Source organism: Ciconia boyciana, chromosome 5, assembly GCF_034638445.1.
Source record: "Ciconia boyciana chromosome 5, ASM3463844v1, whole genome shotgun sequence".
NCBI classification, from domain to species: domain Eukaryota; kingdom Metazoa; phylum Chordata; class Aves; order Ciconiiformes; family Ciconiidae; genus Ciconia; species Ciconia boyciana.
Genome location: NC_132938.1, coordinates 17171407 through 17405023, shown reverse-complemented (window position 1 = coordinate 17405023; position 233617 = coordinate 17171407). Strand labels below are relative to the sequence as shown.

Here is a 233617-nt window from a genome sequence, read left to right as displayed (position 1 = left end):
CAGTATCCTACAAGGACAGTGTGGAGCATCAGGAGAAAAAGAAGATCTCCATGCAGCCTTTTTCCTTGAAAGGTGGGCTAATGTGAGATTGCATATCTCAAAACTGTCTCAACTAAAGGATGGGATTTTTAATGTCCATGTGTATGTAGTTTTGGCTGTTCTTCAGAAGGGCATGTAGCAGGGTCTGAGGCAAATATATCTGGAGTCTAAGTTCACGAACAGCATTTTTCATGATTGCACAGACCACAAATCTACAGCTAAGTGCATCTAAGTTCTCACTGCACTTACCAAGCCTTGTGTTTCAGTCCTACATCTACAAAGCAATCACTTGACAGCAATTATGAGTCACTTTCTTCTGGGCATTTACAGAGCCAGTTAAGTCAGTATAAATTTGGTGCTTCTGGAGTCAAGCTGGTTGGGATAAATAAAACATTTCCTGGCATTCTTCATCTTAGGATCTGTGGTCATTATGAAAAAGTTCACAGCTGAGCTCTATCCTGTGCCTCTTTTGCCCAGGTGCACCAGGTGTCATTGTGTCGGCACTTCATGTTTGAATGACTTGGAATAATGGTGGTAGTGACTTTTCTAACACCTTCTATAGTAGGGCAAGTAGGAACACAGTGAAGGAAAACAATGAATGGATTTAAATTATGTCTGTGCAGCCCAAGTCCTCTGGTAGTCCCCCTACCATATTGAAAACGTAAGGATCTCTGCTTTCTTAGCATCAACCTGAGTTATGGAAAATCAGCCCCATTTTACACCTGGGGAAATGAAGTATAGGAAAACTGGATGACCTTGACAGTCATGGGGAGAAAATCAGTGGCTGAATCAGGAGCCAAACAGAGGTCTTCAGAGTTCCAGTGGTCCCTTCTCATGCCTCGTGATTAGATCATTCTGCACAAGAACTACATGTATTTGTTCTTGAAAATATCCAGCTAAGGTCTAGGTATTTTAAAATTATTAGGAATATCTTTGGGAAAAAGTAGCTTACTTTCTAGGCAATATAGTTTTTTTCTCCAGACAACCCTGGGTATTATAATTGGAATATTTATTTGGAAAGAAGGATAGGGCTTTTGAAGGTAGGAAGCTCATTCTAGCTTCAGAGATAAAGAAGTTTCAGGGAGTTTCCCTGCTCTTGCAATATGGAATACTTATACATTTGGTAACTGCTTTAGACTATGGATGATCTTTTTAGGTGGATCCAACCCCCACATACTGCCACAAATTCTCAAACTTTCACCAAACTTTGGAGAATCAAAAAACGGATTTTTTTAAAAAGGGGAGAGAAAAATTTGAAAGTAAGTCTTTTTCCAGAGTTATCTCCTAATATATGATATTCTTATCTAGAAAATTTTAGATGTATCTTTGTATTCACTAGGAAATGGGAGACATAGTTAATGCCCAGCAAATAGCTCTGGCAATGCAGTACTACCTGAGAATCTGTAAAATTTCTGCTCCTTTAACTTTAAAGTTTTTATTCTTTTATTATTTTCTGCAGTGTATTTTCTACTTACTTTCACACACAATTTCATTTGAATGAGTTTCCGTTCCTTTTGCAACCTTCTTTATTCATTTACCACTTTGGCAGCAGTACAGATTACATATCTAATCTCATATGTTGCATGACTACTTGTAGGAGAATAGAGCTGAGTTACTCAACCTTCTTGCTTTCAGGAGTGCCCTACCCTCCTCTTCCCCTGAGGGGGCCAATGAGTACCTACCGCCTGATATCACCTCACCTGAATTTAACCAACCATAGCGGAGACTGAGTGTTCAGACAAGACACCTTTTACACGGCCGTGCTCAATCTATGTAGACATAGCTGAACCTAGATAATAAATTCCACTCCCTTTTCCACCTTTACCTTATTTTTTTTTCTGATGCTGCCCTGAGCAAGGCAGCTCAATACTTGTTGGTAGCTGCTGCACCTCACCTGTGCCTTTGCCTGGTTTTCATTCCATTTCAAGGTATTATATTGTTTGTTCCTCTAGGCTATTTGCAAGAGTGATACCACTTTGATTAGCACACTGGGAATTGATCAAATGGAAAAAAGCAGCTTCAAGGATGGGAAGTTCAGCAGGTTCCAGCCTGCAGAGGTTCCTTGCAATCTTGTCACTAGGGTGGTGGTGCCATCCCACCCCTGCCTGGAGCATGCATGGTTCTTGCCTGTTAGCACCCTAAATGGTATAACAAATCCTATGGATCTCAAGACCACTGTGTTCCTGTGTTTTAACTTCTTTGAGATTCTTTCTGCTCCCTCCCTTGAAAGAGCAGGGGAACTTTGAACCCTGGCTGCAGTCATCACCTCTCTTCAAAGAGCCAGAGAGGAGAAGGCAGAGTGCAAGAATCCTAGTAGGGTCAGAGTTATCAGATACTGAACACTGAACTAATACTGAACTGATAGAGGCTTCAAAAAGATATCCAGGTGCCTCGCTTGCTCCTTCCATTGCCATTACTGCAGTGAGATAACACAGGGTCACACATAAAGAGGGGACTGGCCAAAGCTTTTTACCTGTTTGTAAAGCTACTACTAGCAGAAAAGGATGGGCTAGGGCCCAGCTTATCTCTTTAATGAGGATTCACGTAACAGGTTCCTCCGGAAACATGCTCCTATCCATGTAAAGGGTATGTTTTATTCAGCTACTAGTTCTTCCTAGGGGAGAATAAGTTGCTTATTGATCCCACTAGAAATAGGTGTTTTAAGACAAAGAAGTGATAATGAGTGGGTGGAAGAACTGTGAAGACTTCCCACAAAGTTGTTGCTACCTGGCTGCCTCAGTCTCTGATCATACCAGGCCCCTTGTAGAAATGATAGACTTAGTCAACCTGAAGCTCCCAGTGGACCATGGAACCCTCACACTGATTTCCAGGCAACAAACACACACATCAAAGGGACTTTGTTATATAATGAGAGCCTGCCACATGTTGAAAACTGTCTGCGAGTATGCACATGTAAGCACTCTGTGGTGCTTTGTGCATGCCAAAGAAGAGGAGAGTTGTTCCAGTCAGCCAGAATGTTTGATGTTAAGATGAATCTTAAAATCCAGGAATTACAATATTATCTGTAACAGGAATGTATTCTATACATCCATAATATGTGCACTAATTATATGTAATGAGTATGCTTAGATAATAGAATATTATTTATATAATATGAGTTACCTTTACATCTGTTGCCTGAAGGTGATATGGTTTCTAGAGTCACTCTAGGAGTGGTGTGATTCCCTGGAAAATCTTGGACTGCTTTTGGGCTATTCCACAGCAGCTGAATCCCTACAGATGTACGTGCCATTGCAGCTCTGTTCCTACTCCTTGTTCCAAAGGGGTCTCCAAAGGGCGGCTGCAGTTCTTCCCTGCAGTGCAAGTTGCCAGGGAATTTTGTGTCTTGTCTCTTATGCCTGCAGGTATGAACATGGTCTTTGCTCTGTATGTGTGGCAGCCTATAGACCTTAGTGTCCTACAGGGAGGACTCCAGTTCAATGTTGATCTCAGAGACTCTATATTCCTCACTTACATGTGCAAATGACACAGAAGTGAGCTAAAGAGGTCGGTTTGTGGACAGAGAATAGTTGGGACATTAGGGATGCTGATTTGTGTGAGATTTCAGATGACATCTTGTCTCTGAAAAAATCCTCACGCAAAGCATTAGGGGTTGCATGCGCTGCTGCAGATGGGGTGTTTGCATGAACAACGCTCCACTTGGGTTAACGATCAGGTTGCTGGTTGTACAGGGTTGTTAGAGCTTACCATCATTGTAAGAGTGAAGACGTTAGCTGATGATGTCCTGGCCAATGTCCAGCCAGGTAATTACAGTCTCTTCTTAGAATTTCAGTCCGATGCAGCTCTCTTCACCACCTTAAACTGCTTTGTGCTCTGACCACTAACATTTAGATGTGGCTGATTTTACTTAGGCAGGGGGCTGGGAGGATATTTACTGAAATCTCCGCAAGCCTGAAGGAGGACCAGTTGTTAAGGTAATTTCCAACTGTTATTTGGAGAGAAGGCAAAAAGAAAATTAAAAGTGAGGGTGTAAAAACAAAAGCAGGAAAACTGCTGTTTTCAGAGAGGTAGAGTTAATGTTAACAGAATCAAAGTCGTCTTATCCAGTGCTTTTATCTTGAACGTCCATTTGCTTGATGTTTCTTTTATACTACAGCCCACAGAATCCTAGGAAAATGTGAGTATCTTAGCTTTCATTCAAATAAAGGAATAGTCCAGCCCTCACAGTATGAGTAAGGCTTAAAAACACAGATGAGTCTACATCAGCAGCTCAAAAGCCAAATGCCAAATACAAAGACTCCCCCTATTTATTACTCCTTTAAAAACTGCATTCTAACTTAATCTCATAAGGGCGACCCATGACTTTTAAGTGCTTCGAGTTGGTAAAATGGAGGGAGAGGTTCCAGGCAATGGAATAGGAGCAGTATTAATAGAGATTACATTTGTAAAGTTGACTTGTTTTTTCAAACTAAAGGGAGAGAAAATGTACATGCAAAAGAAATGCTAAGAAATGATCACATGAGATTCTGTAGGTGTGATGCTTAGTGATGAACAAAAATATAATTCACAGAAAACAGAGACTGGTAATTTATGCCTACTTTTATTTCAGTGTATTTTATTCAGAGTATAGGGGAGGCTCATAAAAAAAAATTCTATCCCCATAATTAAAAGGCTTTGAAGAATAGTGTGTGTTGCTACATTATGCAGGAAAAAAAAAGAGGAAAGACCTATTTTAACACACAATATTTTTACTACCCAAAGTAAAACAAAGCTGTCGTGGTATTAAAAAGACTTCTCAGAACCTGACTATGTAGTTTTTCCTCATCCAGCTGGAGTATGTTTCCAAGCAAAGTTCCAGTGGAGTTTCCCTTTTCAAAAGCTGGCAATGTTTAGCTGGATGCCACTGCTATCATATATAATATGTCTTGCTTGACATTATGAACCTACCCCTTATCTTCAGGTGGATATTCACGTACCAACTTGTTTTATAGCCCTTTGTGGCAATGAAAGAATGGAAGAAGACGTACATAAACCAGGATCACTCCAGAAGAACATCACACAAATTTATGTCTCCTTCCTCTCTAAGAAGAAGAGATGAAGTATGAGTCAGGGGAATATGAAAAAAAAAACAAACCAGAATTGTATTAGAGCAGGTTTAGCGAGGCTTGGTGAGTCATTACAAACTCCTGAACTGGCAGGTGCTTCTTGGCTTTAGAGCCCTTCCCCTTAAAAACTGAAGGCATTCCTTTTTTTCCTAATTTTTTTTTGTACCTAGTACTGCAGCACTGAGGTCACCTTAATGACTGAATTTAGGCTTTTATTAGGAGCTGATGATACCGGATCATGCCTGCATGGCTCATCTGAATTTTCCCTGTGCTTGCTCCTGTAGACAGTTCTGGCAAGAGTACAGCTAACATTTCTATTAGTATATTGGCTTCAGTCTTTGGAAGCAGGGCAAGATTTACTTAGAGATGAAAACTAACTCAGCTTCCTACAGAGCTCCAGTCTTCATATCACCCTTCCTATCTCTTGCCAAATGAATGTTAAAATTTGGCTTCTCATTCGCATTTGAAAACTTTGTATTTGTATTCCTCGAGAGGCCCCGTGTTTTCCTCCTGAGGTCCACCCATTTACACAAAACCACTGTTTTCAGGGACATAGGTCTATTCAATACTAATGGAGCTCCTCTGCACTTACATAAGTACTACTCAAAAGTAAATTTGGCTAATAGCATATCATTAGGATTAATTTTATTCTTTGAAATAGCTACTGTTATTTACTATTGACCAGTAAGCCAGAGGTGGCCAAATGATTAACTGTTTTCAGATAGAATTAATTGAGTAGCTGAAAACAGGACCAAAGAAGAAAGGAGCAAAGGCACAGAAAATTATTGTCAACAGCTCTCTTTTTCCACACTCTGTTAAGGTAAAGAAGCGTCATATCTTTTAGGCTTCTTCATGAGTACAAGACACAACTGCTGCACGAGTTCAGCAAACACTCCAGTCAATATGACCCCACTGATACCTAGAGGTAAGGTATCTAACCTGATGAATATGAAAGTCCTTCAGGTTCCAAAAATACGCAGGTCAAGTCTCTTCATCATGGCAACCAGCATATTGAGCAGTACTTCTAGGCAATATATCTTCTGCTTTGATAATGGGGCATCAAATAACGATTGTGTTCGAGCACACCTTTCTCCTTTACACTTGCCTGCAATATCTGGTTCGAGAGGATTGCTAGTCCATGCAGTACATAATATTGACTTCCTAATGTTGTCTTGTTAGATGGTTGTGTGACACAAAGAGTTGCTCTCAGCTCTTCATCCAGACAACTTGTGGAATTAATTGAGAATAGTATTTGTATAGTCGCTAGCTTTGTTCTGCTCAGATAAATAGCACACTGTTACTTTTCCTGGCAATAGATGTGTCAGGACATTTTAAAGAAAGGTAGAAGCTCTGTCTTTATGAATTCAAACAGCAAGATGAGAAGAGAAAGAGGAAACGTGCATTGCTGCAGCAACAACAAAAGCTTCTCTGTTGCTCAAGTTTGGACAATGGAAACTGTTTGGGGTTTTTTTTTGGGAAAAAATGCAGACTCAGTAGAACTGACCAATATCCCCTTTTTTATGTCTTCTGATTATGGAACTACAACTTTTGAAAAAGTTGAAAGCTCTTCGGGGTGTGATATAAGCAACAGACAAGATCAAAACCCTGGAAAGCAGATGAAGCCATCATGTATCTGTAAGTGTCCTTGGCAGTTCTAAAGATAATTGCGTTTCATGATTCCTGTGGAGCTGAAATAGGTTCTGCCACATATCACAGGAAGATTTGTCTTTCTTAGAACATGCTAAACAAAAATTAGCCATGTTTCATACATCTGCAGAATGCTAGCCAGGTGCTGTAATTAAATCTTTTTTCTGCACTGCTACCATTAGTCAAAGTCAGCAGGAAGCAAAAGAAACAACAAAATACCAAAGACTTTCATTCATACAGAGAGAAAGCCACCTCTGTGCAGGGAAACAACAAAAGGCCCAGCTCAATGAGTCCATGTTAAGACTTTCAGAATGATTATAAACCCTTTTGCATCCTGCAGCTTTCTGTTCTGGAGGATGTTGAAAGGCTGGTCTGGGTAGTTTTCTTTAAGTCTGAAGTGCTGAAATACTCACCACTGCTGCTAACTCAGGTAGATGAGAACTAGCAACATCCAGTAATCAACGTACAAATTAATGTACTCAGGTATACAGGCAGAGAAAATAACAGGTTAATTTATTTCTTGCTGGCAACCTTTGACTCTTACAGGTGCAACAGTTTAGATGCATTTATGTGTGTATGCAGGACTGCATGTACTTGAAGATAGATTCAGAGGGAAAAAATCACACAATTTAAAGATTTACAGTGTCACACATCTTGTTAAAATTATATGCCAGAAGTCTTTTATTCAGTAGATAGCTTTTTCTTGTTTTCATAGTTGCAGGGATCAGAAGGTAGAATTTATGTTTTGGGGGAACAGTGGGCAGAGCTGATCAATGAATGGTTACTTGCATGTTACTGAGATTATTTCTGTTTTACAAATAGGTGATTGGAGACAGAAGACTAAAACAACTAAGACTACATGTCAACGTAGCGGTAGAATCTGTAGGCTAAACCTGTTCACAGTTTGAGTGCATTCAAGTTTCTGGACTTATATTAAGTATTAATTTGGTTTCAGAATTTGCAGATTGAGTGTTCATTTCTTTCAGTCACCACAGAATGGCACTTCGGAATATCAGGAAGCCGAGTGACCAGGAGCTAGCAATTGCACTGCAATTTCTGATTAGTCTCTCTGAATGTAACAGCACTCTCATGTAAATCTTTGATAACTTCCACCAGCACCTACACTCTCCAAGAGCTCAAAATGACAACACTTGTATCAGCTTCTCAGTTCCTCCAGAAACTGGAAGTGTTTAAGTGGGTGTATGGCTGAACATAAGCAATATGAACAATCATGAAGTGGGAATCCAACCAGTTCCTAGATTCTGGAAGAACTGATAAGTAATGCAGAGCCAGTCTATAAACTTAATCCACCTCCTCTGTTCAAATTATCAGTCTAGCAGACAATCCACTCTATTCACTAAATCAACCGAATAGCTTTAATTTGTAAGCAAAAGAAATAAACTCAAAATTTTGGGCGTCTTAAAAACATTTGTATTGGATTATATAACCAGTCATGTGAACAGAAATGTATGGAAAAAGGCAACTTAAAATTATATGCTCACATAAACTATATAAATTATGTAAAATAGTTGTATGCCTAAAAAGATCCAGGCATATTTGTTCTGGCTGGTATCGTGATTGGGACACCCAGTTATCAAGGAGTGTTATTCCCACTCTTGGGCTGGTTGCTCCTGATTTCTGTTGATGATAGAAACTTCTTAAGGGTGCCATTCCTTTGTAGCCCAGAGCTCACATTGATTGTTGGTAGTGAGCAATAACCTCATCCAGTGGCTGCTATCATGTCACAATATCCTTCCTAATTTAAGTACAGAAAGAAACAGACTTCACTGTTTGTAGTAACACTTGAAATGTTTATTTTCTTTAGGCATGTTCCCACTAGTTTAAATGTTTTCATTACTGCAACCAACTATGATGAGTTACTGCTCATCATAGTCACCTCAGATTTCATCTACCAATTGCAGGCGTGCAAGAGACTACAACATATCTGCTGTTTGCTAGAAACGCCTTTGAGACTAGACAATCTTATGGTCCTATTTTCTCTCCTGTATTTGGGGTGGTGTTTCCAAATGCCTCTGGCCCTCAGAAGTCAATCAATAGGGTCTAAAACTTGACCTCTGAACTCTGAATGTTATAAGAAAAGATATGTTCAAGGCATCTGGAAGTCTTTGGATTTGATCCATCAGCTGATGAGTTAGAGGTAGCTGAATTAGGCTTCAGAGCTCTGATGGAAGATGGGTAGCACTCCTTCTACTATGTGCCATTTTGTCATACGGTACTAAATCACCAAACACACATACTGCTGGTGCACAGGAAACAGCAAATAATGGGCACAATCTGAGCGGTGCATTGCAGTGGAGAACATCCAGGGGCCGCAGGGGCTCCAGACTGGAAGCATAAAAGAAATCTCCTTTGAAAATCATTGTAGAAAAACAATTACCAATGCTCCTCTTGTACCAAGTTGATTTATTGCACGTTGGATATGCATCTGTCTGGCAACAAGCAGCACATCTGAACAATGCTTTCTTTGCTCTTTCCAGAAACAGTTTGCTTCACTGATGTTTGCGGAGACCTCCCACTGAGATGCTAGTATGCAGTGAAGTCTGTCTGATGAAGGCATCATTACTGGTGAGCTTCCAGGTAAGCTCCAGCTTGGAAAAAGAGTTTGATAAATATCCTTCATCACCCACAAGGAATTTCATGTGCCTCTTTTGTGGTCAGCATATCAAAATCTATGAGCAATGGATGCAGCAAATGAAGCAAGCTGGCAATCCCGGCCACCATTGTGTGCAGACTTTTAAAATGCACATGCAGTGACTTCAATTTTCTGCACAATTCAAAAAGTTTCATGTCTTCTACATCCACATTTAAATCACTCAAACCTGTATGTTGCACTAAGGAAATACCTTCCCTGGCCCCACTGTTGCTTTAGACCTTCAGACTACATTGACAGCCAAGCAGGTCTGCAGTATCCATCCTGCCTTAGAGGCAACACCATGCTCCAAGGAAGCTCCCAAAGATGGAGGTGAGTCCCTTTCATACACCTTGTAGCTGAACTTTACTTGCACTTGCCACTGTAAGGAAGACATGAATTCAGGTTAAATGCTGTTGAAATAGCACTGCAATTATCACAAAGGTGTACATAAAAAAATTCAGCCCAAAATTTGCCCAAAATTTTGGAAAAATCAAAGACCAGTAATAATATAATATCAAGTAACGGTACCTGCTGCTAGACATTTTGTTTAATGGCCATTCATATGAAGAGATGGATCAAATGTGAAATGAAATATTCAAACAGTCATGCTTAAGATTTCAGTTTAGTCAAAAGCCTACAATTATTCATTATTCAGTCATTATATATAATCTGCTAATGAAGAAAGACGAAGTGCCTCAGGATATATGAGGGACGTGTTTCACTGCATGTAACATACTAACCAAATCTTTGTAGTGCTTAGTTACAAGCAGCAGTACGAAGTACCCTGATGAGGAAAGCTGTTGGCATTTTGGATGAGCAGTGGCAAGACCTGGGACAGGAATAAAACGGGAAATAATGAGCAGCAGCAAAGCAACAGTAATGGTCATGCTGAGCAGTGTTGCAGAAGGCATGCGTTTAACTCACCAGCAACCCTGCACAGTCATTCTCAGCCACAAGGGTTATATGATGATGGTGAATACCTTGTTTGCTAGTAATAGAGCAGAAACCTCTTATAATAAATACTGTGGAGATAGGGGAAAAGAGAAATGTGTTGCAGCTTGATTTTCCTTTGGGGAGATAAACTAGAAGAGCAATGTGCATGGCCTTGCCTGAACTGCATCTCTTTTTCCATCGAGAAGTGTTGTCCTGGATTTCTCTGGGGATTTCAGGCATTTACCTAGGGTTCTGGACATCTAAGTAGTTTAAACAGAGCCAAAGGAAAACAGCACATGCATAGTATGTTAATAAATTCTGGACGTACTGGTGTCATTTCACATGCTGTCTGCAACCAGAGTAAAGTACGGTAGTTTTATTAGAGGAAACACAGAAAGCAGTGACAAGCCTGCAGCAGCTTTAGGAATCTGTGACACCAATGCTAATCTTATCTGTGCTACTTGCAACTTAGACACATGCCTTTGATGTGTGCTATTGTCCAAGGTCCTATAGGTCACAGATTGAGTTTCTGTTACTCCTGTGCTATTTCCACGAAAGACTTGCCCAAAACACATAAAATAACCCCATGGCTTACAAGCAGCATATTGACCACAGAACCTGCTGATGTTGATCCTGTCTGCAGAAAATTAAAAAGTTAAAGCTGAAGCTGACAGATCAATATCCAGCATTACTCAACTTTTACTTGCTTAGTGCTATTGCCAGAAAATTGCTGTATTTTGCTAGTATTGCTAGTATTTGCTAAATTGCTAGTATTTGCTGGAAAAGAGCCTTTACCTGAGGCTATCTTGTGAATTTTACAGGCAGGAACATCCCAAGAAACAATGTTTTCTATAGGGAACAGTTTTTTCTGTTTCAGTTGGTAACAAGAACTGTAGTTTTGTTGAGACCTGTGTTGAAATACTATATCCGTGACAGGGAAAACTATAATTACAATAATACAAGTTCTTTATATCTTGATTATGCTATTCTGTCATTATAATTGCTAATACGTGCATATTACCAATAAAATTGTAATAATTCGTTCAAGCACTGAATTTGGATTTAAATTCCCTGCATCTGCCAGTATGCTGAGCATCACGAAAATGTGGGTGTTTGGAGGGTATTGCTGGGTGCTAAATGGGAAAGCAGTCGGAGAAACTGGCTAATCCCACGCTCTTCTGACAGCAGTTAGGGCTGCAGCGTACCTGGTGAAGCCTTCCAGAGATTGCATACTTTTTTTCCAAACATTAATCTTTTCTAAGGCTTACTTATTCTTAGGGGTAACCAATCACACCAGGAAGAAAATTTCACCACTACCAATGATGCATCATATTTCTTCTCTCCTCCTCCAGCTTTTTATTTCTGGGAAATGTTGGGTCTCTGGTGACAGAGCTCCTATCCAGCCCCTGGGGGATTTTTTCCTACAGCGATTCCTGTTTTCCCTTCCTCAGGTCTGAGATGCTCGAGCAGGCCCGGGGAATGGCTGATGATCTCCTTCTTTGGGTAGTCTTCCACTGCCAGCACTGCTCTTTGAAATGATGTCCATCATGAACTCTGGTACACCGTGGACCGGGCTGCTGTAGCACGGTCACTACGTTAAGGCTGCCGCTCCATCCACACGCGTGGGAGCTGGGCTGTTTCCTGGTTGGACTCAGGACTGGAGATGAAGCAGCACAAAAGGCTGGGTTCTGTCTTAGTAATGATTAATTGGAATATCCCTATCAATACTAAGCAGACTTTTAAACTGAATTCAGGTAATAATAATGACATTCTTATCTCTGGCTAGGGATGTTTTGCAAAAGACTTTACCATGGGTTTATGTACCAGTAGATGCCTATCAGCTCATGGGACAGCCCAGGCATTTTCTACTTTTGCTGCCATTAATATTTAGTACAACTCACTCGCTGCTGAAAATAGTACTGGAGGAGATATATAAATAATTTCCTATCCATTTTTAATTTACTGCGTCAAGTTTTATCATGCCAAGACTTGGCCAAAGTAACCTTGCCTGAGCTAATTGAACATAATGTCAATGAAAAGAGTGGCAATTTTAGAAATGCAGAATGGTAGATTTCTGCTGTGGGACTGTATAATTTTTGACATTGTAATTAAAAAGCAATTACTTTTGCACTGACGCAATTTGTCATGCTGTACATCCCCAGACCAAAATCAATCATCTCCCAAAATACCTCATCTCTGTGCCACTTACTTTAAGGTAATATTGTGAGACTGCGAACACAAGCAATCCAAACCAAAAGCACATGGAATATTAAGTGATTTTGCTCCTCTTCTTTGAAATGTCAATCATCTCTTTTTGGCTTCAATGTTCAGTTATATCTCACAGCCTGCGTGCTTGTGCCTTCCACCTGGTTTACTTATGGGTGTCACCGTTTTGCTGCAGGACTGAGTAGAAATTAGGTATCAACAAGAAAAATGAGTAGAGTTATGGTCAGATGGAACATGTATAGCACTTGAGCTGGGTTGGGGTGTTAAAGAGGACTATAGAGCATCAGCAGGTCTACAGCTATGTTTCCTTGACTATCTGTGCTTCAGTTTAGTATTTAGATTAGGAAGGATCTCAGACATAGGTAAAGAGCTCTTTAACTTGCAAGGATCCTTGTTCTTCTCTTGGTTAATTGAGACAGTGATATGTTGATGCTGGTGAGGGCTTTTGGGTTTTCAGGAAAGCTCATAAGTAAAGCTTGATACACATAATTTGTATTTGCAGGTATATTGATATGTAGAAATTCTTTTTCTCAAGAAGGCTGGAGTGACAAAATGTCTGGATTAGAAAAAAAAATCAACTTGTTATAGTTCTGTTAAGATAGAATGTTTGGGCTAATAATTAAAGGGAAAGGTTATTTTGTAATCAATTAACCATGGTAGAATGATAAGGAAGTATTCTGGTGTAAGTTCGAAAAAAAATCTTGCCTACCATAATGTGTTGATTGATGCCATGATCTTATGTTATGAAAAATAATGTGTGAAATAGATTAAATGAAAGACATACTTGAAAGAGAGGTTCCCTGAAACTTTCCTGCAGCTGAGTATTTTGACCACAATGTCCACCCACTTCTGTTTGCTAGAGTAACAACCGAGTTGGTTTTCAGTAGGAGAGAATCTGCCTCTCGACTTTGCTCCAACAAACCTCTGAGTACTTTCTGTAATCATTTTACTATGACTCATCAGCGATAAACACAATAAAAGCAGGGATTGAATTTCAGTCTAGCTATGTCAATCTAATCCAACAGTCAACATGCTGCAGGGGATATAAAATGTCTCTTTGCACTACAAGAATAATAAAAAATGGGAGAGGGCGAAGTAAAAAGTCACAGATTCTAGCAAATGTATCATGCTGAGACGTTTACAAAGCTTGATCTCTTTAATTCACCAGAAAAGAGAGTGAGAAGTGTTTGGATTAAGGATTCCTTTCAGGAGGAGAAGCTACCCTTCCCCACAAGACAAAAGATCTTTAGCACAGGATACAAGAAGAAGAAGTTGCTAGAACCTGAATATAGGCAAAGTATAAATTAATTTCCAGTAATGGTGCTGAGTAATTACTGGAACAACCTACTATGGGAAGCATGGATGCTTCATCGCCTCATTTTATCAGAAAGCATGAGGCTAGTGCCTCTCTGCAAAGGCTGCATTAGCCTAAAGCACAATTTGAGGAGAGAGCAGAGGCAAGATACAGGATGAAACTAAAAAGCTGTAGTATTCATAAGATCAGCTTAGATGATAGCATGATAACCCTCATAATCTTAACATTTTAAAATAGCAATTTATCATTCCTCCTATTCAGGCAGGAAATCTCAAATTTGGAGATTAAATTGTTTGGCCAGTGTCACATAGCAAGTCCCCAGCACCCCTAGAAATTAATCCCTATTTACATAGTGCATTCAGTACGGCCACAACTCAAAGAAAAATGTAGTTGATTGATTAATGAAAAAAGGATTCAAGTATCCCAGGACTTGCTTAAACTTATCAAGCCATATGTTATTCTTTTACTTCTTCACGTGAAGCAGCCCCACATATTGCATATCACGTATCAGAAATGTCTAATATTGCTCATGGAAGTTACGAGCCTCTGATAAAAAACTGTGGAAACTGTCACTGTCTTCCTGCATCCTGTTTTTAGTAATATTTTTAGTATAAGGAATGAGCTATTTTCCACATTACTATTTTGTTTATTTCTGTAATGTATGTCTGTCTAGACCACTTCTTAGTCTTTTCTTAATGTTTTCCTGCTGTAAACCAAACATATAGCCTCATACTGATGTTGTTGAAAGTCTGCCTTCAGGGGAAGCAAAGCTGGCTCCTTCCGGTCACCTAACGTTGTACGTAGCATACTACAGCACAAAAATATGGTTCTGCACAGGGCCTCATTGTCAAGAAGTTTATTATCTATCCCAGTGCAGCTCCAACTGACTGTTTAGCAAATTATACATCCCCTCTATGTCTGACCCACAGAGAATGTAATTTTGGTAATGTTCTCAGACAGGAGACCTTTCGCTCAAGCTCCTAAGGTTCAGACCTCAGCTGCAGAAGTCCCAGGTCTAATTGCAATGCAGTGCTATTGATTTCATTAGTATTTCAAGAAGAGTAGGAATGGAAAAAAGTTTTTCCCTGGAGTTTGTCCCAGTTCTGTGCAAACTATTAGTGTAACTCTTCTATGTTGACTAATTTCTGGATTTTCAATTTCAATAAGAGAAACAAACATTTAAACTACCCTTTAAGCTATTTGCATTTTTTAAGTTGTTGCATTTTTACTCCATTAGGAAATGGGAAAGAAACTGTAAGACTTCTGCCATGGTGGCATCAGGCAATTTTGTCTGTGCTTCTGTAACTAAATTGGCAAAAAAAATCTGAAGAAGTACAGCATGTGCACAAAAGGGAATCCTAAAGCAGGCATATGTGGTGTCAGTCTTGAAAATGGAGGCAGCCAACAGAACGCAACATATGAAATGGAGGGAGCAGATTAATAACAGCTTTTTTTTTCTAGCACTATACTAGATTTTCTAATCATTTGCTATGCTTGAAAGACTGCATTATCACACAGTCAGCTCCTGAAAGGGTCAGCAAATTTTAGAACTGTGGCTCTACATACTCAGGATATTAATTGCGAAATTATGATTTTAAATATTTTGTAAAAACCTTTCGTCTGCTCTATGTAAGAGGATGCTTAGATGTCTTTTTCTGTTTAGGAATATTTCTCACAGGAAAATATTTAAAGTTTGGGATTCATTTTATGCAACTTTAGCCACCTGGAAGCTTGTTTTATAAATTTGAGCTAATAATCTAGGCAACTTTCATAGTCAGTGGAGAGAGAAGCTTCTGTTGGAGCACACATCAGCCATACTGTCTTGCCCCGCCAGTGCAGAGCGGGATAACTGCTTTCAGGACGTGCCTGGTTTGTCCCCTTGACTACAGAGAAAGCCTGCACAATCAGGTGACTAACCTTAACGGATATGAATCCTACCTAAAGTATTTAGTATGGCTTTTAACCCTCTCCACTCTACTCTCCCTCAATGCACACCCCAATCCCAGTAGTGAAATGAATGAGGGTTAAGGTCGCTGTATTGCTGTGAAACGTGCTGGTGTGGAGCAGATACGGCTGGATGTGCTTCTTGGGCTCTTCTGATTTGGCAAGCAGTGCCACACAAGAAAGGAGGGACAGCGAGCAGGCAGCTGCCCTCCCCTGCTGCACAAAGCAGTGATTGAGAATAAATGTACCGTTTGAAACAAAAAACTTCCATTGATTCACATTTTCCCAGCTAGATATAAGCCTTTTTTTTTTTTTACAAGCAGGGAAAAAAAATATTATCCCAGACCATTTGCCTGTCCTGGTTCATCAGGAGTTTCATGAAACATTTGTGCTGGCAGAACAGAGGGATGCTGCTGCTGCAAGGTAAAGGAGCGAACTGGAAAGGCTGCATGGGCACTGCGTAAGCCTGCACAGCTCCCTGTGGCTTACTCAAACGTTGAATCCAGCCCTTCGACTTTGAGGACATGTAGATGTACATCCCATGGTCATAGACATGTGGGCAGTAGGGTCATAATGATCCAACTATATAGCTAGATCTTTTACATATCTTTTTCTTCTGCTACTGCGGCTCCTGTTGTACTTTCTGTGGTTTTGCTTCTGTCATTTAGCCATATTATTTTTTTTTATCTTTTCACCAGCCTTCATGTTTTACATGCAAAGTGTTTTCTTTGGATCAGCCAGTGCATTACTCCTTTCAAACTATTTAATAGGAAGGATCAGCCTCTTAGCACATTTAATTGTTGCCTTAAGCCTGTAAATGACGTTATTAAGAAAGAGTTTCCGAGATGCAGCCTGTTTGCAGGGTTTCCTACCTGGAGGCTTGCTGATCTCATTTTTCTACTCTTTCCACAGTGCTCTTTTATGTAAGATGAAGTCTGAGGGTCACTGTTTTGAGTATCCGGGTGTCTTCCCAGGTACACACATGAAGGGCAGCCCAAATCAAGCAAGGAGAAACTTCTGCCTCTGCCTCACAGACCCTGCAGTGCTGCAGCTATGTCAAGTCCCATCCAAAACCACTCCCCTATTGCCAGTGTCTAGGGGGACCCAGATCCACTGCACTATATGCTGCCAATACACATATAGACAGAATCAAAATCCCCTCTCCAAAGACTTTTCCCCATAGATTATGTTACAGGCACCACACTAAGAATTTTGGACTCCAAAAAAGCAGCACAATAGCTTAAAAAAAGAGCTTAAAAAAAAAAAGAATAGATGCTGAGGGTAAGGTTTATTGCCCTTAACATATTTAAATAGTTGTTTCCAGTTTTCAAATTTTTCTCTAGACTCATAAGGGCTGTTATTTTAAAAGAAAGCCTACAGTCACAGTCATTCATTTCACCCAGGTCTCCACACATAAGCAGTGGAGAGAGCTAGTGGCCCTTGAAGGTTGACCGCAGGCAGATTCAGGAGACTGCAGTGAGGTGTGGGGGCAGCTACCTGGGGTCAGCCAAGAGGAAACACGAGGCGTACGGACCTAAGTGGAATTCAGGCCGTTTGCACACCATCCTATTGAGCCTCCTGACCCTAGGAGAGGCTGACATATTTTAAATCAAACACTGTGATTCATGGTAAGCACACAAGGCCAAGAGATGGCTAGCAAGTAGAACAAATCTTTCTGTATTTCATTTGTTTCCTAATCTCAAAAATAAGTTTAATAATTGCAAGCTCTCGTCAGGTTAAGTACATCAAAGACTGAGGGAGCAGCAATACTGTGGTAATAGAGTCATAGAAGCAGCTTTCCCATCTCTGTGTGGTTCTGGGAGTGCATAATGTCGATATCACCTTATCACACAATAACTCAGAATCCTCTTGGGTTTCTGAGCAGTGCTCTTTGGCAGTGCTTGCTATGGGCCTGGGGCACAAGCTAGCCCATTTATCTTGAACAAGTTGTAACAGAGGTTAGCTTCCTCAGATTGAAAGCATATTTTCAAAACCCAACATGTTTCAAACTATATTAAGAAATATTTCTTCCATCTAGTGGAAAAAACTCATAATTATCTTTCCTTTTAGTTAGTTTTCTGTGAATTTGGGACACTTTGTATTGGTTTGGGAGGTTTTTTGGTTTATAAATTTTCAGCACAGCAATAGGATTTGGAATTATACCTGTTTGGTAGGGCATGTCCGCATGGCGTGTCAAATGTGTGATCATGGATAATAAAAATGCTTCTCCTTGCTTGTTGGAAATTAGCTCACTCATGTTCTGCTATACGTGTAACCCGAGCAGCACAGACCTGAGTGTGTGTTAGTGGGCCAGATGTACACCTATAGCGCATCTGTACTAATCAATAAAGTGGGCCAACATTAACACTCCCTCCTTAAGGGCAAGCAGCACGACATAGCAGATAACACCAAGCTTTGTGGGCCTTGGGAGCGGTACTGGGGACAGGGGCTGAGGCGTACCCAGAGTGTGCGATAGCCACAGTACCAGGGCTGACGCGTCTTCCTTTGCAACAAGTGCTAATGGGGGGAAAAGCAAATGAGCCATTAGCGTCCTGCACCCTCTTCTCAGTACACCCACCTGCAAATCCACAAAATTTGCAGCCCTTCTTGGCAGCAGAATAACCAGTCAGAATGAAACCAGGCAATCGCGAGTTCAGTTATTTCCCTAATGTTAATTGTGGTTTATTGCCAAGTTTCCCTGTAAAGGTGTGTCATTTTTACATACCTTTAAAAGAAAGACATTTTGCTGGGACAATATTCATGCCAACCACCTGTGTTACAAAGCTGTCATTTACTCCAGCGCAGTTGCCTGTATTAAGCGTGCACCTCAGCTTTCAAAAACACAGATTTGCTTCTTAACATTTTACTACATAACCACTAAGAACAGTCATCTTTCTTAACTAATACGGCTGAGAACAACATACGTATCTGGATGTCTGTTCAACAGGATGTTTCACTTCCAGCCACCTGCAAAGACAATGACTTCTCTGTACAAGACGGCGAGTGAGGTAGCGAGAGTACAGTCTGAGGAGGATAGGTGCTGTGACCTTTCTCTTTCCTGGGTGGGTATATGTGGAGTTTCATAGGTTGAATGAATTTCTGAGTTATTTTTAGGAAGTGGCTTATTTTCATGTTCAGTCTGATGTTAAGTAGAATGTGAAACTGAATTAACAATGTTTGCCATCAGCAATTTTATTCTAGATCTCCATTCTACAGTCAACATTTTATATCACAACAGAAGAGGTACAAAAGTGAGCATGAAGACAAACTCTTGACCCATAGTCAGAAATAGCCTATTTGAAAGTATTGGTATGTGTCTGTGTTGATGCATCTAAGTAGCTATATAACAGAGTGCAAGTAAAAATACATTTCACTTAACGTAAACATTATGGGTGAGGTCTTGGGTGTGGTCCAGCTATGCTCAGTGCAGGCCTGTGTATTACAGAGCAAAGGTTTATCTAGAGATGCTCGAAATTACACCAGCTTGTGTAGTTCCATAAGGATGCTTCGCACTTTGGGTAGTCACTAAAACATACACCGTTATAGCCTTCTGCCTGTGGGATCATGGAAACCTCGACCTGCCTAATGAATTGGCAATTGCTGGTTACGCTGGCACTGCAACACCTAGGAGTGTATCTGCAGCAAAGCCTGCTCTGTTCTCTTAGTGTCAATGGCACTGCACAAAGGCACTACAGCCGAGGCCACAAGCTGGCCTCAGATCTTTATTTTGTTATAAACACTGCAATGAATATGCATATGAGACCGGCAAAATGGAAATCAAAGGAAATCAATGAAACCTGCTGTTTCAGTGTACTATGGCATGTCCATGCCTGTGAATTATACAGTGCAAGGTGTATAATTTCACCTCAGAAACAGAGGTCAGGAGAGACTCCTTATTGTGGCAACCTTTCCATGTTTGTCTCTATTCCAGCGGATGGCCAAGCTGTGGCCTGAGGGACCGTTCATGAAAGTTGGAAGGCTTATCCTTACTGCTATATTAAGAATAAAATGTAATCTGAACTGCAATAGTGTTTTCAGTAGGATTTTAATGGGGTTGTCTGAGTCAGTCTTGCTATTTTCTCTCCCCAGCTACACACTCGACCCGTTCTTACAGATGCTGGCAAACCTCTGAGTGGTTCCTGGTCTCTTCTTGGCTCAGCTCAGCCATTTCCCCACCAGCCACTGACTGTGATGCCCCATTAAAAGGTAAGAACTGCTCTGCCTCTTCCATCGCTTGCTTTACCGGCTCAGAGGTGCCACAGTCCCTGGGAGAAACATGATATACACCATGTGCCACTGGGCAATGGTCCCCTCTGGGGGATGTTGCCCTGGGATGCAGGGAGAGTGTAGCCTGCTCTGGTCATCTCCAGCGGGGAGGGAGCCGAGCGCTGATCGGGGCAAGTTCTGCCTCCGCTGGAAAGTCTCTTTCTTCTCTGTGCAGGGCCCAGGAAATCCCTGCTCTGAGCCTCTGGGCACAAGGGGAGCAGTACAGGAGGGAGCAAACCGGGGCACAGCATCTGCCCTCAACCATTGAACGTGCCCCCGGCCCCTCTGAATTAGTATGTTTGTGTGCGTGTGCGTACAGTAATCACACCTAAAGTATCATCTCCTGCTATTTGGCTGTTAGTATCACAGCAAGGATTTCTGGTTATGGACTCTGTACACACCACGCTACTATTTATCACTCTAAGCTATGTAGCCACATCTTTTCCAGCTTTACACACAAACGACGAAAGTCTTCAGTAGTATGGAGGACTCCGTTTCATGGAGTTGCCGTGGTGTTGGTGCAAAGTCTGCAGTCTGTGTGGTCAGGGTTATGCACACACTGAAGGAGCTGAACTGGCCTGTGATAAGACACAACAACAAACAAACATTTAGTAACCACTTTTCAACTACAACAGAGTAACTCCACAGTTACTAAATGCAACGTGAAAGTCAAAGTGCATGTTACATCTGTGCTTATCAAGTGGATGTCTTTTATTAGGACAATTTTTTTTTAGATCTTGCTGCAGAAAGATAACTTTGGTGTTTATACCGGCTAGGGACAAGAGCAAGTGAGTACGAAATAAAGTAGGGTGTGAACTCAGCATGTCAGCTATGCTGCGATAACAAAAATAATTATGAAAAAGAAGTAAGATCTCTTGCACGGACTACGGAGTTGCTTCCACGTTGGAAGTTCACCATCTTGCTTCCTCGGTGGTAACCCCTACTGCTACAATGTACAGCTGTTCCTAACAATGTCAGATATGATTAGGCTAGATTAGAAGTACAGCCAGTTAATCTATTTTTTGAGTTACTTCTGGAAGACACTGCAGGCATGGACAAAAGCAAGAGAAAATGATCAGCATCAATTGCTACGTGGCATGAAAAGCCAGATGCGCAGCTGATATGGACCCACACGTTCTGTTTGCAATGACTTCAGGGGAGTGGAGCTAACTTCTACGGTCTATCCTGAAGAGTTTTATTGCACATGTAATTGCTTATTTTATTATTCCTCTGTATATAAAATAGTAAAATTAATTGTCTGTGTTGCTCTACACAGTTGTTTATGTGTGTGTTAGTTGAGCTCTGACAAAAAGCCCTACTTGTTATTCTAGCTTAAGAAGCAAGTTGTGAGCCACTGCAATGAGTGTGCCAACAACTCTTCATGATGTGTTACAGGTTTCTCCTTGCGCTGAGCCACAAGGGATCTAAACTACGATGTATTTCCCCTTCCTCCCTGGCCCTTAGCTTCTTTCATCATAGGCTGAAATAATCTGTACCTGCTTACAGGTCCTGGGAGTATTGGTTAAAGGCTGCATTTACCCAAAGAGAAAGCGAGTACACGAGCATCACTATTTTGCAGATTTATGCACCCCACCAGTTTTAATTTTTTCACAACGTACAGAGCACCCATTAATCAGGTTCAGCAATACCTAAACAGGAATATATCGCTCCGCCTTCAGGATTAAAGTCCTATCACCAGATAAGGCATTTGTCTCCTTTGCAGACCAACTTTTCCTTATTTAAAACTAACGTCACAAACTCAGTAGTTTATAGAAATGTTTGTTTACTTTGGAAATGTTCTTATCCGAGTTCTTCACTCTGAAAAGCTGTTCCTGACAGATTATATATGAGTAATATTGAACCTTTGCTGCTTTTCTAATGTCACTAAAGAACACTTTTGCTTTGTGTGAAGGTCTCTGATAAAGGGTCTCAGGCTTTTGTATCTCCTCAGCAGGCAGATAGAGATTTCAGGCAAGTCAGAACTTGGGCTGCTGTTTCCCCGACTCCTGTTTTTCTCTCCTGACAATGGTGAATTATAGTAATTAATAATGTTTATCATGTCTCATTCCTCACTCTCTGGCAAAGCAGCTGGACAGAAAGCAAGCTCAAACTATAGCAAAGGAAGTAAGGACCATCCTTGACACACTGCATTATCTGCATGCAGCAGGGAGGAAAGCTGCCTATTTCATTCCGATTATTGTAGGTAAAAGCGCCGTCAGATGCAAATGTGTTGAAGGAGGCTGGGTTGCTCCTTCCCTGAAGGCAACTGAAGATGCTCAATCAATGGCAAGTGCAGGGCAGAGAGCAAGCCCCAGACCCAGCCAACACGAGGTCTGCAGCGCGAGTGGAAGCCCCCGAGAGGCACACAGCCACATCGAAGGGATGTGATGGCAGTAAGAGGGGAGCCTGCTCTAGCTTGCCGTAAACTTATATTAAGTCAAGAGGGAGATGCAATATTAGTTTTATGTTAGCAAGTTGTCACTAATAGGAGCAGGTAATTACCTGTAATTGTCTTCACAGGTGATCTTAAAGTTTCGGTCTTCTAAGATGCTTTTTAACCTCTTTATGGAATGACCTGAGCAGGATTCACTGGAGAAAAAAGTCTTTCGTCACTTGTGTTCCTTGTGTGTACAAGAAGCTCAGCTAAATTCCACACTATGTCACTTTGCTTTATTTCAGGTAAGATTCTTTAAAAGCTTGTTTGCTAATGTGCTGTAAAGTCCATTGGGTTTGTGGAGTTTGGCTACCATTGGGCCTTTGCTTGTAGAAACTATGTGATGTTCAGCTGTGCACCTTGCACAAGAACTTTGTGCGGGAAGGTATCTGTGGGAAATAACTCAGTTCCATTCACAGTTCAATGTGCTCTAGAACTGCTCCAGAGCTGCTGGTGGCCTCCATCCACAGGAGCACGATATAAGACTCATTCAAATCTGTGGAAGGACAAAGGGATCAAGTCCTCTGTGTGATGAGAAAGGGCCAGTCATGAAAACCAGCAGCTAAGTCCCAGATAGGATGTAAGATAGGAGGAAGCAGTTAGAAAACATGGGAGGAAGCAGGCTATAAGCACCTCCTATCTGTTTGACTCGGGGTGTGGCTGCTGCTACTCTGTTTTGGCAAGGGGCTGTTTCAACCACTTTTCCATTAGTAGGAGCCCTAACTTGTGTATTTCTTTTCCATCCAGCTAATGGTTTTGTGAAGCATGTAGCAATGTCATACCTTTGAGATCTTTATCTCTGTGCTTAATTTGCTTGAAATATCCCAAGGGGCCCCAAAGCTGTAGTGAGAGGATTGATAAATGTCATAGACACAGACAGAGACACTGCAAAAGACTTGTTACCTCAGGATAAAAATCATCTCCTGGTCCAGAGTATAGGACACACATCAGGGCAATAATACAATACTGGGGCAAATCCAGTTCCTAACATATGGCATTAGTGGAAAGCAGAGCCAGCTCTTCTTTGTTCACTAGACTTGCCAGATGTTATCAGTGATTCAACACAGAATACAAATCAGAAGATAAAAGGAATACATATTATTGGAGCTACCCTCCCTCTTTCTCCCTGGAAGTAAGTAGAAAATAAAAAGGAAACTGTTGTGAACTTGGCACAGGAGGAGAATATGTCAAGAAGGCTGGCAGGGCACCAGGTTGTTGAAGCTGTTAAGGAGGAACATGATGGCTTTTCTGATGTTGGGAAATCATGGGAGAAAGGATCAAGTGCCATGTCTGTGGGAACTAATGTACAGATTACTCAATGTCCTTTTCTTCAGCAAACCTCTATGCAATGAGCCAGAAGAGTATGCCTGGCATGCTGACCACAGGATAGATGCATGCCTGTGAGCTGTGATGGATATGTCAGCTTGTGTGACAAAGAGACGCTTCTGGGTGTCTGGGCTAGCGGAGGGGTTGCAACGCTGGAGCTGGTGCTGTGTCAGACAGTGAGGCTGGCTGAGCAAGGGTCTCTGTTGGGTCCACACTCATTCCTGAGTTGCACTGCATCATCACAGCCTGCTTGCTGATCCACAGCATCAAAGCTGCTGCCTCTGTCAAGGGGGGGCCTTAGGAACAGGAGAAACCACGGCAGTGCATTATAACCACGTGAACCACTAACCGGCTCTGAGGATAGGGGTCAAAGGCACTGAGCCTCATGCTCAGTGCTTGAAATGTGCTAGATCTGCAAATGAATCTGATCGGGATGAAAAAGGTCACTCAGAAAGGCTCAGACGTGATTTGAGGTCACTGTTCTGGTATCAGTAATTCCATGGTAAGCATTTAAACTACAGATTTATTATTAAAAATTACAAAATCATTTAGGTTGGAAGGGACTGCTTGAGATCATCTAGTCCAACCAATATCAGCTACAGCAGGTTGCCCAGGACCCAGCTGGGTTTTGAGTATGTCTACAGATGGAGACTCCACAACCTCTCTGGGAAACCTGTTCCAGCATTTGAAATTATTTTATCAAAAATGGTTCTGCTCAGCATAATTATGCTATTCCTGTGGACAAACACATTTTCCAGCTGTTCACCCTTGCAAACACAGCCTGCTCTGCGGCTTCAGTGCTGCACCCATAATAAAGGTCTGTAGAGCTTACTGGGGTTGGAAGGAATTTAAAGATCATGGGACCACTAGAAAGCAAGGAAAATGTCATTGTGTCTTAGCTATAACTGTTCAGCAGTACCTGTGAAAAATACTAAAGAAAACAACAGTACAAATGTTATTCTTTCCAGTAAAGTAAGCAGCTAGGAGAGTGAATGTAGAGCAGGTTCATGAGCAGGTTTAAGACGGTGTCACTGTTAGACAGTCACTCGTCAGAACTGAGCTGCGCCGTCTGCCTTCTACACACTGCTCGTCATTTCGTACCGGCGTGACTTACCTTTGAGGTCCACCGATGTCATGCATAAGCCAGATGTGTACTGCAGAGACTTTATCTGGATTTAGGTTGAAGATCTCAATACTTCCAAAGATGCTTTAAGAGTGGGACATGAAAAAGCAAAACATTCTTAGTTACCTGAGAAAGACGTACAGACTATGTTCCCCAAATACTAGTGCTTATTAGTGCTGCTGTTATTCTCAGTGAAAGAATATTATCTTGCCAATGGATTTTCACAGACTATTTAATTGCCTTATGGTAAAATATTTTCTCCCCATTCTTATTTCACTTTCAGGAGAACTTTTGAAATGGCAGACTGAAACAAGCTGAAGTTTTTCCATCTTTAGTGCCTTTTCTCCTTTTCTCCTAAAGTTCGGTTTATTGGCTATTGATTTGGTTTGGTGCAAAGGAAATGAACATGGCTGTTCCCCAACCAGCACATTCTTCATCTTTCAATATTATTCAAGACTGCAATTCCAGCCAGGTAACCCAAGGAAGCACAGTCTGGAGGGGTAAAATCCAGTCAGCTCCATGAACAGTTAGAAATGTGTCATTCATGTGTAATGAATAAATAAACTGTAATAATAAAGTTACTTTGTGCAGTAAGAGCACAAAGAGCACAAAGAGCGGTGGATATCCCACCCACACACCCTCTGAAGGATTTCAATTAATTACAGTCACTGTATAGAAGGAGTTAAGTGAATCAGCTCTACAACAGCCAATGGTTTAGACCCCTATATGAGTTCACCAAAATCCATTCTGCACTGGGGCTCACTGGCAAAGACACATTCACCAGCACGCAGGCCCCATAGAAACACTGATGGTAGCATGCTGAGTAAATACCTGCTACTTCTGAAAGCTCCAGCTTCTACTGATCCATTGAGCATCACCTGAACCACACCACATGCTGCTTCTGCAAACTGAACAAAACAAATGGACGTTACACTCTGACACTACATGCAGTGCCAGACTCAGGGCTAGTAGACTCAGGGCTAGTAGACTCAGACGTCAGACTCAGGGCTAGTAGAAATTATGGTAACTTCTTTAATGTCATCAGAACTGACTTATACAAGTAGAGGATCTGGCCAATATTTTTGCAGAACATGTCAGTGCAAGAAAAAGCCTCTAAAGACTGTGGCAAAACTGTGATAAAGCTGCATTAGCCAGCTATGAATTGGCAGTCTGAGGTTGCACAGGATTGGTATAGCAACTTTGCTGTCACTGCTGTTTTCAGATTTTATAGGGCTTTCCAGAGCCCCAGCAGCTACAGCTGTCTGATGGGGCTGTAGTAACTGGGAATAATCTTCAGACTGCTTTAACTTAGGCAGTGAGGACGAGCCAGAACAGAGTTACTACTAGTTTAAGGACATGCAAACCATCATGTATTCGTTGCCTTGTGACTCATGCTCTGTGTTCTTTTGTGGCTTGGGACTTTTCTCCCCAGTGGTTTTAGTAAAACTCAGCACCGAGTTTTGTTTGATTTGTTTTTTAAATTACTGGATCATGTAATCACTGCTCTTTTATTCTTTAAAACTCATGTCCAAATATTTAAAGACTACTAGAGTTACAACATAAAGCACCCTCCCTAGATATATAGTCCATTGGTAAGACAAAGAATTTTTAAAAAACTTAACACAGATGACTGTACTTATCAAATCTTCCAAGTCCTCTTACATCTAAACAATGTGGCTCAAACTCAGATCTCGAGAGCTGTGAAGTTGCAGGAAAGTTTAATTATGTGTAACTTTCTAACGTAATAAGCATGAGTTTTAGTAGATCTTAAATTTATTTGGACTAGAAAGCCTGCAGTCGAGCAAGCCTGTCTCTCTATGGTGGTTTGTCCCTCCCAGACTCTGGAACTGAAGGGATTAATGAGAACATAGAAACTGTTTTGAGCTGGGAAAACTTATGTACACTAGTTTATCCACAAAACCTTTTTTTTTATGGTGAGTAGACTTTTTCTTATGTACATGAGAGCTGAAGCATACAAGAATGCTTGTTTTCCACCTGGGCAGTCACCTACTAATAGTCATATCAAGGGTGAAGTCTTGAGAGACATGAAAAATTAAACTGATACAGGAGAGCAGGTTTTTTTTCTGGCAGTTTTTTTTCTGTAAAGCGCTGATTCAACGAAGGCAGGCTAACTGCTTAACTCAGACTAGCAGGGTCTCATTCATGTGATGGGAGTTGGCATGTGCATACGGGTGGGTACATCGTAGGAACCTTGCCAGATACCGCTGTGGGAGGACGTGCTCTTCAGGTTTCTGCTCTGGATGGGCTCTTCAGCTCTTCAAGGGGATTCTCAGATGCTTGGAAAATTTCTGTGCCAATTTGGGCACTGCTCTCAACATTAACATGCTAAAATGTATTTTATTTTAGCAATTTCAGTCCTGTAATTTAATTAAGGTGATGATTATTATTATCGTAAGCATTATTTGCAAAGCTCCAGCTGTCTGCCAAGTGTTGTTCTATACACTGGCACACAGTCTCTGCCCACAAATAAGAATGGCCAAACTACAGTGACATTAAATATTGTACACAAAATATGGGACCTTGGAAATACAAATTTCCAACGCCATGATTTTTAGCACCTGAAGCTAAAGCTCGTGTGAAATTTTACTATTCCATGTTTTAAATCCAGTTTGCAAACTCACATTTTGGCAGTGTCAGGAACTTAATGCCTTGCACCATGCTTGGATGCAGGGAGATTTATTCTAGATCTTACCCTCTTGGATGCCATTTTCCAGAATACAGAGCTAGGGTTGCTCTCACATTCACTTCGTTTTGGACAAGATTCATAGTTGATTCCTGAGAAGAAATACATTTATAGAATAGCTAAGATTAGAATGAATATCATTGCAATGCTTATATGGCTTTGAGAGCTGATTAACAATGGCAAAAAGATTTGCCCCCTGCCAGAGCAAGAAGGCTACATGAGGAAAGGGCTCTAAGAGGAAAAGGAATTTGCATGTGTTGAAAGGCCTTCCTGTTTGCTCACACCCATTTCAGGGAGGCAGCTGCAGACCCTGTATGCAAATAACTCTCAGAAAACTGAGAAGGGAAAAGATGTAGTCCCACATGTGAGAAACTGGTTGGCTCTTGACAAATACTGTCCGATTGCATTGAAAAATTAAACTTTGCTCAACATTTTCAGTAATTCCAGCCCAGTTTAGAGGTTGCTAGCCTTAAGCACCAACCCAGGAGTCATGTGGGCAGCAACAACCCCAGGGTACCTACATGCTGCCCCGCAACTTTGACTGGCCTATGGCCAGGACCTGTTTGAATGGCATTCTTGTTTTGCAGTTTGTCCCATAGAAGCCACAAGAAGGAAGCAAATAATCTAGATAAGAGGGCTAGATGTGACCATTAGTCCAAGCAGCAACTTGGTGTTTTAATAACAGCCAAAGTTGTGTTTTGTAAATTAGCCTGAGAATGAAGTATTATTTGCAGTCTTCCATAACATGCGACAGAAATACAGTTAAGGTTTTAAACTGAAGTACAAGAAAAGAATATGTGAAAAGGGTTGTGTTTAGGTCTAGATATACAAGAGAAAAGAATAATCTGGAATTCCAGTGTTCATATTTGTTTTGCAAAAAATAGGACTTATTACCTGGGGCAGAGGGGTCTCCACACCATGAAACCCTATCAGCCATATAACCCAACAAGGTGTCCTCCAAGGTAAGGAAATTTTGATTGGATTTTGTGTAACGATGAGCGAGGTCACTTGTCTTGCTCCAAAACAGTGACTGTGAAATAAGGTACAATGTCTAATAAGTGATACTTATACTAGAGCTGGCCAGGAAATTTTCCTGGAGAAAATCAAAAAGATTTCATGATAATGAAGGAGTTTTAGTTTTTATTGAAATGCTGCAAGTTCTCCTTAGTGGGTCAGTTCTTATTTCTGCAGCCCACGCTCCCATTTCCAAAATCTTTTTGGGTGGTTATTTTTTGTGGAAATGGATGTGTTCAGCCTGTAAAACATTTTGAAAGAAAGGTTTTGACTGGTTCTCATAGGATATATACCTAATTTGTTGTGTGCTTTTGAACTGCACATGGTAGAGCAGCTTTTTGGAAGCAGTGTTGCTCTAACAGCATGACAGCATGCTCCTTACAGAGAGCCGTACGCTCAGGGAACAGGGACATCTCTGTCACTTCACCAGGATGACCCCGGGACTGAGGTTTGAGGCAAGCCTTACACAGGGATGATTTCCAGTGACAGAGAATGAACAGGGTTACGGGGGTCCAAAGGTGATAACTGCTGGACTCCTGCAGTAAGCGCAAGAGCAAAATATCATCCTCGTCGACCTACACACCCTCCCAATCATTACGGACAAGATCCCATCACTCAGAGCACTGTGCAGACATGCTATCCCACAACGATCTTACTTAAGCAGCCCACCATGAATTGTACTGTTACCTTGTTACAGGGTATAGGATGACTCGCTAACTCCATTAAAGGCTGATAATCTTCTGATGTAATATTACAGGGATTCTTGTAAATGAACGCATGTTTTAATGATTCCCATATTTTTAGGCAATCCTTATCTCTGCCGAAAGATTAAAACATAGTTAATTAGTATTTATGAGTATTTATGGCTGTGAAAGGATCCCCTTCTGTTATGGTCAAACACTATGGATCAGGTTTTAAAAGAGTTCTAACTATGCTCAGGCACCAAGACACATTATCCATTACAACAGCACAGTATCTTCAGCAAATTAAGTATAAACTGAGAAATGAGCCGTTCTAAAACATCTTTCTCTCTCTCCTGCATTTTAAATTATTGATTATTGTAATATCTGAATGTCCTCTATGTTTTTGTCTCTTAAAAAGAGCAGTGCTGATATCACATAACCAGAAGATGAAATTTCTTGCTTATTCGTACCAAATCATGAGAAGCAAATGTAGCAGACTATAGCTTGTACATTTTAAAAGTATGGCTGAAGGATACTGCCTCCTCAGGTACAGTGAGCCAAAAATATGCCCATGTGTCTCCCTGTGGAGTGTTCAACCCGACAGAAATAATATCTATAATTTTATCTAAAACAAAAGCAGGGGTCTGGCTGTTTTGGACCGATATTATTTTCATTTACGCACTGATTTGCAGCTATTGACTTTGCTGGAGCCACAGCTGATTTGCACACTTATAACCAAGATCCAGATCAGGTGCTTGGTCTCCAGTGGGTTTTTTCAGTCTCCTGATCCTCTGCCACGTTACAGGTTCTGGCCCTTTTGCTCTCACTGGAATGAGTCAGAGGAATTCCACTAAATTTACATGGGGAGGAACTGCTTCATGCCACGACACAACCCTATCACCTGAGCCTACACTTGTTTCTTAAGATGCTGTTTCGTCAGCCTAGGAAATAAAGCAGCTCTCTGCTGACAGAGGCAGGGCTCCTTTCGTACTACCAAGAGGAAATCTGTTGCACAGCGCAGGCAAGCAATCCTATCTCTGTACGGAAGTAGTGCCATGCTCCCTTCCTGAGGCTGCAGCATACAACAACGTTTGGGACGGCTCCGGACATTTGCTTTCTTGTACTTGAGGTAACGAATGAAAACTTTGCATTAAGGTAATTCATAATTCTTGTCTGTCTGGTATGTGTTTTCCAGGCTGTCCCCCGTGGGTGGACCACCCTTCCTCTTCACGTTCCCCCAGTTCCAGGCCCATGTGGAAAGCCTGCCCCTCTCCTTACAGCAGTGACAGTAATGCAGGGATTCTGCATCCTTCTCTTCCCTATTTTTATGCAAATTTAAAATGCTGACTGCATTATCCTGCTGTCTGCATGTCTGAATGGAGCTATTCTGACTGTCTTTGACTCATCCACTCTTTCTTCACTGTGTGCAATCATCTCCCAGGGTGTTCCCACCAAAAGCTGTCTGAAGAATGGACTCTGTCTTGTGTGAAGAAACTAATGCCTTCAGAGCACTATAAAAATAGCAATGATCAATTAGTACGTGACAGACACACAGCTGCAGGCTTTCTTACCAGTTGGTACTTGAGCAACATGTAGGATGTGGAATTGATTAGTCTTAAAAATAGTCCTAAAGGGATTAAGAAAAACAGTAGTAATTCATTGAACATTTCCAAACATTTTCAAGTTAATCTTCCCTACAGTTATGTGATCTCTTTCCTACTACTGAACTTGATTATGATTTCTACTGAGTGCCCATTGAGCATTAGAGGGTAAACTGGACTGCAGAGAGTTGAGCTGTTTGTATTACATGGGCAATGTCTAAACTGCAGGACCCAGAACCACTTGCCAGCTCCTGGCCGTTTCCTCGCTGTCTGGACATGAACTCTGTTCCTTCCCTTCCTAAGCCTCACAGAAAATAAACATCGCACAAAGAGGCGACGAGACTCTGTCTGTCTGGGTCCAGAAGAAAGCGACAGCACCTGACAGCACTACGAACCAGAAGGAATGCCTCTATCAGACACACGACAGGGGCTTGGGCCAGTATCATACCAGGAAGGACCAGGCAATCCATGGCAAGATGTCCATGCCCTTCCTTCCCTTCTGCCTTTATTTATGCAGTAACAAATCTAACTTAGCATTATATATGATATTGGTTATTGGGAGGTCATACCACTAAGGTGGTTACTACAGCAGGATTCCACGCCCCACCTTCTTCCAGTCCTCCTCTGTGAAGGGTCTGTGGTGGATATGTCCTCATCTCTCACTCTTGGGGCTGGCAAGTGCATTACGGTGCAGAGCTCCATCTGGGCTGCAGATACCCCGCAGCCTGACCTGGCTGATTTAAAATGAGCTTGGGTATTGCCACTGTACAGTGATGTCTGAAATGCGGACAAAGCCTGGGCACAGGGACAAGGCAGGTCAGCCCGGAGGGTCTCTGGCCGTATGGCCAACCGGGGCAGTTCTGGCCACGTGCTGAATTTCATTTCTTTCCATGCCAGTCTGTTACAGGGGCAGCCCCAGCTGTGTTAGGGACCACGCCTCTTGTTTATATGAACCAAATTTACCTCCAGGGAAGTGAAGACTAATAACAATGATGATTTTTTTACTGGGCTATTGTCTTTTATCTGGGAACCTAAATGCACCTTCAGTCACAGCCACTGTAGAAATAAGAAGCCAAACTGCAGATGCTCTAGGGAGCACTGTCACTGCTTTGCTCTTGCACTGTCATATCAGGGAGTATTCACATGTTTTACTTAGCAGAATTTAACTTGGGTGTATTAAATTTTGTCCTGGAGGAGCCTATCTCTGGCTGCAAACTGTGTAAGTAACCCACAGAGACCATCCTCCCAGCTTTGGTACTTCATTTAGGGGTTGGGAAGTTGTAAATACCTCTCCCTGTCACACAGGATTCCAACATGACCACACTGAATCAGCTGAAAGAGAGGGCTCCTGCTGATTAGGGGGTGACATTACAGAATAGCCAGCTGTCCCCTTTGCTTTGCACAGTCAACAGTATCGTAAAGACAATTTGTAGGGCTTGGCTGTAAGCACTGGTACATCTCACGGACATTTATATGGCTCACGCTTTCTAATCTGTCAAATGGTCAGGTCAAATGTCCTCCTGGCAGGACTTTATTTTTTTTAAGCTACTTCTGAAATCTGTTATATGTAACAGTGTTAACAGCCACAGGTGACAGCTAGTTACCTGGTCATTTATTCTTTCATATTGCAAATTTTTTAAGCTTGGTCTCAGAAGACAAGGCATTTTTCAAGGAATCATAAGAAAAACCTGGTTTTTTATTTCCAAAGCAGAAAGGTAAGTGATAGACACAGTACAAAGCATTTCTGCTGCTGGACTCAAGTCATGGCCATAAGAACCATGAAGCAACAACCATCCAGGTGATTCACGATCCTGCCGAGACAGCTTGCTGAGTCACAGATTCAAAGCATCAGTTTTCTAGCATTTTAAGACACTAAGCTCAGCACTTGATGATGTGCATGGATGTCACTCATATCTGAGAGAAGAGTAGTTATCCACAGTCCTGGCAGAGCTGAGCAAAACTATATGTTTAACATCATACAAGTGGTAGGGCACAGCCTTCAAATGGAGGAAGCTCTTCTACAGCTGGTAGTCAGTGTGGTACTTTTAGTTTTACCACAAAGAAAATGATAAGGCATGAAGACGGGCTTTTATAGAAACTAGGGGTTATCAAGCATTGGAACAGGCTGCCCAGTGAAGTGGTTGAGTCGCCATTCCTGGAAGTATTTAAAAGAAGTTTGGATGAGGTGCTTAGGGACATGGTATAGTGGTGGTCTTGGTAGTGTTAGGTTTACGGTGGGACTCGATGATCTTAAAGGTCTTTTCCAACCTATACAAGTCTGTGATTCTGTGATTCTGTAGGCAATATCAGCATTGTTTTAGAAATCAAAATAATACAGCTTTTCAACGTAAAAAAATACATACAAAAGCTAAACAGTATTTCATTTTTGCTGTCCTCACCTATCATCATGAATATCTTTACAACTGAATAAAAATATTTCATTAATTTGCCATTGGAAAGCTATTTCTCTGATATGAAATACAGGTTTTGTCACACATCTCAAAGAGATTACCAGTCACATAGAACTGTGATTTTGGTTGATATATGAAAAAATAAGCAGTGAGAAGACTTTAGGACTTGATAGCCCCAGCTCCAGGAACATACATCACTCTTTCCAGCCTCGCTGTTGAGGCAGACACTATTAATAAAGTTTCACCTGTCCCTTTTTCCTACACAGCAAGAAAATATTTGTCTGGTGTGCAGCGTTTAACTCACACGGACACAGGTAAGGGCAGAGACCTGCTGTAGCTCTGGGCCTCCTGAAAACAATATGAGAAGTTTGCTGGCACTTGGTATGCTACAAATTTCAGCAAGAACAGTTTCAGGTTGAAACAAGCACATCTGCCCTGCCAAAAAATGCCTGAGAAACGAACTGTCCTCTTAAGGCTGCTCCCAACTTCTCATTGGGAAGTTCTCAGTCACAGAATGGGCTTATTTCTTTTTCTTTCTTGGTTTACAAAGGAAAGGAATGGTGCAAAAGAGATCACCAGTCTACCAGTTAATTAAATTTATCTAATTCAGATACAGGAGTCCATGGTGAATACGCTTACGTACCACACTGCTGTGGGGCTCGTGTGCTCTCCTTCTCTGGTTTTTGTTCGTGTGCTTTCGGTTGCATATTAATTCTGCATCGTATCTGCAAATATCATATCTTTATGCATAATGGATTTCTTCCTTTGAGGCTAACTTTGTTTATGCTGAAATATTTAAGGCCTTTTATTCTGCTACAGAATCTGAAATATTTAATCCCAATTCAGTGATATGTAAAATAAATATACTCTAATTTTATGTTTAATTTTTTAAAACTTTTTTCTATGAATGGAGTTTGGAAATGCTGGTAAATGTGACGTAATAACTAACAGACTTAGGAGGAACACTGTGAAACCTGCTGTAAACTCAAGAACTGAACCTGCAACCCTTTCTCTGGAAAGTGAGGATAGCAGAACTTGCCTTATGGAGACAGAGACTATATCCTGAACTCAGCAGAGCATTGAATAAGGGCTGGATACAAATAACCATTAAAACTACATTTCCTTATTAAATCCCAATGTTATATATACTGCAAAGCATATCCTGCATTTGTCCTTACATTTGGGTAGAAGTTGCATTTTCCAATGAATTTGAGTATTTCTATCCATTTACCTTTTATATGAATATCACATTAATCTATCAAACGGAAGCTGGGGCCAAGAATATTTCCATTAGCAGCTATCCTTGCAGCCAAACTTTAATCCGCATATTAGAAAAATGGACAGCTTCTGCATCATTATCTCTTGCATATCAGTACACTGGTCTGACTAACCTTGAAAGAGTATCTTTTCGCCTAAAGGAATGGGATGGCATTGAACTACTTGGGAAATCACTATTAATATAGATTTTTTGCCTTTAATTTGTAATTTTATTTTTTTTTCTTTAACTGGACATGACGGAGCAAGTTCATCCCCAATTGAAATAAATTTAATTGGTATAATATCAAGGATAAATTTCATCCCTGCTGATTTCAGTTACACCATGAACAATGTCTTGCTTTCAGTTTAGCGCTGGACTGACATTGGATGCTAAAAACATCTTAAGAAGGGCAGTGTTTCTTTGGGCTGTGTTGCCTCTAGTTTTTTACTCAAAAATTTGAGAGACATGCTTCAAGTATGGGGCCCATTTTAAATTTACAAGTGAAAAATTACTTCCAGGCTTTGTTCTGGAGAACTCAGTCAACTCTGCCCATATTGTTCAAATCACTCTACCAGGCAGAGACACTTCCCTGGTGAGACATGGCCTCCCCTGCAATCAATAGCAGTTTTTCCAAGGTCCTGAGTTTTCTGTCTAAAACACGACAATGTCTTCAGGCCACACTGAGATTTTGATTGTGGCTCTGCGGTGAGGCTCTGAAGTTCGAGCTGGAAACAGTTCCCTGAGCCCTGTATGTAACTGGCCTCTGCAGGGATCAAACCTCACCAGCAGTTGCAATTTGTAGAAGAAAATCCTTCTCTTTTGCTACCACTGTTAGCCAAAACAGTAATGCAGATGTGCACCTAAGCGCTCAGAAACCCGGCTCTTTACGAAGTCAGTGAGAAGTTTGTGGTTATAACAAAGCTCCTTACAGGCATAAGACCAATTCACACTCTGCTCGGAGTCTAAGGCATCGTCTTCACCTGTAAAAGCCCAGACGTTTCAGAAGAATGAACACCAAAGGATCTAAATGGTGTAGCAATATTTCTGCATCTAACAGACCCATCTTCACCTGTGTGTCAGTTTTTCTGCCTCTTTCAGGTAAACTGTGATGGCTGTAGACAGCGGTGCAATTTATACATCCATATTCAATTTGTTTTTTCATGTGAACTTATGAGTAGCTCCGTCTTTCTGTTGTCAAAAATTATGCAATGAACAATAACCTTTATGCCTGTGTTGAGAGGAAAGCCCTCCGCAACCCAGAATCCTTTTGCTACCTTTTTTGCCCTAAATATTTCTGGTTTTTCTTCTGCTGTCCCTTCCCTTCTTCCAGCCTCGCCGTCTCTCACTGCTGCTTTGGAGTAGCTTTTTTGAAGCCGCTGCCAAGCCCAGCCAAGGCAGCTGCGGTTGGACTTCTCTGCAGTCAACTGGAGCAGCGGGTGCGAGGAGCTGACGGCCAGGAGAACACTGCGGTCAGGCGGGAGAAGGGACTGCCCCGGGGCAGCGGCCGAGGGCAGCCCCGAAGGTATGCAGTTCTTCCTGCCGGCTGATGGCCCGACCCATCTCCAGACCACTGAGTCAGAAAATGGGTGCGTGCATACAACGGATCAGCTTTGTTCCTATTATTCTAGCACCTAAAATCTCCCATCAGGTATCTTTGTGCTAAAAATCAGACAAATGTGCATTAAGAGAGGTCAGCCAATATGCTGTCATTGTTGAGGATTTGAGGAGACTACTGGCTGCTGCTTTTAGCATTAGGATAATAGAGAGGGGAAAAATTACCAAGGGAAAGGATGTGAAGGAAAAAAATCATGGAAGACCTATCAATCTCAACAGCTTCAATGAGCACTAGCCTCTCACTACCCACTTAGTTTAATTATTGCAAAGTGTCTGCCACCATAATATTTATGGTAACTGACTTTTTTCCAATATGAGAATGATATGCTTGATTTTTTTGGCAGCTTGATTTTATAAGTATTGCTCTCTGTTAATTAAATAGTTCAAAAGCCAGTAAAGAAAGCAGTAGAGGAACTGACTGGGGATAGAGACAGAGATCCAAAACTCTGTCTCAGAGAAAGATGACTTCTGGAAACGTTGCCTGTAGGCAGAGCAATTAAATTCCCCACGGCAGAGGTGGGGAGTCTGGAGGTCTGGAAAAAGAAGTACAAGGTGAGATTTCCACTGGGCGCACCTCACATATGTTTGTGTATGAGGAATGACCTGGAACAAATAATAGCTCCTCATTACACTGGTCCTTCACCTTTGGCAGGAATGAGAAGGTTTTAAGGGCAGGAGTACTTGTGGCTTTGGTTTATAGCTCCTAGAGTATTTTATGTGAGTTGGGAACCAGTGCTCCAGGACAACACTAAGCCTTATCACCCTTCCGGGAAGGGTTGAGCCAAGAGGTCGCAGCTATAAACCAGTGAAGAGTTCATCTACATAAGCAGAATTTTTGCTGGCTGGATTTCAGCTTTGCTGGGTGAAAAAACAAGCTGTTTAAGCAGATGGTGTTTTCAGCGATGCTCTGTAAGTGGGACGCAGTCTCTAGAAGGGCAGAAGCCTCACCTGGATTGCATTTTGACAGAGGGTCATAGTTGTTCTACAGTTTAAGCTTCCAAGTGAGGGCCATGTCATCAACAGATATAGAGGGAACAAATTTAAGCCAGCATCTTACCCCTTGATTAGAAAGTGTATTTGTAGTAGTTTTATTTTTAATATTAAACTTGGAAAAACAATTCTATAAGAATGATCTAAAAAAAAGTATGTTATAGCAGGGAAACACTCAATGGCTTAATGCAGCTGTAGATTTTTTTTCCCGTAACACGAATTTGCAGTATATTGGGGTTTTTTATAGAACTAAAACTGCTGGGATGTGGCATAAATGCAGTAAGTCAGGAGAAGTCCCTGCTTCAAGGGTGGCATGTGTCAGCAGGACAAGGACAAGGGAACAGATCAGCAATTTAGGACGCCTGTGAGTGAGTGAGCTCCTTGCTAATACCTTATTTTGGTGTCATCTCCTGGGAAGACAGACTGCATCTTTAGCATCTGTTTTTACCCTTGGACACTTGAGGGAGATCTTCATTTGACCCTAGGGGAAAAAGGATCTATTCCTCCTATCCCTATGGATAAGCAAAGTTATTTTTCCCCACAGGGCTGTGAGGTGTTAAACAGTTCTCGAGTTTTAACCATACCTTAGCAATGACAGCTGAACGATATCACCTCTGAGCACAGCTGTTTCACTGACATCTCTACAGATGTTACAGGAGAACTGAAGCAGGGAGAGGTGGGAGGGACCAGGATTCCCCCTTTCAGCAACAACAAGCTCCCAGATTGGCTCATCCAAACATTTAATAATTTCACTCCTAGGGTGGGGCTATAACTTAGACAGCCACCAGCCATTGCTCTGTATAGCCAATTCTATAAAATCAACAAACACGAGAGAAGGCAAAGAACAGGCAGCTAACTGACTGCGCATGGCTAAATAGCTGCATAAAGTTGCAGTAGAAAACTAAGTTGAACAGTATTTCATCAACAAATACTTCTGATTAATGTGCAGAAGGCCAGTACAGACAGAATGATATTCTCTCTGGTATCTGGGATTAAAACCAAAGGAGACTTTCACTGCAAGGAGATTTTAATATATGACTGTGGGGTAATCGTGATGCAGTATGTGTAGGCTAACCCAAATGTGAAAAATTATCTGAAATCCTACAGAATCTTGCAGTAAGAACCATTAAATATCTAACCACTGTTAAATAAATGTAAGAAGTTTGAGTATATGAGAAATATATATTCATTTAATAACAATTTTTACATGATTATAACTCAATATAGACAACAGACAGATAAGTTGACGTATGGCTGCCAAAGTGAGAGAGAAATTCAGATCTCAACAGCATTTCTGTACCTCAGAAGTACATTGATGTTGGCCATGGAGAAAAGACAACGTATCTTTTGACATCTCCCCCTTAAATTTGCAGGACACTCTCAGACTTTGGGTTGCTGTTGTCAGTGGTGTTACAGCCTGAGAGGGTAAATTTTCCGCGCAGAACTGTATGGCCTTTGTATGAGCTTTGCACAGAATTGGATGGCCTTTCACAGTCTAGCATTGATGTTTATACCCAGAAAAGCAGAAATAAATATGTTGGCAATTAATTATCTCAAGAACAAATAAATGATAGCTACCCACTGCCATATGAACTTGCCTCTTGCTAAAGAGAAAATTAATTCTTTCTAAGGAACTTCCTCTAGAAAGAGATGACAATAAAACCCAAATGGAGCCCTATCTTACAGCCCAGAATAGTTATGGAAACTAGCCTTAAACAGCATGAGGACTCATTTGAAGGACCAATTGTAGAACCAGTAGCCCTACCTCTAAATCCTAAAGCACTAATAACTGTCCATTTCTGCCTACTAAATGCTATGTTACAGTTCCCCATTAAAGCTCATTACAGCATATTTCAATGGAAGTGTACCTTTAAGTAAGACTCAAACAATTGTTAACGTTTATAATTATTATATCTTAGTTACCAAGAAATTATAAGAACAAAGTCACTCATATACAAGTTAGGGGAAAACAATTGTAAAAGAAGACCTTGTTAGAAACATTGAAGGACAGAAGAAATGAAAAACAGTTATGCACGTTTCATATAGCAAAGGCTAACACAGAAAAGGTATTAAAGTCACCACACTGGCACATGAAATAGGGAGGGTAATATTAAAAGTGTACACTGAAGCATTGTAACAAATGTTCTGACTTGGGGATTTTAATAAGCAGTGTGTTATTATGATGATACAGTGCCCATCTTAATACTGAGCGACAAACCAAAGTAGCAGCAGATATCAACACCACTGCCATTACAGATGAGCCAAAATGTTTCTGCATCACTGTTTGTCCTCGTTACCCAGTGGGCTTCTTGCAAGTCTAAAAGCATTTTCTAAGAAGTATAAGAATAGGAAGGCACCTCTGGAGATCATCTAGTCCAACCCCTGGCTCAGAGAAGGTTGCTCAGGATCGTGTCCAGACTGGTTTTAAATATCGCCAAGGATGGAGCCTCCACAAACTGTCCAGGCAACATGTTCCACTCTTTGATCACCCTTACAGTAAAAAAAGGTGTTTTGTCTTATGTTTAAATGGAATTCCCTGTATTTTACTTAGTGCCCATTGCCTCTTGTCCTGCAACTGGATACTACTGAGAAAAGCCTGTCTCTCTCTTCTTTACTCCCCCCATCAGGTATTTATACACACCGATAAGATCCCCCTGAGCCTCCTCTTCTCCAGGCTGGACAGTCTCAGCTCTCTCAGCCTCCCCCTGTACGTCAGACACTTCAATCATCTTCACGGTCCTTCACTAGACATCCTCCAAATATGTCCCTGACTCCCTTGTACTGGGGAGCCTAGAACTGGACCCAGCACTCCAGATGTGTCTTGCCAGTGCTGAGCAGAGGGGAAGGATCACCTCCCTCCACCTGCTGCCAACACTCCTCCTCATGCAGCCCAAGACACCACTGGCTTTTGCCGCAAGGGCATATTGGTGACTCATGTCCAGCTTGTCCACCAGGACCCCATGTCCTTTCCCACAGACAGTGCAAATAAAGCCATTTGTTTGCTCCGGAACCAAAAGAGATGGTGTAAAAATGGTAACAATTCAATTTTTTTAGAAAGCATATTTTTAAAAATAAATAAAAGCTAAATCCTTTGCAGTTTGGTGTATATTAAATTGAGAAGCTTTAGAAGTCTGCAGTGCACTCTAATAGGGTGCTAATGCATTACGATTAGGTAGCAACACTGTACTCTTCAGAAGACTGTGATTCAGTAAAGGTTTCTTTTATGTAAAGCATATTTTCTTAATGAAAAAACAAATCTCAGGGAAGTTTCAGTATAATGTCATGGTTAATATACAATAACGCTAACATTTTTGTGACACTGAATCAAATCATGGCTGTTGTTTAGTGCCATGCTTGATGTGAAAGTGTTAACAATCAGCAAACAAATACAAGGAAATTAAATTAAAAATGCCTAGCAAAGCATCAAGGCAAAATGCAAAACTAAGCCTACAACAAAACCTAGATTTCCTTCTGGACGAAATTATGCTGCAAGTGCAATAGTATCTCACACAAAATCATGTTCCATATGTTCTTTTTGACAAAATGTATCTCCATCTCCACAGGCTGCAAAGGAATGGAAAGGCAAAATGCATTCATGATCATGCAGTCAGAAGACAAAGCTCTCCTGGAGGTGCACCAACTTTTACTAAATTTAATGGAACTATAGACTGTTAAAATTTGTTATAACAGGAATTTGCCACTAACTATAAAAAAAAAACATTCGTTGATCCAATTGTATTTAAGGGGGAAATATATCTTGTGCGTCCACACAACACTGCATGAAAAACGTATTGAAGTTCTACACTTTGCATCTTCATCACCAGGTTTTTGCACTGCTTAGTCAGACACAGTAGGATTGCTGGGCCTGGAGAGTCACATATGTTACTGAAGTGGCTCCCTGTCTGCGTCCTTGGTGTTCTCTCACCGGCAGAGGTTAGACAATAAATAAGCTGGTTTGACTTCAGCCATTTTTAAATAGTAGGTCCTTGCAAGCTTTGCTTAGCTTAGGTGAATCGGAGACGGAGAAGTGACTGCAGATCTGGGGGGGGGGTACTCATTATCTGGGAATGAAAAAAAAATCTCTTGAGCTGCAAATGTAAGACGAGTTTATTTCTAGACTGAAAAAGCAGCATCATTTGTTGAGGATCAGTGACGGTGACCTCTGTTTCCTCCCCTCTCCTTCCCCAGGTCACAAACTGCCGATCGTATCTGACCTCAGCCTGCCAATTCAAATATGGTGAAGAGGAAAACTAAACCGGTTAACTTCGTGTCAACAGGTTTCAGGCTACATCTGTTACTACCTGTTCTCCCCCAGCAGGCATCAAGGTGCAAAACCATCATAAACAACATCCTCCGTGCGATGGGTAAGCGATCAGCTCACCACAACTGGTCTTGACCAGCACTGACCTTCTGAAGGAGCTGGCACTGACCTGGCCCTGCACAAGCCAGGTGCTTGTGCGCAGCTCTGCGTGCCCCCTCCCGCTTCTCGCCTTTGATTACAGCAGGGCTAAACTCTTGTAAACGTACATTTGTATCGCACGAGACCTGGAGTCTGAGAACTGGGTTTTGTTAGCCACAAGAGGGAGTCCGTATTACTGGGAAAGAGGAGATGAGGTAATTTGAGGTCAAATCCTTCCTTCAGACCAAACTGCCTTTGGCCTTTATTCAGACAAAACTACAATACATACCAAGGGCCATGGTTGATGAGTATGGGATTTTTGCAAGATTAGTGAAAGCAGAACTTGCAGCTCTTGTTAATGTTGAAAAAAAAAAAAGACTATTGACCTGTGACAAACTATTGCTTTAGCTCTGTCTTCTGGCAGCAGCCAGTATTTTCCAGGGAAGCCAAAAAGAAATACTGCTCTTTAATGTGTACAGCTAGATGTGCAACTGTGTGTGCAGGGAATGAAAACTCTAAAGCCTGCTGCTACACCGTCCGCACATTTTCCTAAAAATGAGGCTAATATTGCAAATGCATTATTTGAAACATTTGGTATTCCCTGCTTGTTTCTCCTCAACTTTGGCATGATGACAGTTCTACGCAGGAAAACTAACTGAGGAAACTGTATGCGTACAAGTGAAAAGAGTCATCCAGCCAGCAGCAGAAATAAAACCAAGGATTGTATTGCATGCAGGCAGTTAAACAAAATTATTACCAGCAGGTGCTGTATACAGTACCTGCGAATTGCTCTTTAGTGAGCGAGTTCAATACAGTGCCTGAATGTTTCGATGATTTTGGAGAATAAGCGAATCAACAGGATAAAATCTGATTGCACAAGGTGCTTACAAAACTCGACTGCAGACAGCTGCAGTGTTTCCAGTGGCCTCATTGGGCTTGGGTTCAGCTCACAGTTTGTACTGGAAAAGACAAAAGCGTGACCAGAGTGTGCCGACTGCGTACGGTGTCCGGGGCTCCAGTAAGACGAAGGAGAGTGCAAGGAGGTATCCTCTAGGCTTAAAGCAGCTGTGATAGTGAAGCTGTACATTAGCACGTCTGTGGCCTTCTCACAGGATTTATAGCATACAGTTGCAAAAGCGGAGCTAAATGGGCGCTGTAGATTTGTGGCCCCTTGTTAAATCCATCTGTGATATCTAGAAACGTTATAAAGTCCATATTCGTATGTCAACAATCCCCCTTTTTTCCAAAACCAGCCAGCTATTCCAATTTGAAATATGGCACTCCAAAACGTAGTAAATAGTCACACTAACTACTGAAGTAGAACAGATTGCTATTTAAAAAAAAATGGAAATATTGTCAAAGATGGAACTTAGTGGCTCTGATATAAAAAAGTAAAAATATGAGGAAATGTCCATGAGTTTACTAAAAGCAGAGCTTTTTAAACAAATGCACGTGTTGGTAAGATTAAAAGGGCAAGAACAAACTATGGACAAATTTATGAGGAAATTAGAAGATTTCCAACCAAGGCAGTGAGGTTCCCATGGTGGGAGTAGTGGCAACAATAGTCCTAACTGAGTATAGGATACAGCTTGCTCAGCTCACAAGCCTGCCCGAGTTTCTACAGTTCCCTGTTCCTACTCCTTTTCTTTGATTAAATGCACCAAAGATCTCACGCGATGCAAGATCCAAGGCCTACACTAATGATGAAAGAGCGCAGGATGAAAGATACGGGGCTCTCTGATGTGTCCTAAAGGCACGCGCTTTATTATCAGAAAGTGCCGGTGACAGAAGGGGTTGGTTACACGACAAAGCGCACTGAGCTCAGCAGATCAGAAACGAGGACTCTCAGGTTGGATTCCCAGAAAAGCATCTACGTTTAATTCTTGTAAATGCCTTGTAAAATCAACCTTTTTAGAAAGGTTATAATCATGGGTTTGTGATTTTTTAAAAAGTGTCCTTGAAAGAATTACTCAAACAAATTATTTCCAGGTCAGATTCAGACTGTGTTGTGAATGAAAACATACGTGACATTGGCTGGAAACTTAGCCACACAAAAGTGGTTTTTACTTTTTCAGCACCCCAATTTGAATGAAACAAGCAAAAGCAATAAAGGCTACTAGGCTTCAAAACAATTTCAGATTTAAATATTGAGTGTATACTTCTTTAATAACTTAATGTGTGCTTTTAGAAACATGTACGTGATTTTGCAAAAGCTTCGGAAGCTTTTAAATTTTATTTGTAAGAGGAAACCCCCTTCCCTTCACTAAACCCACTTACGTGTTTAATGTAAAGCATGCACTTAAATCTCTGCATGCTCAGGCCATGATTTTCCATGTGCCCATTTCCTTCAAATGCTGCAAATCAGCTTTTTCATACAGCACTGGACATCCAAGGCCAAGAGAAGTCCAAATGCAAGCAAACTATGTACAGCTTTGTTTTATCAGCTCAATCTCATGAAAACAAGAGGTGGCAATTGTCTTTTTGAAGACCAGACCACGATGGTTCTGTCACCTGGCCGAGGTGCAGGGCAGCCCCACAGCGCTCACAGCCCAGGGTGGTGAAAATGTCTGCCAGAGGCTTACTGAGGACACAAAATAGAGGGGCTGGTGCCACAGAAGTGACGGCTGGGTCCCTGCTGAGAGGCCCTGGCTGCCCTGGATCCCGTCCTGAGGGGCTGGGTGTCCCCGGGAGGACCCAGGCCCTCCTTATTTCATACTCTGCCTTTCCCTGCGGTGAAAGGGATCATAAAATCAGTTCTCAGCCCTACTACGCTACTGCAGACCCAGGCCCAGGGAAACTCTTCTGCAGCAGAGGAGCGGTGGGCTGCTCCTGCTCGGGGTGTTACCGCACTACCTGCTGCGACGCGCTGAGCAGAGACCAGCACTGGGTGAAGGTTTTGCCTGGGACCGCTGTGCTGGCACTGGGATCCGTCTGTACTTCTCCGTGCAAGCTGTCTGTGCGCACCACGAAGTCCTACCCACACGCTGAAAACATGTTTTGGATGACCCCAAGCTATTTCTCAACGCTTTCCTAACATCTCTGTCCATCCCGTAAATCTGTGCTGAACCTTCTCCTTTTCCTCCCTCCTGCGTAGTTTTGGCTACATGAATGCAGCGTCACATGTTACAGGATTTGTGGCAGATTGGCTTTATAGCGAATTGCCTTCACCTCCACGTACTCAAACCTGTTAGAATCCAACTTTTATTTTAGCCGGCTTTAAGGAAGTTACAAAATGCATTTATGATGGAGTTTTGACCTAGGATTAGTATTACTTACACTGGTTCTGCAGGTAGTTTCCCTAAAAAGCCAGCACTCGGGCACCGACAGGTGCTGGCCGGGTGTGCACCTTTTGCTGCAAAACAGAGCTCTTGCTCCCCTCGTTTCCCTCTGCCACCGCAGGCCGGGCCGAGGGGCACGGCCGGGCGGGGGGAGCGCCAGCTCCCTTCTCTTCTCTTCTCTTCTCTTCTCTTCGCCTCCCTTCTCCTGGCTGGACGCACAGCCGAGACCGCTACTCACCCCAGCTGAGGGTACCGCGCCATCACGTAGCTGTAGCATCTTCCCAGGATGACTTCTTGCAGATTCCTAGTGGTCCCTCTGTCCTTCCACTTCAGCATTTTGGGACTGACCTCTTGCTTCCCGTGCGTCAGGACAGAGGCCAGCACGACGGCGAGGACGAGGGCGGCCAGCAGGACCGCGATCCCCACCAGAAGGACGGTGCGCTGCCGCGTCCGGGCAGAGCCCTGCTGCCAAGGCATCCTGCGGGGCTGGCTGAGGAGCGGCGGCAGCTGCTCTCCCAGCCGGCGCAAAGAGTAAACAGCCGTCTAGCGTGACACGGCGCGCCTGCCCCCCGCCCGGGCTCGGCCCCGCCGCGGCCGGGAGGCCGGGCCGACCCCCCGCCCGCCCGCCCCGCTGTCACCGGCTGCCCCTGGGCTGCCCGCAGGCCGCTGCCCGCAGGCCGCGGCCCGGCGCCGCGGGGCAGAGCCGGGGAGAGCGCGGGTGGGCCGGGCAGCTCGTCCCCAACGGGAGGCCGCTGCCCGCCGCCCCCTTCCCAGCCGGCTCGGGCCAATTCCGTCACTTTTAAAGCCAAACGATGGCTTTCCGGGGCTCCGGACGTGGAGACGAGCGCCTGGCTGTTGTTCGCCTTTCGTTTCTCACCTTGCCGTGACCTCCCCGAGTTCAGCTTTGCGAAGTTACCAGCGATAACTCACAGAAGCGAATCTCAGGAAACTACTCGTAAAACTCCCGAAGCCTTTGTTCCAGTAACGATCCCATTGCAGCGACATGCTCCAGCTAATGTGTGAGTAAAAGCCGAATTCAGGTGACCCCAGCCTGTTTTCTCTAAATTAATGTGTTTCTAAATGATAGGTGTTGAATCCGACTTTACCGAAGGCAATTATGAACTTTGCACTAGTCATAAAAATATAGTTCATCAACGCGCAATGGGGTATTTTGTTTCTCTCCCTTGCAGATAGGCTTGCATTAGTTGTCACATGAATTTCTAAAACTAGTGTGTAAATTGTGGGCGTTTGAGGCTGTGTGAAATCATTTAACGAAGCATTAAGTGTTCTCTGGAAGAGGGAAGTTAGTTCATTATTGACCTCTCCAAAGAGGGTGATTCTACTTCCGTAGTCAAAAGCCAACATAAAATAAGACTCAAAATCTAAACAAAAGAAGCTGTGCAATGTCAGAATAATGTTAACTATAAATTATTCATAAATTGTTCAGAATCGCTTACCAAGCACCCATCTTTAACTGGTTGACGGTGAGAAAGGGCATTTGTGACACATCTCAGTCAGGACTAAGCAGCTCTGAAAGACCTGAGGAATGCTGTGCTCTGACCACAGCCTTCCCTGGTAAGCACTAGGATAAGCACATAATCTGAATTTTTCTGATCCTATTTTCCGAGGACTGATGCAAACTTTGGGATGGTTTTACTCAGAATTTGAAGCTTCAGTTCTGCAGTGGCATATCAGGCTGCCAACCCTGAAGTGGTCAGGCAGTTGGCCTAGGTGATCGTTGTAGGTCCCTTCCAACTGAAATATTCTGGATCTCTTCCTAACGGTGTCACCTCTGCATAAGAGCGGTAACAGTGTTCTCTCTTCATGACACTGCTTGTGTCCCCTCAGTGGTCCCCACCGCAGCTTCTGCAAGGAAGCTCTGTAGGAGACAATTCAGTAAAAATTAGCTCATAAAGGAAGTTTTCGCCCTTAATCATTTTAGTAAGCATGCGGGTTTTGCCTTGGCAGGCTGAGATGTTTTTTCTTTATTTCTTCCTTGTCTTCATCATCCTGTAAATATGAATGCAAGGTATTTGCAGCTGAACTTTGTGATCTTTTATTACACACAAGAGAGATTATTCAATTTGGTTTATTTTTCCCCTAATGTTTGTTTGCGTGTTTTCAACTTGCTGCTCTTCAGTTTCATTAACTAAGCGCATGCCATGTTGGAAGAAAAACCAACTAGTTATCCTAAGCAGTTTATGCAGTAAAACTGTAATCTCTGGTTGCTCCAGGTATTGAAGATACCTGTCTTCAGTAAGTCTAAGAGTCGCTTTTAGAGTTGAACAATTGAATAGTTAATTTAAAATTTAAAAACTTTTAAAAAACACTCTTTTCTTCAGTAACCTGATGTGAGAAGACTTTTTTCTTCTGTTCAGATATGAGATTGACTCATTAAGAATACATAAATAAGGTGAGTGCAGACTCAGTGGCTCTGGAAGGTGTCCTTGCTGCTGATTTTGTAACACCTCGAACTACATAAGGAATGTCCAAGACAAGTAAATGTCAAGCCTCCTTTCAGCAAGCCTTGGCAGCCTAATCAGGACGAATAAATAGGACAAGCAGAGTGGAGGGGGCAGCAGAAAAGCCAATAAAAGCACATACTCCCGGTGGTTCAGAAGGTGGTAGTTTCTTTCCCGATATGAATGTGAGCATGAACTCACTCCTTGCAAATGTTCTGGCCCAAGAGTATTTCCACGAGAGGCGTACGCAAGATGACAATGGTGCCTTAGCGAAGAAGGGATGAAATAGTATTCCCTGAACGGGACGGCGGGAGGGCAGCACAGAAGAGAAAGTGAAATGAGGAAGTCCGAAGGGAGGTGGAAAGCAGTGTGTTGTACAAGGGTCTTGCATCCCCTTAGGTCTGTGGAGTGAGCTGGACTTCACTTCTTTCCTAAGCAGTTTTCCCAAGCAGACAACCTCAAGCTGACTGACTTTATTCCGCAGGAATTCAGTACCCTCAACAGGACCCTAAGGAAATGCAAACAGGATTTCCCCTGAGATTGCAGGGAAGCCTCATGGATCTGTATCCTTCTTGAACTGGTTTGCTAGTGGTTATTTTTGCCCTCTATAAGGAAAATTACAGTTTTTAAAAGCACCGTTTCATAAACTGATAGCCAACTTTTGGAGCCCTCTGAGCTATGTGAATTTCCAGGATAGCAAATCTAACCTAATCCTGGTCTTTTCAAGGTGTGTCCACTCTTCTGCTAGCATTTACACTAAATCTTTGGGTGGGGTGATTAGAAGGTGGGTGTAAAAGATCGGAAGATAGAAATACCTCAGGCATGTAATTGCTAGCCTCTGCTTTGATACCATGTATTGCAGCAGGGGACATCTACAAGAATGGACCTGTATTATGTATAATTTATCAGCCTGCATACGTACTGCTAGGAGTATTGTAAGAGAAAAGCAGCTAGCTTTTCACTGCTACCTGCAAGTTCTGCAGATGGTATTTTTGAGGCAGCAAGGGATAACAAACCACCGCTCGGCCATTCCCAAGGCCTGATCACTCAGAAGTTTTGATTTATCCTTTTCTTTTTTACTATCCATCAAATGTAGATAGTTCTGGCACCCAAAACATGGATGAGGACACAAAGAATCCTTCACGGCAGAAATTGCTGGTAAAAGGTGGTGTGCAGCAGGTGGGACCGAACCTGTCCAAAACAACAATGACCTGCAAACATAGGTAAGAAAATAGATGTTGTGCATCTTTTCAGTGCTTCTAGGAAACTCTGGAAATGTTTCTTTGTCAGTGAGTAAAAAGTTTGTTAGAAATAGTTTATGATTGTGTGGTTTGTCTGTGTTTTGGTCATACCTCACTGGCCTCTATTTCTTGCCCAGGTGTGCTGTGTGGCCAGCGCTCTGGTAGAAATGGAAGCAACCCCCCTGCCTTTAATGGAAGTGAGCTCAGTTATACTAGCAATGAATTTGTCCATACGATAGAAAAAAAAGCTGCTTCAAACACTACACAGTTTAGGAGTCATGAAGACTCATTTTAATGTAATGTCTAGATTACGACGATACCACAGTATTCACAGTGCCACTAGTCACTCCCAGTCTTGTGGACACCTGTAATTACTGGCTGTCACTTCTCAGCAGAAGTTATGAATTAAAGAATTTGAACTGAAAAGAGCAGGAGCTGTTATAATAATTAAAGAAATTATGTCTTTCCTGACTTTTGTTGGAAATTACTCTGGTCTTCTCATTGCTTCCCAATTTCACAGGGTAAATGCTGTCATAACATTTAGAGAAGGTTTGAGATGAACACTGAAAATAAAATGATAAATGGGCTGGGATAAGACAACCAGCTAGTACAAAGTGACAGCTGTGAAGAGCTGTATGCCATCCAACCGCACACACCAGCTACTGCGAAAAATGCATTTGTAACTCAGTGTCTGGGCATCCCGTTCACCTCTCCTTTCTTTCAACTCCCCAGCCAGCGACCACAGGAGCTTTCCTGGAGTGCTGTGCTCTGGGCCAAGCACTTGCAGGGTATAGGACAGTTAATTAACCTGTAAGTTGCTCTGTGTTTTCCTGGTGGCAGCCTCCGCCAAACCTACCCTAGAGCCATAGGCGATCAAAGAGACTGACGGACAGACAACAGTGCCTTAACTCTGAGCCTGCACTGGCAGACATCTAAAGGACATGAAAAACGTCCCATTCATGTCTTCTGCAAAGCCATATCCACTGCTGGGAACACGGACTGAGTTATGCTCCTGTTTATCAGATGAGCTGTCTGGAGACAGTCTGAGCACCACCATTCCCTTCCCGACCCCAAATCTTTTTTTCTCAGCTGGTTGTCATTACCCAGTTGTCTTCTTCAGCATGGTGGTATTGTCTTGCTCATTTTGTTGTTACTGGACACAAATTTGTACTCTGATTGCATTTTCTTCTCTTGTAAATTCTTTAAGATTACTTCTGATGACAAAACGCTTCTTTATATGTTAAAGTCTGAGTATCAGATATTAGAGAGGATTAATCTCCCCAGAACAGGACAGTGTGGCTTCCATTCACAGCGATACATACCTCATCTAGGCAGACCCCCCCAAATTAGATGTAAATGTATGAGTAAAATAACAAGAACATGAGTTATGTAGCCCAGTCCAATATACTTTGGTTGAAATTGGCCAATAAATTCACAAGTTTTTGGGAGGGAAAGGGCTGACAGATGTAGGAACGGACAAGCAAACCAACCGATCGCATAGGCCTCCTTTCATTTGTAAACCAGGCCGGAGATAAATTATCTTCCCACTTATAAGGGTGCAAATGACTCTGCAACAGCAATGACACAAAGTGCTGTGTTGTGGTAAAGAACAGTATACTGCCATCGCTTGCTGCAGGTGCAATATAAAATCTAGCTGATTAACTAGGTAATTGGCTTTCAGACCTTTGTCAGCTAATCTGATATCGCAATGTTTCATCATATTTTTTGAAAATTTTTTTAATATCTTCAGCATTTTCTCAATTCTTTGAAAGGGTATCACATACTTTTCTCTCTCTGCCTCTTTGCATACAGAAGCTGTTTGGAAGTTCATAAGCCTTTTCTGTTTTTCCTGTGTGGTTTGTATATAGAGCTCGGGGCTCTGCTGACATACGGCAAAACACTGCCCTGCGTTAAGTTCTATGGCAAGTGTAGAGATGGACTTTGCTTCCTCTGAGCAGCTGAAGCTGAGGGTTTGGTGCATTCGTCTTATAACTCTGGTCTATTCCATTAAATTGTTGCCTCCTTCAAGTGGTGACTTAGTTTGTACCTGACCTATGTCTAGGTAGTTCACCGAAGCAATCACTAATGTAGATGTAAAACTGACCGCTGAGTTTAAAGATGCATGTATTTGCATTTTCACCTTTTTATTTTAGACACTTGCAGCTTTTCAGATCTATAAGATTTCAGACCTGAATTCGTCTAATTATTGTGAAAAATTGTAGATAAATTAGTTGTGCAACAGTCCACAGAAATAAAAATGCTCTCTGTGTGTGTGCGCATTGATTCATTGCTACTGAATTTTGTGTAAGAAGAGGCCCCTGAACTAATTTGTTGGAAAAATCAGTAATGTCTTAATTGCTGCCTGCCTCTGAGTCGCTAATGGACCTGAACTTGTTAACACACCCATGTTTAAGCACCCAGGACTTTTCAGTCCAAATGGAAACACCATTAGATCTTAGGCATCCTTGTATTTAAGAATTATAGGATATAAAGTGGTGTGAAATTGTATTCTCAAGCCCAAATACCTATATTCTTCATAAAAGTGACTCCGCACTCTGTAGATGTTCTGAATATGGCCACTTTAATCTTACTGTTGCTGTAAGTAAGGATGTGATCTCATGATCAGTATACCCTCAAGAACAGATATCCTAGGAAGGAGAGGTATGCAGAGGGACCATTGCCATTACCTGCTGCTCCACATGTTATCACTTGGGTAGGAGACATACCATGTCCCATCAGCGTTATCGCTGCATCTAGCTGTGGATGCATGCACATCGCTCCATGCTGAGGCCTGTTTTGGGGTTAACCCCCCCTTACAGCATGTAGGTTTGAAACTGCAAAGTCATCTGGGCTGCTTCAAACACAGGTCCTCCTCCGAGTGCTGCAGATGAGAGCAGGCCCAGCTGGCTGCAGGGCAACAGGCTCAAGCTGCCCAACACAGAATGCAGGAAATTATCCTGTAAAATGGCACCCGCGAGTCATTATTTGCATTTTGCCCACTACATGCTGCTGGGGCTTTCCATCTCTTTCATCTGTATCACTTGTAAGCAGCCTGTTTTTCCATGTGGAAGTTATTCATTTTGTTTCATGTGCTGCTGAGGGGTTTAGGTGGGGAAATGAGAGTGCTAGATCAGCCCGTGCTGACAAGCACGATGCCTGTCTCCTCTCAATAACACATTCTGCTCTCTTGACCGGAATGTACTATTTTTTTCCTATGTGTTCTCACACATGAGGAGAGTGTGGGAGGACGAAATGTCACCACTGTGCTTTGTAGTTTTGTCGGTGACCTTTTTAATACCCTGCATGCACTCCTGGCTATATGTGGTGTGGCTGCTTCTTGTCTCAAGACTTGTGCGGGAAGTTGAGGGTATAAGGAAAGAAAGAAAAAACAATACAGATAAAATCTAACAAATATGGTAGCGTTTCTGCTTTCTGTGTGAATAATGTGAAGAAGCACGTGTATGAAGTGCTTAATGCTGGACTGCAACGCAAGGCCGACGCACTGGTTTTGAACTGTAGAGTCAGAAAGAGCCAGCACAGCAGCACATGACAAAGCAACATCTAAAATGAGAAGTCTTCATTCAAGACAAAACATTCCTGCACTTGCACAGGCTCATGCCAGTCATTTCTGCCTCCCCCATCCTTTTGCCTCCTGTTTCTCAAACTACAATACTTGAGCACTGCTGAAGGGCAGGGTGGAGTATGTCTTAAGGCCACCAGCACAAAGGTATTTATTTCATTGCTGTGTGAGTCACTGGACAGTCTGGTCCATCTGTCTATCACCGGCCAGATCTGCAACTGGGAATGGGCTTAGACGGGCATGGGACAGTGCCCGGTGGATCTGGTTGGGTTGCTCAGGAAGATTCCCCCTCCACATCCCCAGCTGCTCTTGCCACCTTCTGCAGTTCTCTGCCTCAGCCCCACTTCTGTGGTTTGTCTTTGTCCATGCAAAATCGACCTCCCTTTGTCCACGCAAAAGGACAGATCAGTCCAATGCGCTGGTGCTGGGCACCAGCACAGACTGCGATGTCTTTCAGTGACCTGGTGCAGTGGAGGAGTGGTGCTTCGCTATTTTATTAGGGATGAATTGATCTAGTAGTAGTTTTCTCAAACCCCATGGAATTAGTGACCCATTTCTAGATGTTAATCAGCAGGATGGGGAATTTTATGACCAGAACGGACAATTAGTAAAAAATTACTACTTGGGAAATGTTGAAAAATGGCCTTAAAAAGGAAAAAAGATACAGAACTGGAGTTCGGTGTGACAGAAACATTGTGATTGAACGACCGCGGCTTTTCCAGAGATAGTGATGGTAGATGTGACCCTGAGGGATACTGAACATGAAAGGAGCCCCAGAGAGAGAGCAAGTTGATTCAAGGACAATCTCCTCAAAGCGCAAGAGTGGTCTGTCCTGATGGGCAGGAAGCTGAAGCTGCGGCAGGAGGCCAGCTTGGCCAAATCAGGAATTTCTGACCGAGCTTAAACGTGGAAGAAAGTGTAGGGGGAGAGCAGAAGCAGGGATGGGCTATCTGGGAGGAATGTAGAAGCATTGCCCAGACTGTTAGGTTATGTGATAAAGCTCATCTGCTTGCTCACAAAGGAGCTCAGAGAGACAACGGCAGGAGGGGGAGACCAGATAATACCCTGCCTGGCTCCTCCCAGGCCCATCACAGGGGCCATCTACCCATCAAAGGCCCATCTGCACAAGCCTGGTAGAGCACAGGGGCATGAAGGCAGGTGGGGACCAAAATTGAGGACTCCTGTGGAACAACAACCTTCTCTGAGTCCCTCCAGGGCTGTTGCAGCAGAGTCATCAGCCCCACTCTCCAGGTGACACCCATCACCATGAGTCATGGGGAGCAGCTCTCTGGATCACCTTTCGGACTAAGTGGCTTGCTGCCTAGGGGTGGGAAATATTGTGGGATGCAGGGGAAAAGCAGTTCATGTCACACAGGACTTATTATGGGATGTTTAAGGGGAGAACCAAAGGTGAGACAAAGGAGGGGTTTAGGTGATTTGGGGAGAACAAGAGTGGTAAAATAGAGGGGTACAGGAATAAAAAGGGCCAGTTGCATGTAAATAGTTAGCTGGTCAGTTTGCTTGGCTGGCCATGCCCTGTGCCTGACCAGGGCGGTCTGTCCTGTCTTCTTAAACTCTTTCCCAGCTCTTCCCTGGGTGATGGCTCTCCATTCTGTGTGTGCACGGGTGTGTACAGGGGTGTGAGTGCAGCAACGGGTCAGACCATGGGTTGGAGGGCCCACGTGTCCATGCTGCCAGTGACTGGAGTGAGTGCAGGTGTGTGAGTGACTGTGTGAACACTAGTGGAGATCAAGCTGGACGAGCCGGCGCGCAAGTGACATGACCTGGGAGCAAGGGTGTGAGTGGGTCTCTAAGGGCCAGCTCTGGCTGGGTGTCTCTGAAGGCAGGAGCACAGCGGAGCGGTCAGCTATGGGACCAGGGGAGTCCTGGCCAGCTTTGTGTGTGTGATGGACACGCAGGGTAGGAATTAAGAAAGCCAAATCTGGACCGAAGCTAAAACTGGTGAGGTGTGGAAGGGCACCTTCCACAGGCACATCCACAGTGGGAAGAACACCAAGGAAAAGATGGGCCACTGCTCAGTGGGGTAGGTGACCTAGTGTAAAAGGACACTGAAAAAGCAGAGGTGACTCAAAGCCTTCTTTGACTCACTCTTCACTGGCAAGGTCTGTTCTCAGGCGTCCTAGGGTCTTTGTGCCTATAGTGCCCAGGCAGGAGTTCTGGGGAGAAAATTACTACCCATAGTAGAGAAAGATTGAGTTAGGGACCATTTAAGCACCCTGGTTCAATACAAGTCCCTGTGCCCAGATGAAATGCATCTGAGGATAGTAAGGACAAGCTGGCTTACATCACTGCAAAGCTACTCTTGAGAGGTGCCTTCCAACCTATATGATTCTCTGAAGCCACACTTTGTGAGAACGATTTACAGAATGCAGACAGATCTCCATGCTTTCTAATGAATAACTAGCAGAACTAAAGAACCTTTATCAGACAGGTCTCCAAACGTATTGGGATTTAGGGGACTGAAGACAGATGGAAATCTAGCTAATCTTTCCTTGAAGACAATAGCTGAAAGCAATTATGCATAAGAGCAAATCTCCAGGTAGCTTAAAGTTGACTGTGAATGCAACACCCTGTGGAATATTATTTGTGCTGCCTAAATTAGAATTGTAAATGTCCTTGATAAAACCTGTTAGCCATCAGGTTTTAAAACAAATGCACCCAGTATGACTGACTGCTAAAATTCTATGGACAGCTAAAGATGGTATAAAAATAAAGCTGTCTTTCCAGTTATGCATTAGCATTATGAAATAAAAGGGACAGTACTAGGTATGACAGGCCCTTCCAGAAAGAAAACATTTAGTAATTGCCATTCTTGGATAACTCTGTTATCACTGAACAATGTAGGTTGGAGGGGACCTCTGCAGGTTATCTGGTCCTACCACTTCCTTGAATCATGGCTAACTTCAAGGTTAGATTAAGTTGCTCAGGGCGTTCTCCAGTGGAGTTTTGAAAACCTCCATGGATGGAGAATGCAGAACCTCTCTGGGCAGCCACCCTCATAGTGATTTTTTTTTAAAATGTTTAGCCAGAATTTTGCTTGCTGCACTTTTTGACGATTGCCTCTAGTCTTTTCACTATACACCCCTGAAAAAGAGTATGGCTCCATCTTCTCTACAATGCCCTCTAAATAATGGAAGAAACTATCCTTTCTGGATAACTTTCTGGATCTTCTTTTGGAAGATTTGTTGCTATAGCATACAGAAGTGTCTCATTGAGAGTCATGATGTTCAGGCTTTTACAAGGTTTCTGACACCCATCCACCAATCATTTTGAAAAGATTTTAAGAAATGCTTCCTCTTAGATGAATATTTTTGGAAGAAATAGATGAGATTAAGGGAAGCTGCAGTAAGGAGTTACAGCATGGCTGTGTCAGGATCAATTCCTTTTTTTTTTTTTTCCCAAACGATTTCCATTAGGGATTTGATAAAGCAGAAATGGTTATGGACTCTTCAGTTCCCTTGAGTCCTGGTATACAATCTCTGTCTCACCCTATTCTGTCTTTCCAAATGCCCTTACTTTCAAATAGGAGATCACAACTGGAGAAATAAAGGAAGCCAAGTGTCTTTTCCTCTCATCAAACGTTGTGCTTTAGTATGGAGAAGAAGTCTTTTATGAGCAAGTGCTAAATTTTCCTGATCAGTAAATTAGCTTTCCAAACCTTTCTGATTGCCTGGATAGCTAAGGTTTGTTTGCCTTGTGTGGTAAATTATTGCTGTTTGCCTATTTTCCTGTGAAGTTCTTCTGTACTCTCAAGTAATGACTCAGGGATGTTTTGAAAGGCTTTTTTAGTTATATACATGTTAATTTTTCTAAAAACCTTTCTGATCAGGAAACTCCTACCAAACACTGCATGGAAAACTAGCTCCAATCTTTTACATGTTATTGTTTCACAGCAGACTACAGAGCTAGCATAAGGGATGAGTGTTTTCAGGGCCCACAAGAGAGTTTAAAATCCCTAAATTAGTGGCCTGCTTTTTCTCTTAGCGTTGTGCTCTGCTGAAATGGCACTGGAAGGACTAGATTTTAAGCTGTTTGTTTCTACGACGTGATTTATGGACAGCCAGATTATTTCAGTAGGATCAAGTATCCAGTGAGATCTACTGGAAAGAATATAGCTGTACCCTGATCTTTCTCAGAAGTCATGACATCCGTCCTTCAGCTCAGATGTTTCAAACTGTGCTACAGTTTTGACTGCCTTACAAATTAATAACATTATGATGGGATGTGCATGTAAAGCTCATGTCCGTGGAAGGGGGGTTTGGGAACGGCTGTTCCTTAACCACTCTCCGCACAGACGTGCACACTCTAGTTCCTTTCTGCTTGCCTGTCTGATTAGCACTTGCTTCTCCGCTTGTTGCTGTGCGAGCTCGCCTGTAGCCAGCTGGAGCCATGACAGCGCCGACTGTGCTGTTCAGTGTGAGGCAGGGTAACAGACACTAATGACTGATTTTTTTCTTTGTTTATTGCAAACAAAGATCCCAAAGGGTCCAAAACATTCTCCCTCTTTGGACCAAGCTTCTTCATCCCATTTCTGTGCTTGTTTCCCTTGCTGGCTCTCTTGAGTGTCAGGCCATCTGCTCCTTCCCCTTTGCTTGGAGAGCCTGGCGCCTGTACAGGTGCTTCCTAAGCTTTGCTGCTGCCTGAAGAATTTCCTGCTGTTGCCAGTGCTGCTTTTTGCATTTTGCAGTTCCCAATTTCTTTCTCAGCCAAAGTGGCGGGTTTGTAACAAAACAAAGTCATAGCTGGGGTTTGTGCATTGATTTTCTCACAGAGGAAGGCAACGCGCCGAGAGATCTCCTACATACAAACACACAAAGGCGGGGAAGGAGGTGGAGTGGGGACACAAGCTGTGGAGTAGCTCCAGAACAGTTTGAGGAAACAGGTTGCTTCATTATTCTGTATCACCTTCACCTTTTTTTGATATGCCTTTCTATTTACACATCAGAAAAGGATGTCCTAGACAAATTAAAAAAAAAAACACATTCAAGGGTATAGTGTTTAAAGCACTGATCTGCAGAGTGGGAGATCCATGTTTAATGAATCATGCATTCCACATGAATCAGGCTTTGAATATTTTTTACTCGAGATGTTTAATATATACAAAATGGAACAGCTGCAATAGAAGAGTTTGCAAGTAAGCTACAACCTAGCAGTGAGGGATCTTACCATCATTTCTGACGAGGCTGCTGTACTTTTTTTGTGCAAAACATTTTTCAAGGTTTAGTTTTAGTGTAGAGGAAAAGCAAATGCAGTAACCTCACCAACTTTCATGAAATCCAGTGCTTGTTTTCTGGCCAGTACTAATTATTATGCTGCTCACACATTCTGAAGGGAAATACCCAGCAGGCTCCCATCCCACTGAGGCAGCCAGAGAAACAAAGTTGATACAGAAGTATGCTCTGCAAGTCTAGGAGTGTCTAAATAGTAAAATTTTTCTGGAAAGAACTATATGGGGTAGATATGCCACTTGGAAAGGATCCATGTGATCGTTCAAAGGTCAAAAACCAAGAAACTTGAAAAACAAGATCTTTCCTCGTTGCCAACTATGTAAAATATGCTTTTGTATACATGTGTATAAATATTTGTACAGGATTTGAGGCTGTGGCTTCCAAGTTTATCGGTTATGCTTACTGTCCTTAACTTCTTTTCGCATCATATATGCCATATACTTTGCTTGTCATCACTCCTTTTTCATATTATTCCAGCAGCTCTTATTTTATTTAACCCCATGCTAATGGGCACTGGTGAGAGAAGGTTCAGGGTGAAAGCCCAGAGCATTCATTCTGCTTTGTGGAAATACCAACTCTGGATTTTCTGGCACCTTTCATTAAAACAAAGGGAAAAGTAAAAATGAAGCACGAGACAAGCCAGCATGTCCTACAGCTGGGCTTTGATATTGCAAGACTAATATTTCCATGGAATACTTATTTCTGCTCATTTGCTTCTTTGCTTGCTGCTCTTCAAAATGGCAGTGTGACCTAGGAGCTTTTCCACACCTGTACCCTGATTTAGTGTAGCATATAGAATACCTGTCATTTTCTTAGCACTGCTCTCTTGACTTTACCTGTTGCAAATGGGAAAAAAAAAGTCTTCCTGAAGTTTGGTGGTCCAGCATTTGCCAAATTCTTGACGTATAATTCTGGTTTCTGCCTGCAATACTTCACATTCCTTGTTAATTATTTATCCAAGCACTCATTAGCACCTGATACCAGACCATATCAGGTGTAATCACTAAAAGACGCCCAGGCAAACACAGTTACTGGATTAAAAAATACTATTTATTTGTTCATTATTGTAACTAATGGTATAACTCGAGTTACTCCAGACATACAGTTCTGGAGGATATCCCCTGTCTGCACTTTGGGAACTTACGACACTTCACTGCTTACATAGCGTAGAGGTATTCCTACTCAAATGGTCACAAGTAAAGGACTAGTTACTTTACTTCACAGCCTGCTGCTGAAAGGAAATCTATATTATAATTTCCTCCTTCATTTTCCTTCTATAAAACTTCCAACATCATAATTTTCTGATCACATATTCTGCTAAAAATACAAAGTAACTCATCTGAACTGAGATCCGGTTCACCTTTGCTGCGGCTGCAGGAAAGAGAGAAGGTAGGCGAAGAGGGGCTGCCCAGGCAAGGTGGCTACTCTGGCACGGTGTGAGGGTACGCTCACGCCATGCTCCCAGGCTCCAGTTTCCTGCACCCCTCTCCCTGCCAGCCTGCACTTGAACTGTGGGACAGGGTCACCTCTGAGCTGGCCTTCATAATTCGCAGGAAACTGTAGGAAATCAGACGCCTGCAGACTATAAATAAAATCTGGCAGATTGTATTCTCCACCTCTTAAATGGCAAGTAAATTTAGACTGGGCAGAAGCTGGAATTAGGAAAAACCTGAAAATCAGAAAACTACTTGTAAAGTGCTTGAGCCACACTAACATTTGGCTAAATTAAGATACTGTACCTCTCCATACCGAGCTATTTTAAACCAAGCTTCTTGGCTCTGCTAAAAGCACCCTTCTTCCACTTTACACTCTCTATTGTTGAAGCAGAATACACCAGAATTGTTTCTAGCTAATCCAGTTGAAAAGCAAACTATCAAAAGAGTTAGCTTTCTTTGAACAATAAGTCTTATGCAGCTTCTTGAGGTTTCAGTTCAAGTTTCACTACATTTGAGATTGCTGTCAGAAACACAGTCATGTTAGCTGAATATCACATCAAAGCCAATATGACAAAAATAAATGCCAGCAGTATAAAAAGGGCAGAGAGGTGAACAAGTTGTCCTTGCTTTATTCTCATAACTTCTTACTCCAGAGCACTCGAGAGTTTGCATTTAAAAGTAGACAGAGCAGGTATAAGCAGATGTATATGGGTGCATGCACATACATGCTGAAAAAAGGAATTACTCTGAATTAGAGTTCGGCTTTTGTCAGACACAATGACTGGAACACATGCATCAGAAAAAAAAAAAAGTAGGTTAGCAGAAGGGGAGATGATATTTATTTCTATATAGGAATGCAGAGTGTGACATAACTGAGTTCTTAAGTGGTCCACAAAATGGGCAAAGACAGGAAATACTACCTTAGCATCAGTAGTTTCCACAGGTCTGTCTGCAGAAATGCAGAGCACCTTGTAATACTCCTGTACATGATGCTTTCATTTGCCACGAGTAGTTGGATATTAACAGACCTACACAGGATTGTGGCACACAACTGGATTCAAAATGAAGTGATATACATAATGTTTTCATGTGAAACATTTTCCCCCTTGAATTCAGGTCCGGAGACAGCCGGTTTTGCAGTACTGCTAGTACAAGTATGAATGATTGAAACATTTTTAATCTATATTTGAAGCACCCTCCTGAACATTATCAGGCTTGCATGAGTTTACGTAGAAGGGCAGATGCCTTTGAGACTTTATGATTTCTGCAAATTTGGCACAGCTGTTATATGAGACATTGCTAATCAGAGCATTTACTGAGTGTTCAAGACAGAGCACAGGCATACCTAACCGATTCTCACCACGTAAGTGTAAAATATACGTGTAAATAGCACACTTTGTAGATGTAGAAATAAAAAAGAGAGAGATATATGGGATTCTCTTGCTCTCATGAACTTTTTGTTCATGTCTCTCCCTCCCTCTGGGACTAACAAATCACCTTATTGTTTCTCGCTTTGCTGATGCTTCTTCTGCCCCTCTGCTTCCAAGATGCCAGTCACACTGTTCTTTCACACAGATTAAAACCATTATATTAAACTAGAACAACCAATCCACACACAGCTTGAAATTTGCTGTAAGATGTCAGGAAGCCTATGTATCTAAAACTTTGCCATCTTTTTTTTCCCAGATATGTTAGTTGGTTAGCTAAAAATCTTTACAGAACTTCCCAAGCTTTTCCAGCAAGCTTGAGACACTTTATTCAAAAGATATTGGAAAAAAAATTTCTGTCTTTGCTATTGAGTTGAAGTAATGGGAAAAGAGGCAAGAACATTAGAAATAAGAGAACACTGCAAGAGGTTTCTGAGTGTGTTGATATGAGGTTATGCAGTAAATAAATAACCTCAAATTATTTTAATTGTATCTATCTGACTTTGTATTTGACTTTTTTTTTCCAAAACAGAATTATTTAGCACTTCCCGCAGTGTGTTTGGTATCCTATGTAACAGTCAGCACTGACTGCACTGCTGGAGTGGATTGCATCCAGAGGCTGGAAAGCTTTCACAGGCTGGAAAGCAAAAGTTGGCCAGCTGGGATGCTTGGCTTGTGGATAGAAGTTGCCTAAGAGGCATATGGCTTGTTAATGGTATTTAGCTATTCTCTGAATCCCACACACACTATAATATACAGGTCAGTGGGTAGGACAACACTAGACCAAACGATGGCTTGGACACCTATATGTGAGCCTCATATGCACTCTCTCTACAGCCTGTGGTCCGAAACGTGTCATGATGTGATCTGCTGTGGACAAAGAGAAGACTGATCAAAATTGCTAGGTTTAGTTATCTGAGATGTGTCTGTGTTACAAACAGACACCTCCCCTTATTCTGGCAGCTGCTGTTAAGGACAGCATCAAACAAGCAATAAAAATGAGGAGGATGTTGAAGGAACTAATCAAAGGACTAATGTTTCAGCATAGGTAGGGAACAATTTTGAGGCATAATACAGCCCAGATTTTCAAAGGTCTGTAACTTCTGATTTAAGTACTTTTGCAAGTGTCTGAAACAGACAAAAAGTCCTTCAAGCTGGAGCCTAAACCCAGCTATGACACAGGCAAACACAACTGTGTGTGTAATAGAAAGGCATTTGTATTAAAGCCAAATTAAAGATTATTACAGGAATGGAAGTCAGACAAATAAGCAACAACAACATATTTCAGATATTTTATCTTTCAAACATACAGCATGATATAGTTGTACCAGGGACTGAAAAGATGTAAATCTACTATGGAGTCCTAAATCAGATGCACTGAGATAACAAGAACATCCTATCCAAGCTTCCTGACAACCAGCTAATACAAACACAAATAAATAATACAGAAGCTAACAGAGAATGTGCAACAAAATTCTACTTAAAGTTATTTTCTAGAAGAACAACTATTTTTTTCCAAAGATTTATGTGTCATCTTGGTATCTGGATGTCTTGGTGGTTTAGAGGAGCATCTAGCTGGAACACTTAGATAATTCACAGAAGTAACTCAAGAGACCTTCAAGATGGCATCTGCTCTCTCCTCAATATATTCTGAAGCATGCTAACTAAGTTCACTGCCAGCAGGCAGATGTCTGACTTGGCAGGTTCTTGTCTGAATTTGATATGCCATCACATCATGGTGATCAACCATCACATCATGGTGGAAAACCTGTGGAACTTTCTAGACCTGGTATTCCTGACTATTGGCTATCCAGTGGCCCGGAAACAGCCAGCTGAGGAACAGCGCTGTGGATGACGAAGCGATCGATATTATGGAGTATAATACTGCATGCAAGTATGCAAGTCAGAATCTCGCTCTACGATAATTTCAGGTAAGTTTGGCCCAAGTACTGGTCCACTTATGAAAATGAGTTTAATTTTTCCACTGTCTCACCTATTGTATCTTGTACCAAGTGAGCAATCTAAGCTCTCTCCCATCTGAATTCTTATTTCCCCTTCCCAAAACATGATAATCAGACACTTCTAGTTTCCAAGGCCAAATGCTAGGACTGTTTTTACGAACAAGTAAGCTGTGTGGGAGATGTATGACAGGCATAGTTTCACTTTTCTTTCTGAAATATGTGAACAGGAATTATTAGTCTCAGTTTAATTCTGGAGAATAAAGATGAGAGGAAATAGCAATGGATTTCTTCTATTCAAGAAAAGGAAATGAAGGGTGAGGCTTTCTAGCAGCAGTAGAATAATTTTCTTACTAAAAGTAGTTGGTATCTAGATAGAAGTATGCAGGGTTTTAATATGCAGGTTTCCCAGTCCCAGAACTAGGGTGAAATGGCAGTGAGAAATTAGTTAAAGCCAAATTTATAGCCAGCTAGGGCAAACAGAGGATATGGATTCAGTTGATTAAAGCAAATCTGAACAAAAAGCCTACAAAAGAAACAGACATGAGCTTGTTCCAGCTGCCTCCTCTGTCTGAAGATATAGGTCCTCTTTGTGCTGCTGGTGCAGATCTAAAGAAAAGAAAACAAACAGGATGTTCACAGCACAGAGCTGAGTTAGGATTCTTTTAAATATCAGGGGTTTGTTGCCAAGGATGAAGTTTGCAGTCCAAGTGCTAAGCTAGAAGTTTCTTTATAAGAGCTCGCCACCAGATTCCCTTTGGCTGTCATGATTTTATAAACAGGATATCTGTGTGCAAAACCCTGGGACCACTCCCTTCTACCTTAGTACCTGAGCCTCCTTGCCTCTCCACATCCATTTACTGTCTCTGGCCTTACGCTTGAGATTGTATAGAGCTCTCCTAGACAGCAGTGGTCCTAGAGGTCTATAGTTTTATGGCACTTGATACAACAGTATCCAGATCCATTTCTAAGTCTCCCTGACATTGCAATAATGCAAGTAATAAATACCACTACTAATAGGTTGCATCTGGCTTCCTTTCTGCTTATGTTTGTAAGCCGTCGATGCCATCTAGTGGGTATTTTTTTACTTACAAGTTTTCTTCAATCATGAGGGTGTCAACAAGCCAAAGTCTAAATTTTGACTGAGCAGGAACATAGTTCAGGTCTGGAGAGGAATTAAGGGGCACTATCACTACCCAAGAAGCCCCAAGCAAATTACATTACCTTCTAGGTCATCCTTCTGCTACTCTGACACAGCCCTACTCCGCTGATGTAACGGGAGTTGTGACAAAAAGGGTCACTTGCACAACTCTGACGTTTTTGGGCTTGGGACATTATTCTCTGGAGTCTGAGAAGCCAGCTATCAGTCTTGTAACAGCAAATAGCCATTGTGAAAGAGCATGCAATGGAGCCTGCATGCCTAGTCTCACTGTTTATTACGGAAGTATGAAAATGTAATGTGTGTACACTGAGCACACACTATGCTAAGGAAGCCTTTCCTTAACAGATACACGCTCTTAATAGTGATACCACTACAGACCAAACTGTTCCCATGTCAGTTAATGGACCATCAGAGAGCAGGGATCCATCCACAGAGAAAACACATCTAGAAGGTAATCATCAAATAATTTATATACATCTGCTTAAGGCTCTTTCTGAAAGGGCAGCTAATTTCAATGGAGATGTTATTTACTGCAGAGAAGTAAGTGATTTGGGGAAAAGTGTAAGTATTCACTGGCTTGAAGTATTTCAGCTTCTTAAATTTCAGGGAGAGGCAGTGATAGTTAGCATTCAGATTGGGAAGCTCTGTCTTGATTAGGGATAGCACAGATATGAAGTGAATCAAGGCTATTACATCGCCATGCATACAGGAGAGAATAGAAGGCTCAGGAAGGAAAGAAGCAAGGAAACTTTCCCTAAGGGGGATGATAACAGCTGAGATGCTTAGTAGTTACCCCCAGGAGAGTATGAGACTGGTGCTTGGAATATGCTAGTGATTAAGTACCGACATCTATGGAAAGGAAGGGGTGGCTGCTCCCCTGCTTACATACTGCAAGCACTGTGTGGTAATACTGGAGAACTGGTATGCTTAGGTGAAAGAAAAAGACATTAATGGTTTCCAAAAGCCTTTTCATCCAGATTTCCTCAGCTGAGGAAGGTACCCACATGACAAAACTTTGAGGGAAATGGTTTAAAACCTGGGAGAAGAGAAAAATCTTCTGTTAAGAGTTCACAATATTATATTTTTTAAAGTCCTGTAAAGTGCTTTTTCTTCCAGTTTGTTGATATTGTCACCATGTTCACAGCTGTGATTTCGCATGGGACAACTGTATTTTCCTTTGACATATGAACAAAAGCCTTACCATTCACTGGCAGAACAAGGAAACCCTATTTTAATCCACCATGCAAGTGGTATCTAGTAATAAACAAATGCCTTAACAGGCCTGGAAGCCTGTTCTATGATCTAGTACCTAGAAGGAGTCTGGAGGTATCAGTGATATCTAAAATTCCACTGTTTGCATCACACATTTATAGGTTGGTGCTGGGATATAATTTGGATGTAAGAATAAATGTTGTCGCATGACAAGTAAAAGCTTTCAGTGACCAGCAGGAACAGAGAATACTCACTTTCTCTGTAAGGTTGTATTAAAAACTGAACATATGCTACAGAAAGTGATATACACCTCCTTTTCTGTACTGCGTGAAGCACTACTGCCACACAACCAGAGGCAGGCAAGCAGGAGTTGCACCTCTCTGCTGCCATAACCAGAGACAGCAAATCAGGTTTTTCATAGCACAAGTCATCATTACGGTATTAGATGGGTATTAACATACAAAAGATTTTGTATGTTGAATTAGGGCAGAAAGGACAGTAGGAGATAGGATGTGGCCAAATGTATGGATTATGCATAAAAATAATATAACTAGACAACAACAACTATGCATCTATGTATCCTGCAACTTTCCAAACTGTGAGGAAGTTTTCATATTCATATGTTCAAGTATCTTATGTGTACCTATACATGCAACAGCATATAGATTAAGAAATTTAAACACAATTGAAAACAGTCAACTTTACTGTAAATTCAAATTCACCGAAATACATCATAACTTCATTTAATCCTCTTTATACAATAAAGAAAAATATGGATAGGAAGGGAAACTATTAAAACTTAGTTTGTGAGTGATGCTTGCTAATTAAGAAAGTTGTATCTTGGATGTAATCTGCATTCTCTGCAGATAACCTACTGGCCCAAGGTAAATACATTAAAAATATAGAAATTGGGTTTGCACACAAAATGGAAGATTAAAAAAAAACTTCCTCAAAATTTGGAACTGAAAATTCCAGTAGCTGGACAAATGTTCTTTAGATCTATTGTCATTTGACCTACAATTTCATTATTCAAGGAAGAATATTAATGAAAACAATTTTGAATTTGTAACAGATTTTGCATCAGAACATTGATATTTACAGACTTCATTCATACCATCAGTGATATGCAGAGTGATTGTGATCAATGAGAACTGATTAACACCTAATTTTGAATGCCAGGTGCTCACAGACAATTGTGCACAATTTGTAGATAGAAACTGCTTACTCAATACACGGTAAGTAATAAATTCAAGAATACTGTATATTGCATATGGGTGATATATAACAGATGATAGAGGTGGAATCTGTTGAACTGTTGACCTCCGCATTATTTATTTGGTTGTAATGACACTGAGGATGGATTGAACTTCTTTTACTTACGATGAAAGGGTACACTTAGAATCATCAGGATAATCCACGCAGAGTAAGAACATTACAGGCCTGTGAAGATATAATTTTATTTAGCATCTTTCAGGCAGAAGACTGAGGAAAACAAATTAAGAAATGAAACAAACTCAACAGTACTATCATGTCTAAAGCTTTCCTTCAATGATATTTCTCTTAGAATCTACTGTGAATAACCAGAGCTGTGGATACTACTGTGAATAATCAGTAATTCTGTAGACATTCAACAGTGTTTTTAACTGTTGTTTAGATTTTCAATCCAAATAAAGATTTTAGAGTGAAGTGGAATACATGAGGCCATCTTCTGTGTCTGACATTGGGTAAATGCAATGTTCCACTTAGTTATACAATTATACAGTAAGGTGTAGTGTTTGCTCAAAGCACGTCTGAAAAATGCTAAGTCTGAAAAATGCGAGATTTAAAATAGATGAGGTGCTTCTGCATATACACTGTATTTATGAAGGATTTTCACTTACTTGTAATTGTCAGTGCAGGTGACATCATAACCAAGGGTTTTCAGCCTGTTTTCTAGTATCTTTACACTATGAGTTCCACAGGAATCTCTGTGAGAAAGGATTTTATTATTATTGCAAGTCTCTTATTATCTAATTTCCTTTCACTGAACTTGATGGAATTAGTAAAGTAAATCGCCATTACTTTGTCTCTTCCATATTCCTTAACACCTACAGAAAACTGGTGTACATTGCTATTTATAATGCTTCATTTGCTTACAGTCATTTAACATTTTATACTCAGTTTGCAGAGACTGGAAGATTGGCTTCAGCCTATGTAGCATTTGCAGATTCTATTAACCAATATTGCCACATTTAATATTTCACTAGGCAAACAGGAAAAGAGCTAAATAATTTTGTAAAATAATAAATGTTTCATTTGTAATATCCTTTGGCAGCTATTAAGATGCTGCTAAAGTTGATGATAGCTGTCTTTACAGAATAAGTTGGTTATAATAAATTAGAATTATTCTTCTTGTTAGAAGCTTGTCCTCTGTCTTGAATACAGAACAATAGAAAAACACAGGGAGAGCGAAAAAACCCAGAAACAATCCTAAATGCAGCTTCTGTGTTTAGCACTGATTTTTATTTTGTGGTCCAATTAGCAAAAGAAAGCTTGACATAGTGCAGAACCTACTGAGACCTCTAAAACTTGCACCAATGTCAGGTATTAAGGCCAGCGTTACTTACCCATTGGACAGTAAATACTCATGACTCTAAAGAAACCGTATGGGGATGAACAAAATAATTGTAAAAAGCAATTAATAAAAATACACAACTATTCCCATGCATCCAGACAAGCACAAACTGAAAGATAAATTAACATTCAGTGCTTGTCTTAAGTTTTCTTTGTAATAAGGGCAACTTCTGCAAAGGTGAGCTATATATTTTTTCCAGGAGGGTATGATTCTTTGATTTAAAGAGAAAAGCTGAGAAATCCTAATCTGAACCATGCTTCTCTTGTCACAGACTCCACAGCACCATGGTAAAATATGTGGTCTGGATTGGCCATGCCAAAATTTGATGAAAGAGAAGCAAAAGGAGATAGGAGAGAATAGGTGGGACGTGAAAGAGAAGTGACACAAAATGAGTGGATATAACTAAAAAGGGTTGAGTACAGAAGCCTCACGCTCCTAAGAATGCAGATGACACCAGGGGTTCAGCCACCAGTGGTGGATACGGTGACATTTGAGTCTGCTTCTCTGGCTCTCTTCAGCCAGGGCAGTTTTAAGACCAATGAAGTGCCAGCATGTGTTATATTAAAGTGCAGGGACCCTGCAGATGGTTGGAGAGAAACTGACTTCCTCTGCTCCTCCACCCTCAATTCATCTATGTACATTTGTAGGGGCCCCCACAAAAGCTGTAATGAATTAATTCTTCCTTTAATCAGTCCCAAACTAGGCCTAATTATTTTATTTTGTTAACTTCAAAGTCCATTTTCCACTGTGTTTCTGTTGAAAATCTTCACTTGGTCTTTGACTATTTACCAACAGGCTATTCTGTTTGGACTGACCTGGTTTTTGTTTGTTTTAAACGTAATTAACAGCAGAATTAGACCTGTTAAAGCCTACTTTTTGTGGTTGGATTGATTTTAAGTATTGAGAGAAGAAGGGCCCCCTGGTGGTATTTCCCTCCTTCTACTAATTTCCAAACAGTTAAGATAGGTGAAAATAAAAAGGACACATTTGGCAAGGTGAAAGAAATATTTTACGTGAACATTTAATCTGAAATTCAGACTTAGCCTTTTCTTAGTAAAACTGTTCATGATATATCTGCACTCAAGGTCTGAAGTCCACACACACCTATCTATAAACTAATGAGTGGACTCCAGACCTAATATTAGAATTTATTTTTATTTTGTCTAATTCTGGTATTTATGTAATCTTCGGGAATGGCAGAGTGAGCCTTATGTGTTAGTGAAAGCATCTAAAATATTTTAATTGCTATACAAATATAATCAAATAGAAAACTAAGGTGAAATTTTAAAGACAGGTTCAAAAAGGAGAAATGAAAATTTTTTTTGGAAGATATAACTTACATATCTGGTCCTTCAAGATCATCCACAACCCAGATGACAATTCGTGAGATTTTGTCTTTCTGGAGACTAGGTATTTCATAATCTGCAAAAAAACTGATTCAAGAAACAAATATTCAGAACTATAAAGAACAGGAAAAAAAAATCGTTTTTTCTCTTTGCAGTAATCAAAGCTCTGATCCTCCTGTAGGATATGGGCTTGCTTTACATTTATATCTTCTGATTACAATCAGACTCAACACAGAGTAGAAAAAATCTGATTGACATTCTGAATGTCCTCAAAGGTCAAAGACATTTAATCAGAAGTTTTGTTTTCACATTCTTCATCTTAGAGGGGCTCATCTGGAAAAAAGTTACAACTTAGAGTTGAACCAGAATGAAGTGAACTTTAACAAATGCAAAAACAAAACAAAAAGCACTTGATACTTAGCAAAAAAAGAAAAAGGTCGTTCTTGTAGTTATTGCTTTTAGAGACAATACAGGTTTGCTTTAAATAAAAAAACAGTAACAGCCACAAGACAAATATATTTTCAGATACAAAATCACAGCAACAATAACATGAAGTATTTGTCTAGGATACATAAAACCATAAAGAAGAAACTTCTAGACATGTCCATCCCTGGCCTAGGAACAATCTTTCACTTTATTGCCTTGTGTAAATTGACTTTGATAGGTATTTAAATGACAATTAAAACAAGACAATAAAATGGCAACTATATCTTCTTACATTAAATGGAAGATGCCAAATCCAAAGGATTATTTTAATGTCTGTAAATTGAATTTTTTGTGAGATGCAGGCATTTCAAAGCCACAGATTTCTAACCCTTCCAGCAAGATGTAGTGTAATGATTTCCCACCTTTTAATTGCTCTTTTTTTTTTTTTTTTTTTCCTCAGGAAGCTTGTAAGGGCTGTCTCTGCACTGCATGTTTAGTCCAAGTCTGAGCCTAGGTGTGTGCTCTGATTTGCCTATCATGGATCTTCTTAAATGTCTACATCTGGGCTGAAGAGTCTCTTAGCCACTTTAGACCCCCCCAGACCAGAAGGGACTGTTAATTGTCACCTCCTGGATGAGACCAGTGGTGGCAATGTGACCACCGCTCTGTCCTCCTGGTGCCTGCAGGCAAACTACTGGTGCTCTGGCATGGAAGCAGAAGATGTGCGGTGGTTGTCAGTGTCTGTTGGCAGCCAGCTGAGACATGTTCATGAAGTTAGCAAGTTAATTTAGACTTCTGGAGAAGTGGAACATGAGGCGGATATGAACAGTTGCCCTCTCTGGTTAAGTGTGGTATGGCAGTGGCTAACCAGAGACCAGGAGGAGCAACAGTAGGTTTGCTTGTCTGTCTAAGGTGTCCAAGCCTGTCTTAAACACATAGTGAAAATATAACAAAAAATAAAGATTCCAGTTATTTTTAACTCATTTGCTCATTCATGCATATGTTATTGCCAGCAAAAATAAAGCTTCCTCCAAAATATAAAGGAATCTTTAACTAGAGGAGTCAGAAACCATGGAGGAACAATGTACAATTTACTTCAGTAAACCAGTTCTTGAAATGACTAATATTATTAAAGAAGTCTGCCAACTACATTAAAACTGTGTCAATGAGTAAAGTTATTTCACAGTGATGTGAGAAATAAATCTTAAATGAAATGGTAACAGGTAACTAAATGATGATTTAAGCATACAAACTGTAATGCAGGATACACTTTGGAAGTAGCTTTCAAATGTCTGAAAACAGACCAGAGAGATATTTAGGAAGACAGGTAGATATTTCAGATTACCTTCTGCTATTAATTATTTAACCCTAAGCCTCTTTCAAACAAGATCTCTTAAATTAATTCAGTCATAAATGGGCCAGAAGATACACAGCAAAGAAAACAAATGGAGTAGCTGGCTTTGTTTTTTTCATGGCAGGCTGTGTTCCAATGGTGGAGATTTCACTGGTCATGATACCACCAGACAGGTGACCCAGGGAACTGGTGGAAAGAATTCATTTGTGTGTAAGAGGTTTCTGAACTAAGGAATCTGTAGATTAACAGAAATAAGGACTCTGTTTCTGAAATAAGGACTCTATATGGGATGCTGAGCATTGACCTGCTGCCAGGTATTATCATCTGGAGAAGACTTGATCCCAGCCGACCACCTGACCAACCCAAGGAGACCGTATAAGTCTTCTTGATTAGCTGAAAGCTGTGTACAGAGATGGACCTTTCAGGGGATGGAGGTTTTGGAACAGAAACTTTCTTGTTTCTCTCCTATCCGGAGATAAAATTAACTTTTCAATGATTATTTTTAGTCCTCAGTGAGCACACAGGAGCAGGGTCTGTTCTGCAGGGGTTTTTTTTGAGATTATTTTTGATCTGCCTTGGACAGGACAGTTGCTGAGGTAAGGAAAGATGTATTTTTCATCAAAGGTAGGCAGTCACTACAGCCACATAATCAGTAAAAGTTCATAAGGGTGTATTTTTACAATAAATCTTAAATATAAGCTTAGATTAACTTCTGCATAGTGGTACACTTGTAAATCAAGGAAAATACATCTGTCCTTAATATATGAGGGAATAAGGAGAAGAGGGAGCTAATCCCTGCTATTATCCTTCTCAATGAGCTTTTTTGCTTTCTTAAACCCTAATGGATCTCAAACTACCCCCTCTCTTGGTCATGGAGAAATAGCAGGACCAAGCACTTTCACTATAGAACTTAACAAGATTGCTCCTAGGCCTGACAGAGGCTAGACTCCCTGTAACCATGTCCTCTCCTTGGAGATGCCCCTGAATAGAAATTTTGTAACACTCATCTTTTTGAAGCCGTATACATTTTGCCACAGTATGTTGGCTGACTTGAAGGCTGCTTTCAAAGGGCATTTATCCTGCTTGCCACAGCAGTTTGTAAAATGCAGGAGTTAAAAGGATTGTTTTCATCCATTTCATGTTAATTCCTACAGCTGGGGACAATTAACAGCTGTCCCCACAACTCAGCAGACTTAGATGCAACAGGCTCTTTCAGCTACACTTCCCATGCTTTGTGCAGCAGAAGACCCAAACAACTGGTTGACCCTTTTTTTGCAGGCATCAGACCTTGTACACATAAGTAAGTCAGTTTTCTTACCCTGGGTCTGGATAAGCTCCTCCGACTGCAGAACCATTCAACAGGACATGTACCACCCCAGAACTGTGCTGCGCATACTGCAATACATAATTTTTTTCAGAACTCATCTTATAGATTTGTCATATGACTTTATATTATATTGCAAGCAACAATGACCAAGGAAAGAATTTTACCAAGAAAAGTATCAGAATTGTGAAAATAGTATCAAACTAGCACCCTAGCAGGTCACTAGAGTAGAGAGGACAAGAATTCAGTGCATCTTCTCAAACTATTTTCTCAAACCTATAGTTGCTTCAGCATAGGAAGAAAGCATTTTGGCACTCTGTGTTCAGTTTGATCTGTGAATAAAGGCTGTCAAATGTCACTTAAGACCTGTATTCAGTAGACAACTACTGTGCTTATTCTGCTTAGTATATGCTTAAAATATATTAACAAAGCTAACAGAATTTTAACACATTATCTAGCTAAGGTGAAAGTTAGGTTCCCCTTGCTAAAGCACTGTACCCAGTCTAAAAAAGCATATTTGTATCATAGGAAATAATCTATCACAGCTACAGACTTAAGTCTGTTTTGATCCGGTGATGTTTTCCTGAACCACCCAGGGCACACTCACTAATGTACAAAATCAGCACTAATGCACTATTTACAGTGATTGATGCCATCCTCCAGAAAGATTCCACTGCGTTGTTTTCACATTCCTCTGTGGTAGGGCAGGATTCATAGTCCAGTCCTGTAGGAAGGCACATGAGTGCTATTAGAGAGATAATAACGACCGTAAAAAGTGACTTTAGAAAGCAATTAAATATATTCCTGCATTACTCACTGAACATACAATATGGTCTGACATAACACTGAAAGCTGACAGTTGTATTTTTTTCTATCAATCATTTTCGATCCTTTGCAGTTTATACAGTGACATTCTGTGGATTCAATAATTTGGCTGAAACGGCTCCAACTCTATACCTGGCATGCTGAGAGCTCCACATTCAGAGGACTGAGAAGGAGGTTTAGCTCCTGTGCAGCACTGTTTAGATTTCTCTGTGTGCTCCCCTGACTGCAATGTTAAATGTTCACAGAAAACAGGAGAGAATGAGACAGTGAAGCTACATCTGATTTTTCTTGGGGGTAAGAGCAAAATTAGCTCCTCCAGAGCACAGCAGTCAGTCTCCATTATGGTTTTACAGACCGATGTTTAATATAGCACTCATCATCTTACCAGCGCTGTTTGCCTGCCCACACCAGTTTAGAAAATCTCCAAAGAAGCCAAACAGAGTATCACCCAGAGACATGTAGCGACGGCCTCTGCCAGAAAAGCTATTGACTAGCAGCTGATTATTTTCCCAGAAGACAGACTATATAAAAAAAAGAAAAAAAAAGAGAGATTAAATGAACCATCATTTGGGTGTGGACAAAATGAGATTATGGTGTGTTAAAAACAGTTTAAAATATGTTTTGGTATTTCTTTCAAAATCAAGCTAATAACCAGAAATGTTAGCTATCTCTTTAGAGGAAAAAAGTTTGTTCTTACAGTGGTGTAATTTATGATCACTAGAGGCTTGAAGGGCATTCATACCATGCTGGGAATGGATATAGACCATATTAAATATAGTTAGGCCTAGCTTTGCCTTCCTCAGCAGACAGATTTAGGAAAAGGGAGAAAAAAGGGAAGGCAGATATTTATAAGTGAGATATATCTTAACAGAATTCTCTCATACTGCTATGTTGGCTTTTAGTGTGAAAAAATCATATGTCTAGCTGTTATTACTGTGTTTGCAAAACTCTTTCATGAATTAAGCTATGTTGACAGGAGTATTTGTTGGTTTGTCGTGTCTCATTTAGAGATAAGGAACAATTGTGCTAGAAGAAAAACTGCTTCAAAGCACAACCTTTTAGAGAAGGCCAAAGCACACATTCTGATGGGATACAATGGCACGAAGAGCTGTGTTTTTTGCACTTTCACAGTTCTCTGCAGTTGCCAGCACATCAAACACCTACTGTTTTCCAACATATAATGGTGTCCTATCTAATTTCTACTTATGCTTGTTTAACATGTCATGTTTAACATGTCATTGCCCTAAGACTTGGCTGCGAGGAGTGGAAGCAAAAGATGATAGCAGGCACAATCTTTGCAGGCAGAGCACCTAACTTGAGGAAAAGTAGAGTGGAAGTTCAGGGACCACAACAGAGCTCCCGGCACGGCAGGAAAAATAGGGGATCTTTGTAGAATGAAAATAGAGAAGTTGCTGAGAAGTTACTGCATAAAATAAATGCAGTCAAACACATTGAAAAATGCCATCAAGCTTGAGCCTAGTTTGTAAACTATAGACAAGCCAAAAAATAATGAATCATAAGTCAGCCACAGAAGGACTCTTGGTCAATTTTGAACTGTGTCATGGAAATTTGCCACAGGACTGTTAATTTGTCACAGGACTGTTAACATAACATTAATAATAATTACCTTGTTAGGTGGAATTGTGTGCAATGACAGGTTGATAAATAATTCATAGTCCTTAGGTAGAATGCTGCAAGGATCCTTGTTAATAAATGCATTTTTAAATGCTTCCCATATCTCTGAACAATTCTTCTCACTGTAATCATTGAAACAAACAAATAGCAGAATTATTTTTTCAAAGCAGAGCAAGAAAGTAATTTGTTCCCAACTTCTTCAAATTCCCAAATTAAAAACCTCACAAGGTTAAGATAGATAGAAAACTGAAGTCAGGGTGGTAGAAAACTTGCAACCCAGGAAGAGCATATAGGTCTTGTCTTTTCCTGAATCCTAACAGCAGCAGATTAGGAACAAATAGCAATGAAAATATTAAGATTTACAGTGTGGAATTAGAAATACATAGTAATTCAACAAAAATCTTAGAAGGTACAGTATACACAGTGAGTGTGCTATCCAGCATTGTAGAAATACTAAAGAAAACAGCTTGCTTTTAAATTTTCCAGATTCAAAAAGCCATTTCAATTAAAGCGGAGCTATACATGCAAAGCGACTGGAATGTAAAATTACTCTTAAAATGTCAGATTCAAGTGCAGGAGGAGTTACTGAAAAGTTTCAATGGTCAGATAATGGTTTTGACAACTTCTGTGTGTATAGGCCCTAGGATTATGCAGCTTTACCTTGCTGGAATGAGTACACTGACCGTGTAGGACACATACTCTCACTGTGCAGTAGCTACAAGAATACTGTTAGGATTCAACATTGAAACTGCTTGTGTAGGGGTGCCTGAAATAAGATGCTAGACTGTGCACTTTGACAGTTCCCTTCTGCCAGCTCTGTGTTGGGGACAATAATCTCCCGCAGAAGGACAGGACAGGCCATCTAGGGACGGAAGAATCTTATCGCTCTGGATTTGCGGGATCTCATCTGTCACAGCTCTGAGCCTGCCTGGAGTAATTAAAAAGAGAATTGCTACTTTCACCACCTTCCCACAGTACCTTCTCCACATGCACTATGACAATATCTATGCTGGGAACACTCTGCGGAAGAGAATAATGTATTTTATGTGCATGCAGCATTCCTAACGCGAACAGCTGTAACTGAAAAGCTGTAGCTTGAACAACAGTAGTGCTGGTAAGTAAACCAAACTTTGCCATTAGAGTCTTGTGCTCATTTAATGTCATCCATAGACTGCAGGGTTTCTGCTGGCGCTTCTCCTCATGAGATTCTTTAAGGAGCTGCTTTGTGATGCTAAATGTCGCAGATACTTTAAAGTTAAAGGCCCCCTTGTGAGGAGCTATGCACCTCCCATGCAGGAAACAGACCACAGATTCTCTTACAGTAATCTCTGGTCATGCTTCCAACAACTATATAAAAAAACCCAATATATCATATGCAAATATGGGCTCTTGATCTGAAAATATTCCGTGATGCAATATGACCCTTGATCAGTAGTTCCAATGTTTATATATCCTTACTTGATAAAAGGATTTGCACCCTATTTCTGATTTCAAGTTGTTAAACTTTAGCTTCTGACAATTGTATATACTTATGTCTCATTCTGCTAAAGACCTGTATACTGTAAGCACACATTCATGCTAGTACTTGTAAATTATAATCAACTGAACTCTTAACATCTTTCTTGACAGTTGAATCCAGCGGTAATGTTCTAGTTATTTCACTTACTGCATTTTTTTTCTTCATGTCTTCTCATCCAGGTTTGAACAGCTTGTAAATCAAAAGGATTATTCTGCTCTGTTACTCAAAATTTCTTAGCTGGCAAAAATATATTTTGAAACTACAGGGTGGGGAAGGACTGTAGTTCAGGACAATTCCTTCCAATCTTAACAGACACTAATAAGTCATATTAGATTTATTTCATACTAATCAATTAAAAAAAAGTTTTCAAAACTTCCATTGTATACTACCAATAAAGAAATATGGGGGAAATGCACTACAGGAATATTTGTGTTATGCAGCATACTCCTACTAGAAAATTTCAAATATAATTTTCATTTAAATCCCTCACTTCTATATGATCATAACATTTTGTAAAATGCCTCTTTTAACTGCCATTTTGCATGTTCTGTTTTAACGGAAACTTTTTCTTATGTTTCTATAAATATCTTTATGTTTTAACTATGTTGCAGTGTAAAGACATGCTTTGCTAGCTTCTTTTCTGTTAGCAAATTATTTTTAAAAAATTATTCTATTTGCACATAAATTCAGAAGCAAAACCTATCCAGGTGGCTATGCCTCTGTAGAAGCTAGCCTGGGGGCAATTAATAAACAGACAATGAACAGAAAGAGTTATAAATAATTGGAGTATCTGTTTTGCACCTGTGCAATATGAAATTTCCATTTTGTTTAGACTACACTATTCGCTTATAGACCTAAGGGAAAGAGAAAAGAACACATAATATGAAATTAATTGCAGAGCTCTTCTTCTTATAATGCCACTTTGGGCCTTAATTCAGGAAAGCAGTCCTAATATCCAGCCTGGCTTCATGCTGTTCTGAGTAAGAATAATTTGATGAATGTGTTCAGACTTCTCAATTTTAAAATTATATTGTGAAAATGTCACAGGAATTAATTAGACCACAAAACTGTCATAAACATGAGACATATAGAAATACTTTCACAAATATTGTATGAAGTGAAGTGACATCTGTTAACTACAACAGGAACTCTATGTATCTAGAGCCTACTGCAAGACCAGACTGCATATACCTACACAACTGTTAACTGACTTAAGTTTTCATAGTTTACAGTTTATATTATATATTATACTGTAGGTGTGTAGAAATCTGTAGTTAAAGTTTACTGGCACCTTCCACTGTGATGTGTTTATAAATTTGCCAAACTTGAATCGTTCAGCTGAAATTTTAGTACTGTGTTATTGGCATTAGGATGATTTTTTATTTCATGGGGAACTTGAACCAAAACGCTTCTGATAAGAATGTTATTAGGAAGAAATAGGTTGTTTTGCCTTTGTTAAAAGCCATGAACCTGTTTTCAGTCCTGTATCTTCCTGTTCTGCAGCAGGAACTGAAAATGGGAAGTTGGGGGAAGGATGTAGTATTTGCTGATATTATGCAACATAATCTAACCCTGTTCAAGACCACAATTCAGTGCTGCAGGAACCCAGCCAGGCCCCCTCTGCAAATACCTCTTCAAACTATCAGGAAAAATCTTAGTGGCAGAATAAAGGCCTGAAGTCCAGGAGACTGTCCTTCCTAGTTTTTCCCTTTTTACTGAAGCCCAAACCATGTAAGGAAGACAGAAAAAGTGGTCATTTTAGCAAAGTGTGTGACTTACCTCCAGTTCTGTGTAATTAACACAGACAATGAAAGCTCATGGGTAATCATACTTCAGCAGTTGATTACTACTTGATTTTTCAGGTGGATGAGCTAATCAGTCTCTTTCAGTACCACAGGATAGCTATAAAGTGTGGTGCTTTCCTTCTTACATGACCTGACATACAAGGCATGCAAAAAGTAAAGCTGGTCTTCCCAGGAGCACTGTCAGATTTGGTACTTCAGAAATACCATCCCCGCCATTTCTGTGCGGTGTTCTCCTTACAGAACACTGTGGCACTAGGGGGGGAGAAATGTGAAATAAAAAGTTGGAGGGTTAAAAATCTTGCCTTAATTACACTACTTCTATTAATATGACACGCATCAAAGTTCATTTTTTGTTTCCAGACAGCTACAAGCATGTTGGCTTCAATAGGACCGCTTTCATGGCTAGGAGCAAAGCATCAGGCTTCTAATTAATAACCATTTTGTACAGAACATAAAAAACTAATCCAGAAACAAGCAAAGCTTACCCAACGGCAGGATTCACAGTTCTAATATAGTCATAGCATCTTCCGATGACAATACTTTCCAGATTTTGCGTTGTACCTTTACCTTTCCATTTCCTTCCCTGCACTTCTGAGAAGCTGTTCATAAACAGAACAGAGACAAGAGAGAGAGACAAAAAAAGGCTCTTCATCATGAATTTTTGACAACCCAAGTTCTTAAAAAAAAAAACGGCAAAAAAAAAAAGGAGGGTTAAATGATACAATTTAAATGGAAACCTGGAGGCTTAACGTTTAGTATTTTCAGTACTGGCTATAGCTCTGTACACAAAAGACGAAGTTAGACAGAAATCTGAGCCTTGCTGAGGACTGTAATCTGTTTCCTGGAACAGTTGCAGAACAGGAATACATCACTTCCTCGTGCCTAACTGGTTCCCACTTCAGAAAAACGAGACTTTTAAGGTCATGATATTGCCACCTGGTGCCAACCGGGAAGAATTACAACACATTTCAGTAAAAGGAGAAAAAAACTCTTACCACTTCAGTATTTATGATGCCTTAGGTTTGCTTAATACTCCTTGCCATGCTACACGTTCCTAAAACATCACAAGGGCTTGCAAGAAACAGGTTTTAAAACAGTTTCTTTGCGTCTTAGAAGGGCTACACTTTTAACACATATTTCTCTCATGGCTGAAAAAACTTTTCTGAAATACATATCAAGAAATATGCAGGTAAAGTGCTGATCTCATAAACACTCAAATTCCCAGGTGATCTTGTATCACACATAGGGGTAGCATTAGTCAGCTCTTTTTCCACCTCTCCCCTGGATACTGACAGCAACATTTTGGTGTGATGATACGTGTTTTAAAGTCTTCATGAACAAAACCGCCTTGCAGGCAGGAATCGATCATAACGAGAACCAAAAGGATTAAGACATACTTCCTGTGCACTGAAGAAATCCCTTCAACTTCCATTTACTCTTGTTCTACCTCCAGCTTCTTTTCCCTAAGTACTTTGTTAGATCATCAAATGGCATCAATTAATCTAATCTTCAGTGTAAATATTTTGTGGTATATACTGCTGCAAATACAGCCACACTACTTCTTTCCCTCTTTAAAAAAAATTACTTTTTCAACCTTCGAGTAATTGGCCTATGGACTCACATTTCTGAGGGACATGCTCGTTCTTTTTCTCTTTCTATTAAACAGTCTCCATGCCTCAGTGCATATATACATCTTTATTATTTATGTACTTATTTATGTAGTGTCATGCTTACATGGATGCACTGGTACTTAGCTGATGGATTTTGCTGAAGGCAAAATCTTGCTAATCATCAAGTAAATAGCTGATGATGGATTTCTCCTGTAAATGCGATAGAAAGATAACCAGTTGGTTTGTTACCTGCAGCAGAGTCTTCAGCAAAGCCAGATTTACCCAGAAATGGATGTGCAATGCTGTGCTTGATATGTTGGAGACACAGCAAATGCTGTACTTCAGTTCAGTTACTTCTCTGATGCTTTTTCTCCCTATTTCTCTTCCTAACCTCTCCAAAAATATGGCCATGCTGATAGGGCACCAGCATGTTAATTAAACGGTTTGAAGTCACTGCTCTGGGTTCAGGATTAGAGAGTGCAATAATCCATGGAAGTCAATGATTTTTTTTTATTATCAACTTTGCTGCAACCAAATTTTGCTCAATAATTTCAGGGCTAACAGAAAACAGAGGCATCACTGATATGATCTTCTATATAGAACAGGGCAGAAATTGTCACTGATTTTTGCATCAAGACTAAAACTTCTGCTTAAAATATACAGTAAAAGTTTAAAAGACATAAAGGTGGATACCGAGTTTTGGAATGGCTTTTCTACAAGGACACATCAGGTTAGGACTCGTCAGCCTTGAGAAGAAGATGTGGGTGCTGTGCAGTAGTGTTCTCCAAAAAAGAGACGACCTGTCGTAACATCCCAGAAGGAATGGAAATAAGTCCAACAACTGCTGGGATCCCCATCTCATTCCCTGTCGAGCTCCCTTTCCTCACTGGCCACTTCCAAAAACACAACATCAGGCCAGAAGGGCCTCAATCTGACTCAGCACAGCCATTTTTAATTTATGTTCTTAGTTTTGATTTAAGTACTTCACATGATGACTAAACTAACACACCTCCAGGGAAATTGTTCCAATGGTTTGATAGCCTTGAGAGTCAAACCTTAGCTCTGGCCTGAACTTGTCTACCTTTAGCTTCCAGTCATTGGATCTCATTATGTCTTTTTCTGTTACTTTAAACCTCAGAAACCTTCTCTCCATGTAAATTCTTGTAGAAAATGACCAAGTCTCCCCTTAAACTTGCCCATGAAAAATTCAGTATTTTAATCACATTATCAGGCACTTTCTCTTATAATAGTGTACTTCAGTGCCATGAACTGGCTGTCCGTCTTGCCTCCCAAGCTCTAGCAATTCATGCTGGATGCAGATCACTGTCCCTTGCTCTCTGCCCCTCTCTCCTAGAAGAGACTATTGTCCGTGAAGCAGAGTCAGCAAAACTGGCAGCATATTTGCTCTGGAGATACTCCAGTTCACAAACTGAATATTAACTCAAACAACCATGAAATTCAGCATATGTTTATATTCTGAAGCCTTGCAAGATGAGCAATGGACATGTTCTCTCTTGTTATTTCCACCAGATGGGAGTGGTAACTTCCAGCAGAAGGTGTAACAGGTGGGAAAATTAATCCTCTATTATTACTCAGGCATGAATTGCTGGCAGAATAACCCCAATTCTGTACGACTTCATGCTTTAGGCCTGGAAATATGACGTTGGAACTGCTCATATTAACAAGCACATCTGTAAGCAATGAACTTCACCAAACATAGTTTCTTGAGGGTTTGCGTCTTTGGTGCGTAATTCTACCTACAACAGTAACCCAAGGTCTAACCCGTTCCTTTGTATGCTGTCATACACTCTCTGTGCAAGAAATACAGAAGTCCAAAGCCAGAGCTGCACTTACTAGCCAAGCAGTAAATGCAACCATGAAACCATGGGCCAGCTGCGTAACACCTGTGCTTTGCCTTCCTTTTCTTCTCTCATGTGTAACTGCTTTTTTTTCCCCAAAGTTGTACGAATTTAACCTTCCAAGATTCATACGTATTTGCAAATATGATTAAGTAGTCCAGCCTGTTCAAAAGTCCTTGGAGGTGGAAAGGATGAATGGAAAAGGAAACACCCAGTACTGCAATTGCTTAAGCCTCATTTCCTTAGATAAAGAGATAAAAAGATTATTGTGCATAGTGTGATCTAGATAACCCTCATCACGTGATCTCTCCTTCTCAATTCACTATCTATTACTTTTACCAGCAATAATTTCTCATTTTATTCTTGAGCATTAGTACTTTGAGGAATACTGGACTAAAAATGTGTGCCTTTGCTTGAAATATTTCAATCTGTTTACAATTAATTGTTTACATCTATAAATTAGCTAGCTTTTAATCTATTTAATAGCCACAACATAGATTTTGTACAATAATAGTTTTCAGTCAGAAAGGTCTGCTCCATTTATTGTATGTTTGACAAAGCATTTTTGGTACATTTACTACACATTGCCATATTGTCTGATAGTTACACCTTTTGTCAAACTGATGTGTAATCTCAATTCTACTAAGTGTTCCTACTTTTTCTGAAATGTTGCATGGGCAGATGAGTATCAAAGGCCGGCGTTCCTCCTCCTTTTGTCTTGGATGTTAAACAAACGCGGCGCTTAACTCTGCTTATCTGGCACAAACGCTGCGAAAAGTTGGGCGCAGATGCCCCGCTGCAGCCCAGTCTGGGACACATCATACGTCTTCCCTCACAAACACCAGTTCACCTGCAGACACCCTCTTCATTCCTCACGTTGTCTCCTCCTCATTTGGGCGAAGCAAATTTTCTTTACTTCATGTAAACGCACAACGCAATTTTTAATTCCTTCCGACTTCATTAAAGGCATAAAAACTGCTGTGCCCCCGGCGTGCCAGGCTACCTGGCGGGCACGGAGACCCGCTACGCGGGACAGCGGCCGTGCCCCGGGCGCCGCCCGGGAGCCCGCCTGCACCAGCGGCCCCTCCCGCAGCTCTGGTCAGCCTCCTCCCCCGCATTCCGCAGGCCCGGCCCCTGAGCGCTGCTCACCGCGCAGCAGCCGCGCTGCGCCAGGGCCAGGCGGCCGCCAGCCAGCCCCCCGCCGCCGCTGAGGGGGCAGCCGCCGCCAGCAGGCCGTCGCCGGGCCGCTCCCCGCCGGGCCGCCGCCCGCCCCTCACCGCCCGCTCCCCGCGGGAAGGGGCGGGGCGAGCTGCGCATGCGCGCAGCGGCGGGCCGGGCGGTGGCGCTCTCGGGGCGGCCATGGTCACGTGGTGCCGGGGCCGGCGGGGCGCTCTCCGCGGCGCGCCGCGCATGCGCGGGGCGGATGTTGCCGCCGCCGTTAGCGCCGGGGCTCTATGGGGAGAACATGGCTCCTTTCCCCGAGGAGGTGGACGTCTTCTCGGCTCCGCACTGGCGGATGAAGCAGCTCGTGGGGCTCTACTGCGACAAGGTAGCGGATAGGGCGGCCTCTGCCCCGCTCCCCTGAGGCGGGAGGGAGGATTTCGGGAGTGCGCAGCTGTCAGCGCCTCGCCGCCCCGGCCCCGGCCCCGCCGGCAACTTCTCCTCACCGCTGCTGCGGGGCTCCCGGGAGCTCCGGCCCTTCCGCCGGGGGCAGCGGAGCTGGTGGTGCCGCCTCCCCCACCGCGCCCCACGCCCCGCTCGGCCCCTTCAGGGCTGGGCCGGGGCTCCCCTCGCTTCTCGTGCCCCGGTGGCTCTGCCGGGCTGCGCGCCGGCCCCCGGCGGGGTGTCCCGCTCTCTTCAGCTTGGGGGAGCGGCGCTTCCTCGCGGGGACCACGCCTTCCCGCCGCCTTCCCTCTCGCCGGGCCGCGGGGAAGGGGGGCGCCGGCGCTCACCCCCCCGGGTTTGCTGCCTCGGGGCTGGGGAGTGGGCGCCGGGGCCGGCCGCGGCGGAGCAGCCACTCCCGTTACGGCGCGGGGCTGCGAGTGGGTGCCCCTGGGCCCTGGCGGGGCCGTCGTGCTGAGGAGGGCGGCGGGGAGGCAGGCAGCGAGCCCGGTCGCTTTTTGTTAATTAGCCGGTGCCAGGCAAAACACTGGTGCTGTGCATAGCGCTCGCTAACAGTTTGCAAGCGGCTGTGTTTGCGTTTGCATGCGCAGCGTTTAATTGGTGAGTAACTTAAAGATACCCTAGGTAGGTTTTTTATTTTAAGTATATATAACTTTACTCGTGGACAAAAGTAATTTTTATTCTTGTGTCGGGGTAATTGGTAATCAAGGCTGATGCGTCACCTGAAAAGCAAACTTTGCTGCAGTAGCTTTGAGTGTAATGGAGGGGTTTCAGGCAAATACTTCAAAGCCAACACTCATACTGAAAGAAGTAGTGCCTCCCATCTCTGGGCATAAATGGCTGTTTGGAGAACCAGATTGGCTAACAGACATTTAAAAGGAGGGTGAAGTTACATGAGAGATGGGATAATAGCTTACTGCTGCCAACAGGATGGGGGAGTTCTCGCTTCCTTCCCCCGTTTTCCACATGCCACCTTGTGCTGCTCTGGGGCTCACCAGATCCCTTCGTGTGAGCCTGTTCAGATTGCTAATCGGGTAAAGAAAATGTGAGTTGTTTTTTGTGGGATTAGCTAACTGAACAGGCTGAGCAGAGGGTCTGAGGGGAGGAGAAGGTGAGACCTTGTGTAATTTCGCTTTGCTTTTTCTCTGTGAGTGCGTTTACAGTTAACTTCATTTTTAATCTGTGGCAGCATGAAAACTTGTGGTGTCTTAACAGTGGATTTTACATGAAGGGAAGCGAACACCTGGGACTCTTCTCCCCCTGGCCCCAAGCAGCAATATCAGCATGTGGTTGACAGCAACTGAACAGGTTTTGTTTGAACCTCCAGATATTGTAGTCGTTTGGGTTTTGTTCCTAGAGAGGCATTTCTGTCACTTTTATTGAGCCTCCCACAAAGTTTTGATCAAATTTACCATGACATGATAAAAGTAAAACTGCCTGGGCAGGAATGGTTGGTTTTCCTAAATATTGGCAAACTTGATTAAAACTACCCAGTTTGCAATGAACATAATCTCTCATTTTCTAAAAATTTTTATATAGGAATTTTTTTTTTCCTTTTTCTTTTGAAGAAGTGCAAGCATGAATGAATGGTGCTTTTTAAAAAGTATTCAGTCTTGCATCCTTTAACCCTGTTTCAGAACTTGGAGAGTGTGCCTGGCCTGTGACCTTTATATAGGAGTGATGCTAGCTTTGCATCAGAAAAAACTCTGAATTGTTTGACTTTCCTTCTTGTGTGACTGAGATGCTGTAATTAGATAAGACTGTAGTTCTGCTTACATGGCAATTATAATCTGTAAAGCCATGCTCTTTATAAACTTAGTTCATCCTTGAGGGGTCTTTCGTTTTGTGAATTGCATGTTACCTGCCTTTTCTCATGTTCGCTGAATGCTGTAATATAGTTGCTATCTGTTAGCCGCTGAATTTAGTAAATTCCACCAAACGTTAGCGAGAATGAAATGGGCGCATCTGTGCTTTGCTTTTCAGGGGAACAGCTATAATGTTACTGAAGGGTAAAGTATCTAGGTACTTAAATGTCTGATTCACTGTTCTGTCTCACATCAAGACCTGGAAGAACAAAATAAACTGTGTCTCTCTCTGTCCTAAAGGATTATTTAAGATGTTTGGTGCATTAGGAAAGTTAACCTACTTCTTTTTTAACTGTTGCTAGCGGAGATCTCACCATACACTTGCTGCATTCTTAAATGACATTTCTACCTGCATTGTACACAGTGCCCTGGACTTGGATAAGAAGAATAACTAAAATTCTGTTCAGTAAGGAAACCCACAGAGTTGTCAAATCTGTTGCCTACTCTGATGATAAGTAGATTCTTTAAGTCTTCAGAGGATGTACCCCCCTGTAGGTAGTGGAGTGCTACAGCAGACAGTCTTTATAGTTAAAATGCTTTTCCTAATGCCTGACGTCATCTTTGCTACAAATAGAGCAGATTCTGTTTTCCTATCTCTAGTGAACTGTTCTTCGTTTTCAGAAAGATCTTGTGCCGATTTGCAAACTGTAGCCATGTCCTCCACCTTAGTTATCTGGCCTAAGCAAACTAATGCATTCTACTTCATCATATGGACCACGCTTTCTGTACCTCAGTGTACTTGTTGCTTTTGTGAGGACTAAGCTGCTGTTCTGTAACAGTTTAAGCTATCTGACTGCCGCTGTTACGACTACGTGCCTTTCTTGCTCCCATCAGCACTTGAAGTGACTCACAAAGGCTCTAAGCTGGCAGAAAACATTTTTTTTTTTTTTGAAGCAGGGTAGTTTTTCTGCTGATGTAGTGCTGCCAGCAAGCACTGGTCAGATGAGTACTGAAGCCAATGCGAGGCAGAGGGTGGGACTGTGACAGCCAGTGACTAGATTGGCTTAAGCTACTGTGAAACCTCAGCCTAATTATGTCTATGTTTTCCTGAAACTGTTGTGCAAAATGGGACACTGCTGGTGTTGAGTAGAGCAGATGTGTTTTGGATGTGTTATCCTGCAAGCTCTTTTTTTTTTTTTTAACAGCAGCATGCTCACTTTGTGCTTCTCTAATTCCACGCTTCTCTGAGCATTGATACTCAAATTTGCTTTCATATTTGCCATTAGACTTCTATCCTGTATGTAGAAGTATGTGCTTGTCCAAGTCAGCATGTCAGCGTCCGGTAGAGACTGTTTCTGTGGTCTCATTATGTTTGCTGCACTTGAGAATGGTAATACACGAGTGGCACAGCTTTCCTGCTTTCCCAGCTGTGGCTGAAAGTATCATATCTGTCATGAAGCAGCACAGATTTCAACTGATCATGTATTGAAAATCCCATTGTGGTTTGGCTGGTAACATTGGTAGCTATGGCTTGAGAGCACTGTTTCCAAGTGCTTGAGCTACCCCGCGATTTCCCGTAGACTGTATTAGTTTGCTGTAAGGCAAAACAGGATCAAAAACCTTAGAGAAATCATGATCTGTAACATGTATCGTCTTGCTCTTAAGTAGTTTGGTTATCTTATCGAAAGTAAATCAGATTCTTTTTTCTAAACAAATCTGTGCTGGCCGATTGTTACTTCATTAGCTTCGAGATCAGGGCTACTGAAGTAGCAGACTCTGGTCCAGATACATACTGTGATTAAACTTTGGCTGGGCCTTCCCCAGAGACAAGACACCTGGTATTGCTGTATGGGATTTCAAACTTCCTGCTCTCTTGTGGAGTTACTGCAGCTGAGGAGTATGTTTTCAAATCTTTGTGTTATAGAATTACCCAGCAAATTTAGGCTGCTTTAGGGAGAAGGAGTAGGAAAAATAGTCATGCTCTAAACGCTGTAACGCAGCGTTGATGACTTGTTCTCATGTCTTTGTCTGTCTCTCAAAACTAGCATGAGATTTCATATTGTGAGTGAGTGGATCTAACAACTAGCTGCTGCTGGAAGGGTTAATTGTTGATTATGTCCTCTGTGCTTGTCTGGCCCCTTGATGAGCAGCTAGTTCATCTAGTGCACTGAAGTGAAAGTTGATTCAGTAAAACCGGCTCACTGAGAGGTCAAACAAGATCCAGAACCGTGTTGACAGTATGGGAGGAGGGAACAGGACTAACCATTGCAGAAGTAAGCAGCTGCTTTAATAGCTCGGCTTTATTGTGAAACCTTTGGGTGTTTGATCAAAAACATCCAAGGTCCTTCTTCTGTTTGCCTGACTTCAGTCTTCTGTGATCTCACCTTTATATGAAAGATCTCTGCAGTTATTTCTCATGGTTCAGTAATTACTTTGGCTAGTTCTTCCAGGAAATTCAGATCAATTTTATCATGTTCTGCTGACTTGAATGCATTGAACTTGTATAAATATTTAACTAGTATTTTTCTTTTCTAGCCTATACTTCTGACTCCTTGTTTAAAAATTAATTGCTATAAGTATTTTTCCTAATTAACTTCCTTATGAAGACTTGAGCAAAGAAGACATTTAATTTTGCTGTTGTCATCTCTGCCTTTCCTGTTAAATAGTTGACTTAAAGTATCTGGTTTTTTTTCTTTTATCTAAGTATACATAGACTTTTTTGCTGTTTTTCTGTGTCCTCTGTCCTCCTCATTTCAAGTCTAAATGGTGTTCTGTTCTACTTACCTGCAGTGATAAGTTCTTGGTTATTTTTGTAGGATTCTTTTCAAAACTTCCATATAGCTAAAAGGTTCACCTCTTTATTTCCTAAAAATGGTTTATTTTGATAACTCGCACTTCTCTTGAACCTTTCTGTCTATGTCAATAGCCTTCTATTGCACTTCAGTTGTTTCTCTTCCTTGCAAGCTTCGGCCTCTGCTGAAGAGAATGAATTGTTTTCATGTGTTAAATTTGTGATGTTCTTACAAGAAGGGTACTGCAGATGAACCATTTTAGGAGTGAAAAATACTCCTGAATTAAGTTGAATCGATGTTGTAAAGCATTGGCCATGGAATTAGATGACCACATTACCATTACACCTTTTGTGGCAGCAAGGGGGACTGAAATCTGAAAAATTAGACAAATTAAGATAAGTCTTTTTCTGTTTCTAATCAACAAATGTTGGTAAAGTTTTTGTTTTACTTTTGAAATCCCTTTTCCGTATTTTGGTACACTGCCATTCATTTTCCACTGCTGCTACACATGGTGTGTGTTGATTTACAAATTCATAGTATTTGGTTATTACAAATTAACATTCTGTAGCATTGAGCACTTGCCTTCACCTATGTTTAGAATGAATAAACAGCTACTTAGGATGCTTAGTGTTAATAGGTCTGCAAATGATGGGCTACACTGTCACTACAGGCAGAAGATGGAAGGAGATTACTTCCTTCTTGATGGAAGGAAATTAAATCTCCTTATTAGCATCCAGAGATAGGTGAGCAATTTGCTATCCATGCCTCTGACTATTTCATCAGAGACTCCACCAGTTGCCTTTCCATCTTAGCTTCTGGATACTGAATAGTTCAGTAACTTCTTCCTATACCTATTGGGAAATAACAGCTTTGAATTAATTTTTCATGTGGAAGAATATTTTTAAGATGAATCTGGAAGAGACAATGTGTCTTAAATATCTATACTTTAAAGCAAATGCATTTTAAGTAAAGTGCCAAAGGAGTCTGAAATGGGGGACAACAGTGATAAAACATGTTTGGGGTTTAAGTGAGGCTCTTCAGGCCTGCATAGCAATTTCACGCCTTTTTTCAGGGCACTTTTAGCTCTTGTTGCCACCTCAAACCTTCTCTCCATTTCTTTATTTTTTGTCTAGCAAAACACCTGTTTTTTCTTATGTATCAGATGCTTTGCCCTTTTGTCTCTTTTGCCTTCATAAGAAAAACCTGAGGGTATTTTCTTATGCCAGACACAGTAGCAGGGTTTTTTCCAAGTAATTGCTTAGCACCTATTTTTGCCCTCAAAATGTAGGAAAAAAGTTTTCTGTTTACCCTTCGCATGTTGCGCTGATCTTTTGTCCTCTCTTCCAGTCCACTCTGGATGGCAGTGATAACCCACCTTTGCCCTTCTCTGCTTTAAGCAACAACAATTTATTCTCTCCTACTCTGTGTCAGGAAAAAAAAAGAGAAACTGATGGCTTCTAAAAAGCTAGAGACTGTAATTAGTGTGTATCAGTGTTTGTACGGGTTTTATGCAGCTATCCTAGGATATGCTTTAACTGATTAAATAAAGTATAAATTGTAATTCTTGAGAGACTTGGCTTTTTATTTGTTTTTCCAGTTAGTGCCCAAGATGGATTAAGCTGGAGTGGTGAATTTTTCCAGTGCCTACCTTCGATTGTGTTAGGAAATTACAGTGAGACTGGTGCAGAGGGGCAAAGGCGTTTTTGCTATGTTTGTGGTTTGTGAGTTACTGCAGTGGGAGAGTGGACAGGAGCCTTGAGGCTGCTGTTATTTCACTCTTGGGACTTTAGATATCTCCTGGCAGAAGGCCAAAAGGCCAGGTCTTAGCAGGAACCTATCTGTGTGAGGATGTAAGACAGAAAAGAAGTCTTCTACGGCATCTAGAGTGAATATAAGAAATGCTGGGACGCATATACCTAAATAACAGCATCATTGCAAATGTTCATCACGCTTGCATTTGAGGCCCTTGTATTTCATATCCTTACTAAATTTTTCTTTAATGTTTTGTTGGGTTCATCTCTGCAGACCTGGTGACAACCTGTGTCCCTTCATCCCTGGTAGGCTTCTACTTGTGGAAGCCCCATGGTGGAGGAGGCTCAGCTGATTTTACCAGTGCTTCCTGAGATGTGCTTTCTGCTGTGGTCCCCAAGGGGGTCTGACACTCCTAGCAATTTTATCACTGAAAATCTTGGTGCAGTCTCATATTGTTATTTATGTCTCTTTGTGAAAAGCCCTTCATGATTCACAAACTGATCTATGGGTGTTCATTAGACAAAATTGACGTGTATGTAGTGCAAGAGAGTGATATGAAAGACCCCAATAAAAATGAAAATATAGCATTTTGTTTCCACCTCCACTGTGCTTTTATGCTTGGCATTTATCAGCTTGATCTTAGCCTTTCAAAATATAGAGTACAAGATTTTACCTGCCCTGTTGCCTATGCTCTTTGAAAAACAAAATAATTTTGTCTGCCTTAATCTTTGAGTTAATATAGTGTTTGTTGTGTGTGTTTGTTTTTTTTTTTTCCTTTTGAAAGGCTATTTCAAGATTTTATTTAAGCTGCAAAACAACTGATGAGATTACATAGAGGACAGGATTATATAGAGAAGATGACAGACGGGCATTTGAAAGTTTTGGATTTCTTGTTGAGTTCTGCCAGATCCTGTCCTGCCTGTCTTCCTAATTGCTATTATTTTGGGTTGACCCACAGCCAAGAAAAGCACCCAGGGTAGAAAACCTCTATTACTCCTCTGATTTAAGGCTTCATACATCTGAACAGCTGGAGCATGAAGTAGTTTAGCCAGTTCTCTTACTGTTCACCTTGTATACCTCTACATAAAGATAAGCAAGGAGGAGGTGACACTGAGAGGACAGTCATCCTTTTTGCTAGGCTGTCTTCGCACTATAGTTCTTCCTTGGGGACAATATAAACTGAGCTTCTTGTTGTGGATTCCTAAGTAAGACATGGCATGTAACTGGGTGTCACTGCAGGCTGTCTGTCAGACTAGCACGCTGACCAGGTGAAAAATGAACCCACTAAAAAGGCACAACTTCTTACTGGATCAGTACACCAAACAGGTTCATCTTGCAGCTGCATAACTGCTAGAGCATATTCCACGGAAGCAGTAGGAATGTACAGCTGGAAGCAGGGGCAGCGCTGCTGCTTCTGGGTGTTTCCTCCTCCATCCCCACCCCCTAATTTACAGCAGATTAAGTATAACATGAAACCGCGTGCTCTTGGTGTTGACACAGGCACACCTTGTTATGGTCTTTGTCCCTCCATTTTCTTGCTCATAAAATTGAGATAATATTTCTGCAGAGTCCAAGTTCCTGTCCTTTGAATTTTAGTGCTATTGCATATGTGAAGTGATAATACCTAACATGTAAGAGTGAAAAGTTGTAGCTGACTAGTAATGCCATGCTGCTGTTTTTTTGGGTGCTATTCTATTCTAATAACGTTAGTTTTTTTTAATCAAAGTGGTCTGCCAGCTCCATAATGACAAAGATTTTACTATTTTTTAAATGAGTTTTAAATGTGCTGAGTTAACTAGTGGTAGAAATCTAGTATCTATCATCAGTAACACTATATCTCACCTCCAGTGGCAATCAGCTGCTTGTATAGGGCTTAATGAGCGCAGTGGTTACACATGGAAAGCAGAATATATAGGAATGACCTATCAAAAATGTTACTTGTGATGATACATGAAAAGGAAGAAAAATTGTCTTCAATTTTTTTTTTAGATTCCAGACTGAATTTTTAGGGTTAGTGTTGTTCAGAAGTTACAGGTGCTGATGGGGAAATACTTCAAATGAAGTAAAGCAGTCTGTGAATTTGTAGCCACTTTTAACTTCTTTAACCTTGAGTAATTATTCCATTTTAAATTTGTGAAATCTTTGGTCAGAGTAGAAAAATCAATTTTCCCTTTCCTGTTCTCTTTCCTCCGATTTTTGTTGCTTTCCAGCTTGTAGTTGGGAGTAAAGAGATACTTGTAACGGGGAAAGTTAGCATACAGCATAGACTTTGCTTACTGCTGTGCTACTCTGGTAAGAGCAGCGTAATTCTTTTTCTTTATTTGTTTGCTACTTTGTCATTTCCAAGCATACTATTAACTGGCTATTTTTAAGGAAGAAGTAAACCTTTTCCACTCATTAAATGTATTTTTGGCATAGATACTATGAAATAACTGTTTCAATTTACTCTGCAAACTAACATTTCTGGAAAATTAATTTTCTTCTTCTAGGAAGACATTTTTCCATATTGGCATGTATGTAAAACACTTCCAGAAACCAAGTAATACTGTGTTTTGTTCAGTGATTTAATTGGCAGTCTTGAGCTTTCTTATTTATTCACAACATTTTGGATAGAAATATCTCTGTCTGTCTGACAGAAAATTTAATTTTTTTAACGAAAGCACTAAAGCAACAAAGGAGATGCAAGAGTCTAATGTAGAATTACCTTCAACTGAGCGTCATGAACATGAAGCACTGTATAAATAGCAATTACTGTTAATCTTGCTGGTATTGTCATCTTGTTCTTGAAGCGCAAAAATGAAATAATAGCTTACAGTAAGGAAGGGTGTTTGTTTGCTACATCTCTGTACACTCATCTTGACCATGTTAATGGCTCTGTTGTAGTCCAGTGGAGTTGGGCACTCACGGAAAACTGGTATCTGATTGTCTGAGCTACAAAGATTTTTTTTTTTTTCTTCGAGCATGGCTATTCTTTAATTGCGTGATTTGAGGTTTAAAAAAAGGTGTCATCAAGTGATTTCTTAATTCAGAGTAACTATTTTTTCCTGCAAAGGAAGGATGGAATAACAGGATGGATCTTGAATCAACAGCAGAAAACTTCTAAGATCTACTTCTTAATAATCCTAATGCTAGTTTACACATTGCTTTCAACCCTGATTAAAAAAAAATAAATAAATATTTCTGATTTTTATTTCAGTCTTGATTTTAAGTATTGTATACTGCAAAACCCCTAAATTGACCAGTTAAGTACAAAGAGCTTTAGAGGAGAACAGCAGGCTTAGGTTAGCATGACTATCTCCTTGCCGTGCTGTTACTTGGAATAAATTTGGTACATTTTGTGACCTCGTGCTTTGCTTCACTGCTGGCACCACAGCGGCCCTTGGATTATTGATGTGCCTTCCCCAGTTTACATGAAATAAAGTTGATATATGTGGTGTGGTTTTTTTCCTTTTTTTAAAAGGGTTTAATAAATAAAGTTAATACTGAGTTTAATAGCTCCTGGCTACTTCTAGAGTATGCCTGTATCAGCCAAAGGTGTCTGAAGTGTTTCAGACACAATTTGCAGTGCGATTGACTGTTGTTTGGCCTGTTGGTCAGGCTGTTTGGATTATGTAGAATTCTTAAATTTCATGAGGCTTCAGGAGGCCCCATGACTGTTTCTCTTGTGGTACCACTCCTCAGTTTGAGTTTGCATTGTAAACACAAAAAGCAGTTGTGCTGTAACTTACAGTTGCTTAAATCGAATGTCTTCAAAAGTCCAGAAAGCTTCCAGGTATCTGTAACGCCTGTGGCTGTGATAATCAGTTTAGTGCGGTGTGTTTTAAGCCTGCTTGGGGATCATACACACACTGTGCTTTATATTTTTGACCAGTCAGCAAATATCCTTAATACAATCCATTTCCTCCCCCTTGCTGTTCTCTTGGGATTCTCCATCCAAGTTTGGGGGGGGATGGTGGTGGTTTTCTTTTTGCACTGCTGAACTCCTGCACTAGCTTTCCTTGTGTAGAGCTGGTGAAAAGTGGACCTCGGAGTGTAGCAGCTGCTGTCTGTTAATAGTCTTGGTCCCCCCATCATAAGACTTCATCAGTCCTGGTAATGAAATTACAGATCTGACCGAGTGACTCTGTTGCTAGGCTACCTGTCCTCTGAAAAGCCAGTTTTCCTCAGCTTCAGCTGACCTTTTTAATGTACCAATTGCTGATTCAAGGACAGTCATTAAACTTCAATATCCCCTTCATAGTTCCTAATCTCTTGGATATCTGCTGGAAGCCTCAGTATCAGAGGTGAATATGCGAGCATTTCATGTTACAGTGGCTTCTATAACAATAAATTTATAACAGGAATTCTTGAATTGGATGCACAAATGGATTCTTTGTGTATTCCGGATTTTTGGATGATAATAGGTAGGTTCAACAGAAGTTTGAGTCCTGAAAAGATTTTGAGTCAGGAGGATGAGAAGGTGCTGTTTTGTATCAGAACTAATTTTGTGATTTTTTTTTTTTTAAACTCAACAGCAGAATACAATAGTTTAGTCTAACCTTCCTGTTACACACTTCAGCAGCCTTGTTTACGTTTCTGGGTAGAATGAACACTTTTGAGACAGTCCTCGATCAAGAGAAATGCTACATTAGAAACCGAACTTCACCATTATTGAGGTCTGAATCACAAGTGGCTGGGGGTGAGGAGGCTATCCTGAAGATGTATTTCTGTACTCACCCACCCCAAACTTCTGCTTTTCAGTGTTGAAAGTCTAGCCTGTGGTTTCGTCTCATACCACTGCTCCATATATTGGATTCTCTGAGCTTAGCATAGGATAGAAATGGTCTTCGGAGCTATCTTTTCTCATTTGTGATGTGTGTAACAATGCATGCCTCAAATCCTAACACAGTGCATCACAAGCATATGAATTTTTTCTGACCTGTTGGTAGTTGGTCTAAAAGATACTGGAAAAAAAACCCAAACCCTTAACTTTGCTCTATTTTCTGTCTCCACTGAGGCTAACTAAATGTGTTTTTCCATAATGAGAGTAATTTTGCTCATATGTACAGCATGTAACGTACAGTAGGCACAGCTGAGTTGGAGTTGCGTAAGTACTTGGCAGATGTCCAGTGTGTTTCAGTTGTATTGCTAGTGGTTGCCAGGAAGTGGCAATGCAATGTCAGAATGAATAAGTGCATTTGGTTTTTTTTAAATGATAGGAGTTTTAGATATCTCAATTTATGGTTATTTTTGATGTAAGTAAGTATTATGTATGAACATATAAGTCTCAGATTCCCATTTCTAGTAAAACTCTTAGATTCTGGAATCGTTGTAAACGAAAATGCTTCTGAATACTCCAGTGGCTTGTTTTCTGAATTAAATTTAAATATTTGTATTTTTAGAATGCTTGCTCTTGTATATTGCTGTAGGCTATGATTCTTGAAGCTGCATGTGGAATAAAACATAAGAATGGAAAAAAAACCTGTTTTCCTATATTCACCAAAGGAAAATGCAGTTTTAAAACATATTGCTACTAATGGTGACTGTACACATGTAAAAATGGCACTACCATGTTACCTAGAATGTTGTGCTGTCTTGGTTTGTTGGTTCTTGATCCCCTGAAAACCTTTTCTGACAGCTTGTATAGTTTGTATTCACTTGGTAGGACTCAGTGTTCCTTATGGATAATAGGTCTGTAACGGTAGGCTCAGGGGCCTGTGATAATGGTTCCTTAGTAAGGACTAAAATGCAGATCTGGGAAAGTGGCTAAGCCTTTCAGTTACCTGCTGGGCTGGGCAGATTGCATTGATTTCTAACAGGAAATCTTTCTACATTTGTTTATCTCAAGGTTTCACAAGATTGGTTTATGTTCCTTATAAACAACTTTGATTTTACTGCCTTCTTAAAGCTAATGCTATAACTGCATTGTTCTTTCAAGGATGATCTTCCTTTAAAAAGTTATCATTCTACTTCGCTGTTTCCTTAAGCTCTGTTCATTCATGTGGAATGAGACAATTGCCTTCAGAATTGGTGTGATTAAATGTAACATGCTTTTCCTTACAATGTGCATTATTGCATATATTATGCTTCGTTAAACTTCTGTATCATTAGTTCCTTGTAATCTTTCTAAAAGCTATAGTTGCTTTTTCTTCCCCCCCCACCCCCCATTCACAAAGCACAACATTGTTGTAAAAGCTATTCTGTTAACTTATTTTGGGGAGTTAACAGAATTTAAATGTGAACGGCTTACTATTTTAATGAACTGTAAGAGGAAACATACATGAAATGACCATGCATAATGAGTTTTTGAAAGTTGTTTTAAAACAAGTTTGAGGGTTTTTTATAGAACTTGTTTCAGTTCCTGTTAACAAATAAAAATCAAATGGCAAGTCAGTCATGAAGGTTAAAATAATGGAGTTCTGTGAATAATTTTGAAAGTCATATTAATAGGGATATTATATAAATGTATGTTGGTCTGTAGTATTCAAATGCTGATATTCTGCCCACTTCTGGAAGAAGTTGGATTAAATTATATTTTAATGCACCAATTAGATAAATTATGGGAAAGTTACTATTTGAATAGAAGACTAGTTTGTGTATTCCTATCTATGCACTTGAATCTCTGATTTTTATCTATTGTGCTTGAAGATTGGAATTAAAAGCATTAATTACTCTAATTTTTGATGTCTTTGAAGTGAGTTGCTTGAATTGCAAATTCAATTTTTATTTTTGCCAGTTTTCTTCATAAAACTGAAGGTTTTCAGCTTTTATAAGCAATAAGAGCAATGAATACCAGGAGCCTAATACCTGCTCTAAGGTTTTAACTTGACCTTGACATGATTTTCATTGATTTTTTTTTTTTTAATGAGTTTTTCTTTCTTCTAGCTTTCCAAGACCAACTTCTCCAACAACAATGACTTTCGGGCTCTTCTGCAATCTCTCTATGCCACATTCAAGGAATTTAAAATGCATGAGCAGATTGAAAATGAGTGTATTATTGGTTTACTTCAGCAACGTAGCCGGACAGTGTACAATGTGCACTCGGACAACAAACTCTCAGAGATGCTTAGCCTCTTTGAGAAAGGGTTAAAGAATGTGAAGGTAAGCAGACTATAAGAAGGACTTGTGTCCTAAGAAAAACATGCTGTCATTACGTATTAGTTTGCCCCAACTTTTCTTAATACTCTCTACAAATAAAGGGAGGAAGAAGAAACATTTGTGGTTTCTTGATACAGTAGTGAAAACTTTCCTGTCTGAAACACAAATTTTTTTTTTTGCCATTCATCACAGTTACTAAATTTCTAGTAAAAACTTTTCAGAGGTGTATGTTGTGACAGAAGTCCATCACTGCATAATTTGAGGTGTTTTGGAGAGACAACATGGAATTTTCAAATACAGAGACTGGTCTGCTAATTGGTCAAAACAGTTTCTGACTATAGAAATAATGTTTGTTATTAATTTGTTAGGAAACGCCAAGTATCTTTTTTTTGGTGGCACATAGCATTGTATTATTGTCACAAATGGAGATGATTACTGGGCTTAAAAAAAGAAAAAGTGCATTGTTTTATTCTGGTAGTGAGTCATGTACGCCTTCCAGTAATCTGTTGCTCAGTAATGCTGTTAATGTTCCAGTCCTCAAGAAACTCTAAATGTTATTTCTCCAGCTGGCTTTTTCATGACTTAAAGTTGTTAAATTCTTCTCCAGTAGAATCCTACTTGAATAGGGTACCCAACTCAACTCCTCCTTCCTGCACTCTAAGAACTATAGTCTCCAGTAATGATTTTTCATCCCCTATTACATTTCTAGTACACATGGTCCATATTTTCAGTAAGAAAAATACTAAATATGCAGTTGATTGATTCCATTTTACTATCTAAGGCTGTTTTTGACCTAGGAATCCTGCAAATAATTTTTTTCCCTGTGCATATCAAACCTTAAAATTTGTCTTGTTTCCATTAATGAATCAGAAAATGAAAGAAAGTGAAGGAGAGGGGAAATCTAACACTTGGCTTTGTGTTATACCTTCTCTGATAGGATGCTAGTGTTATTCTGTTACTTGTCTTCGTAAGTGTGGAAAACCAGACTTATCTAAAGAGAGCTAGAGATGTTAACTGTTTAACTTTTTTTTGAGGGTGTGGTTAGTTTAATTTAAACTGATGGCTTAAGCTTTTTTCTGTAATAGTCAGGGTTTCTTGATGTTCTAGAAGTTTGAAAAGAAAAACTTACAACATTTACTGTAAGAGCTATGAGGAACTTCAGTATGTTGCAATTACTGGACAGACTTCAGAACCAGCTTCTTATTACTGGCACAGAGAACAAGCTAACAAATTGATAGATGAGGTTGGTCTAACTTTTAACATGTAAAAGTCAGTTACTTCTTTATTTAAGAGTTCTTTCCATTTCCAAAGTAAATAACTATAGAGCATGTCTGACTAAATTCTGATTATAGTTTGGAAGCTAGAATTATAGAATAACTAATGTAAAATGTCTGCAGTTAAAAGATGAAGTGGAACTGCTGTATCGTAGAATAATTCTTATGAAAAACATGCAAATACTTAGATTAGTCTGTTACTACTTTGAACTTTGGGTGAGACTGTAGATTGGCATGCTTCAGTCTTTGCTCCAAAGTAAAAATGTGATTAGACAAGTTAATTCATATCTTATAACAAAATAAATTTGAATCAGGCAGGCAGGGACTACTTTGCTCTGCCTAGTAACAGGCCAATACAGACTGTCACCTTGTCGTTAAACTTTGTAAGTGAGTACATTCTTACCATGAAATAGAGCAAACATGCTGCGTGCGTGGGGAAGACATAATGGGCTTTACTTTGAAACGCTGGTTTATTTAACAGTTCAACCCTTGAATGAATGGGCAAGATCAGATAATAGTTAAATCTTTGCTTTCTTCTCAGAATGAGTATGAACAGCTAAACTATGCGAAACAGCTGAAGGAGAGATTGGAAGCCTTTACCAGGGATTTCCTTCCTCATATGAAAGAGGAAGAGGAGGTAGGTAAAAATCTTCCTCAAATATTATGCTGATCTTCCTTGAGGTTTGGAGTGACTGAGTAGAGACAAAGGGCTTAGAGGTTCAGTTTTTTCACAATTCTCTGTTTTTATTACTATGCCAATTTGCATTTAGGACTGTGGTGTCATTGTTCTGTTCTCTGACTGCAAAGTGACACATTCTGAAACAGTGAATATATTGAAAATTTATGATGGAATTCTGGTCCTTTTAAAAAATGGATAACAAGTCCACTGGGGCTTGGATTTGTTTGCAGCAGGTAGTTATTTAAGGGGATATGCAGCAAAACTTAAAGGAAAAAGAGAGTCCTGTAAACCAGTGCTTCATGACTCAAACTGACACTCCCAAACAGCCTCTGACCTATATTTGAAACATAGACTAGTACTGCCAGTCTGATGATTTATGGGTATCCAAAAACTGGGAAGCATCTTCTGGAGAGAGTAAATCTTCTCAAGACTGTCCAAGAGAAATCTTTTCTCATGTTTTTCTTCCTTGCCACTTTGCCTTCTGTGTGAGTACTTCAGTAAGTTATCTAGTTTAAGCAACTTTAATCGCTTCCCTTTTCTGTTGGGGAAAACAGTTAAACAGCTTGCCTAAGACTATGCAGTGATCCATTGGCAAGCAGAGGGTTGGAACTCAAAAATTCCATGGTCCTGTCCTTAAGTTCTCTTACTGTATGACATGTTTTACTTGGAGAGAATTTGAAACAGGAAGTTCTGTGTTGGTAGGTCTGTGTAGCATTATCAGCTATCTCCGTCAGTGCCAGAGTTTTTTTTTCCCTTTTTCCTTTGCTTTAGGTTTTTCAGCCAATGTTGATGGAATACTTTACTTATGAAGAATTGAAAGATATTAAGAAGAAAGTAATTGCACAGCACTGCTCACAGAAGGAGGCTGCAGAATTCAGAGGTCTTAGTAAGTGGAATCAAGCAGAAGAGCTTCAGAAGGTCTTTAAGTATTCTGTGGATGAGAAGGCAGATGAAGGTGAAGCATCTAATTAAAGTTAAAGTAATTTTCAAACTGCAATTTTTATCTAAAAAGCCACACTAGTGATATACCTGAAGTTACGTACTGGTAGATAAAATAGTTTTTATAAAAAGGGAATTTCTTCAAACCAGTTTTGAAACTTCAGGAACTTAACTCTTTGATGCAGGCTTCTTGGCAGGTTGTAATGTAGATACTACTTCACTATTTACCTGTTCTCAACCTTCTTCCTCTCCCTTCCCTCCCATGGTAATATTTGATATAATAAACAGGCAGAAATGATAATTAACTTATAATTTCATTCTTCCATTGAAATTATATTTTCTACTTGCAGACCCTGCATTTAATTCCTGGTTTTCAGGACCGCTTTGTAAGCTTTTCTGTTGATAGCTTAATAACACAGAATAGTTAGCCAACTGACAATATTTCAAATTAAAAGAAATTCACCTTCCCCAGCTCCACTACCTAACTTCCCTGGGCCTCTCAGGAATCAGAAAGGAAGAAACTGTGTGTGTGGAGTGATGCAACGGAATGAATCCGTGCAGCGTGTGAGTAGGTCAGATGAAAAGTGTGTTCTGAAAGTGGATATTTAATTTGCGTTCATCTGTAACTACCTTTCCTGATGAAACTTAGAATAAATGGATAACTACTGAAGTGCACTTCAGGCTTGTTTTATGACTGTTGAAGCAGCCTAAGTTGTCTGTGTTTGCAGTTTTCACTCTTAACTAACAGAGAAGAGTTGATGCCCCAAAGAAGGGGAATTAATCTACCAAAAGTGTAATACTGGCATGTGAGACTGATAAGTAGAGTAAGCCCTCATGAACTGACTTTGTGGTGTTGATCAGATGTGGTGTTCTTATTAGAAAAACTTGAAAAACTACTCTGTAATCAGATCTTTTTGATGCAACTTGACTTCTCTGAACTACTGAACTGGTCATTTTGTGCCCTCCAGGTGAAACCTTCAGAAAAGATCATGGTCCATGGTGTGAAATACTGTCGAGTCTGAACAGATGAATGTGACAAATAGCCTTATGGCATTACTTGCTGTCAAGTCTATCTAGAATAGCAGTTTTGGGACAGTAGTAATTCTGCAATGGTTGTGTTCTAGACTTTAGGGAGAAGAAAGTATATGTCCTGCATCTATTTTTTTTTTAAATGGAAGAAAATAACACAGCTTGCAGTCCTGTGCAGGTTTAATTGCATTTTAGTGTTAAATTCTCTAGTTTACCTGCAGTGACTTGCCATGTATACGAATAAATATATTTATTTATCAAGTGAAACGGTATTGAATTATATTTTTTTAAGTAGCAGTAGATTATCACAGGGTAAAGTTTACATTATGCTCACTTTTGAAGCTTCTTTGCAAAAAGAAACCTGACCCTTGTCTTGCTGTAAAGTCTTATGTACTTTGTCCTAACTTTAAAAATAAATCCCTACTAATTTGTGAAACCTGCTATTTCTAAGGACTCCTGAAAACTATTTGAGAAATATTTTTTCTCAAGTAAGTTGTCCTTAAACAAAGCATTAAAAATTCTCTTAAAATGGCAAAATATCCACTAACCAAAGCACTGAATTTGTTACTTTATGTAGTTCGGAGCTCTCTTTGTACTATGGCGATAAGGGAGAGCTATTGGAGATGGTTCCTACTGCTGTCTGTTGAAGTATTAATGACAGTGGTCAAATTTTAGCTCCTAACCTAATATTTAGTAATACCTTCCAACCTGAATGGCTTGTCACCGTTCAGAAGTTAAAATTAATTGTCTATGCTAGCAGTTAAAGCTAGAAATAAAATGAGAGAGCTGCAAAGTGTTAAGCATGGACTTCTTGCTGTGTCCCAGTCAAGAGGTTGAGCGCTTTCACTGAGAGTGGTCCCAGCTGGTAGATTCTGTGTGCTAGTACTGTTTCCTGGGAATGTGGCAAAGCAGGTATATATATCATCTATGACATAGGGCTTTTTTTAAAAGCATTTCATTTATAGCAGATACTGCTTTAATCTTGTTGTGGTTGCATAGCAGCAGTTTACTTTTGTCCAGGGCTTTTTTGGACCCTTGGGGGGTCAGGGTTGGAAAAAAACTAGCAAGTTGAGAAAATGGCAAACAGAAAACTGAGTTGATTTTTTTTGTTTGTTTGTTTGAGGTGGTATTACAGTGAAAGCCTTTTAAAGCCAAAGTGATACTTATTTTTTCAACTCTTTTGCCAAACAATTGTTTAAATTTTTTTTCAGATGCTATTTTTTCATTGCCCTAGTCAAAATGTGAGTCCCACTATTATTTAAAGCTGTGAGGCTATGCTTCACTTAACACACACTTTCTGTATTTCAGAAACCGAAGTAACAGGGCACACCACAAATATTACTAATCTTCCTCCTGAAGTAATGCTGACCATTTTCAGTTACCTTAACCCCCAAGAGTTATGTCAGTGTAGTCAAGTAAGCACTGAATGGTCACAGTTGGCTAAAACTGGATCTCTCTGGAAACATCTTTACCCTGTTCGCTGGGCCAGAGGTAAGTTAAATTTAATTCTTCCTTTGAAAGCATGTCAGTTACCAGAATTTCTGAGTCTATAGAAGAGAATGTTTTAGTACAGGCTGTCATATACAATGAACCTGACAGCTGAGCATACTTCTGGCAGGGAGAGTGCCCTAAAACTTGGTTAAATGTTAAAAATCCCCAAAACATACTTCTGTCTTGTAGAATTAAGAAACTAAAAGTTGTCTTGATTGCAACTGATGAGTAGGTCTTGTATACAACCTGTTGATTAGTTTTACTGAGGTTTGTTTGCTTGTATGAATGCTAACAAGTATATTCACTAATACAACATCTTAATTATGATTTAAGAATCTAAGGGGTTTTGAATTATTATTGCTGCTGTTACACCTATATCAGTAATATTTTTATTTCATTAGGTTACTAGGTAGAAATAAAATATATTTATTTTTGTTAGTTCCTGACTGGTATGCTTTCCTCTGAGAGGTCTGTCTTGTGATTCAGACATAACTACAGAATGGAAGTTTAAAACAAATGGAGTTCTAACATTTCCTCACAATCTATTCTTACTTTGTATATTCAAACTTCAAAGAAAACTGTAGAGATGTTAGTTTTAGTATTCTTTAGATATATTACTTCAGTAACTTCTACTGTAGTAAGGACTGAATTTTTTTTATAACTTCTTGTCCTCAGGCTCTCCTGTTAATTAAAATTTCCTATTGAGAAGTGTAACCTTTGCAAAAGTACCTCTTCCAATAGACAAAATAGTCTGTATTCCAATGAGGCCAGTTACAAGTCCTCAGAGTATATTTGTAGCTTTAAATATTTCTATTTGTATTTGTCCATATTTGTGTGAGTATTAAACAGTCGCTGGACTATGGCATTGTAGGCTTCATAATTGCTACCCTGTCAGTGTAGTTGAGTAAAAAGGAGACCATCTGTGCTGTTTAATAAGCTATATTTTATGTGCCTCTATAAGATTTTAAGAGAAAGCTACCAATATATAACTTAATTTTTGAGATACATAAAAGCTAAAAACTTCTTTCTGGCTGGACCTTTATGGCTTCTAAAATCTGTACAAGACAGAGAGGAGTTAAATGGCTCTTGGGTCTGAATTAATTTTTTTTGTTGGATAAATCTCACTGAAAATAATAGATTGGTCCCTGAACTGCAAAAGACTGAGCAGAGAGGAGGGGTTTCAGAGTTTAAACTGTTAAAGTTTTGTTTTAATCTAAAACCTAGCTGTCTTGATAATTCAGAGCTATGCAAAAGAGGTAATTGGCAACTGCTTAAAATTACTTACTCCTAAACCTGGTTTTGGCACAACAGGAAGCTAGTCTCATGATGTACTGTCTATACTGCTACAGTTGTTTGTGCAGAAGTGCTCTAAACTGGGTGGATGCTTCTCAAATAGGATTTACTGCCAGAGTGGAGAGAAAAAAAGAACATAAAACTACAGGCTTAGTTAAATTTTTAACTTTTTTCCTGATAAAGAGAGGGCATCTGAGGCTTTTTATATATTATAAAGATGGGTTAAAGAAGATGAGAAATGTTACCGAACCATTTTGCTTCACACTTGGGTGACAATCAATTAGGATTTCATTGTCACTGTGTTGCTCATATAAGAAACCTTGTTCCTTTAGGTACCATTCAACAGGGGTTGCTCTTGCTTTGGGGATAGTAGGGTCCCCCACTAGTGAGATAGTAGGATAAGCTGTTTCTGTTTTAAGTATGTCTATGCTGAGGGAGGCAGCAGACCTGCTTATACTGAGCCCGACACTACCATATACCCAAACTAGAAGTAAATTATGCCTGTGCAGTAACCCTTGGGGAGAGGGGGTGCCCTACCAGCTAAAACAGTGGAGCTGTTGCTGATATTCATGTTCATCCAGATGTTATAAAAAATTATTGTCTATTGTTTAGAGTCATATGTATGTTATAATCGAGTACTGGATAGCTGTTGTAAGTAGGCTACTTCTGGAACTTGGGTTTCTTGATCCTGGAGTTGTCATGTGCAGTGACTAAAACCAGGCTGATAAAATACATCCTGGTTGACTGTATATTTGTGATATTCCAGAGGAAAATGGAAATGTCTTAAACCAAGTGTTATACTAGAAGTTGATGGTTAATATATCTACCAGAAAGAACTTCAGCACCTATACAGTCCAAATACTCCATAATCGTTTCTGTTACTTTTGCAATCATATCGGTCCCTACCAAGAAAATGACAACAGGCATGTCTCAGATAGGTTGTTGAGTTCTGTAACGGTACTGAAACTTCCAGGAATCTTTTGAACCTTTAAAATACAGATCAAACAAGAATTATGTCAAGGTTCAGTCCAACCTTAGTTGAGATGAATGCAAAATTCATTTATATCTTTAGGTCAGGTTGTAGTATCCTGAGAAGTTTATCACTGCTGTTTTCTGCAGTGATGAGAAGTTTGTCTTATTAATTTTTCTTTTTTCTTTTTTCTTTCCTTTCCTTCTTTTTGTGGGGCCTGAGTAGGTGATTGGTATAGTGGTCTTGCAGCAGATCTTGAGACAGAACCTGATGAGGAATGGGTGAAAAATAGAAAAGATGAAAGTCGTGCTTTCCAGGAATGGGATGAAGATGCTGACATAGATGAATCTGGTAGGTAAATCTGATTTCGGTGAATTTTTTTTCCCTGAAGGTGACATGGCTATAATAAATAAATGTATAAAATGGAGTCTTTTCTGTAAAGTCAGTTTAAAATACAGATTTTTTCTTAGCTGATTCCAGTATATTAAAATAATGACAAATGCAAAAATACGTATATTCTGTCTAGATTAAATACTTACTAAGCCAAGTAGACTTACACAGTAAAAAAGAACTTGGAAACTTTTGTCTAGCAACTACTTAAGGTTCCTGAAAGGAGTGCTCTTTTTCCTCATCTTCATCTCATCCTGACTCCCAGCTGGGTGGAAAAAAAAAGGGGAATGGGGGAGAAGCAGGGAGCTGGTTTTAATGAGCTGAATTTGTTCATCTAGGAGAGAGCAAGCATGAGCGCAGGTAGAAGAAGAGTTACGGGGATGCGTCTGGAGTTAGGAAGGAGGTAAAAGCTAGGCTTCATCTCTTCAGGAAGTTCGGATGAATCATGCATCCTAATGCATTCTAGGCGTAATTTAGAATTTGTCTTAAGCTGTTATATCACAGGATATGAAATGCTCTGTGAGATAGTATTTCAATGTATAAAGCAAGTCGGTGGAAACAGCTGCCCCAGACAGTCCTGAGCAGTCCATAATCTGTAGTAAATATTTCTCCAAGTGCTTTAATGATAATTTTCTGTTAAGACTCTTACTATTTTTACTTGCTGTTGGAGTTAAACTCTTCAGGACTGTCAGAAAGACAAGCACATAGTTTTTAAAGATGAGGCTTAAGTAATATGTTGAGCTAGAGTTCAGCAAAAGTTTGATGTAAGGTACTTTCTGAAACTTATGCCTTGTTAAGCTTTCTTTAGTTTCCCAATAACTTGTTTGATGTAAGATGGCAATGTGAATTCCAAATGACTCAAAGCATATTTTAAGTCTTTATCTTTGGTTTTATTTTGCAGAAGAAGCAGCTGAAGATTCACTTGCCATTAATATAGCACAAATGGAAAAACGTTTACTTCATGGCTTAATTCATAATGTACTCCCGCATGTAGGCTCCTCAGTGAAGACATTAGTATTGGCCTACAGTTCTGCAGTGTCTAGCAAAATGGTATGTAATTTGAAACTGGCATTTAATAATTGTGGCTATGCAGCCTCTAATTAATGTGCCTGAGTTTAAAACACTTGGGTAGTGAAAATGAGTTGCAGTTCAACAGAATGTTAATTCTTATGTTGTCTCTTGACACTGTGTGCAGCCTTATTGGCTTCTGTCCTTACTGATTATTTTCCTTTCCTTTCCCAGGTTAGACAGATCTTGGAGCTTTGCCCCAACTTGGAATATTTGGATCTCACTCAAACTGATATTTCAGATTCTGCATTTGAAAGGTTAGATAATTGTTGTTTCCTTTAAAAAAAAAAAAAATCCAGCTTTTTGAGGGGGAAAAACATTCAAACATGTCTTAGTCCATTGCCAATAAAGAGAGAAATAAAGAAATCACATTCAGGATTCACACATAACTAAGAACTAAACCAGGGGAACAAATCAATGAAATAGCAAATGAAGCATGTAACTTTGTAATGGCCATTTAAAATGCTCTGTCTTCACTATTGGATATGTATTACCTATCAATGTGTAGCTATCCATAACAATAATTGTGTTTTGTTCTAGTATTAACAACTTGAAATTGTCCATAGATTTTGCGGAGTCAGTCAGTTATGGTAGTTCTTGGTCTGATATAGCTGGTAGTGTTTGAAATACTGCTATTTAAGACACTGATCAAAGCTCTAAGGCTTAGGTGTAGTAACTGTGGATTCCTGAGTTTTACTGAAGCCTGCAGAAATTTCATTGATGTCAGTGGGATGGTGCATGGATGCAGAGACTGCACCAATGGGTCTTACTGTGATACTGAAACTCAGTGGCTGCTTCAGTGTTCAACACTTTCATCATATAGTGCTCTCAAGTTTTATGTGTTAACAACACAGAAAATTTTACCAGCGTGGATGCTGGTAACAACACTCTGCAGCTTGTGCAAGAAGTTTTACTTGAAATAAAAGCCTTATGGAATTTCTGTGGCTCTGAAATCAATCTTTGTGAGCTTTTGTCAATCCCTAGTGAAACTTACATTATTTGCAGCTCTTCATACATCTATATTTCCAACACCCCAATTTGTAACTCAAAAAATAAGTTTGGCTTGCTGTAAATATAAGTAGTCACTTATGGAAAGTAAATGATAGTTAACATAAACTATGGATAGGTAAAGGTCACTTAAATAAGATACATACTTTTATAGATGATAATGTAACAATATCACTGTAGATCAAATTTCTATTTCAGTTGAAAAAGGTAAGGCTGAAGGCATGAGGTTTTTTAATATGAAAAAGTCTGATATTACCATCTCTAATCCTGATTACTTTTATGGAATAATTAATACTGTACACAGAATGTGTTCCAGGAATCCAGCTATTCTCTCTGAAAGAAATGGGAAATGACAGAAGGATGTATAATCTAAGTATGCTGATATTTCAATATGTATAAACAGCCAAGCTTGAGAAACTCAAATACTAGAAGTTACAAGTATTAAAATACTTTGAACTGAATATTACATCTCAGATGGGGGGGGGGAGGCGTCAGTATGTGAAATTTGCTAGTTCACTATGTTCACATTTTTCAGCCTTCTGAGAAGTGAACTGTGATGTCTGGTAACTTAGATGGCTCTTGGTAACTGCATTATACACAACAGAAGCTGCTTTTTGAAATTGTCCTCACATGTCTTTGATGTTTGCAGTCTGATCTCTTTAAAAATTTGTTCAATGTATGGCAAATTTGGACTACTTAAGTGTCAGTATATGGAAAAAATACAGGTTGTTACTGATTCATGATTCATTTCACATTTCCTTAGACATAATTTTTCTAGGCATATATACAGCACTTGGAGTATCAAATCTAACCTGTCTGGGGTATTTTCTTTAAATATTCTGTGAATTAATACAAGTATTTTACTTATGAAATGTTCTTTTGTATATTTAGCTTTAACACCTGTTTCTGAACAAAAACTAAAAAACCCCACCAAACCAAAAAAACCCCCACAACAAACCCCAACCAACCAAACCACTTTTTCCCCTGATTTCAGTTGGTCTTCAGTTGGTTGTTGTCCAAATCTCCGCCACCTTGATCTGTCTGGATGTGAAAAAATCACAGATGTGGCTATAGAGAGGATTTCCAGAGCACTGGGTATCATATCAACTCAGCATACCAGAGGTATTCTGAAAAGCTGCAGAAACAGGAATGCTAAGATTTCGTGGAAAAACAGAGAGATTACTCTGCAGTCCAACAGGAAATATAATTGTTTGCATGAAATTGACGATGAAAACCTCATTGAGGGAGGAGATAGTGAGCAGCATTGGACTAAACCTGATGGCTCAGAAAACTTCAATTCTGCTTATGTGTGGATGCTAGATGCAGATGATTTAGCTGACATTGAAGATGCTGCAGAGTGGAGACACAGAAACGTTGAAGGATTTTGTCTTATGGAACCAACATCCCATATTAATTGTTCTGCATCTTGCTGCAGTAGAGAAATTTATGGATTAAGGACTAAAGGGTGGCAGCAGCACTGTGCTTCTACTGACTTGATTTACTGCGGTCACTCATTTTGTTGTGCTGGGACAGCACTAAGAACTATTCGAGCACTTCCAGAGTCCTCTGCACTGTGTAAAAAAACAACAAGGACTAAACAGTCAGAGAAAAAAGACTCTGCATACTCTGGGAGTGAAAAAACAGATGAAGAGACTGCACGAGTTCTTCAGTTTCTCAGTCTGTCTGGATGTTACCAGATCACAGACCGTGCTCTCAGGTGAGGAGACATTTTTGAGCTATTTTGCTGCAGTACGTTTTTTTCTAATTTTATTTGTTGGGTCATTCTGGGGTGAATCTGCCTAGTTTCAGTAGGTACACTTTTATTGAAGAAAGTGGTCTTTTAAGTGGTCTTTGCATCTTAAAATACTTACAGTACCAGACTTGAAAACTTTATCCAGCTTTTCCTTTGGGGATTTAAAAAAACATAAATAAAAAAATCTTTTAGACGTATCCTCTGAAGTCAAGTATTTTTGAGAATTTGTTGTTCTAGGCAGTACTAATGCTTTTATATTTGATCTTCAGTGATTTCTTGTTAGGTGATTCACTTTTTTTTTTTTTAATGCCTGTCAATACGCTTGAAACTTTATAAAACTGGAGTAACATCTCATTTAACCTGTCTGGATAATGACATAATTTATGGTCAGGCTGGATCGATGGGCTGAGGCCAATTGTATGAGGTTCAACAAAGCCAAGTGCTGGGTCCTGCGCTTGGGCCACAACAACCCCATGCAATGCTACAGGCTTGGGGAAGAGTGGCTGGAAAGCTGCCCGGCAGAAAAGGACCTGGGGATGCTGGTTGACAGCCGCCTGAATATGAGCCAGCAGTTTGCCCAGGTGGCCAAGAAAGCCAATGGCATCCTGGCTTGTATCAGAAATAGTGTGGCCAACAGGACTAGGGAAGTGATTGTGCCCCTGTACTCGGCACTGGTGAGGCCGCACCTCGAATCCTGAGTTCAGTTTTGGGCCCCTCAGTACAAGAGAGACATTGAGGTGCTGGAGCGTGTCCAGAGAAGGGCAACGAAGCTGGTGAAGGGTCTAGAGCACAAGTCTGATGAGGAGCAGCTGAGGGAACTGGAGTTGTTTAGCCTGGAGAAAAGGAGGCTGAGGGGAGACCTTATTGCTCTCTACAACTACCTGAAAGGAGGTTGTAGAGAGGTGGGGGTTGGTCTCTTCTCCCAGGTAACCAGTGATAGGATGAGAGGAAATGGCCTCAAGTTGTGCCAGGGGAGGTTTAGATTGGATATTAGGAAATGTTACTTCATTGAAAGGGTTGTCAAGCATTGGAACAGGCTGCCCAGGGAAGTGGTTGAGTCACCATCCCTGGAGGTATTTGGATGAGGTGCTTAGGGACATGGTGTAGTGGTGGTCTTGGTAGTGTTAGGTTAACAGTTGGACTTGATGATCTTAAGGGTCTTTTCCAACCTAAATGATTCTGTGATAATTTTGTATGTGTAGAACATCATGTTAAATATGACTTCATATAACAATTAAAGGAGGAGAAAAAATAGTTGACTTGAACATTGAGATGGCTTCAAGAGTTACAGAATTTCCTGTGTGTGATGATATATGCCATTGATATTTTGTATTGTGTCAGAAAAATGTAGTTACTGCTTCATAATGAAAATGGGATGAGGCTGAAGTACTTGCAGCCACCTGCTCAGGTGTGCTGCAGCACTTAGGGCTAATTAAACCTTCTTGGAGTGGGAAGACTTCATGCCTACCTGTACTGTATACTGTAGTCAACTGAGAAATAGTGTGAAGCACTGCTGGCATTGATTTGTCTCTGCGGAGACTTCATCCCCATTTGATGTTCAGAAGTACCAGCTGTTCAAATGTCTCCCATAGTGATTCTTTTGACGCTCTTTCACTCATGTGTGTTAGTCTTGCTCAGAGCAAGCTTCAGATAGCAGTGCTTTGTGTTTGAGCTTGTTGCTGTTCAAGTGGTGGAGTGGACTGGTGCTGCTGAGTTTCATTTGGTGCTGATTGGGTCATGCTGTGTGTAGTTTGCATGTTACTGGTCTGTTTTTTCATAACTTGGTAATCTAGGACCAAAGGGAGATTTGGTCACTGGGTCATGGGAAGGTTTTAGTTGTGGTGCCAGTTTCCCATTGGTGCTTTTTGGATAAAAGACAGTATTTAAGAGCTGAGACTGTGTTGCAACAAGTGCTTCTTGCACTCGCGAAACTAGTTTGAGTCCCTGAGGAGAGAATGAAACCTCCTAGTAGAAACACGTGCCAGTTCATTTCATAGAAGTTGTTAACCAATAGCTGGTTTTGTGGTCAACAGTTCTACTTCTGCCTGCTGACAGGAGAAAGTTGTACAGTGATGCTCTGAAGGCATTTTCAGTTTTATGTCCTGGCTTGGATCTGTAGCTTGGTGACTCAAGCCTGATGTTTTTTTCAGGTGGGTGAGCTTGTTTGTGATTTGAACTTGGGCTGGCTGCCCTGTGAGCTCACAGAGAAGCAAGCAGCCTAACACGGAGTGATTGCTCAGGTGTGATACATCCATGAGGCTGTTGCATCAGCAGCCAAACTCCCTTTGAATTATAAAATTGAGAATTACTGAAAATAGAGGATTCCATTTGAATAATAAGGTGGTGTGTTGGCAGAGAGAGGCTCCGCTGTCAGCCCTAGGAAAATATAAATTTGGATTCCAAAATAATTTTAACCAAAAAAATAAGATACCCAAACTTTCGGAAGAGTAATGCACCGAACTTGGGAGTGTCATGTTTTCAGGGTGGGTTGAGGAATATACATCACCTTGGAAGAGTTGCCAAAATCAGTAGTGTTTTGGAGAAGAATGTCGTGGTAGTTTTTTGAAATACTTGGTCATCTCTGGAGTCATTCATTAAAAAAGTGATTCACCATTTAAGTCTGTCAGAAGGAATTGTTAGTTTCTGTTGAAATCGGTTCATTTTTCAGGTCTGTTACGCAGCTTCAGGGGTGATCCACTTTATAGGGTATGAAACTGCCAGATTTAAAACTACATGGTTTTAGAGGTGTGGGTTTTTTTGTTACAAGATGCAATTAAGTCTGTGACTTGGTGACGTAGTGGAGCACTTGTCAGTCTAGCACTGTGTGGGCTCTTAACACATCTCTTCTGTCTGTTAACAGGGCATTGACTGTGGGAGGAGGACTGCCGCATTTGGAACACCTTAACCTCTCGGGTTGTCTCACTGTAACTGGTGCAGGCCTGCAGGATTTAGTTTCTGCATGCCCTTCTCTAAACGATGAACACTTTTACTACTGTGACAACATTAACGGTAATGTCTTTTTATGAAGATGTGATGCTTTTCTGGGGAGCGATGTTTGGTTTAAGGACACTTTTAAAAACAAAACAAAAAGAACCACCAAACCCCCACTTTTTTTTCTTGGCTGTATAGCACTGAGTTTCACAGATTAATTATGAAATGACAACTGTTAAGTCAGTTTTTCCTTGTTTGTTCTTTTGGGGTTTTTTTGCTGGACACTGGTACAGTTCTGTATTACCTAGGAAAGCATTTTTAGTCCATGTATCTTATAATTTAGTTTAGCATAATAATAAGGGCTAGAAAGTAAGTCTCCATATAGCTAATACACACTTGCCCTCTGCATATCTTCCTGTAAACCATGTAGTTGCTTGTTTTCTTTATGGTCATAACTTTAGACAGAGGCTTCATTAGATTGGTACCAAAGCAGTGATTTTTAGGAGAGGACTGATACATGCTTTGCCATGCAAACCTCCCATATTGCAGTAGTTTTTGGTGTAGGATGTTTTTGATCCTACCATCATGTGTCCTTATGGAAAATGTAACTTAGTTTTTCTGGTTTTGCTTGAGTCAGTAACTTAGGGATGGATCTAAGCTGGGGAAAGATCTGGATAATGCATAAAATAATGTTTATGGTGCAAGTCTTTTCAGTGTTTACCACACTGGAATTCAGTCTATGTTAGGTCCAGTAAGCATTCATACCATTAGAGATGGGAACCATGATGTGACTTGTATTCCATGTGTGAATTTAAAACAGGTAAGTGCAACAGAAAGGAAGGGAAAAGGAGGATAATAACTGAGTTCACAAGATTATAAGAGCTAATTGTGTGTAAAACAAAATTATATTCCCTGGTAGTTCATGGTGTTCAGCTTGGTAATTTGCATCTATATTGAGATGCAGCCACAGTACGGGATGCCAGAGCTTTGGTACTACAGGTAAATCTGTACTGACATTTGGGTATTCAATCCACTGAAATTGATATAAGATGATGCACTTGGATTGGATCCTAATGTTAGAAGTGAAAGTATTAAATCATGTTTTGCTTCTGTATTTTTTGCACTTCTTTATGCACTTTTTTGACACTGCTGGGTTTTTTTCTTTTGAGACATTTGCTTTTTGTTACTTCCTTCCATTCCATCCAGACTACAGCTTTTAAAAATCTTCTAGCGTTTCAACCTGAAAATTTTAAGGTTCCTTTTTTAAAATCCTTCACTGACTCTCCTTCCTGCATTGTGTTGAGTTGAAAGATGTCTTCAAAGACCAGTTAAAAGCCTTTTTCCTTTTACATCTGATTCCTTGCTACTTTTCCTCTGTTTTATCTTCTGTCAGTAATACCAGACTTGATGTTCTGGATTGTCTTCAGACATTTCTGTTTCTCTCCTTGTCCCTAAAATACATGATGCTGTCTTACTATTAGTTTACAAAGCCAGAATCTCATGTGTGAGTCCACCACTTTAAAGCTTGGCTGTTCTATAATATCCTCAAGAAATTACTTATATTTAAACAGAATACTTTTTGGAATTATTCTGTAAAGTTGTCCTGATCCTCTTCCTGTTTATTTCCTTCCTTTTACTGCCCGCTGGAAGCTGTGAGCCTATAAGCTCTGCTTGGTTCTGTAAAGCATCATGCATGCCTTTGGATGAACAGTTACCCCTGTAGAGAGAAATCAACAGGAGAGTGAGGCTGTAATGGTCTGACTTCTCACATCTATTGAGAAATAGTAGCATCTCAGAAGTTTGTGGCTGTTTTCTTTAAGAAGGAAGTTGATAAAAACTTACGGGGGTGTCCTAGCAAAATTCTGAAATGGGAAATAACCTTTTATTAAATGAATCCCCTGCAGTTTTATCTGGGTACTGTTCTTTGTATTTTCACTCAAACTTCATGGTGATAGGACTATTCAGTGTGAAACTAATGCCTTATTACAGACTGGGCAGCAGGATTTCTGTGACAGCTTGAACTATTTCTGTATCATTTGGTCTTTCTAAAGTAACTGTAGGGAAAGCAATAGCTGTTTCATTTAAATCAATCCATATCTGAAGCTGTTTGTTTGTTTGCACGTTATATAGATTGTATTATTAACTGCTGCACAAAGATTACTGATCTGTAAGCATGTGGAGAATAATTTCATAATTTTCTTTGCCCACCAGCTTATCAGGGATTGTTTTCAGGGAAGGAGATATGTTCTGGGATCATGTTGGAAAACCCGTCAGTCTTGCAGAACAAAAAATGGAGCCAACAGCATGGAATTTAGCCATCTTTGAGTAATAAAGATACCACGTTGTTGTCTGTTGACATATAAGGGCTTTACTTTCTCCTACAGCCTGTTTTCTTTTTTTTTTTCCTATAAACACTGAGCCTAATGGGGGGCCCCTTACACACAGCTTCATTGAATTTTCTTTGTGGAGGGCTTGCTGGACTTGTTTGGTAGGCATGTTTGTTTGCAATTTTCAGATTTTCATTGCAAGTGCTGGTCTAACCATAGCTGCTCTAACTTTTTAGATAGACTCAGTTGTGTCTGAGTCACAGGCTGCTGTTGCACAGCAGTAATATGCAGTTTTTATGAGTGGAGATCATGAATTTATGCACACTTCCAAATCTGTTTTCTTTGCTTACTGTTAGTATTACTTCAGTTCTTGGTTTGCATACTAATGTTTAGCATCTCTACCTCTACCAGTGTTTTGCTCAACACTGGAAACTTGGAGTTAGATAACCCTCAGCTGTAGCTGAAAACAAATCTGTCAGTATATGCCCCTTCTAATTGCTGATTTTGTTTAATGTCTAAAACATTTGATTTGTAAATCACACTGAACTCAGTAAGAAGAGTAATGTTTCCGTTACCTCTTGCCACTTAGAAGTTCGTATTTCCCCATAGGCTGTTTTGTCAAGCTATGTTCAATCTCCTTACTGTATTCTCAGTTTTAAAGCCTGGATTGCTATCAGCTTCAGGATTAGAAAAACGGGGCTCCCTAATTTCTGCAGCAGAAGCTCTTTGCAGCTTTTAAGTATTATTCAGTTTCTAGAGTTTTTTTAATGATGTCGTCCTCAGGTGCTGTAATTAAAGAAATAGGGCATTCATGAAATAAAGTTGTGGTGATTCTGATGATTCACTCTTTTCTTCTGGCATTTAGAAATTCATTGGTCATAGTTTGATCTGCCTTCCAGCAATGGAGCCAAGACTTTGCAGTTTCTGTTGAGACTTATGGACTCCTGTGTGCAGATTTGTATGGGAATGCATTGTTGTTAGACTTCAAGAGTTGGGTCTCTCTTAAGTTCTACGGATAACCAAGGTGCTCTCATAAAGGTCTGTAAGTGTAACTTTACCAAAGGCTGATAGAGTGTAGCACTTCATAAACTCAGATTTGAATTTAATATTGTCTTTCTATATTTTTTAAAGCTAATGCTTAATTTGATAACTTTTTTTGGTAATTCCCCTGTAATGTATTACTTTTTGCTACATTACCAACAAATATGGTATGCAGTGTTGATGATGGGAGCCTCTTGCTGGTGGTGGCTGTGAAAAAGAACTGTCTTTCCTTCCCTCCTTTGTGTTCCTCCCAGCTCATTCTTAACTGCCTTCCTCTGGCCAGCATTAGTCTTTGTGTGTGGCTACTCAGTAAACTCAATCAAGAACGGGGGTAGCTGAAAGCCCTTTTCTTTTTTTTTTTCTTTTTCTTTCTTTCTTCCTAGATGGGTCAGGGATCCATCTTGCTATAGACCACATGAATGTTTCTGCTGCCACAGGCAAGAGCTAGAACAAGTGGCTAAAGGGATGTGGTGGTGGCAGCCAGTTGTCCTGGCTGGAGTGGCTCTTTCACCATGGTCTTGGTCTGGGTTGTCATGTATTCTTGGTGAAATGCCTAACTTCTTTCTAGGAAATTTTGACTAATATTTGTTTCACTAGTACATGTAAAAAAAATGGAGTAATCAAATAGCTATGTTCCTTTCTTATGTTGCAAGACGTATTTATATGTACTTCATTTGAAAACACTGAGAGCTGTTCATCGTGAGTAAGCCGACCTCTATTCTGGGTCACCTGAAGCATCTGAGTAATCAGATGTGCATGTAAAGAGCATTACAATAATCCAGTTTAGAGGTAACTAAACCAGTAATGTAGACTGTGGCAGGTTAGGTGAGAATCTGATTAACTTTGCTTTCCCAGGTGAACCACCCCAAAACACGTTTAGTTTAGGCACTTCACTGCTAGTGCTCATCAAGTCTTCACAGTCAGTAGAAAGTGAGAGACCCTTCTGAAAGTGATTCAGCGCCACTGTAAGATCTGAAATTACCATCTCGCTCACTAGACAATATAAAAGGAACTGTATACAGTTATCGTATTGCTTAACTTGGTGCATCAGTGAGGTGAGATGAATTGGAGACCTTGGATATAGAGTCCAAAGAAAACAGGAGAGTGTTTTTTGGCAAGATTAAAGAGGCCATTTGAATTTAAACAGAGCTAGTTTGAAGACAAAGTCCAGTCCAAATGAGGTCAGTAGCAAAGACTGGGGAGGTCAGAGATTAGGAAGCCAAAGAGGTGTAGCCAAAAGTCAGTTGTAGTAAATAAAGCTAGGGAAACAAAAACAGTCTGTGTGGCTATCAAAAGCAAAGGCATTTCAATTTTGCTATCTGTATCAAATGTAAAAAGAACAAGCCAAGGAGGGCCAGGGCATTTATAGGGAGATAAATGACCAGTGATGGAGGAGATCAATTGCCATGTCAAAACAGAAATGAAATGAGTCATAACCAAATAGCATTACTGTTAAAACAACCATTAATGACACTTACTACCTTGTTGTAATAAGAGCATGAAATACCCTGCAAATTATGGGAATTGCCTGTACAGGCTAAGAAAGAATACAGGGTGGGAGATTTCAGGAGATGAGGTTTGAGCCCTGAATATTTTGTTTCATCAGAGTTCTTTGTCAGAGGCTATAAAGGAAAGTTGGTGATGGTATGAGGATTAGACATGGGACAAGAAATGCAGCATAGGAAGAAGGGTGAATTTTCACTGTGATGTGGTTAATGTCATTTGTAATTCAGTGCCTAATAAATTAGGAAATGAACCTATACATTTTTCAGATGATGCAGTTTACTTAGAAACTTCTAAGTTTTTGAGATTTTAAGTTGCTAGAAGACTAGTTTTTAAATTTAAAAACCGAAAGCTAATTAAAGGACAGGAAGAAGGGGCAGGGCTTAATGGCCACTGTTCAGGATGGACAGGAATCTAGGAGGTAACATCCCTCTCCCTGTTCACCCCCCGAAGAGTTCTGTGCTGTGATCAGTCTTACTCAGCATTTTCATTGCTGTTGTGTAAGAAATGCGCACAGTAATTGCCAAGTTTTTGAGTGGTACTGAGCTGCCTCAAGTAATGATACTGGTGCTGAAGATTTCCAGAAGGACTTCTTACAAGCTTCAGTATAGCTGTATGTATGGTTATATTATGTCCGGGTGGTTGGGAATAATCAAACTGTGACTGCATGAAACTGAATTCGGAGCTGGCAGTTGCAATGTGGAAACAATGATTTCAGAGAGCTGTAGGTGCTAATTCTGAGATCTTTCCTGTTCGCAGCAGCAGCCAAAAAAGCCACCAATGTTACACATCGTCAGGGTGTTGAGAACAAGATAGAGGGTGTTGCTGCGTGGTCCTGGAAGCCTTGGGGCACTCACATTTGGAGTACTGCATGCAGTTTTGGTCTCCCCATCTTGAGGCGTGTATGTAATGGAGTTGCAGAAGATACAGAAGAGGTCTGCTAAAAAGAGTTAGGGCACTGAGCAGCTGTTGTGCAAAGACACACTCAAAAGGCTGGAATGTTTCAATATGGGAATGAGAAGGCAGGAAGGGGGATGACTGTTTACAGAACTGGGAGGGCAGTAGATGAAGTGAATGTGCAACAGTAACTCTCCCAATTCTGCAGTATTGGAGCTTGGCGACAGTAGGTAAAATGGGTAGGCGATTGATTTAAAGCAGATACACAATGTAGTGAACTTCTGGAACTTGGTCCTGTGGGGAATTGTGGAAGCAGTTAGTATCAGCAGGTTTAAAAAGAGGTTAAACAAATGCATGCACAACTGAACAATAAACAAATACTAAAGGGAATGGACTTTAATGTCCCTACTACAACCGTTAGGGGTGCTGGGAAGATATAAAAGGTATGCGCGATAGGCTTATATGGTCTCCCTAGATAACACTTGCTGTTGCCAGCGATGAAGACAGGGTTAGATGGACCATTGGTCAGACCTAGAAGGGCAGTTTTTATGTTCCAGTTACAGGCATGAGGTAGAACATTCTTAAAATGAGCAAGAAAAGAATGGAAAACAATATTAAAGTATACTGAGTATTCCCTTCCTTGGGATGTTGTGGTTCTGTACATTTTGTCAACAAGCATTTTACTAGAAATGTGACAGTTGCTTCAGAATTACGGATGTGCTATTTAGCTGTGGCAGTGATGAGGAGGGTCAGCTACGACTTGGAAAATGCTGCTGCACAGAACATGCTCTGCTAAACCAGCTATTCAGAAGCACCGAGTCTCCTTTTTAAAGGACTTACGAAGAAGCTTTCAAACTCTAGCTCGTAAGTGACTTGGAGGATCAAAATTTAGTTCAGGTGAATAAAAAGATTTGAAAAGGAAAATGAGTTTACTGACATGAAAATTTTACTATTTTGCATACTCTAACCATTGTCCTTCGTTATAGCTTCAGGTTTGTTTTATTCAGTCTCACGCATGTTAACTTAATTACCTTGTAGAATATCGCTTATCGGTGTGTGGCATGAAGCAGAAAGCTGACTTCCAGACACCAGGTTCTTGGAAATTAATTGAATTATGACTTTAAGTTACTGTTCAAGGGGACAAAACAAGCCAGACATAGCATGGTGCCCTAATTCATTACATTATTTTCCTAGTCCTTTCTAAATGCATTAAAACCACCTTAAATATTCTTTGATTTGTCTCAAATACGAAGGGGGGGAATTTAGGTTGTCCTGGTTAGGTCTTTACCAGCTTGTTTTAGTTAACTCGGCAATCCACTTCCAACTTATGTTGGGTGCCAGAGTTCAGCCAACCTGAATGTAAATGTTTGTCTCTGAAGCAGGCATATGGCTGCAGGAAATAAAATCCTGTACTAATAAATTTAATAGTTTCTTATCTCATGATCACATTAACATTTCAAATTAAAGGGATAACAGTAAGCGAAGGTAAGTGGAGGTGGGTAGAATTACAGTGTTGGTTTATACTGTCTCTGCTCGCAACTTCTTTCTTTTTGAATGGCTAGTTTTTAGCCTTATGGCTTCTGATAACTGCAGTGATACTAAAGGTGATTTTCTCTTTAGTTTTTGAATTTGCAGTCGGAGTACGTGAGTCTAGCCAACCATTAAGTGTTCATGGAGAAAAAATCTTCCAGACTAAAAAACTGTTTGCATTATGGTAGAAGTAGTTTTGGAGATTATGGTTTCTTTGGTAATGCTATGAAGTCGTCATCTGAATTTGAAAAATGGGAGTTAAATATGCGTTGCGAAAATATACCTCAATTCTGAAAGCTAGCTGTGAGAGCTTGCTTAAACTTGCTCTTTTAGTGTTGCTCATCGTACATCTGTGTCATTTTGAATGCGTTATCTTCATGGGGCTAAGCTATCAGAGCAAAAACCTCTTGAAAAATAACTGTTCTAATTGAGGCTTTTATACTGTGATAGTACTGGCAGTGTTTCAGACTTCACAGTGCTGAATGAAGTTGTTTAGTGTATTAAAAAAGGAGACATTTTCTGAATTACCAGGTTACGAGAATTCTGAATCTAAATAAATGGCCTTTTCTTCTTTTCACATTTGTTCTGTTTTTATGCAGGTCCTCATGCTGAAACCGCCAGTGGATGCCAGAATTTGCAGTGTGGTTTTCGGGCCTGCTGCCGCTCTGGCGAATGACCGCTGACTTCTGATCTTTCAGTCTACTTCATTTAGCTGAGCAGGCTTCCTTTCATGCACTTTACTTACAGTTCGCATCTTGTGTTAACAATCCTTGGAGTGAGATTTGTTATACTAGCCTGACCCTGCCCACAACTTCAAAATCTTAATTATGAGTGTACTGTACAGTGTTGTAACAATCTCACAAAATCTCATTTGGTTTGATGGGTGTTGGGTTTTGTTTTACTTAATTTGGGGAAGGCGGGAAAACATTCAGATTTTTTTTAATGCCACTTTCTTCCAAGTTTGGCACTTAAATATACTTTACTGGATTATTTTGTGTTAAGTGAATGGTTTTTTATTTTGAATCCGTAAGTACAATATAAAGCTCTGCAGAGAATTTAAAATGTATTGTTTGCATCTGGGTAACAATTACACATCTTTAGGAGCCTTGTTTCTCTCTTTCCTCTCATCCTGAAGTCATTCTTTATATTGCAAAATTAGGGAAATTCCCACCATCCTTTTGCATTTGGTTTTGTATTTGGGCTTGAAAGACATACTCAAATAAAACATTCCCACCAACAAAAAATTTATGTAGCAGTTGAATATATATGCTTTTAAGGTGTAATATCCAGGCATACCATGCCAGTAGGCTGCAGAGATTGGGTGGGTGGGTGTTGTGGTGGTTGCGGAGCTGTGAACCTTGCAATGTGTGTATGTGGGGGGTGTTTTGGTTTATTTCTTCCCATGACTGTGTTAGGAAGCATTTGTGAAACAGCTTCAAGGGATGTCAGTTTTCATTCATATGAAATTTGTGGAAGATAACAGTACATTTTCCCCATTGCTTTGATTTTTAAAAAGACCCCTCATTGAAGAGTGGAGACTAGCAGGGAGGCAGAGAACCCATTGCTGGGCTGAGTGAAACCTGTACTAGGGAGAGACATGAGTAATGTATGAGTCGGGGGCGGGGGGGGTGGGTATGGGGAAGAGCCCATTGCAAGAGGAAGTGAGTATTGTGGCCCATGTTAAGTTGCAAACTTTAATGGCCACCTGCTCATATGACTGGTGTAGCTGCAGGTTGTTTTTCTCTAGGGCAAAGGAGCGGTAGGTGGCAGCCTTTGTAGAAGGCAGACAGGTTTCTTTCTGCATCCTGCCTAATTTTTAAGGCTGACAATATGTCAAACTAGTAGTTTTTACTTACTAGTTGGATAAATTCTTTTGAGTAGTATTTATTTAGGACGGCAGTCATGGTGACATCTGTAGCTTTCAAGATTCTTGGTGTCCGGGAAGTAAGCTTGCAGGCGCAGCTGGAGATTACAATAAAATGCAAGTTTTGACACCATCTTGCTCCCACTAATACTGAAGAGTAGTAAGGCAAGAAAAATACAAGTGAATGTAGAGTTGGGGCAGAGTTGGCTGTTCACGGTTAACAGCTGAACGTGGGCCAGAGGCAGAATGTACCGTGCTCAGTTAGAAGCCTACAGAAGAGGTATAAAAGGATACCATTCTTCCAGTAACTTTGCTTCAAATAAGCTGCAGTAAATTTTCTTTGGTGCCCAAAGGTTAGAGTAGATACGTGGCCATTTGTGCAATGCTGACCGAGGCAAGATGAGAGTAGTAAGGTACACAGTGGGCTTTCTTGCATCTGCCCTTGTTCCAGAACTCTTGTTTCTGAGGGGGGGAAGGTGCAGCTAGGGGTTCTCCTCCTTGCTGCTAGGTGGTGGTTTCTGTGCAGATTGGTGGAGACACAGCTGAGGGCTGAATCGGCTGCAGAAAGTTCTGTTCACTTACATCATGTTTCTTCTTCACCCTTCTCTGAAGGGGAGTTGGACTAAACTTGGGAGATGTCATCAGTGTTGTTCAGCAAAGCATCACGTGATGACCACGCAGCTACTCCTTTCTGCTGGAGGTTTATAGAGGGAACCTGTGGTGGCAACCACAGGCTCTAAACCAAAGATTTTGTGTCTAGTATTTATTAGATGGACTGAGTCTAGTTTGGAATTAAGCTTAAGAAGAATCTTATCTTAGATATGTTCTGATGAACATCCTTCCTAGCTCAACCCACCATCATTTTTGCTTGGAAGAATTTAATTAGTAAGGTAACTGCAGGAAAAGGATATATATTTATATCAACATTAACAGTTAACACCACTACTTATACACTAATAAGCAAATTTTGATTTTTAGCAAACTATTCTTTTGATAATATTTTACTAGGGTCACTTGCAGATAAGGATCTCATACTCCAAAGTAATCAAATTCTTGTATAAAATGAATGAGCTTCCACTTAGTTTTTGGTATAAATGTTTATTAAATACTTTGTCTTTAACTTTTAAAGAAAACGTAGTCTTACACCTCTAAATGGTGCTGGCATTATACAGACACTAAGTATGAAGGAGCAGAAGCAGCAGCTGCTTAAGAATTGAAGTATGGCCTTCACTGATGGCTCTTTGGTGCATGAAATTTATTCATGGGTAAATAGTCCTGGTTTTCATTCAGGAACTCAGGTACCAGAAAACTAACTACTTGTATTGTAACTGAATGACAGTATCTTTGAAGAGGAAGAAGGTCTGTAGATAAAATGAACTGACTAGTTAAAAACATAGTCTTCAAGGCATGATTCCAGGAACCGAGTTTCACCTCAAAATAAGGTGGCCAAACTCTGCCACTTTACTCTGCAATGTCACTGTATGTGGGCATGTGTAATGCTTTTGAGTGTGGTGTCCCACTGGGAGCTATAAAATACTGTATAAAAATCACCTATTAGTACTGGAATTTTAAGCTGTCAGTTTCTTCCTAGTGGTAATAAGTAGTGTCTTCAGTGGTTGTAGGGTGAATAAAGCTCATGTGTTTGCAGCTACTAAAATCAGGTTGTCACCCTGTTTTTAAGATACTTGGGATAGCTCAAATCAGCAGTGTGAGAAGTCTGTTACATTTACCCTTACATAACCAAGTTTCTTGAGGTATTCTGACTGATCTATACTACCTATTTCGAACAAGTGAAGCAACATAAATCCATACGGAGAGAACATTTTGGGGATAAGCATGAATATACACGGCTAGAGCAAATTCAACATTGGAGACATCGATGGTGTGAACTCCTGTGCTGTGTACAGCTTCTATTAAAGGTCCAACTTCAGAATATGGCATATGAATAGGAAATCCAGAGACCTGGGAGAAAGAAAGAAGAAAAAACCACATAAGGTAAGAAGAAAAGATAAAGGCACCTGAATAAATACGTAGTTTTAAAAATCTGTTTTACTGTGCATGTAAATTTATCTTTTCTATTGCTGGCCTGAGGAGATGCAATAAAAAAGCCCATTTTGTATTTGAGTATCACCTCCCTATTTCATATACTCCAAGCAAGCTTTGACATTTCTCCTCTTTAATTTGGGTTAATTTCAAAGTGAAGATGTTTAGAAATCCACTAGAATAAACTTGTATGATTGAACACATACAGCTTAACTTTGCTGCTTTTCTGCCTCTTAACTGGTTTTAATTCATTGTGTTCTTCTGTCTGTACTGGCTGGGGATTTGAGGTGGCAAATGTCTCCTGCCCATAATACATTTCGGGTCCAACAGGAACTGAAACCTCAACTCATTTTGAAAATTGCCATAGTTGTGTACAGTATTGTTATCACATGTGTTTTACATGAGGAGCAGAAGGACCTAACCTTTAGAACAGCCTGGAGGAAGAATGTGTGGGTACACCTGCGGCTGCAGTGAATATTTAAGTAGATGTTCTGTCTTTGAAGAGTGGAGCAAAGAGTAGAAAACTGATGTAAAGCATGTTGTTGTGTGGGCTCCTGCACCTGTAAGTAGACTGTGTGTAGCACTACTTGCCACCAGTGCCAGGTTCTTGCTGACCAGACTCAGGAGCTAATGCACCAATCAAGCCATAAGCATCCAGTGCTTGGAGAGTGCACTTGTATTTATGTATTGGAGATAGTGACTGTTGTGGTACAGCAATACTACAAGAACAGTGCAGCCAATTTATCTTTAAATTCTTATCTTTATATCCAGCAGAAAGTTTTTATCTTCAACATGTACAAATGAAATAAAATAGATCATCACTCCTCACTCTGTAAATATTACATTGGTTTATCTTTGGTATAAAAGCTTTTGTGATTTTGGTAGCAGGGGAAATAAATAACCACTTCTATACCACAGAGTAGCGATACTAAATCCTAGTATTGCTACTCCATGCAGAAGCCATATATGTTCACAACTGTACCCTGTAATCTCCTAGCTGTTTCTGCAGCTCTGCCTGATGGTCATCTTCTACATCTTTGCCTTGGTTTTGTTCCAGCAGCGGCAGAAAGTTACGTAGGGTAGAGGTACAGTATCTGTTCCAACGAGTTAGGTGCCTGGGTCTCCATTCCATAATCTTATCTTTTAATATTTTTTCAATCCTGCAATAAAGTACACTGATTATTACAATTCTAGGATTTAGTGGACACCTGAACTGACCTCCCTTGACACAATTAGTACAGATTATAGGGAACAGACAGGACCTCATTTAAATTTACCGCTACCTAAAAGCACAGAAAAGCAATGCCAGCATAGCTATGTGGGGCCTGCATGTTCAGTAACAGAATGGGAGGCCAGGGGCTTACAACCCATTTCAGTCTACACCCTCTCCTCTCATCCCTCTACAGCATTAGGAAACTGTACAGCAATGCTTGATCAGTTTTTCTATCTGGTAATCTCTATTAAAGAGAGAAAATTTTAAAAAGCCCTGCAAGCTACGGTTTCTGATTTTAGGCCATTCTCAATTCCTAGCATTCAAAGCAGGTTCTTAGGACCTAGATATGAATATGCTTGAGGAGCATGAGAGGTGCTCCACCTCTAGTGATCAGCGCTAGCGCTCACAGCATTTGTTTCAGAGGTAGAATTACCTGCCCTGTAGTTCCACTGCAGCAGCCTTGTCTGAATGCTGATAAACTAATTCTTCAGGCTAGCAATAAATAAAAAGTTTAAATATTAAAAAGCACAATGTAACTTCAGGAGACACTGCATTGATGGTACTTGCATATGTTCACAATTATGCTAAAATAATTATTACGCAGTAGAGACATAATAAAGGCATTAATGAGATGTTTGTGTGTAATGCTGGTGGTTTTTTTCTTTTCCCAGTAAACTTAAACTAGAAGAATTCTTGTTTGTTTACTAAGGATGTGTGTACAGATTGAAATAATGCCTTCCTAGCTGTAAGACAAAAGTTGATATTTTCTTTATAATACCAAGCTACTTCTTTGGAGAGGGTTGTGTTAAAGATTTGTTGCATTTAATTCACTGTTGTCCTGAGATCTTACATAGAAGTTTAGAGGACAACAGATGCACATTAATTCTGTATAAAACCAAATACTTTGCTGTATTCCTGCTTTCATTTTTTAAGGAGTGCCTAGCAAAACCTTTTTAAAACCCAATGCTATTACATAAACATACTTAACCACAGAAGTCCAAAGAACTTAGTTTCTCTTTCTTTATACTAAGTCTGTGATCTCTCAGCTCCTCAAATTGAGTCAGTAATAGATAGGTTAATACCTGAACGCTGCAGAGTCCAGGGTATGGCAAGCTTCTTGAAAAGAAAGACTTCCAAAGTTTTGGTTTGCTGACATCAAAATTTATCCTTACTGGGGAATCATATTCTTGCATATTAAACCAAATCTACAAGAAAGCAACTTTGTTTTAACTGTCAGCATATAATCACAGCTATGGAACACATTCCACTTACTTACATGGCAATAAAATACCATATAATCTTGACCTCCTGTAGTGATTACCAGTATGAGTGCATATGAAACAAGGCAATCTCAGATAGCCCCACCTGATGTGCAGCTTTTGCATTCTCGCGTCAAAAGGGATGGTGCTGGTCTGACATGTCTTGTGCTTCCGAGTATGGATTGAGACCAGTGTATGAACAGAATTACTGTCTGCAGTTGGTACCTCTTCCTGCCGAATCTGTTTTCTCCAGTATTTCCTTTTCAGTGCCTCATCTGCTGTGCACCATGGCAGTTTTTATGCTTTCAGAAACTTTCTGCTTTTACCATCACTTCAGCATTACATGGTGTTGGGTTACAGTACACTCCAGAGTTTCGTCCGCTGTCCTGAGCTGTGTCCCCACCCCTCTGGATTGCTACACAAGTCTTTTCTGAATTCTGCTGAAATTCTTCCAATGGCCCGGCACAGCGCAGCTGTGGCTGTGATGCCTGGTAGCCCGCTGCACCCCAGCACCATTGCTATTTCAAGCTTATGATGCAGAACATAAGTAGATACTGCAGACACACACAGCTACTATGTATATTTTGTCATCAAGGGGAACCTGTGTCTTGCAGTCCACTTCAGAGACATTCAGTTTGGTCTGTGTTTGAGCCTAGTCTGAAGCATCGTAGGCTTTGTGTTCAGAACAACCTTTAAATAACTACTGCTAAGGCTGCAAAATGTATCAACAATATGTAACGGTACTCATTCATCTGTAACCTTTTGTAACTGACGGTTCTGTGTACAGCCTACATGACATAGCATAGCTGTTTTTCCTTGGTTGGCTATGAAGTGGCATCGCTCTGCTGGCAGCACACCTGCTCAGTCACATGCAGATTGAAAGATGTGGAGCTCTGTAGTTCAAGGTTAGCTGATTAGGCTGTCAGTGCTGAAGTCCTTAGTTGCTTATTCCAGCAATCAACAATTAAGTTACATTTTTCTTAACTGTAGGTTTAGTACTACTTAAAAAAAACCACCCAAACCAATTCAACCACTCCCCAGAACACTTTCATTCAATGAAAGACAGAACTGGCACTTCTAAAATAAATATGCTTTAGAATATTAAATTCTCATCCAAAGTCCTGTGTTTAGAATAAAACCCCAGAAAATTAAAAAACAAAACAAAATTTACAATGCATGACACTTCAAAGGACTCCTCCAGGTATGTTTTCAATACAGAAAATAAAAGCAAATGTTTGCTGTATTTTGGAGCACAATGGAAGCCTGACTCACTGTTTCCCTATAGTGGTTCCAAAAAACTGAGGAGCAAACGTTAAACTCAACTCCCACTTGTCATTCAAATAAATCCTAGGGTTCTTTTTTTAAACTCACCTTCTGCTTCCTCAGTTTCAGACTTACACACATCTCTCTACCTCGCTATCATGTCCCTGTGTCTGTCCCCAGAAGCTGCGAGGGTTGGCCTCCAGCCAAGCCAGGGAATTCTGCTGGCAGGAAGCTGTCCAGGGTTGATGTCCCCCCTGACATGGGCTCAGCTCTGCCCCATTCTGTGGCCTTTGGTTCATCTGCCCTGAGCTGCTCAGGGCAGCTCTTACGATGTCTTCTCTCTCCTCTCCCCCTCTGCTATCTCTCAGAGGGTTTCCAGCCACACAATGAATAATATCTTGTGAACAGGCACTAGTATTACTTGTATTTTATAGCAAATAAACAGGAGCACTTGGCACCAGGCAGAAAATCAATATAGTTTTTGTGCCATGTAATGCCAGCTCTATGTTTTGCACATTGGACCATTCAGGGCTGCGCCTGCCATTATATATGCAACTCAAGTGACTCCTTCCAATTGGCTTTATTTTTCATTTTTCAGTTACGTTTCACCTGCAAATTATTAGCTTTGCTGAATTACTATTCCTCAGCGAAGCAGTGGTAAATGGAACATATTCTTAGGCCATCCAAGATGGAAAACATGTAAGTGAAACCTAGTAACGAAAATTATATGAATGGATGTCATGATCCACCTAAACGCTGATTAAAAAAGTTTTTCTTATTTGAAGTAGCTGAAAAACCTACTTAAGATTGAATAAAATCACTAATAACATGACAGAATAAATATAGCTACATTGATGAACAAATGATGCATAAGGTCAAGAAAAATACCAAGTTATCAGCTCTTACGTGTATAGAAATGTGACAAGACTGGGTACACTTACATTATCACAGGTGATCAGACAATACACATTTTGTAAGGGGCAGAAAGTATCATACTGCCCATAAAAATATCCAGTACTGGGATTCCAAATTACATATTGACTTTGTTCCAAAGTTAAGACATATGCAGTTGGTCCCTAGGAAGAAAAAAAAATATGGGAAAGATGTTTTAAACTGGCTACAAAGACAGTATGCTTTGTGTTGTTTGGAATATTAAATTTTTATCATTGAGATGAATAGTACTTTTTGAGGCAAACTGGCTGGAAGAATTTACAGGTTCCTTACAATTCAACTAACACTTACATAATAATGTATTCTCTGTCTCTTAAATGGCAGAGAAATGTTAGACATACACAGCCCCAAGCCATTTCTAAAATATAGATTCTGAAAGTTGTCTTGGTTCAGCTACAAACTGATGCGAAATTCCACATACAGGAACGTTTAATGTATGCCACTTCAATATCAGCATGTCTTACTTGGCTACTGCCACAACTCTAATCCACGGGCAATCTCCGAGTTGAAGGACTGCCGCCTAGGCAGCACACTATGCCTCATCCATCAGCCTTCCCTCATACAGGCACATAAGGAATTTCCCAGCTATCTTTTTATATTCTCTATCAGGAATCCCTAAACTGCTCTTCTATTTTCTTGTTACCTCCCACATTTTCCAGGTACCTTGAAATACCTAGAATAATCCCCCTCCTTACAGCATGCACAAGCTGAATACTTCATTAAGGACTACCATCTCCATCAGATTTGGAGTGGAAGGAAAGTACCTGAGTACCTGTTCCTGCTGCTGCAGTATCTGAGAATGTGCTAAAGAAACTAGTCTTGACAGGGATTTTTTGATGAACAGAATTTTGGTAAACTTTCACATGTGCTTGATAATTGAAGATACTAATGCTGGAAATCTGCACCAGAAACAGCCTTACCATCTCTTTGAAAAGAACAGTATTGCTTACTTGGAAATCTGAGTGCTTCCCTGAGAACAAATGCATCTCCTAAGGGGCAAAAGAATCTAAATCTTTTAGTTCTTAGCCAGTCTAAGTCAGATTGCTGCCACAGGGGGCTCACAGCAATGACAGGGTACACGGCAGCCCAAGGCAAAGCAGACTGCCTAACCTGCCTGTATTACAGAAGGCAGATGAAGATTGACTGGTCGAGCCTGAACAGATCTATCATTACTCTTGCTGCAGCTTTGCCATCAGCTGGAGAGAGAATCAAGGAACGTGTACGTACCAGTAAGAATCCATGGCAAGCCCCTAACCCTCTCCTGCCGCCTCTCAACCTTTACCCAATCCCACCCAAACTCTGTCACAGTCTGTGTGTTCACGACTCAGACCCTGTGAATGGACTGTCTCCATTACCTTTGTCCTGGACACACCATTTATACAAGCTAAAGTCCAATCAAGGTTGAGAGATGCTTGGTATTGTACTATGAGGATGACTGCTACTACTGGATTAAGCATGGAAGCATGGGTCCAGGAAAAAAAAAAAGACAATATTTATACTAAGATATACTTTCAACTTTTTTCTCCCTGGAAAGAATCGGTTCCAGCAGCACCAACGTTTAGATAACTTCCTGGAAAAACATGCCGGCAAGAAACCATTCTATCCACTGGTGGGAACCAAAGACTTCAGAGAATAAAAGTTAATATTAAGACCAAATGAAAAAATCCTCTTACCTCAGGAATAGCATTTCCAATGATAAGCCAGGCTTTTTTCCCCATACCAAGAAAATAATTACACAAGAGCACGGCATGTTCTTCCTCATCTCCCGCCAGAAGATAAAGAAATTGCTAATTGAGATTAAACAAACAAACAAACAGAAAGTCTTTCTATGCAGTTATCAACTGTGTTTTCAACTTACAACATTTAATAATGTTTCTTAAGACTTCAGAAGCAAAAGAGTCCTCTCAGATCTTTGCAACTGATCTTTATGGTTTGGGCACTGCTTCAACATGCAGGATGAAGAGTGAATGCTGTGAAAATCCATGATGCAGATCTGAGATTTTACTAGAAGAACCAAGGTCTTTGTCTTTTGAGTTATTCTGAATTTTGCAGAAAAGCTTTGAGATGGTAAAAACTTCATCTATGATTGATTAACAATGTCTGTTGTTATTCTATAGATGACAGGATTTATCTGTATGTGATAAAGAATGCTAAATCTCCCATTATTGCTGACATGAGATGCAATGTTTTTTCTGTAGTTCCTTGGAACTACAATGATCAATTTAAAGTCTAGTTTTTAAGTCTCCATCATTCAGCACCCTTTCCCTTGTGCATGACTAGCCATTTTGGATTGTTTTATAATTGGAAAAAAACCAGGAAAAGCTTAGAGCCCTAAGCATTCTTAGGGTCAATCAAGTACAACCTATCAAAGACAAAAATTTTGGCTCATATCGGGATGAGCAACTTTTCTCAAGCTCTGGTCCCCATTCTTTGAAATAAACGGCTTATAAAGAAAAATAGTACTCACAATAATAGAATCACAGAATAATTTACATCTGAAGGGACCTACAGAGCTCATCTAGTACAAACTCCTCCTGGAAGCAGGGGCTACTAGGAAGTTACATCACATTCAAGAGGATAAAGACATTCTGTTTAATGCATTACTTACGTCTGATGTACTCCATAAATCACAAATTCCAGCAAATGACACACTATCTGGCAAAAAAGGAATCAAAGCAACATACCGAGCCACCAATTCCTGCAAGAAAACAAAATAGAGCAAGTCACACCTTCCATTCATGACACAGATATGTAACAATAGTATTATTACACCAGACGTGAAGCATAGTGCTGTTTCCACAGAGATCAATGAATGACAAAACACTGACTAACCTCATTACAGTAGCAGCTAGGTCATTTTAGAATTTATATCAAAGACCAATATGATTTACTCCCATTGAGGTTTGGCATAATTCTTTGCCTTTTAAAGGACAATACTTATTAATATACCTATTTTTTTTCAGAGAAGACAAATATCCTTTTCCAGCATCATTATGGACAGACTTACTGCGTATCACACATAGCCATTACTACTTTATTTTGTATCTCTAGTTTTTCCTTTACAGAAAGCATAGCTATATAGCAAACATATAAAAACATTATGTGCTTATGTGCATGTGCATGTGCACATGCGAACACACACATTCTGAAATCTACATTCCAGAAACTTCACTATCTTTTCTAAGTACTTACTGCTGCTGTTTGAGAACTATTTGGGATGGCATCAAGAAGCTCCTGTGGTGGATTCAGAGGTTTGATATATCTGGTAATAAAAACTGTTTTCCCATTGAGGTCAATTACAGTTGTTAGGCATTGGCGGCTTGGAAACTTTGATGTACATTCCGCTTCATACTTTTCTGCTGCCTGGAGCAATTTCTCATCTTCTTGGGTATCAAACTTCAAAAGACAGTAGAATTTATACAAAAAATAGTTTTATTTATAGTTCGGGCTTAAGCCTTTACTATATTTGGCCTTATTTCACCATTTACAGGAGCATAAAAGGAGTGTGAAATTCTTTCCTGATAGAATTTTGAACTTCGCTTGTAGTATATACTTTGGCTCACAGACATATAGCAAAGGTCAAGGTAATGGAAAATCAAGCAATTTGTATTTACTTATGAATGCACATAATGACCTGTACCTGTAAGCTGGCTTTATTAAAGCACTGAAAAATGTAGTGAAAGTCATGGCCAAGTAAAACTGCAGGGATGAGTATGTAACATCACATATTAATTCAAAGTAAACAATTATGGTTAGCTACTAAGCCTACATGCTATTCACATAACACTCCATTAAAACCACAACTGAGGTTATGCACAAAATCCCAGTAATTTTTATATAAATAATACTGCGACAACCCTGCGCAATGCCAAAATATTTGCAGAGAAGGTCCAAGTAATTTTTAGATGAATCCTTATAATTCAGAGTTGCCTAAAATGTTAACGCTTTTAGATGAGATTTTCCAGAAGCAAATCTAGGACTCTAGCACATATTAATTATGAAACAATGACAATTATTTGCTCATATGTCACCTAAAATGTCATCTTTTAAAGGTATTAGGATCAGCCAAAATAGTTTTTTTCATCTACTTAGAACCCCTTGTATTTTTCTAGTGGTGCTGGGAATTAAAGCTCAGCCTTCATATTTTTGTTCAAAATAAACCACTTCTTTGTCATTCATTATCCTTCTCAAACTAACCAGAAGTGGAAACTAACTAAGCTGGGCAGGGCCCTGCAACTAGACCTCCAAGTCAGCAGAGAAGGCCCACAGTGGTGATTCTTCTCAACCATAATTAACAGCTGAAATATACAGCCTCCAGCACTTTGTAAATTTAAATGTAGTAACTCCCTGCAAATATTACTGACAAATAAACAACTACTATGTCACAGTAAAGTAACGCAAAGTGCAAAAAGATTGCTGAATGGCACAAAACCAAAAGAAATCTTAAACGGGGAACAACAGGAATCTCTCAATAGATTTAATTTATTAATATTGTACCTTCTTAAGCATTTCATTCATCTATATAGAGATTCAGGAAGGACAGCAAGAAAGAGAAGAAAAATAGGTAAAGAAACAAAAAAAGGTATTGTAAAATTAAACTTAGCATCCTAAACCAGTACACAAGTATTTCAAAGAACTTGACTACAGAAGGAATGGCTAGGAATAGGAACAAAGGACAACAAAAATATTTCGTTAGTTTTTGTCATTTTATGCCGAACACTTTCTATAATAAGTATATGTGTTACATTTGGGGAGTTGCAGCACAGAATAATTACTTTTTCAGTCACAGGTAGAATACACGCACATGTCACTTCAGTAGTGTTTTTATGTACAGATTTCATCAGATACATGCCACCTAAAATAGAAGAGTCTTCTCTTAATGAATTTGGTCCTGCTTTAGTGAGTTTCCTCTAACATGAAATGATATTTTACTGTTTTCTATTTGTATTGCTTTGGAAAAATGGATTATATGAAAATCCTGTACAATGCTTGCTAAAGAAATAATTTGGTTTGGCTTAGTACCCAAGGTAAACAAATAATCTGCTGCTAAGTAAAATTTTTATAAGATTTAGAAAAAACTCTAATGCAAAGAGTCAACAAAATCTGGCAAAACTCCTACTGATTTATTAATCACAACTGTTTTTTCACTGTTCTTCAAAGTTTAGAAAACAGATCTTATGTACCAATAGTTTTCTTACCTCAGCAACGTTTTCCTTATTCCTGGTTTTACTTTCAATGCACTTCAGTGACAATGCACACTTTTTGGCACAGTTTAGCTTTGATAGAATCACAGAACAGCTCAGGTTGGAAGGGTCCTCAAAAGACCATCTGGCCCAGCCTTTTGTGGGAAAGGGAGCCTAGATGAGATTATCCAGCACCCTGTCCAATCATATCTTGAAAACCTCCAGTGATGGGGACACTGCCATGTCCTTGGGGAGGTTGTTCGAGTGAATGGTTGTTCTCACTGTAAAGAATTTCTTCTTATATCGAGATAAAACCTCTCCTGGTGCAACTTGTACCCATTGCCCCTTGTCTTCTCAGTATGGCTCCTTGCAAGGAGAAGTTTTGACATGTAGTATTTCTTGCTACTTAAAACAGGACTCACTTCCTGTGTTGTGATTTAGTGTGCTATGACTCTTTGCTGCATCTTCAGAATGGAAGGTTCAGTCTCTTTCTAGTTCTTTATGTCTGTGTTTTGGCAAGGGGCAGTTAGCTCCTACCATCATATTTGAAATGAAAGAGAACTTATGTCAGAAAGATCTATGACTTCAATAAAATATGCTGTTTTTTCCCTCTGAAGTGTTCAGATCAATTCTAAATATAGCTACCAAACTGCACCATTTTACTAAGCGTTAACACAATACATAACCTTTTGGTAACTAAGCATCAAATTGCATCTATGCAAGAAATTCTCAACATTTGCTCATTATTTAAAGAGGCCAAAATTCACAACATATTATCCATAATACTTTACAATAATCTCATCCCTTATTTGAATTTCTATGATTTTTCTTTTGAAACAGTACTGGAGACAGGTCTTTCTATAAACAGGGACCTGTTTCCTTAAAAATCAGTACATTTTTTTCCCAGCAACTAATTACTGCATGTGAAGATTAAGACTATGAAATTCTTGAATAAGGTCTCATCTATTAAAGGTGCTTCAAGGATGTTAAGTCTATATTTATGGTTTTGAGTCCTAGTAATAATCTTATCATTCAAACTAATTAATCTTAAAAGGCATCCATGAATGCACTTTATTAATTTTATTTTCAACAGTACTAAATTGTAACAATTCCCACAGTATTGCATGAGAGCAAGAAAACATAGGACTGGATAGTTTCCAAGACTATAATTTAACAGGAAAAATCGTTTTTAGAATGCATCATACAATTTTATATGTATTCTGAAAAAGATATTACGTAACGATAGACCTTTCTCTCCAGTTCCTGTTTGTCTCTAATAAATGACCAGTGTAGCACTGAATTGGAAAAGAATGAACTGCTGCTGTTTGTGCATGAAAAACATACATCCTTGCTGAATGGATCTCAGAATCATTGCATAATGTTACATAAAATAGCAAGCGGTGTATGCATTTTAACTACATATTGTTGTTAGTGTAAGTCCCTTCTGGTTTAGTAAAATAACTGAAAAAAATAACAGCTGCTATTTAGAAATAATTGTCTTCAAGATCTGGAGGCATGCATGAAGCTATAAATAATAAATGCTGTATTTGAATAGTATAAACACAGAAGCAAGAAAATTCTATGCTTGCACCTGCCACCTCCTTTTTGTCCACTGTTCACAAATACTCACATGAATACTTTATTGTTTTCAGAAGTAAATGGGAAAATTACATGCTCACAGATAATGAATGCAAATTTGCTTTCTATTTACATTGGAACTAGATACCTGGTGAAAGTTATTTCTCATGCGTTAAGTGTCCGTCTAACTTACTGGTGCATCCAATTAAATTGAACTGGGCTAAAAAAAACTGAAGTACAACACTCAGAATTTGTATTAATGTCTTTCTGTACTTGTATTCATGTCCTTCGGTACGCTAAGCATACCTATTTATATGCATCTCAGGAAGTGCACCACTGGAATCAAAAAGCAAGAATATAATGAATTACTGATTAGTTACCTTTTCTCTGACTGACTCTCCAGGAATGAGCTGTGGTTCAATGGTAATAAACAGTGTTATATACGAGCCTTCACTCAGATTTCGCACAGAATCATAACCTCTCTCGATTCCCAGGTTCTTTTCTTTGCTGTACCCGAGGAGGACTGGAGGAATATCCACCTTAAATGTACCATCGATCTACAACATATACAGAGAAATACTTCTCATTAGAAGCAAAAAAGCAAAACTTCCTTCTCAAGTACATTTGCTACTTGTATTCAAATATTTTATTCCTTTGATTTCTTTATTAATCTGAATTACAAAACAATAAAATGAGAGAATGAGACATATATACTGATTAACTGTGGAGAAAACATGAGACATCTCATTGTTAAATGTATTAATTACAACTGGATTTCAGCCTCTCTTGCATATTATGAACACTAATATTTAATGTAATGGAAATCATACACACTAGTTCTTAGAGAAAGAAAGAATGCCAGCCTTTCATTGTTTTTCTTTCAAACACCAATCTCCACATGGCACTATTTACCTGGAAAAATGACAAAATGGCAAAATACAGGTTGCAGGACTATGCTTCTGAAGGCAGCATCACACCAACAGGCCTTTGCCTATGTTTGAGTGATGTGGGAATGATGCTCCAGCATCTCACAGATGGACACCTTCCATGCAGAAGCTGCTGATGCTTCTTGGGTGCAACTGGAACGGGGCCCATTCAGCCAGCTTCCCCATGGAAGAGTGCCCTGATGTACTCACCAGCCCTTTGCGCCTCCCTCTGCCATCACAAAGAGAGGATAAGGTCTTTCTGAAAGGTCATGTCAGACGAGAGATGGCATGCCCCACACTTGCTCAGGCAAGTCTCAACAGTGGAAGTACGTAGCTTTAAGAGAAAAGCAAGATTAACCTCCTCCTTTGGGCAGGATTCAGATGACTGCCATCAGGAAGGACATCTTCAGTGGATGTGGAAGATGAACAGATGACTCACCGGGCTGGCCCATCAAATATTTAAGAACAAAATTAAGTTTCGATGAGGAGAAAACTCTGAATAAATCACTCAGAATTTCTGCTGCAGTATAGTAGAACGGGATGAAGAAATGCTTCATTTGCTACTGAAATTTAATTGCGCCTTGATATAACCGCTGGACTGATCAGGCTTTTTCAAATTCAGTAAGAAATCCTGTTCAAATGAGAAGAATCTCTAAGGCTGGGAAGATCTATGCAAGCACTCACACTATGCTTAGGGAATCACAAACTGCAACACCTCCCCAAAGAGAGTCAGGAGTGCATCTGACAGGAATCCTAGAGCTACTCTGGTTCTACAACAGAAAGACTGATACACCAACAAGAAGTATGAAGAACAGAGGTTGACATCAGTATTGGTAATCCTCAAAGATGGATTATAGGCTGTGTCCTTCACTACGTAGTGGTAAGCAGTCTGTTAAGATGTCTAGTCTGCCCATTAAGTCACTCAAGACTGTGAGCAGACACACTTCTCAGGTTAATTTCATGCATTCAGCATGGAACATTTCCCTAAAAGGAGTAAAGGAACTTGTTCTTTCTTGTTTGTTGATGTATAACAACAGTGGTCACATTATGTGACATTGTCTGCACAGGATGGTCAAAGACTCATGAAAAGAAAGCTAGACCTTCTTACTACTTACATCTTCTCTGAAGTCAATGAAAGCTTCATTCTATAGGGCACCACAACCCTCAAACACCTAAATCCATTGATTAACCTCCCAAGCTGAAGATAGCATATTATTAATGATCTAGCAGAAGCAAGTGGACTAGCACTGGTTAGACATACACTCTCCAAAATTTCTCAGCAATGAAAAGAATCCCACGCTTTCTTGAATCCCATGACAATTATGTTCTGTCTTGCAAATAGAGAGCCCAAGAAAACCACTTTGAACTCCAAGCACTGCACTTAAATTAAATGAGATCCCTACAGACTTATCCTCCACTCAAAGAATTCAGGAGGCTCACAGTATATCTTAAAGCCCTTACGGTTCTGAGAAGTGCAAATTAATGTGCCATTAGGTATGCAACTGATGTCAGAAACTTCATGAAGTAAGAAACTGAGACTTTTATGATATGATGACTTGATCTACACGTGAAAGTAAATACCCTGCAAAAAGAGAGTCCTACAGCAAGATTACAATATGATAGGACTATTAATGTGAAAAATTAGTTTCCTTAACCTAAGTCCAGGATGGGTGGCTGCACAAAATAATGCCTTTCCCCTATGAAGAACTGCATGTTTTACTATCACTCCCATGACTAAGTGTTGATACCTCTTGAAGAAAGCTTCTCTTGAAAAGTTCTAAAAAATGGAGGAAAGAAGGGATTCAGAGAGGCAAAGGGGAAAATCTGGTGATTCATGAAAAGTGTGAAAAAAGGAAGAGTCAGGTCAAGTTTCCTATCACCTATCTAGGTGATATTCCTATTCCTAGTTCACCTATCTAGGCTGTGCATCACCAGAGATATCAAAAGCCACTGATAAAACCATCTAAAGAATTTGCACTTTTAACCTCATTATTGAAGGAAGCCAGGCTGCATTGTCAGTGTAGAATTATGTTTATCTCTTCCCCCTCCAAAACATTGAACTTACTGACAAATACTCACCTAATTTGACAAAAAACAGTGGTTTCAAAGACATTTTCAAACAATTCCATAAAAATAAACTAACAGGTACAGAGAACATAATTAAATGTGACATTCCATTACCAGCCCCTTTCCATTCTCCAGTTTTGTATTTTAAGAGATTTACTGCCAGTTATTGATACTTACCCTCGCTTGAAAATATATCGTGGTAAATGGAATCTTAACACATCCCAGCCAGTGTCTCTCAACACGAGTGCGGATTCCACTTCCTCTTTCATGATCATCCTATTAAAAAGTTGCCCAATGTAAAACTTTGTAAGACAGCTTCATTTCCTTTAATTCAATGAACAATTTAATAACGGCATTAATAAAAATTCTGTATTGTTTTAATAATTTACTATAAGTTCAGTTACTAGTACGGCAATGATTATTCTGCATGCCTTTCGAGCATGCCTGATGCTGAACAAATACAAGAACGTCATGGTCCATGATACAATGTGCTTGCACTTCAGGGTTCAACTCCTGTATAACCTGTGATGGAGAACGCAAAAATCTGACAAGAAATCCACAAGAGTCTTCTCAGACAAAGTAAATTAAGCCATAGTCTTCTAATGAAATATTTTACTAGTATTTAAAAAAGCTTTTTGAAGGTAAAATTGTATGAAAATTTAACTAAACCTTGTGGAATGGAAGCATTGTTTTCATGTGTATTGCCTATCAGGGATTTCCAAATCTACTATGATCAACCTACAAGTTATTTAAAAAAAAAAAAAAAAAAAAAAAATCTCTAAAGGCTAGAGTGACATCTGAGTTTCAAGGTGGTATCTTTCTTCCTTCTGCTGCATCAAATTCCATTTCAGTTTTGAGGACAGAATTCTGTTCTCAGTGAAAGTGTGCATTATTTATTTCTGGGTTATATTTTGAATGTTGAGTGCTGCTATTTTTGTGCATGCTGCATTGACTGGGAAAGCTTTCACTGGTTTCAACAGGGGAAGGAGTTATGCCAACACTGAGAGCTTACAAAAATTTCTTGTTACTAGTACTTGCAATTTTTATCTCATTCAAAAAAATTAATATATACAACCAAAAGATTTTTTTTTTCCACCAAACAGCCTGTAAAACAGGATGAGACAGAGCATAAAAAGACAGTTAATAAACAATACAGGAACTGGAATCATTCATCTGGAATTTAGTAAAAATCCTGTTTAAGTTTAAGAAGAAGAGAATTCAGATTACAATTCATATGTTGCCTCTCAATTTTAATATCTCCAGTTTCATTCAATATCAGTAAAATAGATTACATACATGTGTTCAACTCTAGCAGCAGATTATACAGTACAAGCTTAATTTGTACAGACAAAGGTTAAGACTGTAAAGACTGCTCCCTTTAACAGTCTTGCAGTATTGACTAGATATAAACCCACAAGGAAAGACAAAATAGAGAAAAAAGAGCCACAGGAGGGTGAAAGCTACTACACTGAAAAGTCTTATTCTGTGAACTTCAAAAAGCTCATAATATTCTGTAATGTACACTGTCCTTCAATTATGAACTCACCTCTACGGCACCATGAAGTACTTCATCAAAAATATTAACGAAGACTTCATCCTTCACTGACTGCAAACTGTGGGTGCTGTAGTCACCATTAGGAGCTCTGAAAAGGTTAAATAAACCAAAAAAGTGATTTGAACAGAACAGGAAAATTTGAATACATCTGCATGCTCAAATTAAATTATTATTACTCAGAAATATTTCATTTTGCCATACCTAAATGGAAGCTCAAGTTCCTCATTCCAGTTGGGGTTTGGACCCTCTGCTGTTGTTGTCCGGCAGACTGTTCGCTGAAAAGAAACTTCTACAAAAGGACGGACTAAAACCTGTAAATAGAGATCAAAACAAAGGAAAGATCTCTATAAAAATGAATCAGAGCATATTAAATTACACGTTTTCATGTATTTAGAAAAATAAACGTATACTTTGTGGAGATCAGGCTGGTCCAGCCCAGATAAAGCTTTAATACACCTTAAATATTGCACTTCCCAGGCTTCTAAGCATTTATGAAGCTTTTAAAAATATACGTTAGCATTTCCAAAACATTGTGTGTATTCAGAGTACTTGATATATTTATATACACGAGCAAAACCACATTTTCCCCTGAGAGTGGGAAAACTACTGGCTATCTAATCAAACAAGGTAACTGAAACAGAACATGTGATCCAGACACCAGTGGAAAAAAGTGCACTTGTATCCTCTTATCAGTAATCCAAGAAGCCTACTGCTACAATCCCGGTTGTCTCTGAAACTGGTCCCTATTACAGATAAGCAACTCCTACTAGACACAACAAACCCCTAATGTGATTAAAAATGCCTAATGGAGCATTTCATTAGCGTTCAAATGCATATGGCAGAACCTTTTCTATTTTTTAAGAAACAATAATTTTGAAAGAAAATCGTAAGAAAACCAGGAAAAAACCCCGAAGGGCTTCCGTCTTCATTCAGAAGGATGCTGAAGTTAGTTCTCAATAGCAAGCAAATGTAGTTTCAGTATCAGCCATAAGAACGGCTGTGCTGGTTTAGACTAAGAGCGCACCAGGCCCAAAATTCAGGCTGTGAAAATGGCCATCAGCAGACACATGCAGAAGAGTAAGAACAGAGCAGGCATATATGATATTTTCTCCTATTACTCTTCCAGGCTTCAACCGTTTTCAGATGAAGGACTTTCCTAAGCCTGTAATGATTTTTCTATTTAGTAATTCCCAAAAGATCACTCTTCCAAATACTCGTCCAATACCCACTTCAATGCAAGCAAACCTCCTCAGTCCACAATACATCTAAGCAGCTTCTCTGGGCACCTACTAACTGCTGCATGAAGAATCACAACCTTCTGTTTGTTTTGAACCTAACTCCTACCACCTTCATTTGACGATCCCTCACCCTTGTACTGAAAGAGCCAGGAAACAGTCAATCCCTATCCACAGTCTCTATATTACTCACGATTTTGTGCCTCTCTACCATACTCCTCCTCCCCTACTTGCAGTTGCTGCCATTCTGGCTGAAAAGCCCTATCATTTTTCACTGTATAGTAGCCATTCCATATTTCTGACATCCTTATCACTCTTCTCTGAACCTTTTGCAGCTTTACTATCTTTTTGGAGATCAAGGAGGGGGCAAGCCAACCTCACTAATAAGATATCTTTCTGATGGTAAATGTTACTGTCTGTGGAAAAGAGCTCACAACTTCACGTAAGAAAATGTTAGTTTTTTAATATACCTGGTTGAATGCCCAATCTGGGCTATCCATTGGGCTCTGAGCTGATGGAGAGGCTGCAAACATCTCATTAAAGGACCTTGAAGATTTGGACGGTTGTTGAAGTTTGCTACGAGAGGAAACAGACAATAACAACAACAACAACAAGAAAAGACAGAGAACACATTACAAAATATAAATCCCTCACATTCTGTATTAACCATACAGAACTCTGGAAATACTTCCGGTATTTTTATGTTATGACTTTAACCTTGGAATGATATTTATTGGATCAAATAACATGAAAAGAATGCCAGAAAGGGGTAGCAAGCGTATAGCTCTTGTAAGTGTCACTGCAAGAGTGCTTTGTGCCTGGAGGCTCTCTTTTCTGAAGAGCTGATCAACCCCAGACTTTTTTTTTGTGCCTCCCCCATACAGTCGCGACAGGTTTTTCAGTTTAAGGAGATGAATCCCCACAGAATTCATAAACAGTGTAGACTTCATGGTATCCAGGCAAGCCCTCTATGACAAAATTAAACCCATATGAATATTACACAATCAGCAACCCATGAGTGAAATAAAATAAATGTTAATGCATTTATTTTTATAGTGTTTCCACATAACTTTTTTTGTAGTAACACCACACTAGAGATTATAAAAGAATAACTATTAATGGAGAAAGCAGCTCAAAATAAGATACCATATAATGCAAAAAGACTGGGAGTGTTTTTTGTTATTTGTAATTTAGTTATTTTTGTAATATTGATAATGAATTGAAATTTTCATCTTTTCCTTCCTGTCAACAAGTTTCTAATATGAATTGCTTTTCTCAGTATGAACTTATTTACAGAAATCCAACAGAACCTTTATTAGTAAAGAGATAAAACACCAGAAGATGCTAAATTCTGCACGCACAGCAATTGGTCAGCTTGAAACCACCTCAGAGTTAAATGCAGTGTATTCATTTTGGGAAACAGAGAGAGAATGCTGCACTAATACATTGCTTCTGGAACTGAACCAGACTGTTCAGAACTCAAGTACCTTTACATGACACAGCATCATGCAGTGCAGGCATTGCCTTAATGGGCCTGAAGGTAATGGTCACCTTTAGAATTAGTCGGAGACAAATTAGGCTCAGTCCATTAACTTAAACAAACAGTTCATGAAGGATAAGACCAACATGCTACTCTCAGGAGGCAAATATAGTATCCCACAATGAAGAACTTTTTTTTTTAAAACTTATTTTTAGTATGCAATTAAGATATTATGAATTAAAATTGCCCCGAGTATAACTAGCAGGCTTGCTTAAGGTATAATTCATCTGGTATTACCAGAGTTATAATGTTGTCAAAGCTGTAAGTTGCCTTTCAGACAGTTTTTTCCTCAAGCAGATGAATACAGTTTTTGGCAAAACATTTCTTGAATTTAGCAGTTATTGATAAATGATCATATTATTCTACAAACTTACAAAACAGCAGTTCTTTATCTTTATTAATAAAAAGATAAATGTATATATGTTTTTATCATGAGGATCCAAACAACACCTGTGGCTGAATTTCAACATTAGTTGCTTTAGCTGTCCTCAAAACGGCTGCAACCAGAAAATGAATCTGTACTGGAAACAGGCATTTAAACATACCTCATCACTGGTTTTCTCACTGGAATATCATAAGCTCTAACGATGTTCACTAACAGTTTTATGTCTCCATCTGATAAATTCTGTGCTGTGACCTTCTTCCTTTCTTTTCTTCTTGGCTTTAATGGCCGTTTTGGCTCTGCCAGTTTAAAGAGGCTGAGTCCCAAAATACTAATAATCATAAAACAGATATTTATTCATTTTTGCATAGAATCCAGCATTCTAGTGTCTCCAAGATGCACATGCAAATTATGCACTAACAGCAAAAGGAAATACATGCTCCTGTTAGTGCCATACAAAACTCTATGAAATGTCAAAACGTTTTACTTGTTTAATACTACACAATCCAGTTCTGTCTTATATTTCAGAAAGTATAACTTAAAAGTGCAAAAAAGTTTTTGTTTTTTTCAAAAACTAGGTAAGATACAAATAAGACAATTACACAGCTTCAAGATAGATCTAAACTACAGTGCTATAAACAAGGTATCTAGCAGATGATGACAACCACTGTATGGAATAGGCAAAAAATCTAATTACACAGCTATGTACAACAAACAATAGGCTACAGAAAGGAAGCAGAATGAATATGCCACAACATACCCTGAACCCTCAGAACTTATAACCCAAGGCAAAGCAGAACCAAAGAAAAAAAAACAACAGGAGAAGAATAAAAAGCAGATGTATGTTTTTATACATCATTGATACTAACTGCAGACATTCCGAAATTACTTTAAAAACTGATAGCCAATGGCATTATTTCTTTATACATAATAAAAAAAATACGGTACTTACTGTTAAAATAACACAAAACCATGAGTTACTGAAATATCTCACTAAGTAGATGCTTTAAACAAATAATGGTGTATTTTAAATTCCCTAACCATATAAATTAGCAAATAGAATGCAATATGAATTAGTATTCATGATAAGAAAATATCAATGAAGCATTTGATTTTAAACAACTCCAAAAGCTGATTATAGTCTCATTCAGATTTTTCCATTCTGTGATGTGAAAACACAAACTAAAAAATAGGATGAACTCTTTTGTAGGAGAGCAAGTCTCTGTATCTCCAGCAGATGGGACTGTTTAGATTTATACTGCTGACTGAAAAAACTTTGGCTGTTCTTTAAGGGTGTCACGTTTATACCGAACACAAGCAACTTCTACATGAAAGAAAAAATAACTATCTTTCACGACTTGTTTACTGACACAGATTTTAAGTGAGCAACACTAATCAAGAGTCATCTATGATGTGATGACTGATAAGTGTCAAAATCAACAAGAATGGGATTTGGAACAAAAATTAAAAGAATGTGCTTAAGTAATAAAACAAATAATAATCTTAAAAGAAAAAAGAAGCCATTTCCAAACCCAGTAACATTTCTGAAAGTAAACAGCATATGACGACATCCAGCAACAGCAAACAGAAATACATGAGAAGTAAAATAAAGAAAATGACTGTTAAAAAAAATCTATTGCACATTATTTGCAGGGCATATACACTGACTTAAAATGAGGATCATCTATAGAACCAGTAGTAGTGTTACTACCTCTGATGCTTGTCTGATATTTGGAAATCATTCAATCTGGCAGCACCTAGGGCTATGATCAGCTCATCAGATCACAGCCTGATGCATTATATCATGCTAAATCTTATTTACATACTGTCACATTACTTTTGCCAAAACCAGACTTTTTCTTAAAAAAGTTTTTATGCACTTTGTGTATCAATACACTGCCTGTACTGGCAGAGGTGTACACAGTGATTAGAAGCTTATATATTATACTAAACACAAAATCACAACAGCTGGTCACATCAATATACTTTGCAAAAAAAGATCAGAGATGGTTTTACATTAATTATTTTGATTTAGAACAAATAAAGATAGCTCACTTACCCCAGGCTGGGAATCTCCTCTTCATTGACAAGGTCAGAGAGAAGGAAATGGTGTTTTGCTATGAGGAAACGGTTTATTACTGATTCTCGAACCTGTGAATGGGGAGGGAGAAGAGACAAAAGTACATTTCTAATCCAAACCCACTGCAAATACTTGCATTCTGTCTATTAAACACAAACAAAATGTCCAAATATACGTTCTTTATTTTTTCCTAGTTTTAAAAGAGTCACGGTCCAAGGAAAATTTTCTTTCCACCAGATATTTCTTCAGAACATAATATAAGCTCATTTTACAAATACAATGATTCTCTAGAAACACACTGGCTAGCCAGATATAAGAACATATGAAAGCATGCAATCAGAAAATGAAGTCTTTTCTGCTTACAGCTATTCATCAGAAACAATCACAACAATAAATGACACTAATGGACATCTCTTTTCCATGTCTAAATGAAGTTGCAGAAAAGGCTGTAGAGAAATCTAGTGGTATTAGTTATAGGGAAGAAAACAACACTTTAGACTGCAGAACAATCGATGAAGCCTGTATTACAAATACTATGATTTCAAATAAATGTTTAAAATCCATAGTTCTTTTCATTTCTATGCTGAGGTCATAGACTGAAGCACAGAGATGAAAGTCCTCCCTTTTCTCCCAACAACTATGTGGAAGCAGACTGACAGAGTATTGCCTTTGTCCTTTTTTCCCACCACTAATGCTAGTAATGTGTGCGTTATTACAAGATCAGTTGCAGAACAGCAGTAACAAACAATTTTCTGCAATACATCTCCTTTTGTTACTTTTAAAAGTTTTTATTTAAGTTATTATGCTTATTATATCTTTGTGTTGAACTGATAGGCATATATAAAGATCACATTTCAGAGTGAACTGAATTTCAGTTCTGATGTGAGCAACCTAATTTTCAAGCACATCTGACAATTTATAAAACTATAAAATATCCAAATATTATTTTAAAAAAGGCTACTTGTATTTAATCTAAAAAAGTGACAAATAAAGGTACTATAATGTATGTTACTCTGTGCTACTATACTATTATTCAGTGCACTGCATAAACCATATGTTTGAGGACACACTTAAATACCATGCAAAACATATGGGGCTGACACAGACATGACAGCTTTTTTAAAAATAGGTTTGTTATATTATCATACTGAATCTGGGCTTTGGCATTTGCCTGGAAGATTTAAATACTCCTCATTGTCTATGATTCTTTTACAAACCATTCTTTCTAACAGGCAAGCTGTTTTGTCCTACATCAAATCAACCTTATCATCATATTACATGTTTTGCTGGCTGGCTAGGATTTTATATACTTTTTGATATTTCCAGTACTGGTAAGAAACTGGTAGCCATGTTTTACACTTGCTACTTTGCCAAAATAGTCTGGAATTGTAAACTTCTCTTAGTTATATGACCAGTGTTTTCTTATAATTTTTTTCCCTAAGGATTAAAGAGAATGTCATCCTAACATAATGAAGAGACTAGAAAAATAAATTAAATCAAGATAAGGGGGAGAAGATGTTACTTTAATACCACAGTGAAGGTAATGTGATGGAAGATAGGCCCTCTGCCTTAGGCTGCAGGACAAGACACTCTGTGTATTGCATTAAATTATTTTTAACAGCGATTAGGGCCACTCTGATGGAGATAATTACGTTCTTAGCATCACAGCTTACAAGAAGGAAAATAGGGAGGAAAGGGAAATCAGTGAATACCTGGGACAAAAAAGTACAAATCTCTGGGACACTGGAGCAAAAAAGAATTGCTTGAAAAATCTAGAATGGCTGGTCATTTTGTATATTGCATCTTCTTCAATAACATTAAATGAGTCATTCACAAACCTCCACTTGTCCAGTTAGACCAGTTTCAGGCCTAACTTGGAATTTTAAAGATGTCTGTAGGTCATGTTTAGACATGAATCAGTTTTTAGTATTCATGGAAATAAAGCATCCAAGTATAGAAGCAACATATGGCCTAGAGAAATATGGTGGATCCATATTTTTTCAGCTTACCTTCTGTAGATAGTTGGCAACAACTGCTCTGTGTGCATCTAGGTAATTTTTGCTGTCAATCACATCCCTCTCTTGCAGTCTCTTCTCATAGTCCTAAAGATATTTACTAGAGTTTGTGATTCGATATATATTCAGTGCTTTATTACATAAAAGAAAAATGGTAAATATTTCATTAATACTAATGTATGGATCACAGTAAACCAAAACAGATGTCAGAGGTTTATAAAGCTATTTTTAATGCTAATGTATACAGCAATAGCATTGCTAAACTTCCATGAATAGACAAGAATTCCATTAAGTTACAAGATTCATGTGGCTTAAATTACTATGAATACCTTGAAGATTTCCCTCGCCTCTTTTAAAGCTGAACTTTGACCTGCCGCTGTAAACTGAAATTCCATTTGAACTGGAAATAGCTTCTCTTACTGCAGCTGCAATTGGGAGAATCCTTTATAAACAGAAGTGATGCAGTATTCATGGAAGTTGACCTGAATCTGAACTGTGTTTGAATACACATAACTAGTTTTCATAGTGTCTAACACTGGAAGAAACTCTACTTGTGGGAGAGTTTGTTGAGAAACAATTATTGAAGAGATTTAATAGCGTAATAAAAATCTTTGTTTGTACATTGTGAGAAAGTGAAAGCTCTTTAAGCAGCCAGAGTGTGAAGATTTTGCTTTGCCTGAGGTTTGATAAGAGTCTGTAGCCTAACCGAGGGACTGAGATGAATACTGGTTACCACCACTAGAAAAAGATTTACAAGAAGCACTTGGTTCTTGGGGAGAAGTATGTTGATGGAGTATTTCTCAGGGTTGTGGTTACTATTCTGGTGGACTACAATGAAAGCTGTACTGACAGATGCAACTTTTATTCACAAGTTTAGGAAAGTGTCTCATAAATTAAGAAAAGGCTAGAGCTGACACTCATCTTCCAAGCAAAACACAGAGCCTACAAGTCCAGGAGGTCTCCCAGGATCTGCAGCTTAATAGTCTGCAAATCGGGTTGGCTTTAGAACCACAGCTAGTTATCATGTAAAAGCTACTCAATAAAATTAATCTTCAGGTTATTTTGCTACTGTTGTTACTTAAGAGAACATATTTTTTTCCTAAGATAAAGGGTCCAGGAAGCACATTCTGGAAACACAGTGCTTCATTATTTCCACAATAAAGCTTTATCTAACTTTTCCAGTGCCTAATAATTATTGTTGAACGACTTCAGATTAGCCACAAAATAAAATAAGGATAGCTCTTCTGAGCCAGAAATCTTAATTTTTAGGCAAATCTAGTAATGACTAAGCTAGAAGTCCAATAATGGGAGTTGAAGGTCTAACTGGTACATGCATATGCATTGCTCCCTTCAGAAGTCTTTTTACTGCAATACATAAGTACCGCAAATCATTAATTAGTACTTGTTAACCGTTAGTAAACTGTTGGCATTAAATAAACTTTCAGAAGAAATAGGAAAAGATTGTCAACTTCTGATAAAGCAAATACTCAGATACAGACTGATTGGCCCCGACTCTGGTGTTGAACACCAAATTGAAACTCCTCCCATTTGACCCAAGACACTTGTGTTGCTTTATTTCCATAAGTGTATCAAGACATTCTGCTTGCCCATGAGCATGGCATGTCTTGGATTATCAAAATCCTACAGACCATGCTCCTGGGTTTACTGGTAGAGATGATGGTCTCATTTGTTCTGAGGAACACAAGGAACCAAAAATATAAAGCAAAAGATTTCATAGCAGTACTGTGTATTAGTGCTGTACACTGTAAAAACACTGGAGAGGATGAATACAACAGAATCACGTGGGGAAACACCACAGCGGGAAAAAAAAGAAGGTAATTTCATGGGCTAATTGTATCAGGTCTGGCTGGGATGGACTTAATTTTCTTCATAGCTCCCGGTATGGTGCTATGTTTTGAATTTGTGACTGAAATGGTGTTGATAACACAGCAGTGTTTTGACTATAGTTGAGCAGTGCTTGCACAGTGTCAAGATTACCTCTTTTTCCAACTCCCCCCAGCAAGTAGGTTGGGGGTGCACAAGAAGTTGGGAGGAGACACAAGAAGAACAGCTAACCTAAAATGACCAAAGGGATATTTCAGGCCATATAATGTCATGCTACCAGTAAACCAGAAAGGAAGGGATTTTGGGGAAGGTAGCCATTGCTCAGAGACTGGCTAGGGACTGGTCTACATGTGGGAAATGGCAAGTGCCTTTACATCACTTATTTTTTTGTTAGTTTTATAAGTGAAGGAAAGAGGAAGAAGAAAGAAAAAACAATCTCAACCCGTGAGTTTTCTTGCTTTTGCTCCACCTATTCTCTCCCTGTCCGGGGTGGGAGGGAGAGGGGAATGAACAAGTGTCTGTGTGGTGCTTAGTGGCCTACCACGGCTAACTGGCTTCCATTGTCAGATTTAGGTATGACTACAGAATTTGTCATTTAGGAATAGAGCTAGGATATAGATTGAAAATATCACTACTTTCAACAAGTCGAATGCAGTTATTCCTGGTTGGGACAACCTGAGGAAGTATGGGTTTGAATGGACTGCTTGCTGGGTTGAAAACAGGATGGACAACTGAGCTCTGACAGTAAGGATGAATAGCTCAATCTCCAGTTAGTGTCCTCGAACTAGCAAAGTACCCCTGGGATTGATTATAGGACCAATATTACTCAGCATCTTCACCAGTGACCTGGATGAGGAGACACAATACACTGTCAGCAATTTAGCCAACGATACTTGATTAGGAAGAGTGGTTAATACAATGAATGACTGAACCACAATTCAGAGGGTTCTTGATAATTGAAGACTATGACAACTGAAGTCTCAATAAAAAAAATGCAAAATTCTGTATTGAGGGTGGAGTAACTCCACGTGCTGGCACAGACTGGAAAGCAACCAGCAGAATAACAGCCATATTGAAAAAAATCTGGGGGTCATGGTTTAATGACAACCAACGACATGTTCTTTTGGCAAAAGGCAAACCACAGGCTACGTTAGGAGTAGCATGGCCTACAAAGGGAAATTACTAGCCCCTCCAACTTGGCACTTGTGAGGGCATACCTGAATTACTGTGTCCAGTCTGGGGCTGCCAGTTCAAGAAGCATGTGAAGAAACTGGATGGGGTCCACTAAAGGACTACTAAGACAGTCAGAGGCCTAGAGAACATGACCTACAAGAAGAGGTCAGAATCTTAGAATAACGTAGGTTGGAAGAGACTTCTGGCGGTCATCTGATCCAAACCCTCGCTCATAGCAGGAACAACTCCAAGCAGGATGCTCAGGGCCTTTGCCAGTTGAATTCTCAGTATCTCTAGAGATGGCAATTCTACAAACTTGCTGGACAACATGTTCTAGAATTTGAACACATTCTGTGTGAAAAATGTTTTCATTATACCTAACTGGAATTTCTCTTGGAGTAACTTGTGTCTACCATAATCTCCCCTCTAAGATGAATCTCACTCTGTTTTCTCTGCACCATCAGGTACCATCAGGTTCCTGATGGTATCTTCTCATCAGGTACCTTCAGGTACCTGAAGGAAGCCTTAAGATACCCCTTTAGCCTTGCCTGCTTAGGCCAAAACAAACTTAGTCCTTTCAGCCTCTCCTTGTATGTCATGTGCTCCAGCCCTGTAGATATTCTGGCAGCTCTGTGCTGGACTTCCTCCAGTATTTCAGTGTCTTCAGTGACAAGGTGTTCAACTTAATCAGTCTGGTCAGGAAGAGATTAATGAGCAATCCAGTATCTGCCCACAACTATTTGAGGGGCAGTTACAAAGAAGAGAGTACCAAACTCATCTCTGTAGTTCCAGACGACATAACAATGGAAAACAGCCATTAAATACAACTTGGAAGGCTCAGGTTGGACATGATTTTTTTTTTTTTAAATAATCACTGGAAAGATAGTGCAGCACTGAAACAGGTTATCCAGAAAGGCTGTGGAATCTCCCATTTAGAGATTTTCAAGACTTGGCTGATAAATACCCAGCTGACCTCATCTAGTGCTGGCAACAGTCCCACCACTTCAGTGGAAAGCAGGACTAGACAACCTCCAGACAATATTTTCCAAACAATATTTCCACGATTCTATGAATTTTCAGACTTCTTTGCCAAATAGCTAGTAAACCAACTAGGAACAACCACTTTAAACTTAGTTTTGAAGATCATGTCATATAAAATGAACTTGGAATGGGTGATCATGGGTTTATCCAATTTACTCTTAATGGAAAAAAACAAATAATTCTTAAACTATGGCTTTCAATTGTGAATGCTAACATGAAATGAACAAAATTAGTCCATAAAATCAACTGGATCAGAGATGTGTATCAAAGATGTGGCACAATCTTTAAATAACAGATACAAAACTAATCTAAAATTTAAAAAGGAAAAATACTTACTGCAAAGAGCCAGACATGATTGAATGAATAAGTATCTTTAAAAGATATAACCCAAAAGAAATGGAAGAAAGGAACTTTTCAAAGAAATGTATGCAAGAAGAAGTAGGGATAAAGCAGCAGTTGCCAGAATCTGTGATGATTCTGATCCTGCTAAGGCAATGAACACACTAAAATGCTCCCTAGCTACATGAATTGCTAAAGAACAAAAGAATGTGTGACTTAACAGTAATAATGGAGTTGAGATTAAAAATAATTGGAGTATGACCCAAATAAAAAATGCACACATTGCATTTCAGTAAGGTAATTAACAGACAGGCAAGGACAGGGTAAGCTAACTGGAACAATGGACTAAACCAGAAATAACTGCAACATAGGCTGTGGAAAAACATAAAAAGGTTTTAATTCTCGTTAGAGTCATTGCTTCCAGCAGTCTCCACAGAAAGGGCTCAAAAGTTAATAAGCCTAACCCTGAATTATCTTTGCATTACATTTCTATATTTGAAATCACCTTTAAAAAAAAAGTCTCTTACTTTTAAAAAAAAAGCTATCTTAGAACATTTGTGTCTACAGCAGTTGCTGTGTTTTATTTTTCCCCTTCCACAGTAGAGCTGTGGAAATATTGTCTTGGAAGGAAGCTATCTTAATTAGATTAAAATAACACTAGAAAAGACTGAAGGAATAAGATTCTCTTTTTTTACACATCAGCATAGCTGTACATTCTTTAAGGGACCAACTGACTTGCAAGTCAAATATTATTAGCATTAAAACTAGAAAAAGAAATATTTCATATAACATTCTACCTGGAAGATTTTCTCACTGATTTCTCGTTCATGTAAAGGGACTTGCTTATAGTTTCGGAACTCTGCCACCTCCCCATTTCTGAGCTGCAAGAGTCGGAATCTCTTTGATCTATTAAATTCCTCATCAGAAACAAAATTAAATTCTTGCTGCAACTGTTCCAATCTGAAGAAATCAGGAACATGTGCCTCTCCACTTGTAGCAACCTAAATTAGTCAAAAAATTATAAACCTTTTCATACAAAGTGACAAAAGTCTATAAAATAACTTCTTACATGCATATTGCAAGGATGTTCATTTTAAGCAAAAGCAATTGAGGTGGATGAAACTGAGACTGAAACATGGTGTTTTAAAGTAGGTTTTTGTTAAGCAAAGTATATGAGATTATACATTCAAGAATACAATAAAATTCTATTTCCTTGTAACATAAACAAAACACTAAAGAGTAGGAAAACTATAACATAGCAGAGTAACCTAGGAAGCTGTACTGTAAAGACAATTCATTTACACAACTTCAGCTATGTAATAGCTCCTCAATTTGATGTTTAGAAAAGTCCCAACTTCTACAATACACTAGATCTCTTTGTGCAATTGTCACTAATGAGCAACTTCCTATTTAATATCATGCAAAAACACTGGGAATACCCCTGTGCCTTAAGGAAACAACAAACTCAAAATCCATATTTTTTTAAATTTATAAATTAATCAGTTTGCGTATTCTCTTATGCCTATTTTTCACCACTACAATACTACTGAATGGATTAATAAATCATACTCATTAATAAATAATTAACCCACTACTAAATGGATTAATAAATCATATTTTAAATAGACATTTTGCTTCTTAACACTCACACAAGTATGTCCATCACAAATTCAAATGCTACTACCTCCCTGGCATGCATGCAGATTGCCTGAGAAGGTACTGGTGACTAGGTGTTTCACAGCTCCGTTAGCCCTACAGCTCTGAAGAAGCCACTCACCATGATCAGCTGCATCAGAGCTGCATTGTTTGGGTCATTTGGATCAAGTTTTGCTTCCGCTGCCCACTTAGCTAGTTTCTTCATGTCAGTTAAGCCCGATGTACCAATGGATGCGATAGCATCAATATTTTTTAAAGCGCTAAAAAGAGAGAATTGGCAGAACTCATACCTAAAACATATATGATTTAGCAATATAAAAAAAGGATTTAAAACAATCTTAGAAAAAAGCAAAAAGCTCCCCACAACCTGAATAGTAAATTCCACTACACAGTTCTTAGTTGTAGCTATGCAACTGAGGGAATGATGACTTGCAAAGGAAAGTAAGGGAGAAATATGAAGGAACAGGTGGAAGGGAACTTTTATACAAGGTAATAAGGTGCTTATTGATACAATTATGATACACCTACGCTATTCCACATTGCTGATTACTAGGAAGTACGATGATAAATTGCCTCACAGCATGAAAGTTAACATAAAAGTTTTGACAATCCATACTGAAAAGAACTTCTTAGATGTATAGTCCTTGCTTGTGCTGTTTTAAATCCTGTCCTTGACCTGTGTCGTACATGGCTCTCAGAGCCATGCAGCCTTGCTCTCCGCCCCCTTCCCTGCTGTTTCTGGGTAGACCCTGGGGCCTGATTCATCCCCTCACCATGTCTGGGACTGCTGCCAGCACCCTGCTCTGCCTGCCATGTTCAGTTCCTCCACGCTGCCTGTGCTGGGACACCCTTGCAGCCTTCTCCCTTGTGGTACAGCCCTGCTTTTGGTCCTCCCTGACAACAAGTCCCAGCTCCACTCCTTATCCTTTGGATGCTCCTGCTCACTTTCTTATATTCACAGTAGGCAAGGAAGTATGGTAGGTAGTTTGGAGGCCATTTGTACACTGACTTCTGGCATCTTCTCACAAAGGCCACCCCTGAAGCCCCACTGCTACCAAAACCTTGCCACGTCAACCGAATACAGCAGGACATGCATATTATTAGCCAAATACCACAGAAGGTGGATGTTGCCCCTTCTCTTGTTAGGGGTGCTAATTTGAGTCTTTGTTTTCTACTTATCTGAATATTTTCAAGAAAGCTTTAATAACTTATGGATCTTTCTCGTGCTTGGTTAGAATCAGCCAAATATCCAGCAGTTACTGGAGCGGCAGACAAAGCAGTAATATCAAGGTTATATCTTTAGGCACCAGTCTTGAACAAATGCACACTGAATCACAATTGTGCTGAAAAGCTAATGGGCAGCTAACACTTGTCTCCGACTTTCACAACAGACAATGGAAAGTCACAGAGGGCTGTTCATCTCTAGAGGCTGATTCAAAGACGACTGTTTTACAGCTAACTTCCTTCTGAAATTCCCCATTTTTCCATTTACTACAGTGATTAGTCTCCTGAGTTTAAAGTTAGCCTTTGGGAATGCATCCTTATGTTTTAATCTCATGCTATTCTAGTCTCATTGAAGTCAGTCTCATATGCTGATCAGCAAATTACTCTAACGGCTGCAGCTTGGGTCAAAAATAGTAACAGAGTGATTTGGATGCCAGTGTCTAGCCTCTAAATAAATAAAAATCTGACAGAATCTAATCAGCTGGAAGAGGTACTTGCTCTGTGTTAATAAGTATGGGAAAACTCTTAAGGCTTTACAGTGAAGTTACATGAGGACATTACAAAAGCAGACTTTAAGTATCAACTCCTTCACTTTACTGGAATTATCTAAAAGCAACAAAATGGACAAATAATCTACGATATCCAACTTGCAGCCACAGGGCAAGTTAGATTGTTTCGAATGGAATAATATACTAATTTCTGCAGGTCAACAGGCTTCTGATGGAGAAAAATAATGAAAGAGTATTATCCTGGATGATCCAACAGATGAGAATTTTTCACTGATTAATTCACTAACAGTGTCAAGCCCCCATACTAACTTCTACTGCTTTCACAGTGTAATTTTTATCATTAATTACAGAAAAGGCATTTAAAGGATGTTTTCCAATAGTCTCCCCAAGTGCACTTCAGATGAGAGAGAGCTGGAGCTTCTGTTCTTAGCAAAATGACTACAGGAAAGTTCCTTGCCAATATATACATCTTCTATTAGAAAATCATAAAAGTGAATTAATCAACTTGAGTTTAACTTTAATATTGTCTATAAATAATACACTAAAAGATAAAATTCCTAACTAAAATCTATTTAACAAAAATGTGTACCCTAAGATATCTGCAGGGGGTTACAGTGTAAAGTAAAATATCTAAACTTAAGGAAAAAGATTATGAAAATTATTGATTATGAAAGTCTATTTTTTAAAAATACTAGTATAGTCAGTTTCACATGAATCACTGAAAATTCATATCATATTACCTTGGAATGCCTGAGTTTTGCTGAGATACTGGAGGAATTAAGGGGATTCCTTTTTCTCCAATTGCCCAAGAGACACTATTGGATACTTTCCCAGAGGTCATTAAAGTCATTTTGTTGCTACCATCAGCTTCAAATGAAAAGGACACACCTATCAAGGGGAACAAACCCCAGAGTACTATATTTATGCATGCAAACACAACGTCTGAACATTTTAAAAAATACTTCCTGAAAATACATAGTCAAATAACCTGTGCCTTTATATAAATGGGGTAATGTGAAACAACTTGATTCTGCTGCTTGCTGTGGGGAAGGACTCTGCTCTACAAAAGAGGTGAAAGATTCCATTCCACCTACAGAAAGGCTTTCTGTAGGCTGTGCCTTGAAAGCTATGCCAAAGGCTTTTTTTTCTTCACAAATGCACACTATTTAATATTTCTGGTAGTTTTCAGATTCATCATACTGTTATTAATGAAACAGAAATTCACAGTCAAAAGAATTATGCATGACTGCAAAGTCAGTCCTAAAGCTTTGTGATACCCAATTGTATAGACACTCACCATGGTCAATGACATTTACACACATATTTGTTGTAATGACTTTTTACCACATTTCTTTCCTCCACAGCTTTTCTATTCTTCTGCTTCTTATCTGTTTTTCTGCTCTAGCTTGATCTGTATTTCATATATGGCAAATTTATGCAAGTCAGTCATCGCATAATGCTGTTCAAACTTACTAGAGAAACTTGAAGTTCCATATGCTACGATGTATTATTCTTGTTTCCCCTTTTCCTATCTCTCCCTTGTTTTATCTTTCTAAAGTCCCAGGGATAAAATGTGTTGCAGGATGTCAACAAAGCCAATAGGAAGACAAAAAATTACTCTGCATATACACTTATACAGCCAGTTCTTCAGTGGTTTAAAACATTAAAATCACTGGAGCTATACTGATTAATACCATCTGCTTTCTCTGCAGTGTCAGAGGCCTGATTACTTAAATACTAAAAAACCCCCAAACACCTTCTATAGCTAGCAGAGCTCCACGAATACTACAAGCCAAATAATAAACACACACATTTTGATTCTATACAGCTTAAAATTAGTAAGAGACAAAAAGTCCACAGCAAACTTTAATAATAAGAATCGTGACCATATTACAAGATTCAGTTACAGAATCTGTAAACACCCTTCACTGAATTTACTCTGAAACTTACGCCAGCCTGTTACTGCTACGTGGTTTCAGCAAAATGAGAAACATTGAACTGAGAAAGACTGAGAGTCCCTACCACTCCCAACTCCTTCATGGTCCAACATCACACGCTGATTGCTGCTGAACTCTATTTCTTCCATAGGAGCACTGCCTGTCAGAATTGTAGTCTCAGGAACAGGTATGAACACTTCAGCCAACAAGGTGGTACTGCTCATACCCATTGTTTCATATATCTAGAAAAAAACACGGTGACAGACATAGTAAAAAATTTACACATGTATTCATGAGAAGTTGAAAACGTAGGGTATTTGGACAAAAGATTTTGCTATGACTTAAGCATGAAATAATTCATTTAAGGCAACTGTATTAATTTACTTCCTAAAATATCCAATTAGCAGACATTTCAGCCACCAGCAGCTAACTTGGTCTGAATTCTTCTTAGAAATATAACCTTCTCACCTTCCTAATGCATCTGAGAATAGTACGGCAAACTCTAGGCTTTAAAGAGCATCGTTGCATAATATTCAACTGATTGTGACAGTCACTGGCATCAGGTGAAGATGCCAGAGGGATTCTGCCTCACTAATTCTCCCTTACCACAAAAGGCAGGGTAAGGCACACACTCCCCCTGTTCTGGCAGTACTGCAGGCTGCTTCCCTCTTTCCTGGCCAGTTGCAGGCTCAGAGTGATGTGAGTGGTTCCTCCATTCAGATGTTTTTAATCCAAGAAGATGGTATTCCTTTTCCCTTTCAATTTGTGCATTATATAAATGGAGCAGGCGAGGGTTATACACCCACCCCTGAAAGAGCAGTGGTAAGCTACCTAACAGGAAAAGTCACCTAACAGGAGAAGTAGGATGCTGACTGTGTTCCTCCTAAAAATATATTGTATTGGCTCTGAAAATTATTCATGTGACTCATTCATTAACTCATACTTGGAATGAGCGTGGTGGTGGTTTGACTTAACTGCACTGTTGATCAAGTCAAGTGCAGTTATGGACATTACTAGCAATGAATTTTTTTTTTATCCCCCTCCAGCAAACATTATGATGATTTTACTGTGTGGACAATAATGTTTTAAGATGACCATTCTGGCAAGTTTATCTGCAACATAAATCAGTTTTTCTAAAATTAAGAGGCTGCTCCACTAACATATTTAATCACATCCCAATTGTTTAATTTCCCCCATGCAGCCCATAGTCATCTTATATATAACACACACATATATATATATATTAAAAAAATATATAAAGCACAAGCATCAAAAATGTAGCAGCAAAGTTGAAAGTTTGTGACTGGAGAAGCAAGGAAGGGGTATAAGATTGATGATTTACAAAGGGTCTTTCACAGGTTTTTCAGTCTTTACAACACTACCATAGAGCAAAATACAAGCATTACAGGTGTAATTACATTTCATATTATCTTTTAAAAAGTTATTATGATAAATCATTATCTACCTGTAGTTTCAAACTCTCTGGCCAATTGAATATTTGTAAATTGAAAATCTGTCCAAAGTGAACTCTGAAATCTGAACTTATTGGTCGGGTAGCAGTCCTTGATACTTCTTTGGAGTTGAAAAGGACTTTTATAAATGCTGAGCGTTTCTTCACATCTTCTCGTCGCAAAACTTCTGCTCTGTAAATATGTCAAAAGAGCTGTCATAACATTTTTAATAACATTTTTATTCTTTGGTTATTTTTAATAAGAATCTGATTCCTCAAGGGGAAACAGAAGTCAGTTAAAGATGGTATTCTTCTAAAAGTGTCACTAGACAGGAACAACTTTAAAACTATTATTTAACAGTTGTTTTACCTTCTCATGAATATAAAGTGATTTAAAAATGAACAGGTCAAATTTTAGATCCACTAAAGCCACCTCCATATAAAAGGAGTTATTTAGGGAAACAAAATTCCCTGCTAATCCGCTCCTCCAAAGCACAACAAATGATATGAAATTGAGTTAAGATTTTGAAGTTTTTAGTCATTGGGACTAGAACAGCCAAGCAATATTCCTTGATGAGGCTATTTGCTGAATAAGTACAAAACAAAGCAGTTTTTAAATTACTAAAATCTGCTAAATGTATGTTAAATTGCACGTGTAAATGTGGAAAGTAACACAAACAAGTAAATTTATTTACTTTATCCACAGTGAAATCTCTGGTTTGCGACACAATTTCTTTATTTTCCCTTTGTTAACTATAGCACAGACCTGGTGTAAAGGACTAGCTAGTGAGAGTGGTACTGCCAGAAGTGACCTAGACTCTACACTGAAAACAACTTCTTTATATATACACACCACTGTTCTACGCAGATGCTCAAGTAACATCAGGAGGTTCAAAGGGAATGTGTAGACGTGCATCCCCCAAGCCCAGTGTATACAAGGTTACATGTGACTTGAAAACAAATTAAGTTGTATCAGCTTCCGAAGCAGAAGTTTTATCACTTGGCTAAACAGAATGGTGAGCACACGCTTCTGAAGTTGTACAAACAATCAATTAATAAATAACAGCAGAAAATAATGAACAAAGTAGTTTGCAGGCCAACATTTATCTTACCGAGGACACAGCTCAGTTGGAGTTATGCTTCCTGACAGGACCAGTTCAGGAATTAGAGCAGGCTCTCCAGGTTTCCTTCTGCAGTTGTCAGCTTTTTCTCTAACCTGCTGCTCTATTTCCAGGCTATTGGCCATTTTAGGTGGGATGGGTTTTACACGTTCCTCACCAAGATCACAATCTTCTACTGATTCTTCTTCATGAATGTCTTTTTTCTTTTTTTTCTTCTTGGACTTCTGCATATAAAAATAATAATGTTCTTCCTGAACTTGTTTCAATCAGTAGTTTTTTTCTCTTGTTCTCGTGATTCACAAGTGATAAACATGTATGAGAAATGACTGTGCAATTTTAAAATCACCACACACAAGAATAAGATTTCTCTCATTCTATAGTACTACTTCAGATTCAGAATTCAGCAATGTGTTCCATTCATATGCTTCAAAAACATAATGTGCTTCAAACAAAACATTTATTTAACCTTCCCAACCAACTTTCAAAATAAACACATTTCTTGAACATTCTGGCTAGCAGATGACTTCTCATTTAGCCTGAGTTACCATGTGCATTCTGTTAGGATTGAAGGAAGGTTACTCAACCGGTAGACACAGTTCTTCGAGATGTATTGTCTGCATACACATTGACAAAGTGAATGCACATGTGCCACAAACTTTGGAGCACAAGCTCTTTAGCTTAGCAGTATCTTTTAGCATAAGCAGAATGATCCCCTCCCTTCCTCTATGCCAAACAGAAGAATAAACAGAACACCATTTGCTTTTCAGCATCTCCTAAACTGCAGAAGTCCAGTGTTCATATGCATGTTCAGCTTTAAACAACTGCAAGCCAGTTCCTCCTTCCACAGACTTACAGATTACTTGGAAGTTCAGCTTGCTTGGAAGCACCAGTCTCTTCACGATTTAAGGCACCATAAGCAAAAGAGGAGGAGGTAAGGAAAGCAGTTTCTCCTCAGTAACTGAAGTATTTAGCCAAACAACTTGTTCACATACTTTTATTAATAAATATTCTTTCTTTCTTGGTCTAATTTTATGTTACCCTTTTTGTTCTTGTATTTCCTTTTAAATTTATCTAGTCTCTCCTACCTCTAGTGTCTTCCTTAGATCACGTGATCAAAACACCAACAGCAGTGATTAACCCACGAACTACTTTGAGTAAAATTAAATAAAGTACTTCTGGGCATGAAAGGAAGGCCTGTGTACTACATTTCACTCTGAAGCAAAAGAACCACAATCATCTCAGTCTCAAGACAGTTTGTGACTAACACAATAAAAAGATGCTGAGAGCAGCTTTGGCTGGAACCACCCACCATGGTATTTGTGAAGCATAACTGGCTAGAGGTAGATGAACAGTTCCCATTAGGATCAATGCTCAAGACCATCTGCCTTCATTTTAATGTCTACATTTATTCCTCTGAACCTACAAGTGAATTGACATGATACTAATAAGTCATGTGCCAACTAGTGTTCTGATAACAGGAATTTCCAATACTGGCAGATCAGCTTCCCGTCAAACATCTTAAGTGCTTTCCATAGATGCTGCTATATGAAAAAACTTTCCATAAAAGTATCAGCAGATGTACTAGATTCTTGAAAACTGTATTTGAAGCATTTCCTTAAACTTTATTTTGCTTTGGTATCCAAAACCCCACAGTGTTCAAACTGGGCAGAAATTATATTCAAGTATAATCACCATTACCCTGGGGTATCCAGTACATTGCCACATAACTATGAAAGCAAGTCTGATTTTGCTGGCACTGCCACAGGCTATTCCAAAGATCATCCTGTTGCAGTGTGTTGTTCTAGCTCCTCTATTTGTCAATATCCCCTTGAAGCACAACTGAGACCTTAACTACAGTATAAATTATTAGCAATAAAACTTTTCAGATGTAAAAGGCTAGAATATTAATTAAATTTTTCCATTTTAGGACACTCCTGAACATAAATTTACATGAGATGACATTAACTGCTTGTTCATTAGAAACACCCCATAATGATTTTGCTTGACCACTCTGGGCAGTTTTTGGCTGGGATAGAGTTTTCTTTATTGTAGCTAGTATGGGGCTATGTTTTGGATTTGTGCTGGAAACAGTGTGGATAATACAGAGGTGTTTTAGTTGTTGCTAAGTAATGTTTGCACTGGTCAAGGACTTTTCAGCTTCCCATGCTCTGCCAGGTGCAGAAGAAGTTGGGAGGGGACACAGCCAAGACAGTTGATCCAAACTGACCAAAGGGCTATTCCATACCATATGATGCCATGCTCAGCATATAAAGCTGGGGAAGAAGAAGGAAGGGGGGACGTTCGGAGTGATGGCGTTTCTCTTCCCAAGTAACTATTACGCGTGATGGAGCCCTGCTTTCCTGGAGATGGCTGAACACCTGCCTGCCCATGGGAAGGAGGGAATTAATTCCTTGTTTTGCTTTGCTTGCGTGCGTGGCTTTTGCTTTCCCTATTAAACTGTCTTTATCTCAACCCATGAGTTTTCTCACTTTTGCTCTTCTGATTCTCTCCCCCATCCCACCGGGGGGGGGAGTGAGCGAGCGGCTGTGTGGTGCTTAATTGCTGGCTGGGGTTAAACCACAACACACTCGCACCCACACAAAATTCATCCATGTTTTTTCTTTGCAAGACAGACATGAATTTAATAGGAATGCTGCAAAATTATTACATTTAAAGAAAGAACTGCTGAAGTGCTGAAAATCAATAGCAGGAAGACCATGCTCCACAAAAACCTAGCACATTTTTACTTTTTAATTAACAATTAATTTACTAACAAATTCTAAGTAGACAGAATGTATCCAAATACATCACAAAATTTATGCATAGCTATCCTGAAATAGATTTTTTTTCTGTATTACAAGAACAAATTTTGAACACATTTAGTAATAATTTTACTTTTTGTGCAATGGAATGATTTAAAGAAACCTGTGTCTTCTTCCAGGATTTCCACTCTTGTAGCTCAGTTTTATACTCCTCCATTTTCTTTTCATATTCTTCCATACATTCTTCTAGTAATTCCTTTATCTCAGCTTGAATTTCTGCTTCATATGCTTTTTCATCCAATCTCTGATCAATCTCTTCCCTTCAAAACAAGTTATCAACATTGCATAAATTAACATAAGGGCTACAATTAAGTCTATAATATAATAAGTCTAATTCTCCATGAATTAATTTCATTGTATCAAAAGTGTGTTCTATTTAAAAATACTAGCAAAGATAGTCTAAGAGTTGATAGCAGATAGTTACCATCCAGAATGAATATAATTACTTCTTCTTTACTCATTAGCCTTTAGAAATTCCTTTCTGTTACTTGTTATTTTAACCTTCCTTCCTCCCCAAACTCAAAAAGAATAGTGTTAGGCTCAACCAGTGCCAGACACTATTCAAATTCTTACTTTTCCACCCTTCATATCAGAATTGTCAGTTCCCAAATTGACTAATCATATTAAAACTCCACTGCTGGCAAATGAAGTACAAAAAGCCTTATCAAAACATACTTCCTCAAATACAGTTTCATGGGTGTGTTAGTAAACTTCTGAAAGTCACGGAGGGATTTAATTTGTTTCCAAACTTTTATAATGGTCTTAAGCAACATTCTGTCTTTTTCTTGTTCAGCATCACGAAGTCTTCTGGTTTGCCTAGAAATATATATACATATACACAAAATCAATCAGAATTGTATAACTCAAGGGAACAACAGAGTGAAAACTTGCAATACCAAAAGCCAAGTGATGGTTTCAATTTGATTGATGGCTGTAGTGGTTTAAATCCAAGAAGCATAAAACCCAGACTTGAAGATGGCAGGATTTGATTTCCTTCTGTACTCTAGTCTCTTGCATTTTGGGCAATCTGACTTCAATTACAGTTCATTCTCTAGAGAACTCAAAGTTTTCTGAAATGCTTATTACAGCTGTACATCATTAAAAACATTTTAAAATCAATTCATGTAAACAGCCCAGGAAACCTACACTGCTGCTATGAAGTAATGCTTATTACAATCATACATTACCAAATATGTTTTAAACTTAACATGCTTCTAGCTCCAGTAAAAAGGACTTGCAGAGATGAAGTAATGTAGTAATGTATGAAGTAATGTAAGTCCTTTGACAGCCCTACAAGATTCTTAACACAAACAAAATTAACAGGGCTTTTTTTTGCCTCAGAATTGGTATTTCACATTTCCACCCTCTAATCTCCTTGTGAAAGAGCTAGTCATTAGCACTTTTAATGAACAACGCACCTTTCTGATGTAAATGTCTAATGCAGCCCAAGCACAGACTGTTTCCACTACTATCTTGGTAGCTAAACATGTCTAGTAAAAATAATGTGATTTAAAAAAAAAAGATGTAAACTAACACATGACTACTTGTAATATTCAGAGAATAAAGAAGACATGGAGGCTGAGTTACAGCTGAGAGAATAAATACATCATACATTATTTAAAAGCATAAGCAAATCTAGTAAAAACAATAAACAAAGATGAAATACAGACTTTCCAGAAAGTAATATGAGTAACTTCTCCACTTCATTAGCTAGCAGTTTGAATATTACTTATCCATGCAGCTCAACAACCTTTTCTTCGTCTACCAGATGAAGCTAGAAGATGAAGCTTAAAGACACGAGGAACACACAGGTCAGTAATTACAATTATCTAATGTATTCGATTTGGAAGCAAGACCTTTCAGTAGAGAATCACCTCTGCTAAAATACATCAGCCAGAAGAGCCCGAAACCTGCAATCCGCAGCATACGTTGGCTTCCTCCTCAGCAAATGAGGACAGTAGGGCTGAAATTGCTAGTTTGCAGAAGTTTTCTGCATTCAGATGACATTTCTTCCTCAAACCAATGGAAAACTACAGCTCTGATCTTCAGACAGCAAAGAGTACACATCAGTTATGTTACTGGAGGGTGGAGGAAACAATTAGATTATTTTCCATGCTACACTCTCTTCACATCTGTAATTTCTCATGAGTGCACTACATTGACCATCAGGGAAATGCAATGTTAAAAGAGAGACAAGGCAGGACAGATGTTTTTACCAACATATGTGGTCCAAGTTAGTATTAAACACCATGACAGTAAAAATTCCTGAGCCCATCTGAGCCTCATATGTGCAACAGCTTCCAACAACAGAGCTGTAGCCAGAAAGAATTACAGATATGAAAAGCCTTAGAATAATCCCAACCAAGCTCATCTCACATTACTTATGGAACACTGATCTCACCAATTTCAGCTATATTTCTCCTGATTCATAATAGTGTGACACTAAACTAAAGCACTCAAGACCTAGAAAAACACTTAAGATACCCAGAAGGAATATTCTATCTAATTAGAATTAACCATCAAGCAAGCCTCAGGGTTGATGCCAAAATCCAAGAATCTCCCTCCCACAGTGAACCTTCTCATTACCATTCTCATGCTTTCCCTGGTGAGAGCTCCTGTCTCCAAGGTACTGTATGCTAACTGCACACCTCCTGCTCTTAGTCCTCTAGCAGATGTGTTAAGAAAATATTAATAAAAGCTACTCCTTTTTCAATGGAAGGAAGACTTTGTCCTTCAGTATAAAATAATACAATATAGACTTACATATGTCCTGCACAGATACCAATGTATTACAGGACAGCATACTTGAGGGATGAAAATCTGAAGAAGCAATTCCCAAACTAAGAGTAATGAGTGTATGTGTAAGTGTAAGCAGATGTAGATTTCAAGGCTGAAAGTAGAATTGTTATTAAAAAACCCAACTGATTTTTTTTAAATTGTATTAACATGTGACCCATTACATCAGTCTAAACTTGTTTATATACATTAGTACATTATTTCCTACTTTCAGATTGTGAAGAACTTTCAGATTTTTATTAAGTATCTACTAGTTAAAAGGCTGTTCAGCATAGATCTCCAAAATAACTTAATTTTTATCATACTGCTTACACTTACAGCTCACCACTGTCCATCTGCCAAAAATAATACTAACTGTCACTACCAAGCCAAAAAGTGTAATATATTTTTACTACCCAGTTACTGTCCAAGAACAATAACTGTAATCTTGTAAAACAAAATTCTACCATTTTATGTATATTAACCCATTGGCAAAAACATGGCCAAAATACCTAAGAATGCAAAGTGAATCAAGAACACTTGTGTAATAAGGAAGAAGATGGAAAAAACTAGGGCTTTTGTCTGTTCAAAAAATTACATCACTTGCATTGTTGTGAGAGCTTCATGCATCCAGCTGATGTCTATTGAAACATTATTTTAATTAAAATTGTGCAAAACACACCAGTAAATAGTTACTAAGTAATTAATAAAAGGTAATCAAATTAGACCACTTTTGAATCAAGACTTCAGCCTAAGCTGTATTTTCTTCGTAATTTTTTTTAGTCAACTTATCAGTAAGAACTCTTAAGCCCTCAAAATACTTCTAGAGCTATTTACAGCAGAATTTAAGTCTGACATGAATCATATTCTGTACCAGCATAGAAAGGAAATGAGGAATACAGTTTTAAAAAGCAATGATTTAATGAATCCATACCTACCTGATCTCAATTTTGTATTCAGGTATGCTCTGTTGTGCCACAGGACTAGGAACACCAGCACTACCACCGTCTATACTACACTGCACAGCATTCCTCAAAGCATGCAGCTTAAACGAACAAACAAACAATTAACACATGGTTTGACATTTGTGAGGCATACAGTGTAATGCACCTTGACATGAAAGAGCTAGTTACTAGTACATAATAGAAAACTCTGAATTATCTTGATTCTGTATTTACAGGGTTTTGCCATGTCTGTAAGGTGCTGACTCTTCAAGACGAAATTCTTATTAGCATCCCTGGACATATGAGGGAGATTTACTGACTTTGATCACTGTGACAGATCTAAATAAGGCGACAAGACCAATCTAGGGATTATTCTGAAAGCTCACCAATCAAAGGGGAAGGGCCACTAAAGGTAACCCTATAAAATCAATAAACAACAAAAATGAGTGGATTGTGGATTTGATGAGTGCCTTACAGACGCAGGGCACCTTGCAACAAAGCATTTAAGCATAACATATTGCATGTAACAACTGGAAGAAGAGAAGGTCTAAGGATGAGACAGAACTGGGAACAATGGTACAGTTCAAATGCACTTTCAAAGCTATACTGTCGAGACAAGAGGCCACCCCTTCAACTAAGATCTGAAGATAGGCATCAAATGATTACATGGAAGATGGACACCTAGTTTAGGAGAATGCAAAAATATACATGGCTGTGAAGACAAGAGATGTAAAGGACTGGCTATGAGAAGAAAGAAAAATAAGAAACAGCAGTAGGATAGGAACTAAAATTTTAGTTATTATGTTGCTGTAGATCTCCTTAAGGGTAATACTGAATGTGAAACCAGAATGGCTAATGGCACTGCAGGAGACGGAAGTCCAACTACATCCAAAGTAGAAGCAATGAAATTACAAATCAAGGAGCAAAGATTTTTTAAACAAATCTATCAAACTGGAGAGACAACATAACTGGAGAGCAGGAAGCATACAGCTGAAAACACACATGGGCAACCACAAAATTAAACTCACTGGTATTAAAAAAAAAAAAAAAAAAAGATGTTGAAAGAAATTTTGAAAGAAAGAATAACTGAAGACATGGAAAGCTGCCAGTATCATCTGGGGCACAGAGAGCATGTTTTATAAAAGAAGACAGAAAGTGCAGTTTCTTTAGCCTGCCAAAATGAGGACTGAAAGGCGATATATTTTAAGCTACGAAGAGCAAGCATCAGAAGTGGATAAGGAGAAGTCCACTGGGACATGGCGGGGAGGGAGGGGAAAAGGGAGGAAGAGTTGTTTAGGCTTAAGAACAATTTGGCTGCCACAATCTGGCCGTTAAATAATGACTGTTAGAGGAGACAGGTTTTAAAACTACCTGTCAGTAACAGAATGGTGGCTAAAATACCTAATTGTTAAAATCTGCTTATGAAAAATATATTACACAGTTGCCTACAGTACTGGCAAAGTATTGTGGAAACACTCAGGAAATCCCTTCCACACATAGGTTCCTGTAATGCAGGCATGGAGAACCCGAACATCCTATTTCACTGTTTCATGGAAAACTAAAGCCAATCCTTCAAAAGTAATGACAGACTAAAGTATAACAAAGAATTATTTTGAGACACTGGATGAAATATTTTTCCAGCATTAGAACTATAACCTAATGCTTTATACCAAAATTCAGAAGTATCTGTACAGCACCTACTGACCCTCATTAGAGTAATATAAAAATGACCTTGCATACAATGATTATTTTTCCCTTATAATAGCCCTTTAAGGTAGAGAATCATCATCACCTTTCATTAATGGAAATTTGAATTTATATGTACTTAATAATCAAACTAATTTTTAACAGACCAGCCCTACTACATAGAGCTATGTCGTATCACAATATTTACCTCACGTTTCTAAATAATTGTTATCTTTTCAGATTTCAAAAGCATTTTAAAATGCTTTAAAAATATTCTTGTGCGCCCTGATATTAGAATTGTCCTAACAATGCCTAATGTTCATGTACAAATTTACACCAGAGAAGAGACCACTACCATTTCTTCCAACGTACAGATGGAGGAAGAGCGATGGTACACAGAGGGTAAGCAGCCCAGGCAAGGTCAGCCAGCAAGTCAGTAACGGAGCCAGGAACAGAAGAGTCTACGTTCAGCCTAGGGTTTTGCCATGTCACAAGAGTGACACAGTAAACGTGACAACAGTATGCATTTAAAACACAGCATCTGTCACAGATATATACCTGGAAATGGGTCATCAACTTTTGTAGAATTTGGTGAAATTAAACTGCTTCCTTTTACTTTTAACAGACAACTGAAACTAAACTTCACTAACTTCCCTCCATCCTTGAATACTGTACTTTGCTGTCTGCCTGTCGGAGCCGCTGTACACAACCCTGTAAAAAGTCTTATCTGTCATTCACTGGAAAACATTTTCGATACTCTAAGGAATACTATGTAAATGTTCCTGTATTCTAACAATTATATTCCCTTTACCTCAGAACCTGCATAGAGTTCATTTTAAATAGAAGATCAAAGAAATTCATAATCTTAAAAATGCAGTTCTGCACTGAGCACACAGCAACCTAGGTGAAATCCTTCGGTTTTTACCTTCTGACAAAATGTCATTCATTACATACAATTAGAATTTCATCACTCTACTCTGAAGAAACAAATTCAGCTTTTACTTTAAACTGTCACATCATTATCTCAATAAGCTATGACAATGGAACACAAATACCTTGTCCGTGAGAAGTTTGGTAAGATTCTTCTGTTTTCTTGCTAAATACTGATCATATAACTGAGCTAATTTAGCTGCTAACACATGCTCACGGCTAAAACAGGGATGATGGGTGAATATCAGTCCAGAAATATCAATATCCAATTGAAACGGCCCCTGAAGATCTCCAGGTCCAACAAGATACTGATTGGCAGCTGTCATTTTTATTGCCTGAAAGAAAAAAAGAATAAAATGGATTTACAAGCCCTGACAAAACTATCTTGCAAAGAGATTCTGTGACAGAAAATGACTCAATTAGCACCGCCTACATCTAACTACTGAGTCTTAAACTGTAAAGGCTTCTGCGGTAACCTCTTTGCTTTATTGACAAGTGGGTGGCATAAAACCACCATGGGTAATCTACACAACAAAATTTTGATAGCCCATATGAGGCTGAAATAAGAAGTCATCTGCCTGTACTGCAGGTTTTGCTAAGCAATGAAGACTATGACACTGAATTTGAAAAATCAAAGCCTGCTAGTTGTCTTTTTACCTGTTTGTTTAGTATCACTTTACTTCCTCTTAGAGCTGAGCTCTAAGATAAACAGTCCAGCTCTCAGAGAGCAGCTTTCCCTTGCAGACCATTTGGATTGTGCAGAAGAGGAAATACATTATTTGCTTCCCTATTCTAACACCAGGGAAATTCACACCAACAAAGCCCACTGAAAGCTTTCAGCAACAAAGCTTAAAGAGTCTGCTTCAACCCGCTGCAACCGAAAGGCAATCATGGCTTATATCCTCAGGTTACTGAAATCAGAAGAGAATTAGCAGTGCTTCCTGCCTGACTACTGCTGCTCCCCTCTCAGAATTCTTCAGAAGAGATTAGTCAGAGATATTCTGGTACCATAAAAGATGAAGTTGTTAGTTAGGTAGTGTTTTTGCAGCCCTTTCGTAAGAACTGGAAAAAGGGGGATTGAGATGGGAATTCAGCTGTTGCATAGCTCTTTTACAGAACTGGTATAAATGGCCATGAAACACACTTAAGTCCACTTGATCCTTCCACATTCAGTTTCTCATCAAAATGTTTAATATGACATAATCTGTCATAAAAATGACAGCTTTGAATTCCTTATGCTTTAACTATTTTTCTGCCCATAAAGGACCCCTAAGCTTAATGTGTTACTTTCAACAGGGATTTGGGTATTTACATGTCACTATTCATGTACACATGGTGTTCTTGAAACATAAGCTCTCTTGGCCTACCTTTACTAAGATCTAAGTAGCAACCTCTTTTCCTGTATGCAGAAACACCCTGCATAGATCTATGGTACTGGATGCATCCTGAGAATTATGCATTTGTAACCAGCATCAATTAAAGGGCAACATTCAAATCTGTATCAACAGCAGCAGACAGAAACTTTTGTGTGTCCCAAAACAGCAATCTACTTTAAAGTCTAAAAAGTCACAGTTTTTCCAAGGGGGTAATAGAGTGCTAACAAGCAGAACAATTAAAGCTTGCTTAAAGGTTTTAATTGAAACCTATTTTTATTTGTACTGATTGCACACTGCAACTGCTGTTTGCCAGGGCAGGTATGCTGTGGTTGAGGGAAAAATCAAAAAAAAGACCTGAACTGATGCAACATTAACTCGAAATTAGTTGCTTTCTATGTGAGCAAACTGCATGTAAAGACTTATTTTGGAGGAGTTTCATCACTGTAAAATAACCACCATGCACATGGCCTTCAATTACTTCTCTCTTAGGCTGCAGAGAACACCTCTGTCCTGACCACCAAGTCTGTCTACCAGCTTCTACCACGAGGAACATTATAGCTACACTAATATAGGAACTACCCTACTTTGGCATGAGAATATCCAAGGGTGCCTCACAGAGACCTTAGTGACTCACAGACTTGAAGCAGCTTCTCATGGACTGTCACTTTATTATTTTAAGCTGCACTACCAGCTAAACTCTTCATCCTGTTGTATGCATTATTTTTACAGAAAAATACAAGTGAAATACATACTTGAAAAATACAAAATACATACCTGAAAAAGTACAGCACATTTAAAGACCAGTTATGGAACCCCAAAAAGCAGTCAGTACTCATGGCTCTTAGCACAAAACCCTTCAGCTCACCAGGGTTTCTGGTACAGAAGAACTGGGATATTGGGTCTCAGAAACCACATATATGAAATATGCCTACCTTTCTATACACTGTTTCAAGTTCTGGTGCTATGCCTTCTTCCAATGAGAATATTGGAGGCCTAGTAGAAGACTGTTTAATTGGATTAGGCAATGCTAAGATTTTGCCATCATCACCAAACCACTCTTTCCCCTACAAATAAAAACATATTTTTATATTGTTTCTTACTTGATATAGAAATAACTTGCAAAATTGTAATTCTTATGAAATGCAATTATGGAAGAAAAGGTGACTATGAATCGTTTGTGACTAAATTAACCAAAACTTTTCTAAGACACCAAAATGAAATCTTCAAATATACTACAGAGAAGTTTTGAAATCAAAAGACCAAGAGTTTGCTCAAACTTCAAATATACTGATTTTTTTCCTTCAACGTTCAGTGTTACAGATTTGAAAGAAAAAAATAAAAAAATCAACACTTACATCACTTAACATTTAAATGTTATGTTTTCTTAAATCACTAAAATTGAAAGAATTATAATGTTTTACACAAGACTGCCACCCACATCTTGAAATTGGATTATAAAAATCATAAAGCAAAGAATTAAAGAGCTAAATGGCAGCTCAGAGAGATCATTTATCAAAGCATCTCTCAACTCTTCTAGTCCACAATCTGAACTAATTAAACAGCATCTATGAAAACAGATGAGGTAAGTATCTTACACACCAATTGCTATCCATGGCTTCACATGTTAAACATTGTCCTAATTCATCCGTCTGCTCTCATGACCTGGATTCAAGAATAGCTTAAACCAATGCAGCTGCTAAAAAATGCTGGCCTGCCCTCTTATTCCTACACCTGGTTTAAGCTGACCCTAGAACCAAACATTGATGTGGTAACATGGTGAAGCAAACCAGAAAGCTAATTGGGTTGACGCTGGCCAGTTAAAGATTTTAGATCCAAATATTCCCAATCTGATTCACAAAAGTACCTCTGCTAGCCCACAAAGAATTCATAGAATCATAATAAAATATAAAGGGCAACTGCTGTATAGTAGCTTAAATCTATACTAAACTATACACACCTTACTGTGTATAGGAGGATAATACAGCAGGATAAAATATATCCAAGCCACCTTCACGGGTGTTTCCATAAGCCATTCTTAAAAATCTAAAAGGATTCTAAAACCTCTCCAGATAATCTATACCAATATCTAATTACCCTTACAGTCTGATCAGTACATTTCTACAAGTCTGTTACTTCATATTATATTCAGTGGACACAGAAAACAGCCATTCCATATTGCTTCCTTTTGTTATGATCTTCTAATAAATAACAACAGCAGTGCCCAGCTCTTGCATAAGTCTTTATACATACCACTAGCTTTCACAGCATTTTATAAAAAAAGTAAATTATAATTACCCCTGTTGTAATGGCCACTAAACTCTGGCACAGACAAGTGAAGTGATTTGTTCCTCAGCAGGCTACGAGCAGAGCCAGGAAAAGACACCAGTTTTCTAAGGCTCAGTCTGGTCCTCTGACTATTGGGATACACTAAAACACACTCCTACAAAAATCCATGTTTCCTGACATCTGATACTGCTAAACATTTTAAAGATGAAAGCCCCATATTACCATGACCATCTACCTACTTGTCCTGGCTTCGGCTGGGATAGACAGAGCATAACTGTTCTAACATAACTATAACATAATAAAATACTGATAAATAAAGGATTTTAAAAAGACAACTAAGAAGGTAGTGGTGACTTACTTGCTCCTGTCTGAGTATTCTGTTTTCCAAAATATTTTGATTAGACTGTGATACAAAGGGCCTTTCTCCTGTGTAAAGACCCTCATCCTCAAGGTACCTAGGCTGCATGTTTCCATGCATCTTCTCAGAAGTGGGCACTAATGAGAAATTAAATAGAAAAGCATGTAAAATATCTTATAACTGTAGTTCTAGTTTATTAATTCCCTAAGAGCCTATGCCATTCATAAAACGAATGGCACTGCATATTAAGAATGGTGTCAGAAATATATTCCTAACTAGGAAAAAAGAAATAAATACATAACCAAAACAGGTCCTATTCTTAATCAGAATAGATCCACAGTTTGAATCTATCATAAAAGTGTCACAAGTCTTCTAAACATATAATTAAACATTTCCTCACCAAAAAATACTTCAAATAACTTAATGGAGTTTAGTTTTAATGGTTGCTTGCATAACAGTGTAAAAACCCTTTAGCAGCAACAACTGACTAGACAAACATTTCTAAGCCTTTCCCATATAAAGTGAAACTTTAACTAATCTGAACTACTATTACTAGGTTGCTTAAGCTACTCTTGTACAAAATACTGAATATGCATAAAAAGTCATGTTAGCCCAATAAAAGCAGGCAGAATTCTTTAAAGCCTGCCTGCAGGATTATTTCACTGGTGCGTACGGGCTCAGTATTTTTCAAGGAGCAATCTCAAAACAGGGAGAGATTATACTGAGGGTTTCAATAAAAGTTATCCCCTAAATTGGAATACAGTGGACCACGCTGGAAGCAGTCAGAACTAAGTAACAATACACAAAAAAACAGAGGCATCCAACGTCAAATATTTTGACATCGCATTGCAAGCTGTGCTGATACCATTCTGGTACAGACCACTGAGAGACAGATTCTGTTTCTTCCACTTCAAATATTAAATAGCAAGTGATATTATAAAGCAATTTTTTCGGACTTTGCAGTTCTATGGGAATAAGGCAAAAAGGTCACAGACATGATCAATGTTGACTAACCATTTCCAATTCACAAAATCAGATTTTGGGAAAAGGGCTCCTTGAATTACAAAAATCCTTATGTTACTTACATGACTCATGACAAACTTGCCACATGGAAAAAATTGCAGATGTGGCCAAGTGAAGAAATACTATAACGTACAGTGCACGAGCCACTCTTAGTACCTAAATGTGTGTTCCCAGTAACCTGTTGCACATGTTAAATAATGTAATAGCTAAAACCCAGTGAAAGAGAGGCCAGCCATCTTGCGTTTACTATAGACAGTGCTAAGGTAATTACACCAGAGCAACTGATGTACCCTGAGTTCACTTGCTAGTGTACCAGCTGGTGACCTGCTGAGATGTGTATGTTCCTAGTTAATCCATTTTGTCAGACCTTTTCAGACTTGACTGGATGATCAGCATCAGAGAACTGCAACTAAATATCTCTCTACTGCCACAAACAGTCTGATACAAGTTTTTTCAGCAGATCAAAGGGTGCCATGCTACACAAAATCCAGGAACAAAATGGATAAGCACAATCTTCATACCTGCTAGCATGCTGGGAGTGAAGAGAAATTCTTTTTCCTTTTTCAGTTGCTGAGAGTAGCTTTCACAATCAGCAGGTTTCATTACTAGAAAATCTTCGGCTGTCTGCCCTATAATGAATAGATCATCATCTTTAACTAGGCGTACGTCTTCATCCTACAGTTTAAGTGCAAACGTCTCTGTTAGTTCCTCTATTTCTTAAAATGGAGATCTTTAGAAAGCATACTTTCAGAATTTTTAAGGAAACAAAAGTTGCCATTTTGTATTAGATGATTAAAATTAATTCAAGAAGTCTGAATAAAAATATGAACATTTATTCTCTAGCTCACACCATTTCATCCTCCTCTTGTTCACCCTCATGGGTTTCTACACATTCTTCTTCTGCCTCCTCTTCTTCATTTAATTCATTCCTCTTCCTGGCTCCAGCCTTTATACTCTCTGGTTCAGGATCAAAATTGAAGGTAAAGAAATTATACGCTTCTTCAGCGGAAGGAAAATCATTCTGGAACTAAGAAAAGAAGACAGATACTTTAATATGACATTTATAAGAAATGTAGGGCAAGTGAAGATACCTTTCTATTAATAGCAGCAATAACAGCACATATAAACACTTGTCACAGGATAATAATTATTTTATCTCAAAGAGAACTCACCCAAATGCTGAAGCTGACTGAAATTTTTAAGTGATACATGAAACTTTCTCTATTGCTATACTATTATTTCATTAAATATTTCTTGCAATGTTTTTTTTTTCAAAAAGTTACCAGGTTTAATTTTAACCAGCTTATTGCTTTAAATATAAACAATTTGTGAATGAGAAATGCCAAAGTTTAAATTCTGGCCATAACGCAGATATCCTGGTGAAGGATATGAAGGGAAATTTCTAACAGCATTTTGCCTCTGAAGGACCCAGGCCCCTTTAGTGTAGGGATGAATCCTCTAATAAAAGAATAAACAGTAATATTTTGTGGCTAATAAATATCAATATACTAATCTGTAAATTGCTTTAACTGCCAGTTGGTGGCATTCAATAAAAAGGATTTAAACAGAAGAAACATTTTTCCACCAAGCTCCAGTAATTGTGTCCAGATGGATTTACTTGATTTTTTTTTTTTTAATCAAATGACCCAAAGCCATTCTTATATATGATGAAGGTTCTCTTTTTATACTTCAATTGTTGCCATACACTGTTTGTGAATTTTTAAATTAAATAAAACCGTCTGCACTGCTTAAGACTGAATTCTGTCTGCTTCTTCAAACAGAAACATGAAGCCATATAAAGTTTAAATGAAATTAGTATCTGTTATTGAAACGAAGGAACTGCTACTTACTGTTGACTTTTGCTTAACCTTTTTTACAGAACCACAAAACTTCATTTTTGATGGTAAGTGGGATTCATCCTCTTGCATCTGGCTAAATTTATCATTATCAGACTGCATAAAAATATATACATAAGTTATGGCATACATTTACTGATTCATTAAAAAAAAGAAAGACAAATAGCTGAATACACACATTATATATTGCATTTTCACAGAAAAAAAAAACAAAAAAGAAACACAGTCACTGTGGTAACAATTATACTGATTTTGTATTTATTTTAAAAGGGTATATGTAATTATTACTTAACTCCTTTCTCCTTTGGGTCAATAAATAGACTGCAGAGTATCAAGAAATGGTTCATTGCATAAATGTTAGCTTACTTTCTTCACTGATGATGAGATCATTGTTTCTGCACTCCTGAACACAAGCAATCACATGCTCATCTCCCCAAGGGGGAGAAATGGGGTAGCAATGCAAAATCTTCCTGTCTACAAATGACAGGCTGACAGACGCCACAAGCTGGGCAGCAGTGGCAAGGGTGCTGCTGACAGACACTGCTGACCAGGGAAAGGAATCAAGGGGCTAAGGCCGGCTTCTCATATAGCCCCTGCCACAATCAGGAAAAGCCTATTTGGTATTATTCAAAAAAGGTGGTGTCCATTGCTTGGGTGCTTAATTACAGACTTGATTATTTATTGTGTTCTCTCTCAATTACTGCTAGGCTACTCTAAAACTCCATGGATGATACTCCTCTACCTCTTCAAGAAAGGAGGTTAACGATTTCCAGTTTTCTGAAGCCTTATGTGTCCCTACACACAGATCACTGTAAACATCGCTCCTTTGAGGTTGCTTCAGCAAGTTCTCTTAAGTGCTTCAGAGTGATTTTCATCAAGCCCAGCCAACATAAACACATCTAACATTCTGTTCTTCCACCTTGTGGCCTGAATTCTTAGATTAAAGGAAGACATTTCTCAAGTTTACATCTATTCAACCTAAACTTGAAAATAATAGCGAAAAAAAAAATCTCAAACCCTAGCAATCTGATGGCCGGTTGTTTAACAACAAAACAATACTTCATATATCTGTAAATAAGTACAGGGAACAAAACCAACACGTGGAAAGTTTTAGATATACTTTATATAAAATCAGTAACCAACTTTAATAAGGATATCACTTCCATATTTTCCTAAAACAAACATATTAAAACAATACTACTTAACCAAAAGCTGTGACAATTACTTTTTATAAGAAAACACTGTCAAAAACCTCCCTACATAACCTACATGAACAAGTAATTCTCCCCTAGACAAGCGATTTAGCCAGGCTAATTCATATTGTTTGGAATTCCAGATAAGAATGTTACTGCTACATGCTGTTATTTCCTGGACATATACATTCTTTGGAACACATTTGCTACAGGCAAGCAATTTCTTTGTGAATTCTTAAGAATATCTGGGTACAAGTTCTGCACAGGCATAGCCTTTGTTATTTATTTTTTTTAATACAAAATTCATTTTCTAACAAACAACATACTTATACTAAAAAAACCCTGAATATAAAATAGTAACAAGGAAATACAATACAGTACAATGACATAAAGTTAATATCCAGCCTTTAGCAATTACACTGTGCAAATTTATATAAAGCTATAATACAGTGGTCCTTTCTGTTACAGTAACTTTTAAATACTTCAAGGCATCTTAACTGACAGAAGTCATGAACCTGTAAATGACAGAAGGTTCACGTGATGTCTATACTATAATGAAAGCAAATTATTATTGTTAAATATGTACATTAAAAGCAATAATCAGAAAGGTTCCTACTAATTCAAACAACAGTATAATTTTGATCCCATTAAAAGAAATGAAATTGATCTTCAAGACTATGTGTAGTCTCTGATTTATTTCATGTTTCACATTCACTTTCTCATTATCAGAATAGCAAGACCCAATGCATGTTCTTACCGCTTTATCCAGTCTGACTTCTGTTTTCCTTTCTCTAATGCTTTTTAAACGCCTTGGTCTTGGACTGGGGTCTTCTTGCAATAAAGTAATTTCTGCTTTTGACTAAGCAAACACAAAAAATGCTTAGCTATAATAGAAATATAGTAAGACCAAAGCTACAATAATTCCCAGGAACTCAACAACTTATGCACATTTGTGTTAGGGACAGAATCTTTTAACTATATAATCAGCTTAAGTGATTTTACAGACCTAGATGTTAATACCCCTTATTAAACCGCACAGTAAACTTAACACTATTTTGAAATCAATGCATTTCCTTGTAGGAAATTTTTTGACAAAAACACAGAAGGATCTTGTAATGATTGTATAATTTGAATTATAAAACAATGATAACTTTTATATTATTACAAACAAATTAAACATAAACTTTAGAAAAAATACAGCAATAGAAATACACCGGAAAATAACTGTACTGATGATCTGAGTATTATTTTGGCATTAGAAATAAAAAAAGCAGATATCCCAATTCAGATTCACATAGCACTAAGCAAGCAAAATTAAGTGGGTGGTACTTATAAGACTAAAGTCAACCAAACAGGACTTCTGAAGGATTCTCACCCTTGCTGCTTTTAGTTTCTCTCTCATTCGCTCCCTAACAGAAAATTCTGCAAACCCTGTCCTCGATGTAGAAGGAACAGGTGGCAAGTCTGAAACAGAGAAAACACAGTAACAGGTTTAAATTAAGTATTTTCTGAAAGAAACTTAAAATTATGTAAAGTAAAACCATATATACCATACAGAGTCCCATGTTCCAACAGAAAGAACTTGCATGCGAAAATGTGACGGAATGAAACATTTTTTGGAATTCAGACCTTACAGACTATCACTTAAATGCCTTTAGCTGCAAGGGATCTACCTTTCATTATATACTATGAACCACCTCAAGTAAAGCATATACACACATTTTTTCTATTAAAGATAGATAAAGAATTACCTGGCATTTTATAAGCTGTTAGCCAGAGCTGTCTAGATCTAGTTTTGAATGGTGATGTACTCTAAATCCTGATACAGGTGCGATCAGAACAGTAAAGAATTTAGACTTGCTTCCTTTTTCAGCTTAGAGCTACCTGCTTTTTGTAGTGAGAAAATATTAATTTCTCCAGCAGTGTTTTTGTGCTGTAGCCCTAGTACAATCTAAGAGAGTAAGATGCATTTTATCCTGTCCCACGTATGACTGACAGCATCATCAAGTAACTTCCCATTTCACGCACAAGCTACTCTGAGCTTTACTTGCGCCACCCCTCTGGAATCGGCAGATCACCTCCTCCAAGCTCAAGAGCAGTCTGTCCCCATACTCAGGAAGTCAAGCAAGACCTGCAGGAGGCTACATGGATCAATTAACTCACACATAAGAAGAAAACTTACAAGGTATGTAAACAGGGACAGGTGACCTGGGAGGAATACTACGACACTGTCCGACCATGCAGGGATGGGCTTAGGAAAGCCAGAGTCCACCTGGACTTGAATCTGGCAACGGATGTGATGGCCAACAAGATGGAATATTACAGGTGCATTAGCAGCAAAAGGAAGACCAGGGCAAACGGTTACTTGCTGCTGAATGGGGCAGGGGACCTGGTGAGAGGGAACACCAAAAAGACCCAAGTAATCAGTGCTTTCTTCATCCCAGCTCCTACTGCCATCAGGAACACCAGGCCCCAGAGACCAGTGGAAAAGCCTGGGGCAGCAAAAACTTACCCTTAGTAGAAGAACAACAAGTAAGGCCGCATTTAAACAAACTGGGCATATGCAAATCCATGGGCCCTAATGGGATGCTCTTATGAGTGCTGAAGGAGCTGGTCAACATCACCTCAAGGCCACTCTCAATTATCTTTAAAAGACTGTGGTGATGATCAAGGGAGGTTCCTGAGGCCTGGAAGTGAGCAAACAACACTCCTGTCTTCAAGGAGGAGAATCTGGGGAACTACAGGCTGGCCAGCCTCATCTTGCTGCCCAAGAAGGTGATGGAGCAAATACTCCTGGAAACCACTGCCAAACGTGTTAAGTACAAGATGAAAACTGGGAGTCATCAGCATGGATTTATGAAGGGGAAAAACTTCTACCTGACCAGTAAGACAACTTTCTATGATGAGATAATTGGGTGAGTGAATGAAGGGAAAGCAGCGGATGTTGTTTATCACTGTTTCCTGTAACACTCTTATAGAGGAACTGATGAAATATGGACTACATAACTAAGTAGATTGAAAATTGGCTGAACTGTTGGGCTCAAAGGGTTGTGATCAGTACTGCTAAGTCCAGCTGGAGGCCATTACTACCGCTGTACCCCTGGGGTTGATTTCAAACAAACAAACAAACAATTCCCACAGCCCAAACCTCCAACTCCAAGAACTCATCAAAACTGTACATCCTTTAGGATCAAGTATTCTCTGCTGATCTTGTGAAACATACAAATCTGAGTTTTAAATCAGTGGCATATATTTAGATTTTTTGATAGGTAGTAAATACCAGGTTTGGACACTGACTTGGGTAATCATGTGATTACGGAAAAGGAGAATTACTGTTTGTTGCAGCCTTTGAATTGCAGCTCCCAAAAAGCCCAGGCTTTTCTTCCATAATTAAAATTGAATGAGAGCGTGTCTTTGATACCCAAACTTATCAGGGCCTCCTTTTCCTTTGAAGGGCTGATGGCATTCCTCCCCCTTATCTTCCACATATCCTATCCTCTTAGATTATGATTTCTTCAGGTAGATTCAGTAAATATTAGTAGGGTGACCCTGTACCCTACTGCATTCCCTGATACCTAAATAAAAAGAATGAATAATTATCCAGTTGCTTACAGAGAAGCTATGCTCTTGGGGTCAGAAATACAAAGTAGTGCATACCTACAACCCATCCTCTCATATAAACACAAATGAAAAACATTTTAAACATACAATATAAAAGAGATTGTATGTGTAAGCAAATGGCAATGCTTCCAGCAGCTTTATGTGTTAAACACAATTACGGTGGCCTTCTGCATGGTATTTTGAGAAGGTACCCATCTCTCTCTCATGGATCGCACTACCACTGTAAAAGAGTCAAGGTTATCCTCTTTGTAAAAGTCTCCAAAGTATTTTTAGCTGAAAACATAGTTTTATACATCTAATAGCTTAGAAAGATATCACTTAAGTATTTTTCTTTTTGAAAGACCTAATTAATTTCTTCATTAACAAAACTGATTCTAGCTAAATAATTGTCTCCCCATCTGCACAGATCTCTTGAGTCTCACTGGAGCCCTGGAGTTCACCTGGAAATTCTCAGGAGCTTACTGAAAGTTTAACTTTGACTGATATATGCAATATTAACTTTTTAAAGATAAATGATTTACATCCCTTCTTATATGTAGAATCCTCAGATCTTACTTTTTTCTCCTGAACTTTTGTAACTAGCTTGTATTTCCAGAAGGAACTCCATCATTCCACACAGAACACACTGGCCCTTTTACTGGAACAACTGTAAGATGATTAGCAGGAGAAAACTGTAGCTCTTTTCACACATGTGCTTTGTGGTGCATAGCTTTTTTTTTTCTTTAATTTTTAATCTGTGAACACACAACATTCTAGGTAAATAGTTTTTCTAGTTATCTCCACTTATAGAATTATATTACTTGTCAGTTCTTTGAGCCAAACACTGATTTGTTCTTTGCCCTTACAAAAGAACATTGTTTGCCAAGGTCTAAGTAAAGGGTGATTTGAGGTTTATATAAGGCATTAAATTCATGAAAAGGAGATAAAACAGCAAAGGGTAAGGGCTTAGCAGTGGTAATGTCACACAACATATATCACCTTATGGCTGATTCAATATTATTCCAAGAGATTTACTGGCAGCAGAAAATACTGTATGTTGAATACACAACTTAAACATTTAAAGGCTACCTATTATACCAAAGTCAAAGTGCAATCTAATTTCTAGGATGACCTTAGTCCACTGTCATTTAGAAAAGAAAAATACATTAAGATAAACCCCACTAATACTGATTCTACTCAGAAACATCAAAAGATTTGGGAGAATCCTAATCTTTTCAAATTACACAATTTACTGCCTGTATTTGTAAAAAGAAGCATTCACTGTATTTGGAAACTTTCAAAAGAAAGAACAAGGCACAAAATGAATATCACTAGTATGAGACACATAAGAGAAAAGCAAGCGTCCCATAACACTTCCTTAACAAGAGGAATACTAGAGACAGAAGTAAGCAAGTCCTCAGCAGAGACACTGAGATGACACACAGAAAAGCCTATTTGCATCTTGTCTTTTCTAACAAGGAACACAGTATGAGTAAGAACAGGGTAAGAATTAATGACAACACAGAGAACAAGATCTAGATAAATACTCATCAGACTGAGCTAATTAAAAACCATCATTGCAGGGTATCCAATAACGAACTGGCTGCAGCAAAATAAGAACTGTCAGTGATTCTGAGAAGTGATGGAGAACAGGCAAGTTCCAAAATCCCAGGCAAGTTCCAAAATCCCAGGCAAGTGCCTTTTCTAAGAAATGGGAAAGAACAAGCTGCAGAAGCATACACAAGTCAGTCTAACTTCAACTCTACAAAAAGGACTCAGCCTATTTGTAAATATTTAAAAGAGAGTAAAATAATAAGCAACAGAAGGCCTAGATTAGCCAAGATCAAGACCTATCAAGCCCATTTAATGTTCTTTACCATATATTCTACCCATTCTTGTGAATAATGGAAAAAGCATACATCTCAACTTTTGAGCCTGCCTTATAGAAAGCATCTCTCAGTAGGAAATATCTTGATTAAATGACAGGAGGGGTGGGGGGCACATGCAAGTCACTGGAAAACTACATTTAAAAAGACAACCGAGTAACAGTTAATAAATTCAGACCCCGTACTGAGTAGGTGTTTTCAGGGTCTACCTCAATCTAATGCCTTTAAAACATTTATTAATGGTTTGAATGATGGAACAATGTCTATCTGTGTATAAAACACGCAGGCAAGAACTGTCAGAAGTAACATTTGCTCAAAGACTGACTCCGAAGAGTTTTTGGAATGGAGAAAAAACTTCAACATCTTTTACAACTTCAAGCCCACAAAAGGTTGTTGCACACAGAAAGGCTCTCTGTGTCTGCTGGAGATGGAAATGATGGACTCTAATTGCAGTAAGTAAGGTAGCTATACACTGTAAAAGCTTTTTAACTTTTGGGGTATTCTAGCATTGGAATTGAGTCCCTTAAACAGTTATGGAACCTTAACTGGTGCAAGCTTTTATGTTAAAACAAAAAAAAAAAAACCAACAAAAAAACCCAAAACAACCCAACCAACCAAAAAAACCCCACCAAAACCAGGTATCAAGACTTAAATAGAGTTGAAATGACTTAAGGGGAGAAGTTGGTCTAAGTTACCTTTTGATTTACCTTCTGTGACTTTTTTCTACCATTGTATTCTGGTTCAGTTAGTATGTAAAAACATATTCTATTTCATTGGAGCAAATACTTAATTTCTATTCCATTCTGATAAATGAAAACTAGAAAGCAACAGATTAGAACCTGCTTTTGATCTTCTGAAATACTTGACAATTGCTTGTAACATTTTCAGACAAGCCAGGTTAAAGCGAACAGCGTAAACACGCAAAATCAGTTCAGAAACAATCTGCCACTACTTTAAGCACATCTTAAAGCATCAGAACTGATGTTCTGTATGCAGAATTCTTTATAAATGAATCAGTTCCTTGTGACAGCAGGGGAATTATCCTTTCTATACATAATGAAAAACATTTTAAGGCGCAGTAAAATTAATTCAATGCATTAATTATTGTGGGATTCTGTGGTCCCTTGAAAAAAGGACCACAAAAAACCATATTGTTACTTTATTTCTCTGTACATATGTTTTTCTGCTTATGTGAATGGGCTCTACAGCCAACTAATTTGTGCTTAACTTCAAAATATATTTTTGAAGTGAAAGAATAAGACTGATATCCATGAGAGCATTACTTCGCAGGATCACCATCACAGGCCTGTATCAAATAAATTTACACCACATTTTACATTCGAAGTGTCATTATCCTACAATGGCTCCATATTTTACTTTGGCCAGATCTAATAAGCTTGCTGGATAGTCAAACTGAAATTAAGCCAAACTGAGAACCTGCAAATGTAATCTAATAAGTTTCTCCTCCCTTGACTTCACCTGCACTCGGAGAAGCCCAAACCCACTAGGTCTCTGTGTGACTTCAAAGCTCTCTACACTGACACAGATCCAGAACTGCTGCAAGTATCTTGACACCAATCCCATATCTGAACAGGATGCAGAAACCAGGCATGAGGGAAAGCAGACAGACAGACATTTATGCTGTCACCAAGCATGAGTTACCTGAAAGAAAATAGGGAATGGTAACTTCCAGCATAGGTCCTAGAAACGCTTTTGTATTTTTCATGGATACAAGCATTGTATAAATGCATAGCAAGACACTCCAGAAACTACAACCAAATAACAAATTCAAAAAACCCAACAATGAAGAAAAAGATTTTGTAACACTGTAGTTGTCCTGGCTTCACAAAAGAATAACTATCAGACATGTGCTTTTTATTTAAAGCAATTCTTCTTTTGTAACTCTTATTTATTAGTCTGACTAGTGGACTGACATACAGCCAAGTCTTTCCATTTAAGAAAGGTATGTAGGCATCTAGGCACACACATAATTAGATTATAGTAAAATAATAAATTTCTGCCATTGGACTGCATTAAAAAATAGTAGAGACTGATTGAAAGTGAGAAAGAGACTGCTTGAAAGACTACTAGGGACAAACCAGACAATATGATGAATATTAAGTGAAGAAATAGTTGATGGATATGTTTCAAGATAAGTTTGCCCTAGGTGGACCAGAATGAGAAAATGATCATACCATGCTAGCATAAAATAAACCAAGTATTTGAGGGACATCACAAATTGATAATTCCACAAACATTACCTACTTCCCACTTCTGTTATAATACAGTTCCCTTTTCAGAAAAAGTGTGTGTGTGCGTGTGTACTTTTAACACCACAAATTTAAGATAAGCAATGAATATGGTGCCAACCATGACAAACTAAAAAAGCCTAGTAATAGAGGGAATGTGTTATCACAGGCACTAAAGCAAAACCAAAACAAGGTAGTAGAGGAAACAGTCCATGTAGAATTTTTCAATGGCACCTGGAAAAAGGGGGTGGGGTGGTGTTACATTTTATTATTTTTTTTAAATGGTTAGTTATCACTTGGCAAGACAATGATAAGCAGAAATTCATACACAGATCATCAGCCTAGTAAAGCCAGCGAGGAACTGAAAAGAAATCTACTTTTACGTTATGACTGGGCAACACAATAGCAAATGTCAGTGTCAACATATTCAAAAGCTTAATATATAGAAGATGAAAATTGAAATTATTTTTAAATCTGTCAGACTGAATTCCAGGGGAAAAAAAATTAAATAAGTTTTGGATAGATGCATGAAGACTTCAGCTTAAGGTGAAGTCTTTCTCAAAATGTAAGACGTAATTTAAAAAAAATAAACAAGATAGATAAATTACACTGCAATGAAGTAAACCACTGATACAGTCTATTCAGAATACCATATGCAGTACTTTTCACGCAATCATACAAAATTACCAGAATAATAGGGATTTCAGAAGCAGCAACAAGAACAAGTAACAGGACAAAATACTTAAGAAAACAAAACATTTATCACATAAGGGAACTAATGGCTAGTTTTCTTCTCAGAGTACTGCTGTGCTGTTCTGTTTATTCTTGGAAAATGAGCTTCTGTAAAAGAAAACAACCATCACTAGAGGGTGTCTCTTGATTTCCCCATGCAATCAACTCTGAAAACTGTTTGGACTCCATCTGTCAACAGCGTATCACTTCCTAGTACAAGTTGGCACACTGAGACTCAAAAAACATCCAAAAGAAAAGTACACAGGCCTTGAAAGAGCTGGAAACATCCCTAAATTGTAGATGTCTGTAACAAATACCGTATTTTGCTTAAATGAGTTTAAGGACCATAAATACATTTTATTTTTATAAACCTTGATATTGATGAAAAACTAAGCATGTTTATACTTCACTGGATTTTGGTTTTATGGACTTTTTAATACTCTGTTCTTAATTAGCTCTTTTACGCATCCTATTTAGGTAAGCCCATAAAACCATGCAGTAAGATTCACAACATTAACGTTGTCCAAAGTACTTAAGAGGAATATTGCAGAAATTCTGCCAAAGAAATTGGAGATTAGTTTTCAAGTACCAGCAACTTCCATTCGTTCCAAGCCTGCAATTAGACATTCACCTCTAACAGCTTCCCACTCTCCTACTTTGTAAGCAAATAAGAGTATTTCACATGTGAGTTAAAATAGCCCATCAATAAATCCATTCACCATCATAAGCATGAATAACACTTCAAGCACAAAATATGAGGTTCACGTTCAAATATGTAAATACTGCATGTCTACACTAACACTTTTGAAAAATGCTGTGCATTTTGTGCAAGTACATTTCATAATCTACTCATGCTTAAATACCATAGGAGCATGTCTTTTGAGTGCAGCGCTCTGACTGCATAAATAATGCTCCGAGACGACTTGGCATATGACAGACACACACAGAAACCCCTCCATCCCTGCTCTAATACTGCGAATGAAAAGAGAGCTTAAGGAAGCTCTTCAAGGACAGGAGTAACCAGCGCGCACCACGCTCCTCCCCTCACACGTGGATCCCGCAGCAATTTGTCTACGAGCTGAAGGCAACCCCAAAGCGGAAACACTTAACCCAAGTAACACCACTACAGCCAGGGCAACGCTGCCGCTTTGGCTCTGGGGCACCGCCACTCGCGGGCAGCCGACGGGCTGCCGCAAACCCCGCCGGTGCCTCAGGGCCATGTGGAACATGGCGGAAGCGCGCCCCGCGGCGGCCCCGCCCCCGGCCCCGCCCCGCCGCGGCTGTTGGAGAGTCACTCACCGCGCAGTGCTGGAGGGGCAGCGCCGGACGGGGCTGCCGCCATACTGGTGCGGCTCCTTTCCTCCGCCCGCGGCCTGGGGGGACAGACAGCCTCCGGCAGCTGCAGCGGGGCAGAAAGGGAGAGGGACGGCGCATGAGTGAGGGGAGCCGAGACAGGACAAGAAGCGGGTCCAGCGCCTGCAGCCGCTGTCGTTAGGGCCCCGACCCTGAGCGGGGGGAGCGCGAGCGCGCATGCGCCCCGCCGAACCCGGCGCCGTGTGCGCATGCGCGGCAGCCGCAGCGGCCTGCCGCAGCCCGCGGAGGGGGGTGCCCGAGGCCGCCGCCGAGCCTGGGCGTGGGGTGGGAAACGAGGCGCGGAGCTGAGGGTGCTCACCGTTTTCTTTCTCCTGTGCCTGCGAGTTGTCATGGGCCTCCTCAGCCTTTCCGCCTGCGCGGGGTCCTCATCCAGGAACTCCTTTGACAGAGAGAGCGAGCTGCACTGTGGGGTGGAGGCTGGCCTTGTCCTCAGACCCACGGAAATAATCTCTGGTCTATCAAAATACCCGATTTAAGCAATTTTCGCTATATATGTTCCACTGATGCCATTGGCAGGCTAGAGTCCCGACGCTGGCTGAAGTTAGCACACACTGATATTTGTTAGCAAGCCTAAAGCGTACTGACAGCTCTAAAGCATCTTGCCTTATCGTTACAGTTTATCTCCGAAGAGGTTTTTTGGTCTTTTTTTTTTTTTTTCCCTTCTGACATTTTATTAACAAAGCACCAGACACAGTTTAAACATGATCACTTCAAAAGCATTTCTATGGATGAGAAAACAACTTTCTGGTTTTGTAACCTACTCAAGACTGAATAACCAATAATCTAAAGATAATCAAGTAAGTGTTGGATCAATATGAAATAGAATAAAAAAATACACATTAAAGGTGCCTATTTCACAGCATATCGTATCTATGGTTGCAATGTATTTGCACAGAAATGAACTATTACGCAAACCTGCATTAACTGGAATGGTTCTGACTGATCTAGGGTAACAAGAGCTTGCAAGACACTCTTGACTTACTTAGTTCACTTTTCTCAGTTACATATATAGAAGATTCCTATTATTCTCAGTGAAAAATGATCATATGCCATTTTTGTCTCAACTAACTGGACACTAACCTCCATGATTATCATCTGGGATTCTTCACTGCGGTTCATCTGATCGGTGGCTGACACCTGGCTGTCACAACCAACACAGGAATTACTCATGAGAGACATGCTTTAGTATGTGCATAATGATCATGAGATACATTCCACGTAACCTTTGCACCCTGAACACTCAAATGACATACCATTTAACATACAGTTTTAGTACTTAAAAAAACCCTTACTTTTTTTCAGAATGGAATGATTCAAAAATATATGTTTTCATTTACTTAATAACTCCATATGATAGTGAATAATGTGGGCCTGTATATGCTCTTGTTACATTCTTTTTTGATAAACAACCCACCTACAGTCCATAAAATCAGCTGCAAGATTCAGATCACAGAGACATGTTCAATCCCTTTTTTCTTCCACTGCCAGCATTGGGCTTGGTTGGGGTTTCAATTTTACCAAACCTGGAACCCACCAAATCACTTCAGTTTTGTTACACTAGAAAGTTGCTGTATTTGATTACAAGCATTTAGGACATTTTTTAATTTATATCTGTACAACTCAATTCATTGCTACTATTACTGCAGGTTCCTGTCCTGCTTTACTTGTAATCGACAGGAAAGCGACCTCAGCTGTACTTGTTTCCGGCACAAAGCTTGCGCCAACGTAGCTGCACCAGTGCAAACCCCGAGTGCCGATGTACAGAGCTAACAGATGAAGTCACTTGCAACAGCATAATTTATTCTGGGTTTCAAAATCCCCATGAAACAACTCATGGGAGTGAAACATGGGGCCTTTTTCTGTACCTGGCTAAATCTCCTCTAGCAAGAGGGCTAACTGGTCATCCTTCGGTTACCCATTGCTTTTTTGTACTGGGTATGTACAGGCTAGTGCATACTTGCCTCAAAAAGTGCTTCCAGCCCAGACTAGAATATGAAGAGTGATCTCTTTATCTCTTAGGAGATGCCTAATAAAAAAGCAGAAGAAGCAGAGGAGGAGCAACGTGGTTATCTCCTGCCCGAGGCTTAGCCCTTACCAGCTACTATCCCCAAGGATTTTCAGGTTTCTAAGTAAGTCTCAACTAGCACAAGGAGCTGAACTTGCCCTAAACAAGTGGTTTTCTTAGACAAATGTGACTGTCTCCCAAACCACCTGTGCATTCACCTCAGCACCAATTCCCTCAGTAAATGTCTTGCACCAGGGCTAACGGTGATGTACCCAAAAATGGCAATGTTTCCTTGCTGCAGGCAAGGTTCATCAAATACCCTCTTCATGACACAAAAAATATAGCACTGCAAGAAGCAGCAGCATTTTTATTACTTGGCACATAAACCTCTTTTTCATATCAAGCCTTGTGTATCAAATTTAAACAGTCTTTCCTAAAGGCACATGTAAATGGAGAACGCTGGCAACATAGCAGACAGGCCTTATGGTCGCTTTCTTTAACAATTTTCTAGCATTTTTTGAAGTTAAGTACTATAGCAGGCACTTTACAATGTAATAAACAACTGGATGCCAGAACTATAAAGCTCTCCATTAGCTCAGAGACGGTTTCTAAAGTGCTTAAAACTGACAACAGAAACGCAGTGAAGTTTCTCTCGCTCCTCTTTAAAAAAATACTTACATCAAAAATACCTAGAAAATAATTTTGAGGATTTGGGATTCTTAAATCTGTCTCACTCATGAAAACACTGAGAATGCAGTGGTACTGAAACAGATCTAAAGGAAAATGTTTGTTTCCTACCTGGGTTTTCTTATACAGCAGCTTTCAGAGTAGACAAGAGCCAAGCACAACGCTCCCCTTAGCAACAAAGCCTCAGCTTTGCTTTTTAAAGAGAGTGAGTCAGATTCTCCTCCTTAAGCCACTAAAACAGTTCCGGAAGACTTCTTTTATGTAAACAATTTCTTTTACAGTAAAAGGGAAAGTAATGAATAAAGTATGGGGAGGACAGAGTGATTGCAGCTCCTGCAGACAGCAATGTGTTTCAGTTACTGCAATGACTTGAAAAAGAGCATCAGTTGTATATTTTTGCAGGATCAAGAATGGTTATTTCAGACTGAAATACAATAAAGAAAGTCACTCTTCCTAACTTTAAGTACCTAACTTTGCTAAATTATCTGACTTAATTTCTCTGTACTTCCTCTGTAACTAGAGGAGAGGCACAGACTCTTCCTGGGATGTGTATGATTCAGAGCAGTGATTTCTGAATATCAGTTGTTTGCGGAAGAGCCTGTCTCACTCTGTTGACTAAAGGGAGATGTTAAACCTCTAATTCAGACTATATGCCAATATTCCAGCAAGTAAAATTTTTTTTAAGATGTATTTCACTCTGAAAAAAATGCCTGACATGAGTCATGTAGGGATAAATCGTTAAAGTGGACAGTTAGTAGCCAGTTGTTTTCCAAGTGCTGTCTCTATTTTCCAATGCATTAAAGTACTCGGAAGGTGTATCAAGGGGACAACGATGCATTGTTCTTTACAGATGACCTTTACAAATCAGCATAAGGCTCAGCAAACTTCTTAGCATGTAATTTTGTGGAAAAATAATGGGAAACATAGCAGAGTAAAAAAAAGTATAATCTCTCAGCAGCTGTAATTTGAAAAGACAGGCTTTTTGCCACACCAGGATTAAAAAATGTATCAGTAAATGTTCTTAGTCGGGAGAAGGCGAGTTGTGAAACCGGGTAAGAAGTAAGACAAATCACAAATCAGCAGAAAAAAGAAGGATATGAAGGCTTCATTAAGGTTAATGTAGAGACTGCTTAAAGGGAAACACAATCCTTAAGCCCTAGTTAGAGAAACACTGGAGGGATGGGTTATCTGCTTGTTAAATGCTCACAACCAGGTTATGTAGATACTAGGAATGGCAGAAGTGTCAGCACTATCAGATAGTTTCTAGAATTGTGGATTGTCTTGTATGCAATTCCTAATTTTTATAGGTACAAAGCAATTTATAGTTTTCCTATCAACTCTGGACAGGGGTCTTCTCTGCTGCACTGAATTGTTAACAAAGTAATTTCTTATGTTAACATGTGTATTAATATCGTTAGTATGACCAGAATAAACAATATTGGTGATACTAAATGGAGTTATTAGACCTATTTATAATTGTCTTTATATAAACAGTCCTTATAACATCTGAAGGTCTGTTACTGCAAAGTTTTAGTAGCTGGAATCACATGAAAAGAGATGACTAAATTGTTTCCCACTTCTGAATATTGTTGTAAGAAGGAGATCATGGGAAGAAGTAAACAGTTATAGTAGATAAAAAGATTGGGAGTATGCATTTTTAATTGCCAAAACAGGAACTATCACACCTAGAAGACACCTGACATGACAACAGCTTTCGAGAATGGGAAAGAAATGTAATCAGAAGACAGGTTTCTTAGGGTAACACATACAACACACAATCTATGTTATCTGGTAAGTCTCACCGTATGTGGGAATGTGGAAATGATCCAATGGGTGAACCTTCATCCAAATTTTTGGCAAGGGCTCAGGTTTCACATCTTGTTTTGCTAATAAGTCTGTGTCCCAACAATTTATTCCAGTCTCAGAAACAGTTGTACAAACAGCTTAAATGATGGACAAATATGAACAGCACTATGTAAGGAACATTACTATAATACCCTAAAGGAGCAGTGGGGGACCTTTGCTTAACAGGATGGAAAGCTGCTTAAAAACACTTGTCAGTACAATGACTCTACTCACAGGAGACATACAGAATTCAAACCACCCCAGTTGTTTCCTGGGGTGGAGAACAACTCATTTATCTCAGTCAGCATTATAAAAACAAAGGCAAGCCCAATGTCATTGATTACACTGGACAGCAGATTTTGTGCTCCAAATAAGGTGATGTGAGCACCTCTACTCTGTTAGGTGTGACACTGTCACACTTAAACAGTTATTTTGTCGGTGATGGTCAAGGATGGCCTTTGGCACAGGCCGGGTAGACGGCAGCTTGTAGTGACACACGGCGCAGGCTGCCCTGGAGCAGGCTGAGGGATCACAGACCCCAAGTTCAGTGGTGAAACGGTTTTAAAATGAATGATGTAAGGTTTGGATTGCCATATACACCTCTTTTTACCTGCCTTGCCTATTGACAAGCCAAAACTTTAAAGCCAAATGAAAACAGAAGCGAAACTCCAAATCCTACAAGCCGTGTACAACATTTACAGAATAAGAGTACGTGTTGCTGTGTTCTTGGAATAGGAATATTAAATACTGTGTGCAACTCTACAGTGATCTCAGCTTCATGGAGGTTACAAACAAGGGAGAATAAACTCTGCTCATCTTGATGATTTTAAACTGATCGCACCTTACTCCAGCGTGATAGAAATCACAAATAAAATTTCCTGAAATTTGTCACCGGTGGAGAAGAAATCCAAGTTCATGGAGCAGAACGTCTGACAGAGTGGGTGAACGCAGGTGGTGCGTGGAAGGGACTTCTGTATCAGTGGTAGGCAAGTTTTCAGATGATTGAAGAGATTGTTCTTCAACTGAAAAATTTTAAATCCTTTCCACTGTCTTCCGAGCCTAGGGATAACACTTTGTTGAAAGTAGAGAAAGAAAAGGGACTGCTGGTACATTCCTTCATGTAATTCACTCATTTCTAGAAATCCCATCTGCTTCTTGCTAAAAGTTCGCTTTAGAGCCTGCTGAGAATCATAGTTCATTTATGTTTTTCAAGAATTCAGTATTTTTTGTCCTCTTGTTAACATGATATAAACAAGGCTGTTCTGCCACAGAGATGATTTTACAAATATTGCGTTATGTTTTGTATTTTGTTTAGGATTTTAACAGGTGCTTTAAATTTGAAAATAAATTTATATTTTTTTTGGTAGAAGTAGAAACACTCCAGGATACATTTAGGTTTTCTACATCTAAAATTAAGTATCCTTAAAAATGTCAATGTTTTATATATACTTAAGTGTGTTGAATTTGGAGGCATGAGAGGATTATCTAGCTCACCTTAATATACTGTAAAATTTTCTGGAGGACAGCCAAGTTACTGCAGCTGAAGTTGTCCCAGGAGGAACTTGAGCAATACTTTACGAAAGGTCTGACAAGAGGTCACTTCCATCATTATAAGGGTACTTCTGTGTTCTCATCAATCCACATCTTCTTTCTAATTGTGAGACATGTAAATTGCCAAATTAAATTATGCCAATTTTTCCTCTTAGCAGATTGTTCTCTAAGAACAGACATCTTATTTAACTTTTGCCATCTCAAAGTTAAAGGCTAAGCTAAGTTAGTCATGTAGATACAGGTAATGTGAAGAGACAGGTACCTCCTGGTTCCTCCTTCCTTAAAGTAGGTGTCTAATACAGTGTCATCCAAACAGAGATTTACCCCACCTATTTCTTTGCACTGATGACAGGAGAGCTAGCAACTAATTTACCCTAGGCAATGATCTGAGCTTTTAGGGATTAAAGCCAGGTAAGATAAATTTTATACTCATACTTGCTGCTGCAGGAACAATCTGCATAGAGGAAAAATCTCCTTACAACTCATCCAGCAGGTAGCTGCTGGATTGTACCAAAATAATTATACTCAGAATTGTGGGATATAAGCCAAATGCCGAATAATCCAAAACACCTTTTTCTTTGTATGTATTTGCTATTAAAAGATATGTGTATGTCTAATTAATTTTTCTTTTGCTTTAGGTAGTAACTTTCATGTATTGATCTGGTGTATGTAGCTAGGACAAAACCAAGTATAAGAGACTGAGAATTTCGTAAGAGTACTTGGAAATTTCTTCATGCCAACGTGAGGAAGAATCATGCCTCTGAAATTAGAAATACTGACATAACCTCAGTTTGCAGTGTTGACTTAAGGAGTTACAGGGAAGTGAATATAACTTCTAAATGCTCTCTGAGCTGAAGTCTAAATGGTTTATACTGAAAGAAATAAAATTGCTTCTTGAAAGCAATGTGTTACTCATTGAGAAAGATTTTGGTATATTGCTTTCTCAACTCTATTTTTCTCCTGTTTACTCTCATGTATGATTAGGTTCATCACCTACTGAAATACATGTATAAAGTAAGCTGCATTTCCACATAAAACTGAAGTTTCTGCTGACCAAATTGCCTAGTATACCATCAGTATAGTTATCCTGAGTATGAATTACCTGCCAATGGATAAATTAAACCAATTAGTGAAAAGTAAATTATTCAGTAAATGTCTTAGTGAAGGAATAGGAACTGAACCTAGTGGGTGACCTGTGAAAGGTAAAGAAAAATAAAGTATTATATGAACTGCACCAGCTAATGAAACATACTTGGTAGGGAATGAAATAAGCTGCTTGTCAGTTTTATGTATTTTTGCCTATCGCAAAAGTACATAAGTGGCATTATGTAGATTAAAAAGATTTGAAAAATGTAGATAATGTTCTCAGTACTGCTGTCCATTAGTAACTATTTCCTCTACATTGTCTGGGCATTGTAAGAAATTCTTTAGGACCTCTTGCTCCTGAAAAAATTGTACAGCCTAAACCATATGGACTTGAATACCAGTAGTGAAGAAAGTTAAAGTATTTATTCAAAGTAACATACTCATATCAATTTGAAGATGGAGTTTAATGTTTAATTAGTTATCTAGGTTAAAAATGTTCAGCAATGGAATATGTGACTGACTTCTTCCTTCATGTCACTCTACCAGGTATAAGAAAGTCTGAAAGAGTAAAAGATTGTGGGGAGCTATTTTGTTTCAAATATCTTTATTTTTATTTACGTATATTTACATACATATATCCCAAGTAAATATACAATATTTTTACTTATGAATCTCAGGAACACTAATCTTCTTAATATTGTTTGAGTGTTTCCTGGTGGTGTCAGGTTTGTATGAGTTCTTGCAGCCTCGATCAGGAAGCCCAAGAGTTGGTGCCGCAGCAAAGGCACGCTTCCTCCTGGGAGTTTCTCCTGGTGATACTAATTTGTCTCTGCTGACTGTAGGCAAAGTCTAGACAACTAACTTGGTCTGGATGCCTAATTTTATATGGCACTGTGGCATGTGTGAAGTGACATATATATTGTGTAGAAATCTTTGATTAATTTCAAATTTAATCCCAAAGAGATTTTGCTCTTTGTTATCCTACAACATCTTGAAACCAAACCAGACCTCCCCACCTACTGGTGTAAATAGTGGGAAGACTTCAGCCCAAGATATTTTCCATATAAATTCAAATTTAGACAGAGGAGTACCCCTAATGAAATATCATGTCATCAAAGTTGATCTATTTTCAAGTAGAAGAATAGCAATAGCAATGATTTACTTTAGGATAATGTCTTGAGATCCTGAATGAGGTCAGGGACACATGCTACTTGTATACATATGTTGTCCATACATGTAATAAAAAGGTTCTTCTTGCCAAAACCTATAGGAATAATTCACCAGAATTACTTACTTTTAACAGTTCATGCCAAAATATAAACTGTTCAAATAACTACAGAATCCAAATGGGAAAACTTAGGGAAGCTAAAATTACTTTTCTATGATTGTACAAACATACATCTAAAATTATTAAGGAAAGGCAAGCAATAACTCTTGGTTTACTTATTCCCATGATGTCATTTTCAACATAGGTGTGGTTAAAATATCTCCTTTATATTTCATTCATTTTTACAAGATTATTACATGGAAGCTCTTTGCTTTTAGTTAGAATTGCAACCAGGAACATTTAACGATAAAGCCCGATTTTTTCTCTATTCAATTGTGAAAAATTAGTTTTGTCTGAAAATGTCCAGATTTGTTATAACTATCAAATATGTTCCTGTAGAGTCTGAAGAAAATCGGTCATACTCTTTTCTTAAGTTTGGCTTTATAGGAGATTTCCTAATTCTAATAAAAATTGACTTGTTACTCCTAACATAAATTTTCTATTGATTCAAATGTCATAAACCTATTTCCATATTTTTTAAAAATAAACATATAATTAAATACTTCTATTAGTTGCTTTTGCTGCATAATACATACTTTAGGTCCAATCCTGCATCTATTGAATTATGCTTCCTGGAAGTCATGGGCCTGGTACAGTTGTCTGTTCTGGCCTGGGGAATTTCAGTGCAGACAGCACTGAGCAATGCCGATAGTCTTTGTGCCTTGTATAGGCACTGATGGCTGTGAAGCATGGGCATCAATCATTGTTGTAAATTATGATTGGGCTGCATTTTGCACTCATATTGTGCTTAATTTGCAGGTGTGTAAATGATTGTACAGCACAGTGATAAACAATCTGTAAGTGTTCTCTTCCGTATTTTTCACAGGAAGCAGCCCTTGTATAACACTAATAAATTAGATGTCTAGTTAGAAAAATAATCCACTTTTGTCTTCTACCACACATCTCTCACTGTCAAATAAAATAAGGGTTGTACAGGCATTGCCAGTTTGATTTATGGACAGGACTTTGCACCTCTGCACTGCATAAAGCAGCAATCGTGTACGCAGAGACATGCGTGTTAATGTATGGGGAAATGAGGGCACAGATACAGGCTGCATAGATTAATGTTCCATACATAGCTGTAGTGCTAACATTTCCTCATTTTGCAATCTCAGAGGTTTTTTTGTGTAATTTTATTTGGTTGTAATTTCCTTAATTAAGTCAAGTACACAGAAAAAACCCAGAAATTTCCCTCCACCTTGGTCATAAATAAAGTGGGAGCAGGAGTTGTGCAAGACAAACCACTAGCATTTGAAACTGTCTGAATACCTGATAAAAACAGCAGGTTCCTGTAAATTTGGGATGAATAAAATAAGATTGTAAATTCTTGGAAGGTAAGAACACCAATGAAAGATTGCCAGTCTTGACTTAAAGATGTTGAATGCTGGAGAACTCATGATGTTCCTAGGTATTTTTACAATGACTGATTACCGACACTGGTAAAATGAGTTCCTCATTTCCAGTGGGAATTGATACAGTTTCTCACAGGTGAATCTTGCTTGTGTAGAAGGAAGTGCCAGCTACTATCAGAAATTTTATCTCCAGACAGGTACTTGCAGACTGTGATCAAATCATCTCTTAACCTCACTGCCAAGAAAAATAAATTGACCTTGTTACATCTCGTGTCATCCGCATGGGTAGAATTACAACCATTTTTTATTTCAATTTTCCAGTAAGTTTTTGAAACATTAACAGAAGTAGCAGCTTTGTAAGTAACTACTCCTTACTCCTACTTGTAATTCCATTTATCGTACATCCAAAGGAAGGTAGCAACGGCCTACTCTGATGACTTGTATTTAGCTGTTTATCCATGGGGTCCTGTGTACCTTTTCCAAGTTCACTGATTTTCTGAATGCAGTTTTTCATCTTGTGTGTGACCTACATTTATTTCATTGCATTTGGCCATATTGGAATATAAGTAAGACTGCTTTAATGATGTCACTCAGTTTGTTCCATATAATTTATTCTTGTTACTGGTGACCGTTCTATCCGTTTTTTGGCATCCATAATTTTCTTCAGCAAAAAGTTTATGTTTTCTTCCACATTTCTCATAAAGATACTGAATAGCATTGAAAGAATAGCAAAGCCACTTGGAATTACACTGAAAATACCCACGTTGAATACTGATTGTCTATCTCCAAGTTTTCAGATCTCCCAGTTTTTAATTATTTTATATGTTTAATATCTTTGTTCTGTTCTTTTATGGCTGTCATTGGGCAGTCCTCAGCTAGTACAAATCATCATGTATTTATTAGGATGTTAGTTAGTTATGAATTTGTTGGTGTAAATATCAGATGGGACTGTCCTTGTGAGCTGTTCGGCTGCATCCTGAAGCAGGCATTCCTATTTCATTCCTCTCCTCTTTCAAAATCAATGATGTTTTCTCTGGTTTTAATGTATTTCCTGTCTTAAAATGACCACAGATGATACTGCTGTCAGTTGTTCAATTTTATTTTAATGTCATATACAAAATATCCATTCTACACTGCAACTTAATATATTTTATATAAAATCCAATGTACAGTATCTTAAATTTGTTTAAATAGTATTATAAACATAACTTTCAGGAGGAGTCAGTCCTGGAGTGATGCAGTCTTTTGTTAATTACAGTTCCTTTTGATATCCCTGCTGTTTGGTAAAAAATCCAGCTTAGATTCTAGAAAGATCCTTATGAGCTCAGATTTGGTTCCTATTAAAGCAAAAATAAACTCCCAGATAATTTTTTTCAACTTTGTGTCCCCCACACAGCTAGATAACATCCTGTGCTGGGGTATCCAGTTTGAATGTCATTTGACATCATCTGCTTCAGAGCTCATCTTCATCCGATAAAGCATCAAGGTAATCTGTATCAACGTATAAGAGAAATCCAGAAAACAAACTGTCTGCCCATGTTGGATCAGAAAAGAGACCGTTTTGGTCAGTGTAGAAGATCTCAAGCCATACTTCATCTTCTGGCTGAAGGTAGATCACTGTGGATCCAGAAGCTACATCGTGGTTGCCTGTGTTCGCATCAAATGTCTTTATCCGGTACTTCCCATTGTGAACCAGCCCAATCGCAAGATGCTTGTTTGCTAAGGTGATATCATAAGAAAAATAATAAATCCCTGGGATGGCACAGATAAACTTCCCTGTGGAAGGGTTGTAATGCTCCCCCTCATTGAAGAGGACTTTATTGAATACAATTGGTAATCTTTCCTCTGGGTAGCTGGTGGTGATGCCAACAGAAAAGGCAGACTTCAGCACTATCTTTCCACACTTACAGACCCCTGGTGCACCTGGCTCTCCTCGGTCTCCTTTATCTCCCTTAGGTCCAGGTGGTCCAGCTGGACCTACTTCACCTTTGGCACCAGTCAATCCTCCAGGTCCTTTTTTACCAGACTGACCTTGGTCTCCTTTCTCTCCAGCTGGTCCTAATGGCCCAGTCTTTCCTCTTAAACCTTCAAAAACATTTTATGTTAGTTAATCGTTGCACATATCATCTCAGTAAATGATTGTGTGGGCTACTGTGTGTGCCTGAACAAACAAGAAAAACACGATCAGAATTTCAAAATACTCCAAAAATACTTTCAAAATCTTCTAGCAAGTTTGTGAAAGCAATGTCAGGTTGGAACAGAGGACCAGGCTCCACAGCCCAGGGGCCCTTTGTTTCTATAGTCCTACTTTTCTTCATACATCTTGATTACACATTGAAGAATTCCATTGCTGACTGAACTATGGGCACTGCTGATGGGAAGGACAGCAGCATGGCTACCTATGTAATGATACTTGAGCACTAAGTATCTCCTACCATTTGAGCATTTTTAGTGTGTACCTAAATACCTGCTAATCTTTTATTCCTGGCTAATGGCACAAAGGAGACTATTTGACACCACACATGCTTCACTTTTCCCAAACTTTTTCTTAGCATCTATGCGCAGGAAGGCTATGAATTTACATTTATTTACACAGATTTCAGTATATGCATATCAGACATATCTAAAATATATCTGCATATTTTCTTTCTCTCACTATATATACATGCATCACACTTAAACCCACACAGGCACATACACACATTCATTGTGTATATATATATATATATATATATATATATGTATGCATAACAGTGACGATGAAAGGTCTTATTTGTTGTACTACTGTGTTAGGTGACACAAATATTCAATACCTGCGCTCCCTTTTTCACCTTTTTCTCCCTTCCTGCCATCTCTACCATCTCTTCCTGGAAGACCAATGCGTCCATGTGGCCCCGGGGATCCGCCGGCGCCGGGGGGACCTGCAGGGCCTGGCAAACCAGGGATGCTGCAGATGTATCTGGTGTAGTAATTTTCTCCTTTGAACTGACTTTGAAGAGGTTGTTCGCTTGTGTAGATGGCTAAACTTGTAACGTAAAGCAACACAAACATCCTTGGATCTGGAAGAAATACATATGAATAAGACTAGTTATGCATATTATGGCACTCTAGTCACATGGAGATGGCTCTGAATATGCTAATAAGTGTGCCACTGCGGTGCATTATGCACAGGTGCATGTGCAGAGATCAGCCTGGGATTTCTGCATTACTAGAATCCATGTAGGAGTCGAGGAAAGTCTGTCAGGTTGGACCTTTTTCTGGCCACTGTATATGTTACTGTATGTCTTTCAGGTAGTCTGTAGACTGACATAGTATAACTGGCGAATACGAGCTTTTTTGGACCAAATTTTGACACGTTAAAAAAAGAATCTGGATTTTTCAATGCAAAGTCCCTTGCTTGCATAGTTTATTTTGTCTTTGGGACCTGTATAAGCTTTACAGAGAAAAGCCCTCTTGCTGAAGGGATTTATATCTGTGCTAGGAGCACGTGCCTATTGGAGCAGTCTCTTCTAGAGAGGACAAAGCTTACACCGTCACTTCATTTTGAAATTTGCCCTTATGGTTACAAATGAATCTCCAACCTGAATAACCACAGCAGAAACTTGCTGCGCCTGCAGAAAGGATACCAGTAAGAGAGCTGCAGATTCAGTGCCTGGTTGGAAACCCTGATGACCACAGCACAAATAACCCCTTCACCCTAATCAGTCAGGTTGGATCAGGCAGCTGCCCTGCGGGGAACGCGGAACGGGTGGAGTGTGGATGGGCTGCTCACAGGTTGGGTTTTTTTAAGCCTGGCTTGGACTGTCATATGAAATGAACTGTGTTGCAATATCTTGCAAGAAAATTCTTTAAAGCTTTACATGTAGTATTGGGGTGTTTTCATAAACAATTTAATGTAAATTTGATTTCTCTGTTCCACTGTATACTAGGAGACTAAAGAAAAAACACTGTACAAGCAGTAACATGCTGAGGAGTTGCAGTACCTGATGTATGAAGGTGTCTTAAATTAGTGTTGCGTTAGCAGAGTCAGTCATGGGTCAGGTGAGATTTTGCAAGTCAAGCTGTTTTTTCTAGTTCACTTGCTGGCTTCTCAGAAGACTTGTGTGCGTTTTTTTGTTGGAGTTGTCCATTCCTTCAGAGCTAATTTACAGCATTCAAGGAAATCAGAGTCCACTGGTTTCTGTGGGGAGAAAAAGAAGAAATGGAGTGGGGGACTCAGAAGAATATCTGTGTGAAATACCATTTACCTTTTTTTACAGTGAAACTCAGATTCATTTTCAAACTCAAAGAAGTTGCAGAGTGAATTAATCTAGAAATCGTTGTTCCCATTCCCTTCTCTGTGATACTGGTTGGCATTGACTGATAGATTTAAAAACTCAAACCATTATATTTATTTGCAGTTCATGATAGTTCAACTGGTATGTGGCATCGCCAGATCTATTCAGCAGGGAAAAAGACCAGCATATACACATACACGTACACATACACATACACATACCTACACATACACAGTCTTTATGAAGAATCTTTTCTGTTTTACAGAATAGAAAATTAGAAAGTGTCTTGGTATCAATGGCAATGCAGAGAAAAGCATGAAAATATTGTAGTTGGAGAGAAATAAGCAATGCTCCAAAATTCTCTTCAGTGATGTATATTCTGCTTTTCATATTAAGCATTTTGTATCAAATTGGGAGAAACGAAACTATTAATTTTGCTGTCATTTGATAAAACCTTACAGTACAGTGAGGCACAACAGCCTCCAAGAGTGGATTAACATATGAATGCTTAACATTAGAGCAGAGCAGCAAATGAGAACTTCAAGGCAGTAGTTAGTTAGAAGCACAAACTGCACAGCGACGTTTGCTCTGATGTACTACTGTGGGTACCCAAATAAAGCTCATGGATTTGCATAGGACTTGAATCGGAGACAACAAAGCTCTCTGCAGAGAAGAACAACTTTAAGCGCTTAGCCAGGAGGGGGCAGCTTGTAGGGAGTTCATGCCTAAGACTGCATATGCATTTTACACAAAGCTGATGGATAAGAAGCAGGCACGACCTAAGAATCAAGGACTGGAACAAAAACTGATGAAGGTCTGAATCAGTAGGCTAGATGTTCCCACACTGTGTTGCACATAAGCCAAGCAAAAACAATCTCAACAACTGCTGGTTTTGCCTATGTCCAGCATCTTTTACAAATCAGAGGAAGAGCCTTCACACAGCTGCTCCTGTCACTGGCTGGCCAGTAACTTATTGATGCATGAAGCTGTCTCCAGCTCCCAGACCTCCCCTGCTGTTCTTCTCATGTGCCTACAGGAAATTAATTAGTCTGGGACATATGTTTCTGCTAAGGCCATGGGAAAACAGTCATTTGGGGAAGGTGAGGGGAACAGGGTTGTTGAGATAGGGATGTGCCTTAGATGGCTGGGGCATTGTGGTTGGAGAACCAGTTTGGGAAGGAAAAGGCATAGAGGGAAATACGTGGAGCTTTCAGCTATGGGTTGGGGGTCTTAAGGAGTGATGGGGCTGTGAAGCAGAATGGTGGGACTGCAGGAAGGGGAACAGAGCTGGGATTGGGAGGAAATGGTGATAATGTTCAGGTGATGATGTTTACAGTCCTGAGTTTAGGCTTGGGGGGAATACAGGAGGCTGCTTCCAACAGTGGTACCCAACAAATGACATTTGGGAAACCATGCATTAGGCCACACAATCAGGACTTCTCTTGCCCTTTGACTTCAGGCTCTTGCGTAACTTCCTGCGTAATGGTCCAGTTTTAAAAGGAGGGGTGCCTATCTGTTACTGCAGCAGTCTCCTGGAAAATGTGAATCTCCTCAGACCAAGGATGTACAGTGTTGAACCCATGCCCCCTGTTTCGTGGTGAGTGCTCCAAAAAGTAAATTGTAATGTTAAAAGTGAATGATAACATATGGCCATGCTTTTGAAATTTCAGGCTGAATTAAGAGGCCAGAATCAGAGATTTCAGTTCACATGGGTTTATGAAGTTAGAGGGTGGAATAGACCTCCCAAATCACTTTCTCAGGAGTCACCTATGTTGCAGTGAAATACTTGATCACAGAGAGTTAACTGGTAGGCAGAAAGTGAGTCATAAATTACACTTTGGTCCTGGCTTCTGGTTATCCTTTTCAAAGTTACAAACTTTTGTCCATAAACTGGGATAGGAAACAATGTCATTTATATATGCCAAATAATTTTTCTTCAGGGAAAAACCACATTTGAGGAGTTCATTCTTTTTTCCAAATATTGAAAGCCAGAACAAGCACATGGTATTCCTGTTCACAACAATAACAATAATCTTCAGCAAAACCATCACCAAAAATAATAATGAGAATGATACGAACACAGGATTAGAATAATGTTATTCCAAGTTTAGAAAATAGCATTTCAATAGGTTCCAAATCCACTAGGTAGAGCAAGAGTGCACGCCAAGGCATTTGCTGGAAGACGATGGACATGCTGATCAGTTCTAATGTGCAGTGATTTCCTCAACAGCTTTTCTAAGTGAGGGTGGCAGATTCATTTATTCTGTCACTGTTCAAATTGCACAAGCAGCATAATCACTGCCTTTGTGCATAAACTCAAAAGATCATCTGATTCATTCGATATTGGAAAAATATTTAAAAAGCTATTCTGGACCTAATACCTTGCTTCAGTTTGTTAAGGTGACAGGTCTAAAGAATCAAAAGAAGCATCAGAAAAAGCATGGCCAGCAGGTTGAGGAAGGTGATTCTGCCCCTCTACTCTGCTCTGGTGAGACCCCACCTGGAGTACTGCGTCCAGCTCTGGAGCCCTCAGCACAGGAAAGACATGGACCTGTTGGAGCAGGTCCAGAGGAAGGCCACAAAAATGATCAGAGGGGTGAAACACCTCTCCTGTGAGGAAAGGCTGAGAGAGTTGGGGTTGTTCAGCCTGGAGAAGAAAAGGCTCCGGGAAGACCTTGTTGCAGCCTTCCAGTACTTAAAGGGGGCTTATAAGAAAGATGGGGATGGACTTTTTAGTAGGGCCTGTAGTGATAGGACAAGGGGTAATGGTTTTAAACTAAAAGAGGGTAAATTCAGACTAGATATAAGGAAGACACTTTTTATGATGAGGTTGGTAAAACACTGGAACAGGTTGCCCAGAGAGGTGGTAGATGACCCATCCCTGGAAACATTCCAGGTCAGGCTGGATGGGACTCTGAGCAACCTGATCTAGTTGAAGGTGTCCCTGCTCATGGCAGGGGGGGTTGGACTAGATGACCTTTAAAGGTCCCTTCTAACCCAAACTGTTCATGATTTTATGATTCAATGATCTGCCTTGAGAAGATGCTCTGTATGTTACATTCCCGTCAAAGCTAGGTGCTGGGCAGAGGGTCTTTAACATCAAGGCTTTAGGAAATCTCACTTCATTACTAATATAATCAGACTATGTCGTTAACATATTTTTAAGCTTAGGAATTAAGGGATTGTAGCAGATTCCCAGTTTTGAGACTTCCTGGTATATGATTTAATCTTCCTTCCTTGTCCAGCTATGCAGGTCTTAATTCTAAAATTTACTAATTGGCATTGTTTTGAAACAATCCTAGAAGATTTCCCATGAATCTGTTATAAATAAAAGCTGGGTCACAAGCCAGTAGTTATAGTCACAAGTTATCCTGGCTGTGTTCTTACTTTTGTCTTGCCTTGCTAGCTTTGAATTCACTTCCACTACATATGCACAACTATTTGAGGAGGAGAAGAAGATGTGTTTTAACTTCCTTGTGCAAAAAGATGTAGATGAGAAGTAGCGATGCTCCTGGGCCTTTTCTGTCTGCAGCACTGGTAATGGCTTAGTGGTGCAGAACCAGATAGTCTATACATCCTCTGGCTCTCCAATAGCAAAGGCCTATACTACCTCACATCGCTACCTTGCATCCCCACTGTGGCATGTACAGACCTTCCCCAGCTCTCCCATCCAGGAGAGCTGTGGTAAGAGAAACAAGGTGGAGAAGGAGATAAGAAGTCAGGATGAGAAGCAGAGAGAGGCACCATCAACAATTAACATGAAATCTCACTAGCTATGCCTGTCTTTTCCCTCTCAAAACAGGATCCACAAAAATCAGTTGTGTCCACATGCCTGAAGGGTCCAAACCTGCCATTCAGTTCACCACCACCACCGACCTTTCTACAAAGCCTCAGAAACAGTGGCTTGCAGTTTAGCATGCCATGCTCTGCAGTTTCTTTGCACTGTATGATTTTTATGCTATTTAAAGTACAAGTCTTAATTATGGATTTTTTCCCAGGTATTTTATATCGATCATTCACCTTCAGTTGGGCAAAGGTTTATGCATCTCCCAGCTTGTTTTGTGTTATGGGGACTATGCTGGACTTCCAAAGCTCCACCCGTAAGACTATGCCTTACTCTAAGGAATCAAGACCACAGCTGGCCACCACCGCACTCCTTGGGTTAGCTACACAATCCAGCAATCTTCACATGGCTTTACATTGTCTTTACTTCCCTTGTGTAAGAAGGGCAGAGTGACCTGACACTTTTTGAGCAGTCTGAAATTTTGATTCCCAGTCCCAGAACAGCTGATGGTGCCCAAAGGGATCAGTCAGCCAGTGGGAAGGAACATTAGCTAAATATTTCTGAGAAAACAATCCTTAAAGGCCTTATTAGCAATGCTGACATTTAACAGTCTCACTTGCTTAAGTTTGTACTCAGTCATGTTTGAACAGTCTCCTTCATAACTACATTGAATGCAGTCAGATTCTTCAACCACGTCTCAAGCCTTCATGAAAAATAGAGTGCTTATAATCAAGACCAGAAGTTCAATGTGTTTGATTTTCAAAATATCAAAGGAGTAGGAGTCATTTTATTTCTCAGTGTCTGACTTGAAACATAGTCTTTCTTTCTGGTTCCAGCCATTCCCATTATTTAGGAATGCCCTAGAAGCTGGTCAAGGCATGTATCAGTGAGATACTCTGACTCAGCTGGGGGGAATTTTAACATGAGGGCTGGCAGGCGAAGCAGTTTCACTGCCAGCTGTACCAGAACACACAAATAAATGAAACCTGACAGAATTTGTCTTGACAGAGAGCCCAGAAGCTAGGCCAGTTGCTTGCAGTTGGCAATTAACATGGAGACAATAATAGGTTTGTTTGCAATGTAGTGAAAAATGGCCAGGATTTAATACTGGAAGACTCGGGATACAAGTGTCCCAACACCTCGGGTACAGGCTTCTTTAAAAGGTTTTTCTCTATTTTCTTAAAATAATAATAAAAAAAAAGACACAGGAGCCATAAATCACAAGCTGTCTTCAGGGATGATCTGCAATTTGCAGGGTTAGTTACGAATCTGAACTGGAGTCAGGCATGTGGAAGTATGTAGGCATCTAAAGATGTGGATAGATGCCTACAGCAGTGTGCCCATCTCCCGTGGAGTGCCTTTCAGTTCAGGCAGGCTTCCTCTTCTTGGTTCCTCCCCAGCCCTTGCCAGAATTTCCATCTCCTATCTTAGATCATTCTGCTTTACCAACCTTGCATTGATAGAAGAGAAATGGAGAACAGACTGGGAAAACCATTTCAGATGGCATGGAAAGAGGAAAAACAGAGGGCGCAAAAAGAAAATGTCAGACTGCAAAGCACATGAGGACAAACAAGGACAAAAGTCATAGATTATTGCCGTAGGTAATAAGGGACAGACTTCCACTGCCTTGTGCCTTGTGCTCACTTGTGTTCACACCTGGGCTTTGTGAGCAAAAGTCCGTAAAGAGCTCCCATCATGAGAGCAATCACTTTGCACAGGGGTGAATGATGGGGACCAGCCAGCAAAGAGAGCTCAGGACACACACAGCAAGAACAACTTTGCACTGGATTTCTGGCTGAATATGTTCTAGTCCCTGGCCATGGCTTAATTCTCATCCCCTCAAGGTAAATGTCATTTATTAGATCACGGACACCTCTGAAGATGGATTCTCCTTCACCCAGTTGCTCCCTTGGTGACAGCATATTGTACCAAAGAAGTGTTCACCATTTAAAAAGATAATCATGCAGAGAAGAAAGCTTCCAGACCCTGAAAGGGACATTCCTCCCCCAGTACGTTGTTTTCTTCTGGAAGTTCATCAAATGATATCACCCAGGCAATATACCTTTCTGAGAACCCTGTGGAAAAGTAGGCATCCGGCCAGGGACTACATTCTACATCAAACTAGGCAAAGGCCAAAGGAGCAATTTAAATGCTTGGGCAGGACTAAACTGGTTGATTTCCCCTGAAGCAAGTTGGGGAAGGCTACCATGAACTTCTCTGGCAGAGGAGCAGTGGAGGCTGTGACCTGGGGCAGGGAGCAGCCATGTTCAGCTGAGTGGCAACCTCTTGTCTCTGTTCTGCTGTGCATGGAGAAGGACATCTGTCCGGGGCTTGACACGAGTAAATTTTTTCACACTGCAAACAGTCATAGTTAAGGTAGCAATATTTTTAAATATACAAAGGGTCTCTCTGCACTGCTGTTGCAACACAGCAAGCCGTTAGCTTTTCCAAGAGGGGAAGTGGAAATTTTGCCTACATAGGCAAATCCCCAGGTAGAAACAGCTTGCTAAACACTTTGGTCCCTTCAATCCAGGTGATATTGTAAACAGTCCTTAACATACTGGGGAGGGCAAACGTAGGATGAAGTCTACGTTTTCTAACTTCAAAATTTGGATAAGTATGCATGTCTGACAAGACTGTGGAGGACTAATTAGTTTTTATTTATATGACACTTAAAAGAAGGAAGGCATTGCAAAACCCCTACAGTATGAATTTAATTATCTTAAACCACTCTGAATTTTGTTACTGAGAGTTTATATGTTGCAGCATAAAAGCAGGAATTTCTGAAGTGCTCCATGCTAGCCAACCTGTGCTCCCAGGAATGGCAGAACTGCACAACAGAGCTCAGGTAATACCAGTCCTGAAAAAAACTCACTACAGCTCCCAGGTTCCTGCTTGAGAACCTTCAGAAGATAACTGCACAATTGTGCATTTGAAAACAGACTTAGAAAATCAGCATTCTGGAATTAAATATTCCTGGGTAAGGAATAACTTGGTGGTGCTAAGACCTTTGGGCTGAATTTACAAAAATTCCTGTAAGTTCCAACTTTTACATATGACTTCCACACATAGAAAATGCATCCTGGGGGGAATTGGGTACCTAAGTCCAAATGAATGAACCATAAAACCTGTGACATACCAACTGGAGCATGAGAGGCTGCCTTAGCTTAGAGTTTCTAAAGAGGGTCTCTTCAGGCACATCTGCAGGAGCAGTGCTCTACAACACAAATACCCAGGACAGCAACGTGAGACCCAGGCTGTGTGTACCTGGCATGGCTCAGTGCCCAAGCAACCCATCGCCATGCAAATACCGCTAGCTTTCTTGCAGGACTGTTTCCACAGGGCACTGCACTATCCACTGCCCAGAGTTAGCTGCAAGGTCTCCATATTCTGACCCTTGGTGCACCGTTGGCATGTTCAGGAGCACCAAAGAGAGAGCCTCAACATGAAACCGAAGAGTCAAACTTAAGGGAGAGGTTGTGGCTGTGAAGCTGAATCTCACAGAAGTGTGAGTCTTAGGAGGCTGTGTCTCATCAGCACAAACGATAAGTGCATTTAAAAGCTTAAGCCTTACGGTAAATCAGTGGAGCTTGAACTTCTGAAAGGCTAAGGCATTTTGAAAATGACATGAGAGTTTTGAAGCCTCATGTGATTTTCAAAATGCCACCCACGTTAAGATATGTCCCCAGTCTCTGGGACTGCCAGGCTCTCACGTCAACCCCGGTGGTCTCCTCCACGCTGTGCTCTAACTTGTCAGTACAGGAGATAAAAATCTGGCCTCAAAATCAGCATACTTTCCTGACTGTGGCTGTTCTGAGAAAAATCCTGTTCTTGTGGAGTGAGTCTACCTCAAAGCTATTACTTCAACAATATTACTTCTATATTTATACTGGAATAGAAAAAGGAGAATTTGGCCTGGTTTAGTCACATGTGTGATTGTTATGGTTAATGTCAGATTCAGGAGATCAGAGCCAGGAAGATATAAAAATAGAATGAAATCTATGTAATGTCTGCTTTTGGGTAATAGCACGTTTTTAAAGTATGCTTCTTCCTGATTAAAACAAACCTTTAAATAACAACTTGATTTTCAGTGAGGTTGACCTCTTTGCAAGACTGAAGGACATGTACATTAGAAAGACAACTCTAAGCAGTTTGGAGCTGTAAAATAAAATTCCATTTAAATTCTATATAGTATGGTATTTTCTTACTGAAACAAAGACTTGTGATTCCATGGAAGAGCAGAAGGGACAATGCATCCTGCCTCCCATCAGGCTTCACAGGAACACCAGCTCCACCCAAGCCCACCTTCTGGTAACCCCATTGGTACCCAGCAAGCACTCACACAGGACCTGCATTTCTAGTTGATGGGCCTGATGTTCTACAACTTCGCATCCTGTGGAGGTGTTTGTGTCGAGCAAGGGCTGGCTGCTCCCTGGGGCTGGGAGTGATGGAGCTCCCCGCCGGGTGGCAGGGCAGGGTCTCGCCAGCCAGAGCCTGTCCCATCACCCCAGCAGGGACCAGGGCAGTCTGGAGGCAGCTGGGGCACCCTCAGCATCTGAGGCCAGACCAGAATGTCAGCCTGTGGGTGGGGTCAGCTGGGCTGAAATGGGGTCCTGGACCGAGGGCAGGGTGGTGCGACGCCCCAGGAGAGACTGGCAGGGACAGTCAGGGATGTCAGTGCCCTCATCGCTCTGACAGTTTGTACTTATTCAAAGAGGAAAAAAGCATTGTGATCCCAGTCTGGCAGCACGAGTCCACTCTATGCATATGGAAATAACAATTTTCAGCACAAGACACTCAAAGGTCTGCTTAATTCCATATGGCTCCTTACCCCTTTCCCCATTGCAGCATTTGCTAAGCCAAATAGCCAACTCATGTCCTTCAGGATCTGCTCTTGCTTTCATCAGCCTCCTGATGAGAACCATTTCTCTGGTGGACTGTTTGGATTTGCAGGGTCTCAGTCTGAGTTGTTGCGGTTTTTTTAATACATAGACTGCTATGTATTGTAAAGATGTAAGTGTCAAGCTGGCTTATTTGAAGAAATGTTTGGACTATTCTTACACAACACATTGGAAAATCTAAAATTTATTATAAGAGATTTTTCTTATTGAAGTAACACTGACACTAATTTTTTTCCTCTGCATTTCTGACTTGGACATTTCAAGCAGACAGCTTTAAATCTCCAAGAAAAAAGCTTATGAAGAAAAAAATATTATCTCATTTATTTGTTTTCTAATTTGTACAGACCTTGAAAGTGAAAAACTCATGCTGTTGTATAGAGCTCTGGAGAGTCTATCAATCTGTTTTGCTAACTACTACAGCCTGCTATATATCCGAATTGTAATATATCCTAACAAGTCTTTAAAAAGAGTTTAACAAGCATAAGATATTAGGAGAGGAGAGGAGGGGAGAGGAGAGGAGAGGAGAGGAGAGGAGAGGAGAGGAGAGGAGAGAAGAGAAGAGAAGAGAAGAGAAGAGAAGAGAAGAGAAGAGAAGAGAAGAGAAGAGAAAGAGAAGAGAAGAGAAGAGAAGAGAAGAGAAGAGAAGAGAAGAGAAGAGAAGAGAAGAGAAGAGAAGAGAAGAGAAGAGCTTTGTCTTCTTTTGTTTGACACAAATTTGTCTGACACAAATCTGTCTGACACAAATTCACTTAGAAGAATGACAGTTTTTCCTGTGAAATGATAACTTCAATTTGACACACATAATAATTTGTCAGCCTGATTCTGTACATACTGAAGTCAAATGCAAACCTCTCTCTTATTAGTGGTGTTTGATCAGATTCACAGAGAGGAAGAAAGAAAACAGAGCACAGAGTTTTTTTTCAGGAGATCTGACTTCTGTTGCTCGATCAGAAATGTTTATTCCATGGCAATTATTTAATCTTACGTGCTTCTATTTCTTCATCATTAAAACAACATCAATAATATCAGGGATAATATTGCTCTGTTGATGTAAAAGCAGATTATTTCAAAAATACTTTTCAGATTCTGCTTTTCTTAAGTAATTGTGAACTCCCGTTTCATATTTCAAATCAGTTCTCTCATGGGAGATGAAAATGGATGAAGTCAGCATAATTCCTGCAGTTTTTTCAGTACAGTGCTGATGAGGTCTAGCATCTGATAACTGGTCATTTCTGACTTTGTAACAGAGCATCAGCCGTACTCCTGCTTATCATGAAGAACAAAATTTGGGCCTCATGTAGTTGGGCATAGCTCTATTGAAACCATGTGCCTTGAATTTATATCTGGCCTTGAAGGTGTTTTCTCACTTAAGCTCTTGCAACAATAATTTGACTGTTTTTGAAATCTGTCCTATCTGGGAAGTGTTTCTTTCTTTGGGTTCCTGCAGGAAATAGCACGAAGAAGCTGCAGCTGTCAGTCAACTTGCCACTCTTCAGTAGGAAAGTCTGACCTTTGGCTGGTCAGGAGTGGGCTTTACCTTGACTTTGTTCTGCATGTGCCTGATGCTTCAGGGTGATCTCAGCAGGGTCTCCACGGGACATAAGTGGGCATTCCTGGATGGTCTGAAGGTCACAAAGTGTTTAGCAAGCAATTTAATTTCATTTTCACTCGAATTTGCCCTGATCTCAGCCTGCCAACAAGTTCCACCTAACCTTGAATCACAGGGTGTTAGAGTCACCCTAGGAGGTTCCCAACCCAGCTGGTCTTCCCCACATTGATTAAGATGGCACTGTGTAGCAAATAGCATAGATAGAGACATCTTGCCCAAATGCAGCATGCTGAGGTTAGTTCCCATAGCCAGTAAATGTACATTTGGGTGGATGCTAAGCTGTGTGGTGTGCTGTGCCCTGGGGGTACCGGCTGGATTGCCCAGAGACAGCACCGGAGGGGGTCCTTTGGGGAAGCAGTAAACGGGACACACAGGTAGCACAGAGTCATAACCACAGATGACTCAGTCTTGGGGTGCACCTGCAGTGCAAACACAGCCCACGGTGGTGGTATGTGGTAGGTTATGCCAGAGTATGCATATTTCTTAAAAATAAAAGGGATTATAGATAACCCTCTTGCAATTCCATAATCAGTGAATATGACTTTGCCTTATTGTGGTATCTAGAGTTTTGCTCAGGCTTCTAATTCAAGCGTCTACTATATATAATTTAGAATGATGACAATAAGCTCAGTGTTATTTTACAGTTGTAACTCCATGGCAGCTGTCTGCCATGAGCCATTTTGCATTTTAAACAGTAGCCTTCATTTAAATTCATATCTTAAGAAATTCTGGCTAGCCTAAGACAAACAGTATGCCAGAATCACTTCTAATGATCTGTCCCCCAGAAATTTCCTTACCTATTTGTTAATACAAATAAAATATATAAAAAAAGAGGAGTCATGCAAGGCTTAGAGCATATTAACTTCAAGTTTCCATCAGGGTAAAGGGTTTTGCAATTTCCACTTTAATGGAAACCTACGGAGATTCAGAATGTATTGACTTGCAAATAAAGTTGAAAATACATAAAACATGGAGAAGCTTTCTCTTGCTGTAGTTAAAATGACCTTTCCTTTCAGTGATAAAACTATTTAAGTTTTATAGCATGGAATCAAGATATAAAACTGAAAAAATTTCTTATAATTTAAAGTCTCTCAGATCAGTGCAGGCAGCTGCTTTTCCCTTAGCCAGGGCATAATTTTATCGCAGACACGTGTGTGCATGCATACACATATACATCTGTACCTTTACCAGCCTAAGGGGTCCTGTTTTCACTTAGCTTTTCTTCAAGGCCCTGGAGCATGGTGGATGCATTTTATGTCAAAGATATTATTAAAGGTTTTTTTCTATTTTACTTTGACCAATGGAGTTAATTTTCTTTAATACAGATCTATTCTCTGATGGCCTGAATTAACGATGTACTTACTTAGATTTGTTTCTAGCTGATAAATAGTAAGCTGGCAATGTAATAAGCTGTTTTGTTGTTTTTATCTTTGTGATAGGTATCTTCACTGGGCATTGCAGAAAGTTCTATTTTGGTATTTGTGATTTTGCTTATTGCTTAAAATACACATTATATCTTGAACAGGATAATTGCAATTGAAAATTCTCCTGTGCTCAAACATCACATCTATCCTGCTTAGAATTGTCCTTTTCTTTCTGTGAGATGCTGTGATTTCTTATGAGGCTTCTGTTTTTCCTTTGTCTTTGGGAAAGTTTAAACGTATGTATGTGCATATATATATATATATGTACACACACTGTAAAGGCAAAAAAATAAGTTTTATAAATTTATCAACTCATGGGAGAGAATATCGAAACACTTCATTTGGAGACAATTTTATTGGCACAGCTTCTCTCTTATAGTTTTTATCTATTCTGCTTATTTTTTTAATGCATGAAACTAGGTCTCTGCAGAAGTCCATAAGCCACTGCTGTTCCTTCTCCATAAAATTAATTGGTGTCCCAGTTTGTTCTCTTGGGGCAATTATGAAGTCATCCATAACAGTCATTTCATTATGTTTTGGGATTAGTATTACATGTGAATGACTCTGGTAAATATGATCAAAAGCCCATCTAGCCCTGTATCCTTGCTCTCTGGCAGTGTCCTGGAGCAGGCCCTTGCGCTCTTCCGGAGGATGTGGGATGCTTGCCAGGAGGTTATCTTCCTGCTTCCAGTGCTCTGCAGCTGAGGTCTTCTGAACTGGAGATATTTTCTGAGTCTTTGCTTTCTGTCAGCCTTGCTGGACTCCTTATGCATGAACTTGGAAAGAGTTTAAACTCTGGCTTTCCACAACTTTCCTCGTAGGTACATTTATTGGATTAATTATGCACAGAGCATATTTGTCTCCCTTAAACCTTTTTGTCTCCCTTAAATCTTTTTAACTGATAATTTCATTTGATTCCTCTATTTCTAGCATTATAAGAGACAGTGATCAATCTACTCCTTAGTTCGTTCTTTCTCAGAAAATTTGAAACTTTGGACTCCTTATGATTGCAACAAATATTTCCATGTTGAACATTTTTAATTTACAATTACAAATTCTGGTCATTACATCGTCTGCTAAATTGTAAGAGCCATCTGCTCTTTTCCTCTAATGTATTAACATTAGTAAGCAAGATTCTGAAAGACATACAAGATCAGTAGGTCTAGCAGCTTCACTGCTTTCAGGTTATGTCCTCAGATCAGCGTAAATCCATCATCTCTAACAAAAATGGAGAAGTACAGCTGTAAAAATGCAGCTGCCTGAGATAGATTGTGTTATCTGGTCTCTGCCAAAGACGTACAACATGGGACAGAATCTCCCCACTGTAGTGATCGTCATTCTGCTAGACTTAAAAGTAGTAAAAGCTAGAGTTAAAAGCTAGACTTAAAAGTAGCCAAGAAAAGTAGTAAAAAGTAAATATAATGTTTTCCAGGAGACATTGGTGGCTCTTATAGAAAGAAAAAACCCCTTTGAATTCATCAAAGCTGCATAAACTCTCATGTGTTTACTACAGACAGCTGAAAGGACAGTCTTCCAGATACTCTGTAAAATACTGCTTTCGTTGACAAACTTTTAACAAAACAATCATGGCTTCTTAATACAGATGTGTCTTATTATTATTCAAAATCAAGTTTGTTTATTTATCTGTTTTAGCCACAGAATGTCAGATTATACAGACTCTTGCTTTGCTCTCCAGGAGTAGCCAGCTGAACACAGCAGTGTCACTGATGACCACGTGTCCTCACAGCCACAACGCTGGCTAAGTTACGGGGTGATGACATTTTCCATTCCCTGCCGGGATGGCTCTCCTTCTCCTGTGCCTGCCAGCACAGAGCTCCGCTTTCCTTGCTGGGCTCCTGACACTGTTGAGCTCTCCTCCCAGCATCAGGAGCCCAAAGGTCAAAATCCGCCCTGCTCCCCACAGGCATATGGGGAAAAGACCCTTTTCCCCTTTGTTCCCTGTCTACTGGGATGTGGATTCCTCTGGCTTTTCTCTTTAATTGCCAGACACTGAGGCTGGAGGTGAGGGGGAAGGAGAGATGCAGCAGCATGCGAAGCCCAGGGTCTGCCAAGGCCATCCTGATGTGCCTCTGTATGTCCCTCCAGATTGCCACCGTGACCACACGGGACAGAGAGAAAGGGGGGCCTGTCTGGAGAGCAGCGTGGTGGCAGAGCGAAGGCTTGTCCCTGCTGTGCGATGCTACAGCTGGCCGAGTTGAAAGATGGCTGGGAAAAGTCCTTAAATGGGAATCTCAGATGTGGAACTTGTTTTTCCTGCCAGAAGTCTGGCCGAAGTAAACTGTTTGTTGTAGCGAATGTTCAAGCTGCGGTGAGCCCAGATAGCATAGTCACTTCTCCCTGTTTGAGGTCTATCTTCAAACCACGACAGGGATGCAGTATGCCAGTAGTTACAGAAGAGGGACCTGTTGGAAGGTCGCGGGGGGTAGGGTATAGCCCCGAGCCCCCATGCACTGCTGCTGCCCTCCCCTTCTTTGCGGACTTTTGAAGACTAGTCCTCTCTTTCGAACCCTGGAAATAGAGGTGCTGTGCAGGTGGTACCACTTGTGCAGAAGTAATCACAGCCAAAACAGCCTCCTCTCCAGAGGCCGTCGACTGTGGAGAAAGGGCAATCATGACTCACCGCCTATGAGCAAAAGTAGAGGGTTTGGAGTAGTGGGTCCAAAAACTAGGATCCCGTTAAGCGAAGAGGTTGTTCTGTTTTGGAGTTTCATCTGCAAGCTGTGGGGTTGCTTTTCTCTACAATTTTTTAAACCTTTCCTGTTTCTGCCCTGTTGGCGGGTGCCACAGTGAGGCCCGGGGGGAGCCAGGCCGTCTGCAACTCCTTCTGTGCCCGAAAGCACAAAGACCTGGAGGCGGACGGGCAGCTGAGACCTGCTGCCTGTAGCGAGCGCATGGAAACAATGCTGCTGCCGTTTCAAAATGACTGATGGTTGGTAGCTTCTGGGTTTTGCACAGCTTCATTTTGGTATCGCTGAGGGAAAAATGAATGTAGCCAGAGAATAAAGCAAGAGGTTGTGCGAAGCAAAGGGGAGCAGCTAAAACCCACAGTGAGGAGAGGCCAGATGGAGACTTTGTTCAGCGTCCCTCTTGCCCATGAACTTGTACAGCTCAGGGACCCTGAGATCTCCCTGTCTGCCTATGTACATCCCTATTTACCATCCTGGTCTAGTCCGAATACCAGGAACAGGCCAGGGGAACATGAAGTCCAACTTGACCGTTTGACAAGTTACCAATAATAACTCTCCATAAAGAGAACAGAAATTGTGTCAAGGGCATCTGCTCCCTTGTGCTCATTGCTTGCCCATTGCTGTGGCCTGTCTGTGTAGGATAAAGCAACTCCAGCATATCAGGGGGTTTTAACGCTCACGGTCTTCCCCCAGCCTTCTGATTTACCGCAGGCTAAAACTTGTAAACCTTTGACTCCTGTTTACACATAGACAGCCTGGATAACATTAGCAAACATAAATAGTACTGTCCCTGAAAATCCTATTTTAAACACAGATTTGTAAAGAGCAATTTTATCTCCACTATCTGTAACTAGTTAAAATACCAATTGTTTTTCTTAAAAAGGATTTTAACAATGGATAGTAAGCATGAGGTAGATGAAAAGTAATTTAAATTATAAGTTTTTATTAAGAGTTTAGAAGAAATCTAGTCGAGACCTGTGTTATCTGCAGCCTCCAAATGGTGCTGAAAAAATGATGGTGCTTTCAGTTGTCATAGATGATTTTTTTTCTTTTAATCTGTATGATATGTTTTTCTAACATTTATGCACAAATTTGCATTGGTTTATCTTCAAATAATTTAGTTAAATAAATGCCAGATCCTCAGTGGATGCCTTAATTGATCTAGAATCAACCAATTTATTTTTATTTGGCCTAAGCTGGAATAAAGAGCCATATAAACTAAGGATATAGTCAGACTCTTGCTGCAGAAATGTATGTACCAATTTAAAATGTAACTATCCCTCTGCAGTTTGTTACTGCTCTTCTGCTGGGGCTCCCTTTCTTTGTAGATCAGCCACTTCCACAGGCTGTTTAACCCATCCGATACTGCATTAAATCATACGGGGAGCATTTGCATGCGTTGCTATCCAGTACCATTGTGTAGGGGAACATAAGAGCCAGGTGGGTAAGAGAGGGAAGGGTTCCCAGGTAGTAAATGGCGGACCAGAGCATAGTGCAGTATAAACCATTCCTACACTCATTGGACCCACTGAAATCGGCTCTTTCAGCTGAGACACTGGGCTTTCACAGCCACAGGCACATGTTCCTCCCACTGCCCTTTCTGCGGCTGTGGCCACCTTGCGCAGGAGATCTGAGCAGGTGGCAACTTCATAAAACACCTCATCAGGATTCACCAGACTTATTTGTCAAAAGTTTAAGATGCTAGTGTGGCTGATACATCCTCCTTTCCTTCTGGCTGCTTTGCAACTGGGCCAGGTGAAAACAATTTTTATCCAGCACCGTTGTTTGCTAGGTGAACAGGAGCCAAAGTGCTAAAAGTGTCCAGATGGGTGCTTGCACTGGTCTAATTAAATCAGCTTTGAAACATATCTTCAGGCTGTGGACAGATGTTCATTTTGTAGAGAGCTGTGCCAGATGAAGATTACAAGCCACACCGCTGGAGGTTGCTGCCCTCGCAGCTCTGCTGGCAGAGCCATCTCACCTCCTCTTTGGCTCAAGCAGGGTGCAGACACGCATCTCAGGTGGTGACGGCTGGAGAGGTCACTGCCTGCCTGCCCACACTGGCCTCCTCGGCGCAGCACCAGCTCTGCGGGGTGCTCCAAAGTGTCTCTCCTGGCCTCGTTCAGTCAAAATGAACCAGGTTGGCCTGTACAGTGGGAATAAGAGAGCTCTTCTTTGCTCTGGTTCGTTGTGTCTGACAAGGAGTAGGGAGCTCTAACTGGCCAGGGGGCAGCAGGAGCACGGGTGACAAGCTTGGGTTGGCACAGCTGGATCTGGAGGAGGCCGACTGTCCGCAGCTGTCCTGCCCTGGGGTGGGAGCAGAAACCTGACCTACTGCCGAGGACGTGAAGGGCAACCTATGGGCGAGGAGTTTTGGAAAGTGTCAGGGGACTCAACTGCTTTGGGCTGCTCACTTCCCGAGGTCTTGGCATTAACTTGAGCTAGGGCTGTGGGGTTGACAAAGGATTGTCAAAGGCAATCCAATCCAAACAAGGAAGCTTTTCTCATCAAGCTGTTATGTTTTTACCAAATGTGTTAATGTGTGTACAGACAAAGTATGACACAATGTTGACCAAGTCTGGTGAGCTGCTAGCTTCACTTGGCCAAAACTATCATAGCAGATGGTATTAAACTTTCATTGTAACACTAAAGTCAACTGCGACAAATTAACATGCTTTTCATGGCTTAAACCCTATCTGCATTAGGAACCATCGTATTTGTTCTTGTGACAATTCTCAGTTAAAATGTATTAGCTTAAAAGCACCTTACAAATATATCTATGTGGCCATGACCTTAAGCTGTTGAGCTAACCTATTTTCAAGCACACTAAATTTATGGTTTCTCCTTGTTGTTCAATGGTTGCTTATTATTAAAGAAGGTAGGTAATGCTGTTTCCATTGAAAAGTAGGCAAAATGTCACTGTAGCTGATGGTGCTGTCTGGCTTTCCTTAACTCTCCAAGCGAGTTTTTAATTAAACATACATAATGCAGCCCTTCCTTACTGCCTTTGCTAGGGGAGTATTTCTTTTGATTGCACTTTTAGAGATCATGGTTACATGCAGAAGTAAGTCCTTATCTGCGTTTTCGAGAAGTGAACCAAAAAGTGGCTGAAAATAACCCCAAGCCCAAGCCCAAGCCCCCTCCGCGAGGTCCTGCATTGCTTGTCCTCCCCGCGGGGACCAGGGGCAGCCCAGCGGAGCAGCCAGCGCCACTCTCGCTCAGCCAGTACGTCAGGTCGCGGGGCAGAGCCTGCCACGGCTCTGCACAGCGTTAAGGTACGACGGGAAGAAATCATTAATTCATGGGTCTGTCTGCAGAAAACAGAGGTTTCTGTGCCCATTTGTTTCTCATGAGAGTAAGAAGGAAATCTGAGCCACTGGGGTCATCCCTGTTCTCCAAGGTACCTGGTTGTGTCCATCTCCTCGGGAAACAAATGACTAATCTTTTGTGTATATAAACTACTTTATTTATAGTTTTTTTAATCTGTCCCCACAGTTTCCTTCGCACTCTCCAAGCAGTGAAGAAACCACATTCCCTATTCCACGGAAACATGGCATTTATGTAAGTTGAGAGCACTCTTGAGAGTATCCATTTACTTAACTCTGTTTTCAGGCCACTTCTTACTGCAGCTTTCCAGAGTTTTAGCAGCACAGCTTGCAGCCATCCAAGCGAAAGACTGACAACAGTAGCAGCAAAAGAAAAGGAGGCACAAGCAACCCTAATCGCGGCAGGGATCGTCAGAGCAGGAGCTAGATTTGCTGTGCCACCTTTGCTGGGTGGAACGCTGGGTTTGAGCTTGGCGTTTGATTTTCCATGACCACTAGATGGCATAAAAAATGCCGTTATAGGCATCAGCTTGTTCCTGAAAAATTACCAAGTGCTGGGGTCACGCTGCAGTCAAAGGGGATTCTTACCTCGCTTTTAATCAAAGGCATATTTTAATGTTTCCCTTAAATGCAAAAATGTATCGGTAGGAGTCATCCTATTGAGTGGAAATTAACCTTAGCAGCAAAATTCAACTTCAAATAGTAAGCACTGCCAAAGTCAGTGCCATTCTCAGGTGGATGATAACAGCAGAAGATGAGGGGAACGGAGGTTGCTCTGCTAATTGCATTACAGGACCAGGCACTAAGAAAAATCATCAGTTCTCATCTTGATCCTGATAATGATTCTCTTTGTAGCTTTGGGCAAATCACATAATCCGCTTAATTTCTCTATTTCCGTATGAAGGGCAATGATTTCCTGCCTTGCAGTGGTGCCAGAGGAGTTAATTAATACTCGTAAGCACAAATGGAGAGAAGAAAAATACTAATGAATTCCGAAAGGTACTTGTAAGGAAGAGGTCTCCTGGACTGTCCGTCCTGCACCAGCCAGCTATTGTTGTGCCGCTGTGATGGTTATAATAAGGTGATGGAGTATGGATAAATTTAAAATATTGCTGAACACTACTGAAAGAAAGGAAAACCACTGAAAGAAAATGACTAACTTTTTTTGGTTCTGTTTGCAGTATAATTAATTATGGAAATTTCATGGCGAGTGAAAACCTTCTGCCTGCTGCTCTCCAAAACCCCTCTGAGTTAAAGCAACAGCCTGACGGATGGTGGCTTGCATGGCCTGACCCCCACCCACAGCCCAGCTTCCCTCCAGCTGAGGGCAGCTTTCAGTTTGAATCTGAAGCTTTGGTGCAGTCTCTGGTTTGGTTGCTTATTTGTAGTTAAAACTGCTAGTTAACTTGGAGTGCTTTGCAGCTGCTGTGAAAAGTAAAGTCTCTTGTACATCCTCAGGATCAAGATCCTTGGTGATTTTACCACTGAAATATGCAATCTGATTATAATGGCATGTGATATTGACAGACCATAAACAAAGACATTTCTGAACGCTATTAGAAAAGAATAGGGAATCCATTGTAAATTATTAGTGAGTGGGAAAATCTCGCCGCAGCAATTGCTATGACTGCTGTGGTCACGTGATGACATATTTCTTTTTTCTCTTATCTTTATTGAGTGTAGTGGATATGAATACCCTAAGGAGAGCCAGAGGATTTTACAGTGCATACCAGGAACTACTTTTCATCATTTAGGAAGAAAGGGTTTAAAGGTTCAGATAAGGACAGTACTGGAAAAAGAGAATTTGGCATGATGTCCCTGAGAAAACAATATTGCAACAATGAACAATGATATTCAAGCATGCTTTATACGCTGATTTCACTGCCAATGAAAAGAGACTGACTGTATGTCTTCCCATAATCACAGAGGGTATTAATGGCATAAATGTAATTTTTGGTTTATCTGAAACTGAGTTTTATCATCTGTCCTTTAGCAAACTGAGGAATCAGACTGTGAATGAGAGAGACATGAAAACTGTTAGAGCAAAACACACCCAACAAAACAAATGATTACTGATTGGCCTTGAAGAAAACTGAGAAAAACAATTTTCATAACAAAAATAAGACACTGAAGTGCTGTAACTGCAGTGCCAAACTGATTTCCAACCACTCACAAGAGTATGGGCTTTGTTTTTCCAGTGATAAATTTAGGTTTTCCGCTTGTCCCCACTGCACATTTTAGTGATGATGTTGGAGACTTTTCAGTTTCCATTTAAGATTTGAAACAGCAAATAAAGTGATCTTGGCAGCCTGTGGGAGAGCTAATGCGGTAGATAGAAGATGTGTAGAAAATGGTTTATACAAAGGTTGAGTTCAGGTTCAACACTGAGTATCCGCTACTCTCTCTGAAGCCATGCCACGGCCAAGTGACAGCAAGCACTGTGCAGCCCCAGGAGCAACCAGGAGTCCTTCACATGGACCAGAAATTCAGTGAGATATTTTATAATCTTGTTTCCTTGTTCTACTACGGCTGTGGTGCCCCTGTGCCTGTGCCTCACCAGCTGCAATGCATTACCCTCCGCAGAGGAGAGGCTGTATGGCAGCACCCGTCCCCGGTAGCGATGTGCCTGCTGTGTATGCACAGGATGAGCAGACCCAGCACGTGCTGTAAAACCTGCAAACCTGAGCAAGGCCAGCCCTGCAGTGTTCATACACCAGCTGGGTGGTGAGAAGGCCCTTGAGTCTTCTGCAGTAGCCTGGTGTGATAGAGGAGATGGGGCGGGAGGAAGGTGATGAACAAGAACAGGCTGCTGCCACACCGAGGGGTATCGCACAGTTCCAGGAGCGGGCGGTGAGCCCGGCTGATGTGGGTGTGCTGCTGTTTAGTTATCGCTAGTGCTGAATATGCTGCTATGGAAAACAGTCTCGGTTTCTAGCTTTGGATGCTAGCGTCATGATCATGATATTTTGGAACCCATGACTTGTCCTGTCTCAGCCAGGGCTTGCCCAAGTTCACTAGGCGAGTACAGTGCTCCCCTCCTGCCCAGAGACTGTGTGAGGCAGAGTTACCTATCATGGCAACCTGCAGAAAGTGTTTTCTGATCCTGAAAACAAACCCTTTATATAGGAAATATAGTAATATGCCCAGCAACAGAATTAACTTTTAGCCCTTAGCATCATTTTGCTCCAAATAATTAGCCTTCTGATACTGTTTTTTTCTAGATACTGAAATTTTGGTATGCTGTTACTCCTCTAAATGGATCAACATGAATCTCAAACCGTAATAAAGCAATAGCAAATTAGAGATTATTTTTGTTTGCAAGAAGAATGATCAAGCTGAGATTGAAAGTTGGAGAATTAAATGAAAGGGAAGAAAAACACCGTAAAGAAGTACAAGCATTTGACAAATAGCTAATAGACTGAAGAGATTCCCTTAATCTTACTGCTCAGGGAATTTACTTATTTTCCCCATGTAGGATGTGCACAATACCTTATTTAGTAATATTTCAAGAAGCTTTTTTAGCATCTGGCATTGAGCGTAATTGTTGCAATGCTCTGGCAGCATGCTACACTGTAAAGCTAACACATTAGCATGCCACAGAAATGAAAATAAATGGAAAAGGCTGAAGAAATTTTCAATGCAAGGTGCGCTCCTGTTGCCTCCAGTGCTGCGGAGGATTCCTGTGCTGATGTCATTCTCCTGCTTTCTACTCCTCTGACTGAAAGTACAGGCATTTTTTCCCTCCTTCTCATTTTTTTTTGGTCAAAGGGTTGTCAACTTCAAGTATGTTGCACTTGTTGCAACGCATCAATGTGTGGGAGTAGTGATGTGAATCAAGTCAGACGTGCACTGGGTTTATGGGATTCTGCAAGCTATAAGCAGAGAGGCTGACTTGGCTCAGGCGTGCAGTATTTTCTGAAGCATCTTTAATGGCATGAGTAGAATTGGATAGGGCCTAATAATAGACCTAGAACATATTTCTATTTGAGTTTGCTGCAAAAGTTGCTATGCAACTGATCTTTAAGTAAAACAGTTTTCATTAACAGTTGTTGAATGCCACACTGAATGGTATTAACAAGGTCAATGCAGAGATCAAAGAATTATTATCAACATTTCTTAGGGTAAAATTTTGCGGATATCCTTTTCATAGAGGAGATAAAATAAATTTTAGTTCATGACATAATTGTTGGATGTTATGGATTCTTTTTCTTTCAAAACTCTACATGAAATATTTCCAAACGTAGTAGTGTATTTAGGGTTAAAAAGACAAGACTAAGAAAATCTCAGCTGACAACAAAATACTATGACAAATAAAATGAGAAGTGCTGAATACTTCACAAAGTTCACTAAAGACTTTGCAATTGCTGTTCATTTTTATGGCCAAGGTTATGTCACCTCAGCAACCGTGGTGACAATAGCAGAAGACCAAAAGAGATAGAAGTAGAAGTCATGAAGGAAGAAATAATTTTGCATTTTAAATAATCCTCAGTAAGTAACATTATTATTGGGCTCTTAATAAGCATTCAGATAGGTTTTAACACACTGCATGAATTGTCCATGTCCACTGGGATGTGATGTAAAATCAGTGGACTAAATTATGTTCTCATTGGCACTGGTGTAAATCCAGGGAAAGTAATCGGACTACATCGTGGTTATTTCCAGTTTTCCAATGAGTAACCAAATAGAAATTGGTCCAATGTTCCTCTACTCTCTCTTCCACTCCCTTGAAGGAACTACTCATAAATAAATCAATGAGAATATCCTGCTGACTGCATGTTCTCCATGTATTAATAGGAGGAAAAATAACACCACCATGTTTTTCCCATATGCCTTGTTAGCAGACCACCTCTCAGTATACAAATGGAGGAATTGCAAAGTACTGCCAGCCTCAAGGATCCTGTATTCTATGAAAATCCAAGCAAAACGGCAGTACTGAAAATACAGAGGCAATCCTAGGTGTGAGAGCATGGAGAGAAGGGGGTAAGAGAGAGCTGAGAGGAGCCAGGAAGAACAGGCAAAAAAACAGAGATTAAGGAAAAACATTTTGGCAGTTGGAGCTGGTGGCTCTGGGGAGCAGAAGAAGTGTGATGCTGAAATCGGGAGCCACTTGCCACCCAAAGGACTGCCTGGGCATGCGGGAACTGATGCGGGAGTCTCTCATCGTGGTCAGCTGGAAAGTAAGGAGGGTGATAGAGAAAGATGTGAAATGAGCAGAAACTCCCACCGGAGGCCTCCAAGCACCAGGAACTGGGGTAAACAAAGATTTCTGTGGCAGAAGTAGGAACTATGGTTATTCAAAAATACAAAGGCCAGTCCTATTCTAGCCAATACAGGAAAAAAACCCCAGAGTGGCTGCCTGCCTGGGAGTGCTGTCATCCAGCTTGCACCTTGATGCGCTTTAGTCTGACACTGCATACAGACTGAACTGGCTGGGACAACTAAACTGTCCTTCTACCCCACCAACTAAATACACAGGAATTTGATGTGCAGGCTGTTCTTTTATCTTATTTCCCAGCAAAACCTCAGCCTCTGTGGGACATACTCACCATTGCCCTGCCATGTAAGTGGACATGCAGTGGTGCCTAGAAAGAGCATGGTGGGTACGACACACAGGAATGAAAGCATTTTGTCCTCAGTCTTTAAAAAATGATGCTACAGTACAGTCCAGAGATTAATCAGACCCTATAGAAATAGCATGACTGAGTGTCTGCAGGCAGACATGGACCTTTGTAACTTCGTTGCCACAGATCTGCTCCACCTTTGGTGACAGTCTGGTGATGGCAAAGCAAAGGCACTGATAGAGCCCAGACCTGGTAGAAGGGCTTTGCATTCCTAAATGATTGAATCAAAAAGCAGAGCATAAACCCCACAGGCAACACGCCTTGCACGAGGTTTATTTTTACTGTGTGAATTCAAGTGCTGGAATGTCCTGTACTGATTCCAGAAGGGTTAACGCTTTCATGCCTTGCAGCCTGGCCAGGCGGGACACTCAGTGCCGCGGGTACGGGCTGTATCTTCATTTTCTTTATACCTCAGTGACCAAAACAGCTGTGCCCTCCCTGCCTTTCTCAGCTCACCGTTCCTTTGGGGGCTTCTTGAACTATTGCTCCCACACATCTTGCTTCTCTTCCCCCTTCCTTGTCCACTCCTGTTCCAAGAAACCTTCAGAAATGCCAGCCAACAGAAGTGTTTACTCTTACATCTCCAGCTGCAGCTTATCTGTCATAGCTCTGAAAAGGGCATGTAAGAGGTGCACGGTATAGTTGCTAATATATGGTATGGTTGCTAATGCCAGCCATTGTGCCGTCTTTGTGAGCCTGGCTCCCTGGTTTAAAAGTAATGCCAGGCTGAAGGGGAAGATCCTTCACTACCAGTTCCAGGACGTGGCTGGAAATAACACATAGAGGAGGATGCTCTGCCATTTCATAAGGGGAAATGCTCTTCCCTTCTCCCCTTCAAACTGGTGACACCACTGCAACAGGCAAGGGCCGGAGGGGACTGTAGCCAGGCTGGCAGAGGGCAAGATGCTCAAATCCACCGTGGCTGAGACCCACTGCTGCCCAGCTCACAGCCCTGACGAGGCTCCCCAGCCTGCTGCTAGCAGGCCTGTGTGAGCCCAGGTGGACAATTTCTTCTTCCTAACCTTGGCAAATCAACAGTCTTGTGTTCACAGCTTGGTTTTTCACTTGGAGAAGCATTGCCTTGCATTACCTTAATGAGACAGAGACACGGGTTTAGTTGCTCAGAGCAGAGCTAAGCAGTTAACAGAAATGCAAGAAGCTACTCATACTGACAAATGTGAGTATTTGTCCCCACTTATGTGCTTCCTGGAAGAATTCAGAGAAAGTGGGAAACATTAGTAGGAACAGCATTTCTTTGCTACAATCTGCTTTTGGCTGATCTTCTAAAAAAATGTGCTCTTTAACCAGGGCTCTAGGATCCTACTGCTGAGCAACCACGATCACCTCTTCTAATGCAACTTTTAAAGCTTTTGAAAGATAGCAGGATAGACCATGTTGTGTTTCATCCTGGGCTTTCTTATGTTCCTTTCTGATGGAAAAACTAAGAAGCCAGTACTGGAAAACTCCTTAAGCAATATGACTTTTCCAAGGTCTGCTGTCATGTCATTTAGTTGGCTTTCAGTTTTCTCCAGTCAACATCACTTTGGCAAGCGAGCAGATGAAGACAGTCCTGGTGCCGTGTAGACGTCCACATTGTGTCTCCATCCCGTATAGGGTTCTTTTCTCCAAAATGTTCCAGTTCTCTTTCTAAAATCGTTTTTGCATCTCCAGCCTAGGCAGGACCTTTGTAAAACTTCTTTTTGAAGAGACAAGACAGTTAAAATGGAGAAGAAAAGAAGTGTTTGTTCAGAAACCGAGACAAAGTGTTTGTTTCAAAACCGAAACATCTTGCTCAAGCGTACAGAGGAGCTTTCCAGCAATGAAAGGCTTGAACCCAGCTACCCACTCTGTAGCTTTACTGTAAAACACTTCCCTTGTCTAAAGAAGCAATGAAGCACCACAACTGTGAACTCATCATAACCTCAGTTTGATTTTTAAACAGATGTCTTTTAAAGGAAAAAACCCAACAAAAGTATCTTCTTCAACCACTCACTATCCATGGGCTCTGTTTCCCTCACATATGTGAGTGAGAATTAACATTTCTGTAGTTCTAATGAGAGCCCATTACTCAGTGGCATAACCCCATCTCAGCCACCGCCACAGATCTATACTGAGCACAGCAAATTTATTCATTAGATTTATCCTATGTTTATTAACAGCCCAGCTCAGAAAAAGAGTCAGTGACAAAAACCATCTGGAATAAACATAATGGAAAACAAACAATGTAATATATTCCGTCACTCCAGCCTAATTACACTGTTTGGTGCAAATACTATCAATCCAAGTGACAATTTACAAGCTGAACTCTTATTAAGGGGAAAAATGAGCTGTGCAGGGAAGCACAAATCAAAGTAACTAATCAACACAGACAACACATTCAGGGATTTAAGAGCCAAGGTATGGTAGTCTTTTATTCCTCCTTGTTTTCAATTTGGGAGACCCGCTGTGATGTTGCAGTACATTATACCTTATATCTACTTACGCAACATTGGGGAGAAGCATGTCTTATCTTTCATCAGCTACAGCCTGTGACTTTTAGGTTTAAATGCTTTTCTTGTCCTATCATTTAAGCTGGGAGCAAGGTATGCTGTCCCATGCACCAGTTTTCTTTTAAGACAAGACATTGCCTTTCTTTCATATTCTTTTAGGATATAATAAAAGCTTGGAATTCAGGAGAAAGTTAGAAGAGGTTGGAGTTAGCTAAAAGCAATGCCAACATGATCTAAACCAAGTTCTTATTGAGTGAATTGGTTCAGCAAGAGAAAAAGGAAAAAGATCTCTCCCTCCCATGCAAACATCTGAACAACACATGGCTGCTGTCCATGATCTGTTTCAGCTTGGAAGCTGGAACTGGACTCATTAAATGCATCTGGTGTCCCCAGGGAGGCAAGAGAAAACACTGGCAGCAATGAAGGAAAGATGGTAGAAGCCATCTGAAGTAGAAATTAGCCAACCACCCTGTCTGCATTAGAGCATGAACTTCAAGAACAGCATTAGGCACCTGCATGAAAGCTGAGCCCTCAAGACATAGCAAAGAGATACAGTGCTACAACATGTAACACACTGTCAGTTTAGGGAAAATAAACCCATAATCTGGAAAATACTACCTCAGGCCAACAGGGAAAACTTAAGACCTCATTGCAACAAGGGGCAACAAGCTAGCATTACAGTGAAATTAATATGAACAAATATGCACACAGCCCTGACCACAGAAGTGTGGTCAGAACTTCCATAAATATTAGCAAAATATGATTTCTATAATCCTACACTGAAAAATTCCATGTTAGTGAGGAGATGCTGGAGGATGTTTTTTAATTCTTTCTGTGGGAAAAAACCAGAGTGAGAAAGGGCCACACCGAGGGGGACAAAGATGTCAAAAGACCCACATATGGCTTTATCTGCCATAAGGAGGGCGATCACCAGTCACCACCACCCCATGTGCAGAAGTGCCTCTCTGGACCTTCACGTTCCTTCCTTGCCTGCAAGATAAAATGAAGCCAGGGTCCTTGTCCTTTCACACTTTGCAAATGACCATGTAGCTCAAAGACTTTCTATCATGCGATTGTCTTGGAAACAGCATTCATCTCATGAAAAGGCATTTGGTATTTCTCCCTGAACTGATTTATTCTGGAGCAGGGTCTAGTGCTCTGTAGGCCCTTAAACATAGCTTATTCTCAACCATAACGTAGGCTTATTCTCAACCAGAAGGCTGATAATGAGCAAGCTTTTGTCATAGCTCATGTGTATGAAAAATGTCCAAAATTCTGTTTCTGCACCTGCTGTTTTCAGATAGAAATAACCAGTGTGACATCCTTTTCTCCTTGAAGAGGTGATATCATAGATGTGGCCACAACGGGATGTTTCTTCATTTAAGAGCCAAGGTGCAAAGTTAGAGAAATACACCCCTGAGAATTTTGAAATTTCAGTGATTCATAAAAGCCCAACATTTTATTGCCAGTTAACTGTGGATCCTCTCCAGAGCCTTACTGCATCATTTGTATTAGCATGCAAATCAAGATGATATAGCTGTTGCTGGATAATTTCAAATGTGATATTCACAGCATAGATGCACTGTTGGGATGGTCTTTGGCAATACCTTCATCCAAGCATCTCTGCACGCTCTCTGCCTGATGCCATCATTCTCTTCAGGAAGATGAACACGAGGATGACTCTTTCCCTCACGTTATGAGTCCATGTCTATGCTTAAAAACCAGTGTATTTAAGTCATCTGTCAAACCCCACAGGTATTGTGTTCATTTATGCCTCTTTTCTTGGCCTTAACTACTTTGCTTCAAGCAGAACCCTCCAAAAGTTGTTTTTTTCTCAGATTCCCACCTGGGCTATAGAAATTTAAATAATGTTCAAAAGCAGGTATAGCTAAAAGAAGGATGACTCCCCATTTGTAGATTACAAACATCTAGGAGTATGTGATGTCTATCAGTAATTAAAATGGTAAAATACCTTAATTTTCAGTTTATATGGATTCTAACCCTCTTGTTCTATGACCATTGGTGCTCAATCTGACTAGGGAATCTGAACGTTTTTCTTCCTGAACAAGGAATGGCCATGAATACAGAGCATTTTCTTTAAGGAGCAGAACATAGCAGCCATGGTATGGTCAACCCAACATGGTCACATAGTGTCCAAATCTTCGGCTTTGTAACTGGGAATTACTCTGCTTTTTTGGGATGCTTAGACACTTGTGTTGTTGCTCTCTTGAACCCTGAAGATTTTATGTAATCCTCCAGGATTCCCTAGTCTGGATTTTTTCCTCCGAGGGAGGAGATTCAGGGGACATGCTAATGACACTGTGCAGACAGGTGGGAGGTTGTTCATGCACTGAGGCAATGATCAGGGTGTGCTGGCAGTGCCCTTGTTCTTGAGACCACATGATGCTGAATCTGGTTCCTCGTTGCCACAAAAGCACCCAACAAACAGTCCCAATGCTTTCTTGTGACTCCCTGCGCTGTCACCTTTTCCCACATGCTCCAGTAAAGGCTTTCAGTGCTGTCAAGGATCTAAACTACTGATAACTGCCAAAGTCAATTTGTGGTGAACACTGAATTTTTTTCTCAGTGTTATCAAGGACCTTGCAGGGACAAGGTAGCTGAGGTACTGAGCTATCTCAGTGAACTATCAACAGCCCCTCAAGGCAGAAACTACTTGCGAGAGCATCAGCTGATAAACCAAAAGGGAGATGAAGTTCAGAGAAAGAATTGTTTTAATTACCACGTAGTCTGCTTCACTGTTATTTTAGAAAAAGATGGACACAGATGTTACATGAATATAATTGCAGATTTCGGGAAACATCTTAAAAGCCACAGATGAAACTTAAAACTATAACAAAAATAATTCCCTCTGGAATATGAACACAAGCAGATTTCCCCCCCCACAACTACATCTAAGATATCAAGCATGTTAGTTACTTCACTGAACCTCAGAAATGGGCAGTCACTCAAAGATATGTTGCATTAGCTAACAGCTATTGATAACTAAGGATGACAGTACCTGTTCCAGAAGGCTGATTTTCCTACAAGCAAAAAGGCCATGTTCCCATTGCAACCCTCCATTGCAGTGGCTTGCTTAGAGCAGCTTCCAGACTAGATTCCATCTGCAAACTGGGATGCCACTGCACTGCTTCCTTGCCTGCCAAGAGCTTTTCCATTACTGGAACCGCAGTAATGGTTACTGGTCTGGGCTCTCCATACTGGTCACCTCTGGATGTTTCGCTACTTATGGTCCTTCGCTGCCTGTTTTGCTGAATGTCTTGTACAACATTTAGATTGGGAGCTTTCTGTCAGGCTTGGAGGGTTTGTTTCTGCTTCTGACCCTATGGGAAGACTATAGGCACACAGCAGCATGGCAAGGATTAAAAGCAGTTTTCTTTCCCTCTTTACAAAGAACCTGTTTATTTCTGGATGACCGTGAATGGACACATATTTCCAGAATTCAGGAAAACTACCTGCAGTTTTCTGTATCTTCACAGACTTCCCAGTATGATCTCAATTCAACAGTCATTGAGTCTTGTCTCAGTCCTCACATCTGCAAGCCCAAGAGGTGGTATTCAGAGAAATAAATACATACGTGCTGAGGTGTTGCACCAGACCAGTAATGGATAGTCGGGCTCCACAGAGAGAGAGATCTTGAGATAGATGCAAGAGAAGCCTGGCATGCGTCAGAATGTAATCTCTTCATATCATTGCAAGGATTTATTTAGGACAGCCTCTCTCTGAGTTACATTGCAGAGTAGGTAGCAGAGTACTGCCTGCAGTTTTCGAAGTATTTGGACATTTGCAGCCTTTAAATTGTGGAATTGTCAGAAAGAAAGACAGTCCATCAATCAGAAGTTTTCACAACTCCTCATTTGTATGTAGATTTCTAAACCTCATATTGTCAAATAATAGACTATAAAATAGAACCCTTCAAGAATTTACTTTTTTTTCTTGTCTCTTTTTTTGTTTTTTTTTTTTTCTTTTAAACCCTACAGCATAGGATACAGAAGAGATCTTAAAACTTTAAAAGTGGAACTGAAGGAACTGCTCTCTTTGGTCAAACTAATGGTTCTATTAGTCCACTGGTCTTGGGTAATGACCAGTCCCAGAAGACATCTGGGTGAGGAAACCACCAGGAAATGCACAGCTAGTCAAGGCAGTAACTAAAGTAGCCATTAGCCTTGGGCAATAGACTACAAGGGTCAGCACCCTGCATGCTTTGCTTACATGTGAGGTACTTTGCTTGTACCTGCAGAGATGGGGATTAGCCACTGCACTCGAAACAGTGGACTTCAGACCCTTTCTCCACCCCAAGCCATCCCCAGCAGGCCCTTTCTCCATCCCAAGCCTTCTCTTCTCCAGGAAGGCTGAACACCAGCCCTGGTGCTGTGGAGTAAAGAGAGGTGCAAAAAGAGGAAGACCTGTATTCTGGAACAGCCTGGCATTAGGGGTTACTTTACCCTGGAGAAGTGAGAGAGGAAAAGGTTCCCGGAGGGAATGGAGAAAGAGAAAAAAGGGAGGGAAAGAGCATATCCTGCATCACTGCTGAGCCCTTCTAGCACCCCTTGAGCACCATGAACCCTTCAACAGCCCCGTGCCTTCTTAAAGGTGGAAGCAAAAACTCCAAAGCTTGGTTGAAATGAGGCATTTCTCTTCTTTCAAGTCAGGCTGGTGCCTTGTGTAAGCCCTGAATCCATGCAATAGCATATCTTATGTCATTATAATTAACAAAGCCTTCGACAATCTGTGCAATAATCCATTCTTAAGATCAACTAATTCAAGTTTAAGCAGTTCTCACATGTCACAGGCTGTCTGAAGAGATTTCTTTAAAAAACAAACTCTTCAAGTCTGAAAGTCAGGTGGAGAGGGAGAAAAGAACTAAAACTTTTAGAGCAGTAAATGAATATCCAATAGCAAAACATTTGGATCAAGTCTGTTTATCTGGCTTCTTTTCCTTGAAAGAAAATGAGAGCTATATTCTTGTTTGAGATTTATTCTTTCCATTTGTGTTCCCAAATTTATTCCTGGTCTAAGATCTTATGTTCTTAGATTCCCCGCTCATCGAATTTCATAGCTGTACCTCCTGAAAAATGAAATTTTAGAATAAGAAAGATCAAAAGATTTTTTTCTCAGTTATTTCCATAGGCACTGCATTATTTCCTCTGGGAAATTTTGCAAGAGGGAGATTTCAGCCTGCTCACAGTATACATTAGATGAGAATGCAATTCACAACTGGGGCAGCTCCTTTGACTCTTTTTGTTGCTTGTTTGCTTTGACTGAGCTCAGACTAGCACACTTCGCAGTTGGTTTGCAACTTGAAAACACAAGTTGAGTAATGGGGTGAAAATATCTCACAACAAATAATCCTGAAAAACATGTGGTTTATTGGTTTGCAAGCTAGGAAGTGACATCAAGCATCCAGACATGGATACTTTTCATTTAATGCATCAGTTCTGCATAGTAAGACAGAGTACATTCCTCCCCATAAAATATACACATTAAAGTATTTAAAGATGTTCAAATTCAAAGCCATAACCATCTGCTTATCACAGACATCTGTTGCTTCAAAGCAAAGGACTATATGAAAGGTTCAGAAAGCTTTAGAGCTCAAAAGATGCGTTTGCCAAGAGACTAATGGAACACATGAATATACATAAATTCCAAAAATATAACAAACTGCTGTTTTCTCCCTGGGGTGCAGTTACACCAGCTAGGTATGTGAGAGCTGAGTTGCAAAGAAAAAAATAATAAAAGAGCTACCTCAGCTCTTACCCGTCTCTGTACTGAATATTAAACTTTTTGTCACTCTCCAAATACTCTTGAAAAGCAACACCTTCTTCCTCCACCAGCAGAGGAGTCTGACTTTCACACTGACCCCCTACATCTCTGAGCAGCTTCTGCCAATGAACCTTCAAAACATGATTGTTTCCACCCTGCAACCTTCTTTCTACAGAGCCTTTCCCCATTCTCACTCAGGGAGGTGACACCCCAGCTTTACCGGGAACAACACGCTGCAGCTCCACAGCCCTGCATGTCTATTGATTTCCTTGCTATTTTGGCACCCAGGTCTGACCGTCTGGCTGAAGTCAAGGAGAGCCTTCCCATTGACTTCAATGAACCGTCGGCATCTCCCTTAATGGACAGTGCCCCTTTCCCCACGTGGCTCTTGCATTGCCATGAAAATGAAGGTCAACAGGAGGGGTGGGAGCAGTAACAAGCCCTTTGGGACAGCGACTGCGTTCCTCTGAGCACCTGACGCAAGAGGCAATTGCGGTGGCATATCTGCAATAAATAAAGTTGGTATTGCCCTGTGGGTATGTGCCAGATTTCCACTGTGAGGGTTGGAGGGCAGAGTTTGCACCTTGCAGACCTGTGGGTCTGGAGGGAAGGACCTGCTAAAAGTTACTGGGAGCTGGGAAAAAGTGTGAGCCAACTAGAAGGTGCAAAGTCAGAGGGATTACGTACTTTTGGAAAGGTTACAAGGAATGCAAAGGGGCTAGAGGCTGTCTGGACAGGAAGATACTGGGAACCCCAAGTACATTAAATTTCTGTCTCAGGTTAATACCACCTGTACCTGGTCAGTGGAGCTAATCAAGCTTCCTGGCACAACAACCAGTTTCCATTCACTTATTACCCTTTCTGCATGTGCACAGCCATCAAAGGGGCAGGGAGGATCTCACACATAGCAAGAGAAATTTGGGTTTCCAATGCCTGTCTGCCAGGCCTTTCAATGCCAATACCTACATGAACTGCATAGAGAACAAGGAAATATTTCATGACCTTAAATTACATTGTCAGTCTCGGAGAAAGTTGATCCATCCCCTGCAACAAACTCCAAATAATCATACAGAAAGTGATTAACTTAAATATGAGCATGAACATCAAGACACATTTTATAAAACAACCAAAATTTTTCTTCTGTCATTTAATGTTCCTCTTAGTCACATAATCTGTGACCTCTTAAACCTTATTATAAAGTATATAAAATCCCACAAGACCAGAAGTTCGATGTGGGGGTTACACACCATTTTTGGGTTCACTGCCGCTGCTTTATAAACTACCCTTCTGCTCTTTGTTTTCCTTTGCACAGGTTTTGCATTTTCCTGCCAGCTTCTCATTGTCCTTGAAATCAGAGTAACAAGAAATTGAAGAAATCAGACAGTTCTCCATGCCAATCACAAACAGAAAATAGGAATTGTTGGTGATCAGAAAAGCAAGCAGAGCCTTCCCGAGTTGTGTACAGATTCTGCTCCTCACACTACTCACAAGCAAACATTTCTAGAAAGGTAAGTTAGTTATTTATTTTGCCGACATACGCGCATTATTCAAAGCAGCAGCAAGACAACAGCATTACTAGTATTAGGAAATTCATCTCATGTTGAGAATATCTCAGAGTTTTTATGAGGAAAGAGAATATAAAAGGTTTGCTTCAGCGAAATAAAGCCCTTTACTTACATGGCTTGCAAGAGCTTCCAGCAGCTGGAGTCTCTGAACTGCAGTGCATGCAGATATTGTGCTTTGCTGAAAGCCCCCGAACTTTGGCACTGGAGATGGTACATAACTCACTGGTGCTTCAGATTGATAAATAATTTCCTTTAAAGATACCCTCACATGTTTCTTTATCAGTGGTGCACACTGACAGCAGGCTGCAAAGCAGAAAGCCTGTCTGGTGTTATGAGGAAAGAGTTCCCTCTCAGCTGAATCCAGAAAAAAAAGGAGTCCTTGACCTCGACAACTAGAATAATACTACTATATCTGCTGGCTCTTTTCTGAACGCATACTTGAGCAGTAACATAAGAGTGAGTGATCGGAGCGCAGAAACTGTGGCATGTCATGCTCTGTACCGGTAGGGTATGTGAGCAATGCTTCTAGCACAGGCACAGCAAAAGGAAAACACAATGCGTGTTTTCAGCTTTTATTTTGTTGACAGATTTTAAAAGTAAAACAAAGATGACAGGCTTCTCTGTTTCAGTTCACAGCTCCCAAGTGGCAGTGCTCTCAGCTCTGTCCCCTCTGCTGAGGTTCCTTGTGTTCCAGATGAGGGTACTGCTGACTTTCTATTTCAAACCTCGATTTTCTGAGAATCGTGGTATCTCAGCCAGGAAATGTAACCCAAGCTGAAGTTTAGCATTTCGGACATCATAAATGCAATGAATTGCCTGCAAGCAAAATGAGTGGTTTTCAGAGATTTTTTTTTTTCTCCTTCAAAAGATCTGTTTGCTTCTTTTTTCTCTCTCTCTTTCCTTTGGTCTACTTAAACTTACTAAACTTCATAAAAACAAGCATAGCTTTTGGAACAAGTCCTCAGTAGAACAAATAGTGAGGTGAATATGAAAAGCAAGATAATGATGTAGCTTAAAATAAGTAAATGTAAGGTTTCAGCAAAAAAGAAGTTCCCTGCTCATTGTAAATATTTAAGAATAAAGACATTACTTTAAACATAGTCATTCAATTCCCAGACAATGAGGACAGAGGTTTTATGGAGAGGATGAAAAAACCCCCATATTTTAGGCGTAATAAAAGGAGTAGCAGAGAGACAAGAAAGAAAATCGGAGTCCTAATTCATTCCATTGTATTCAGTTGGAAAAGAGGGAAAAAGGGAAACAAACTTACAGTCTAAAATCAAACTTTAAAATATTGTAAATGCAATATTCCGGGCTTTATGAAACATAAAGATAAAAGAAAAAGCCCTCAAAACTTTTAATAAGCATTTCTAGCTTAAGGAAATAATAGTTTTTAATGAAGAATGATCAAATGATCTCTTTTGTCTAGTGTACTATTCCCCTTGTGTGACAAAGGGCTTAATAAATCCCCTACACATTTCATATGTGTGTTATCTAGGTTTTTCTTGAACCTCAGACTTGGGTTCAGCTTTTGGTGTTGCTTCTTTTTTTTTGCAACTTTATTAAGACACTAAAACACATGGACAACTTCAAAGTTGTT

General features: G+C 39.8%; 5 protein-coding genes across 13 annotated transcripts; 1 reads left to right on the top strand and 4 right to left on the bottom strand.

Moving 5' to 3' along the window:
- Positions 1–20310: 20310 nt before the first annotated feature.
- On the bottom strand, positions 20311–45401 carry CD38 (CD38 molecule). Its single transcript, XM_072863428.1, has 8 exons — positions 45163–45401; positions 29378–29507; positions 28571–28706; positions 27686–27768; positions 25804–25880; positions 24964–25056; positions 22592–22678; positions 20311–20667 (listed from the first exon to the last, which is right to left on the bottom strand). The coding sequence occupies exons 1-8, from the start codon at positions 45399–45401 to the stop codon at positions 20586–20588; spliced, it is 927 nt and encodes a 308-aa protein (XP_072719529.1). The 3' UTR covers positions 20311–20585.
- A 14099-nt stretch (positions 45402–59500) lies between these two features.
- Positions 59501–81001, bottom strand: BST1 (bone marrow stromal cell antigen 1). Of its 2 annotated transcripts, XM_072863427.1 has the most exons (10): positions 80964–81001; positions 77985–78098; positions 74168–74297; positions 72926–73061; positions 72357–72439; positions 71710–71786; positions 68606–68698; positions 66532–66618; positions 66032–66091; positions 59501–62886 (listed from the first exon to the last, which is right to left on the bottom strand). In XM_072863427.1, the coding sequence occupies exons 1-10, from the start codon at positions 80993–80995 to the stop codon at positions 62772–62774; spliced, it is 927 nt and encodes a 308-aa protein (XP_072719528.1). In that variant the 5' UTR covers positions 80996–81001; the 3' UTR covers positions 59501–62771. The 2 variants fall into 2 exon arrangements, with proteins under 2 accessions (XP_072719528.1, XP_072719527.1); XM_072863426.1 differs by lacking the exon at positions 80964–81001 and having other exon boundaries at positions 77985–78362.
- Positions 81002–82363: 1362 nt separating this feature from the next.
- FBXL5 (F-box and leucine rich repeat protein 5) lies at positions 82364–119395 on the top strand. 4 transcript variants are annotated; one of them, XR_012042843.1, is made up of 12 exons: positions 82364–82517; positions 95805–96020; positions 97833–97928; positions 98742–98925; positions 101247–101429; positions 103918–104043; positions 104984–105132; positions 105325–105407; positions 107153–107875; positions 110772–110920; positions 114035–114207; positions 118740–119395. XR_012042843.1 is itself a non-coding variant. In XM_072863423.1 (11 exons), exons 1-11 carry the CDS (start codon positions 82392–82394, stop codon positions 118814–118816), a joined length of 2043 nt encoding a protein of 680 aa, XP_072719524.1. In that variant the 5' UTR covers positions 82364–82391; the 3' UTR covers positions 118817–119395. The 4 variants fall into 4 exon arrangements, 3 of the variants coding, with proteins under 3 accessions (XP_072719524.1, XP_072719523.1, XP_072719525.1); XM_072863423.1 differs by lacking the exon at positions 114035–114207 and having other exon boundaries at positions 98742–98856; XM_072863422.1 differs by lacking the exon at positions 114035–114207.
- Positions 119396–121094: 1699 nt separating this feature from the next.
- Positions 121095–187558, bottom strand: CC2D2A (coiled-coil and C2 domain containing 2A). 5 transcript variants are annotated; one of them, XM_072862087.1, is made up of 37 exons: positions 187483–187558; positions 185760–185820; positions 184978–185058; positions 184605–184704; positions 176214–176302; positions 175596–175697; positions 173640–173741; positions 172640–172816; positions 172311–172464; positions 170767–170903; positions 169055–169186; positions 166872–167081; positions 164125–164231; positions 161087–161227; positions 160485–160671; positions 157581–157813; positions 156484–156661; positions 155104–155260; positions 153822–153969; positions 151470–151608; positions 150490–150693; positions 145289–145381; positions 143259–143350; positions 141363–141530; positions 139748–139853; positions 138244–138353; positions 138034–138130; positions 136665–136763; positions 133875–134051; positions 129926–130129; positions 129342–129431; positions 128407–128520; positions 126724–126858; positions 124343–124465; positions 123694–123752; positions 123030–123207; positions 121095–121966 (listed from the first exon to the last, which is right to left on the bottom strand). In XM_072862087.1, the coding sequence occupies exons 2-37, from the start codon at positions 185796–185798 to the stop codon at positions 121778–121780; spliced, it is 4851 nt and encodes a 1616-aa protein (XP_072718188.1). In that variant the 5' UTR covers positions 185799–185820; positions 187483–187558; the 3' UTR covers positions 121095–121777. The 5 variants fall into 5 exon arrangements, with proteins under 5 accessions (XP_072718188.1, XP_072718189.1, XP_072718192.1 ...); XM_072862088.1 differs by having other exon boundaries at positions 160515–160671; XM_072862091.1 differs by lacking the exon at positions 150490–150693.
- Positions 187559–195765: 8207 nt separating this feature from the next.
- C1QTNF7 (C1q and TNF related 7) lies at positions 195766–232437 on the bottom strand. The gene is made up of 4 exons (XM_072862323.1): positions 232130–232437; positions 198516–198712; positions 197346–197591; positions 195766–196617 (listed from the first exon to the last, which is right to left on the bottom strand). The coding sequence occupies exons 3-4, from the start codon at positions 197581–197583 to the stop codon at positions 195986–195988; spliced, it is 870 nt and encodes a 289-aa protein (XP_072718424.1). The 5' UTR covers positions 197584–197591; positions 198516–198712; positions 232130–232437; the 3' UTR covers positions 195766–195985.
- Positions 232438–233617: the final 1180 nt, after the last annotated feature.

What these genes read in the sequence shown, in the direction of transcription:
- FBXL5 (XM_072863422.1), top strand. Translation starts at nt 82,392, where the DNA reads ATGTTGCCGCCGCCGTTAGCGCCGGGGCTCTATGGGGAGAACATGGCT. An exon ending in TGGGGCTCTACTGCGACAAG is followed by an intron (nt 82,518 to 95,804) that starts GTAGCGGATAGG and finishes TCTTTCTTCTAG; the next exon opens with CTTTCCAAGACCAACTTCTC. An exon ending in TCAGATTCTGCATTTGAAAG is followed by an intron (nt 105,408 to 107,152) that starts GTTAGATAATTG and finishes CCCTGATTTCAG; the next exon opens with TTGGTCTTCAGTTGGTTGTT.
- CC2D2A (XM_072862087.1), bottom strand. Translation starts at nt 185,798, where the DNA reads ATGAACCGCAGTGAAGAATCCCAGATGATAATCATGGAG. An exon ending in TACTTCATGGTGCCGTAGAG is followed by an intron (nt 136,764 to 138,033) that starts GTGAGTTCATAA and finishes ACTTTTTAATAG; the next exon opens with GATGATCATGAAAGAGGAAG. An exon ending in GAGAGTCAGTCAGAGAAAAG is followed by an intron (nt 130,130 to 133,874) that starts GTAACTAATCAG and finishes TGTCTTTTGAAG; the next exon opens with TTTGATACCCAAGAAGATGA.
- C1QTNF7 (XM_072862323.1), bottom strand. Translation starts at nt 197,583, where the DNA reads ATGTTTGTGTTGCTTTACGTTACAAGTTTAGCCATCTACACAAGCGAA. An exon ending in AGGTGAAAAAGGGAGCGCAG is followed by an intron (nt 196,618 to 197,345) that starts GTATTGAATATT and finishes ATGTTTTTGAAG; the next exon opens with GTTTAAGAGGAAAGACTGGG.
- BST1 (XM_072863426.1), bottom strand. Translation starts at nt 78,154, where the DNA reads ATGATGAAGAGCCTTTTTTTGTCTCTCTCTCTTGTCTCTGTTCTGTTT. An exon ending in ACACAATTCCACCTAACAAG is followed by an intron (nt 73,062 to 74,167) that starts GTAATTATTATT and finishes TTTTTTATATAG; the next exon opens with TCTGTCTTCTGGGAAAATAA. An exon ending in TCTAAGTGTACCCTTTCATC is followed by an intron (nt 62,887 to 66,031) that starts GTAAGTAAAAGA and finishes TCTTTTCTTTAG; the next exon opens with ATCTGCACCAGCAGCACAAA.
- CD38 (XM_072863428.1), bottom strand. Translation starts at nt 45,401, where the DNA reads ATGCCTTGGCAGCAGGGCTCTGCCCGGACGCGGCAGCGCACCGTCCTT. An exon ending in TGGAGACCCCTCTGCCCCAG is followed by an intron (nt 27,769 to 28,570) that starts GTAATAAGTCCT and finishes ATTTCTTCTCAG; the next exon opens with GAATCAACTATGAATCTTGT. An exon ending in GGAGCTTTCAGAAGTAGCAG is followed by an intron (nt 25,057 to 25,803) that starts GTATTTACTCAG and finishes CCACTCTTAAAG; the next exon opens with CATCTTTGGAAGTATTGAGA.